Below are 288,358 nucleotides of genomic sequence, written 5' to 3' on the forward strand. Positions count from 1 at the left end.
CCACTACAGTGATCCCGAACATAAAAAGAACATTTATTTATTCTGACAGCTGGGGTTATGGTGTTGGGACAGATGCTGGCTGGTTTTAACCAAACATTGCGCCAGAAACTGTGAGCCAGTTTATTAGATTGAGGAAGGAGCTGGATTCTCAGACAGCTGTTCTGAAGGAACTTCCCCCACAGGATGAAATAAGGAACATGATTTTCTCTAGTGCTCTTGTCGGTGTTCATGACTGCAGTCAGAGCAAGTTTATTCCCTTATCACAACTACAGCCTTTTATTTAGTATTGAGATCAACTTGAAGCAAGTACGCAGGACCTGCTTCAGGTTCTTTCCAAACGGCATTTTGAACATACAGTAGGTGAAAAACATGAGTAGTAGTTGAGGTCATGCTCAGTTTATGATTTTGTTAATGTGTGACATTAGTTACTTTATCCCGTTCCCTGCTGACCCAGTCTGCCGGGTCAAACCTGTAACCATCCCTGAGTTGATAACTCCAATAACAGGGGTTATTCTTACTGCATATCTGACCACAAAATGGATCAAATCTAACTTCCCACATTTAATGCTTTTGTTTCTGTGAAATGATCCAAACTTGACCTAATATTTTAAAACCAACTTCTTCCTGGATCACTTGAATTTTGTCCCTTTATGGTAGTTTAGATCAGTCAGGGCTCGGCTCTGTGTGCAGTAATGTGCAGTGAGCTGCTTTGCTGCAGTCTCATGAACTTCTGCACCTTACTTTGTTTCTTTCCTCGACAAAATAAATGACTTATTTAGACTGGAATAAACACAACTTTACATTTGGTCTTGTCTGTCCTGTATGTACTGTAGGCTTATTAAGCCACAGAAATCTGAGCCGGACCCGACCCGACCCGACCCGACCCGACCCGATGCGATCATCAAGCAAATAATTCTGGGTGTTTGCTTCAGGCTTGGTCCATATAGATCTAAGCTCTACTTTATAGCAACATTCCAGACAAAAACACGACTTAGTTCAAATGCTGCCATTTAGAGTCGTCCCACAAGCACAATGAACTGACACTGACACATGGCTGTGTATGTTCACTTTGGTAATGTTGTGTGAATTAAACATTGTGGTTTTATGGCGAGTATATTTAGACCGATGTTTTGGTATAGCTTTGGAAGTGACTCAATAAGGATGTTTATGTTTATAAAGGGAGCCACTAAGCCTTGGAGACATTAATAGAGAGCATGTGTGAGCTTCACACAGGAGGGGGGTGAGGTGGGGGGGGGGCAGCGCTTCACATGATCTTTCACCACCTCTGCCAAAAACAGAGCGATGTGCTATCAACCAGCTCATGTAGGGCTGAGCGTTGAGCAGGGCCGCGGTGACACGTTTATCTGTTGCTCTAAGAGGAGACTAATTACTCCTGTGGGAGAAATCGTGTTGCAAAAACAATAAACATTGTCTCTCACAGGCCCTGGCTGGCAGCCTCCTCCTCTCATTACAACCTCTCCTCTCTTTATTTGCCTTGTAAATTTCCTCATCACTAAATAATGCATATAAGTCACAACCAAATCCCCTTGTAGTCAATGCCATTCTTGTGAAAGCAGCGTGTCATATTGATAAAATACATTTTCATCTTTGCTTACATGAAGTTGCTTTTCTTTTTTTTCCATTGTTTCTCTCCGAAGAGTTTTTGCGGCTCTAGTGGCTCGTATTTTTTTGTACAGTAGGCTGACAGGAAGGAGGGTGAGGAAAGAGGGGAAGACATGCGGTAAAGGTCGTCGGGACCGGGAGTTGAACCCGCGACGTCCGCGTCGAGGACTAAGGCCTCCAAACGTGGGGCGTGCTAACCTGCTGCGCCACCACAGCATGCCCCACTTTTCTGTTGAGCTCGAGAAAGAAATGAAATCTGGTCTGTAGAAAAGCGTCTGTTGGTTTTGGGTGATTTGAAGAATTAAGTTACAGACAGGTCCTTAGTGCTACATTCTGCTGTATCTGTGATGAGTAGTGTTCGGGGGAGAGGAATTGTTTTGTGCTTCCTCTAAATGCTGACCAGTTCTACATCATCAACTTCAGTCCTGCTCAGAAAGCAGAAATATTCACCTGCACTGGCTCCTCCTCTCTGTCCTGTAGCATGTTGAAGAAACAGGACTGTTAAAAAAACAAAAAAAACAAAACTGAACAACAATAGTTTGTACTATTTGTCATCATTGTCATAATTTTCCTATCATAATAACAATTTGGGTTTATCATGACAACAATACATTCCAATTTTGTCATGTTCGGTGTGTTTGGAGCAGGACCAAAATGCAGACAGGAGACATGAGACGTGTTCTAATAAAGAAAAGGAAGGACTAACAAAAACCAGGCAACAGGAACATGAAACGGAACCAAGAGTTGCAGAATCGAATGAGTCCGAGAGGCAGATACACAGAGGACAGACTGTAGCTGACAAAGGAACGAGTGAGGCTGGACGAGGTAAAGGACCAGCAGTTGGAAAGAGGAGCAAACAGCAAAAACAAAGAGGGAACTACATATAACCAAATCTAACAGAAATGAATCCAACATCTATAAGAAGAAACTAAGCTAACAATAGAAAGTTAGAATGAGAAGTTAACACTAAGTGCAAAGGAAATCCCAAACTGAAAGAATAAACAAGGCTGGGGAAATAATAGTCAAAATAAGAAATCTAGTCAAAGAAACAACAAAAGCAGAACTCCACTACTGGAAAAGATATAACAAATTAAAGATGTATTAAAACCCCTAAAACTGGCATAAATATAATAAAGTGAAATAAAACAGACCGTCCTCCAAACTTTTTCAGGTAAGAAGAGGTTATGACTTGCTGAGAAAAAGAGATGAGTTGCAGGGAGAAAACAGGGTTTAGACTATTGCTGTCAATTTATTAAACATTAAATCAGATTAATCACAGTAGTGCTGTGGTCGCTATGCCTGACCTGAAATATAAATATGCACACAGTTGTGGTTCTCGCAGGATCAAGAAAGTTAAAAATGTTCAGTTTGTGTCGCTGTCTGCTGCCGCGGAAAACTTTCACCTTCCTCTGTGGTTCCTGGCTCACTGTGTGTTGAGGCGATAACTCGCTGCTGTGAACTAGGTAACACTCTGCTGGAGAGGCTTTTAGGTCAAATCAGGTCATTCAATTAATCTGTATCATGAGATGTTAACGAGTTAACATTTTCAGATTAATCACCTGTTAAGAGCCCAGGTAGACATTTCAGGATTATTCTCACTCACAACCCAAAATATTTTTCTCTGTATTATTTGGCTGCATATAACTTATTTCTCACACATCACTGTGTGATTTTGCATTTAAAGAAACATTTTTCAGATATTGGAAACATTAGTTTCTACAACATATGAAGGTAGCTAAAGGTTATACTAATCTAAGCATAATTGCTCCGTATTTCTTTAATGTCATTGTTTATGTCACTAGTGTTTGTTTTGTATAAATAGATAATATGGTTACATCAATTCATGTGTTTTTGTATTTATGTGAATTAAAAAGACCATTTACTGACCCCCCCCCTCCCCCCGCTTCTGGTGGGATTCCCTGAGTGACCGTCTCTCTCTCTCTCGTCTGTAAGAAAAGGCCAAATCCTAAATGTGGACTCCCCGAAACTTTCCCTTTTCCAAGGGAATCTTTTCCTGGCGAATAGAATCCCAATACAGGCCGATGGCAGAGAGTGTGGAATGTTTCCCTCACACTGCCACACTTGTCCAATTTATCTTCATGTTGTCTCCTCTGCAGCATAATGCAGGGGGCTTTCCTGCTCTGAATCCTGACGTCAGTGAGTTGTTTGTGGGTGGAGGCCAGCGGAGCTTCAGTGGGTCACTACTTCCACCCTTCCCTTTTGGCTGCACACACCGATGAGACCTTCAACTGCAGATCTGGTTGTGTAACTTTAGTGGGAAGAAGAAGTATTTCACTGTTACACCCTTTCAACTATGACAGGCTTTTGAGAGCCAAGCAGCTCTCCAAAACCGTGTTGGAGAGCCGCTTGACCTGGAGCAGTGTGTGTTAGTGTGATCATGATGGTTAAACATAGTGAAACCTACAGGCAGCAGTAGAAACACGTTAAAGATTAATAGAGACAAGATGTAAACAGAAATCATTTTATTATTAAAAATGCCACTGCCATTTTTTCCCCAAAATGTAAGTATGCTCTGAAGCCACCATTTATGTAACATTAAAAGTTTATTAGCCAGGGTGAGACAATTAACTCCAGTATAATTAATCAGTTTAAATTACAACTGTATAGGAAAGACACATATGTTTACATATTCAGCATCTGGAATCAGTTCAAAGTGTTTTGAAGGTGAAAATTTATCAAAGGTTGAGTAAAAACCTATTTTGTGAAAGAGATCTTTCTTCTACTTTATTTTGTCTCAAACCTTGTTGAAAAACTTAATCTTAAATTGTATTGTATTAATCAAAAGCACAAGCAATGCAGAAACATAGTATTAAATCCCCCTCTCTCCTTTTACATGAACCGTTAAATAGCAGCCAAATGCTGCTATTTAAATGCACTGATTAATTATGGTCAGTAAGAAACTAGTCCATTGAAAATAAAAATCTACTTGCTTCACTTGCTCTGCAGCATTCAGACCATCATAACAGCAATTACCTGACAGAAGAAACTGCTCTGCCAATAACCTGAGAAGAGCTATAAGACAACTCTTTCAGAGTCCCTCATTTAACAGTGAGAAAAATTGTCTACGGTGGAAAACAACAGAACTTGTTGCTCCAGGAAGTTTCATCTCAGTTAGCATGCATGTAGAGTTCAGTGTTTGGTTAAAAGGAGGATGAAACAGAACCAACAGCCTTTACGCTACAAACACACTAGGGAGGGTCTGGACTTGTTCTGCAGCTAGCGAACCACAGACTGTTCTTACATTTAGAGATAAGCTACATCTGCTTAACCCTGGTCTGGGGCTGGACCGTGTTGTAGCTGTTGCCAGGCAACAGGCAGTGTATATCTGGAAAAGGTCATGAGGTCATCACAGGACCAACATAGATATAAAGAAGATAACCAACCAACCAACCAGGCTTACATTCTCACCCAGCGTCAGGTTAGAGAGATCGCTAAGCTAACGTTAGCTGCGTTTCCATTGACCATATAATTGTGCAACATGACATTTCAAACATAAATTTGTTCTTCAATAAAAATGAGGAGGAGGATGATGACACAGAATGTTTTATAACGAATTATCATGTGAAGAAACTTATTCATACAGATTTTCCTTTTTAATGAACCCCGCAATTATGAAACTGTGTTTTTCGACTTTTATTTATTTATTTATTTTTAATAAAGGCAGTTTTGAAGTCTTGGCAGAGTGAGAGGCAGCTGGAGGGCCTGCATGAAGAAAGACCAGCATGCAGAAAGTCCATCAGATTTATCACTCAGTCTGGATTTTCTCTCCACATGATCACAAAAACAACAAAGCAACATTTATTTTCATCTCTCATACTCCACTTTTTAAGCGTGATACATTCTAAACAGCAAACATGGCAGGGCACTTCCTGTGATGTCAGCTTACGTTTGGCTGATTGTGACTTTCATCATGATCAACGTGATCATGATTCAAATGTTTCTTGATCAAGCAGAACACATCCAGAAGATGAGAACTGATGTGAAGGGGTGTGTGTGTGCGTGGGTGTGTGTGTGTGAGGCAACCCTGTTAACCACAGCGCTGCCATTCAGCTCCCATTTGGTCGAGTTTTAGTAATTTAAATATTAATGGTAACTGGTGGAATTGGTTCCTGATGACATGGAACATTGTTATGTCCAGGCCTGTAGGAACTGAATATGATGTAATGGTTTCTAACTTAGGGCTGAATACCAAACGGTCCAGATTCTGGGGAAGCAACAGCAAACTATCGATTCATCTAGAAGGGATGTGTCGAAAACCTGCGCTCATGCTGACGGACGTTTTGTGAAATTGAGATTATTCAACTTGTCTGTATGTTTCTTAAATTTGTTAGAGATGTTTTTCCCGGTGGAGATTGACAGTCCTCCGGGGAGCAGCGTTCAAGCGAGGATTTCCACATTCTCTTGGCTGTTTGACTGTTTGAGTTTTTCATGAGGATTCTGATGTGCTCTGATGCCAGAACGAAGTGTTTTTGTACGGTGCCTTTCAAGGGGGAAATGATTTTGCACATGAATCTTGAATCCTGAGAAAATATCCTTTTTGCAGAATCAGAATTTACTTTAGAGTCTTGATTTGTTTCTCATGTTGAGGTCAGCTCTGCGGGGAGAGCCGGGGTCAGACTTCCTGACAATAAGCCAAGTGACATACGGTGATCCCAACAAATGACTTGGTGTTTGTGTGTGAAACTTCACTGGGATCCAGAGTAAACTGCAGAGAAATTTTGCTGGCAACTATCTGTATTTTCAAACACGGAACAAATGATGTAAGGGTGTATGTAGAGATGTCAAACTTCCACCTCTGCTCATCGTGTTTCTGCTCATTGTTTTGTGTTCCTGAGCTGCAGCAGTTTCATTGATGCAGCAGCAGGTAGTAGTTTACTGAACCCACTGTGTACGTCCCACTAACCTGGCCCACTCTGAACCTTCCAGTGTCTGCTGGAGCTGTTCCCATGGTGATGGATGCTGCCAGTGCCAGTCATGGTAATGAAACACAACCGGCCCCACCAGCTCAACATGAAGGGATGGACCATTTACATTCTGATGAAATGTTAAAGAGGTGATTGTCCCACATGTGGAGAGAAACCGGGTGTGCCTGGACTAGACTCATTCTAACAGTAAACAGTCATAAATGTGGAAGGAAGCTGATGAGAAGAGCCTGATTGGCTCCTTTTAGATCATTTCCAGTGAAACTGGATATTTAATTCAAATCACCTGGCTGTTTTTCATCATCTCACTGACTTGTGTTTCGAGTCATTAATATAGAAATTGAGGTTTATGTGAGGAAGACCAACGTTTAACTCGTCACGGTTAAGCACATGCAGTTTGGTGTTCCTTGTAAATTTCAGCACCAATTAAATGACTGATTTGTCCCTGTTATAGTTAGGTCAGTGACGGCACCACAGCAACGATGAAACAAAGCTTCACCATTAAAGCTTTGTTTCAACGATGTTTCTGGGTTTGTATTGAACCCAGAAACATGGAGCCTTTGTATTAAAAAAGGCTCCAAATGCTCCTTACTGTCAATGTGACCCGAATTTTACTTTAATGTAGTTCAACTGATGAGGTTTTATTGTGGCACATTCAATATTATTTTAAATTTGGAATGTACTGTATTCTTACATCCAGCTGATAATATATTTGAAATGTATTTCAGAAAGATGCAGCCTATTTAAAATATACTTAAGTAGATTATTTTTCATCTGGGTATTGATGTCATAACTTATAGTTCTGGTTCAACACTGTTTTTTTTCTGCCATTCTTCCATAAAAGGCCACATTTAATGTCTCTCTCTCAATTTATCTATGAGAAGTTGTGGCTCCTCCAGATTTACCATATAACTTCTACTGTTCGAGGTTGATGGATTGAACAGAGCCTTTTCTGTTCCTCCACTCCCGCCTCCCTGACCCGTCTGTTCCTTGGTCTTCATCGGACTGGTTGCTCACCAACTGTGTGTAGATGAAACAAACTCTTCTGCTCACTCTGATCACTCAAAGCACCTTTATACGATAGCAGAAACTTCACTCATCCATGCAAACCCAACCATTCCCTTCATTATTGGGAAGGTTTAGTGCCTTGCCCATGGACGTGTCCACATGCGGTCAGGGGAACCTGGAATAGAACTCATGACCTTCTAATTGACAACTCCTCTTCCCACTGAGCTGCAGCTGCACCACAAAGACCTTGAAGGCATTTTCCCGTCACAGTGCAGCTGTCTTCATGGCTGCAACTCAAACACACACAGGTGGACTTTGTTTACTATTTGGCCGACTTATTCTCAGCACCTTAAATGACGTCCAGTGCAGCCAACCTTATTCATCAATCTTCCGTATTGTTCTTTCTGGTACACGTCTTCTCAAACACTTTCCTTCCACAGGAGAGTAACGGTGGTCCTGCTTGATATGCGGCCATACAGACACAAAGATAAGTTCATTGGTTCCTATTCTCTTTTTTTCCAGAGACGATCAATTATATTTTGGATTCTGACTTCTGCTTTGCTCACTGCCATGTGCTTGTTCTGATCTCCTGAGCAGCTTTTTGTGTAAGCTGATGGAGGAGGGCTTTGGAGCCTTCAGGAACTCTGGGATCTTTACACAAAAAAATTACTTCTTTTTTTTTCAACCAAATGCTTCTTCTCTTACATCAACCCATCAGGTTTTATTTTCTCTGGTTTTCATTGTCCCATATGTGCTTGTAGTGTTTCATATGCATTCTTCACTCATTTGATTAACCACAATATGATTTCAAGCATAAAGCGTATCTTACCATGCAACATTATGCCAGAACAGCATTATGAATGTCATTCTTGAAGGCATGACTCACTATGGCCGTATAAACCTCGTCTCATCGTGCCAACATTGTTATGGTTTGCTGAGCTGTTCCTTCTCAGTGTCCCACCCTCAGCGCTGCCTGGGAATTCCCTGTGTGGGAAAGGCAGCGTGAGGTGTTGGATGTCTGACACGTCCCCATGGAGCTGGAGGCATTAAGGGCTTTAAAGATGTGAGCCTCTTCACATCCACTAGCGAAACTGATCTGCAGACATTGATGCATGTCTCTGTGATTTAGCCAGAAAGGCATGTTGTTAAAGGAAAGTCTTTTGTTTTAATATTGGTCATTGTCAGATCTTCAAGTATCAGCAAGTTGGTTGATTAGGAGAAGGTTCAAACAGTAACAGACATGTTCCAGATAAACCTGGGGTCAAACCGGGCGTGGACCTCCATCTCTGGACATGGAGTCCACAGACAGAGCAACACAGTCACACTGCAGTCACCTTGATGCAGACTCCTTGACACTGGGCCGGGACTCACAGTCTTGCTGCACCCCAGTGCAGGCCCCAGCTGCCAACAACCACTGGTTAAAGAAGGATGTAATGAAGAACATGACGGACTACACTGACCATCGTCTTCATCGGATACGATACAGCAGAGTGTTTTCCATCAGAGGCTTCTTCAGATTCACTGTAATACTGACTGCTACAGGGCAGAGGAGGACACAACATCTCTGATTAAAATTGGATACGAGTTATGAAAATATTTGATTTCTTCTGAAATTAATCAAGACTTTTAATCTGAATTGAAGTCATGCATCACAGAATATATGGTACAACTGATCTGAGTTTGTCTTGGGAATATAAGTAAAATATTTAGTCCATCTAAATGAGAGCGGTTGCAGCTGATGGTCTCCACTGACCTTGACCTTTTAATGACTCACATTTTCTCGTTGCTCCATTAGACTTTTGATGGACTCAATAAATTTTTTGTTCCCAAAATAATTAAATAAAAAACAAAACATGTTTCCAGGTGAAAGTACTGCAAGTGTTGTATGCTACAAGGTAAAATGCTAATACTAAAAAAATCAAATGAAGCTGGTAAAATAAAATGTCTTCTGTAATCTACTTTGATCTAGCAATAGATTTAAGCCCTCTTTGATAAAATCCCACAGCTTTGTTGCCTTAGCAACAAGATTACGTCATGTCCTTATCTTTATTAGTGATCCAGAAGTTGCTTCCAAACTTTCCTGTTGGCTCAATACAATGTGAGTGTTTATATCTGGAGAAATATGTGTCATGTCCCTTTAGTTTGCAGACAGCAGCTGTCTGTGCCGACGCTGAACGATCCCAGCATCACTACAATGCTCACATTCTTTATTAACCTAGATTTTAGCTGTAACCAAGCCAGCATGCCTCATGGCTGGGGGGAAGTAGGAGACTCGCTTTGTAGCTGAATGTCAAGTATGTCTGGATTTTAGAATTAAAAAGAGAAAGAAAAAAGAAAAGTTTGATCAAAGTCAGAGAGTAATGGATTTCTGCTTCTACAAATTCAGACTAAATACACAAGGAGTCCAGTTGTCCTGTGGTGGAGTGGAGGAGATAGGTCTTTTGTGCACTTCAACACAATTCATCAAAGTTTTAAATATGCATACAGCATATTTAAAATCAACACGTAGAACTGTTTATATTTATGGTGCAATACAAAAAAAAGCCACCTATGAATTTTTTTCAGTTTCAGTTTTTTTTTTTTTTTGTTTGTTTTTTGGCCAAACTGAAAACTTTCATCTAACTTAAATAAATTCAAAATGCAGTTTTCAAATGTCAATTTTATTTGTGAAAAGAAAAGAAAAAATGATCTGAACCAACTTTAAATCTGTCTTTAAGTGTTTGGAAGAACTGAAACAGTCTTTATATGACAGTGTATGAATATTGGTCAAATCTTCTGGATGGGATTGTTTTAATTCTGCCACAGTGGGGGGTTTTAAAGCATGAATGATCTGTTCATGCAAGGTTAAAGTGCAGAACCTCAATTGGGTTTAAGTCCAGACTTTGATTAGGCCACTCCAAAGCCTTCAGGCTCATCATGCTAAAGTCAGATTCAGCAGTTTACTTGCTGGTCTATTTTGGTTCATTGTATTCATGCTTAACCCAAGAGTTCTTAAGGTCACAAACAAACTAAAACTATTTCCTGACTCAGCAGTCCACAGAATATTTTCCTGACAGTCTTGGAGACCATCAGAATGTTTTTAGGGTAATGTACCAAGGAAGAACCAGCTGAACACCTTCCTGTTCTTTTTTTTGCCTGGAGTAGTTTCTGCCTTAGAACTTTTTGCTCTTTCTTGCAGCTTCTTCTTTGACCTTTTGGGTAAGTCACTGATGCACTCATGGAGTCATTTTGGTGGTCGACCCACTCCAGGGTCAGCACTGTTCCAAGCTTTCTCCATGTGTGGATCATGTCCCCCAGTGTTGTTCACTGGACACCCCCTTTCCAGACTGGTGGTCTGTCCAGACTGTCAGTGACTCTGTTTCACATCTGTCTTACATTTTCTTTAGACTGGTGCAGGATGATGTGTGTTTGGAAATCTCTTACCCTACTTCATGCTGTCAGACAGGTTCAACTGTATCAATTCAGAAACAGAAACTCTGTCAAATCTCTGAGTCCAGCTACAGACATTGAACTCAGCTTTCAAAATAAAATTTGTCTAACAAGAATAAACAGTGGTTTAACAAGCTGATATTTGAATAGGTTTTTTTCTTTTCATTTTACTGAATCAATTATTGTGTTTAGTCTAAATCTATTTGATCAGTTATCAAAAAAATAGGAGAAATCTGTGTAGATTTGATGCTTCATTGTACTCAGATTATTCAAAGACAGATTTGAATGCAGCAAAGTTAAAAAATACAAAACTTTGCTGCCCTTGGGACAGTTTAGGGAACTCCTCAGGGTTTCACCCACCTCTGACCTGCTGATTGCTGGGATCGGCTCCAGGAGGATTAAACAGCATTTAGTTTTACAGCAAAATAATAAAACATTTAGCAAAAAGCGCTCATGTGTTCTTATTGTTGCTAAAAACAAATGGTAAATGGACTGAACTTATATAGCGCTTTTCCAGTCATTTTGACCACTCAAAGCGCTTTACACTAGAGTCACATTCACCCACACATTTATACACCAAGATCGGTAGGCAATTTGGGGTTAAGTGCCTTGCCCAGAGGCACATCGACATGTGGCAGGAGGAAGCTGGAATTGAACCTACAACCTTCCGATCGCAAGATGACTACTCTACCATAGAGCCACAGTCGCCCCAACAACAACAACAACAACAACAACAACAACAACAAAACATGTTTAGCTTGCATAGCAACTTTTAAGTGCAGTGAGATACAAAGCCTCTCAGAAGTATTCAGACACTGAACTTTCCAAACATTGTTTTTTTTTAAGTTCATTAATCTTGAATTCTGAGTTTTAACTTAATGCTGCAATTTAAACCAAAAAATAATTTCACAATATAGAAGAAAAAAACTTCCCTCATCTAGTTAGAGAGCCACATTTCTCTGTTATTTTCACTCACAATATCAAGTTAAAATAACTACTTATTTTACTTTAGAATGAATTAAATTCTTCTTTCAAATTTCATGAACAAAATTTCTGATCTAAGGAATTTTATTAAACATCACAATGAATTCTGCTCCGAAACATTTAGTGTGAACAGAACATTATCCTCAAGCTTTGCAAACTGACAGTTGCATTAAAATAAACATTTGCCTTAATAACGCACAAGAGTCAGATCAATGTAACACACTTCCGTCTCGCTCACATTGCATTACAGGATACAAAAACATGCTGCTAAGCACTCGGAAATAGTTCCCACTTCTGACTTTTTCAGCCTTAATTTTTTTAGTGCTAACTTAAAAATTCTAATTCATTCAATTCTTGGAGATTTGACAAAATTAATACGTTAACACAACTTACTGCTGCTAGTTTATCTTTCACAAACTCACACATTTAGGTTCAAAATCTAAAACTCCTTAATTTATTTGACTTAAAGAGTAGAAGATGGCTAGCACAACTAAATGCAGCTCAAATGTTTTACAGTTCAGTCCTATTTAGAAACAGCCACTCAGAACCAGGAGGTGTGCCTTAGTGCTGTTAATCATGCGCAACGCGGTGCTGCCCAGCCCTTTTCTCCCTCCCCCCCTTACTCTCTGCTATACTGAGGCTAGCAGGTCCTTTTGTGAACCCTCAGACTAGTTAGCATAGCCACTGATGATGGCACATAAGCGGTTATCTTGTAATGGTAAGTTGTTTTTCTGCCATTAGCACATTGAACAGTGAATACATGAGTTTGATTGACAGCGGTAGACCCCCCTCCTGGCTCTGATTGGTCTTTTTTGGTCAGAAGAGGTGCATTTGTTCAACAGGAGCTCTGGGAGGAGGTGGCGGAGACCGATCTTTTCACAGAACAACTTTAACAAATATGTAAAAATCATTTACTTTAATTAAAATGTACATACCTTTAAAAGGAAACAACCCCCACAACACTGCAGACAGGAAACGGATGGATAGTGGAGGGAACTGAGGAAAACTTGGTTCTGGCCCAGAATCAAGTTTTTCTCAGTTCCCTCCACTATCCCAGAACTTCTGGGATACATCCCCCCTCCTGCCCTCAACCCCTCACTGCACTGGAAGCGATGTCTGGCTCTGGGTGGGGCAGTGTGACTGATGGCTGACTGACTTTAAGGCTGTTCTGGCTCCATTAGTGCCAGTTGGGGCAGCTGTTGGACGGCACTGGCAGGCTGTCGTTTTCATTAAGCCAAATATTGAGTTAACCCCACATAACTTTGTTCCTGGCCAAAAATTCAGGATGGATGTGTGTCCTTTTGTCAGGAGTCCCTTGTCAAGGTCTTTAGGAAAAATGAGTCAACTTTTCTACAGTCTAATCTGCAGAGGAGTCCTTACTGGGAAGCAAAGTACGATTAGCTAAGCTAAACAAGATGTGTGATTTAAAAATAACATTTAAAAATCATGTTATGTAAAGATATGGCTTATATTTCAACACTAAGAAAAACAAACTCAACAGAAATGACTTGGACAGCAATCTTCAGTCAGACCATTTAAGCACAGGCATAAAGGATGCCTCTATTTTCATTCTAAGCAATTTCTTAAATATATTTGTTGCCCTGAAATAATTTTCAAGTTATTCCCACAGTGCTATCACAAATATTTGCCCTCCCTGAAATTTTTTCTCTGTTTTTGCTTGCTTTATGTTTGAGAGTTTCACATCATCAAACCAATTTTAAAATCAAACAAATTGATCCCGAGTTTTAGGCGCGTTCTCTCTAAGGAAACCCAGCGTTGACCTGCAGCGTTCACTTCTCCTACATCGGCAAGCATCGACATAGCGACAGCAGAGAATTACTTGGATTGTGTTGACTTTACAGCAATCCCTCATACCGAGCAGGCATGTAGCAACAGTGGAGGGGAAAAACTCATCTTTAACAGGAAGAAACCTCCAGCAGAACCAGAACCTGGTTCAGTACAAGCGGCCATCTGCCACGACCGCCTGGAGGTTTGAGAAGCCAGAGCAGAGACATAAAAAAAGAAGAGCTGACGTAGGAGTTCCTTCTGTGTTAGTGAAAAGTAAAAAGTTACTAGCAGGAGAAAAAGAATGCTTATTTAATTGGCAGCATCATCTCAGCTGGTGCCCTCCTCCAGGAAGCACCTGGCTCTCTGTGAAAGCATATCTGTCATGAAACGGTGCGGTGTGAAGTGGTGAGGCAGATGCAGCGGACCCAGGTATGAAGAATTATGACGTTTTAATGAAAATAACTTAGTCAAACAACGAGCAGCAGTCACATACACTGAACACGAAGAGACTAACATTGACGACGACAACTAGACTCGACATTGACGAGGACCCGACGAGGAACAAGGAACACCGGTGGAGTTAAATACACGGGAGGGTAATCACAGAGACGAGACACACCTGGGAACAATCAAGGGGAGGACAGGACAACGAAGAGACTTAACGACACAGAAAACTCTAAATAAACAAGGAAAAACACAGATCATGACAATATCAGCCCCTGTTGTTAAATTGTAACTTGTCAGTTTACAATTCCTTCAGTCCAAGGACATTTGGGCTACGCAGCTGGACAATGGTCCAAAGCACTTCTTCAACCGGGTATTTGAAAATAACCTCACTTTTCATTTTTATACAAAGGCAGCATCCTCAAGAACATTTTAAAAACATGGTTGGAAAAAAGTGATGGAATTATTTATATAAAAATGTTCACAGAAATAGTGACATATTTAGTGATTCAGTACTAAGAGCAAATGTGCTTACAGAAGTGCAGCTGCTTCTGTTACCATGTAGTTACCATCAGCTGGATGCCTCTGTAAGGACAGTGTTTACTGTGAGGGGCTTTCACATGAGATATTTGTGCTAGTAGATTATTTTTCACTGGATTGCCAACAATGCGCCCACAAACCAGAGAGCAGAGAGACTGTCCAGTAATTTGACAAATATAAATCAACAGGGTTGATATGGGTTTGTCTGTGAGATGCTGCTGTCAGGTTTTCAAAGATAACATTAAAATCAGGAAATGTCTGGTTACACAGTGTGGCTGACTTAATGAAATTCAAACTGTCAGCTATATTAACAGAACACAGTTCATTTCTGCAACATTCAGTGTGTTTTATGTGTGCAGCATCCATATTGAATTGGAAGAGGCTGTAATGTATTTTTCCAGGCATATAGTGCCATTTTATAGTACAATCAAATAACAAGGTTACCTTCAGTTGTTATAAAAAGCTATATCTATATATGAGACAACTTAAAAGAAATTAGACTTTGCATCACAACCTGGTGCTTTGGAATTATCTTTGTCTTTAAGAAGCTCCTGCTCTTTTAAACACTTCGGTACTTCTCCATGTCTTTTGATGCACTGGATTGAGAAGTAGTTCATATGATGAGGTAAGTAGGTGTGCAGTTCCACCAGGCTTTTGCTAATTGCTGCTGCCGCTAGTCTGGAGGAGCTATGTGGGGGATGTGTGGGGTTGGGGTGTTCAATGGGGGTGGAAACGCAACTGAAGACTGAAGCTCCAAGGCAGAGCTTCGGGTAAGTATGAGGTGCAATCTATGAACAGGCGTTCCTAAAACATGCATAAATGGATCAAAGCAACACTGCAGGTATTTGTTTGATGAGGGAATAACATTATAACACGGTATAAAGCTGACAAAAGTCAATTTTACATCAAATTTTCCTTGAAGGTTGTTGCTGGTGCTGAAATCTGACTTTCCACCTCGGGACTACAAAAATTATATAAAATGGAGTACACTGAAGTTTTGTTTTACTTGTGTTTTTCTCTAATTTACACAGTGACTGTGAGAGGACTGGAGGAAACTATTGGCTGTTTTCAGAGGTCAGTGTGTGGGATACGGGGAACACCCTGGACACATTACTAGTCCCTTCCAGGGTCAAACCAGGGACAGGACAAAAACAACCGTTGACATGCACACTCATGCTTGTGGGTAATGCAGAATCTCCAGTTGAGATGACGAGTTACTTGGTGTACAGGAGGAAAGAAACATGAAAAAGCCACACAGAAAGGCCCTGGCCCAGGACTATGCTGTGACATCACTGGACTAATCAGGCTGTGCAGTATTCACCACCAGCAAAGACCCAAAAACACTAAATTCATTCAGCATTTCATTAGTGAGGAGTTGGAGAGTTTGGTGCCTTTGTGTTAGTTTTAAAGCACTGTAATATGAAATGCTGCATGATGTAATTCCTGAGAGACTTGCTAATTTGCAATTTTTGACTTAAAACTTTCATATTTTAGAATTTGAATTTGATATGGTTGATTGAGATAAGTCACATCTTTTAGATTAGTTTCTAAAATGTAGCTTTAAGCTGCAGTATGTCGCTTTTATTAAAAAAACATGTTATTTACATATTTGTTAAAACTATCGCCATGTTATGGCGATAGTTTTAACAAGCAGTTTGTTATCAATTTGTGAAAAGATGGCTATCCTCCACCTCCTCTCTAAGCTTCTATTGCTGTCTGTAGAAATGCACCACTCCCAGTCAAAAACAACCAATCAGAGCCAGAAGGAGGGGCTTAGCGCTGTCAATCATTCTCATGTACTCACTTCTCAATGTAATTCACCTTTACAGGAAAACTGTTTATGCGCTGTCATCAGTGGCTATGCTAACTATCTTTAGCATTCACAACAGGTTGGGGAACAACAGTCAGGATGGAGAGACGCAGTATCATAGCAGAGAGGCATGCTGGGAGGAGGGAGCCCTGCACATGGACAAGACTGACAGCACTAAGCCCCGCCTCCTGGCTCTGATTGGTTGTTTCTTGTTAGCACTGAGAGAAGGCAGTGGCATTTTTTTTCACAGATTATTTGTCTCATAATATACTGTCACAACATAGCAACAGTTTCAACAAATATGTAATAAATATATGTTTTTATAAAAGTTCCATACTGCAGCTTTAAGCTCACCTCAACAGAAATCTGTTGGCAAAGGAAAGCTGGGACTGAATGTCATTTATGGCTGATTGAAGCTGTGAAGAACCCCGACCCGGGTCAGAACCATGTTCTGGCTGTGTAGCATGGTGAACTAATACAGATGCTTAGTTTGCTTTAATGCATGGATGAGTTGAATCATTTCAGATAAGGTCCAGATGCTGTACAGCTTGATTTGATCTTATTGTTGACAGATGTATTTCCTGTCCCCATTGTTAACACATGGGGATTTTAACCCAACTTTAATCTATTTGGGAAAAGCCTTGGCAAGCTATTTACCTGCTATCTTTTCATCTACAGTCTCCTCCCATCCATATTTGATATAGCTTGGCAATCGTCAAGTCGACCCGAGGCTCATGTGAAAAAATGATTTCATGTCCATAAATAATCTGTGTTGAGTTTTGTTTATGCCCTGCAGTCTGTTGGCTCAGCAACAAGGCAAAAACCTGTGGGTGGTTTTGGAAGATATTTATCTCCACCTCTGCTCCAAAATATTGATGTGAGGTCCTGACACGACCACTCCGCCTCGCTCCTCTCTGAAAGCCACCATTGTATCCCACACAATGGTCTTCTTCAGGGTCCTCTTTGGACACTTCCCTGGACTTTATGCAGGAAAGCCCCCTCTTAGAGAACAAGCTTCATTATTCAGTGTCTGCAGGTTTCTCTGGACAAGCCCAAACAAAAGCCCTTTTAATTGGAGTTTTATTGAGGATTAAACCTTCAGGCCTTATTTTACACATGAGATTTCACAAAGCTTAAGGGAGAGACAGAAGACTGACCCAGCAGACATTTACATGCACATTTAGAAAAAGGTTTGGTGTTCTTGTTCTGCCTAACAGCAACATTTTCCTGGCTGCCACAGGAAATAACCCTTAATTAAAGCCACACTGAAGCTTCAGTTTACAGTTTTCATTGTGTCCATTGATGTGAGTGAAACGTGTTCTGTCAGAATCAGGAAGACCAAAGCTCTCATAGAGGTAAAGAGCCGCCAGGCAGCCTTCCCTTCATGCCTTCAGATTATAAAATTGAGATTCAAAGCAGTATTTCAATTTCAACGTTTACCAGCAGAGTTGAAACCCACTGTTATCTTAATGGTCTTATTGTCTGAGGGAGAAAACTGGACTGGACTGCGTGTTCGAACAGACCAGCAACCAGAAGTATAGAAGAGACAGAAAGAAACAAAAACAAAAAATCATTTTTCAACACGCAAGCTAGTATTTATTAGAGGTGAGACGGTGTGCATTCCTCTGATATTGTATCGCCATGTTTGGTTTCCTGTTTTCAGTTTCTTATGCCTGGTATGTTGGGAGCAGTAATTGAAAGAAGGTGACAAATTTCACAAAACATCGCCGACAATTTCACAGGTTTGGAAAATGAGGGACTTATTATCCAAGCTATTGTTCTGCCTTTATAAAGGAAATGGGTATTTGGAAATATTTTTCTAGCGGAAGATGCTAGTTGCCTCATGCTCCACTTTAGAATATTTCATGCTCCATCAGAACATCAGAGTCTCCTTGCAGATCAGACCCAGGTTAGAACAAGCAGTGCTGGTTGCTGCTCTGCCCCGAGCCCTGATGCTGTCTGGTGGTGAACTGATCTTCAGTGCCAACCAGAACTTTGTTTTGCAATAAATAAATATTCATTTAAACAATCCAGACTAGTTGGTCCCTGAGGCTAAGGCTAAATGCTAGTTGGAGAAGGGCCACAACATCTTAACCCTCTATAATATGCAATATGCCTCAAATTATGCTATGCTAACAAGCCATAGCATTTGTGGCACACTATGTTGAGGTGAACCAGCTGTAGTGTAGCAGAGAGAAAGGAAGAGAATGTGAGCGGCATATACACAACGATGATTGACACTGCTTAGCCCCTCCCCCTGGCTCTGATTGGTTGTTTTTGACCGGGAGCGGTGCATTTCTGCAGATGGCAGTAGTAGCTCAGGGAAGAGGTGTAGATTGATATTTTCACAGATTATCTGTTTCATAACATTCTGTCATTACATGGTAGCAGTTTTAACAAATACGTGAAATTTTTTTTTTTGTTTGTTTTTCTTTAGAAAAGTTACATACTTTTAAGCAGATTCACTCTTAGATGTGACTGAGTGATCCAGATCCAGGAATGTCCCACGGAGACAAAGGCTTCACATCCCGGCTGCTGGGAGGACATGATGCATACAGTATGTGCTGCCGATGAACAGGAGGCCCTGCTGATGTGAACAGGGTCAAGGCTTTGTGCTGACCCCGGGCTTCTGGGGCCGAAGCGGCACAGGTCATGTGAATTGTCAGCACTCATCAACACAGTCAGTGAGAGTGTGATTGTTCCATCGCCACAACATGCCAACATTTCATGACAGAGTTCATGATTGGCCACACCGTCAGTGGTGCGCTCATCAGACCTTTAGCGGGGCCAAGACTGACATCATTACTGAACTGAACCGGCCCGTTACTGGTATTCAGAACAACACAGAGAAACAAGGCTTTTTTTTTTCTTCTTGGTGTCAAATGAGAAACCACATGTGTTAAAACACCACACCCACAATTCACCTCATGATTAATTTCTGTCTTCTTCCAGAGTTACATGACTTGGAGACTAAGTATTACATTTTGAAATCTATCCAAAATACATACGATAATGGCTGTATTATTATGACTCAGGCCATATTATGACTATGTTATGTATGTTTTGTATACCTGGACTAAGATTAAGCAACATTGTTACTTTTACTTTAAACCAAACAGAACCCCAGAAACCTCTGTTATCCGGAAATCGGAAAGTTTGACTAACTTGTCTTCCTCCCTTTGAAACAAGGAGGGTGAGGCTGTTATCCTGTGGCATTTATTGGTCACGGTGGATTTATGTACAGAGCTCACAACAGGATTTCAGAGTGAAAATTTTATTTCATGACACAAGCACATGCTCAACTTGTTTCAACACAATATTATGTTTCTGTTTCTATGTGTAGACTTAAACAAATGACTTTATTGATACTGACATGATTTCAGTAATAAGCTTTTTTAAAAAAACATTGTGGTTATGAATCATTGTTGCAGGAACAACAATGTTCCTGCAACAATGTTGTTGCAAGAACCCCCCCCAAAAAACATTCTAGATTTGTGTAAGCCTTACATCATGGGTGGTAAAACATGTAAATCTGAAACAAAATAACATGGCTACATTGCACTTTTGTTAGAACACGATGATCCCGGTTTGAAGTGCAAACATTCAAATGCTCATTTACAATATATACAGTGGCTATGAAAGGTTATTGGCATGGTAAAAACTGGATCTTTTTATGAAGAAACAATAACAGATTCATTACATCATCAAATCATATTGTGAACAAATATAAAAGTAAAGTGTACATTTTTTCATACAGTTTAATCAGCACACTCCTCGACATTTCTCTGGTGAAGAAACAGGATGCATGGATAATAATAAAGCAAATTCCTGAATAAATGTTTGGTCACAGGATGGGAAAATGATGACATGACTGATACTTAGGCCCTGGGAACCTTTCTCAGAAGCCTGTCTGCTAGAACAAGCTGAAGTAATATCACCAGCTGAGTTAAATGCCAAAAAGAGAAAACATTTTTCAAAAACTATTAAAACAAAAACACTCCAGAATGCATCTGAACAGCCATTGGAAAGTCTGATATCTTAGGTAAATGACAAACCCAACCTCTGATGAAAAATATGGAATCAGTACTCCTGGTGGTTGCTTGATGAGTTGTTTTACTGAGCATTATATTCCTAACGTTCAGAGATAGCTGCTTATTAATTCATAATTTCATTATCTGTTAGCATAACACTTTGGCGTGATCAACTCAGTTCCATTTATGGACTCCAGTTGTTTAAATTGATCCAGTTTCCTGGAGACACTTGAGTCAGTTTTGTTGCCAAAAAAGCGGTTGTGGCCTGAGAGGATGATTGTGTGATGGATTGAACACATGAAGAAGAAGAAGAAAAGTAAAAGGCAAATCAATACAGTTTTTGTTTAGTTCCCAACAGTCACTGTTAATACTCTTCTTCTGCTCCTGGTACCATTTGACCGATGGTTGTATGGCTGTTAAAATGCATGCAGTCAGAGATTCAGAGTAAAAAAATTGTTTAACTGAATCATCATATATTCCACAAATCACTGTCTGCCTACTCCAGACAGAATCCTCTAAGTCTGTGGTGTTTGAAGTGAGTCTGCCGCCACTAAGTGATTTCGCTAATTCTGCTTGTGGATCTACTACAGCAGCAGCGAGGATGAGCTCTGGGTTAATGGAGAGCTCAGACTCCTGATACGCACATTACTAACATTTCTTATTCCATCAATCCAAAGAAAGCTTAATAATGAAATCAAGATTTGTCAGAATAATAACGCAACTTTACACCAAGCAAAGAGCGTTCAAACTTCTCTTCAGGAAAGGCAGATCAGCTCAGTGACCTGTCCAGACATAGTCTGGATTTCAAACAAACTGAAAGTATATGGTGGAAACTGAAAAACAAGGTAAATGAAAAGGCTCTGCCTTTTTTGCTCATTTCCTCAACACCAAATGATTACATTTCTTTTCAATGCATAATGTGAAAAAAGATACACCAATGAGGCAACTTTGTTCTGTATATACAGTATATCTTGAGATGTTTGACAAAGATTGAACGTTCAGCTAGAATCAGAATCAACTTTTTTTCACCACGTTTGTGCACCCAAACAAAAACTTGGACTTCGGCTCCACTTTGCTCCTGGTGAAGACAGTAAAAGTGACCACAGAATGGTGGTAGCTGAACCTGTCGCAATAAGCAATTAATCAATCACTTTTATGAGGCAACATGAAATTGATTGCTTCTGATGATTAATATTTATTGAAGGGCAATTTTGTTTGGAAACTAAATAATCCAATTTATGAAAGGTTTTGAGTTTTTATTGTGGAGTTTATTTCCTTTTTTATTTATAGATTTTGGTTGTTGTGAGTTTTGTTTGTAAAGAACACAATTTCTTTGAGATTTTGCATTGAGTTCATCCTCAATAATGCAATGGTGAACTTGTATTATTATGCCATTATCATTATATAGTTGAAAATGGTTTCAAAACCATAATGTTATTGTTTATCTCAATAATTTCTGGGGCAATTTATCATCCAGAAAAAATTACTAGAGTGACAGGCATACTATTTACTAAATAGACCAGCTTTGGGTCATATCTGGGTTTTCCTTTTGTTTTTTTGTCTTGTTTTAGGGGTTTTTTTGACAACAAAATAGAAAAACTGATCAAATATATTCTAAGAAAGATATTTTCTGCCCCAGGTTGTATTCAGTAGTCAGCTGATTGGTAATATAGCAGGAAAATAATATTGTTTTCAGTTTGTTATTATAATTTATTGTCCAAACTGTGCAAAACAAATTTAAGGGTTGGAAAATTGTATAACAACATGCTTTAGAAGATAACAGGAAAGGCTGTAAAGCCTGACTGAGGCCCAAAAATAGATCTACGTCCAATGATAGGTTCTACATGAGTTCTTACAGATAAATACTGAGAATCCTCTAACTGGTTGCCATCCTGGCAAGCCTGGATACAAATTACCTGTGCTCATTCCTCAATGAAGTTCACCTGATATGTGACCTGATTGCCATTGTCCCATGCATACAGAAGCTTATCCTTTGGGTTGTAGTCGATCTGGGTGGTGAAGGAGTACTCGTTGGTGAATGGCAAACGTGGGATTGCCTCCGTGTTTGTGTGGGTGTCATAAGCATAGTTCACCTCAGCTTCTTTCTGGTTGTACACATCGACAGCGTACAGGACACCGCAGATGATGAAGCAGTTTCCATAAGAGTTCCGCTTGAGGCCTGTTCGGTAGGTCGTTTCCTTTTTCAGGGACAGGTCTCCGGGATCCAGTTTGCTAATCACAATCAACTCTTGCTGGTTGTAGTCATAGTCCAGAGATGGGTAGATTACCCACAGACCACTTTCGTCAACTGCAAAGTCAATATCCGAGTGTCCCCTCCACTTCCAGCGGTTGGTGTCCTCGTAGACGACATCGTGCAGCAGAGTCCACGCTGCCATATATCGCATCCTCAGATCATACTTAATGATGTTCTTAGTGAAGGCCCTGTTGTAGTAGAATGCTCCGTTATAAACCACATGGCCAGTCCCGATCCAGTTATAGGGCAGTTTGTAAAGATTACTCCAACGCCCTAGAACAAATGACAGGACAGGATTAGCTTTTGCTCCTTCATTACGACACTCAAGTCTCATTTGCCAATGAACACATTCTGCTTTAACATCGTATCATCACTGATGCAATCTGCCTGCGTGACAACCAATAATGTCAATGTTTATGTTATCCCATGACTGGGATACTGTGATCCAAGAAAAACCAGGCTGTGCTTTGGCCCTCAGAGAGAATATTTCTTTAATCTTTAGTCATCTTCCCAGCCCCAGGCATGCTCCCTCCCTTATCGTAATGCATCTCTTGAGACTGCATGGCCTGGGCTCAGCTATGAACACTTGATCCAAAAGTCTTATCTGCCAACAAAAACACACACTACCACAGTCAAACATCTGCACATGCCCACTTAGATAAAATAAAAAGACTGTCTTCAAACAGTATCTTCACAGATACTTTATTGAGTGTCTAACTCTAACTGTAGATTTAGCATCTGCAGCTACATCTTGAATTCTGATAGCTTATTGAGAAAAGAGGCCTCTCCCTCTGGTTCTGCTTCTGGACATAAATGGTCTCTACAGGTAAAGGCACTGATGTGTCCCAACAAGTTAACACATTTGTGTTTAATTTAGATAAAAGACAGAAGACAGAGATATTGATAGAGTTGTTATTTTATCCATGCTAGCTCCCATAAACAGAGCCATCAAATTAAGGGCCACTCTTTATGGCTGTTGCTTGGCTTCCATTACTTTCTGTAGGGAGTTGCATCTGCCAAAAAACATAAAATCTGACTGTGAATTTATTCCCTCTGTTTGACTGAAGCTGAACAAATCAGGCCTACTTATGGTGCATCAAAGTTCAAAGACAATTTAACTCCACAATATATTTGAGAAGTGTTGTAACTTGTTAACACCTGAATCAGTAAAAAAAAAAAAAGGTGCATTTTGCAAAACATAGAGAGGTCTTGATCTCAGCCATGTAAACTGAGAACAATAACATAAAATATAATTTCTACATGTCAAAGCCAGTCTACAAAAAACAGACAGTTTGGTCAGTTGTTCATTACTACAAAGGAAATAGCAGCCACACAGACAATACTGGATAAGAGATGCATTATGCTTTACTTACTGTGAGTTGCAAACATGAAGCTTCCCTTGCTAAGCTGATTTTTTTCACAGTACCAGACTGTATGTGCACAGGCTTAGCGTAACAGTGATCCTGTTTGTGTAGGATTTCCCCCCTGAACTAACACACTTTGTACTATAGGTGTCACTTTCTAATCACATCCTATTTCCCATTCTAACCCTCCAATCTCAGGAAGTCCGATGTAGATAAACTGAAGCCTGTGAAGAACAAAAACAATGTGGAGCAGAACCCCTCCACCCCCCACTCTTAACCCCACTCTCTCTGGTCCTACCCCTGAGGCCAACCGGCTCTCTTAATCCTCTTCTGCTGGATTTAGTTCAAAAAGAAAGGCCAAAGCACATGTCAAGGAACAGCAGGAAGCACCGCTACTCACAGAGATACCTAGTCATCCGCACACAGCTGTGAGCTCACCACACCACAGGATGCCTCACATGTAAGTGCATTTAGTAAACCCAATGTCTAAACATATCTAAATCAACAAGTCAAATCCAACATGTGCAGATCTTCTCCACGCTCCCAGAAAGAATGTTACAAGTCTGCAGTTCATTCGGAAATAGGAAGGGTAAACTGTCTCATCTGGGTATTCATCATGTTGCATATTGGTGTCTGTTCATACTTTTATTAAGTCAAACAGGAATTATAGCAAATACTACATGTTTTTCTAAACCAAAGCTTTGGAAAAATACTGTGTGGAAGGTAAAGACAAAAGTGTTTGGAATGTGTTTAGGTCTGGCATTAAAGGGTTTAGGACTTGATGAAAAAGATCTCCATGTCAGCAGTCAAACATGGTGGATGTAATGTGATGTTCTTGGTCCTCTTGTTGTCACTGATGGACCATGAATTCTACTCTCTACCAGAAGATACTGAAGGAAAACTTACATCCATCCGTTCTTGACCTGAGTTATACAGCGGGACATTGCTCCAAAGCACACCAACAAATCCACCACTGAAAAACTCGTTAAAAAAGATTTTGCAACTTAAATCTAGATAAAACACTTATAAAACAATAAAACAATGATCTTAAGCTGGCCATTCCTTAAAAACCCTTCAGTGTGGTTGCATGACAAAATATGCAAAAACACTACAAATCTGTTAGGGGTTTTTATCTTCCATGTCACTGTACATTACCAGCGTTACCAGGTTAACATACATAAAGAGCAGTCATTGGTCTACTCTTTATGCATGTTATGCTTTCCTGCTTGGTCAATAATGCTGTGGATCACAGTCCATTTGCTCAGTCTTTGGGTAAATTGTGCAAAAATAACCATCTTACAATACATACATGGCTATTGAAATGAATTGATAGAACATAATGACATAAGCCACTGAAATGCCTTAACTTTAAATATTCCCACAAACTCAAATGTCTGGAATAAAACTAAAACAAAGCTTGAAGTCCAAACACAGGGATGAACTATATCTTGTAGATTATATGCATTTTCTCAAAAACACCAAAATGATGCGTACCTTGTTTGAAGTTATCCAGGTTACGGAACTCCACCAGGTTGTTGCCATAGTAGTAATTAGTCACGTAGATCTTGGAGTCCTTAGCCAAAGGATCCTTCATCCAGGCTCCCTCATTGCGCCCATAACTGTGTTGTTTCTCCGGTTGCTCAATGGATGCCAGAGTTCCTTCACAGTTGAGAATTTTCCCTGGAAGTAACAAGCAGAAAATTCAACCTGCATGTCCGGGAGAGAATGATTCGCATTAACATGAGCTTAAATTGATTCCATGCTTCTACATGTCTTGGCAGCTCAAGACTGCACGATCTTCTGCTGCTCGGTTGGGCGGCCTCACTGTCGTGACAGCATGCAGCAAAATACTGATCTTATCACAGCACAGAGTTCAACACATACCTTCTCTGTGGAGGCTGGGCCGACTGTTGTTGTTGGAGTTGTCCAGCACCAGCACAATAGTAGGAGCTGGTCTTTCAGACCGGGGCGTGCTTTGGATAGTGGTAGTAGTGGGCTCTGTGGTGGTGGACGTTGTGGTGGTGGTGGCGGTAGTAGTGGTGGTGGTGGTAATGGTAGCAGTGGGAGCTGTAGTGGGGTCAAAGGTCTCAGCCACAGTTCCCTCAACAGGCTCTAGGATAGTTTCAGTCCCTCCATCCTCATGCTCATTTTCTGTTAGATGATGGACCGGGTGTGTTTTCACAGAGTGGTCTGAGATGAAGGAGCAGATGATAAGGGGAATCAGAATAAGAGAGACAATACCTGGAGGATGACTGCTGTTAGAACGGATAAACACTGCTTTCTTCTTCTAACCTCATGAGCCATCATTGCATCATTGAGCCATTATGACCAAAGCATCAAGGTCATCGTTTCAACACAGGTTTTTGCTTTATTATCAAAAATATGTAAAACAAAAATGTTAACATTTGGGTGTGTATTTGTAAGCATATTTATTCCCTCTCAGCACAGGTCGATGGATACGTCAGCCGGCCGACATTTTGTGTCAATATTTGTGTTCATTTCTTGTATTGACATCGGCCAATGCGTGCATTTGTTTGCCAGTTCATTAGAGCAGCAGCTATGCCTTGAGATCACATGACCTCATACATTGCTTCTCCATCCAGGCAGAGAGCAGCTGGTAATGTTGTAAGACTGAGTGCCGACAACAACCAGCGTAAGTTTTAACATTTGAATACATATTCAGCTGTCTAATTTAGCTGCATCTTTGAAAGTCTTTGTCTCACTGTGAGCGGTGGAACAGCGGTGTTAAATGTTCTACGTTGTTTGTTACCCATTGTTAGTATGTTTTCCTTGTTTTGTTAATAAATGTTTCCTTTTTGTTTAAATTGAGGCTTTTAACATTTGTCATCATTGTGTCATTTTTGTCATATAAGTGGAGGAAGAAAAAGAAATATCAGCTTCAAGAGTTGGCCAGAAAAAATCAGCCACATGTTGGGGATCGTTAGACTGATGTCAAAATCATCAGTATTGACACCATCCTTAAAAAGCCTGTATCAGCCGATTTCTGCCTCTTTATTACCAAGTGTGCAACTGCAAAGTATCTGTTTCTAAGGGCTGCTGCACTACAGAAAGATATTTGATATATGGAGTTTTTTCTAAAGCAAGAAATTGAGGGCCGACCTTTTATATATAGTAACCATCTATTAAGTGGTGGATATCTTTCCACTGCATGCATTTGGAAATGTTCATATGCAAAACATAAAATATCTCAAAACAAAACAATGGTCAGTAAGTAATTGGATAAATCCCAGGTCAGAGTGGCAAAAGAAAAATAATTTTAAAAAAGCGACTTGTACTTGGCTTGTTGAGGAGAAGAGCAGGAGTTGTGGAATAGAACAGCCAGATGAGAAACAACTGGAGCTTTACACGAAAAATATCAGATTAAAAATACAGCATTATTACTATTTGTCAACATTAAAAAGCAACTCTCACCAAGCAAAAAGGGCAACAAAATTTGGTTGGAAACAAGAAAACTGTAAGAGCGGAAACACAGTACAAAAAAGCCTTTGACTGTCTAAATGTCGACTGAAGTTTAGGATCAATTTTATTAAAAACTTCTCATGGAAGAACTGTTTAAATGTTTTATCAGTCGACTCCAGTCTCAATTGTAATTTCTCCTGCTAAAAAGTTGACAGTCTGATGGTGGGGCAGCCTTCCACTGGTCCTGAAACTGCTGCATTCCAAGCTGGCTGACAGATGTGTGGGGAAAGTCTTCCTGACACGCATGCTGACACCACATGGACCTGAGGACAGCGAGAAGAAGCTGCTTCTTCTGCAAAGATGTCAAGCAATTAAGCGTTCTTGGTATCAGGAGATCCTTCGCAGAGGTTTGGATTGTTCCAGAGATTAGCGGCAGCAGGGCCACAGCAGAAATAAACATGTTTTATGGCACTTGTTAAAGCTGATCCGTTTAAACTGTATGGATGTCTGATGGTCACCGATTCACTTGGATGTGTTGCACAAATTACCAGCCCAGAGAAAGCAAAGTGTCCTTAGCAGCAGACTGCTTTGAGGTTATATAACAGATAACATCATTTCATTGTTGATTGATGGGACAGATATCTGTGCTTAATAAGGCACACACAAGGGACATAAAAAATATGCTGTGTTAGAAAACATCAAACACTCTTAAATGAAGCTTGATATTATAATGAGGCACTGTAAGCATTTATAATTGAGTCATTTTTTGCACGATTTATACCACATGTCCAACATTCTAGTTGCATGACAATATTGAATTGTACAAGTACAATGAAGTATTGCATTTATTAAACATGAAGAGCAGTAATGCAGTGATATTGTCTCTGAAACCACATGATGTGTTGTTAGAACGCCCACTTCAAAATAGAAAAGAAATACAGGTTTTTCATTTTGATCTCTTTTGTTTAAGACAGATTTTGGAGGATTTTCAGGTCAACATGTATAGGGCTTATAAAAAAAATATTCACCTCTTGAATGTTTTATCATTTTATTGATTTTACAAATCAATCAGGATCAATAAAATGAGCCATTTTACAAAAAAAACCCCTTCAATGTCAAAGTGAATACTGATTTCTACAAAATGCCAATTTTCCTTTTTTGCATAAAGTAAATGATTTTATAATTTTATCATTAAAAATGACTGGCCTAATTCAACACAGGTCCAGCCAGTTGATAGTTTCTCAGTGAGTTGAATGGAGATCAGAGTTTAGATTTGTTCTCTGAGCCCGACCTGAACCAGACTCAAAAATCGGGCTGGGTCAAAATGATTTGGGTCGGTATTGATCTGGGTTTTTCTATCCCTTTCTTTCTGTAACATTGCTTCTTTTTGGATTCCATAAAAAGCTACAGCCTGACATGTAGACGACTGTTCTGTGTTGACAGACATTAAAAATGAAGAGAGGATTCCCTAGAACAAGATGATATTTGGCTATAGACACTTCTCAGTTTTTCATGTTTTTATATCCATGAAGACTTAAGGAAGTCACTGTTAGCTTAGAAATGTCCCACTCCATTCATTCCCCATGGAACTTGTGCGATGAGGCGACAGTCCCTTGTTCTCATCCAGCTGAGCGACCGCCATAATTAAAAAGCAAATAAATAAAAAGTTAAAAATGTTCAACTTTTGTTTCTGTCTGTAGTCACAGAGAACTTTGACCTTTCTCTGTCGTTTGTCGCTCACCGTCTGTTGAGCTGATGAACTACACAACCATCCACAGGAGAGAAGCTTTTGATTAATCTATATAATGTAATATTATCGCTTTAACATTTTCAGATTAACTACATGCATTAACATGTTAATTTTGACAGCCCTATTATATATAGGCAGACAGGGACACAGGAAAGGTGACCCTTCTCCTCCTTTTTAAAAAGGTGTCACTCCCTGCCCCCGTATTTGAAATGGGATTTTTGGCCCTAACTACATGTGATGAAAGTCTGGATTTGTAACTGCCTTTTCTGGCTGATTTAAGGGTCACTGCATCCTGTCTCAGCAGAAGCAACAGGTGCAGATGTTTGACAAAAGTGCTTGGGCTCTGTCAGATTCACATACATGGCAGAACATAGCTTCTGACAGCTCTATGCTGTGAAAACGCAGCAGCCCTAATCACCCCTCTACAGACCTGAAGAGGATTCAGGAAACGCTTTCTCTTCGATGTCAGGGTCCTTCTGCCTCACTGAGAGGAGCAGAGCTGAGGCTCGTCATGAACATGGCAGCTCTGCATTCAGACTGTCCTCAATGACTTCCATTTCTACCGCTGATGTAGAAAAGCTTTGATTTCCTGCTAATAGAAACCCCAAGCCCAGAGCAGATAAAGAGCTGCACAGGGTCGTTTTCTATAATCGTTCCTTTCGCTTCAAATTTTAAAAAATGAGCGAAACAATGAGAGCCTTATCCTGCAGTTATTTAAAGGCTGTTCTGGGAACACTCCTACTGTCCCAGTAAATACTGACCCTACTTGCCTGTTGTTTTCTGATTCAGAGTCATGAGGGCTCAGAGACTAATGGATTGTTTTCAACACCCACAGTGGATCAGACCCAGACGACCACACTCACTGCAGATTGTTGAACATATTTACCTCACATTGACTTGCTCTTCATGAATGTTGACTGGAGAGTATACAGGTTGTTTAGATCAAAGTTATAACTTGTACCTCCTCTTTGGTCGTCTTGGTTGGTCTTAGAGGCCTTGTAGTATGTGATGCTCCTCACCACACCAGGCTGCTGGCCAACCACCTTCGATTTTGGAGTTGGGTCGGGCTTAATCGGTTTCCCAGGCTTTATGACCTCTTTCTTGGGCTTGACTGGTTTTTCTTTGGGTGCCTTTGGAGGTGTTTTGGCAACAGGGGTCTTTTTGTTTGCTACCTTTCCTGGAGGCTTGACTTTCTCATCATGAGTGTCCTGTGAAGACACGAGAGAGTTGGGAATAGGCTAAAGTGCTTCTTATGGAGTTACATGATTTGTGGTGTATTTTTAAGGTGTGGGATAACTTCTATAAAAATAGCATAAAATGTCTTTGTTCATGATGTAGAAAACTATTACAGGTAAAAAAAAAGTGAATATTTGAAAAATTATATTTTTGGTCACAGATTTCAGAAAAGTGAACTCATATAGGTTCTTTACACACAAAGTCAAAAATGAATAAAAGTTTCATGATTATGGCTTGCAGAGAATGAAAACCCGACAATCTGTGTCTTAGAAGATTACAATATTACTCGTTACATTTTGAGCCCTAATTTTAAACATAAATCTCAGACTTATTTCTATGCACTCAGTACTTGTTTAGGGCTCCTGTGGCATAAATCACTGCATCTTGTTATTCTGGTTTTTACCAAATTAAATTACGGTAATTAGAAATTTAAACTGACCTAAAAAGTTCACTGCGTGTTTTCAAAGGGACATATCTTGCAAAATCCACTATTTTGTATACGGTACTTTCAGAGTCTTTTACATTCATATTCTCTCCAGGTGCTGGATACCTTTATATTCTTTTTGGACTATATTTTTCAGTCTGTTCATTTCTCTCTATTCGCTATGACGTTTTCTTGGCTATGATGTCATCACATTTGCTGTGGAACTGCTGAACAAGGTCATGACTTCCAGCAAATTGGTTTTGTGAAGCCGCCATTTTTTCCCCCTCGCAAGTAACTGAAATTGTCTACTTGCAATTTCAGTTATGCCAAAATTGCAAGTAGACAAGTCAAAATGTTTGGTTCTAGTTTGTGTTAATGCACAGCAGTCCTTACATCAGAGCCTCTTCAAACTGTCTGATTAAATGAGATTATTCTCAGGCATGTACCACATCAGTTTTTGGAGCACTGCTTCAGCAACCTCAGTCCCTTTTCTCTTTTTTGAAACGAGGGAAAACGACACGCTCCAAATAATAATGATTTACATGTGAAAAAGGATTTAAAAGTACGATATATCTACACTGTAAAAAAAAGTATGAGAGAAAAAATGAGAAAAATTTGCCTGTAAAATACTGTCAACCACAGAATTTTATTGTATAAATATGGATTTTAACGTATTTATACGGTAAATTTTCAGTAACCACAGCTGCCAGTATTTTACGGTGAATTAGAGACTTTTATTTACAGTGCACTTTAATATCACAGTAAAAGTTTTTTGGTACGGTAAATGTACCAAAAAAAAGGAACCATAACTGATTTAATGAGCCACTCACAGTTTCACTTAGTTGGAACAATCTGGTTCCAACTAAGCACAACCTAACTGCATCACAGCCATTTCTAACACACTGCCTGGCCAAAAAAAGTTGCCACCAAAAAATGGTCACACTCTCTAATATTTTGTTGGACCGCCTTTAGCTTTGATTACATTTGCTGTGGCATTGTTTCAATAAGCTTCTGCAGTGTCACAAGATTTATTTCCATCCAGTGTTGCATGAATCTTTCACCAAGATCTTGTATTGATGATGGGAGAGTCTGACCACTGCGCAAAGCCTTCTCCAGCACATCCCAAAGATTCTCAGTGGGGTTAAGGTCTGGACTCTGTGGTGGCCAATCCATGTGTGAAAAAGATGTCTCATGCTCCCTGAACCACTCTTTCACAATGTGAGCCCATGAATCCTGGCATTGTCATCTTGGAATATGCCCGTTCCATTTGGGAAGACAAAATCCATTGATGGAATAACCTGGTCATTCAGTATATTCAGGTAGTCAGCTGACCTCATTCTTTGGGCACACAATGTTGCTGAACCTAGACCTGACCAACTGCAGCAACCCCAGATCACAGCACTGCCCCCACAGGCTTGTACAGTAGGCACTAGGCATGAAGGGTGCATCACTTCACCTGCCTCTCTTCTTACCCTGATGCGCCCATCACTCTGGAACAGGGTAAATCTGGACTCATCAGACCACATGACCCTCTTCCATTCCTCCAGAGTCCAATCTTTATGCTCCCTAGCAAACTGAAGCCTTTTTTTCTGGTTAGCCTTACTGATTAGAGGTTTTCTTACGGCTACACAGCTGTTCAATCCCAACCCCTTGAGTTCCCTTCACATTGTGCGTGTGGACATGCTTTTGTGTTCACAATTAAACATACTCCTGAGTTCTGCTGTTGTTTTTCTTCGATTTGATTTGACCAAACGTTTAAGTAATCGCCGATCACAATCATTCAGGATTTTTTTCTGACCACATTTCTTCCTGGAAGACGATGGTTCCCCACCATCCTTCCAGTTTTTAATGATGCGTTGGACAGTTCTTAACCCAATTCTAGTAGTTTCTGCAATCTCCTTAGATGTTTTCTCTGCTTGATGCATGCCAATGATTTGACCCTTCTTAAACAGACTAACATGACCACAGGATGTGTCTTTTGATAATAATAATTTTTACTTTATTCATCCCAGCAAGGAAATTATTTCGCAGTTACAGCACACCAGCTGAGCCGGCGCCATGTGGCATGTGTCGGGACCGGGAGTCGAACCCACGACGTCCACGGGTCTAAGGCCTCCAAATGTGGGGCGTGCTAACCCGCTGCGCCACCACAGCACGCCCCAAATGAAATGAGGAGTTACTCATTGCATCAGCTGGGGTTAAATAACTTGTTGCCAGCTGAAAGATAATCGCCTATGCAGTACTTATCCAATAGGAAGCTTGTACCAATTTGCTTAGTTAAATCCAGGTGGCGACTTTTTTTTTGGCCAGGCAGTGTATATTAGTGCTGATTACTTTTCATTAAACTCACATTTGTATTAAAAATGTTTTTATTGGTGTGATGTAGCATTCTAAACTTAAATGTCAATTTTTCATTAGCTGCAAGCAAAAAAAACACCATGATTTGCATAAATTAATGCTTGAAAAGTGTGAATGAAATTAATCTGGGATATATCACAAATAAACAAACTTTTTCAATATGATTCTAGTTCATTGATTACTACTGCAACTTTGCCCTTTGCTATTGTGAGATAATGTAGTTGTTTTATTTAAAATAAATGATTAAAATTGTGTTTTACAGTCTCTACTCTCTCACTCACACAGTGTGACATCATCTGCTCTCCTATAAAAAGAATTGACATAGCTGTCGATTGCAGTTCTTAGAGATAATTTGAAATCAGATTAAATTTACCCTGATCCTTTTCAGCGGTGTGTTCTTCTTTGGTGTTTCAGGAAAACCAACTTACCAAGTAGTCCAGATATTAGTTTTTATCAGCTTCCTTGTAAATTAATTCAAGTTTGCAGCACTGCACAAAGTTCACTGTTCCATTTTATGTTGTTAGCTCTAAGTGGTCCTTTCTTCCTGATCTGGAGCTTATGGTCTCTGTTTCTTACTGATCCTCCCAACAACAAACCCAGATGTCTCAGAGCTCTGAGAAGTTGATACTGAGTTTAGAAAAAGCTACCGTCAGCCATGTTTTATGAAAAATAAAGCTCACTGTGACCCGCCAGAACGCACTCACTGGGTTCTGATGACCATCAACGGCTCCTAAAGCTTCACTTGTCTCAGGGGAACTACTTCAGTACCAAATCTAGGTTTAGGGTGCAATACTGCCTCATGTTTGAAAACCACAAAAATGACTTTATCCCAGATTTCTGGAATGTGTCAAAGGACTTAAATGTCAAAAAACTATGTGAATAAACTAAATGTCTGATGACTGAAATGGATTTTACAATGCAGTCTGAAGCTTGTGTTTTTACTCTGGTAGGGCCCTTAGATTTCAGTGATGTGGAAAACATGTGTGGAATTTAATAAACAAAATAGAATCCACAATAAAATGTGGAATTTCACAGAATTTGCTGATATCAGTGAGAAGTGATATCAGCTAAATATCACTTCTCTGTTGCTGTTACTTGGTTAGGCCAGGCTCGGCTCTCCCCTCCACACAGACGGAATGACCCGGTCAGCCATGGAAAAAAAACTCTTCCCTAAAAAATAAATACATAACTCAAAGCTTAGAGCAAGGTTTCAGGCCAGAAAGTTTTCTGAATACAAGTAAACCTGTCTCTATGTTTTGTCGGCACCCGGTTGACTGGAGGTGCAACGAAATCACAATTATTAAGGAACACAGAAGAGAAGAAACTAACTTCAGCCAGTCACATCTGCCAACTGTTGAACATTTAAATAAATGAGTGGAAGTGAAAGTTGGAGGTGATTATTTCTCCATCTCCCAAATCCTGATCACTAGAGAAGTGAGCACGAACCTTTACTTTTTAGTTTGCTTTTTGCTTTTAGTGTTCAGTTCAATTTTAAAGCATTTTTAAAGGGAGATTTTCTGTCAGCTTCAAAATGAGAGTTTTAGTTTAGCTCATAAAGTTTGAGTTCATAAAAATGAGGGGAAACATGACCTGACTCCTTGTAAAGCCAATGTTCAGTCTTTTGTGTTTGTGAAAAAGAAAACAAATTAAATGTGTACCTCTGGTTATTGACTTGTTATAATGTTTTCATTCACACCATGCTTCTGTGCTTTTTGGGGTTAATAAATTTGACTAAAACTGAAAAAATGGAATTCAGAATAATAAAAACAGAATAAGCGGAATTTGGGAGAACGTCTGGCCTACACTAACAAATGTGTGTCAGGACTGATAATGGACACATTATTGTTTTTGTATTATCACCTGATATTTAGACACATTCAGTCTACTTCCTGTGTTACCAACCTGTGCTTTGCTCTCAGACGTGTCTTTCTGCAGCAGCTGCAGGCTGAGCGAGGAGATCTCCTTCTTGATGCTCATCATGATGTTGGAGTAGTTCTCATATTTTTTAAACTGGTTGGTCAAGCTGGTCATGCTGTCCCGTACATATTCATTCTCTCGCGTAAGGTTTGTTTTGATGGTCTGTAAGACAATCATGAGTGAATGGACATGCAATAACATAATCCTGCACAGTGTGTGAGTGTGTCTAGTTCCCAACCTCTTCGAGGGTGTTCATCTGAGAGACCACCTTGTTGATATAGGAGTGGACCTTCAGTAGATCCATACTGTACAGGGTTCCCTCCAGAAGGTCCACCATGGACTGGAGCTGCACATTCAAACCAGAAAAACAGAAGACCGTCCGTCATTCACCATCAGCTAAACCCAGGCCTGGCAGCTCTATGTGTCTGGAAGTCTTCATTTGCTGCCTAAATTCAGATCAATGCATTAAAATAGAGAAAACCTGCAGCAGAAGAGCAAAAGATGTTTTTTTTCTATGTTGGTGCTTGTTGACTGTCCATCTGTCTTAATTCAGTTTCATGTCTGAAAAAATTCTATCAGTAGCAACAGGAAACAATCACATTCCTTCCAGTTCTGTAAAAATGATCTGCCACCTTCCGCATTTCCTCTCTTTTTGCTCTTTTTTCACTGATCAGAACAAATTGTACTCAGCTTCACGGATAAAACCTTTCAATAGAATCCTTGGACTTTAACGGTGCATATTCATACAGGACTGTAATATTACCATAGATCATTCTATGGATTTCATGTTTTATACCCTGCAGGTTATTCTGGTTTGCTGTGTGAAGAAGACACAGAATATTTTGGTTCAAGCAAACCTGAATTAGTTCAAACTAATTAACATACATCAAAATACCCCAGAGCTAAATCTGGATATTTAATATTTGTAATTCATATTGAACAATGACATCATTTTATTGGTTCTATTTTTACTGTTTTTACTTCATGTGCAGTAAGTTTTAGTTTTAGTTTTAGTTTCATAATTGTATATTTTCCTCAATAGCTTTAGCTTTGTTTGTTGAATAAAATATTTTAACTATAAAGTTGAATTTTTCCATTAATAAAACTTTCATATTTGAGAGAAGGTGTTTGTGTTCAGCCCTGCGACAGACTGGTGACCTGTCCAGGGTGACCCCGCCTCTCACCCAGAACGTTAGCTGGAGATTGACACCAGCACCTCCCGGCCCCACTAGAGATCAGAGGTGTTAGAAAATGGATGGATGGATGTTTGTGTTCATTTCATAGATGTTTAGCATCCTGCTGTTCAGATAACGCCAGTGCTGGAATTATGCATCTATGCATAGGTTTTATAATAATCATCCGTTATTATAAAACCTAGCCTCTCATCAGGCGGGTTATAAGTTTACTAATTCGAGAGAAAGTTACCCTGACTCAGTATTTCTTTTAATCTACATTACTTGTTTATTAACAATTTCCTTAAACAATTATTATAATTAATCATAGCCAAACTTGACACCTTTCTAAAATGTTTTAATGTAATTAAAAGCAAAAACAGAAGAAATGGGTAAGAGGGTATCACCACAGTATCTCCAGATTAAATCTTGATACTTTCTCATTTGTAGGATTTTATTTGCATTCAACAAGCATCCTATAGTAATCTCTTTCTTTGCTTTTTCTTAACTTTTCCCAACTCTATCCTTCCTTGTTTTGTCTTCCAGCAAATACTTTCCCCTGACCTTGGCTGGGTAACCTGTTGATAGTGAAACCAAGTGATGCAAGACAACACACTAAACATTCCTCTGTGTGTAGAGACATTATTGCTCTGTGTCCAACAGGTAATTTATGGGCCTTGACTATCTTCCTCTAGATACTAGTTTTTCTTTAAAATCGCAGATTTTCAACCCTTTATGAAAAAAATAAAGCAATAACAATCTCCATCCTCTCAAGCTTTAAAAGTCCAACAACAAAATGTAGAAGAAAAATGATGTCCCACCAGTAGGTTGTTAGATATGCTACTATCCATAGCATTTTAGAACAACAGAAGGTAGCATAGTCACTTGATTGTGCTATAAAAAGTTAATATATGCCTGAATATCAACATACTGCCCCTTTAATGAAGCATTTTGTCCACACATGTGGACCTCCTCTTTCTTTACATCCTTTGTAAACCCAGCAGATCTTCTGAAATACTCAGATGAACCCATCTCACACAATCAGTCATCCTTCATTCATGGACACTTGAATCTCCTTAGTTCAGCATTCTCAGTTTGAACTCTCCAGATACCTAAACTGGTTGATTTGCTCATAAAAAAGACATTCAGAAAAACACAACCTATAAAAGAACATTTTGAAAAATCTAGATGAAACTGAGCCATGTTGACAGATTAACATATTTCTAAACCGCTCAGTACAGCACAAAAAAATATGACTAAAGAGTATGATCCGTAATAGGAAGATCAATTTAACACATCTTCATGTGAATAGGCATGTCTTGATAAGAAAAGTATAATATGGTTGTCTTGAGACCATTTTCAAGTAATAAACTGATAACGGCATAATAATGCAAGTTTGCTCCCTCAAAGACCAATCAACTTTAATTTTGAAAGGAACACCAAGCACTGGGAGACATTTTAAATACTCCAAATAAAACACGACAAATGAAAACAATCAATGAAAAGAAAATAAAACAACACAGATTCAAAATAAAATGGATTATGAAGTCTCTGTCAAAAAAATCTCCCTTCAAAAAAGATCAACCATCAGAATGGAAATGATCACAATCTTTTGAATTTATCGTGTGATTAGTTGATTAGCTGCCAATGGTTTAAGAAGAACACAAGAAGCAATTCATCATCAGGTCAACTTGGTGAGTGTGAGAAAAGCAAGTAGAAGTGCATCATGTTCAGGGCTGGACAATGTGACTGAAAAACGTATCATGTTATAAGTCTTTCATATTGGTTGATATAGAAAATTATTGATTGATTTTTTGTTTTAAATATCTGAGATACTGAAACCTGAAACTGCTGCTGCGCACATTACTCAATAGGCTGTTGCTAGGCAACCAATAAGTGAGTGAATTAGCTGATGCTAGTTTAATTGGCTGTGAGAGGTTGAGTGGCTTTATCAGCACCTTTCCTCTGCCTACATCTCCCAGAATGCTGTGCAGTTCTAGATCAGAGTTCAATTAAATTATTGAATATTTTATCAGATGTATAATCTATGGATATTGATCATGTGCCTATCATGTTAATTGTTATTGATTCATTGTCCAGCCTGACTCTACCGTCCTCACCTTTAATAACTCCGGGGCCTGTTTCTTCAGCTTCTCCATCTTCCACTCGTTCTCACAGGGGTTGAGTGAGGACGGCGGAGCCGTGCAGGAGCACTTACAGTCTGATCCCGAGCTGACCGTCTCTACAGTGTAGAAGTCCTCCACGCGCACGCTGCCGCTGCGCAGCCGCAGGCAGGCGTCCTTACTCAGAGGCCGCATGATGCACTTACAGCGGCAGTCGGAGCCCTCTGATGTCATCCTGACAGGCTCGGTGTCCCCAAAGATCTAAAAGACACAATGTCAAGCAACATTTTATTTTAGGGCTGTACCCATCGCAGTTTTCTGGCTGATCGCCGGTGACCGATCTTTAAAAAGCCTAACCTGCCAATACCAATTTTTTTGTGTGAAATGTTGCTACATATGGCAATACAGTTGCTGAGTTGCAACAGTGGGGTGACTATTGTTGATAATATCTGCAAACGTACAGATATGACCTGGTGGGCCGGTCTGCCAGTCAAATCTCTCTCACTGCAAAGCAGAAGAGGGCAGTGGCTGATGTTTAGATCTTTGCTGACATAGATCGTATCGGTGGAAAAGATCAACTTCACATGTAAGCATCGGCCAATCACTGATCTCTCAAAATTAAGGTAATCTATTTTGAGAGATCAGAAAATTCAAACTATCAATTTGGATTTTATTCATCTTCACCATTTAATCATGGTGTGGAAAAGTCTCCTCACAGTTTAAATAGTTCTGTTTACTGAGGGTACAAATTAAAGTGTTCTGTTCCTTCCTGCAAGGAAGACCTGAGGTGCCTTTTCCAGTCATCTGAAACAGAGGAAGGAAAGTGATTCTGAAAAATAAACTCAGGCTTCCTTTCTTTTGAATGTAAGCTGGTGTGACTCAGATGAAATCCTCTGAGAAATACATAATTCAGTCAGCCGCCTCAACAGCTGGCCTTTGCCTGCCATGGTTGATGGCAGACTCCTTGGTTCACCTAATAAACAGGAGGCAAGGCATGGCCGTCTGAGCAGGGCATTCCACACATTTCCTATGTCAGGCACGCCGCCTTACATAAAGTGAAGATCACTCTCACACAAGAATTCAGCCAGACAGATTTATTGTAAAGTCTAAAAAAATGCTCATGCTGGGTTGGTCATCTGGGATAGTTCTGCTGAAAAATTCTCCAACGGATCTAAAACCATCCTGAATGACTATACAGACCTTCCAGCTTCGACTTTAATGTGTTCTGATCTGAACCTTAAGGGAGTTCGGTGTGGCAACGTGATGCTAAAATCGAGACGAAGTGAAGTCATTTATCCACTGCATTAAGAAATGTTTACTCACTATTTGATGTCTCATCTAAACATAACAGAAAAATGTTGAGTTTCAGATAATGCCATCTAGCTTCCAACTGATAAGTCCAACATCAAAACATTTGTTTTTCTTTTTAATTTTATAAAAATTGTTTTTTTTATGTTTTGAGTCAGAAATAAAATTTTTGACCCAAAAATTTGTTATAATTTCATGATAAACCATCCGACTCTAACACAGTAGGAAATGGCATGATGCCGTGATCCTACTGCAGGTGCAACACTAGGATACTGTAAATGTCCTGAATCTCTTTTGTGGCTTATTAAGGCTGCAGTTTGTAACTTTTACAAAAAAATTTTTTTACATGTTATACAACATACAATTTGTTGAAACTGTCACCATGTTGTGACAGGATCTATTATGAGACAGATAATCTGTGAAAAAGCTCCATCTTCTCCCAATAACCAATCAGAGCCAGGAGGAGGCGCTGTCAATCACAATCTCGTGTGAGTTTTCCTGGAACAGTAAGTTGCTTCTACGCCATCAGCACATTTAACAGCGACAGCGAGTACATGAATTTGATTAACAGCGCTAAGAACCTCCTCCTTGGTTGTTCTTCAGATGACAATAGTAGCTCAGAGAGGAGGTGTAGGAGATCCATTTTTCACAGTTTATCTGTCTCATATTAACCTGTCACAACATAGTGATAGTTTTATGTAAGAAAAACATTATATTCCTTATAAAAGCTACTTGCAGCCTTACGTCTGAGCTCCAAAAGCGATGTACACAACATTTAGTCATTCACAAGCTGATGGTGGTGACCTAGTGGCTTGTAGCCACAGCTGCCCTGGGACATTCTGACAGAAACAAGGCTGCCACCAGGTCTTCTGGTCACCAGCAGGCGAGGCGGCTGAAGTGTCCTGAAGTGCCTGAGGACGCAAAGACTGAGACGAACAGAGCAGGGGTTTGAACCATCAACCCACCGGCTACATGTACTCCTACCTCCTGAGCCAGTTCAGCCCACAATAGAGGCATAACATAACATTTGATAGTCTAAATTTGATCTGACTGGAAATGATCCTTCTGGTGTTCATTACTGTGTGACTGAGAAGATTTGGCTGCAGAGTAACGGCTCATGGAACCCCAGCTGGCTGAGACGGCCATCCCACTCTGAGAGATTTATGGTCCCGGATCAACTGCAGGACAGATGTTCATGTGCCATGAGCTCACAGATCATTTTTATTAATGAGCTGTGCTCTTTCAACTGTCTTCCTTAAAAAAACACACAACATAAGAAGATATATTGGACATTCCAGTAATTGCATGTATCAAATTTAAGCCTAATGTGATAACTGCAAACAATTTCTAAATGACTTTTCTTAAGTCCAACTAATGATGGTTTAAAACCCTGTAAGCCGTCCATATTGTTGAGATTTTTACAATTTTTGTCCACAGGTTGTTCAATAAAGGTGTATCAATAAATACACTTTTACATCTTCATAATTAGAAAATATGATTGAATGCACTTATTGTGTGCATTTTAGTGACACAAATCACGCTTCTTTATGTGGCTGCTGTCCTAAAGAAGCGTACTATAAATGGGAATGTTTTTCCAAGATGAGTGTTTGTGTTTGTGGGGCTGCTGTATAATGAAGCCACAGGCATAGAGTTATCTAAAAAAAAGTAAGAAATAGCATCACTTTTATTATCATCACAATAGTACTACAAAGTTTAATGATAAAACTTTAAGTCCATGTCACCCAACTCTACAAGATTAGTTGTTTTGGAAACTGAAAGGAAACCTTTATTGGACAATTCGGCTCACACGGCATTGTGGGGAGCTTTTGTTAAACTGAGAAAAAAGCAGATTCCATTAGAGCCTCTACAATTATAGTGTTGTCTATTTCTGATAAATGAAGCTGAGAAACAGGAAGCGTGTCATAAAGTGTTGATGGCACGGCAATCTTCCCACCATCGTGGAAAGTAAATACAGACTGTTATAGTCGAGGACATGAAGACATATATTACGGCTAATGAGAGGCAATGAGGCTGTCGGATGTGGGAATGTCAGAGCAGTTAAGAACTGATCAGCTGCCAGATTTTCGACCTTTTCCAAGCTTTTAGGGTTTTTTGGGTAGAAAGGCTGCAGGCTTAGTAAAAACAGAGGCATGAGTCATAAAAGAGGTGGAAGAGGTGTGGGGGGTCTCATTAGTGCAGGAATGTGGGCCAACTGATGGGGAAGATGCAGAGGGTGAAGTGTGTGTTCACCCCTCTGTTAGTGCAGACGTTCTGGGTTGGGGGGCTGAGCAGATCCTGACCCACGTTGAGCAAAAAGCAGCAGGTTGACAAACACAACAACCACAAGAAAATAAGGTGGATCTGCATGACGCTGTGGCTTCATTCTGCTGGCTGCACTGCTCAGACGCTGCAGTTAATTTCCAGCAAGTTTGACTTTGCAGCCTTTAAATTGGTGTTCTTTCCCAGGAGACAGCAGCAGGTTATCAGAATGAATCAAAATGATCCTTCAGACCAGCTAGTTCCTCATTCTGTCAAGTCACATGTACCAGTAAGCGTATCTAATTATCCCAAATCTCATGCCAAGCTGACCTGCCAGCATGAGAACGGGCAACACACTTAAGATTGGCAATAATTAAGAATGCAGAGTATTTAACGCATGCTTTGAGCTTTGACCTCTAAAGTGCAGTCAAGTTTTAGGTCAGAAAGCACACAGCTCAACCTGCACAGTGAGAGGAGCAGAGCAAGCATGCTGCAGAGAGCCATATTAGATCAGCCGCAGAAACTTTTTACAGCTAACACGCCCTGACAAGCTACAAGGTGAAACCCAGAATTGTTCAAAACACACTGCATGACAGGAGTTTCTGTAAGATGCAGCCTGTTCACGTACCCTGTGATGACGTCTCTCGGAACTGCTGAGATCTGTCTGTCCGTCGATAGAGGAGTAGTTTGATTGCACAATAATGACAAAGAACAAAGCTAGTTCTAAATCAAATCCAGATGAGACAAATTTAAAGTGTCTTAGAGTGCATAGTAACCACTACTCAACTCTAGCACTTTAGTAAAAGTGTTAATGCTCATGGTCAAAAAAAAAAAAAAAGTCAAACTAAACAACTGGAATTAGCACCAGGCTGTTAAATAGCCAAAGACAAAGTTTATCAAGCTCTTATTGCTTTTGAAAGCAAACATCTACATTCCAGCGGAGTCTGTTTATGTCTCCAGATAGTCTGAAGCAGAAGGGCTCTAAAACATAATGACCTCGCTCTGACATGTAGCGGCCTAAAGATTTGTCAAGGTTCAACTTAAAGGGACAGTTCAGAGTTTTTGAGGTGAGCTCCTGTAACAGTGTCTTTGACTCTAGGAGACGGATGTCATAATGCAGTGATGAGTTTGTTAAAAAGTTAAAACAGCTAAAATGAAAAATGTTAATAAGATTAATTAGCTGATTGATACTCAACATGCATAACTTTGGTTATTAACAGACGATTTCCAAATAACACATCATTTTCGGTTTGACTTGTCTTCAGGAACTAAAATCCTGAAGACTTTAGTTTTAGGAACTAAAATCAGACAAAGCCAGACAACTGGCTTTGTCTGACCAGTTAACTTTCTACCACTCTCAGTGGATTTTACAATATGGCATCTTTCTATTACAGCTAACAGAATGATTACTATGAACACCACAGAATCTCAGTTCAATAAAACACCAACCTATCCTCTTGAGTCTCATTGAAGATTTTGGCAAAAACCTTTAAACCAAACTACAGGTCTGTTTTAAACATGAAAATCTTGTGCAATGCAGAGATACATATAAATCAGTCAGCATGACTCCTTCATAAAATCCACACACTGTAATAATCCTAGCATAAGCAAAAAAAGGGACAGTCCCTTAATTAATAGTGTGTGTTTGGTGACCTCAATTATGAGAGGAATGACTGATGCTGCCAATGCCTTTTCCCCAGATGATGTCTTCAAAAGGATGTTTATTAGATCTGGCACAAAGCTGTGCAGCTCTCTGCTGCTACGGATACACACGCTATAATCCACTCCTAAAGTGGAAATACAATATTTCATTTAAACCATCAAATAAACACATCAAGCAACCTAATGAGTAATTTAGTTTCCTCAAAAGTTGGTATGATTCTGTCTGTCCCACTGGTGGTACGTCTATAAAGTGCTTTGGGGAAAGCTCCACAGTTACCTCAACCCATGAACTTCAGTTTGTCAGGTGCTTTTTCTCGTCAATAAATTTTATCAGTGGAAGAGAGAAAGTTGATCATAAAAATTTGCAAAGTTTGCAGATATAACCTTTACCTTATGAACAGCTTGGTCGGAAAAACATACAAATAAAATAAATAAATAAATAAAAATAAACAAAAGAAAAACAAATGCAACAAATTGAAGACAGCTATGGATTTCCAAACTAACTACCTGAAATTTGAATTTTATTAAATAGATACCAGACAAGGTAGGGGATAATAGTGAAGCAAAAGAAAAATTATACATGTTTACACTGACATGTAGACATCTAGAGACTGAAATGTTGCCCATTTGGTTATTAACAAAAGCAATGGAGGCATGCTGTTTATTTAGACATGCCTTGGTGTTTGTATTATTATTCCTGCAAACTGTGTTTTCATATCATCAGCCTGGTCAATAAAATGAAACAAAAGTTGGTGTCAGTGGACAGACTCTGTTAAACCTGCTATGATTTTGGACCACTAATGAGTATTTAAGAAGACATGGTTTATACAATACAACTTTTAAATTAATTTTTCTATATTCAGACAAGCTAGAGGTTTTTGTGTTTAGACCGGTCTATTGTAGGAACTCAGCCCTGACCTATTTGTTTGCTCTGGAGGACATTTCTTTGGCCTCCACACCTACACAGTGGTAGTTTGGAGTTATATCTGGCTAGCACATGTAGATTTACATTTCAGACTGAGTAGACTTCCTTTCAACCTGTGTGACACCCTAAAATTAGGAAGATCCCTGCCTAAAGTAATGCAGACAAACTAGCTAATGGACCAGGTCGTCCACAGGGCTCATTACCTCTTTTCCATAGCTATGGTACATAAGTAATGAGAGGGTGGATTAGCAAAAATGTTCTTTGCATTATGTATCAGTCATTTTCAATCATTTAAACCTCCAACACATCTCATAATTTCAGAAAACCGAAATTATGAGACGTGGTGTTTTAGCAGTGTTTGCTAAAACAAACAGTGGTGGTGTAACACACTCATAAGGAAAACCACTTCGGACTCAGTGGAAATGTGCGGCCGTAACAGGTAATCAATCAATCACAGCTGTTCACCTTTAACCTCCGAGGGCTCTCTCATCATACTGTTGATGTCAGAATGGTTTACAGTGTTTAAGTTTCAAGACACAAACAACGTCAACCAAAACCCGAAAGAATGTGCATCACAGACAAATTGTAAGCATGAGGGAACTGAGACACTGTGTGTGTTCACACATGGCTGTTATTATATTTTATGGAGATATACAGTGGCAGCCATCTTAATAACAAATGGGATAGAGGTACATGTTTCCCTGCACTTTGGACTGGGTCAGTGCAGCTCTTGGTATTGGCCATGTAAACAGGAGAGGGCGCTGCTGCAAGAACTCAGCTAATAAAGTATAGATTATAGTGTAGAGTAAATGCTAATCTTTCTAAAATTTTCTTGAAGTTATACATTAGCTACATAATTTTAGCAGGTGGGTTCTGTTATCTTTACAAGTTTAGTTTCTGATGAGCTTTTTAACTTATTTCCTTCTAGAATTGTTTTAAATCCATCCATCCATCCACACTTAATCACCAGTGGGACTGTGGGACCGTGAGGGGTGCTAGTCAAAGTTTGAGAGGTGGGGTCACCCTGGACAGGTCACCAGTCCATCGCATGGCAACACAGAGACAGACAGGACAAACAGTCATGCACGCACACACACTCACACACATAAGCCGAATTTAGAGAGACCAATCAACCTGGCAGTCTTTTTTTTCTGGACTGTGGGAGGAAGCCAGAGTACCTAGAGAGAACACACACATGCACAGGGAGAACATGCAAACTTCACGCAGAGAATCGAACCCAGGATCTTCTTGCTGCAAGTGAAGTGCTACCAACTGCACCACAGTCCATAGATTTTAACTCAGGAGTGTCAAACTCATTTTCATTTTGGGTCGTATCAAGATCACCAATGTCCTCAAAGGGCCGTTAGTGGCAGATTGTATTGGTAAAACTACCCATTAAACTGTTGAAATATTAATAAATAGTGTTCTCTGCATTTGATGATTACAAAGTATAAAGTTAAATAACATTAAAGATATTTTCTCATAGATGTAATTTGACCAGATACAAATAAAAAGTGCTTTGATTTGATTGATAAAATAATATTTAACAAAACAACTGTTATCACCCGTCCCAACCCCACTGGGGACAAGAGTGTAAAGAAAATGAATGGATGGATTGATTGATGGACAACTGTTATCTTGAAGGTTATATTTATGTGGCCCTCTATAGCCTACACTGTAAACCCAAATTAGTAGTCGTTACTAAAGCTGCGCATGGTAAGCGATTGCCCTGGATGGTCTAGTTTTTACAAAATCAAAACCAAAACCAAAACCATCAATCTCTGTTTCCATAAAATCTTGTGTCCAAAATAATCCATTACTAAAGAACTCAAGGTTTCAAAACTTTAATTGACTCAACCATTGCTTATGTTTATCAGTAATTACAACTCATGTTTGTTAGAATTACTCAATGCAAATTATAGTCACAATCAAGTGGTTTTTTATACAATAGTAACATTTTAAACAGTTGAGTAAAGCTTTAAACATTAATACAAAACAATTAATAGGAGAGTGTTTCTATGAGCCCAAAAATGAGACTCAGCTTCTGGCAGGTCATCAGCTATTCCTCAACAACTTCCCTCTCAGTAACACTTTACAGGCTGGCCGGGTGAAGATCTGACGTTGGGGAGAGAAACACTCATGATTCACGAACAAGATTTCAAAGTCCATTTGGACAAAGGACTCAAGACAATATACAACTTTTGCAAGGGAATGCAAATGAAAAAATAATCCCTTGAACCCTTGAGGTTCTCCACCAAATCAAATAAGGTGGCTAGAAAACGAAACAGAACTGAACAAACTAACAAAGCTGACATCCACAGCTACAGCGCCAGGAGCCATTGTAATGCTACAGAACCAACAAGATCAGCAGGCGACCCATGCAGCCAACACAGTCAGAACAAACATGCATTGGGCCAGTCTTCTTCTTTTTCTTTGTGTTGGTAAACTACTTAAAGGTGCATTACTGCCACCTACTGACTCACCAGTCAGGTGTTCACCAACAGGCCCCTCCAAAACTGGTACAAACTTAGAAATGAGAATTGTCTCAGTTCAGAGCCATTAGTACTTTAAATACTCGTTTTGAGTAGTTTACATTTAACATTTTGTTTAGTTATAGTCCCACCTTTTGTAAAGTAATGAAAAGATTAGTAATAATAGTTTGACCTGAAAACCTAAAAACCCATGGTGGGCTAGATTTGGACCCCAGGCCTCGAGCTTAACACATATACACTGGCAAAAACTGACGTGTGTGTGATGTTTCCCACTAATACAGATGTGAAATGATGCTAGAACAGTCTTATGTGAACTTACTTGCTGAATGGTTGTTGGACAGCATATCCTTTGTGAATGGGTCAATGAGAGACTGTGTCTTGTCGTTGCTAGCTCTGTTTTGAAGCACTTCCCAGTTGGTATAATCAAAACACCTTCCTATATCTGATTGTTTTTTGGACATTGATATTTGAGTTTTCATACAGACATTCCTGTTGGTCGGTTTTATACTAGGAAACTTGTATTATGTCATGAAAAATATAATTTAGAAGATCTCAAATCTTTTATAAAAGCAAGACTGGAGTGTAGCTCTTTATTTTTTGTGCCTGATTGAAGCTGGTATAGTTGTAGTTATTTTTTGTGCCCTCTTGTCTGTCCGGATGAGGCCGGATGTTTAAAAGCCATATAATTAATCCAAGTGATGGAACTGCAGATGAAAGCTGTTAGAGCCTCTTGTTTCCTTGAGCAGAGGGTCTTTATTAGACTAAGTTAAAATCAAGCAAATTTACCTAATGATAATCACGTAGCTACTACATAACTATAACTATAGGTCCTGTAAAGTGGCTAAACAGTTCATGTTTTCTAAATAATGTGAATTGAAGGTTCTACACAGCTTCCTATTTTTCCATCCATAAAATCGGAGCTACAGTGGAATGATTTACATCATTCATGTGTCGGAGAAGACAATTGTAAAAAATTCAGACTCTATGTATATAAAGCTGATGGAGATACTTTATCCCAAAGACTGCCAATTAGAATTGAATTAAAAGGTGGTTCTACAGAGGACAGACCAAGAGGGCCTGAACACCAATGAATGTCCCACTTTTCAGAAATTTATTTGTGGAAGAAAATTAAAACTATACATTTCCTCCATTTTGTTTTAGTTTTATTTTTTTTACATAAAATTACAACAAAATACATTGAAGCTGTTTGACAATTTATAAAAAAAATAGTTTAAAGGTTATCAATACGTTTGTAAAGCATGTCTGACGTTTTTTCCAAGGTGTTTAGTTTTTTCTACCAAACACCTTGTGTCTAAAATGCACTTGCTCCTATATAATTACAACCTCTAAATGTTTGCTGAGAGATTTTAATGTTTGCTTTACTGAAACCAATTAGATTAGCTCCACAATAACTTTCCAAAATGGTTTATTTTGAATGTTGAAAACTCCTCCCAGGTTGAATTGGATGGTACAGGCATTTCAGGGAGACATAATCTTGGATTATTAGTGGTCTTAAGATTCTCTGCAAATTTTGGCACATACCTCATTAGGACTATGTTTATTATATTGTTTATATTAGCACTGAAGCCAGTGCTGAATTCCCTTTGCAAAGCACAAAGTCCACATCCACTTCCACAGGTCAGGTATACTGAGCATGCTTCCTGTCTCCACTTGTCTGATTTCAGGCTTTAGATCAGACACAAAGAAGTGAGTGCGTCGCCATGGAGGTTTCCATCCATCCCTGGCTTAGACATTAATGACCAGCGCTCACTCAGAGGCAGTCATGTTTATCCACAACAAAGTGGGAAAATCATTTTATGCTGCAGGGGAAAAGGACAAACAAGCTGATGACAAGCAGTTTAAACCTCAGGATTCAAACTGCTCAGCACTACAGCTGCAACTCCTGCTACTGCCTTTCTGAGGATCAAAGTTTTTGCTGAACTGCATTGAAGCTGATTTAACCTCCATGATTAGTTCTAAAGCAGACATCTGCTGACAGCCACTCCATTCAATATACACTCCATGTTTTCTCCCTTCTGGCTGTGTGTTTTTGGAGCTGAATCAGGTTGAGGGAGAGTGAGGGGTTACTGCAGTCCAGCAGCTGAACAAACACGGCCAGCCTGATATTGCACTAACCCCACTGAGTGCCATCTCTGCTGGCAATGGGCCTGCGCACAGTTTAGGTGCGATTATGTTTATCTGTGTGACACAAAATCTCTCACGGAGGGAGTTTCTCGAAACACAGGAAATGACACAAACAAAAAACATCTGCTGGGCTCAAGCAGAAAATGTACAGGAGATGCTCAGTCACTTTGACACTGAGGTGGAGGCGGTTGAAGAAGCCCGTGTTCAGTTTCTGATTGCAAACATGCAATCAGGCGTGCTGGCTGTAAAATAAAAGCGCCGTCTTACCTTGTTCTGTGAGGACGCGTCCTTACACAACACCAGCAGACAGGCCAACAAGTTGGTGAGTCTCCACATTTTCACAGGGCGACTAAACATGAAGTGCAGAAATCCAGAGCGGAAGTCGCAGCGATCAGTCCCAGGGCTGGAGCGGCGCGTCTATCTGAACTCCATCTCCGCTTCACGCAGGTGACGGGCTTCAGGAGCGCACAGCGCGGATCTCTGCATGCCACTGGGCCGCGCTCTGAGGTCTGCCTTCATCCGAGCGCACCATCCATCATCCGGTGTCCTCCACAGATGGGAGGGCTCTGACACACACACACACACACGCGCGCGCGCGCGCGCGCGCGCACATGCAGCCTACACACGCACTCACACCGTACGCTCAGAGTACGCGCAACAGGCAAAGTTAGGCAGTCAAGACAAAACGGTGTTAATGTGGTCTGAATTAGTTGGGGTTATGTAGGCAATACACACGATGCCGCGTTGTAGCCACAGCTAATTAATTTATTATTGATAAAGTTTTTAAAAATCCTAATTCCTTAAGACTCCAGCTAAAAAGATATTTGGCGCCATCGCCTGGCCAGTTCATAGAATAACAAGACCTGTTCAACCAGCAGAAACTTTTATTAAGTTTCTGCTACATGTTAGGAAGGACAACTGACAGATTAAAAAGCTTCACCAACAGATATGCTTTCATTTTGTCATGGTGTCTAGCTAATGAAAACTTCAACCTCTGTTTTTTTCCCCATAAAATGTAAATATTACATTACAATACTACAGTATTATAAATACAGACATGTTTTCTTATGGCCATATTACAGTCTAATCTTGGGGAAGCCTGCAGACTTAAGCAGACCATCACTGACACCGACCATGAAGAAGAAAATATTCACAGTATACCAATAGATATTCATTTCTATAGCAAGACATATTCCCTCTGCTGCACTATCCTGGGGTGTACTACAGGGTTCCATTCTTGGATATGCTATTTGGAGTCATTTAAAAAAAATAAAAATACAGAATCTCTTTTTGAGATGATTGCCAGGTCTATTTACTCTTGAAAAACAGGAGACACTAAATGTCTGGCAAAGTTTTCTGAATTTTCATGAAAATAAGTCAAAGGAAATTTGGTTTGGGCTAAATGGCTGTTCGTAGGACGCCAAATTTTAACCTTTTATCTTTGGCACCCAGTGGGAAAACCCCGATAACATATCTAGAAGTAAAAATGAACCCTCCCCTGAAAATGAACAGCCAAGTAAACTCAGGTGTGAAGTCTTGTTTTTAGCAGTTGAGGCAGCAAAGCTTAAATTTGTTGTTATCTCACAGGAGAATGGAGACAGTAATCCATGCTTTTATCACGTCTCGGCTTGTTAACTGTAATAGACTTCTTCCCAGTGTTTCCCAGGCTGCTGTTGCTCACTCACTTACATCTGGTTCTGACATGTTTTTGACAGGTACCAGATAGCGAGAGCACATTATGCCAATTCTAGCTGAACTTCATTGATGTCCAGTTGATATTAAGGTTCTATTTAAAATTCTCTTGTTTGTTTTTTAACAAACTGGCTCCATTTTTTCCTCACTGAATTATTGCAGCCCTGTGTTCCAACTCACACTCCAAGGTCAGCAGGTCAGATGCTTTTAAAAGTGCCTAAGGTTCACTGTAAATCCAAAAGTTATCCAGAGATGAGCTTTTGCAGTGGTGGCTCTGACACTGTGGAATGGTTTGCCTCTACAAATTAGGCAGGATCCATCATGATTTTAAATCTTTTTTTGTATTTCTGTGTTGGTTTTTAAGTTTGTTTATTTTAATTTCTGCTATTTGCAATATTTTACTTTGTTTGCTGTTGAGCACTTTGATCAAGCTCATTATTTTAAGGTTCTTTATAAATAAATTTGACTGACAGAATTTGAAAAAGAATTGCTCTAAGTCTAAGAATATGAGAGAGAATATGTTTCATGGAGCATGAAGGCTGCAAGTAAACTCTAACCACTCTCAAAAGATTTAAAAGTAAATGGAAGAAACCATCTGCTCCTGTTCAAATGCAATGCATTCAATAATGTAGAAAACGATGTTGGGAGAAAACTTCACAAAGCATAACAGCACAGACACTGGCTGTCGAGCAGGATGATAGAGGAATGATGGGTTGGAATTGTTTTGCAGCCACTTGTGAAGTCAAGCAGTTATTCAGTTGACCATGAACTCCTCTGGGTACCTGAAGTATTCTTGAGTCAAATGGGAGGCCATCTGTCTGACAGCTGCATCTTGGCCAAAATCATGTCACCAACAGTACAATGATCCCAAACAGCAAACCTGGCTGAAAAAGAAAAGAAACAAGTTGTCGCTCTGAGTCAGTCAACGCCAGATCTCAACCTAATTGAAATGTTGATGTGAGACCTTCAGAGAAGAATCTCTACAAACCTAAGATGACTTAATCAACATTGCCTCACAATACGATTCAGAGTCCTGAGTTTTGTCTGATGCTCTCCACGGGTTTTCTCTGGGGGATGATCTGTGTCTGGTGATGTACTTTTGATTTGGCCATATATTTGGCCAACGTTCATCACCCATTTTCAATTTATTTGTAATGATGTACTCAATAACTACAATTAATCATAAATCACAGAGAACTACAATTTACAGCAGGGGTCTCAAACTCCAGTCCTCGAGGGCCAATGTCCTGCAGTTCTTAGATGTGCCACAGGTACAAAAAACACTGGAATGAAATGGCTTAATTACCTCCTCCTTGTGTAGATCAGTTCTCCACAGCTTTGCTAATGACCTAATTATTCTATTCAGGTGTGGTGCAGCAGAGGCACATCTAAAAGCTGCAGGACACCGACCCTTGAGGATTGGAGTTTGAGACCCCTGACTTAAAGGATCCAGTTCTTCATGTTTAAGAGTTCATGAATAGCAGATCTTCAATGGCCCATCAGAGGGAGAATAGTTGAAGTAATCAGGTGCCTTCTAACTTGGTAGGAGAAAAATCTTTTTACATATTTGTGATGGTAGAAAAGAAAAGGCGTTTTCCTGCCCCACCCCTGGTCAACTTGGCATAGACACAGCAACGGTTGTCATGGAGGGCCCTCTTTGCTGAAGCGCCCTACAATGAAGACCACTGAAGATTGTTTCCCTGTGTGTGGTGGCAAAGATAAATATTGGTCCTTGTCCTGCCTAGTGGCTAGTGATGGAAAAAAATTTATCTTTGTGTCATATTTATTCTCCAGAGGAATAGAAAATCATGAATACTAATGGGAGTGCAGAAATTCTTCTCAGCTTAAAAAACAAATAATATTAGTTACATTAACTTTGAAAAGATGGTTAGATGTACTGACAACTGTCCCATTAGTACATATTTTCTAAAGGTGCGAAAAAGTTTGGTTTTGTCAGTATACATGTCAGTATAAATGTGATTTAAGTATAGTTAGACATAGTGAAGCATCCAGCGAAGGACGTTACACATGGTCTACTGAAAAAATCCTAAAACATTCTTTCTATAAAAACTTGAATTGATATCGAATTTGATACACAAAAGTTAAGACAAACGAAATGCGTTCTTTAGTTGTAGTCCATTATCTTCAAGTTAACAGCTGGGATTTCGGTGGCCAAGAAGGACACTAAACTTCACTTCCCATAATTCCCTCAGGGCGAAGGCAGCTGGCTGTCGCGTGCGCTGATGTTGCTTTCCAGTTTAGCAGAAGAAACTAAAATAGGCCCCAAAACCTGAACGTCTCCAAACAACTCGGCTAGTTTAAACTGGTTCGGCACAGAACAGGTTTCACATTTGTGTTGCAGTTCAAATGCAGAAGGTTGAGAAAAAAAAAAAGCTTAAATCCACCTGCGCTTACTTTGCTCAGTTTACGTCTTTTCTAGTGAACTGAAAAGGTAAGGTCAGCTCCAATTATGTACATTTTAATTAACATTTCGGTTTTCTGAGTTAAAACCCGGTATTTTGATGAAGAGTTTGATAATAGCAAACTGAAAGGAATTATTTGTTCGCACTGCACGCGTGATATTTATTCTCACAATAAACCAAGATTTTATTCGGCAAAAGCTACTTAAGTTCCCAGGTTACTGAACTCCGCCCTCCTTTCAGACCTCAAACGCACCATTCCTGGGTGTGTGTGTGTGTGTGTGTGTGTGTGTGTGTGTGGATCCAGTAATTCCCTGCTGACTGGAAACAGTTCGCTGAACGGCATGGGACCGCGGTCCGAGCGGTGACACGGCAAAGCTGAGGACGGCTTGTTTCACTTCATAACAACATCAACGGTACTGTCACCCCTCAACCCCGCCATCATCCCCCCTGCTGTGTGGCGGTGAGGGGCAACGCTGGGCTGACTCCGGATCAGCCCGTGCTGGAGGATGGAGATAGAGAAGAGGACGAATGGGTTCGACTACCCGGAGAGAAACAACGCCAAGTCGGTGAACGGTAGGCTAGCACCGCGCCTCCATCCAAAACACATGGCTGCATGTTTGATGAGCCTCTGAGAGTTAGTGCTGCTGCTGCTGCTGCTGCTGGAATCGCCTGCACACTGTTGCTGAGGGAGACGAATGAATTAAATAATAACCTGCATTCCTAGAAGTAGTTTAGCGGGTGGGATGTAGTTTAGGTTTATAAACTTGCTCTTTCTGACCAAAGGGTAAAATTATAAGCGAAATTTGGTTTGCTACTCAAGAGGGAACGGATGAATTAGGTTTATTATTCCAAAGTGTGTCTATGTGTGTTTACTTGCTTTTTGAGTTGTGTGTGCGCGCGTGTGTGTGTGTGTGAATGCTGGAGCTGCTGGAAACAGAGGTCGGAATGTTTTTATTTGGAGGTGGTCAGTCAGGCCCGAGGAGATCGTAAAAGGTGAACTTTTGAACTTGGAGAAGGCCCTGCAGCCATTAGCTTGTTAGTCTCCCAAATCCGAACAGAACGAGAACGGGTTGACATGGAGGAACGGGTTCTACCGGGGTTCTGCTGCCTGCAGCTCCTCACATGGCCCTGGTTTACAGTTTGCGAGGAAAAAAAAAACTGAATACAAAAAAAACCCTTCTCCGATCGCCTGGAAGATTAATTGTTTCTTCATAGGATATTGTTTGGTGATATCGGCCTATTCCAGACACAAACTGAGCCTCACAGCACTTTGCAGCAGGCGCCAGTCCCATTTCGAACCCCCGTGCGGGAACAAAATTTATCGTCACATCTAAGATTAAAAGTAATGGTGTCCTGGCGCCACTGAAGGTTCGTTGTGGATTTTGTAAAAAATAACAACTTTTAAATTCAATAAATCATTGGAGGAAGCATTCAATGTCCCTCCAATGATTTTGGGAAGCTGGTCATATACTTAGGATTAATGATTATAATGCAGGTAAAACTAATTGACACGTTTTAATAGTTGTTGGAATATTGCATTTTCTCTGGTTATTTTCTCTTGCACAATTAGTTTCTCTTTACATAACAATCTTGTTCCTGGGCATTCTGAGTTTTATTAAACCATTTCCAGGTCTGGAAAAGTCTGGAACTATGTCTGTGTTTCCAAGCTGAATTTACCCATAATTAAAAAAAAACAAAAAAAAAACACTTTCTGTTTAAAAAGAGCTTTTTACAATAATTTGTAATTCATGTAAAAATTAACATCAGAACTGAACATTCAGAGCTGGTTGAACATTTTGTTTTCATTTAAATAACACAGGTTACAAGTAAATGTCCACTCATTTCACTGCTTTTTCAGACTCATGTATCAGTGTTTGAAATTGGTCCTGTGACCAAAGCAAAGAACATTTCAAAAATTGAAGACTGAAGTGTGCTTCATCAAACAGTTTCCACAGATGTTTTTTTTCTCTTATGTATACATAAGAATGAATGTGTAGATATGTCACAAATTTAGCTTTAAGTAATCAGTGTTACATGTACGATGACCAGCCCAGATTTAAAAAGCCAAAGCAATATAGATTTTGATCTATAGAGCTGGTGTTAGTTGAGCCACAAAACTAGTGAAATGGCCCTTTTCTGTGCAACAACAGCAGGAGCTGAATTCAGCATTCTGTTTTCTTACCATGGACCATGTAGATAAAAGAAAATGTTGTGCACAGTTATCACAAATGATAATAAAACATGTGGGGAAAAATATTCCATCAAATTTGAGTCTGAAAAAGTTTGGAATTTTTGAAATGGAAAATTTGTGAGAAACCTGATTAATTAAATATGTTTTAATTTTTGACCAGTAGAAGAGAAGAAAAGCATCTTTCTTCTTCTTCAGTTTTCTTAGTAACTAAGCTGTAAACAAAACCGTTTCAAATGAAGGAAATCTATTTGCACACTTGTTGAAAACAAATAACCAAGCAAAAATATATATTTTTTTATTGTTCCTTCATTATAAACCTATTTATTTATATCAAATGTGCTTCTTATCCATTTCTTGTCAATGTTTATATTTCTCAGCATTATAATACATAATGTTGTGTATTATAATTGACAGAAAGAGAGATATTTATTTGACATAAGCTAATGTGGTTCGATTTAGTGAAAACAGAATTTGTTGATGTCTAGATTATTACTGACTCAACCCTGTCACTCCTTCACACAGTGAGGGTGTCTAAGTGATCATTTATGCTCAGTATGAATGTTAACAATAAAACAGGAGAACTTTAGGGAAATATTCTAAAAGTACTTATTTTTTATATAGTTGCTGTACATCTGTAGACAATTGTTGATTTTTTTCTTTCCTAAATACATACAAGGTGACTAAAAATCCTAAAACTTGGTGGAAGGAGAAAATTCTCTCCCTACAGATCACAGGAAAGCTTCTGCTTTTCTTTCTCTCTTATCGAACTGTATAAAACTTTTGTAGTTTTCCAACTCTAAAGGTAGCGAGGCACTGAAGATGTCACCTTGGAAACCATTCCCATTTTTATCCCTGCCACCCCAGGACACAGATGCCTCCAGATGTTGAGGTCCAGCTGGAAAAGCCATTCCTATCTGCTGAATAGCAATGTCCACTCCTCAGGCCTATTTACCATCATCCACTATTGTTCAGAAGAAACAAAAGCAGCTTAGAGCTTGGGGCAACTCTGGCTCCACTCAGAGCCTCTGCATAACCACATTTAGGAAACAGACCTAATTTCTATTGATCCCTTCAAACACAACACACGAGCTGCCCTGAAGTGTGCAGGTTTGGTGTGACTGAAGGCAGTGGAGGAGTAAAGCAGGACGACAGGTTTGGTGTTTATGTGGAGCTGATCCTGGGGGTTTGGGCGGCCCGGCATGAGCAGGGAGCGTAGGCTGAAAGAAAGTGCTTTGTCAGCCTCTGCTATGGCTCCATGGAGCCGGTGAGGGGCTGTCCTGTCCCTCGGGAAGGGTAAGCAAGTGGAACAGGGACAGGATGTGACCCCCACTCTTTCCTTCTCCCCGCCCCCCCACTGTGATGATTGAATGATGACCAGTACAGTAGAATGGGAGTGAGTTTCTTTTGCAGCTGATGGTGGTGGTGGGAGAGTAGGGGGTAGTAAAAGGTGAGGGGGCAGATATAATCCATCATGTTGCATTTCTTGTCTCTGGGTTTTTGTCACCAAAAGGCTTGTAGAATTGCTGCTTGACATCTCAGGGGAATCAGAGGAGTGATTAGTTTGACACGAATCCAACAAGAGCAGTGTGCTGTGGAGCAAGTTCTGGAGAAGAGTCTGAACCAAACCTAAAACTCTGCAGGAAAAAAATAACCGGCACAATGGCAGTGGTTAAGATATTTCTTTAACCAGACTCAGAACCAGGCTATTTATGAGATGCTTGAAACATACACAAACAAAACATCCTTTGGACAGTCTTGTTTCTCATTTAAGGTTCCCAAACTCTGGAACCTTCTTAATACAGACCAAAAAACTAAAGACAGACATTAACATCTTTATTGGAGCCCAAAAGCTCAAATCTGTTTACATGGGAAAATGGAATGGATGTTCTTTTAACAGTGGCCTGACATTCTGCTTTACAAATGATAGTTTTCTCTTAGATTCTTTCTCTTTTCTTATCCTTCTAAAGCCTCCTATGGGCAGGTGTTGGCAAGACTGCTATAACTCTAAAAGCAATGCAGTGCATTTTAAAATGGTCTATTGAAAAATAATTATCCCAAGTATTGGGTTACTTAAATGAAAAAGTACACAGAGTAATACTTCAATATCACTAGCCTATCTAGGTGGACAAATAATTTAGAGTATATTCTGGGAAGGTCTTAATGATGAACCAGAAATTGATACGACCCAACCTTAGAATTATTTACATAATTCTCACAAATTGCTCTATAGCTCATGGTCCCACTGTTCCTATTTATAAAATTATTAGTGGGGGGAATCAATAAAAACATTTGATTGCTTCAATTGCAGTATCTGTATTTAGTCACATTTTATTTGAAAACTATATATTGACAAAATACTCAATATTTTCAACTCAAAAACCATTTTTGCGCCTAAATTGAATAAATAGAGACATGAACTCAACAACAAATATATTTATAGTTTTTAATCTTTGCTTCAGCTTCTTCAACCATCAGATTAATGCAAATTGCTATTAGCTGTTCGGCTTTCCAGTGTTGCAGGAAGCCCTGATCATTCATGAAACTTATTTGAAAAAAACTTTTTTATTTTTAGAAATGTGGACTGTGGATCTGCTCTTGTCCACAGTGTACTCTTGTTGCACCAGCTTTAGCACTGAGATGCTATTTTAGCCTCAGATAGATTCACTGATAGACAAACTAATTTTAGCACAACTGGCACAAAATAAGTCTTTTCCAACACGCCATCAGATCGGTTTAGAAGCAGACATCAACCCCCGGTGGGGCAACAGAAGCAGCTTTGTTTTCCATGGCAGTTATTTGCTGATGTCGCAAACATAAAACGATTCTGCCTGAATGTTTGTATGTAAAAAAAAAAAAAAAGAGAAGAACCAAATAATAAAAAACTGTTGTTTGCAAAAAACAATTGTATTAACATTTTTAGTGCCTTAAAATGTATGTGATTAATCTAAATTGACTTGTTAATGTTCCAGGCACAAAATTATACTTTGAATTCAAAGAAAAGTAGACAGAGATGGAAGTTGTTTTTCAGAATTATATATTATTTACAAATTCCGATTGTTTTCTATAAATGTTTATACAGAAATGCTGCTGTCAATCCTGATATTGTTTTTAAGGAAGACCAGACATGTTTTACATTGCACAGTTTAGAGATTTCAAAAACAATGGTGTGTGCAGTAATCAGCAGTAGAATGGTGGTGACAGTGTTCCTACTAGAACAAAATTCGGTTTCTAAGGCGATAGCAGACCTGACCAGGTCATTCATGTATAGAGGAATGTAAAGTTTGCAGTGGGAAAAACTTCTGAAACTTGTAGCGTACAAAAATGTTGTATGCTACATATTTTTTGTAGCGTACAAAATGGTGGATGGACATATCATTATACATGTTGCCTTTATAAATCCGTGTTGTTTAGAACAGGAGCGTAACATTCAGTATCTAACATAATTCTGCAAGGAGTTTGGAACTGTAGTTTTTAGCACAAGTATTCATTCCCTATGTGGTAAATTAAAGGCAAATTATACCACCAGGTGCTTTTATGTCTCTCCCTATAGTGCTGGTTGTTTAAGTCTCCAAAATGTTGCATTTAGGGCTGCACCGATTGCAGTTTCCTGGCTGTTTGCAGATTACCAATCTTTAAAACACTTGACCTGCCGATATTTATTTATTTATTTATTTATTTATTGTCTGAAATGTTGCTAAATATAGCAAGAGAGTTGGTGACGGTGAGGTGACTATTGTTAACTGTGAACATGTGGGTCTGTCAGTTAAACTTCTCACACAGCAGAGAAAAAGAGGACAGTGGCTGATTTTCAGGTCTCTGCTCAGGTAGATGAGATCGGTGGAAAAGATCATTTTTACATGCGTCAGCCGATCACTGATCTCAAAATTAAGAAAATTGCGGTTAATTTATTGGCTGGTTGACTTGTCGGTGCACCCTAGTGACACTCTTACAAAAGTACTCTTGGTTCCCTCTAATTTGCCATATACATCCTAACTTTATGAACTTGGCTCGGGATGCCATTATGTTATCCATGCCATGATTTAGCTTTCTAGATTTAACGGCACCGCTCTTGCAAATTTGGCTGTCTGTTTTCTTGCTTTTTTCTTTCACATTTTTTATACATATTTTCACACTTTATCATAAATATGGATGCAAGTAAAAAAAAATTGGTAAAATGTTGATGTATGCCCTTTGCTATGTAAACTTTGAACTTTAAACAAAGCATTTATGTGCAGTGTTGTGGCAGGAAGTCTCCTTTGCCCCAGAGCCTTAAAGGCTGAAAGTCCTTGATGCTTTGGCTCTTGTTTCTTGGCAACATGTGTGAGGTCAGGCTGATGGAGGTCAAATGGTGATGCATAGCCACAGCAGCACTGGAACGTAGCTCAGTACTGAGGTCCATGCAGATTACGAATACCCTAAGTTTGAAATCTTAGTTAATCCTCATTCATTAATGATGTGTATATATATACAAGATCAAAGACAGACTGATTGTTACAATTATTATATACAGTATATATATATATATATATATATATATATATATATAATTGTGCAGTGGAACTGAGCTGAAAAAAATTATATAAAATAATTATATGTATGCATGTGTGTAGGTGTGTACGTATGTACATACACACAGCTCTGGAAAAGATTAAGAGACCACTGCACTGAACCCCATTGAAAACCTCATGATTATTCCACCAAATATTAATTTCTAAACTCTTCTTGGGTTAAGACATTAAGATTGTTGTTTCTAAATGAGTATGAACTTGTTTTCTTTGTTTTGTTTGAGGTCTGTTACTGCATATTTTTGTGATTTTGACCATTTCTCATTTTCTGCAAAACAAAAAATACATTTTTGCTTGGAATTTCAGAGACATGTTTCCAGTAGTTCATAGAATAAAAGAAAAATGTTCATTTTACTCAAACGTACACCTATAAAAAGTAAAATCAGAGAACTGATAATTTTGCAGTGGAACTGAAAAAAATTATATAAAATAATTTCTTCATTTATAATGTAAGTCTAAATGTATTGTGTGTGTGTGGGTGTGTGAGGAGAGGTATACCATGTGACACGCGGATCGGGGGGAGCGGCAGGTAAGTGCTATTTGAACAAGGAGCAGGGACAGTGGCATGATGCTCCTGAAGCATTATTGCCGCTGCGCTCGGCTGACCTCAACATAACCCAGCAAAGTATTTACAGCCTCCACTTGATCCATGAGCTGCAGGACTGGGGCAGCCTGCTTGCTTTGCCTGCTTGCTCCTGGCAGAGGTAGAAGGACTCCAACAGATGCTAATGGAAGCCCATGCTTGCTGTGTGATGGTGTATGGAAGGAACTGGAGTATCATGATGCAATGATGCTTGATCTGGAAGTTGGGCTTTTGTCAGGCTTCTGTGATATTCATCACGTCGCCAACCCAGAGGCAGTAAATGTCTTCAGTTTGAGTGTGGTTGGAGGATGATTTTATAGGCAGCTGTAAAGCACTGAACTTGGTATGTAGTGTAGTGAGGGCCTTCCTGTGAGGCTGCAGCTGTGATTGGTACAGTTATTGGTGGGGGTTATAAAAGATCAGCTCCTGTAAAGAATGAAACCAGCTTGGTTCCAACTAAAACTCTCAATTGAATGAGGAAAAGCCAGCATTGATCTGTGTTTTCTACACAGCTAAAAATTCTTCAATACCCAGAAGGCTGTAAGCTGCTGTCAGTAGCTGGTTGTAGCAGAACCTGCAGATAAGGCTCATCATCATGCATTTCAGTTGTTTTACAACAGAAAAGATACATGGAACCATGCAGGTAGAGGTTTTTAAATAGACCTGTTGAACAGAAACTCTTCTTCTTATCTAAACACAAGCATACATAGACTTCTCCAGGTTGTGAAAGGACAGTATTTGCATATTTTTGTTTAACAATTATTATCAACACAAGCAATATTTAAACAAACAATATATTACTTCTGCGCAATATTTAGGAGTGCACCATTTGCAGTTTTCTGGCCAATCAGGGATCTTTATAAAACCTGACTTGTTGATTCTGATTTTGGCTGACATACCTTTTTTTATTTTTGTTGGAAAAATCAGTAAATGTAGCAACAAAGTTACTAAGTTATAGAGGATGTCTACAACATCCTCCATGTCTGAGTCAGAGTTTTTAAGCTTATTAAAATCTTGGGATATTAAATTTTTTCTCAAATATCAGGTTAATATCAGGATGGTATGACTGTATCTAGATTGTCCAGGCACAGAGTTTATTGGCTGCCGGTCACATCCAGCTGATGGGGACGGTCTTTTGTCTGGTTGGAGCTAATTTTAATCAGATGGTTGCTGTAGGCCCGAGTTTGCTCAGTGCTATATGCTGGCTGGCTCTGTGAGGTAATAAAACTCTGACCCCTGGTATGATGAAAGAGAAGTTGCTCCTTTGAGCATGTCAAGTGGCGGTGATAGAGTCCCTACTCCACCTCCACCCCCCCTCCCTGACCACAGCGTGACCCAGAGCCCAGTCACGCATCAGGATCAACTGTTAATGTTGATTGGATGCATGGAACCAGCACAATAAAAGTCATCGTTTGTTTGACGTCTTAAAGAGGGTAACCAATTTAGGTTTATTTACCTTCATGTACTTTTTTGCTGCAACAATTTGAAATAATAATCTAAAAGTGGGAGGCTATCCAGTTGTTGATATGAATAGGACCTCCTTTTTTAAAAGGAGTCTCTCTACTGTCCCCAATAAAAAAAAAACATCCACCACAAAACTCTGTTGACAAATCTACTTCGCTGTATTGTAACCATCAGTTTGTCTTTGATTTTGTATAGTCAATGTATCAATTAGACAATCAGTCTCTCTATTTAGAGCAGGCTCTATACATGACAGTAATGGAGTGTGCTTTACATAAGATCAAGAGATGAAGCAATGATGAGCTAGATGAGGCTTAGCATGAAAACGATGTGCTGAAATGTGTAGTAAGGTGAAACTAGAAATGAATAATTATTGAAGTTTTTTGGTGGCATTAGTGTTCTATATTTGCAGTATTGAACAGTATAACCAAAAAGATAGACTATTTACTTTTAAAACATTAATAATGTCCTCATGTCTGTAGGAAGATGAGGGTCATATTAAGAAAATGATTCCTCACTGCTGGTTTTTGTTCTTCCTTTGGGTTTGATCAAACTAGGTATTTTGGAAGACCTGAAGGGTCTGAATTGCTCATATCATTAAAGTGGGAAGATCTGATTAAAAAAAAAAGTGAGACTGAGATCATTAATGTCCAAAACTGTGAACATCCAACTGTGAGATGCTCTATTGAGAAACTATAGGATCAATATTTGCACTACTCCTAGCTGTTTTCTTTTGCAATTTTCCTTGATGTGTGTGTACACAGAGAGCGTGTGCTACAGAGTCGCTGTAGAGAGGCTACGTTCGTCTCCGGAAATCCTGAAAACAGAGCTGTTAGTGGAATTGTTACTAGCAAGAGCTTTAGCTTGACCCGACGATTTCATGTAACAGATTGGTTTTGTGAATACAGTAAGTTTTTCTTTTGAATATCTTTACTTGTTTAAAAAAATTTGCCATTTCCCTTGAATGAGTTGAAGAAAGTTCTCCTCTAACCATAACTTTGTATTTTAAATACAATTTAAAAAAATGCATTGATTAACTTTAGGTCGTCAGATGGAAAACTTACATTTTCTAATGTTCCTTAGAGGCTGTTATTGTTAAACTGCTTAAATCCAAGCTTTAGTAAAAAGTATTATACTATTTTACATAAAGTCGTCCACTGGAGATTATTTCGAGAAAAGCAGATTTAGTAGAGGTGTTGCGTGAATTTAACTGGCATTAGGAGGCCAGCACCACGTGGCTACATGCTTTTGTCAGCCAGAAACACTGAGTATGACAGCACTGACATGTGGATCTGCTGTGCTGTGCCTTGTTACACAACAAGGTCAAGGGTCAGATGTCGAGGTCAACGTATGACTGCGAAACTGCCTGTTAAGTCAGCCCTTAAGTTCCATCACAATCTGTCAAATCTTGCATCCACCCCAGTGTGTGCTGAGAGGCTCCTCGTTGATCTTGGCCTAACGGCAGACTGCTGATCAGCGCTTAGGAATAAAGAACTGATTGAGTGAGCGAGAGAGAGATATGGACATTTCTGCAAACAAATTTAATATTTATTTGCAGAAAATTAGAAATGGTCAAGATTATAAAGAAGATGCAGTGCTTTCAGACCTTAAATAATGCAAATAAAACAAGTTCATATTCACATAGAAACAACAATATGAATGTTTTAACTCAGGAGGAGTTCAGAAATTAATATTTAGTTGGATAACCACTAGGTTTTCTATAGGGTTCAGTGCAGTGGTTTCTTCATATGTTCCAGAGCTTTTTATGTAGGATAAATTGATATGTGTAACATAAAAATGTGTATTATATGTGTGTGTGTGTACCGAACGAGCACAGTTCTATATTTCTAAGATGAAAGGCTAAAAAGGACATCATTATATTTTATTAATTTTTTTGTCAGCTGCATTAAATACTGACTGAATAAACAAAGTTGTTTTATCACGTATTAGATGTAGACATAATGAAACAGATACAAATGTTACAAACTACTAAGATTAAGACTAAGCTTGGTTGCAATTCTGTAATTACTTGAATTACAACATAAAATGAAGATATTTAAGATAATCTTTTAATCAACTCAGGATGTGCCTTTGAGGATTTTTAATACATTTTTTTGGCCGCTTGAATATTTCCTTTTTTCCGCAGGATAATTTTTACTGTAAGCAAGAAGTCAGGAATGTAGATTTCTGAAATGCACGTTCTTTTTATTAGAATTCTAAATTACATGTACACAATATTCTTCTTGGACGGGAAGATAATCCATGCGTTTATCTTCAGTCGTATTGATTATTGCAACAGCGTCTTCACAGGTCTGTCCAACAAATCAATCAAACAGCTGCAGCTGATCCAGAATGCTGCTGCTGGCGTTCTCACTAAAACCAGGAAGATAGAAGCACATAACACCAGTTTTAAAGTCCCTCCACTGGCTCCCTGTAGCTCAAAGAATAGACTTTAAAATACTGTTGCTAGTTTATAAATCACTGAACGGCTTAGCACCACAATATATTAAAGATCTGCTGTTGTTGTATCAACCTTCCAGACCTCTCAGGTCTTCCAGTTCTGGTTCTGTTCTGCATCCCCAGAACCAGAACCAAACAAGGAGAAGCAGCTTTCAGCATCTATGCACCACAAATTTGGAACAAACTTCCAGAAAACTGTAAAACAGCTGAAACACTGACTTCCTTTAAATCACGACTAAAAACCCACCTGTTTAGAATTGAATTTGAAATGTAATCAATTACAAATTTATTGATGGAACTTGACTTAATGTCGTGTTTTGATTGTTGATTCTATGTTGCATTGTGTTTCTGTGTTTGATATGACGTAAAGCACTTTGAAATGCCTTGCTGCTGAAATGTGCTATACAAATAAAAAATTTGTTTGATAGATTTTTGATTAATTGAAGTATTACTTCAGCTAAGAGCTAAATACACATGGATGGAATAACCATATCGATAGTGTTGTTGAGTTTTGATAGATTATTCAATCTGAAATGTTGGAACATTTTAGTCCTAAGTTGTTAGTTGTCTTGGCCTTATAATTAGGTGGTGGATGCTATGACAACAGTGATGTATTAATATTTCTATATTACTACAAAGTCACAATCACAAGTTTAAAAGTAATTTTAAACATATTTTTTATCACTTTTTACAATTTTGCCTAATCGTATAAGGAAGAATTGATATTTTTAATTTTTGGCTCACTGAAGACTTCAAGTATCCTCTTTCTACAGTCTACTCTTTCTACAGAATAGGCATATATGGAGATTTTCTTTTATCATTACTGTTTGCAAATTCATCAAAGTCAAGTTTAAATATTAACATTATTACTACTGTTATAGTTGTTGTAATATTTCTTATTTGGTTTGTTATCAACATACTCAGAATAAATAAATTCTCGATGTTAGATGAGCAAAAAGGATACTGAACGCACTGTGACGTCCTTGGCTCTTTAGACATGGTCTAGATATTTACTTTTTCTTCAAATCTATAAGCATTTATTCCATCCAAAATGACTTGGTCTGTTAGGGTGCTGGAAAAGGTGGAAAGTGACACTAAATAGAACCAGAATACTGAGAAAGTGGCACGCAGACGATCCCACACTGCTTATGTCTCGTCAAAACATATAATTTGTCTTCATATCACCTGGTTAAATCCATTTCTGTTGGGATTAATAAAAATGGACCCTTTGATTTTTTTTTAATGTCCATTAAATGTGCTTTTAGCTTCCCTTGGATTTCTAGAGTTTTTGATTTCTTTGTCCTATGATCAAGTAGCAGGTTTACAAAGAAACTTTTGTTTTAACAATTGTTAAACTCAAGAAAATTACTTTTTACTTTTCAAACACAAAAAGAAATGTCTCATTTGATATAAAGCTCCTAAGTCTTTTATTATTATTTTTTAGAACTTGTTGAGCTTTGACAACAACAAGCTGATCTAGCTTTGGTCTTATCACAACATCACAGCCAGGTGGTCACGTTACTGGCGGCAACATCTCCCTCTTCACTTTGTTATAACCCCATCTGTTCCCTCAAGACTGTCTGAAGCAAACTGAAACTCCTTACTGTCATGCATGGACGTCTTTATTGGAGGGGGTGGAGGGATAAAGTGGTGCCCAAGGGGTAAAGAAACCCTCTCTACTCTGACCTCTCGGCAAGCATGGGATTCATTATGTCCTGCTGCTGCTGCAGAGTGAAAACAATGATCTATCTGTGGCACTGCTTCCTCTCATCCATCTTGCAAGTGGGAAAGAGTGATTGATTGAGCAGAGCGCTGATGTCACACAACTAAGACCTGTTTTTTTGACCTTTATTCAGCTGAGGTAATGGTCCATCTTCATTGTCTGTTCTACATCACACACCTGTAAATAAGTTTTGTCACTGTAACAACCTCATTAGAATCCAGTAATCTGGGATGTGCGGATGCATTAGTAACATGGCACTGCCCTCTTTTGGGTCACCCTGGGAAGCAGGATTGTACCGACCACCTCCTTTTTACATGTTACATTTACACAAAACACCATGCTGGCAGTACAGCATAGATTACCAGATCAAATTAGTTTCTTTTAATAAATTTGGTTGAAACATTCAAAGTATCAGTGTTTATTTAGTAGGGACAAACATTAGCCTAACTGAATGTTCTCATTTAGTAAAAATATTGTTAATATGTTTCTGCTCAGTTTTGTTGAGGTTTAATGATGATTGATTTTAAACCCAAGATTATGACCACTCTCAAAAGTAGTCTTCAAATAATACTACTGGACACATATGACAGAGAACTAATTTTGCAGAATTCGAACAGAGCAGTAGAGAATTTGAGAAAGTTGGTCTAAATCAGGGGTCACCAACCTTTTTGAGACTGGGAGCTACTTCACAGGTCCAGAGTAACACGAAGGGCTACTTGTTTGATACAGACTTAAATATTCTTGGCTCAGCCTTTATAACAATAATTCATATAAGTAAATATGATTACATGCTGCCTGATCATATTAATGTTAGGGACTACTCACAATAGTTATCAGTAAGGACAGCTATGGTTAATTGCTATTATGTGATCAGCCGTTCTTAGTTCAGAGTTTGAAGTTGGTGAGGTGGGGCACGCCAAAGCCTAAATCTTTATTGGTCAGTTTGTTTTTGTTTATTTCACGGGTTGGCGTTTTTCTGTAAGCTAAACATGAATCAGTGGAGTTTGAACCTCCCGTAGTTCTAAGAGCCCGCCTGAGCTTTTTACAGTGTGCGTAGTTCTGGCGGGTCGCCGGTTTATTAGCTTTTTTTTGTGGTTTTGCGAACTGAACAGTTGACGGGTCACCCGCTGGCTGACACCAGCAGATGTCAGAAAAAACAAAAGGTCCGACAGATCGGAGGGTAGCACAAAACTATCACTGCACCTGACTTGCAAGAGCACAACCACCTCCCCAATGCGCAAAAATCCGCACAAACCTAAACCACAAGAGACTTTTTTTTTTTTTTCAACCGATGCTAAATAATAAATACCAATTTAGATTGATGATGATGATAAACTTAGTGTGTTATGTATTTTTGTCTCATTCTTTGTTGGAACTGCGATGGACTGTCCATCTGTTTAAGATGGAGCCCACAACTGATTTGGTCATGTTAAACAGGAAGGACTAGGGACAAATAAAACAATGGATGAAAACTGAGTGGCTGGTTGAATGAATTACATGTAGCATGTGCACTCAAGCATACTGTTCATTTTATCCATAGCAACAACTTATTAGCAGTATGGACTATCAGGCTCGATTGGTGCTGGTTGATCTAAATCTGTGGTACATCTCCTAGCTAAAGATTGATATTGTAATAAAATGATGGACTACTACCACCTATAGGCCAGTATAGCAGTTGGTCACCATAGAAACTCTATGTACAAAAGCTGTTCCTGTCTAAGAAGATGCATTGGATTACTGGTGTTGCTCCCCTTCAAAGGGCTTTTTCTTCTAGATCCAATTAATTTGTTGAGTGTTTGACAAAATACTTAAAAAAATATCTGTGAGTTTATTGACATGCCAGGGTTTGAACAGCCTTTTGATTTTGAGCTGCTGTTCCACCTAATTTTGAAAGTGCTCACATTAAAGTTGATTGAATTTGTTATTAGTTGTCGTTTTACTATCAGTAGGTGGCAGCTTAGTCGCAATGGCAAAGAGAATATCTGATGAGTTTCTTCATGGTAATGGCATAGATCACATAGATCACAAGGTGGAAGAAACACCTTGCTGCCACTAGGACCTCACACAACCAACAGTTTCTAGGGGGTAGTGTTAAAACTCATTCAGCAACAAATTCTTTATCTTTTCTCTCTGTAGCTCTTTATTTAAAACAGACCTATTTGCTGGAATAACAGGTAATTTACTATGATTTGGGTTTTGACATTGAGATCAGAACAGGCTTAAAAGTCGAGGCTGATGTACTGTGGTTACCGGGTTGATGCTGCACTTCATTTCTCTTTAGAGACCCCTGCTGCATAGGGGAAAAGCTGTAAAAAGTTTAAATGCTTTTATCTATTCCTTTGGAGCATAAATATTAGTAGGGATGCTCCGATCAGGTTTTATGCTACTGAATCAGCCCTAAATGCTGATTGGTGTTGATCACCAACACCAATCACATAGATCTGGTGGAAAGGAACCATAAAATCACCTTAATTTACACAAACGCATATAAAACCTTGCAAGTCAAGTGCAGTAATGACAATTCAGTCAAAACCACAACTGAAAAATCTGCTATCAGTGATGCAATATTTAACAGATTGAAAATAGTAAAACTCTCAGCAGCCTAAATTATGCAGAAAGTCAAATAGATCATTGCATATATCAAATATTGTCCAGCTAAAAAAGGAAACATTCAAAGTCAAATCAAAGTTGCATTCAACACTGTTTTGTGCATGAGCAAACTCAGTTGGGCCTTGTTTCAAAAAATAGTGTTTACCTTTTTTATTATGTGAAAAGAAATAAATACAGTGCTTCTATGCACATTAAAAGCTCATTTGCTACTTAAACCATATTAATCTAGTCTTGACCTTGAAGCAGAAAAAGGCACAAGTGAAATTAAAGAGCATTTACTTTAAAGGGGCAAAAAAAATTTCAACAGCATTTACTAAAGTTATTTTTATAAAGAGCACAAGATCGGCGCTTTTCCAGTCATGAGTCTATTCCCGTGTTGGTCCACAATGGTGGATGCATCACTGAATTTAAGCGCTTACTCTTCACACTTGTGTAAGGTGCAGATATTATTGTGCTGAAGTGTAAAATCTGGATTTTTCCGCAGAGATGTTAAACTTAACACTGAAGTCCCAGCTCCATATATGAGCTGTGAAACGTCCAGGAGATGCAACACCTTTTTAAGGAGACGTTCGATGTGAGAGGACTGTGTCTGCTGGAGCTTGGGCAGGGTTATGTCTGCAAAATGAAATAATTTTTGGGATTATTTGCTTCGCCTTCTGCCTGTCGCGCTCATACTGCTGGGTGTTGGAAATTGAAGACTGCTTCAACTGCTGTCTGACAGTACTGAGTTTATTTTAGTTTATTCTCTGCAGCGAGCCTCGATAAATTACCATACTCTGCCAAGTGCTTGCTTCTTAATATCACATTAGATTTGTTGATTGATGCTTTTTGACCTGCTTCTAGGATGAAGCAGGTCATAGGATCAAAATTATGATGATAATTTTTGTCATCATAAATTACATTAGTACACAATTACACTAATAAACATCAGAATCTGTGCTGCATCACAACTCCTAATTTCTTAACACATTTTCTCTCAGAGCTGCTTAACACTGTATAGCATACATTCACTATTATTGCAATTTTGCTGTATGCAATATAAATATTGCAAAGAATAGGGGTGGGCAATATGGACTTACATTTTTGTCACAGTATTTTGTGGTATTATTGTGATAATGATAAAAATGTTATTTATTAAAAATATTAAACCTTTACTGTCACAATAAGATTGCGATAAAAGGGACAATAAGAATGATTTATTACTTCCTATGTAGGTAACTGTGTGGCTCTGAGAGCAGGACTGAGCAATGACCCCCACAAACAGAGATACTTCTCTTGAAAAACATTTCCCTTTATTATACGCTTCTTTAGGACACCAGTTGCATGAAGTAGATTAGTATCACTAAACTGAACACAGTAATGGCAATTTACTCAGATTTTCAAATGTACTAATATTTATTGACCCCGTCATTGAACAAACAGTAGAGAAAATAGTTCAACTTAAAATCCTAACAATACCGACAGCTTTTTTTTAAAGCATAATTAGTTGGAATTTAAAGCAACAACAATGAATCAAAATTCTTATTAGAAATTTATAATGAGAAACGATACGATAAATGCCCACCCCTAGCAAAAAACTCCTTGGATTGCAATAAAAATAATTTATTGTATAAGGAGCTGCAGCAAACATTCAGGGTCTGTCAGTAATATTTATTGGTAATGACAAGCTTAATGAATAAATCAATTTATTCATTTCCATTTTCCTGATATGGGGTAGCCCTATAGATTATTACTGCCTAGTAATTTTTCCATGTTAATTATAAACAGACCATTAATTATGTACAATAGAATGAGTCGTACTATAATACGAGCTGTACATCATAGCCTGCTGATGCAGCCTGGCTGGAAGTCATCAGAACATCCAGAGATGATGGATGCTACAGTGTTGAGCCACTCAGTGGTAAACCACACAAATCCATCATGCTCCGTACGTCGCAATCCACAAGCAGGGAGCCAGGGGGGAAGACGATATGTTGTTTTGATGGTGAGCTGATTGTGCTGGAGGTTGCAAAGGTTTTAAAGGTGAAAGGTTAAAGATGCAGCCTTTCATTGTCAGCAGACAATGGGCCAAAGTGGAGCAGGCTCTGGCTGTATTGGCTGCTGCTGGAAACCTGTCCAGCCTCAGGCTATGATGGTCAATAAGCTGTTGTGGGGATTAGTGACAGAGACCACACACTCAAGCTCTCTGTTCTTCTGTACTGTGGGGCTGGTAATGGTGAAAATTGAAGCTTTGGAGAGTAGACTGAAACAGCACCTGGCTCTGATCTCAGAAATGTTGTTGTTAGTTGACCAGAGAGCATCACAATAAAAATATCAGAGAGAAATGTGTGGAGGGTTGATGGACCAGGACCCTCACAGTGGGCAAGGGGCACACTGTGAAGCTGGCTTTGTGTTAAAGGAGAGCTCCGTTTTCTCTTGTTCTTAGGTTGTGAACATTCACTGTAACTTCACAAATTCTTTGACATTCTTAATTTATGATTTCATAAGAAAATTCAACAGCTAAAAATCTGCCATTTATTTAGGGCTGCAGCTAACACATATTTTAATAATGGAGTATCCTATTTTTCAAACAATATTTTTGATTAATCTGATTTTTTTTTTTTTTAAAATGGCACATTCTGCAATTTTTTCATTTAACCATTTAATTTAATTAAAAATGCAAATAAATAAATAATTCAATTTCATTATATTGGTTAAAATGCAATAACATTATCCCTTCAGTGAACACTGGATTATTTGCAGCAAAGGATGCTTTCTCGGTTAAGAAAATCCCTCTATCATCAACCTGTGTAAAGCTGAAGCCATCAGGACAGCGGAGGGCTGATCTGTTTAGTTGTCCAATTAACCAATCAAAACTCCGATAGCAAAAGGTGCATAATATGATATCTTTTTTTTTTACTTGCTTTTGAACCAGGTGAAGCTGAAACTGACATTTGAGGAGCTCTGAGTAGAAGAGATTTACAGACAAAGAAGTTTTTTGTTTTTTAAAAAAAAAATCAAACTGCATATATTTTTCATACAGCTTTGGCTTAATTGAGTGTGGTGTTCTATTAGCAAATGGCCTTAGTGTGAATACTCCAGTTAATGATTATTTAATTACTAAATTAGTTGATTATTTCAATAATCAGTTCATCGCCATTATTGTTGACCAGGATGGCCAATCACATGATTTGAAACGTCGACAGTGAACTAGATTGTACACTGACTCAGCGGGGGCCTGCAGACATTTGTTCTTGTTACATTTGTATAAGTGTGTGTCTGTTCAGCAGGAAGATGACTGAGGCACGTGTGTGTTGGTGTATGCTCCAGGGAGAACATATGCTGCTGTTGACTGCGGGTCTGGTTTTGGGCAGGAGGTGGGGAGGGGCAGGGGGGCAGCTAGTGTGTGTCGGGTCAGGGGTCTACAGCTGTTGGTAGCACGGAGATACGCTGACACAAATCGGGGGAGGTGAGTGGTTTGGTGGACTCGATACTGATGGCCCCTTGGTCTGAAACATTCTGGACATGAATGATGTGGCTTACTGGGCGCTGTGTAAGTGAGAAGTGGCTACTTGGTGGGCGCACAGATGGCTGCGCTGCTCAAGGACGTAAGATGTGGAGGGGGGAGTGGGTAAAAATAAATTCTGGCACCAAGAGGGTAACTGATATGAAGAAAACAGATTGTTCTTCAGCTATGGGAGTCAGATGATGCATCAGGCTGTGCATTAAAATCAGACAGTGTGGTCCATTGGTTGATTGGTCCATTATTTATTATATCGATTAGTCCAATTATCCAGCTTGATTTCATTTTATGGCTAAAAATGATAATCAGGTAATTTTTTGGAATCCAAACACTTACTGTTTACATTGATATGGTGATAATGATAAATTAGCAAATTATTAGCCCTTTAGCAATCTGAGAAAACTATCACCATATCACTATGAATGACTAAAATCTAAGGTGGAAACAAATAACATAAAAATTAAAAGATACAAAACAAAATTTGATAAAATTAGAAGGAGACAAGAAATATTAAATCAAACAGTAACTATGACTAAAACATAAACAGTGGGGTGTGCAGCTGCAGGAACATGAAAGCAACTCCAAAACACTGACAGTCAAGCTTTTAGTTTTGCAGGTTTTTTATGTGATAAATATTTAGGTATTCAGATCAACTGTAAAGCATATTTAAAAGGAAGACTTTCTTATGTTAGTAAGATTTTTAGTATTGCTCATAATTATTGAGTTCTTACAAATATTAGGAAGAACCATTTTAACACTTTGTAAAGCTAATGCTCTGTTGAACCACAGCTGTCTGTTGTATTTGTGAAACATATGTATGCTGACCTTCACCTATTGATTTGTTTTCTTTTCATGCACACAATAATTACATAGTTCTTGGGTTAATAAATATGGTTAACATGAAAAACGTGGAATTTGGGAAATAATAAAACAGATTTCATAAAGCCCTAGCATCATGCCTAGAGGTTTGAATGCTAAGCTCCTGATTTAACGTTTTTTTTTTTATCCTTGTTCTATGTAAGAAATATTCATAAAGAATGAAAGATTGAAATTCCAGATATAAGTGGGATGGTCATGTTATACTAAAACTGCAGGGCAGACCCAGAACACGCTGGAGGAACTAGATCCCCTCTGGCCTTTGGTCTGTGGAACCTTTGGGATCTCAGACTGATTTGGAGGGGGATTTCTGGGTTTTTGAGCTGCACTGCAAATGATTTTAAGCTGATTTTATGTTTAATATTTGCTTAAATTAAAAAGTTCAGGAGTGTTTATTAACCATGCCAGAAGTGGAGTTCACTTCATTTATTTAACATATCGGTATCAGTCCAATAAAAAACAAAACACTGGGACGGTATTAATAGCTAATATTTATTTCCATATTGTTGCTGTTTGTTTCTGGATTGGGGAATGAAGTGTGACATGTGGTATTTGTTTTGTCATTGGGCAGTGATGGTGATGATGTAAAGAATTGTGGGAAGCAGAGAAGCAGTGGAGAAGTTAGCGATGTGGCTGATTATTTTTGTTTTTTTTTATTTTTTTGTGGCCAAAACAACGATATTGATGTTGGATATTGATACCTGTCCATATTCTCATATTAATGCATCCCTATAAAAATGTAAATTAAATGTAGTTTCTTAATCTCTTAAGTTTTCATGCCTTGGTCTGCAGTTTGAAAAGCAACATGAAATATTTCCAGCTGAATTTCTGTTTTGTATGCCAGGAGAAAGTGTAGATATTGGACAGCAACAGGTGCAGGTGGGGCAATGCTGCATTACTCTGTGTTCTACAAAGCCAAAAACACTTGGGTCACTGTGACATCGCCACATTCACCAACTGTTTGACCCAATTCCATGTTTTCTCCTGCAGAGCCTATTTGCCAAACATCACAGATTGCTGCAGCATGAAGCACTTTCCAGAGCCACTCTCCAGTTTTTAACATTAAAAGCAAACCATGAGTGTAATATCTAACAGTTCCTCTGCCTCTGTGTTCCTTCCCACCAGGTTTTTATGGTGATCATCCCCTGGAGACAGAACCCAGCGACAGCATGGGTGAGTTCAAACACTCTGCCTCCCTGAAGTAACTATTTAACTTCCTGTTTTTGATCAATCAATCAAGTTTATTTGTATAGCACATTTCAGCAACAAGGCAGTTCAAAGTATTTTACATGTTAAAAACACTAAAATACGAAGTCATAGAAGATGCCACACAGTCATCAATTGAGAAAACCAGTAAACATTACATTTTGTCAAGTGCTGTCGTTACACATCAAGATGTGAAAAATGTTTCATTTATTATGGTTCAAAAGCAGCTCTAATAAGGTGGATTTTCAGTCTAAATTTAAAGAAGCTCAGGATTTCAGCTGTTTCTCAGTTTTCTAGAAGTTTGTTCCAGATTTATGGTGCATAGAAGCTGAATGTTTCTTCTCCATGTTTTGTTCTATTTCTGGGGAGCATCTGGAAGGTTGATACAACAACAGCAGAACTTTAATGTATTGTGGTGCTAAGCTGTTCAGTAATTATAAACTATCACCAGTATTTTCAAGTCTACGCTGTGAGCTCCAGGAATCCAGTAGAAGGACTTTGGAACTGGGTGATGTGCTCCATCTGCCTGGTGGAAGAACAAAATCCAAAACACTGGATTTTGCTGCTGGAAGATTGATTTTTTTTTTTTTTTTTTTTCTTCAGGCAGACCTGTAGAGACACTGTTACAGTTATCAAAGATAAATACATGTACGAGTTTCTCTAAATCTCACTGTGACACTAGTCCTTCAATCCTGGAAATGTTTTTCAGGTGATAGAAGGCCAACTTTGTACTGTCTCTACGTGACTCTGAAGGTTCAGGTCTGAGTCCATCACTACACTCAGATCTACTAAACAATAAGGGAGTTAATGGAGAATTTTTACAATATCTATTGATTACGTTACACATTGCAGTATTCAGTACTGATTAAAAAATAATTAGTCCCTTTCCATTGGTCAGACTTATGATGACTTTATGATGACTTCAGTGACTGCTGATAAAAACTATTAAAGAAAGAGCTCCCTCTAGTGACAGAGCAGAGTTTAATATATGTATATATTTTCTCCTTATGTCCACAAGAGGGGAGTATGAGCTCAGGAGTACTAGGTTCTCTTGGACAGAGCCGTCTTTTGCTTCTTTAAAACTACAGCATTAACAGTTGCTGTGAATCCAGAATCCATCAGCTGAAATGAGCTGAACGAAAGCAGCGACAGGAAGTGCCTGGAACCATAGCAACTAGTTTGAGTCAGCACTTATAAGTGTTTGTGATGCAAGCAGGCAATGTCTGTTAATAAAATGGCGAGAAGTGGGGAAAATCGTAAAGCCAGTGGTCCTTTGCTTTAAAGGAAACCTGCACTGGAGGGGCCTGGGTGAGGCAGTGGCCCAATGTTAAGGTCCAGGTTCACGTGAAGTTCACTTTAGATTCCTTTGAGTGTCATTCCAGCACCAGGTGGCACTGTAGAGAAGGTCAGAGGTCAGACACAGTTGAGAAACAGCTGACCTCGCCGTGACTCCTCACTAACCTGATTGTGTGTTGCTCTGCTTGGACGTACGCTTTCTGCTCATCCCTTTCTAAACCTTTGAGGTAAGAGGAGGAGGAGAGCAGGCTTGTTTCTAGGCAGTGGAAGGAAGCTGGAGAGGAGCTATTAAAGCAGCACTCACTGAATGGACAGCATTGTTAGCTTGTAGGAGGATGAGGTGGAAATTTATGAGGCAGTGCCTGATTGGGTTGTAAACTTGACAAGGTAGGCTTGCTGCCAGGACTGCTCTCTTTCTCTCTTTTGGCCCTTTTATGCTCCCAGGATGCCTCGGTGCAAGCTCTGGGCAAGGGTGATGTTGAGGTCAAGGGGGGCTGAGGCGAGGCTCTTTGGGCTTGTAAATGCTTCTAACAGGGTGGGAATTCACAAGCCTCCATTCAGTGCCCAAACACCCAGGTCAGGGGCCAAATAGCTGAGCTGGCAACAGCTGTTTTCAACACTACGCCTGTAGATGTAATACTCATGTCAGCTTAGATATCAACATGTTCAGAGACAACTTGTAGTTGGCTTCAGATGATTGTCGGTTAAATACTGGCTCTTGGCTCATTTTGCTTAAAGCTGATGCCATGTCATCTTCTACTTGGGGTTCATTTTGGCATCATTTAACATCCCAAACATTTATCATTCATTTTTACTAATTATTTTAATTAGTTCAGGTTTTCCAAATCAATGTCTTTCATAGATAAATGTTTAACTTGTAGTTTCAAGCCCTGATTGCCACTTCTTTTAGAGAAAGATTTTAAGATTGATCAGAAGCAAGAAAACACTTACGCTTTTTTGTTGCCAAACCTTTTCAAGCTTTAAATAAATAGTTGTGGAAGAAGGAAGTCTTTTTTTTACCAGCTATTTAAAGCTGGAAATATTTCTGCCTATGTTTAAATTTATTTTTAAATTCCAATTCTTCTGAGTTCTGTCCTTCATAAATAAATACATAGTTTTTACACTAACATTTAGAAGTCAAAGATATTGATTTAATTTCACTATTTTTTCCTAAATCAATCATTTTTAAGCATACTAACACATGTTCTACTGATGGTCAAAAACTGTCTTTGTTTCTTTCTCAAAGGTTGCTTCTCTATGTTCCACAACTAAAGCTGATCTAACAGATGCTGCTTCCCATATAAGGAGGGTCTCTGCTCTAAATGGCTGTTTTGTGACTTGCATCCTGAAGTATTTTGCCTCTGTGGCTCCTTCCCCTTTCACATGCTGCTTGACCCCAGTCTAGCACCTGGTAGAGAGTGAGGTTGTCATGGTACTTTGGTAACTGCACCTCTCCATGGTTAATCATTACCAGCTTGGACTCTAGTTTGTATCACTCACTGGATCTCTGCATCCTGTTTCCACTTTGTTCAATACTACTTCAAACCATTTTCATAAGCAAACGCAAAATACTTAGTCAGTCCTAATATCTGCATGGACGCATGATCCATTTTAGAAGTAGCTATTATATTTTATGAAAAGTCTATATTTTTATTAATTTTCTTTGTTTTAAACACTTCCTCCCCTTTCTTGTTAATTTCTAGTTACCGTAATTTTAAATTCATGAGGTGATTGCATTCACTGTTCCTGATGCACTATATCCCTCAGACCATCGGGTGGCAGCAAATCCCTGCTGACTGACAGTGTAGTGTTTCCTGCCACATGCCACCTGGACCCAGTGAACTCAGCACCCATATGGAAGTACTTGGCCTGAGCCCAGCACATGCCTTTCCTTTGTCCTCACATAACTGGGCCAGGTTCTTATGGTGGCATCCAAAAGTCATCCATAGACTACCAGGTTCTCATTTCTCTACTCCCGTCGCCTCTGAACACTCAACAATGCTGCACATCAGCACTTCTCTTAATTTTTTTTTTGGATTTAGTTTTTTTAATGTGATTTTTACTGTTATGTTAAGATCACCGAATAACTGAAGTAAACGTATAGTCAAATGGATGGCTAATGAAAATATACAACCAATTCTTTTCATTTTTTGACTTTCCTTTTCTCCTCCTGTGATCCTCTCAGACTTTTATGCCTCTGAATTTGGTGTGAATGCTGCTGTGTAATTTGGGAGCTGCTGCTGCTGACCTCTGTGCTTTCTTATCATTTTAACCTTTAATAATTCATGATTAGCCTTGATGTGATTCACAGTCCCATCTCCGCCCCCCCGCACACCCCTCGCTTGATTCAACTGGCGTTAGACTCGGGGTCAGCCTGCGGAGTGTTTCCAGGTCAGGCAGAAGTGGGTCACACTGTTCCCAGTGTCAGTGCCTATATCTTCAGTGTGTGTGATGACAAAGCTCAACTCCACAGGGATAAACAAACTGAGTTTTGTGTGGCCCTAATACACGTTATGCAGAGAGCCACATCCACCCGCTACACAAGGATCTCTGCAGATACTCTTTCATTCACACACTGCAAAAACGCAAGATCTACCTAATTACTTTTTGTCTTGTTTCTAGTGCAAATGCCTTAGTATCCTTGAAATGAGACTAAACTAACTTATAAGAAATATGAGCTTGTTTTAAGTCAGTTATATTGATGAAAAGGTACTTGTTCCTTTTGTCAGATTATTTCACTTATAACATTTCAAAAATGTCTTGTTATAAGCAAAATCTGCCAGTGGAACTTGTACTTTTTAATCTATTGTCAAGAAACGACTTAAAACAAACCACTATATTTTGCTGAAATGTTACTTGTAAGTTAGCTTCGTCTTATTTCAAGTTTACTAAGATATTTGCACTAAAATTACTTGGTAAGATTTTGTGTTTTCACAGGGCAGCTCCTTCTTGTTTTCCTGATTCAAAGTCAGCCGTGTGCAAATACCAGAAATAGAAATGTTGCTGATGAAGAAGTCCATTTTGTAGCCTGCTGAGATGTGAAAGAGGATATCAAAACCTAGATTAAAAGAATTTATTTCCAGAATATTTTTTGGTTTATTCCATCAGATATTGATGTCTAAACTACCTCCCTCTCACACAATTACACGAAATCAAGAAATAACGTGAGTTTTATTAGAGCAACTATAAACTAAGATGTGTCTTGTTGTCTCCTCAGACAATGTAAATGCCAACTCTAACTAAATAAGTGAAATGCACCCAGTGTCTGCTCAGGGAAATTCCTGGAGGTGTGTTTAAAATGTCTCACTTGGTCAGTTCCAGTCACATTGTTCCAATATGGCAGTCTCTTCTCCACTGGCCTACTGAATCATGATTGTAATTGGTACTCTTCTCCTGTCTCAGGAGAAAGGGGAGGAAGTGTTTAAAACAACGAAAGTGGATAAAAATGAATACAGATAGTGGATTTAAAGTACAATATCACTAACTGAACAAAACAAATCAGCTCACAAAGCATATTTTTATTTCTTAAAATCATTGACAAAGATTTCTGAAGCATTATTTGAGAGCATTGGAAGGATCTGAAAAAGAAGCTGTTCTTAATGTTGTTTTTTCAAGCTCGTTTCGCACATGGACATGAAACAGATTCTGAATAAAGAGAACAGGCAACATTACCAAATCAGCTCACACAGCACAGGCCTGTAACGTGTGACTGAAAATCAGAGTGGAGATGTGGAATTTAACATCTGGTTCATGGTGGGAAGCTGCTTTAGGCTACTAACAGCGCTGAGGCCCCGTCCTGCTCTGCCAGCTAATAAAGTAAAGCTTTGCTTTCTAGAAAATGAGTTAGATGTGAAGGTAGGCAAGAATTTGGCAAAAATAAGAGTCATGATTCCTTCCCACTATCCACTGTTTTTCATAGATCTAGAACAAAACGCCTAATAACAGAACATTTAGACCAAAACTCTTCTCCAAACAAATTTGCAACCTGTCCTGAGCACAACTTGGCACAACTTTGATTTAAAGACTTGATACACACTCTACCTCAAACTGACCTACCCAACTCAGAAAATATTTGAATGTAGTTTTATTTTGTTCTTTGTAACACAGACATCACTTTCAGGTGAATTGGACTCTATGTAATATAGATGAAAATTTTGTGTCATAATTGTCAAATTCATAAATTTACTGTTCCTTAAATCCAGTAGATGAGTATATTATTTTAAATAGTCAGGATTGACATAATAGTAATAATAGAGGTGGTAGAGCTCAGTAAAAATATCTGAGGCTTAGAACATGGTCATGCTGATCTGAAGATCTGGCGTCTGAGTCCATGTAGAACTGTATAATATTGCAGTTCCTCTTGGAAACGAGATCTAAATCTCAGTGGGGTTTTTCCTGGTTAAATAAGGGAAAGATAGTCTTGAATTGGAGATTTTTTTGGCAGCTGCGCTCTGTGTACCGGTAATAGTGCAATGATGCACTATTATGCACTATATAAGTTAGTGGTTCCCAAAGATTTTCTGGGCCCCCATATGGATTACAATAAAATCCCCCCGCCCAAAAAAGAAAAAAAAAAATCAACTGGGCACACACATCGTTCAACCAGACATAAACCTTTACACATATTGTGTTTTCAAACTCCACTGAAGTTTATTTCACATCAGGTTGCAACAAAACACACTACAAACCATCTATATAGTGAAACACTTTTGTGTAACTGTTTTTTTTCATTTATCCATACTGCTTCCCCCCGTCCCCCTTGCAATGGCACTGCGACCCCCCTAGGGGGCACAAACCACATTTTGGGAACCACTGACGCAAGGCCTGCTTGACTGCAGTATTTGGCAGTCTCATTAAAGGGCCATGCATTCATACTTTGCATATTTGTGACATATTTGAACAATTGGATGTTCAGCTGGCCATCATGAAGACATTTGATGTAGATTTTAGTTGCTGAGAAGCTCATGAAGAAGATATTATAATAAGAGGGAAAAAGACAATTGTAAGCAATGTTGTCATCCGAATGTCTGTCAATAATATTTTAAATAGGTATTCCTAATATTGTTCAGCCGCAGTTTAGATGCATAAACTAGGGTGCTTCATCACTCTTTTGCTATGGAGAAGGAATTGAGATGAAATATAGATAATCAGCATTTAATTCCATGCTTATCTGGTGTTTTGTTTTTAAATCTGATGGTAACTCAGCTGTGATTTTGACTGTTTGAATCACAGCTGATTCAATATCACAGCTGATATTGAATCAGCTGTGAACATCTGAAAATCTGAAACATGTTTCAGATGTTTCAGAAAACATCTGAAACATGTTTCAGATGTTTCATCCCTGAAAACATTTGAATGTTTCAGGGATGAAAAGACTGGGGCATGTTTTGATGAATTATTACTGGTCATAAAAATTCTTATTTATTTATTTTTCTTTAGCATCCCAGCTGTTCTGTGTTTCTACTATATTTTTATACTTATTGAGGTATACGTACTTATTACTTTATTCAATTATTTAACTTGCCTTTGAGAGTTGCTATTGCTATTTTATAGGTGTACAGCTAGTAATTATATATGTAACTGTTGATGAGTTTGAGATCATTGAAACAAAGAATAATTTTAGCTTGGCTGTAAACCAGTTATGCCAAAATTACAACCTAATAAAACCAGTTCACCCTCAAGGCAACAGCTTCTGCTCTCTGCAACAGTCTGTGTTTAAACACACAGTCAGTCCAGTAAAGCAGACGGTCCTCTAACTGCTCCAGGCAGTAAACTTTGTATTACTATATTTTCTTGGCTTTCTTGTCAAGCAGAACCAGACTCTTGGAAACTGGTTGGCTAAAAAATCTGACGAGCTGGTATCCAGTTATACAGACCAAACAATAATGAAGAGTGCAGTCATCCTGCTGAATGTTTGCCTGCTCAGCCACAGCTCACAAGGAGCTAGAGCCAGTGGGTAAAAGGACTGATTATGTTGTTTCCTTTAGTGAGGACAGCAACAGATTGAAAAGCCTTGTTGCACAGTTAAAAAATCCAAACTGCCTTTTTATTTAACACTTGGTGTTGAAACGTCTCGTCCTTAATCCCAAGGCTTTCTGGTTGCTTCTGTGGCACTTTCTAATCCACATTGTTACACTAACCATACTTGATAAAAAAAGTCTGGTCTAAATTGTTAATATATCAAATTTGATTCATGTGGTAAATGATAAAAGAATCTGAGAGAAAATTTGTTTTCTGGATAATATTGTAACATTAAAGCAGATACATTTGTTAAATAAATAAATATTGTGTATTTTCCAGGCACATAGTGTCATTTTAAAGCACAGTCAACTAACTATTACCTTCAGTCCTTATAAAAATGCTGTAAATATTCAATATTGAGTGAATAAAAAGGTAAAACATTCAAAGGGGTAAATACATTTTACAGGAACTGTAGGTTCCAGTATTCCAGGGATTTTATTCTGATTACACACCTTACATTTTTCAGGAAAAGGGTGAAAAAAGATCTACAGACTTTTTGTCTGCATATGTGTATGAACATACTGAAAAAACTTAGGACGTCTTGTCTGGATGCGTTGTGAGGAGACTGCTTCTTTTTGCTGAAAAAGTATGACAGCACTACTCAGTTTTTCTAAGTGTAGTCTTGACAAACTCAAATGGTTCAGGGACAAGCACAGTGAGAGTTCAGAACATATAGGTAGGTTCTAACTGAGAACTGGTGAAGTCTAATTTGTTAGAATTGAGGTTCATAATTCGTGTATGTACCTCAATGTGACAGATGTGTTGAAGTCTGACATGATGACCATCTCAGTCAGAGAAGCCAGACTGAGATGGTTCAGACGTGTACAGAGGAAGGATAGTGAGTATAGTGGTAGACAAATGCTGAGGGTGGAACTACCAGGCACAAATCTGCTCTTTGGTCTTCCTCAAGGAAGAAGATGTGGAAGATAGGGCTAGATGGAGACAGATGACTCACTGTGGTGACCCCTACAGGGAAAAGCTGAAAGGAAAGGAAGACGTGTACGTACCTTTTACCAGCTGTCTGCATCTATGCATTAGTTAGTTAACAAAGTTTTTCAGGGCAAGTTACTACAGTTGCATCCGTCTGGAAACTATTCCTTATTTTATGGCACTTAAATAAGTAATCACTGTGGTCAGAAGTGGTTTTAAAATGCCAACCCCATCATCTTGTGAATAAAAACACCAGTGCAGCATGTGATCAGACTACTCCCGGCAAATCTTTGACTGTAGTCGTATATAGAAGATAATGGGAGGCATGTAGCGCACAAACCCTTCATTACTTAGATGAGTGCACAACTGAGCATTCTGTGGTACAGACAAAATAGACATTGTTCTGATGAGATGGGGAGAAAGACAATAGAGTCACATGAGTTGTCTGACACTTCAATGTCTGGTTAAGTGGTTGAGTGCAAACAGAGGAGCCTGGTATAAGATCTAGGATATGCGCATGACGTCCACTTTAGTGGACAGGTGATCAGTTGTACTTTTCTCCAAATATAAAGTTATTATTTCAAGTAATAGTGACATTACTTGATGTCACCATATTTTTTTTTTTACCTGCAAGAATTTTCTACAATAGAAGGAGAGACTGGATATTCCTGAGTTCATGAGTCTGATACTGCTCCGTCTGTCCGCCATGTTGGATTTAATGAAAAATTTCTTGCACTTGCAGTTGATGGACAGTAGTTGGCAGTGTATTGCCTGATGCACTAGAGTCCTCTTCAGTGGTCTATGTGCATTTATAACATACAAATCCACAAGAAAAAGGCTTTTAGATAGCTGTCCACTGTAGTGACCACTATTCATGAAGTCTTTGGTACAACAATTGTTGCCGCTTTCTGCTTTTCAACTTGATTAACGATTAAATCTGAGTGTTTTAATGTCAAAACATTTGCCTTAGCAGATTACCACATGTGCTGCCTCATGAAGTGAAACTGTGCTTTGGAAGGAAGGCTCAAACTAAACACACACACTTCCAAACATTGTTTTTTACTCTGATTTATTTTTCATTTTAACACATTAACTATGGAAATATTTTCAGGCATTATATAAATTTACATACCTAAATGTTACTATATTCTAAACGCGTTGATCATCTGTCTATAGAAAATAAAAATCCAGGAGGACAGACTTTTTCATGTGGTGTGTTTACTTGCTTCATAAGGTGCTTATTTAATAATATAGTGTAATTAATAATAACTAATTTGTTTAATAACGTTTTTTAAAATTTTTTATTTAAATTCAAACCTTTTGCCGGACCATAACATAAAACACGTGAGAGGAATCGTTCAGCAACTTTGTCTTTACTGTAACCACTCTGAGTGGGAGGAGTTCCTTTATAATATTCTGACTGGTACAACAGTTGTGTAAAGGCCATATCTTCAGTTTCTGTTCTTAGGGAAATTCTAGATCAGAACTGTGATGATGAAAATCAGTTATAGAAGATTTGATCAAATGAGTTTTTCTGCCTTTTTTTTACTGTCTGGAAAGATTTTTTTAGCAATATTTTCCCATCTTGTTCAGATGTTGTACTGGATTGATTTCAGCTTTTACTTTTCCTGACATGTTTAAGTGTTAAACAGCTGCAGAAAAGAGAAGGAATTTTATTTTATTTTGGCATGGGAAAAGAGATATACCTGGGAACTAACATTGCTCATCCGTAAGGAGAGATAAGTACAGCACTGGCAAGGTCTATATACTCAATATTTTTGTCATAAAATCTGACATTAAAGTGAGATGAGACAATATACATCTGTTTTCAGCATTCAGATGAGTTCATTAGCTTGCTGTAATGTCAGTTTACTACAATAATGAATAAATAATTAAGCTTGGACATTTATTCATTCAACAATCATTCTCATCTACATCCTGATGTATTGGAAAATAGATTCATTTCTCCCAAGGCTAACGCATATTGCTGAGGTGAAATCTGTCAGTTGAAGCCACACCCATTTGATCCCAGCTTCATGTTCTGAAAACACAGGTTGCTCTCTCTCATCTGATCAACTTGTATAATGTCAATAGATGAAGTGAACCGTACTGGGAGGTTTTTGGCTATTAATACAAGATGACTGATTTCTTTTTTTTTACTCTCTATAATGCTACACAACATACTTGAGCTGCTTTCTGTTGTGAACATGATTTTAAAAAAATACACTTTTGGTTAAATTCTAGACTTCTGTTATCCTTTGCGTTATATTCCTTTAAATGAGACGCCCTAGAGGCCGTCTCCAGTCACACAGAGTAGAGCTGTCTCCCCCTTGGATTTCAAAGAAGCATCACATATCTTACTTTTTATTGACACTTTGTTTTTCAGTACTTGAAACTACAAGATTTACCTGCCTGTTTGTAAATGGCCGGCAGGGTATTGCTCTTTTATCAGGTCCAAAAACTCCAGAGTACTTCATACACACATTCACACACTGATAGTGAGCTGCATCTGTGGCAGATTGACAGAGAAAATGACAAGAATTTTGTTTGATAATGCATGACAGTCTATCAAAATAACTTAATTTGAGCAGTTATTTCAGCTGAGGATATTTTATATGTACTCCATCCATGCTCAGTCACTAACCATCTTTACAAACCACTATGCTCTAGCTGCTGGTTTTAATGTTTAGCTCAGTGGGTTTGAACTCAGTAGCTTAGCATAGCAGCATTGTTTCTCCTTCAGTACTTGCAACCAAGATCCTTATATTTGGCTACTCATGAAGCTCATATGAGCTTCCCATTTTTATTTTTAACCTGTTTTCCACTTTACCCTTTGGTGAGCATTATCAATAGGGTGTTTGAACCGCAGTCTGCATTCATTGATCAGTGAGTTATTCTGGTGCAAACCCACCGACAGCAATGAATGTTTATTGCAGCCTTAGATATTGAGCAGCTCTGGTGGCCACAGGTTGGATGTGGAGCGCAGGTCATAGTTTCTGAGCGGAGGATCTGATGGAGGATCCGATGTGCCGAGGTGTCCCTCAAGGTACAGTCAACGGTCGATGGTTTTCCTTAGAGAACAAACTCACCGACAGCGTTGAATGTTCCCTGTGGGCACTAAAGTAGCTTTGTTTGACTCATGGGTAGCTCTTTGGTAACTTGGTGAAAAAACCCCAACATAATACAAATAAGAGCTCATTTTAGTTTAAGTTGTTTTAACTTTTTTGCTTCTGCTATTGAGTGAAACAAGTGGAAAAACACACAAACTCTTGTCTGTTTCTGGCCTCTTTGATACCATTCAAAATATGACACTATGAAATCTGTTATTTTCCAAATTCTGTATAATTTTTTCCCAAATTCTACTTTTTCCATTTTAGTTTTTATGAATTAAATTTTAACCAGAGTATGGAATTATGGTGCGAATGGGGAAAAAATAACAAATTTACAGCTAAAGGTCAACATTTCCTATTATTCTGTATGACAAATGAAATGGACCGCTGTGGTTCAACAAGTGTTAGTGTTTCCTCCTCATGTTTTCTTTTTTTTAAGAAATCAAACATTATTTGCAAAACTAAAAATCTGGTTTTTAACATAAAAACAAATCTCCCCTGTAAAAGTGCCTTATTTTTTTCTTCTGTGTTTCAGAGGAATTTCCAATGAATTACTGACCATCAGTGTTTTGATGTTGCTTTCATGTTAATATCAACTAATTTTTATTGTGGATTACATTTTGTTTATTAAATTCAGTAATTCTGTCTATGTTTTCCACATTGTGAAAATCATAGGGGCCTAAACATTCATGTAGTTCTATGCCTGCAGGTCTGATTCCTACAAAGCAGTTCTGATGCGTCTTGTAGTTTTCTCCTCAGCTGTCACATTGTTGGACAAAAGCTAGGAAAAACACACGTGAAGACAGGTAAATGTGTGTTACCACTCTTTTTGTCTGCCTGTGCACTCTTGAACTGCACTCTTGGCATATGCGGAGCGGTTCCATGCCAGGACGTGTTGCCAGCCTCGTTGCTGCAAAGGCTCAAATGACACCGCAAGGAGAGGTGATGATGCAAAGGCTTGAGTTGCTTTACATGGTGAATGCCATCATCACCTCCTGCAAAACTGCAGAGAAAACTCAGGTTGCTTCAGCCTGCAGCGGAAAACACAAAGAAGCAGAAAGGGGCATAATTGGAAGGAAGTGAGACCAAGACAGGCTCATGAAAAGAGACAACTCTGTACACGTGTGATCAGAAGACGGCGCCGTGCCCCACAGCTTAAACAAGTGTGCTGCAGTGTGGAGCTAGTTAGAGATTACTGTTCCCTTTACCCTGCGCTGAACCTCAGCTGCTGCTCTGGGAGCGCGGCTTCCTGTCTTCGCCTCTTTGAGGTTGGAAAATCATCCAGTCATGTTTTATTAATGCACTCCCTGTCTGTCTGTCTCCTTTTCTGTCTCTGTTCTGCCGGCTCCCCTCAACACCGACACAGGGATTTGGAAGAGCTCAGCTCGTTTGCTCTTCATCCTCAGATACTGAAACCTGTTTTTGGAGGTGCTGAAGAACAGGATGCGGATTGTTGTCATGTTGCTCGCTTCACTTCTGCCAGATTTAGGGAAAAAAAAGTCTGAGAATAGGAAGGGGATGATTTGCCGCAAGTTCCCTATAGTTGACAGGCTTCCAGAAAGAACCCCTGCTGTTCTGCTTTCTGCATAATAAATGATCACTTTAAGGCGAGGGGCATAGTTCACTCTCTCTCACTTTGACACAGTTCACTGACCATGGAGAAGACTTCATTATTGCCACTCGCTGTATAGAACTGCAACATTTACCACTTTCCTGCATTCCATGAATTATGGATCCATGTGTTTATGGGTGGGTCATCCATGCAAAGGCCCAAAATATAAAGGTGATCTTACTGAAAGATTTATTTTTTATTGCAACAAAGTATATAATAATGATCAAGTATATTTTTCCATTTACTGGAAAAATAGTTAAAGCTGTTTGGTCAAATTATTTCCTACTTCTGATGGTAGTTTACCCTGTAGATGAGGAGTTCCCCTCTTCCCTGTGTCTTTTTCCACACAGGCTAGGTGAGAATAGTTTCGTAATTGTTTTTTTTTTTTCTTTGCTGGTTTCAGCTTCAGTGGATTCCCTCCTTGGCATGTGTAGCTCTTGGCTGTTTGCCAGAGACACACAGAGGCTGTTTTTCATTCTCAAATCTCTCCCTCTCCTTTTTTTTTTTTACTGACTAAACTTCCGCCCCTCTCTGGACTTGGGGAAGAACTTGTGGGAAATGCATGGCAGTGTGCACACTGACTCATTCATTTGCGAGAGGCGTGGTTGTGCCTCCATGTCGAACTTTCCCGATAATACCAGCGCTGGCTCGGTCCCCAGAAACTTTGCATAACTGACAAACTTTCAAAAGTGTAATGTGCAAAAAATAGCTGGGCCAGCATGGGAGTCTGACGGGCCTGAGGCAAGCGGTAGTGGCAGCAACAGTGTGACTGAACCAGCATGAACCCTGCGTCGTCAGCACATTCCAGGGGTTGGACAATGAGAAGCACACTATGTACTCTCTGTCGTATTGCCTTGCATATTTGGCTGCTCTGTAGCCTCGACTCTACTGCCTGAAGCTAAGCAAGTACAACACAGATGCGCCGCAGTTAGAAGCATTTGTACCAATCCTTACAGTACATTTATTTGGGGTTGCTTGAATTTCAGAATATTGGGACAAAGAAAAAAGACAAAGTTTGAAAACTGAAAAAAAGCCCTCCAATGCGATATGAATGGTCTTTCGGTCGGATTGAGCCGTGTAAAAATCGAGACCAGCATAATTCTAAGTAAAATATGAAGATGTATAGAAGATGTCTGAGAAAACGACAAAAATGAGTTTCTCATTGTCTTTCTGGAGTATATATAATACATTTTGTCGTACACAAAAATAGCAATGTATCATTTTATTGCTTTTGTTTAAAACATATATGAAAAAAGGATTTCTATCACTGTAGTGATATCACAAATATCACTACTTGTGATATTGTCTCATCATATTCAATATTTTAATATTTAGACTTAACCAACATCCACTAATAGTACTTTAATAGTATTTTTCATGTGTTTATTGGACAGAATGTTGTACTTTTTTGCTTGTTTTACTCTTTCTTATCACAAAAAATTCCCACATATCTGCTCTCCACACAGCTGAAGAAAATGTGTTACTTTGGTGATATTGGTGATATTTATGAGTTTAACAATCAGTCTTGATGCATTTCTGTACCAGTAACGGGCTCATCCTTTTGCATTGTGTTGCATTTTCCTTTGGTTGAACTCTGGATTAGTCAGAGTTGCTAAAACCTCAAATAAAACATAAATAAGGTTGAAATGGAAAGAATCTCAGCAGGCTCCTACAAAGCCAAACTTTTATGGGTCTGTTTATTTCTTTCAGTTTTTGTTTTGCACCTGAGAGTAGATGTGAGGAAATGCACGTTTTCGGTTCCTGCTTCTGGATATCCACAACTTGCCTGATGCCTGCTCATTTCCGCTGATAACCCAAATATTATGCTCTCAAGTGTGTCCGTGGTCCACCCGAGCCTCCCAGCATAGCTCGGATGCCGGTTCAAAAATACTCCAGCTGGGCTGCTGCCAACTTACACGGTCTCCCCGTCCCATCCTTTCTCCTTACTTTGTTTTACAGTCTATTGGTGCAGTGAGGCATCCCCTAATGGAAGTGTGCTCTGAGATTAAATTGCTACAATCACTCATGCCATGGGTGATCCTCTTCACAGGAAAGCTCAATCAGATTTAGCAAATATGCCTTAAATGCTGTGTCATTTGCAAAATGGGCTTTGAGTTGCATCGCACGGTTTAATATCTGCTCGAATTAAGAAGTTAATAATGAGATTTAGTGGTTCAGCTTGGTCACATTCCATCACACTCAGCTGTCACACTACTATATTTCCTTTGATTCCTGACATGTTTAGAAGTGACTAAAGTAGCTCAGGGTGACAAGATTCTAGAACCCAGTAGTTAGCATTCACTGGCATTATGTTTTATATATGTGACGATGTATGACTTATCTAGGTCTCATATCACTGGACATTCTTTGTAAAAAATTGTTGGCAAAGTAAAAATAACCCACAAAAATCTGGAACGCCCACCCAAGTGAGAATTTGGCACTGAAAAGTTGAACGCTTCTCACCAACCTCGACCTTAAAATCCAATATGGCTCTTTATGTAATGGTACTGAAAGTGATAGTAACACCTCCATCAAATGTACTTCTGGTCATTTTAACAATAGCTAAAAGTAATGCTTTCATGTGTTGGTGTACAAAATCAAGAAAAATATATTATGACTTTTTATCACTAATAATAGTTAACCTTATCCATCCATCCAGCCATCTACTCCCACTTGTCTCTGCATAGTCACTGGGGGCTGTCCCCCATCTCTACTGCCAGCTCCCGTCTCAACATTAACCCCTTGCTATTCTTATTGAATATCTTCTGCCAGCATCCCAGGTTTTCCCTACTCTTTCATTCCTTATGGCCGTTAGTACCCTGACTCTCTGCTGCCTTGGTTGATGTGTCTTTGTGTCAGCTGGGTTTTTTCCTTATCCTCTTCCCTCTGTGCTCTGCACCTTTAAACCCAACCTTGACTTTCTTGATCACTTCGCATCATTCTGACACCGGTTGACTTATCCACTCCATCGGCAAGCATGAGAGAACTGCAGGGTATGTTTTACTCTTCTTTTCTACAAAGCTCTGTTGGTTCATTCCAGAGTGCTCTGGCTGATGAATATGTAACCCAGGCTTTGTTTCAAGCAGTTTAAAGGATCCCAATCAAAGCATGATGAGGAGGCCCTTTGTGGTTGTCTCCTGGATTTAAGCATGACGTTTCTCTGGCACCTGCTGCTGCTTTTTTTATCTCAAGCAGTCTTTTTTCCCCAGGTCCCACTTCCAGCCACAAAGCTTGTACCCCTCAGACTAGTTTGACAGATCACAACTTGTTTCATTTCTGATAGAGTAAATATTGTAGATCAGAAACACATTAATCTTGTATCGCAGCTACTTGGAACAAGATTCTTTTTGTCTTTGTTTATTCTGTCTAATTGATGCAGAGTCAATGATGGCCATTGGGATCTGTTTCCGTTTTTTACTCAGCATTCTCTAGGCCGTGATTGCACCCTCCCATCCTGCAATCAATGCAAAGTAGGCTCAGACTGAGATATTTCCAAACAGCAGTGAGAATTGGGGCCAACATCACAGGCGCTAACTAGGATTTTACATTTCTGTTATCAGCTGAAGCAGTGAGGTGAGAAAGTGAGAATGACCTGGATACTGATCAACCTTTACTCTGTGCTGCCCTACAGCCTGCTAAAAACTGCACCAAACAAAATAAAGGTTAAAGCACAATGGCGGAGTCGATGGTGGAGGGTGAGACAAAAAAAGCACAGCAGAACATTATGTTGAAGCTTCTTGCAGCTGTTTGCGTGGCGGAGCCATGTTTCAAATGTCCTCTAACACCCCCAGACACACACACTCAGGCATGCAGCTAAGACATGACAAAAGGTTCCAAATGATACCTTTTTTTGCTTGCTTTTTTATGTCCAATTTATTAGAATGCTGTTGTTGTTAGCACTTTGCTAATACCAGCCAGACGACAAGAAGCTGTCATCTTCTTCAGCTACGTTGCTTCCCACCAGACATGATCATTTTTATAAAGACAGAAATGACATACTCCTGTCCCATCCATCCCAGACCAGTGTGGGAGGGCTTTGCTTCTAGTCTGCACTCTGCTGACCTGATGCATGTGTAATATGTACACAAGGCTAAACATAGCTAATGGCGCTAAGAAGAAAACGCATAGAATATTTTAAAGACCTGGGAGTTTTCAGCATCGCAGTATAATCACAGAATTTAACAGCGCAGCGGTTTAGATCGGCTGATCCTCTGTGCGGCAGAGTTGTTGAGGACAGTGCTTTAGAGAGCTGCTCTAGAGAATTAACCACCCCATCCTACACACACATACACACACACACCCATACACACCAGCAGAGGAAAATCTCTGCTGAATTCATGTCTCCTTTCACATTTCTAAGAGGCGTAAAACCTTTCTGGATTAAAGAACATAATCTGACAGGCAGAAGATTGTATTAGCTGAAATGTTGGCACAGCTTTTAATTTTTCCCACTTCCACCCTCCTTTGCCCCTCACTCCCAGCCTGCCTCTGCTGCTGACCTGCTGGATAGTATTATTATGTTTTGCTCTTGAATTATAGCAAAAAAAGACATCAAAATCTTCCCTGCTCTTCAGTCCCACTCTCCCTCATATTTTCTTTCTCATATCTCCTTCCTACCTCTCTCTACGGCTCTCCCAGCTGTGACAGCGCCACACTTGTGTGAACCGGTGATTTATCATTTGCTAATCCATGCTGATTATGGAGCTTTCCATGCAGCCCTTATCTGCTGCTGAGCCTGCTTTTCACTCTGGAGCTGCCAATTATCTTTCGGGCAGCCCGCAAACAGACAGACTTCTCTCAGTCAGCCAGCTGCGTATCTGCCACCAGCTTCTCGCCTCTTCCATGCAAGCTAACTGTATAGGCGTGCCTGCGGAAGGTGGGCTGGCTGAAGGTGTGCATTTTATGGCCAAAGTGCTTGTTGAAATGTCACATTGGGAGCGCAAGTCTAAAGGCAGTTAGTCTTGCGGTTAACTGTTTTTCAGCTGCTTGCTGAGATAAATATGTAAAAGGTTGTTCAAGAGAATGGTAAGTGATGTCAAAAGCAAACTAGGGTTACTGCCAGCTGAAAGGTCCTGGAGGAACATTTAGGTGAAAACTAAGTGACTTATCTGTTGGAGTCTGGTAAATCTATTGGTTTTTGGGAGCTAGGTCTTTGTCCCAATAATTTCATGAGACATCAGGAAGCTCAGAAGGTACATTGCTGGGGTTCTGCTCAGATGTCTTCCCGGGGGCTGGATGATGCTGTGATTCCTCAACACTCCCCGTGGCCTGGCACTTGGACTGTCAGTACGCGCATGACAGAGTCAGGTTGCGGAAAGAGGGGTCTTGCCCAGGGGGAGGATATGAGGATCACAACGTACTCAGCTGATGTGGCAACCAATTGTCACCGTAATGGGAAGTGACGTGCACATCAGAGCAATGTGGGTCAGAACGCCAGACGACCAGCCCGCGGCCTGTATCTGCTCCGCTTGTCTAATCTCCAGCAGCCCGACCAGACGGGACTCTCTAATCGACCCTAATATTCACTGAACACACATTACCGTCGCTCCTCTCACTCTCCAGTACAAACACGGACCAGGAGCTCCCGGGAATCTCTGGACAAGCCACCGGAAAGGTTCAAAATTCAGGAGTACTGGGTGTCCTTTGAGGCTCCTCAAACATTCTGACCCGGCCCGAGTTCAGTTCAATCTGCTGAGTGTAAAACAAATTCAATATCGCCCTTCAGTCCATCACTGTTACTCTTTAATGTGACAATAGATTTTCCACCGTTCTCTATGCCTTGGTGGGTTATGAAATATTTATGAGCACAGCTAAAAATAAATTCCATGTTCTGTGGTGTTTCTGAAGTTACAAACTGACAGAGCTGTGACTTTTTATTTTTATTTTTAATTATTATTTTTATATTTTTTCAGTGGATGAAAAATCTGGGTCAAATAGACACGGAACTTAATAGGATTTCCATGACGGAGGGGAGGGAAGATGGGAACGGCTTGGGAGGGAGCAGCGAAACACCGCTAGTTAACTTTTGTGTTTGCTTTGCACCTGGGTACTGATTTAACAATGACTCGGAAGCCGACAGGAAGTGACAGATTAGGCTGTTGATGTCTTTTTCTCCACAGATTAGATTTTTTTTAAGCATAGTCATGTGCGTGAGAAGAGTTGGAGAAGTTCAGACTGAATCTGCTGCTGCCTGATCAAAGGCTGTAATTTCCTGTTCATTTTAGGACCCCATCCCCCAACTCAGAGCTCTGGTTGACTAATCCCACCCCTCAAAACTACCCTACCCTACACACACACACGCCTGCGCACACGCACACACACACACACACACACCCTCCTGCTTCCCTCCCGCCAGTGTCCTGCACGCCTGTGCTTATAGGCCCACTCCACTCCGGGCTGGGGACCAGGAGGCTCCACGCTTTGTGTCAGCAGGCTCACGACTGAGCACCAACAAATCCTCATTGTCCCGCTCAAGAGTGGTGACTGAAGGAGGAGGGGAGATGGACAGGAGGTGGCTAAGCAAAGGAGGCATCACTGTCTGGTTTCTATTCAAATCCAGGTATAGCACACGGCCCTGTGAGGGCAGCCAGAGGAGCAGAGGAGCTCACCCACTCCTCCAAAGCCAGGGGACCAAAGGAGAGTTCATGCTGGCGCCGTCCGGGTCACAGAGTTCCTGCTCTGAACTCAACAGCTGATCAGCAAGTGATAGTGGATTTCTCAAATTCACACTGGCCCTTAAAATGCTGTAGACAGAGTTACATGCTGAACACCCCAGAGTTGCCTCTGCAGGGTCCAAACTTTATCGTCCGGTCAGCAAAGGACTTTGACTACCTGTTTTTTTTGTTTTGTTTTGTTTTCTTCTGTTGTCATTGAGCAATCTCTTCATGAGAACATTGTGTTTTCTGCCTCATTTAAAGACAAAACACTGGCATACCCTCTGCTGTCTGTGGACTGTTGTTGCATCTACAGGCTCTGTTTACTGGAGCTACGGAGTGTCTGACTTCAGGAAGAAGCCAGCGCCGGTGGCGAGGGCTTGAAACCTTCCTTTGAGTAACAAGTCTCTACATGTACTGGCATTTCAGAAAGATTCAGCATCAGAGGTGCAATACACTTTTTTTTCCTTTCTTCTAGAGCCCGAGGACGTTGTTGTTGTTTTTCCTCTTTGACTTCCTACAGCTGAAGTTGATGATCTGCTCTTTATTCATGATTAGTTATCGACTAAGTTATCCTCCCAGGTTGTTATTGGAAGTTAGGCTGCTGTAAAGCAGGATGTTTTTCCTCTAAAGCGGCAGCAGCCATTGTGTACATCTGGGATCCACAGACATGTTTTTGTCAGTTGTTATTCCCAAATGCTCTCAGCTTTTTTTGTCTCCTACTGGATTAAGAGCTTTGGAGAAAACAGAATAGAAAAAAAAAAGATTTTGTTTGCTAGCACTTCCTGTCAGAATATATTCCAAACCCAGTGACCAGTGGGGGGAAACTGGTGAAAAAGGGGAATAGAAAATGACAAGCTCTGTGAAAATGTCTGTTTCTCCTATTCTTCCTCTTTTGTCACCGTCTATTTTTAACCCCCTCCTACGTTCAGGCTTCCTTTGGTGCCATTTCTTCATGACACCTGAATTCTTACAAGTAGGCACTCTGGATTTGATGAATCCTTTTAAACTATAAACTATTTATGTCCATGTATTAAAAAATCTGATATAGACATCAGCACTTAGTGAAGGGGATCTTCTTATTAAACAGTTTTTTTTTCTTTTCTTTTCTTTTTTAGGAGGAGGGGGTACTGGGGTGGAGTGTACAGAGGGGGCTCCCATGCATGCTGGGAGTTCTCATGAATCTCATGAAGCAAAGCGTGGTCGCCCCCCAAATTCCAGTGGCAGCTCCAATCCTGTGCCCCAAAGTTAAAGGCTGATGCCCCCCACCCCCTATCCTCCCCACCCCACACCCTGCACTCTGCTCACAGAGCGGGGCAGCAGCTGGCTGACCTGTCCCTTCGCTGCAGCCCCTAATGGCTGACCTGCCCCGTCTGGTCGGCCCTGCTTGCTTTTGTCTACTGTCTGGCTCAGTTCCTCTCCAGTCACACATCGCTACCGGCGACCGCAGCTCCGCATTCCCACAGAGCAAAAAAAGAAAAAAAAACAAAACTCGCAATCACACACTTTTCACTTTGAGCAGCATACGGAAGCTGTCTCTTCACTCGTGTCCTTTCCAAAAGGGTCCTTTCTTCAGTTCTTACACATTGTACTGAACACCAACTCTCTCGTAACCACACACACACACACACTTCAAGACCAGCTAAAAATTCCTGCCACAAATAAAAGTGTTTGTTTTTTTTTCTCATTGGACAACATTTGCAAGGATTAAAACAACTTTAGTCATCTGCAGTTAGATTTTGATTATTTTTCTTTTTTGTGCAAATGCTGCTGTCGAAAATAAAGAAGTGATACAGAGGTGCCTTATGAGCCTTCAAACTGAGAAATAAAAGTCTAGAGGCAAAACAGCTGGCATACATACCTAAAGTGTGGCCAAAGTTCGGCATCGGGGAACCGTGGCGACGGGATGGCTGAGGAGACGGGAGCGAAAAGTGTCCATATTCAGGGAGAGACCTCATGTAAGACGGGCTGAAAAGTTGCCGCTGAAATGGGTTGAACGGGTTCCTCTCCCTTCCTCCCTCCCCTTTCTCCCTCTCTCTGTCTGTCTCTCTGCGTTTCTCCTCTCAGATGTGCGAACACACACATACGCACTCTCTCTCTCTTCTGACACGCAGCCTCTCGGTCTGATCTCTCATGGCTCCAGTGGGAAGTCAGCCAGCAGTTTGCAAATACAACTCTCTTCCAAACCTTTCTTTCTCTCTCTCCGTCTGCCTCTCCCTCCCTGATTGTCATTCCTTCTGTTCATCTACATAAATAAACAAGCGGATGTATTTCCACATCCTCCCCCCCTCTACACACACGCCCGCACACACATAGACTTGTACTCACAAAAGTCTGGCTATAGCACAAGTTATTGAACTGCTCCACATTTTCTTGCATGCACTATATATGAGGGAGTTGACAGACAGCAGCACAAAGTCATGTGTGGATGGAGGTCTGCTGCGATTGGCTAAAGGCCTGAGAGCCGGTGGTGGTGGGGGAAAATCAGGGCATACAGCGATTGGTTACAGCTCAGACCATTGAAAGCAAAGCGCTTCTCCATTGAATGTTTGCCTAAGTGGGCGGAGTTTGAAACACTACTGGAAGGTGGGGGCCAGATATACTTAACAATCCTGCGAACTGATCATCTTTATTAGAGCATTAACCGTCATGGATTGGCCGACAGAACGCTCATCTATATGCATCACAGCTGCATTCATTTATTTAATGACTGGGTAGGAGAAAACATGACCCCCATCTTTACTCACCTGTAAACGGGTAGCTAAAACAAGAAAGGAACTGGAAAATCAGTTGATACAACATGACAAATTCTGTTATCTAGAAGAAAAATACTTTTGGTCAACTTGATCAATTATCTCCCATCTATACTTTCTATTAAATGATCCTGACATGAAATTGTGAAAGGCTTTTCAGGCACATAATATCAAAGGCTTAGCCAAAAATCCAAAATGAGGTCATGATGCTGAGTATTAATAAGAACTGGTAATCCCATGTCTCCCACAAAAACATGTAGATTACTGATTTTCATCCAGAGTGCCTTTAATCATGGAGAACTGTGGAATTAGTTTCTTGCAGCAACATACAAATCAAATCAAATCAAGTCAATCAATTTTATACCATTGGGTAGATTTGGTATTCCATAAGGTAGATATGATCACAGTAGTGAAGAGATAATCCTACAGTTGCGTCGCTCATGGTGGCAGCATATTGGAGTAGTTATGTTATGTTAGTTCTGATTTGTAGACTTTGGTAATACGTTTATTTGGTTGAGGCATTGGATGTTTTGAGGCTGGACTGCAAAAATAATTTTTTGGTCTTTATTTTTTTTTTACTTTTGGACAGTTGTTATGAAGTGCAATGTTAGGCATTATTTTTGCAATTGGTAACAGCTGATTAGCATCCAAAAAGCTGAAATAATACCAGAACTTTGACCTCAAATCCCAGAGAAGTTGAAAACGGGTCTTCATGTATGCAGAGTAAGAAGGAGGAAGTTCAAACTGATCATAATGACTAAGGATCATATCCTTAACTCTGTCTCCTCTGCTTAAATCTGCCAGACAGATTTAAAGAGGAGCGGCAAAAGCAAATGAGGCGGATCAGCAGAACTTGATAACAACTGATGGTACCACCCAGGACGTGTTGCTGTGAAATATTGAATCTGCTGCACAGATATTGAGCTGTTAACATGACAGTCATGAAGCTGACATACACCAGCAGTCTTCAGTCAGAGCCCTCTTCAGATTTTTTGAAAGACTGACTGCTACAGGAGATCTTTCCTGCCCGCAGCGTCACCATCAATGACTGAATATACTTGAATGATGCGAGTTCCGACATATAATTTCTTTTGTGATTACTATTTTGGATTATTAAACTGATATTAATTTTGAATGAACATTTGCATCCTTCTTCAAACCATCTCTTTCTCTTTTGACCAGATTCTGGAATTAGTTGCTCTAACCTCAAGTGTACCAAAACCTCACAACAGATGGCAACAACAACACTGTTGTTATTTATTCAACAACGATTAACTCATACTTGAAAAGCTTTTTGTGGGAGCAGGGAGTAAAACATTGTGGGGTTTATTATAGCCAAACATCTCTCCATTGGTCTCATTTGTTCAAAGGATGTTGTTTAGGAAGTATTTATTGTTTGGACAACGGTGTAAGAGCCACAATCTTTCCATGTTGTTTTGATGTTCCTCTTAATTTGTGACAGTGTTTAGTGGTGTTACTATGATTGTAGGCTAACACATTTGACAGATCTTTACTGTGGGTGAACTCAGTGTTCCTTTAAATATCAGCTTTCTGGAATTTGTTCCAAATTTGTAATGCGTAGAAGCTGAATGCTGCTTCTCCATGTTTGGTTCTGGTTCTGAGGATGCAGAACAGACCAGAACCAGAAGACATGAGAGGTATGGAAGGTTGATACAACTACAACAACAGATCTTTAATGTATTGGTTCAGTGGTTTAAAAAAGATCAGCAGTTAAAGTCTATTCTCTCAGTGAAGGACTTTAGAACTGGGTGATGTGCTCTACCTTCCTGGTTTTAGTGAGAACACCAGCAGCAGCGTTCTGGATCAGCTGCAGCTGGAGGATTGATGTTGCAGTAATCAATTTGACAAAAAATAAATGCATGTATGAGTTTCTCTATATCTTGCCGGGACATTAGTCCTGTAATCCTGGAAATGTTCGTCAGCTGATAGAAGGCTGACTTTGTAACTGTCTCTATGTGACCAATGGTTCAGGTCAGAGTTCATCACTACACCAAGGTTTCAACCGGATCACTAGTTTCTATCTGTACAACTCAAATTGTAGCTTTTAAGTGAGAGCGGGTTAAAAATACTCAAGTTTGTGAAAAATTATGTGGATTGGCGTCTTAGCCATTTTCTGACACAGCAGCTACAATCAGAAGCCAGCTTCTGATTGTTGGCTTCTGATTGTACAGAAAGTGACACAGAAAGTCAAAGTACAAGGCTTTCTGTGTGAATGTATGATCAAATTAATTGTACGCAACTTTGGTCTTCATGCAGTGTGCTGGCTCTAATAACTGAACAAACGAAAAAGGAAAACGCTAGTGTTTTTTTTTTTTTTCATTTTTGATTTCAGACAAAAAAAACAATAAATGCCTGAATATACACAGACCTTTTCCTCCTATGCCTCTCCTGCCTGTCTATCTTGAGTTTTGCATATTACTAAGAGCACTGCACTATACAGGTTGTAAAGAGCAATTTTAAATCTCTGAAGATGCTTTCTATCATATGAGGCTATAGATGGAGATGAACATAGGACACACCTACAGTTTATTTACTTTGGTCTGAATCAGTCGATGAGCCTATTAGTTTGTAACTTAAACCTGCACTTGAAAAACATATATCTTAGTAATAAGCTTCTTTTGCACACCTGCCACATAAAAAGTGAGTTTTTGTTAGGGATGTCCCAATCTGATCAGATTTCTGTGAATGGAAATCAGGCCAAATCACGTGGTTTCAAACTTGATTGGAATCCACTGTTACATTCTGATCAGAGATTGGACATATACAGTACGTTTATTTACTCTAAACGCAAATGGAAATATAACAGTATCTATGGTTATGTAGAGGTATAGTGTCAGGTTGTCTTGAAACAGCACATGCGCTGTATTTTGCAGCAGTGACCCGTAAAGCAAACCAGAACACGACATCTGCTTCAACTGGGAGCACTGGTGCCAACTTAACGACGTCGCTTTATTTAGTGACTTTTTAGACCCATCCAGTGACTTTCTTTTTTAAAAAAAAGTCACTATAGACAAATCTAGCACCTTTCCCGTTTTGGCGCTAAAGACTCCAATAAACCTGAGAAAGCACTTGGTAGAACTGCAGTTGCAGTGAGAGCTGCTGTGAGCCGCCTCCATCTGAAGCAGAGAGGAGACCCACTCCATTCAGTTTGAACGTTGCAATGGACTCATGCAGAAAGCTGCCAGTGACCCCGCTCTGAATTACAGTAAATATAGTTTTTCATGTCTACTAATGTGCTTTTTTTCCCCTTCAGCTGGAACTCGCATCAAAATAAATCCCAGCATCTGATTTACACAGACTCAGTTACTGATTCATGTCCTTCACTGTATGCACCTCTGATAACTGTCTTTTAACTTTGATATTACACAAAACTCATTTATATATACTGTAGGTACTGTAAGTATTTACATTAATTTGAAGCTAATTAATTAATTTTATAAATCTATTGAGGTACTGTAGTTCTAAATTTTTGAAGTATTTATAATCATATTTGCCTTGCCAAAAAATTCCATTGTGATGCAAAAGATATTTTTAATCTCAATGGGATTTTTCTGCATATGGCCCGGATCACACATAACCTAATATGCAGATTAGGCATTTCCATCATCTGGTGACAACTTGATTTTTCAGATGTATTTTTGAAGTATTGGATCGGCGCTCTGTATCTGTCAATATTCAGAATGAAATGACTCTGACTCTGCTGCAAAATAAGCTGATCCCTAAATGGTATCGGTAATCTGCACACAAACACTGCACTTAATCATATTGTTAAATGCTATTTATTGATGTGCTTATTAAACAAACGAATAAAAGAAAATAGCAAAAATAGCCATTTTAACAATACAGTTTTTTTTTACACATTAATTAGTATGATAATAATAAATCAAGATTCTTATAAGAAATTCATCATGGCAAATACTATAAAAGTCCACTCTTAGGTCTGCACCGTTGTAGGATACAACACACTACATTAAAGGGGAAAATGAACCAGAGGTTCTTTTAAATGGACTGAGCACTTTGTGTGTGGAAACACCCTTCATGTAGAAAAGCAGCAGGTTGGGCTGTTTAAACATAAGTGTCACCTGATGCTAAAAGCTACTTAAATAATCTTTGGATTACATTATTTTGGATTTGCAATTTGGTCACTTTTCCTACTTTATTTATGCTTTAAAAATAGTAAATGGTTTTTAGATACTGCACTTGATAAAATTAAAATGAGTGTGTTTTAAGTATATTGATTTAATTTTTTCAGTTTTTGGAAATGGGAGTACCTCATAGAGCTCCTATGGAAAACACAGCCAACAAAATCTCCTTGTACTTTTTATTCCAAAAATAAGGCCACATTTACATCTGTGAGTTTTCCTCCCGTTGAATGATGATGGCATACCGGGCCCTGGAGCGTGGCCTGATGCCTTCATTCACACCTGATTAAATCACTCTGACCTGGATAATGTTCAACACTACGCTTGGCAGCGCGCTGCCACACTAATCTTTTGTTTGGCTTTAACAAAATGCTGCTTGCCTCCTAGTTATCCTGAGATGATATTAAAGTGGATAAGTTGGCAGATGTCAAGACTGCAGAGTCAATCTAACCATCCATTTTCATTGCCCCCTCTTAAGGAGCTAGGATGATGTTTACTCACCTGGATTTTAAGTCAAATGAAGTGGTGTTTTAAGGAAAGAGGGCTTCTTACTATCATGGTGTGATTTCAAACCAAATTTCTGGAGTGAAAATAAAAGAAGAAGAATAAATCTAGTTAGGTTTCTTTATTGCTTGCCCTAGTTATTGTTTAAACCTTTGAAACATCTGTAGAATTGTTTCCACTCATTTGTAAAATTGACATTGGTGCAGTCTGATTTTTAAAAAAAAATCAAAATGCTGTATAATGCAATGAGCATAGAGAAATACCCAACAATGAGCATGTTGGGTATTTCCGTTGAATTGTTGACATTCGCTTCTTTGAGTTTTTTTGTTTTACACTGTGAACACTGTGAATATGTTGCTGGTTCTCAAAAATATATATGCTTTCAAATCTACACACATTTGGTGCTGCTGGAATCACTACTGTCATTGTTATGGAGCCATTATGGACTCAGTGTCCTTAGCAGAATTTGGCAAGTCAAGATTATCTTGCAGCACCATTAACAAAGGAATTAAGTTTGCTTAAACATTAAAGAACAAAGAAGTCATAGCGATACACGATATTGCAAAAGTGTTTATACCAATAATATTTAGCAAATGTTCTTACATTACAACCACTTTAATTTAATGTGTTTATGTATTCAAACCTGGACAATACACATCAATTAACATAAGCACTTTACGTGATGTAAATGTAGCTGATTTAGCCATGAAGGTTAATTTTCATTTACTGTCTCCGGCAGGTTGATAGTATGAAGCAAAATTTACACAGTAATTCTAAATTATGTAAAGAGATAATTTTTTTAAACTTACACTTTAGGATTGTATGTGTTATGCCAACACAAACTGGTAGTGGAAGCACAATGATATATGGGATTCAATATTTTTAATTAATAAGAATCAGAAATGTATAGAACGTGTTTTGGATGTTCCATGTCATACAGTTTATGCTAATACCGATATAAAAAGGATCTGTATTTCTCTACAAAAACCCAGTTAATGTGGACAGGCCCAACTGAAATCTACCACCCAGAACAAATTTAAGATTAAAAAATACACACACAGGTAATAAGTAACTTCCTTAGCCTTCATCCCCCAAAGTACCTCTCAAAAACCTTACAATTTTAAAACTTAGATTTAATAATCTCACTTCCTATTAAACCAATACTACATTGTTTATAGAATGCATAACTCCTGACAACTCCTGTTCTAACCAAATTCCTGATTTACAAATACATGTCTAAACTGCATTGGAGATCTACGTGATGACAAATTTCTTATGCTCTCTGGCACTGTCCACCTGTCAGGTTTTCTCACTTTATCCAAAACCAATCAACACAAACATTGAATAAGTCTATGGGTTCGTTCACGTTCACCTGGATGGTCTGAAATTGCAGCCTTGATAAACTAAGCCATGGAATGGAAAAGTCATGGACACTAAAGGTATACTGCTCAGAGTAATGAAAAACACAATCATTAAAACCTCTAAAATAGAACTTGTTATTTCTGCAGGTTTGTGTATTTAGACGGTGGGGAAAGAAATAGTGTACCATATTGGTGTTCTGCTTGTTTCTTGCAACATCAACTTGTTTTCTGTAGGGGATCATTAAAAAATATTTGGATGCACTATTTTTAAAAGTAATTTGTATATATAATGTACAAACATTATGGGCAGAAATGATCAATAAACAGTTTACGCTCAATAGGGCTTTCATTTTAGATAAGAGAGGGTCAACTTAACCAAAAATTAGTCAATGGAACAAATTTGAAATATTTATCACCACTCAAAATGCCCCAAAACCTGTTCTACATTTAAAACAACTTAGTTATCACTTAAAAAATTAATTTTTGAGTTTAAATGATTGAAATAAATTACCACAATGTTTTTGTAAATTTCAGTTAAGTGTGGAGTTGATGGGTTGTTAAAAGGAAATTTTAAAAAAAGGACACTTTAGCATGGGGCTGCTGGCACCGGGTTGGTGATCACACTGGGTGGAGTGGGCATCTGTTTGCTGCCCTGCGGTGGCTGTTGGTCTGGCATGGAGGCAAAGTAATGCCTGGATGGACCATGGGGGTTTGTAGTAAAGCTGGTTCAGTGACCATGCTGTACTGTGTTTGATGGGTGGACAAACTGGCCTGGCCTGAACCCTATAGAAAAAAGCCTGATACTGGATTTTGAGTTATAATCCATAAAAGCCAATTATCAAGACTTGAAATATTTCACTAATGTAATGAATCTATGAGTTTCACTTTCTGAAACGAGTGACAAAAAACAGCTTTCTTGTAATATTCTAATAATAGATTTACCAAAAAACAGAACTGTCTACAGACCTGGTGGTGTCTGCACATCAGGTGACTCACATGCATTATGTTTACTGTTTTACTTGGCCTCACAGTCAGCCTTTGAAGAAGAAAGAGTTCCCTTTTCAGATAAGATCAGAACTACATGCCCTGACACACGTTGCTATTGGAATTTGTTGCTCACTAAGCTACAGGTGATTGAAGGCTTCTAATAATCCAGCAGAAAACCACTCCTGGTACTGACTGTCCTTTTATGACACAATGTCAGCACCAAAATTAAGATTATTGTGCACCCAGCGGTGGCTGACAGAGGAGAGGCACGAAAAAATAGTAAAGTCAGCCATTTTAGCATTTTTCTAACAACGTTGCCATGATTCAGCTCACTGATAAACTGCTCAACATCTTTTTTGAAGCCAAGTAGAGCCTTCAGACACCGCCCTCCTCCTTTGCATAATTAGGCAGAAATGCATATGAAAGTACAAAGAGGAGACAAGTAAATGTTAAAATATAACAAGGAAAAAGGAAAAACAAAATATATCTATTTATGCTTATAATTTAATTATGTCAGTTTTGATCTATATTTGTGAACATACACAATTAGTTATGTTCTTCATTTGAAATGTTAACTTACTTCTCATTCAATAAATGAGACTTTACTGATATCACTATATTATAAAAAAAGTAAATGATTTGCACTGACTTTATTTGATTTGACACACTGACGAATCATATGTGTGCAGATGTTGATACAACTACTAAGCTAATTAAATATGTATCACACTTTATGGTTAGACATTGTGATTTTTCCAGACCTTGGCCTCAAAAACTTTTCTCTGATCTGACCTTTTTAAATTCTAATTGAATACTCATGTACTACTGGAGTGGTGAAACAGTAGTGTCGTTACATTGCAGCATAACGATCTTGATTTTGAATCAGCAACCTCACTGCACTCATAGGTGAAAAAAATGTTTCAGAAATTAGCACTTCAAGGTTAAAACCTTCTGGAGTGCTTCAAGCTATCAGAGCAAGTCAGAAAAGCCATAATTTCTCAGTGGCTCTTTTTTGTTCTTCCATGACGCAAATCATCTCCTCCTTTCACACTAAACTCTGTGTCCTCACATTAGCATGTTGTTCTGTATCAAACACAGCATCTCGGGAAGAGATCAGCTAATTATTCTGCCGGGCTTGTCTCTAAAACACTCCTTTGTTGTGCTAATGCACTCACTGTGATAGCATCTCCTTCCATAACCTTCCCCACATATAAAGATAACCTGGTGGGGATGGAGCGATGGATTGTGGGACGGTGGGGTCGAACAGGGCAGCGTTGCAGCATCCTCCGGCGTTACCTGCCACCATTCCCTTCTGCTTTTCCACTCATCTCATGGCTCTGAACAGGATGTGAAGCTAACTCAGAATCTGTAGCACATCTCTGATATGCAAGTTGTGGTTTTGCAGCCACAACGCCCCGTTGCAGTGTGAGGGGTATCCTGGATGCTTGCTGATGTGTACTGGTCTGAAGAGCTGAACCAGGTTTTTGTGCCTATAGCTGTTCTGAGGGAGTCATGCTTGATCTTTCTGGGCCACATAGAAACTAGGTCACTGTGCTGTGTTGTCAGTTGTGTCTCTTATGTGTGTGTGTGTAGAATAAAGCTGTAAAATTAGGGCTTTTACATAAGGATGGGATGGGTTCCAACGTTTATGCAGTATTTTTCTGTTGCAGAAATTCTTCTTAACTGCAGCACTGTGCCCAACACACTTCTTTTGCTATGCCATGCTGAAAGGAAGCAATACGGAAAGAAACAGAAGGAGAGAGAGCAAAAGAGAGATGAAATTCTCATCCTTCGTTCAGATCCTTAAGAACGCTGGGGAAGGCAGGATCTTATTACCACAGCAAATTTGCAATGTGCAGAGTGGAGGAGATTAGATGCGTCTTGCCTTTGAAGTGTATTTTCCAACCATTGTGCGATGGCAAATTCCATCAAGTGTCTGGGGGGGAGCGCTGATAAGAGGAACGGTTTATAAATGCAGCAGCATTAAAAGCTGTCATTTTAGCAATAAGATGAAACACTTCCAAATGCTAGCTAAATGGAAAAAAATTCCCCTCATTTCAGCAATGTCATTCAGAATTGTGTTTGTGGAAATGCTACAGATTTTCAATTCGGAAGGTGCTTCAGAGTGTGAATAGATGTCAAAGTATACAGTATGAGACGCATATACTCTTCCTACTCAAAAACTAGGTCACACAAACTAAACAGGTTTTATAGAACCTAGTTCAGGTCTGTCATGCAGCAAAAGAAACATCTTTCTTGTAACTTTTAGCAGCTTTAGCACTGTCATGTGGTGTGGATCTCTGCTGCAGTGAAGTTCCAGCCAACAGGCTGTCTATACTATTGGGTTTTCAGGAAAGCAAGAATTCCTGACTGTGGGAGTAGAATCGGCAATACTGCACAATAGATCTAATTGTAAATGCTGTCACACTATCCGTGTGAGAAATAGTGCAATCCCAAAGCATTACTTTGATATAAAATTTCTCAGAATACAATATTTCAAAAATCTCTTCATGTTAATATGAAAGTGTAGATTTTGTGTTGTGGGGCCTTTATGTAAAGTTAAAGGAAGAAAAGAGCCAAAAGAAAATGTTGCTAAATCATAATTGCTTTTGCCTTGACAATTTTCAGCAGTAGTATCACTTCTGCATGTTTCCCTTATTGTGCAGCCCTGATAAAAGTTAGCAAATGTTGCATTCCAAGCAGTTTATTGCCACATTAACACTGCAAACACCAATAGTGTGGAGCCCTACAAAATTCCTGTGGATTTTACATAATCTGGAATAGAATTTTGTTTTGCTTTCCTCTGCCAAATGTATATTTATTCCATCCATCTACCTTGTGTTGAAGGCCTGATCTCGCCATAAATATCAACTCTGCATTTATAATGAACTTTTGCAGTAGTATTTAAAACCAAATCAGCCATAAATGTATTGAGACTTTTGGCCCATTGTGGAATATCATAATTGCAGGATATTTGGGATAATTTCTTTCAGCACAACCTCGGTTGTGTGACTCAACACTTATTTCTTTCATTGCATGTTCTGTAAATGCATATTGTACAAATCGCATACAAACTAGGACCATAAATGATGACGTGTTAACCTGTGCGTTCAATCTAAAAAAATTTGACGGGTTAGTATTACATAACGCAGATTATCAGCCAGTCTCAGTATGGTGGTGAGTACTAGACTGAAACACATCAAAGTGGTTGGCTGTAGTTAGAAAGCTATGTAACTGTTGAAACTGATTTTTCAATAATTTTGCTGATGAATGGAAGGTTGGAGATTGGCCTGAAGTTCTACAGTAGTGGTTTTTCCAGATTGTTTATTTTCTGCTTTTAAAGCCTGTGGGGGAAAACACCTGATGACAGGGATGAGTTTACTATATGAATCAGATCAGATGCAATGACAGGCTGGATTTTCTTAAGGAAAGTTGTGGGTATGATATCAAGGCAGCAGGAACTTGAACTTAATTAATTTATAATTTCTTTTAAACTTTTATATTTGAATAGTTGAAATTGAGTTATTTTTCTGCATTTGTTGTGTTTGGGCTTAGCATTGGTATTAGATGAGTGTGTATGCTCACATTAACCTTCTCATCAAGGGCCCCACACCACCTTGGACCGGCCCTGCATGATGAGAGCTGCTGCACTAGGCATCTCTCTGCTGGATTTGAAGGACAAACAGGAACATTTAATTCATGTGATACTATTGGGGACCAATCTTTTCCGTTTTGTGACTGCTGACTTTTCAATAACCACCACAGGCTGTTTTGGTCACCTGGGCTTTATGAGACAATTTTTTCTGATCTTCCAATCTTGCATATGTGAGGACCTAATGCACATGCCACACATATTTTTTTCACACAGATATATCATTCTCACTCCAATGCTCACTTAACACTCGCCTATAAAAGTGCGACTACAGGTTATATACACAAGCAGAACAAGCGCTGTGGCTTTTAAACTTGATGCCTACCTTGGTGAAGTATTATTCTCTGAAGAAAAAGAGTCCTCACACAGGATTAAAACATATACCGATACAGGTGAACTTGCTTTGCAAGAACACCTTTCAGGTAGTCTAGTTGAAGTGAAAGGTGGCACGTGTAATCAGCGCTGAGGTTCAGAACTTCAGAGATGCAGCCGCGACAGTTCAAAGGCGCTTATGGTGTGATTGGTGCAATGCCCATGGTTTTGCACTCAATTCACCGCATCATCTATAAACCTGTTTTTCAAGAACGACTCCATTCTGCCAGTGAAGTGCGGAGCACAGCAAACACTGATGCAGTCTGGGGCTAATGGTGAATAAAGAAACCTATTTAAAATAAAAACAAATAACACTTAGCCACTTTGCTTTGTGGGCCAAGGGGAAGTAGGGGAGAGTCTGGGGGGGGCAAATAAAGTCTGGTGGTCCACCAGGCTTTTAATACACTGGGGAAACCTTGTCAACTGTAGCATTGTTCATCGTCACCATGTCGTGACAAAGGACAATCACCATTTCCAACCGATAATACTGTCAAGAGGCTGTACAGAACCTTCAGGTCAGATCCTCAAGGCAGGCCAGGGCTGCACTAATAAGAAGCATCAATACTGGAAAGAAGCAAGAATTGAGCAAAACATTTAAGGACAGTAACAGCTCTGACAGGTGGCTAGGGATAAAGTTGCTCGCTAACTACAGAGCATATTACTCTGCCCTCACCACAGAGGTAGAGTAGTGAGGGCTCCACTCTGCCTCCTGCTGGATCAGCCCAATAGATTCTCTGCTCAGTTCAGCCACGTTTACATGGAGTTGCTCTTCAGTTAAACCGTAGCATTTTTGTTTCGATCCACACTAAGGTTACTATACTTAGCTAAAAAACTGAAATTGAGAAAACATTTTCTTTAACTAAATAAATAAAAACAGTAAATAATTGGGGAAAACTAACTGGAACTAAACCATACTGAAATAGATATACTATTTGTTTTTTGTTGATCAATCAATGTGTTAACATTTCGATCTGATGTGAAATAGATTCCCCCCCCCCCCCACACAAATAGTAGTCTCTGAGTGAAACTTTTCTATGTCACCTGTTGCTGAGGTGTGAAGTACTTCACAGGTGTGAAAGCCCACATGCACGGGCAGATAACAGGAAAGTAGAGCCGCTGCTTCTTCATATCGAGAGGAGCCAGTTGTAGTCATTCGGGCATCTGGTTAGGATGCCTCCTAGACGCCTCCCTTGTGAAGTGACCCAGGTTCCTCCTGGAGGAGACCTAGGGGAAGACCCAGGTCCCAGCTACAGGGACTGTGATTCTTGGCTGGTCTGGGGATTCCCCAGGAGGAGCTGGCCCAAGTGGCTGAGGAGAGGGAAGTCTGGGCCTCCCTACTTGGGCTGCAACCCCTGCGACCCAAGACTGGATAAGTGAAAGAAAATGGATGCATGGATGGATGAGCTACATGTTACATGAGCACTTCGTTTTTGGGAGACATGTTACTGTTTACAAAGATATGGAAGCCAATGGTCAAAACCGTGTGCAGTGACGAGCTAAAATTACATCGCCATCTAGTGGCCTGGCATGTTAACTACAGTGGATTCAAAGTGCCGTCTAAATGTTGAACCTTTCCAAAATTGACATCCAAAAATGCCGACAGTTTCCAGGCAGTGGTCTGGTGTAAATGGAGTCTGATGGAAGAGGCGTTTTTGTTTAGAACCAGGAGGGGACTTTTGGTTTATTGAACTTGTAAGTATTACTCTCTTGTTGTTTGCATAGTGCAGGTGCCGATCTGCATTGAAACCTTACAGTCACAAGTTGTTGAAACATGAATTTACAATAATGACAGTTGAAAACCAGTTGGAGGGCTCTGATTCCTTTAGGTGCTGCTGGACTTTGATCAGGGGTTTCACTGCACCCTCCTCAGCTCTTTGACCTTCACTTTGAGCAGAGTGACTTCTGAGGGGTTGGATGTCAGGATGGAGCCAGTATAGGCAATATGAGGGTGAGCAGCAATGTGACCCTTCTAAACTCCCCCCACTTTTCTTTATTCTGCTAAACCTAAGGGTGAAAGGACATCCCAAGCTGAGAAGTGAAACCCCAACCTGGGCCTCAGATACTGTTGCAGGTTCAGACCAAACATAAACAGCACTCAGTGGCTGTAGGTGTCTCAGTGCACTGATAGACACACTGCTTCCTCAGTTGGTTCTACTTTAGTCTTTCCCTTCAACTTTTTTTGTTGCAAACCGTGAAGGTCAGGGCTGTTGGAACTGATGTAAAGTTATCTTATATCTGGTTAATTGGTCAGAATATTTTCTCCTTTACATGAAAAGCCCCCTGTGATAAATTGCTCTTGCTGTGTGAAGCAGCTTGCGATTATAAGCTTGTGGTTTAACTCATCAATTTGCTGTGCATGTCTTACTGCAGAAAATAGTGCTTTAGGCTCCATGACTCTGTGTACATGCACTTAAGTAATGATTATTGCTGGCTGTCTGCAGCAATCAGATTTTTCTTAAATCTGTATAAACTGTTAAAGTGTTTTTCCTATTAGAGTTGGGGATTAAAAAAAGACTCTACACAGCTAGATCAGTGCAGCATTAGTTATTTTTAGATTAGCCTGAAAAAGACTGAGCTTGAAAAACTTGGAGACATGGTTTAAACCATGTTAATTGACATTTTTTCCATAGATTAGAACATAATACAATAATTCTTACAGTTTCAATAGCATAAATATTGTCTTTTTCAGTGTAAAGCTGTGGATCGAGCTGGTTTCATTTATCACCTGTTCATTTTTTTCTTTCTACACAATGAGAAATTTGTGGGGATCCTAGCGCCAGGGAAGTTCACCATGTTTATCGTGGGGTTGATTCTGATCATCTCAAGCTTTTACTTAAGCACTTAATTGCAATTTTATGCGCTAATTACCCAAATAAATGTATAAAGCATCAATAATTCATCAAGGAATTACAAAAATGTTCTCAGATGGTCATGTCTACATCTAGAATAACTTGCAGGTTTTATCATGTAAAACGATTCAATACTTTTAATAACCATTATATTTCATACTGATCCAAGTCATAAGTTCATAGAAAAAAACTTACAGATTTGACATTTTGATCATTCACAGTCATCCTCTTTCCTCGACTGTCTCTTGCCGTGCCCGTTTCCACTTCGGATTACTGTATGTGTATCTAATAAGATAAACGTAAGATTTGCTTTTAGTTTTCTTACTCTTTTAATGTGAGTGTAGTGCGTGCATCATAAAAGGCTGGAAGCTTAATGTTTGTGTGCTGACAGCCATGTGATTCCTCCCAGGTGTTTCATCTTTATTTCCAGATGTGTACACGGGGAAGCATCAGTCGCTGCTTCTGGTTTCCCTAGGAAGTAGAACTGCGGCAGGGCATGGATGGAATAATTCATTTGATGCTTTGATAAGCAATAATGGACCCAGTAAGGTATAATTCATAAGCCCCAGTTCTGTTTTGAGATTGTGTTTTCCACAAAGTGTCCCATCACCTCCCTGATCCCCCTCCCTCTCTTACAGGGCTTTTCGTATGGTTAAAAAGGGGCCTATTCATTATTTAAATCACTCCATAATTCATCCATTCCCCACCAATGCTCCCTCCGTCGTTCAGTGTTCGTCTAACACAAATTAGCATGAGCTCTGCTTGCATGTGTGGAAAACGGAGCAGAGAGCGGAAGCGAGCAGAAAGCAGCAACAGCAGCCCGTTGCAGTGGAGACGGCTCCCTCAGTCGGTCCTTCATGTGATGTGATTGTGGGTGACATATTGAGTCTAATTTGTAGCCTAAAGATCCAAACAGCTGTGGCCTATTTTTGTTTAGCTCTTGTTTAAGTGATGTCACCATTTTTTGCCGTGTAAGGCTGCCCTGGCTCTCGGCGCTCGGTGTGAGGATGTCAGAAAAATTTCAGTATGCTGCTGATGAGGAAAGCACAGACCCCTAAGATGAATCTGATAAGGCAGTTGTGGTGGTTTGTTAGACATCCTGTAAATAGTGATTGCGTTTCCATTGACCATAAATGGTCAGTGTTTACAGGTTTTATCATGTAAAGTTTTATGTCAAATTTGCACATAAAATTGTGCAAATTGGAATTACAAAAATAAATATGCTCCAGTGAAATGCCAATTTGGAAAAAAACAAAAACAACATGTTTTTTGATTAAATGTTTTTGCACTATGGTGAGGTGGTTTTTTGGCTATATCAAAATTTGTATATTTTGTAAAACTGCAGTACTACTTTGTATTGACAGAAAGGACAGAGGACAAAAGAAAGTGGTTAGAGGAAGATGGCGTCATGGTTTTTATTGACTTACTGCCTGAACAAACTTATTGATGTGTGATTTTAATTTCATTTTGTATTTCATGGAAACACTGTAATTGCCAAATTTTGTTTTTCAACATTAGCAGAATATAAATAATGCTTGGTGTACATTTGTAATGGAAATGCAGCTGTTAACAATTCAGACATGCACAGTTTCTATGTTTGACTTGGCTTTATTTTTTTAATAAAACTCAGAAATCGTACTTGTGGCATGACTTTCGTAGAACTGTAATATACTTTTGTTACACATTTTCATTAATACACAGTGATCTAGGTTTAGGGGTTGTCAGTAACTGTTCTTGCTTTTATAGCAAGAAATCTTTGACTTGATGTGTGCTGTTAATATTAGGCGTGTATTTATTTTGTAGAACTTAATGCAATCCTAAAAATACCACCACAAAAAGATGTAAGTAGACCAAGAGGACTGGAACTTTTGGATATTTTATTACTCAATCTATCGGGATGATGGTGGTGGTACGTGAGATGCTTATTTTCCTCTTAATGGTTGTTGTAAATAATCATAAAAAAGCTCAGAGGCCTGTTTTACAAAACTAGCATAGCAGGTTAAGCCAAGACTTTCGGGTTATCATGGCTTAATTAAACCTTGATTCGGTTCTACAAAAGCAGTCGCGCATAAGTTACCATGGTGATTTGTCTTGTGCAGCCAGCCTGCCCCAGACCAGGCTAACAACCAGGCTTCGTTAAGCCCGGAGCCTCATCTGTTCAGTCAGCGCTCACACCAATCAGAAACCAATGAGCTTTATCTGTGATTCTGTCTTATCTGTCTGCTTCTGTCTTCACTATCACATATTAAAATACCTCATTTTATTTTAGTACTCAGTCAAGCACTATAATTATTTTACCTTTTTGATTGTAGAAAATACCATTATTAAATTTAAAATGATCCATATGGACTATGTTACTGTTTGATTGTGTTTCTGAAGATGTCTGTTCTAGTTTGACAGAAAGGCCTTTAATAGACTATTGCAGTGATCAAGTGATTATAGAAATGACTGATAAAGAAACAAATGTTTTGTAATCAAGTGAAGTAACATTAGTTGTAACATTCTTTACATACTTCACTGATGAATTTTAATGAGACTTAATACAACATTTACATTGTAAATTAACTTTAGTTTTGGCATATAAATAAAAGAAGCACAGTTTTCTGCTGCTAGTAATATACATTTTATAAGCTCTGTTTCAACTTATCTTCTGTCTTTTAATTAAAGCCAAACTGTCTTTGCGCTAATATAAAAGCATCCCAACTCAAACAGGAAGTTTACTATAGGTTAAACAAATTTAAAGCAACATAGGCAGGGACCTTATACATTGTTAGTCCAAGTCATTTGCACATTTTAGTAAACTTTTTTATCCACATACTCTCCAGGTACTGCAAAAATGTTCTTATATAGTCTTGACCTGTTGTCTTATATTTAATCTTGATCTCTCTGGTCCAGTACTCAATAGAGTCAAATCTTACATAAAGAACAGGGATTTCAAAATGTAATGTTTGAATTGTTGGCTGTGTGGTGTCTCTTATGACTTTGGGTTTTTATGAGCTGCCTTGTTGGTGAAATGTGTCATACAAATAAACTTGGATTAACTCATGTTTTTTCTGTATGAATATCGAAAAGATGTGCAACAAAAAAAGAGCGACATAAATGACTGCTGTCAGATTCACGTTATATCGTATGAATATGAGTATGTTGGCAAGGTCCTTTTGGTTTCCACTGGTCATTTATTAGGTTAAAGTTGTTTATTTTAGCAAATAACATGTATGATTATTATGTTTTTTTAGTTAAAAATGTATATTTTGGGCTAATTACACATTCAATCTACTTTTGTTTGCTGTTGCATAGCAGTTTTTATTGAGTATGATGATTTTCAATTCCTCATAATACTGCATCAAAAGATGTTCATTTTATGCACACAATTTTTCTAGCGCAGCATCAGTGGATCTGTGAGATCATCAGTTTCATGATCTCTTGAAGATGTATGTAGACTTGCTTTCACCTGAATTACTTAAGTCTGGCTCGACATAGCTGCACCTACTAAACCGTGTTTGGATTACTTAAGTCTGGCTCGACATAGCTGCACCTACTAAACCGTGTTTGGCAATCAGGATGAACTGATGGCGCTATGTCAAACCTGGCTTTATCTCTTATCTTGGATTTTGTTATCCTACTTTGTGAAACAGACCTCTGGACTCAGATTTGTTCATGAGGATCCAGAATGCTCAGCTGCCTCTTTTACACCAGCAGCAGATTGGTCAGTTGTGTTGCTGCTGTGGGAGTAAACAAGTTTGTGTAGAGCAAAGCTTAAGTTGAACGCAGAGCCCTCCTGAGTGTGGAGGGGGGCAGTTTTGTGAGCTGAGGCAGCAGTTAGGTCACAGTTGTAATTTGTGAAACTGTGATGGATATTTATACATCCAATGCAGGATATCATTCACAAGCTACACACTGGGCTCTGGATCACAGATCTCATTGTTATTAACTCTATTTCTCTTCCTCTCTGCTTCAGTAGGCATGGTTTAGTTGTTTTGTTTGTTTAAGCACAATAAAATTTGCAGTTTTGGAAAAAAAAATGAAAATTTTTCTTATTTGCACTGATACTCTTTGTTGTTTTCAGCATAGCTCCACAGGGGCCACTGCAGACTCCGGTGGAAAGCAGAAAATCATGTTTTCAGTTTGGAAGCGTCAAATACCTGTCTGCGGATTTATTTTTGATGTTGTGTTGTTTGTGAAAAACAGAGATGTGAAAATTGTCTACAGTAAACCAAGTTAGCTTAGCTAAAGACCTAAACTTATAATGTTTTGGGTCTATTCCCTCTGGTTTTTTGCTAATTACTTATATACACACATACATAAACACGCACCCCCCCCCCACACACACACACACACATATAGTTGTTTTGATGACATGCTTTGTGAGATTGTTGTGGCTCCTCTCACCCACACATCGTATGAATATGAGTATGTTGGCAAGGTCCTTATGACCTAATGGCCTGTGTGTGTGCAGTCTAGTTTACTCTTTGGTCCAGTCAATTCCAACATATCAGCACACTGTGAATGAAAGTGAGAATGAATCTTCTCCAATTCAAGAAAACAGTCACATTTAGTTTATTGTAAAAGAACTGAAGTACAACCAACATCCAAACACTAAAGTTAATTCCAGTTACAATGCCAGTGAGTCAAACCTGCCTCTTTCTAGATCTAGGAGAAATCTTGTTTTTTTTGTTTTGTTTGTTTTTGTTGCGATAGATGAACTCTAGAACGTTGGCGATACACCCACACTAACAGTGGTCTGCTAGCATCAGTGTGATCCTGATCTGGGTTCAGTATGCATACCTGTTTCTTTTTCCAGTGCAGGCCTCTGCATGTCAGAAAGTTTTCCAGCTAAGCACATAGACATAACATCACTGGTGAATAATTGTTCAGTCTCATAGTTAAAGTATGGCCAGACATTCTGACTCTGATGATCATGTTTATTGATAAAACTTTGGTTTCTGTTTCCACAGATGCAATTAATGAAAGTAACCTGGGTGAGTAAAAATTCTTTTGTGTTTTTCTGAAGAGCTGCAAGATGAAAGCTATTTAAGATACCAACAAAATTTGGAATAACCTGGAATTCTTTGTGTTTTTTTCACTGCTGCCATCACCAATTTCACTACTATTTTCACTGCTATTTTACAACCATAATTAGCAATTTGAAATAGTTGTTTAATAATCTCAACATGGAAGATCTCACACCATTTTCAGATCCATTGCTCTGTCCCTTCTCTCCTTCATGACCTTGTTGCAATGCGTGAACCTACTTGGCTTTAATAACATGTACCGACTCTGTAGCCAACCCTGGCTAGGCAACCATATTTTCTGGACTGGACTAACCCTAACCCTTCCGAGCACAAGTGGCATCAGTCAAAAAAATGTTGTAAACAGGAAAAAGAACATAAGACTCACTGGAGTATAAGTTACATTTATTTAGAAATTTTCAAACGTGAGGTGTGTCTGGTCGGGAAGAGCTGCACTCTGCCAGTGAAGAGCACAGCAGAGCGGAGACGCATGCAGTGTAAATCCAGGGTGATAGACAAGCACCAGTAACGCCAAGAAGGTCTGCCTGCAATTCATTTATATTAGCTTTATATTAGCTTTCCTCATGGCTGCAGACAGTGATGTTTTATCATTGGTTTACGTCTGTCAGTATGAATTATTATTTAATGTATATGTCAAAAATACAACATGAAGAGGACACAAAAAAAACCAGATATAAAGTCGCTCCTGACTACAAGACACAGGACAAGCCAAACCCAAACTATGAATAAAAGTATGGTTTTTTGACTGTACTCAATTTTTTTTCAACCGCATTTTTTCCCCCTGTAAAAATGAATTTTCTTCTTCACGAGCTGAGAAATTCTAATCAAATACTGTTATAGTATTATTGCCACAGACTGTTACATTAAAGACATGGGAATTAACTGGAAGGACATCCTGAACATGGCTAAAGCAGTGTTTGCTTTGACACTATTTTCCTTTCTGTCATTAACTCCTTATCATCTCCTGAGATTTTTTGCTGATTTATCACATTTGCTCAAAGACAAAGAAATTAAGTCTATTTTTTTTGGTAGTTTGAGTTTTATATGGAGAGACAGACAATTAACCAAATTCCAAAATAACCAAAATAAAAAAGAACTGCATTATAGTTAAAAACATGGATTTTCAGATCTTTAAGATAAGTGGGTCTTTGATCCCAAAGCAAAACATGACAGAACTTGACAGACAAAACAAGAGCGTTGGTAAAATGTTTTATCTATTTGGTCACCAGGTCTCCAGACCGTCTCTCCAGGAGAGATTTAGACCCACTCCTCCTTCGATAAGTTTTTAAATTCTTTAGGTTTTTCTTGCTCCCACTTGTTAGGCAAAAGTTTTAACTTCCCACAATCCTTTCAGTATAGTTGAGGTTCAGAGACTGGCTGTAATCTAATGTGTTTCATCTTTAGCCGTTCCTTTATTACATTTCTTACTAGGTTTTGGGACATTGTCACCCAGAAGACCCACCCACAACCCATGTAATACATTCTTGATAAGAGAAAAGGGTTCTTCTAGTTGGGTCTTCAGTGTAGCAAAGTCTTTATGTAAACTTATCAGACAAAAAAGTCTGAAACAAAGTTTTCCACTTCATGCTTAATAAATGTACGAATTGTAGTGTTTAGCTCATACTGTCACTTTTCTTCTTATATAAGCAAACTTATAAGAATAAACATTCTTTACACCAAGAACTTTTATTTTGATATCATTTGATAAGAAAATTATTTCTCCCAAGCTTTGTCTGAACCACTAAAACTTCACTGGCAAACTTTAGACATGCCTTTCAATGTAATAGCATGCAGTACAGTGTTCCCATTAGTTAGATTGGGAACATTGTATACTTGATGACTGTGCTCCCAACCAGCTTCAGATCAATAAACTCCTCCAGTTGTTGTGAACTTGTTTTTCTCATAATTATTGAGGGGAGATCTCCAGACTCAGAGCAACTGATGGTCATTTTACATTTCCTCCATTTTCTAATAAAATTTTGTGCCATTTTGACAATGATTCAGATTCTGTAGCCCATTCCAACTGATGTCCAGTGTTCCTGTTCTCCTGGTGACCGAAAGAAAGTAGAGTAAACTTACTTTGTGTGATGGTGATCTTTAAAGACATGACCTGCTGAAGTAAAGAATAGCATTCATAATTAGTTGATAGTAATCTGCATATGGGCACTTAACTAATCTGAGTCACCCAGTGACAAATCAGCTGGCTTGTTTTCCGTGATATTCTGTCTCTTCATAGTAAAATGAAACTGCAAAAGGTGGACACAGTATTGTTTTTAAGTAAGTAAGCTTCTAACGTCTGCAGGGGACAAGTATTTTCTCTTCTGTAACCATCAAACTGAAAGTTTTTTTCTCCTCTTTCTCCAGACAGGAACTCTCTTGCAAATAAGTTGGTCTAAAAAGATTACCCCTTGTTACAATTCAGAAGCTTCACCCAATTACAGTATACATACGGGTCCTGTTTTGCATTTTGTATTATATTTGTTGTAATAGCAATAATATTAGTGATAAAGCAATAGCTGAGGAAAATGAAAATGCTGAAACTAGAGATGTAGTTTCAGCATCTCTAGTTTCAGAGTAAACAGTTTTGTTTTTGTGCCAGTATGCAGCCAGTCAGGTATGTGCCTGTACTGATTCAGATGTATGATTAAACAGAGCAGAGGCTGTGGGCTGCAGCATGGAAATTTGTAACATTCCACCTACTTCAGGGTGGGATGATCCTGGACAAACCTGCCCGGTGCTGCCTGCTAAAAATCCCAGTGGGCTTTAATCTGCTTGAAGTAGAAGATGAGAGGACTTTACTGCAAAATGCCATTTCACACAGTGTCAAGTACACAGCACATTTCTCCTAATGCTGCTGCATAATATCACTGGGAGAGCTGCTGCATGGAAACTGTATTAAATGTTTGGTCACGCTCCAAAAATGGATGCAAATTCAGCCTCATTTAATTTTTTTTGTTTTTTGTTTTTTGGTTAAAACAAATTGTTTTAACCAAAATTACAGTCAACTTGTATTGTGGGATTTATCATGAAAATATTTTAAGAAATTAAATCTGTCCCACATTTTCCAATATTATTTCAGTTATTGGGATGACGAGCAGAATATTTATCTTAGTAAAAGTATTTAATTATTATGTTCCAAGTAGAACTAAGATTAATACTTGCAATGTTGCAACCCAGACTTATTTCCCAGTTACACAATTAAGTTTCCGTGGTGATCTGATGACAACACATGAAGTTGGTTCTGGGTGAGTCTGTCTAATCCAATCCTTACTCAGCAGCAGTGTAGAAAAGAGTTCCCTGATGATGGAATCTGTTGCTTTAAGTCAGGGAGAACCTGTCCAGAGATAACCCATTGAGAGATGGAAACAAATAGTAGGGCTGGACAATATGACTAAAAATGTTCCACAATATAAGCTCTTTATCAGTCAATATCGGTAATTATTGATTAGGTATTAGTTTTAATTATCTGAAATACTGCCTAACTGGTGGCGTGAACTTTCCTGTTTTCACTATGTAATGAGGCATGGTAGCGAAACCTTTAAAGGCTTCTGAGCTGGTTATTCAACAGGTTGTTACTAGGTAATCAAAGAGTGACTAAGTCAGGCTACATTAACACTGCAGCCAGAAGTGACTTAAATCCAATTTATTTTGTCTTAACAGTACTTGTATTTGATCTTTTTATAACAAAACAAGTCGGATTTTTACAGATGCGACCCAGGCCAGTTGGATATGTGTTCCTAAATCTGATACTTAGATGTTTTTAAATGTTACCTGTGTCTGTATGGCCATTCATCCGACCTGAACGTCATTGATACTTCACAAACATCACGTGTCAGGACTTAAACGACCTGACACGTGGTAGTGGGAAGAAAGACAACAACCATGGTGGAAGATAATGAGGATCAAGTTGTTACTGTGCTGGCTCCAGCTGGACAGCAACTTTAAAATCGCAAGAAAACCTGAACACTTCTTTTTTGTGGCAGTTGCTAAAACACAGCACGCTCGCTAAGTGTTTCTGCTTAACTGCTTGTTTATGCAAAAAAAAAACAAAGACAAAAAAAAAACTTATTTGCAGGGCAAAGTGCCACAAGAATGAGTTCAAAATGAAATATGAAAAGTTCTAAAAAACTGAAATGAAACTTAACCCATTGTTGTTCCCAGTCCTCATGACAACTTGTTCCTCTGAAATGTTCAGGTTGAAACATTTGACTACAACTAGCTGCTGATGTGTGTTCCTGTCAAGCTACCAGGCATGAGAGTTTTCCCCAACTGACGCAGCAAAATTGACTTATCGTAACAAATGTGTTATGATAAACATGTTTTACAGAAGTTTTGTAATCAGTTTCATGAAGCTTGTTACATTTTCTTCAGGCAGACAATAGAAAGACAATAAATTAAAACAATGATGCTATAAATTATTACAAAGTGGCCTTGAGCTGATCACAAACACTTAGAAAGAAATGAGTTCTGAACAGCGATATGAAGCACCACTGAAGTTTCATCAGTCTGGAAAACATGCAGAGAGTAAAAACATCTTGGTGGGCGTAGCTTCACAACAATTAGCTACATTTAAAATAAGCAAAGTATTGTAGATGTTTACACCTTCAATTATTTTTGATGTTTTTCTCCTTATCAGTTGATTCTTCAAAGAGCATTTTTCCCTGGCCCATATAATACACCTAAAAACATCCTTCAGTAAAATCTCATCACTGAGATGACACCTTAAAATTACAGGAAAAACGGTGAGAAGATGTAGACACATGCAAACACTCTGTAGCTCTGATAAAAGCCAAACGCCACACCTGACATCTTTATTTTGCTCCATATTTCAGTGTTTTTGATCAGACTCTGAGCCGCTGAAACTCTCAGGACTGAATGAAGGTGTGAATCAGTGCGATTCAGACGACTCCTGTGTGCTTTGATCATCTCATCACAGAGAAGAGCTGCTAACACAAGTATCTGTAGAAAGAAGAATGTTATTTGAGCAGCTTGTATAAAGTTAGTGTAGTGTGTCAGCAGCTATATTGCACATTAAGTGTGATGTTAGAATGATAGTGTACTAGACTCAAATGGCAGGCTTTGAGTGTGACATGTCGGCTTTAAGGGAGGCTTCCCAGGTCTTACTGATACCGTGGCCCTGAGGTGCAAACCACTTCAACAAATTACAAAAACACAACATCATTAATGATGCACAATTACAAATTCAAATACACAATATTAACGAAGTACAATTACAACTTACAAAAACGCTACATTAAAAAACAGAAAGGGTATGTCCCAGTCGGAGACCTGAGAAATCACTGATTGGACGACAGTGCTATAGCGTCCGCCATATTGAAAGTGGCTTATCTGCCGCCAAGCTAATACGAGTAAATGGGCCGAACTTTGTAAAGTGCCATTCTGCAAAGTATTTTAAGTTAATGAATGCCACTGACACAATCTCTCACACACTATTATATTTAGGAATGAAAAAAAAAAAAACTAAGGACAACTTTCAAACTTTTTGATGTGATTATTTAATTGTTTTACGGCACAATAATTACTGTACATTTGATACAGCTGATTCTGATAAATCGTTTTTATTAATGAACACACACACACACACACACACACACACACACACACACACACACTCACACCTTTACAGTTGTGTATTCATGAACATATTAACACAATTCCATAATTCAGTGTGCATTTGCTATCTCAAGATGTGAATAAAAAACCATAACTAACATTTTTAGGCATTTTATTATAAAGACAAACTTTGGTAATAATTGTCAAACTTTAGCTACATATTTTTACTTTTAAAAAATAATTATTACAGTGTAATATGTCAACTGTGCTGTCAACAGCAGTGTGAACAAAATCTAACAGACTAAATTATTTTTAATTTCTTTACATAAACTGTCAAAATACCCTAATACTTCAAATTGAGAAATTTTACTTAAAATGCACAAAAAAGTGAAGGAAAAAGTGTACAGTACATTACAAATTTATTTATATTATACTGGCAACACAGAGCACAGGCAGGGGTTCAATCTGCTGGTCAAGCTGGGAGCAGTTTGGTGACTGGACCTTCTGAGACATCTGGCTACCCACAGATTAAAGCGAATGATAAAAATTATCTAACAGTGTAATAGAAAATACATTCCTGATTCAATCACATTCAAGAAAAAAAAACAACATATCTTCACCATACTGGGGCATTGGCTTAGTATCTAAACACAGACATTGTGGAGATGAGACAAACAGCGACTTGTCTTGTGAACTTCTAGGTAACCATGGCAACAATAAACCAACGGCAAAAGCGCCCGATACAGGTTTCTCATTGCCTCTCCCTCCTAAAAAAAAGTGCTCCTAAATATGTAAATTCTGCACTATTTAAATGAAACAATGTCCATTTTTAAGACCCGCAAACATGCAGCTGTTGTATCCATGTAAACGTCATCATTAATGTTTACTTAGCAGCCGTCCATCAAACTTTTTCCCACCAAAGAGATTGCTAATGCAGCGGCCAACAGGTGACACATCAGCTTCCTGCAGCTTGAGGTAAGGCAGAGCATGTCTGTGATATCATCGTCTCCCTGCTGAATCCAGGGCGACTACTGTCCCTGCCTCCGTGATTAAAGGTCTCCTCAGAGCGTAATGACAGAATTGTGTTCCCGTCAGTTCCTGCTGCTCCGAGTGGGTTAATAGTCACGTTAGCCCACGCAGCGTGTCATTAGCTCTCCACCCGTAGCCCAATCAGGGGAAAGTCTGTCATTTTGATTCTAAATCACAGGGCAGGAGGGCTAGAGATCAGTCACACCGGTACCCTGAAACTCTTATGTTTCCGCCCACTCTTCCTCACTATGCTTAATATGCACCATCCTACACATACCGTATTAACGCGAAGGAATTACTGTGACATGGACTGGAGGAAGCAAATGGAAGCCAAAGAGTGGCACTTTGATGGGCGGCTGATACGAAAATCATTCTATCAAAATCATTATTTGAAACCCACTGCTCATTTCTGACTGTGATCGGATGATTCATGCTTATCACGCTGATGATTAGCAGACTTGCGTCGCATCCATCAGAGCTCAAGCTAATCTGCTTTGATTATTAGCCTCTAAGCCTTCCTTCCATGCTGGGCTTGCTGAGCGCAGAGTGATGAGAAATTACAATCTCCTCATATTTGTATTAATCTGTCTATGCTTACTTGTCAAACTGATAATTGCCTTGCCCATCGTGCAGATAGCCCCCACAAAAGTATGTTTGCAGTTTTTCTCCAACTACATAGAACATTTTACTTAACTCTCTACCATTATATTGTACCAGTTGCTTGAAATCAGTTGAACAGTGTGACGGCAGTGACAGCCTTAGACTCACCTGGTTTATATTAGCTTCAGCTGGTAAGCTTCTCGTCGGGGATGGAGTTGGGAGTCGACTAAACACTAGTTGCGGTTCCATTACAAATTTGCACAAAACTTTGTCAATATTGTGTTAATTTCGAAAAAACAAAATTTTGCAATTGTGGTGTTTCCATTAAATAAGAAACGCAATTAAAATCACCCGTGAATAAGTTTGTTCACACAATCGGTCATTAAAAAACATCCTGCCAGCAGGAAGCAACTACTTCCTGCTTGCTTCCTGCTTGTGGTTTGTGCCACTGGCAACTCCCGGTTGCTGAACATGATTCATGTGATGGGGGGAAAAAAAGTGTCTCCAATGCAGTTTTGCAAAATAAACCAATTTTGATATGGCCAAAAAGACTGATCCTAGCATCAAAACTTTTTATCAAAAATTATTTTCTTCCAAAAGTGCATATGTTTTCAAAATGTCAAATTGTGCAATTATCTTGTCAATAGAAACACGGTTACTGTTTTTACCATATTAGAATTTATTGGCAGAAACTGAAAAGGTTCTTCATTACAGTTGCAAGACATTTACAATTTAACCTAAAATGCACAAATTACACAACAGCCTACGTTAAATCTGTATGTGTTAGACAAATGTGAAGCCAAAAGATAAGTCTTTGGTGATTGTATTGAATTAAAGAGCTGGTTAATGAGCTGGTTGTTGAAATTATTTTATTATCTATTGATTAGCAGGTGTGACAACCACTGTATGAGGAGGAGTTTTTTCAGTTTGCTAGTTGGAAGCATACAGACATGAGTCAACACAATGTCATATAGAGAGCATCTCAGGATGATTAAAAATATTAAAGGCTGTTTGTGTGGAAGGATGGACCAAAATCACAAAGCTAGTCTCTTCATACAGGAGGCGTTTTGAAGCTATTACCAGCAAATGCTTTTATTTTTTTACACAGTATTCAGTAACTGTTAGTAAGTGTTCAATACTTTTTCCTTCTGTCATTTTACATTATGACACAGCTTAATTTCTGAGCTTATTTGCTTTGGTTTCTTTATGTAGATGGGTTATTTGGAATTTTACCAACACCTGGTGAAAATTTCATTTTAATAGCACCTTTAGTAATATGTTTACTATGAAAAATTATGATGTATCTAATATCTATTTTGCTTGCTGCGTAATGCAATTTCTGAATTACTTTATGCCCATGATTCTGTTTGAAAACTTCTTCACAAGTAGAAAACATTCAAGATGTGCTGATTGGATGACACCTGAGCAAATTTTACCCAGACAGAAATCACCAAAACCCACTAGAGTTTCATCTCAGGCTTTACATTTCTTTATATGTTGGAGTTTATGGATTATGCAGAATGTCTTGAAGAAAAGAGCATAGAAACCAGTGTCTGAAATTTAGTTTGGAGAATGAACAAATGGAATTACAAACATTTTCTTTTTTTACTTATTGTCCCCACCGCCTGTCACCTTAATATTATTGTGTGCTTACTTGTCAAACTGACAGACTTTCCCCTGATTTTTGCCTTTAACAAAAATCCATATTTGCATGGGGGAAGGTGAACGCCATGACTGGGATATCTACATAACGGTTTCAGCATAACTGTTGTTTCAGTTACACTGAATTGTGCTCTAAGACAATTCCCAGAATTTCTACACCCCTGATTGATTGTCTGATTGAGTGAGTTAGTTGCCAAACTAGCTTAGCTGGACTCTAATTTGAGAGGCTAAATCCTTTCCTCTGCCTACATCCCCCAGAATGCTGAGGTGGTAGTGTCTACCTACTAGTAATGCTGGTGTAGTCAGCATTACTAGTGATAATCAAATGTCTTCCTCATTGTTATTTTGGGTTCTGTGTGGAACTGAAATGTTTTTAAACCTTCGTTCCAAACAGTCTGGTCAGATGGACTTATGTCTAGTAGAGGAAATGTGTCTTCAACATGATGAAAAAATACAACATAAAACTGAAGTTATTATGCAGACTTGCATTTACTGTAACTGCATTTTAGCATTTGTTGTATGAAAAGTGGAGTAATATTTATAATTCAAGCTAGACATGAGGATTATGGTTGCATGTTAGCAAAAATTGCAAGGTGACTTAATTTGCTCAAAATGTTCCACATCTGGTCACATTTTTCAAAATCCAGACCCCTTTTCACACATTTTGGTTTTGAACATTTCAGGTTAGATTTAAATAACTAACCACATTCTCCATGTGCTGAGGCATGAAACCCTGGAATAAAAACGTAATTCTGTCTTTTCATTACTGCATCATTGCATATAAAAAGTTCAAAAGATCTTTATAGTATTTTTTACTCAGATTGGCAACCTTAATGAACCTTCAGTTACATGTATGCAGGACATATCGGAATTATTCTGGTCTGTTTCTCCACACAATAAAAAAAAACTTCTGCTCATTTTACAGCTTATTGGTCACAGTGGGCTTTTAATACCATCTACAACTTGCCCTGCGGCCAAAGCTTCATGGGAAATAAGCTGAGCATGAAATATTTAACAAATTTTCAAGCCTATGGCTCCAAAAGTAGATAAAGAGAGAATCCATTTTTGATCCTCGTCAGCCAGATCTTAGCAAAGCTGTGGGCCGATCCTTGAGTCGGAGGGGGCAAGCTGATAATTACTAAGTGAGCATGATCGTGTTATACAATGCGCGCACATCTTTGCTCGGTACCATGACCTTCTCCGCTGAGAATTGCATCTGCCTAACTTTGCCCTTTTACTGGGGCATGTTGTGTAAGTGAAGGGGGCACAATGTGAATAACACTGGTATTTGTGCAACAGCCTGTGCTGAGTGGAGAGCTAACTGGAGCAGGAGAATGACGCTGTTCGGCAAGGTTCACGGCTGTTATTCCTACAGGCCATGAGCGTGAAAGGAGCTAATACCATCTGACAGTTCTGGAGCAAGAAGAGGAGGGCTGGACAGAAAAGGAGGAGAGAGAGAAGGGTGAGGGTGGGGGTTGCTAAAAGATAGAGGGATCAAGAGGGGTTGGGGGGGTGTTGGATGAGAGAAAAATAGTGGATGAGCTAGATATGGACAAAGCGGGGATGAGGAATATGGGAGAGGAAGGGCGAAGGCAGTGGTACTGTGGAGACCTCTATTGTTGTTTGCCGTAGAAAATGGCCTCCGAGATCCACTGCCGCTTATCAGCACGACTTCCATTCAAATGTTCCAACATGCTGTAGAGATACACATGAAGTGACGTGGCCTTAGGTAGTCTTTTAAACACTTACAGAGGGTGTCGCTCATCCCGACCCATTCCCATGTTGAGACATTGCGACAGATTCGACCATGGCTGCCATTTTGAAAATCTGTCGCAACAAAGAATGTCGAGGCTTTGCTCGAGTTTCAGCGTCGTTCCAAGACGTGAGGCCCCTGCTGGCTGTGTGGGGATGTGAGGAACTCTTTTCTCTCCTCAAAAGACTAGCTAAAGTAAGTTGTGCTTCTTTAACACAGACAGACAAGCTGAGAGACGGAAAGAGGCGGGCTGGCGGTGAAAACAAACGACAGACAGATCAAGGGGAGAGGGAGAGGAAGTGAGGTGGGATCCCACTGTAATTTGACAGGCTCCAGCACCGCTCTGGCTTGAGCAGCACTTCTTTTGATGGAGGCGTACAGCAGACACCCTGCTGCCAGCCCAACCTGTCATTAGAAAAATGGTGGAAAGACACAGATAGGCCACGTCTGTTGTTTCATCCTCGCTTACCATGCACATGAATGTGGGATTTTCACCCAAAAAGCGGCTTGAAGCATGTGGTAAAAAACACCAATATTTTCAGTTTAGTATAGTTCTTGCAAATGATGTGGTACATTATTAATTTTTTATTTGACTATTGAATTGTTCGTAACTTGAACATTTCCTAAAAACATTAAATATATTTAAAGTGTTTCACATAAATTTTCACACGCCTAAATGACCAATAAAATAATCAATAATCCAATAAATCAAAATGTAAATTTTTGCCTCCTTTAATGTCACTTAAAATTCAACAGAAAATCATTCTGTTGAATATGTGCTGTTGTTGCGCAACACCCCCCCCCCCCCCCCTCCTTTCTGTCTCTACTCTCTCACTCTCGTACTTCCTCTTCTGAGAGGGGAGATGTGCTACCAGCTCTCCGTCTAACGGGTACGTTGAGTTTCCTAAATCTGCTGGGATTTACCCTGTCCAGAACTGAAGTAAACTCTGTTTAAGCTGGTTTCGAGAAACGATTCGCCTGGTTATCTGACGGCCTACATCCAGGTGTCCCACCCTTCTTCCCCCTGTGAATTAGCCAGACTGAGCAGCCTACAGCCAACTAGTTTCACAGAGCACACCTGTTAACGGTCGCTCGTTCTCTATTTTGCAACTTGCATTTGTTATTGAACCAGGTAGGTTTTAGTGACTCGGTCGAGTCCCAAGGATGTTGTTTTAAATATGGGCTATCAGCAACCTAAAAACATTTTCCACTTTTTCCTCTCCAGAATCAAACATCACAGCTATTTTACAACCATCAAAGAACTTTAAGGCGACTCATTAACTGAATGTCCACAACATCTTTTAGATTTTCTTTATGCTAAATATTTTATTAGTAAGGCATTTTTGCAAGGGTCAGTACAGCTTAATTCAGTAGCAGAAATAATCAAATAAGTAAAATCAGTCATCTAGTCTATCTTTCCCTACTGCTGATACTGAGTACTAAAAAAGGGAACCTTTGAGAGAGACGGACGGAGTTTGGCGTTTCGAACCCCAGACCTGGCTTGATGATGAAGAAGGTGTGGCAGCAGGAGGAAGATGTTGATCGGCGAAGGCCAGGATCTCCGCAGGTCTGATGAGCTTCCTCTCCGCATGGATGCTGAGGTCACACAGGACTTGGTGCTGGCAGGAAAAAAGGCACCAGTTCTTCTTCCTTGTCTTTGTCTTCATCTTTGTCTTTGGGGTCAGAACCCAGCCGATGAGAGAAGTGCGATTCGAAGCCACAGATTGTGGGCCAGACGGGTTGGTCTCCATGTGCAGGACAGTCTCCGGCTCCGTGGCCCCGGCTCTTCTTCAGCTGCAGAGTTCTTTGTCCATCTCGATCTTGGCTCAAAGCTGCCCGGAGGATCCAACGAACGGTTCCTCTTTTGCACCCACCTTATATAGGGTTTATCTGTCTGCTTAGACAGATGATCTCATATCCGTCACTGTCTTAAGAGACATCATGTCATGATGTCTGTGCCAATGTCTCAGGGCTGCTCAACCTCCTGTTTCCATATAAGGTGCTGATCATCTCTGCTCTCCTGTTAGTTCCCCTTTTTCCCTTCCTGTCACCTTTCACCTACCATCTACCTCCAACATATCAGTGATGTTTAATTGCAGTTTTACAACCTTTTACACCATTTCAAGTTCAATGTCAAAATCACATTTATATCACATTTATTTTCTTTAGCTTCTCTGATTTAGCATTCATTTATAATTTTATAACCATAACTTATATCACATTTATTTTCTTCAGCTTCTCTGATCTATCATTCATTTATGATTTTATAACCATAACTTATTAGTTACTCTTATTATGATCTTAATGTGAGTTATTACAGATGTTTTTCTGAAAAGAAACCAAGAATAATACATGATTCTAATTATTTACTACTAAAGTTACAGTTACTTGTTTTTCTTGTAGTTCCCACAAATATAAGTGTAAGTATTATTACAAGTAAACCAATATTCATATAAATATTTTACTTTGAATCTTATCAAATTACTCAAAATGTTTAGATTTAATTTTTTAAAACTTTCATGCTTTAAAATAGTCTCAGCTATTTTTATAAATCTGCAGGCTGGAAACTTCCTCTTTTTCCAGGAAACCTGCTTTTCCTGTTTAATGACTCTCTCTGACTGACTATGATTTCTTATGATTAGATAGAAAAAAGTAGAATTAAAGCAAAGTTTGCATGAGACAAAAACAACACACACAACTAGATTTATTTTATTGACACTTAAGTCTACTGTTGGGCCTTGATATCACTTGAGTGATTCATTTTAAAGATAACTTTATTTATTATTACTGTTAAACTAACTTTATTGACACTTAAGTCTACTGCTGGGCCCTGATGTCACTTGAGTGATTCATTTTAAAGATAACTTTATTTATTATTACTGTTAAACTAAAATCTCCAGCATGGGGAAGTGGGATGAGCTCGGATTTTCTTGACAGTGCCTTTGTTAACATATCTGAGAAAAATATGTTGCAATAACCGACTCCCATGTATATGGACACCCTTATAAACTATGATGGACCCCTGGTACTTGTGCCTGGTTAAAACACTTGATACCCCTTCTAAAAACATTTATACACTTATAAGCTATTAAATAACTGCCTATTTTAATAAGTTAAACACCAAATATATTTTACTATGTGTTAGTACTCACAGTGGAAAGCATTCTTGGTACAAACACAACAGCTAATATCTACAGTCTTCCTTGTCTTCTCTTTACAGGGTGCCAAGTAACAGTAGTGTCAAGTAACAGTATTTTATCTCCCTAAGATAAATTTACTTTCAAATATTTTATACATAAAACATCTGCCAATATGTGGATTGTCTGTGAGTAATTCTGGGATGCTTCCCATAGAAAAACCTGCAGTAAATGAATTTGTTGACACTGAGCAATGAGTAAGTGGGGCGCTACTGTAATACTTTTCTAAAACATGTTCTGATTCTAAATCAGCTTCAAGTTTTCCTCTGTCATGTTCTTTGGAGATAAGGCATCTCTCTTGATACCTTGATCTCCTTACTCCTTAATAATGCTGGCTAAATTGATCAAGAACCTACTAATATTTTTAAACAAAGATACAATAAAAATGCAGGTTTTTAGCAGTTTTCAGTTTCTCATAGAATATTTGCGTTAATGTCCACAACAGAGTAGAACTGAAAGTACGACTGTTTTCAGATCAATGTTTTTTTATTATTAGTTTGTAAACTTTGTGCTTCTTTCACATAATTTCCCTCTCATCAACATCCCACAAAAGAAAATGTTTTCATCTTCTTTCTGCACTAATTATTTCTTTATTTCAAGAAATAAAAACTGTTTTAATCCAAATCATAGAAATAAAATATTTCTTTTTTAGAAACAAATTACAAGTTACTAAAGTTGATTAAAAAAATTATGTTTTCAAAAAGTAACATTTCAAATTTTTATTTAGCTGGACTGAGGACAAAATGGCTCTTTTAATTATAAAGGCTGCAGATCCCTATAACAGTCATAATGAGAGTCATAGAGTTATATCAGGAACACAAGCAGTACTTGGTGGATGTTTCTGCTACTCTTTCAGTATTGGCCAGAGTTTCTGATCATTGTATGAGTTTTGAAGAAACATTGATTTTGTCTCTTGTTTCCTTCATTTGATCCAGTTAATGATTACTGAGCTAATCTAAACCTTTTAGGACAAAGTTGAACACATGAAAAAGTTTGAAATTATTTCCCATGGTCTCATTGTTGTGCATCACAGAAACCTGGCAGTTAAAAGCTGCAGTATGTAATTTTTATGATTTTTTTTTTTTTACATATTTGTTGAAATTGTCACAATTTCATGACAGTATGCTAGGAGACAGATAATTCTCCCAGTGTTCCCAGGTCTATGGAATCAACCAAAATGATAGTTTAGTGTTGATACTACGATACTACTGTGTTGTCAACTGCAACTTTTTGAGTCATGTTTTTTCCTTCATGGCTGACTTTACCTAAATGTTCTAAGTAATGATTGCCAAAATCTATTGACTTTTAATTTAGATGAGAACAAAAGGGAGAGAACTCATCCAGACCCAAACATCAGCTTCTGTTTGTTGGGGGAGCCATGAGCAGAACTTTGTGGTTGGGGGTCTCTGCTTTGAAGTTGATTTGTGTGTGGGCCTGTATGCATGTGTTTGATCTTTCTTTGTAGTTTGGTGCAATGATTTTGACAATTTACCAAATATTTGCCACCACATGGTATGAACACATTTTCTGGTGCAAAATGAACCCAAATAGCCTTTATAGACCAACATCCACGATGGTCAGCAACCACTGGAAGAGAAGGCACTTGTGTTAGCAGAAACCAAACAACATCAAAGCCGATGTGGGTTCTCTGGCTGCAGATAAGACGATTAGGAAGTAGAGCACCCCTCAGCAGCCCACATCATTAAAGCTGCTGGCCTGCATCTATAGGAGAAAATGGCTGCCATGCTGCCTCAAGGGGAGCATTGTGATCCACTTTGATGAGCCTCTGGGTGTTTGTGAGTGAACAAGTCAGCTCATGCTGCTAATTTATCTAGCCTTTGTCTTCTGTGGAAGAGCTCATAGCAGTCCTTTGCTTATGTGACCCTGCCCTCTGGTGGTGAATTGAGGCACTGCTGAAGCAAATAAACACGATGCTTCTTGTGAGGGAAGAAATTTTAGTTTAGCCTTGGAGGTGGCTGACCTCTCCCTGTTTGATTATAAACATTCTTTATAACATTCTCATTCCTTGTCAGAAGGGTTTGCTCTAAGATATTTAAAAATATGTTCTTCCTGTTGTTGAAATGAATAAAACAATGTAGTAGATCATGGTTTACTGTATTGGTCAGATTTGTTGCAGTGACGTGCTTATTAAATGGTTTGTGACTGACTCCTAAACTAGACTAACTGAATTTTTTCCTACGCCAGCCTGGACACTATTATTTCTAATTCCAAACAATCTTTTGTTAGATTAGATTTGTTTTGTACTTGACGAAGCATTTTTCTTTCATGATCGGCTGTTTTTTCTGCATTTTTCTGTCCTTTCTGCTGATTGGTCTCCCAGACTTGTTGCTGGAGACCATTGCCACAGAAGACTGCAGCACCCACTGTGACTGTGATTGGGGCATGAAGAAGGTGGATCAAGTCTGTATAAAAAATAATCCCAAAGGGATATTAAATATTCAAAAAACTTTAGTTATGTAAGTTTTTCAAAATGTTAATTGTTGTTGCCGACAGCCTTAGGCAGGGAAGGTTTCCCTGTAGTGGTGTGTCTTAAACATCCTCTGACTGGAAACAGACTGAAGACGATGCTGAGGGTTGTCCATCATTCATTTTATGAGGAAGATGATGAACATTTCAGCCTTCTCAATCAATCAATCAGTCAGTCAATCAAGTTTATTTGTATAGTACATTTACGTAATATAAAAACACAAAAATAAAATGTCATAAAACAGTCGATAACTGAGAAACCAGTAACGGACATTACATTTTGACAAGTGCCATCATCAAAATCAGGAAAAATGTTGGTCAATGTTTCATTATTTATGGTACAAAAGCAAGCATGTAGGTTTTTAGCCTCAATGTAATGAAACTCAATGTTTCAGATTTCAGAAAGTTTGTTCCAGATTTGTAGTGCATAGAAGCTGAATGCTGCTTCTCCAAACTAGTTGTTTGGTTCTGGGATGCAGAACAGAACCAGAAGACCTGAGAGGTCAGCAAGTTTGATGCGACAACAGCAGATCTTTAATGTCTGGTGGTGCTAAGCCGTTCAGTGATTTAGAAACTAACAACACTATTTTAAAGTCTATTCTCTCAATGAAGGACTTTAGAACTGGGTGATGTGCTCTATTTTTCTGGTTTTAGTGAGAACTCCAGCAGCAGCGTTCTGGATCTGCTGCAGCTGGAGGATTGTTTTAGGCAGACATGTGAAGACGCTGTTGCAGTAATCAATGCAACTAAAGATAAACGGATGAATGAGTTTCTCTAGATCTTGCTGGGACATTAGTCCTTTAATCCTGGACATGTTCTTTAGTTGATTGAAGGCTGACTTTGGGCTTTACGTGCTTGCTGGTATGTTTTAAGTCTCTGATTCTCTGATCCAACAGTCACTCTCCATAACGCACTTGTAGAAGAGCTGCAGCATATTCCTGTGCTACAGATCAGGTGATGCTATGGGCTTAGTTTCCTTCCCATGTGCTTTTGGAAACCCTGCTCAGAGAGTTTCAGTTTTGCTTCATCAGATCACAGGCGTCTGTCAGTCTGAGAGCCACTCGGAGCCCTTCTTGCAAATTCCCAGTCGGTTGTCATGTGCTCTTTATTGAGCTATGGATTCTGTCTGGCCACACATGCTGCTTTGCCGGCTTTCAGCTTGTTGATTGCCTGTCTGTCAGCAATTCAAGATGCACCCTACTTGGAGAAAAAAGACCTTTGAGCCATTTACAGACTGAAGACATTTTCCTGACTTTCCGTATCCATCCAGGGCACTGGACAGTAGAAGAGACATGTTTTATTTTGGGTTTGTAGTTTCATTTGTTGGGCTTTTTCTTACAATACATCTAGTTAGAGGATAAGGTTTCCTCTATTTTCTATTGCTTTTTGCACAGAGCAGAATCAACTCCATCTGCCAGCTATGTAAACTATGAGTACATCTTAAATAAGGTGCATTTTATTTACTCTTATTTTGCTGTACCTTTACTCAAGCAGACCACCCCTGTTGTATTAAGTAAACAGTACTATTACAAATTTGACATAGGCTTACTCCGGTTTTGAAGCAACCCAGCTTTGGACATGTTAGGTAATTGGGAAGGTCAAAGGTGAAACCAAGACTTTATCACAAGACTGAGAAGAGGAGGGGCTCCATTGTCCCCTCCTTTACTTTCTACCTAAGATTTTAGGAATGTTTTCTAAGTTTCTGTTCTGTCGGTCTCCATGTCTGTCCCTGGAACCACTGATGCTGATCTTTGTGTACAACTTATACCTCACAGCATTGAGTCTATATTCTAAAGAACAGACATGTTTGCCTTCATAGGGTCTGACTATTTACAGATGCATAAATAGGCCTGTCACGATAGCAAATTTTGCTGAGCGATTAATTGTCTCAAAAATTATTGCGATAAACGATAATATTGTTTGAAGACCATTTTTCACTGATTTAATGAAAATGACGTAATAATGCATGTGATTTCTTGCCAAAGATAGATGCACTTTATTTTCAAAAGAACACTTAACACTGGAGCTGATAAACAAAACAACCAAAAACAAAAATAAAATGGATTCTCAGTCTCCATTAACAAAAAACACACTTGAAAAAAAACTAAACAACATAAAGCCAAAGTGGAAATAAATACTGCATTCAACCAAAAGAGTGCAGATTATGATGTCTGTATATTATGTTGCCCTTCAGTAATAATTAGATTTAAATAGAGAAGACGGCCACATCCCACTACATGATGCAATAGTTCACACTACATGATTTTTTGCTCCTATTTTTTCCCTTATGACGATCTCAGGTTTTGAAAATGGGCCGACAATGGGCCGACAATTCTAAGATCGTGCAGGATAAGATAGTGTGCCCTGGGCTTTACACTAAGGATATGAGGAAGGGAGGAGTCAGTGGAGAGCACCAGAGTTGAGCCTTTTTTCATTCAGTGTCATTAACAGAAAGAGAAAAGGGCCGGAAGAGACGATAATGCCGATAATTAAAATGACGTTGATAGTTTTAATTTATCGTACGATTAATTGATTTATCGTTTATCGCGACAGGCCTATGCATAAATAACATAATTGTTATTCGGTACTTTTAGAACTGGGCCTCTGACAGCATTATAATATGCACCCAATGTCTTTTTTACAACTGTTGCTATGATTATTATACAGTATTGAATCTTCATGTTAAAAACATCCTCAATAAAAGGAACTCACACATGCCCGTTAATGTCCTTTTCACATTTTGTATTTACCTTTTATCCATCCATCCATTCATATTCTTTTTTTTTTTCTTTTTTTTTTTTCTCCGAAGAGTTTTTGCGATGCTAGTGGCTCGTATTTTTTCCACAGTAGGCAGACAGGAAGGAGGGTGAGGAGAGGGGGGAAGACATGCGGTAAAGGTCGTCAGGACCGGGAGTTGAACCCGCGACGTCCACGTCGAGGACTAAGGCCTCCAAACATGGGGCGTGCTAACCCCCTGCGCCACCACAGCACGCCCCATCCATTCATATTCTTCCACCCTTGTCCCCAGTGTGGTCAGGAGGGGTGTTGGTGCTTATATCCAATGAGACGTTTCAGGCGAGAGGCGAGGTACACCCAGGACATGTCGCCAGTCTATCATAGACCTTTTATGCATGTATAGTTAAATAGGAAGTGGGGACCACCTGCTAGCTGTTGAAAATGGTCCCAGAATCACACCAGAATTTAGATGATTTCATGAATTTTGATTGGCTGCAAAATGGCAGAAGGAGGCACTTAACCAGAGTGGCATTAATACTAGACCTGCCCCTGATAGTAATGGGTAAAGATGCACTGATCCATTTGTTTCACTTTCGATACCAACACAGATATGAAGTTTAGTATCTGCCTATACAATCCGATACAGAAAAACAAATGAATTGACTTAAAATGTTCCTCTTCAAGCTTCAGTCCTCATACATAGTCGACTTTCAGAAGATTGTTCATGAAACATCACTTTATTGCTGACTTTGGTCACTTTGGTTCCCGCACATGTGCAACAAGACAGTCAGCACCTCCATACAATAGTTCATCACAGTGAGTTTAGTATAGTATAGTGATATATTTTGATCAATGTGCAATTAAATTTGATTAAGGACAGACTCTGCAATTAACTCGATTAAAAAATTTTATCATCTCCCACCAATTTTGAAAATATAAATCCTTAGAGAGGGACGTTTTCTGAGGTCATTAACTATGGCCAGGTCAGCCCAGTTTTATTTGCCCCATGGAAGTTCAGGAAGGAAACCAGCTGCATTGATCTGCTGGTCACCAGGCCTCAGAGAAGCAAATGCATCTGGGAAATGTAACGGGGATGATTGGAAACCTAATCTGCTGGAGTGGACTCAAGCTGGGCACACTGAGGTCAGCTGTAAGCTCCTGAAGCATACAACTAACTGTGGAGAAAAGGATCCTGAATGGTTACGGTGATAAACAGTTATGTGGACCTGCTGTTTACTGAGGTCATGATTATTATAGAATAATTTGGAGTGCTGATTGCAACAATGTACCAAAAAGTGGATAATATATTTTTTTTAACTTTATTGCCCACAATCTCTTGAAAGTCATCAAATCCTGTCTGTGACCTGTCATCAGTAAGAGCTTTGTCTAAACAGTGAGGCCCTTCAGCCAAATCGGCTTAAAAATGTTTATCATAAAGCATTTTTAAGCATAAAGAAAAATAGGCATCAAAACCATAACCCTTTCGCAGAAGCTATAAAAAGAAAATATTTACATTTTTTATTGTTTATCTGTAATCATTGTTTGACCCCAACCGATTATATTGGAGCCAATTATGAAGTTGTTATGCTGTTGACTACTCAGTTGACTAAGACATGGGTTCTTTGACTGCTTTTGATGATTGTTCATTTAAATTCAGTTTGAGTTAGATATGCTGAATAACTTGACTCAGTTCTAAGATTTTCACAAAAAATCTATGTGATAAGCTCTGCCTGTGTATTTGTAGAACTCTGTTGTGGAGTATATAATTTCACTGTTTATTTGACAACACAGTGACATTTAATTCAGTTGGAATTGAATATTATTTAAAAGATTCAACCTGTATCAGTTTAACCCCAGAGTCCCATTTGCCTTCAGACTTTCTTATGCAGATAAACTGTGAGGTGTTGCTTATCAAATATGTTGATTACCTAATTATTTATAAGGTTGACCACTTCTATAAAAACAGATGTCTTACCACTTTGAAGGTTTTTACCGTAGTGTCCACACTGTTAAAATGGAAAGGCATCAACAATAATTCTTCTATAGCATGTTTGAAAAGGGTTGCAATCTAATGTTGGTCATTTTTTAAGCAGGTAAAAGTATGAGCAAGTTCTTCCGAAGGTTATGGGTCAGATAAACTGCAAGTAACCCAGGAGGTACATCTCAGAATCAACAGACTTTGCTTAGCATAAGGAATTGTATGACAGACGAGAGAGCATATTTTTAGAACTGTATCCTTAGAAAAAACTTTACATAAATAGGAAGTTTGCCCTGAATTTGAAAAACCAAGTTTGGCAGAAATCATAAAATACATCAGAGCAAATGGTTCATAGAAACTGCTAGGTATGGTGGTGGAGGGCTACTGATTTGGGCCAAACCTGACGCCATCTGTCTCAACAGCTGGCTGATGTTCCTCACAGAGCAGCACATCTGCAGCAGAATTTGATTAAGAAGAAAACAGGTCATCGGGGTGTTGCATTGGACCAGCCAAAGTCCAGATCTAGTCCTGATTGAGGCGTTGAGGTCTTTAACATGTTGCATGAAAGTGAATGTACTGAAACATTACTGTAAAGAGTTTTTGTCGATGCAAAGTTTTAGTTCCTCATTTGAACTCTTCATTCTGAATCTAAGATATTTTGAGGGACAGGCAGTTGGTATCATGTCTTATGTCAGTTATTGCATTAAAAGATGGCTCATTGTTTTTACCATCACTGTATTTTGGGGGAGGAATAGTGTGGCTCACTCCTGTTTATCTTGAAGCTCTTTGTCTGTAGAATGAAGAGGTTTGTGACAGTGTGTTGGAGGGGGAGGGGAGCTTAAACACAAGAAATGTTCTTTGTTACTCAACTATTGAAGGAAATTCTGTGAGCAACAGAACAGCCCTGACATCAAGTCAACTAAGAATTTTGGTAGGCAACTGACTTTTTTTAAAATGACATTTCAGTACTTTTAACGGAGATGGAAAAGTAGTAAAGCAAAACAAAATTAAACATACAGGGTCAGCATGTGCACACTATATTTATATAAAAATATATATATATATTTAAATTGCAATGCAACAACGTAGTTTAGAATTATATGTCAGATGAACAAGTTAGGTTACTGTTGATACTGATAGTTGCATGGGAAAACAATGGAACCTTCATTTCTTATGTCCCAAACTTACAGGCTGAAAACTCAGGGAAAACGTGTCTCCTCCACCTGCTGTAGGCAGAGAAGCCTTTAGTACTGTAAATAATAGAGGAGTTGACCAGCAGGATATGGAGACATAAGGGCCCCACCAGCTGCATGCTAAGCCTGAGGTAGCTAAAAACCACAGATAAAACTCTGACTTCAAGGTTAAAGACAACATGGCCTATTGTGTCATTCCTCTTTGTGTCATGGAATGAAAAAAAGCTAAAGTGACATGTGGCAAATAATACTTTTAAAAAATGCAGAATTACTATGGAAGGAATAGGCAGAATGGCAACAATATTTTATAATCGGCATTCTTTAAAATGGTCGGTAACTGTTGGTTCTATATCTCTACAGAACCTTTAAAAAAGCTCTTTATTTGGAGTTTGTGCAATTTAGGCAGTCTACATAGCATTTATTTTAAGCACAAAGAACATCTGCAGAAATCTGCATGTATTCAAAGTCTACACATTAAGAGATATGCAGCGCCAGCATCCTAACCAGGTCCTACTAACAGGCCTTATACTCATGCTGTGACACAGATCATCGTCTCCCATAGTATTAATGACTCTGCTTCTACTACCTTGCCTGACTAGTAGAAGGCTAAAATGCAAGGTGGAGAGCAGATCACCCAGTATAATATGAGCATACAGCCTATGTTTTCACGTGAATCATTCCTCTGTGATGACTCTGAATGTGAAAGCTTCTTAAATGTGACTTAGTGTGGCCACGGTCATTAGCATTCGTATTGGGGGTAGGGCGTGCGTGCGCACGCTTGTGCGTGTGGGCGTGCACGCGTGTGTGTTGGCAAGCTGCTGCTGGGAGAGTGAACAAGTGGTATTGAGTTGGGTGGAGCAATACAGAGGGTGGACCAGAAAGCTGGTTGGGTGACTGGGACAGGCTTGTCCAGTGTAGTCTGTGGTCAGGGTCAGGTAGGAAGGAAGCTGCGGGTGTGGGAAGAGTGATGTCGAACAGTTGAGTTTAGGGTGTGGCTCCCTGGTGTAACACTAAATGCTTTGATCTCCTAGCCAGAGCATTGGAGGGGATGAAGGAAGGGAATACTGACCAGCCCCAACCTCTAACTCCAATATGGCTTCCAGTTGTATAAAGCTAGTTATAGTTGCAATAGGAAATCAGTGACATGCTCCTCTGTTGGGTTTGACTACATTAAGTCCTCCCCACACTCCTGATACAACAGCTGACTAGATATTTCCTTAAATGCAAATAAACATAATATTATTGGCTTGTACTGCTAATAGAGGTCATCCAAGTCACAGCCCACTGCTCACATTTAGTAAACGATCTAACTTATCAAGGGGATATATATTAGGCTTCTAAGATCATCCAGTGTTGGTCCTTAGGTAAGACCATGAACGCCAAATGTCAACACAAACCTTGTTTGACCGGGTGATGTTTGAGCTAAGTTTTGAGGAACCAGTGTACTATGACGACAAATGGGCTACTGGAGCATTGCAACAATAGACACAGGAAGAGGATAAGGAATTGTTGAAATGCTACTACTCAAGTAACCTTAGGAAGCATAGTTACATGGCAACTGAGAAACATGGGTGCTTTGATACTCACAGTAAAAACATCTAGTAGCTCAGTGTTCCTCTCACAACTAGAGATCCAGGCAATACAAATCATGAACATTTTAAGCCAGGACACCAGGTTGGATGAACATCAACATCCACCCTCCCCAAGATCGGGCACCAAGTTCCAACACTGCAAGAACTGATTGCGAGAACAACTGACCTAAGAAATAAAATTATGGTTAAGTTGAGTGAGTCCCTGTCAAATCTGACACCAGCTAGCAAACTTGAGTGAAATACCTTCAGAGACTCTCCTAGATCAGTGTTTCCCAACCCTGGTCCTCAGGGCACACTGCCAAATATGTTTTAGATGTTTCTATGCTTCAATACACCACGTTCATATTATTGCAGTTCAGTAAACATCTGTTAATCAGCCATCAATTTAAATCAGCTGGGCTGAAGCACCTAAAACATGCAGTGAAGTTTTAGGTCCCGCTTGCCGTTGCCACTGTCAATGTGAATGTTGCACTAAGTATGATCCCTACTGTGATCATCACAGAAGGAATATATGGAGCAGCACAACTAAGTAACTGGTAAATGTAGAGGAGCATCTGTGGGAACTGGAGACCCCTAGGTAAAAGTGGCAATCACTTCTGTTATAAAGGATCGCACTTCTGCTCAGCTGCCAGATGAATTATCTATAAATTGTTTATGTCTGTGACGTTGCAAAACAGCCCAGTACTAACAATCTGAAATAGGACATACTGCCCTCTGCTGTAGTGGAGTTGGACACAACTTCCATCAATACGATGTCTCTTTGTTGCCTATACACTTGCCGAAGAGTGGAGCTCCAGTAAAATTGTTTAATTAACCTAGAACTATATCTTAACTTTGAATATAAGGATTTTCCTGTAACTGTGTTCTAAAGAAACTCTTTGTTTTAGATGCATATTCATAAAAACTACAGCCCTAATTTAAATGAAGAAGTGGGAACAGGTGGTGGATCCTAGCAGAGCACCTCCTTTGTGTTCAGCTTACACACCCTCAGCCTATTTTTTGCTTTTCCAGAGTGATGAGTCTGTAAGGAAGCATGCTGCAAAGTTCAGATTTAGCCTCCTCCTGTTCAACTAAGTGCCTCAATGGCCTAATATATATGTGTTTTGTCAGCTTGGACCTGTGTTTATGCTTGAGTATGCACTTTGGTCCTCCTTAGAAGTGCCAGAGGCATGGTTGAAGGGGAGGCTAATTTGGGTGAGGGGCGGGGAGGCATTGTTGAACGTCAGAGAAAATAGGGCTATCAGTTCCACTCAGATAACCTTAGCTGTCATTGGACCTCGAGCCAAGTGGTGACCTCAGGGGCTTGAACTCTCTTGGTCATGTGACCAAGCAGTAAAGTGACCAGTGGTGTTGCTGGGCTTTGGCTGTGGCCAGAGACAAGCAAGCTGCCGTGGGAAGAGGCTGCTCAGAGGGAGAGCAGGGAGGACAGGAGAAGACACGGATAAAAAGAGAGACATGAGGACACGAGGCCTGGTTTTCTTTAGCCAGGTTCATGCTTGAATGGGGTCCAGGCAGATTGGTAGAAGCATGAAATGGATACATGGGAAGGTAAGGGTGGCTGCTGCTTTCTTTTAATGGGCCATAAGTAGATATAAATGGGGGGACTTTGGGGTTGTCGAACGTAATTTAGCTCCAGTTGTAGACCAGTTTATTTTTTGTGCATTCAGTCTCAGTTGGTGGAGGAGACTTGTCTCTGTTTCTGTCATTATTTATGACTTTCATTGCTCCTACTCACTGTAGTGTCATTTAAATCCCCTGTTATACAGGATATTGATTAAACATGTTATTTTCCCCTAAAACTGTATTTGATGAAAAAACATTAAACAGGTTTCACATGTTTTATATAAGCAGTGTGTGTGGTTTGATTCCAGCTCTGCTTTTTGGTGTATTCTGTGAATAGTTAATGATTTTTATTATACAATAAAGAATTGAGAGAAATCCCTTCTCGTCACAGAGATCAATGCCTTCATGTGTGTGCTGTAAATGTTTCCATTGTATGAGTCCATGTTGATGTGTGGCTGTCCATTGGGCACTAGTCAGCAGTGTTGGTTCAGAACCTGAAGGCACAAACTGCTGACTCGGTTGTTATTCCTTTGTGTTTCAGAGATTTCCTCATCACCTTTTGTGCTTTGTTACCTTGGATTGATGTTTCCAAACAAAGTGGCTTGATTGCTTTCATCTGAGGAAATATTAGCATATTTATTTGGCAGATTTTGCATTACTGTCCCTCCCACCAAACTGCCCCTCCCTCTTTCTTTTTACTTATGTTGCAGGAATTTGGAATTTGGTGTGTGATAACTCCTTTCTCTTTTGATTTACCCCACATGATAGCGGAGAGAGAATCACAGTAATAGTGTGGACTGGTTATGGATTTCTTTTGCTAAATTGATTGATATTTTTTTTAAGTACATTCTGATGTTTAAAGTCAGTAAATAAAAGCAGTTCCTGGTTGTTTCTCATGTTTCCTTTTGGAGAACGAGCATGTGGAAAGACCCCGTTACTGTATTCATCCCCTCCCCCTCATGTTAATCCCTCAGCCTGCATTCTTGTTTGTTTGTGTTCCAGCTGAAGTAGTGTTAACTCCATACTATTACTGCTGCACCTCGGCATGAAGACCTCCTGTTTTCACGCAGTTGTATGTGTTGGAAGGAGCCTTTTAAACTGAGACCAAGCATTTGAGAGGGGAAAAAGAAGAGGTAAAGAAGTGAAGCATGGGAGGATGTTGGCATGGATGTATATTGGGGGAAGGATCAATGTGTGAAGATCAATTGTGGCAGTGGGGGGAGGTCAGGGACTACTGTGACTCTGCCTATAAATAGTCAGTGACTGAGGTTAGTCATTGCTGGTGTGCTTGTTGCTGCTGCCGCTTTTCTCCTAATTTCACTGAAATGTATCCATCTCAGCTGGCCCGGCCATTGTCAAACCAACCCATCAGGTCCATCATGTTGCAGATCTTTGTCTTTCAAGGGTGTGTTATTTCAACTGCACCCTTCCCCCAGCACAAGCATGCACACATGCGGTCAGGGAACTGAACTATTTGATGCATTAGAAATTTTGCTTTTATCTTTCTGCTTGTTTTGTTTTTGTTTTTTGTTTTTTTTACAACAGAAGCATTTAGTTTACATCTCATGATAAGCTGAAGATAAATTCTGCAGCTTTTTGATAATCATTCTTCCATATTTGTATGAATGGACCTTTTTGTCTCAGACAGACATTTAAATGCTCAAGTCAAGCGGTTTGACACAACTTTATTGCATGTTAGTTTTTATATGGCAGAACATGGGCTGTAAAACTTCACACATGGTTCATAAAAAAACCCCCTAAAATAACACTTGGGAAACTTTGATCTGTGCCTAAATGGAGTTTAAAGCTGAGCTCTGATGCAAAAAGAGAAGTTAAAACCAAATTCAAACCAGATATTTAAATATTAGTCTTTATTTCAGTTCTTGTTTAAACCTGGTAAAGATGCACCACTCCATCTCAAACAGTAGAGATGGTTTTAAACATCAGTCCTGCTACTGACACCCTAGTATCTGTCACACATCTTTCTAAAAACTGAAATTGCAAAAGCTGGGATTTCAAGTACAGGCAGATTTTCATCCTCTGTGGAAACAATTCAACACAACTTACTTTTTTGTGACTTTTAAACCAAACTTTAAATGATTATTTAGAGTAATCATCAGGACAGCAACTGAAGTGTAGCATCACAGTAAATATGTCAATTCAATTCAGTTTATATCTATAACTCCAATTCACAACACATGTTGTCTCAAGGCACTTTACAAAATATTATCTCGATTCAATCAAACATACATTCCAAGTGATCCTAGTTATCAAACAGTAGTTTGCTCAGATAATTATTCAAAGTAGTTTAAAACATTTTAAAAAGCTTCTTTAAAAGAAAACCAAGTCATGGAATTGCAGCAATGTATTTAGACAAAATAACTAAACTTAAATGTATAATGTGACCTATGGTTTATTTGACACAGAAACAGGAATTATTCCTACTGCTAGTAAAATATTTGGAGATACATTACAATTCTAATATTGTTATCTGTATCATTCCTTTATTATGTTGATTGTGATACATGATCTTAAGCAAAAATAATAGAATAAACACCTTCTAGTAGTTGATTTTTACTACTTATTTCACTTTGTGTTATTATTAACCTATTGATACACCAAACTACTGTTAATGAAGCAGTTTGGTATTAATAGCAAAGTGCTGTGTCTACAATTGGCTGTTAAACAGCCCTGCTGCCCTCAGCTTGCTAACTGTAACTGTAAAGCCACATGAGTGTAACAATATTGGGTGGTGCTCTTTGTGTCTACATTCAAAAACAATCCAGATATATTTCCAATGTTATCTTTAATGCAAGGAAAATCTATAGAACACTACTTTCAGTAAGTTGACCAGTAATGTGTAGCAACAGGTGGGGGAGGAGTGATGCTATATTTTCTTGCACCCTACACAGTTGGAGAAAACTCCACTGACTCCAGCACTTTCTCTGGCAACCTATTAAAGAGACTTTAAACAGCAATTGTTTTAAAAGTCAGCTTTAAAACTTTGGTTTGACTAACCAGCTGAGTTCACAGCCTGTCCCTTGTTGCTTAAAAATGCAGTCACAAATGTGGCCGGAATTAGTTTAACAGTGCTTTGTACGTTTGGACAGTATCACTCAGTCTTAATGATTTAGCCTGTAGGCTAGGTGTGTGCGTTATGAAACCAACAGGTCACCACTGTCTGGTGGAACAGCCCAACCTACACCTGCATGCTTGCAACTTTGAAGATTAGCATCACACTGTGGGCTGCTAGGAATGCTGGATCCCCATCCCACAGGATGAGGGTCCAGAGGAAGGATCAATGTGTGAATGCCTATAACCTCTGTGAGTGTCTTGCTAAATCTTCCTGTAGGTAGATTCAGCAGGTTTGGGGTAGGTTTGTGTGTGCATGTGTACGCTTTGTCTTCCTTAACCCCCAGGTAGGGGAGATAAGTTTCAGAGAAGAAGAGATATGAAGAGGACTAACAGGAATAAGAAACTGAGCAGAGGAGGAAGTTGGGAGAGAGGGAGGGACAGAGGGAGGGAGCCTGTAGCGGAAAAGTACAGCAGATTCCTACAACCCCCGCTCCCTGTCTCAGCTGGGCATGATTGTTATGGAAAGCCCGAGACAAAACCTGAAAAAGAAAAATACTTTAGTGGCAGGACTGCTCTGTCGCTGGCTCAAAGGGCTCCTTTGCACTAACTTCAGCCTTTGTGCATGCATGGTTTAGACAATGAAAAGAATTGACCACAATCCATCAGTCCTCAGCATGACAAACTAAGCATTTTCTGTGTTTTTAGAAGTTCTCCAGTCTTATAAGATATCATGTGTGATAAAAATCACACTGTTTTTCATTTCACATCTTGTGATCCAGCGGCCTTCTGCTTAGAACTGCTAGTGGTGCTCAGGAGAATCGGGAGTGTTGTTTGCCTTTGTCACTGACTGGGACTTCTGGTCGACTCTCATCTACTGGCGTGTGTTAAAAGTTGGGAATAAAACCCACACTGACCTCTGACAAAACAATGCAGGCTTTAATGAGCATGGAGGGGGTGTGGGGTGACTTTGTGTGCATGTCACATAGTATCGGGGGTTCTTGCACCAACACTAAAGGGAAAAGAGGAGAGGGTGGAGTTCAAGATGAAGCAGTGCTTTTATGACTGCTTATCATCACCTTAGGGGAATTCGTCATTGCGTCTCCTTCATGACCTTGTGACAGATTCACACCCTCTATGTTTCCACACTTAAAGAGGCTTTCTGGGAAATATAAACTGCAGTGAGCAAAGAGTTCTCAGCTCTGGTGGTGTTTTTTTTTGTTGTTGTTTTTGCATTAGTCCAGTGGGACTATACATGTAGTCCCACTGTCCAACGGTTCAATTAATCAAAATCACCCCCAAATTTGGATCATTTTACAATTGTAAAAAAAATCCTATGAAATGGTCTAAGTGCTTTACATGTACTGATGCCACACATCCAGTCATCATGCTTAAAAATAAATTTAATATGTCAAGATTGACAACGCTTCTCCTGAGTCACCTGATATATTTGTAGTGTTAAACTAGAAGTACACAGAGAAATCCAGTAATAAATTGGTCAACTTTTATCTTGAAAGGTCAGCAGTGACTAGCTGTTCAAAATGCAGTTAGAGGAAGAAAAGACGCTGCAACAAGCTTTTAAAGAAAGAAACTATTTTCTGCATGGGCTTGTTTCTCTGTTTATTGAGGTTGAGACAAACCAAGACATAGATGTTAGCAGGTGTTTTAAATTTTACTCCTTCTTTTCTTGCCTTTGCAGTTTTGCCAGAATTGTAGGGTTTCAAAAAATACATGTCTAGAACATAGAGGTGGGCGGTAAACTGAACTGGTGCACTAATAACCTATTTCATTGGGGACGCTTTACTTTCCTACTCTGCTGAACTCATACAGAGCAACACAAGCTAAGTTAGGGTTATTGGGAGTGTTGAGTTTGGATGCAATGAACAAAGAAAGTGCAGCAAAAGAAGCTGTTGCTGTGTGTAGCAGATAAGGACTTATGTGATTTCTGTCATGTTGAAGTGCTTTGGTTCTAAAAACTTGCATGTCAATCAAACAACAGTAATTTGCAAATACTAAACTTGTCCTCACTGGCAATAACCCAATCAATTTGCAACACCATCTCAGCCACAAGCATGTCCTGGACTATAAATATCTTTTAAAATGAAAAGCAGCGCTCTAAACATCCAAACCTGAAAAGGTTTCATGAGAACACTCAACCCAAACATCCCAACTTGCAGACGTATTGGGCAAATGAAACTCCCTTAGCCAAGACTAGCAAGTGTTGGGTTTGAAATCAGAAATGCCATCACTTTTCACATTGCTAAAGACAATGGTTTTTAGTGATGTTAAGTGCCGCGGAAAAATAATGTTTTCGAGATATGGTCAAAATGCTGGATAGTTCCCGTGTAATACCAGGTCACAAATATTCTGGCTAAATATTGATCCCTGCAAATGAATGCCTGTAATAATTTTTGTTTAAGTGTGACAGTGTACTAGCCACATTACTGTTCTCAGTCAGTAGAAAATGTGGTTAAAACACACAAGTTTGCATAAAAAGAAAAATACAGTGATAATTGAAAATACAGTCACATCAAATGTGAGTCATGCCGCCCAGCTCTACTTCCACAGGATGTATGTTTGTTCCCACCTTGGTGACGTCTTGCAAATATTTCAAAGAAGTGAATTGACCCAGGGCTGACCTCAGCAGATAACAGGAAGGCTGGACGTATTAGAGCAAATTCCTTTAGTTTTATTCCTTGGAGTTTTCAACCTCTGTCTGCCTAGGGCAGCTTATTCAATGATTCAAGGCTGATCCAGGTCGACAAACTCTTGTGAAAACACACAGAGATGTTGAACATGTCGCCTCCCAATCCTTTTCTTTGAATCAATGAATCATCAAAGCCTGTTCTTTAATGAGGGCTCTTTCACATACATGGGACATCACCTCTTCTCTTTTTATATACAATACTATTATTAGTTAATACATCTTCATGGCACTAATGCTATAGATTGATGTTTTGAAAACAGTTCCTGAAGTGTAAGTAGGTGAAATCAGTATTGGATGGTCAGTTCTTTGAACTGAATATTGGAACTTGGGCCCAAATCTGTGATTTGATTTGGGAAGAGTAAAGTTCTCTCTACATTACATTAACAATTCTGTCCATGGTCTGTGAATAGAAACTATGCCAATGCCTTGCACAGTTAGGAGTGTTCTGCTTTAGAATGGAAAATGGTTGCATCTTATGGAAAATGGAAATGTATCTGTGTAAGTTCAATAAATGAGTTCAATACTCCTTGCTGTGGAGAAATATCCAACATATGAAGCATTAACACTCCAATACCTTTATTACCTAATAATTACTAAATTGATAAAACCCTTAAAATTCTTACGACCATGTGTTAATCCAAACATGTTCTTTTTTGTGACCATCATCTTCTTGTTTTTATTCAGCAGTGTGAAATAAATGTGGGGGATTCTGTTATCTTAGGAAGCAGTTTGTGTTAATAAATAATAAGGTAAGGTGTTCACTAAATCTTTGGGTCCTGTAATAAATATAAAACACTCAAATGAACATTGTAACTCTTATAAGTTATAAGTAACTTATAAGAACCAACTTTGGTTCAAACAATGTCAGGAAGTTGAGTGTTCAACATTTGGTGATTTATTTTACCACTGGGAGATGCTATTCAGTTCTGTTTTCAACACATTCTCACTCCCGACTCGTCATATATTGATGAGTTGGGACGATTTCTGACCATGCGTCAGCTATTGACGCGAAGGGAATACCCTTTGCGTCAATAGCTGACGACTTGGGCAGGGTCCTTCAGTGTCACATGTTGACGATTTGGGAAGGTCACTTGTTTTACGTGGATTATTGACACAAAGGGTTCTCGCAACCTCTGCCGAACCTTCAAAACCCGACGATTTGGTTAGGTTTATGGCAAAAATTATGGTAAGGCATAGGGTAAAACCCCTCGCGTCACATATTGACCCTGCATGTCAACATGTGATGAGGACGGACCGTCCCATGCGTCAATATGTGACGAGTTGGGAGTGAGAATGGGTTGCTGTTTTACATAGGGCTAGTTTGTTGCATTTTTTCAGTTTTACACATAAGCAAACATTGTTTGACATGTGACCTGCTAGGTATTGTTTTGTTTCTGGACAAAATGTTTAAAATACCCAATCAGAATTTTTATGTACTGTCTTTCCCTTACTAAGTACACAAGTGGTGTGTAAAGAAAGAACGATAGGCAGCAAATGATACAAAGCATTTTCATAACTGTAGCTATACTGAATACACACTGCACATATAAGGCCTTCTTTTAATCCATTAATGGATATTATTTTAACAAAGGCAGACATTCTTATTCACAAACTGATAGTCAACTTCTTTTAGGAAAGTTTTGTGCTTAAGGAAATCTTCTTCAATTTGAAATTTTTCTTGCTTCTCTGATGTTTTTGTTAGAGATTACCTTCAGACACAACTTTTTAGACCATTCATTGTCATTGAAACTGTTATTAAATGTTTGACAAGGACTTGATAAAAATGTGTCCTAAAACAGCTTCTTCCTGCTGTCGGTTGAGTTCAACACTACGAATATTAGGCAAAAAAAAGTGATCTAGACTATTTTAGATTAACAAATCTAATTTTCATGTCTTAAATGAATAAATATTAAGCATTTATTGTTTTTGCTTCTTTGCAGTCCGTGTAGTAGACTGAAAATGAAGGATGAGGCTATTCAACCCAGATTTGTGATCACTCTATTAGAATCCAAAAATGTTCCCTAAAAGTTTTATGGACAATAAAAATACAATTAAAATAAATTGTCAGTCAACATTATAATAATTATTGTATTCCCATTAAAATATATTCTACGTGCATAGTTGGTCTCCTCACGAGCAGAGCCTTTGTACACTTTAAAACTGATGTTTATTTGTTGTTTACTTTAATATTTATCATGTCTCATTACTTGATGAGTAATTAAATTAATAACTTACTGAATAGTAATGTTTACCCGTATCTAAACAGTAGTTTTACTAGTTGCCACGTTAAAGAAGCTTAAAAGTTTCTCCATTAATATTGATAACTCCAAGTAAAGAGTCTGGATGTCAAACTTGATAGTAATCTCATATTAATTACATCACCCACTCTGCATACTGTTGGTTATGATGCACTAACAGACTTTGTCCCTACTGCTGCCTTATCACCTTCTGGATTGATAATTGCAAAGTTCTCTTTTTGGTCTCCCTAGAAGGTCTCTCCACAAACAACTCCTTCAAAACTCTGCAACTCGGGTCAGAACTTCAATGGAACACATTACTGACTGAAACATCAAGCTGCTTGGAAATGGTCTAATGGCCTTTTCCTTTAATGTGTTGGTATATCATTTTCTTTGTAATATCCTAAGACAACTCTCTCCTTGGTTTGCTGCTCTCCATGTTCACTGTGCCATCGAACAGCACAGTGACTACTAATGTCTGATTTTCATTGGCTAAATTTTGGTACATTTTTATTTATTACTTTTGTCAGTTTATTAATATTACTATTTCAGCATCCACATGTATGTCACCATGGTAAACAGAACTGTCAGTGGCTCTGCTTTTCGACCAGAATTCACTTCTTTCAGTCTTTAGGAATTCAGGTTATCTTCCTATAAAGCACAGTTCAAAACACATCTGCTCAAACTGGCTTATTTGCATTAAACAGATATTTTAACTGTTAAATAATATTTGCAGATCTGCAATTTTTAATTGCTATAATAATTATTCATTTATTATTTTCTGTAAGGTGAGCTTGGGTTTTAGAAAAGCGCCCTCAAGTATAATATATTATGATTACCAATAACTCACACTGCATTATGTAACCTGTCAGGTGTGTTTTTTCATTTCGACTCATGTTTTAAAACCGAGATTTTTGCGGCGTGGGAAAATGTCTAACATGAAGCTCCAACATCACAGAGTCGAGGAAGCTCCAGGCTCATCATAAAATCTCAACATTAATGTCATGAATATTTAAGTGTCATCTAAAGTCAGGAGGAGGAGGAGTCATAGGAGGTGACACGCTGAGATCAAGTGGCTAGATTCAAGAAGGTGTGAATCGGCCTGATTATATGGTGGTCATGCACTTGAAAGAGAGGGTCATACATCTGGCTAATAAGCCTGAGAGAGGAAGGCTAATTGCCATAGCGCTGAAGGAAGTTGGGAATTTCACATAAGGTGTTCAGTGAGAATGGATTGTGTTTCTGAGCCAGGGCACACTATGGGCAAACAAAAAGTGGGCGTTTTTCTTCATTGTTGACCCGTTTCTAAACTCACTATAGAATCCTCTGTCAGTCAGATATGGAAGACAAAGTTTTAAAAAATACAAAATAGAAACTTGTTGTGTTTTACTGCATATCTCAAAATTGCAATGAGTGGACTGCTTTTGATTACCAGCACTTAAAAAGTACCACATATTTTGGTCAAGCAAAAATGTGTCAAAGGGTGTTAGATTCATTTCAAGTGGGAATCATTTTCAGTTGGTACAGTTTGCTTTTCCACAACACTGTTCAGGAAAAACCCTTTGAAAAACCTGTCTCCCCATCACCTGTGGTGGTGCTGCACCAAGAACTACTGAAGAAAATGAAACAAAAACCTCTGAAAAAGACACTAGCACAACTTCCTTCTTACCAAATGTAAACATCAATGGAGTGGCGTCAGATTTTAGCAGTTGTAGGATTTCCCTTTCGTCTTTGGTAAAAGACCACAAGCCATTTTTCTCGCTAGACTCACACATTTATTTTTGTTGTATTTTCACAGAATGCCCTGCGCAATAATGCTCTTCTTGCTTTTGGAACGGTCTCCGGTCTGTTTGCATCCACATGTGCATTTGGACCACGGCAGAGTTCACTTTAATCGAACTGGGACCTAAGTTTATTGGCGGACCAAAGTTCACTTTTTCGATCCACATCAGAGTTCAATTACACATTTACACCTTCACAAGTGAACCAGACTTTCTAGGCAAAAGGGCTGAAGTTGGATTAAAGAGGACTAAAGAGAGCTGGTGTGAATTCAGCCTCTATGTGTTCTATTTTGTTTCTGTTTGAGTGTACATCCTGTTACCTCTTTTTGCAGCTGTGTTATATTATCAGCAGTGATGCCTTGTGTTCAGTACAGGTACTGCAGTAAGTGTAATTCACAGATATAAACAATAACAGTCATGTCATGGTTACACTCGTAGTTAGTTCTTTATAGCAAGTGGCTTTGTGGCGTCATTATAAGCATCATTTAACAGACTGTAGGGCTCTGTTTCAGAAAGCGGGACAAGAGAAAATCCTGAGTAAGTTCTGGGGTAACTATGTGCATATCCTGGGTTTTTGGTTTCGGTAGCCAGATAACCATTATCCTCAGTCAACTTACTACCGCTACCTACTCTTTGAACCAACCCTGCTTGCATATGTAGCAGGGTTGTTGGTGCAAATCTTGAGTTTGTCCTACTTTTTAGCTGAGACCTGGTACAAGGAAATTGTCAGAAATGGCGTGTGCTTTTCTGGAGGAGCCTGTAGATGTTTGAGAGTAAATACTCTGCAGAAATTTCCATCAACAGATGGTGATCACACAGTGATTAGATGTGTTATCATTCCCAGACTAATATATTGCCATTTTTTGCCAGTCAATTTATGTATATGAGACTTCAACCTGTACATCAGTCATATGACTCAAGGACATTCTTTCTGCTGCCCTTCATTTTAATACCAACAGGAGGCTGTCACAAATGTTACTGTTGATCTATAGCAGAGGCGCTTATGAGGTGGTGAAATTATTACTCACATGACTGTACTGAGATTCCCCTTAACACAGTGGTGTGTGTTGCTGCTTGTCATTTTGATTTTGTTTTGGATGCAGTTTTGGATGCAAGAAAACAGAGAAACGCATTAAGCACACTACCACAATAACATTTAACTGGAGACTGGAACATAGCTGAATTTGGTCTTGCGTCATTCCAAGATGTGACTCAAAGGAACACTGCAGGGGAATAATTTACTCACGTTACCCCAGCTTTGTTCACAGAGCTTCATGTTGCAGCACATCTTCAGAGCATAAATGAGGAAGTCTAGAACTGATCCAGTGTCTGACTTGTAGAGCTTGCTTTTAAATGGTCTTAACCTCCTTTCTGTAAGAGATTAATCACAGAAATAGTTAAATTCCAATCCCAGGATGGGTTCTCAGTGTGACATCCCATTGTCTCTGTACAGTAGAACTCCCCTCACAGCCTTAACTTAAACCTCCAACCATTTAAATGATAATCTGTTCAGGGCTTTAGAAGACCTCTAGTCCTCATGCATTATCTGGGAGGGTCTTTATGTGATATGCCCCACAAACCTTCAATTCACCCCCTCCACATCCTTCTAATTAGCTTTAGTACACCAGCCCTTCAGCCTGTTATGAAAACCTCTTTTCTCTGGCAGGCTTAGCTCTGAGTTCAGTCGTATGCCTCTGGTGGACTGTCCTTCTCAATAATACACATCCATGGAAAGAAAGGCTTACTGGTGCTCATTTCAATAATAAAGATAATGTCATTTTGACATGTTTATTGTTAAAACACTGCGCCCTTTGCTTAGCTTATGAAGGTGGAGGGGGAGTGGAAGGGTCAAACTTTTTACTGCAGCCAAAATGTCAGGAATCCTGAGAAGCAAACAGCAGCATCTCCCTCCTTGTGTGTGTTGGATTTCTCAACTGTTTCATCCACACACACAAGGTTCACAGGTCAAATTCCTGACCATGATGACAGTTGCTAAAATGCCATGTTTACAATTTAAATATAAGGAGCAGTAAGGAGTTAAAAAGCCTTGATATCTTTGACTTTGAAAGCTGCTGTTTCAATGTGCATTACAGATACTTTTCTCATTTATATGTCATGGGTATAAGTGGGCCTTGTATAGACTTCAAACAAGATCCACGGGTAGGAAATGGTTAATGCACAAAAATATTAAACATAATCAAATTAATTTAATTTCAATCAGAAAAAACATCAAAACACTTAAACGTGACGTATTATGTAAAATCGCCATTTTTGAGCATATTCCCTCATGAAAAATATACTTGAGTGTTGATTTGATTCTTTCATGCATGTTTGAGAATTTCTTTAAATTATATATATATATATATATATATATACAGTACAGACCAAAAGTTTGGACACACCTTCTAATTCAATGGGTTTTCTTTATTTTCATGACTATTTATAAGGCAATAAATCCCACTTATTAACCTGACAGGGCACCTATGAAGTGAAAACCATTTCAGGTGACTACCTCTTGAAGCTCACCAATAAAATCCAGAGTGTGTGCAAAGCAGTAATCACAGCAAAAGGTTGTTACTTTGAAGAAACTAGAATATAAGGGGTATTTTCAGTTTTACACTTTTTTGTTTAGTGCATATTTCCACATGTGTTATTCATAGCTTTGATGCCTTCAGTGTGAATCTACAATGTCAATAGTCATGAAAATAAAGGAAACTTATTGAATTAAAAGGTGTGTCCAAACTTTTGGTCTGTACTGTGTATGTATATATATATATATATATATATATATATATATATATATATAATATGCACCTCCTTACAGCACTGTCAACCAACCTTGTGTAGTGTATTAATGGCAGAAAAGCAACTGCCATGCTAGCTAGCCTTAGCATTCATGGAAGACTCTGCTGATGTGGAGAACTCTTCAATTTGCTTTTAATGCTCTTTGCTCTGACAGGTTTTAAATGGATAGTTGTTATTTTTCTGCAGAATATTTTCCTGTTTTCAATACTCTTTACAGAGTTAACATTTTAAGTATAATAAGCTAACATTAGCTAGTCAGTTAGTTGGACTGTCTGCTTTATGAACATGCTACTCATAGCTTCACAACTGTAGCTTCTACATAGCACCATCTTTGTAGGAGAGTGGTGGGTGATGCTCCTTTGTTTCCATGCCGACTGTCTCTTTGTCTCTGTAACAACCAAAAATAGAAGCCTTATTTTGGCCAGCTTATTAGCGGTGTACAGCAACAGACTTTTACTAAAAGATCATTAATCTGTCCAGCCCTATGAGAGAGTCTTTACAATTATCAATATGTGAACTTTTTAAATCCCTGGTATATCGTGATGCTGCCAACTGCACCATGCATGAACACAGTAGCAAGTCAGTGGTCTGGTAATATGAATCTATTCCAATAACTGAAACTTTAAGTGTGGCTTAAAACCAGCAAACCAGCTAATGAAACAGCAAGTACGGGAAGCCTGCAGAGTCAGTTTTAGGAAACCTGTCTGTCTGCCTCCGTTATTGGCTTTCCTTCCAGAATCCAGGAGACGGGTAAAGGTCTGATTGTCTGCGTGTGTGTGTTTGTGTTTACTGCATCTTGTTGCATCACATCAGAGTCTAACAATCAGATGTCTGGTTGTCTCCAGGTTTGGTGGAAACAGGACATCTCAGACCTGTTATATCTCATTCTTCTTTTTTGCTTGAAATCAAAAAGTTTAATTCTGTTATTTTACGTTTAGCATTTATATGAAGCATTTCTTGTGTGAAAAAGTCAAATCTGAATGTGAGAGGGCACAGAAAGACCAAGATGTTTAAAGCCGCAGCGGTTGTGGATATGCATAGCTGCACCTCTGAAGCGCAGAATATGCACCTGAACTTTATTCTTGGCTTCATCAGAGTTGGAGGTAGATGAGGGGGATTAAGAAGAGATTTCCAGCAGCTGCTATCCTCTGAAGTCCTTAAACTTTCACAGCACTTTTCTGATTGTCACAGTAGCTTTTCCGGTGGATTTTAAGCAGGATTCATCTCTCTTTGATCCGCTTCATGCTCTGCTGTACGTGTGCAACTGTTTGATTTGCTGCACAAAATGTCTCCCATTTTCTTTCTCCACATCTTATTTTCTAATTGGCAACAACATGGGAAGCCGTATTTTGGTCGACTTTGTGGAAACATTTTCAGGTTTCCTATGCGCCTCAGGACCCATGCTTTGCAGTGACATCCAATCGATAAGTCCAGTTTCACCCACAGAACTGTTTTACCTTTCCAGCTTTCTCTGGTTTTTCCTTCTGATCATCTAACTAATTTCCAAATCAGATCATGAAATCATAAAAAAACAAAAAACAAAAAGCAGTTTTGAAATGTTTAATTTAATGGACATCTTAACAGTAATGCTGGATACTCAGTGTTGAGATGTCAATTTTTTACAAGTATTATTGAAATACACCCCACTTTATTTTGGTCTTTATTGAAAGATAGGTTGCAGTATAATCTACTCATTATAAAGAAAGTCATACTAACAGGAAAACCTGAATAATTTTACAAAAAATCCTATTTATCCTGATCAAATACATTAGCATTTTACCAGATACTCTTGTGAGACAAATTTAATTGTAAACGTGCTACAAAAATTTGTTGTCTACAGAGCAACTCGGATGGAACAAAAGAGCATAGAAATCTTATTTGTCTTAAATCTTATTTTTTTATATCTAGGTTCATGTGTTCAATTTGTAAAATCTGAGGTACGACTAATCTTATGCATATTATATGTTAATGTTATATGAATATTTTTGTGATTTTATCAGTTGGACTTCAGGAAGATTAGTAACCACTAATGGGAATCCTTATCAATAAGCAATATTTCTAATCTGGATGCTACAGGTTGACTTGTACTGATTAGCTGGGGAACTTTTCCACAGATAAACAGTTCTGTGCTCCAGAGGCCACTGCACTTCTAAAATACTGCTGCTGATGGAAGGGAAGGGAGAGACTGTGAAAAAGTCATCTGTGTCGTTTTGAGTCACCAGGGCTCCTGAATAAAACATGCTTAAGACATCTCAGTTCTCCATCCGAGTTCCTGTTACTGCCTAATTTCCACATAACCATGGTCCTAGCTGAGGAATCTGCTGGGTCACCTTACCAAACCCCAAACAACTCCCATGATCTCAGTTAAAAAAATGTGGCTTTCACAAAGATTTCACTGCCTACCATTAAATCAGTATTTGTGTAACTGCGAATAAAGTAGCAAAATGTATTGCTATAATGGTTTTAAATGTTATTCCCCCCAAACTCGATGTGCAGATGATGCAGCTGACCAGCGTACTTGCCTTATTTGTGGAGACCGCGCCACAGGTCTGCACTATGGCATCATCTCCTGCGAAGGCTGCAAAGGCTTCTTCAAGCGCAGCATCTGCAACAAGCGGGTGTACCGCTGCAGCCGGGACAAGAACTGCGAAATGTCCCGCAAGCAGCGTAACCGCTGCCAGTACTGCCGTCTGCTCAAGTGTCTGCAGATGGGGATGAACCGCAAAGGTAAGCAAAATCTAAACAAATATATCAGTTTAAGCAAATAGATTATCTATGATCCATATCTGACGTAAATAAAAGAAGAATATTAAAATATTTTTACAGTTAGACTAGACTGGATGGTTGATTCAAGCGCCGAGCCTTTAGTTTCTCTTAGTTTATAAACAGTGTCTGAGTTAGGACTGCAGCTAACAATTATTTTAGTAATCAACTATTCTGATGATTAGTTGATTGATTGGATAAAAAATTGCCACATTCTGCAGATTTTTCATTTGACTGTTTATACATATAAATATAGTAAAATATGTAGAAAGAAAAAATCAATCAAATCCTTTTTGAGATGAGAAAATAAACATTTTATTTCCCCTAAATGCAATAAGAACATTCCTTTAGAGAATACTTGATTGATTTTTTTTTTCTTTTTTACCTTAAATGCAAAATGTATTCATACTGTACAGTTTTTGCTTAATTACTACTCTGACTGTGTTGAGTCTGACAGCAAATGGACTTTGAATCTGGATACTCCAGTTAATGTTTAGTTAACTGGCAAATTAGTTGACAATTATTTCAATAATCGATTCATCACAATGAATCTGATGACTTTTTTATGCTTAGTCTGTGGTTCTTCTATTACCAGCTGGTCTATATTATTCCTGCGTGAAACTGCATTGAACTGTTAACTACTGTTTCTAAATTTGGATGAGATTGCATTAGCAAGACCTTTCGCCCGCAGATTTTTTAAAATAATAATGTTTAATAATGAAGCTGGTGATGCTAGCTAGCACTAATGTTTGCTGAGGTAACAAGACTGTGTAGGTAAACTTTCCTTCTGCCCTGTGACCCTGCCCATCAAACATTTACTGGAGAAGATGTTTTGGGTCATGTGATGACAGCCTGATGTTGGGTGTCTGGCTACAGAAAACTAATCTGGTACCTTGTTATAGAACCAGCTAGAAACTAGCTTTAACACCAGCTCTTATGTAGCACTGAGGAAACGTTTGTGGAAAAACCCAAAACCTTAATATGAATCCCAAAGTATTAGTAGTAGCCACTGAATCAGTTCTGCTGTGAAGCCAGGAAACTGTTTCTTCATTTTCCTCACAGCGTCATTCTGAACTTAGAGACCAAACAAGCCTCCCCCGAGCTCTTTGTCATATTTTTCCCTTCCTGAAGCAGAAATGTCTCGGATGTCAGGGGTCTGCAGCTGAACTCAGGCCTAATCTAAGGCCTTTTATGGCCGCATGCTGCCCCCTAGTGGGGTAAAAGTTTTACTAACTATATGGGCTTCCTGAATGATTAACTTTTTAGTTTATATTGGGTCTGCAGTGACTTTAACTAAATCCAAATGAGTTTTAAATCATGTAGGGAATTTCTTCCTTTATTTCACTCAGAAATAGGGAAGAAGAAGAAATAAAAGTCATCCATGGCTTATGATGAAAACCAGAGCCGTAGAGAAAAATCCCATTTTTGCCACTAGGTAGTGCTCTTATACTTACTGTTTATACTCATATAAACAAGTGTGGGTTCTGTTTTTTTTTTTGGTTTTTTTTGTGGCTCACAGCAATCAGGGAGGACGGCATGCCAGGAGGGAGGAACAAAAGCATCGGGCCTGTGCAGGTAAATCAACTCAAATGTTGCTTCATGTGACTTGCTCTGACCTCAGGCCAACACAGAACCACTTCTACACACAATTCTGTTCTATCTTATCCCCATAAATACCTGGCATAAAGAGAGCCCCTTTAAAAATTGAACCATTCATTAAATGACAGCTTGTAAGGGTCTGAGTGGCGCAGTAGTGCATCACTACTCGTTTCACCATAGGGACTCTCGTGGAGTTATGAGAACGAGCCCTGACCTTGTTATATCACCAATCATGCAGCTGCTGATTATTCCTATTCAGCTGCAGCTTCATTATGGAGGAGAGTAAGAGAAGCTGAGCGGACATGAGGACAAGTGGCGTTGAGGCGCTATTCACCAAAGTGATATGTTCGATTCTTTCCTGCTGAATTCACAGAGTCAAAACACAGCAGCGCCCACTTCCATAAAAAAAAAAAATCCCTTTTATTTCTGCCCCCCACCGGAAAGAGGGCCTTTCACTCATTAATATGGAATAAATAGCCTGTTTTGGTTTATGTGCCGAATTGATGGAAGTGAAAGCGAATTGAACCCAGTCCTCTCTACGATACCCCACGTGCTGAGGCCTTTCATTGAGGCCTTTATTTGTGTTTCTGGCTGCTCTGACCTGCAAGGATCCTATTATTTTAGGCCTGTGTGCCACTCAGTTGAACACTATCTCACACACACACACACACACACATTCTCTTTCTCCTCTAGTTCCCTGTTTCATTGTGCGATTGTGTCCTTGCTCCTCGCCGCTTGAGTAAAAAGCATCACGCTGCCAGTCACCGCTTTTCAATTAAGCTGAGAAAAACACCGATTTTCATTCAGCGTTCTGTAAGCGGGTTTATTTGTGTGTTTCAGATCACAGAAGAGGAGATAGAGCGAATCATGTCAGGGCAGGAGTTCAAGGAGGATGCCCCGGAGCACACCTGGGGCAACAACGGCGACAGCGACCACAGCTCCCCCAGCAACGGAGCCTCTGAGGGCAACCAGCCGTCGCCCGCCTCCACTCTGTCATCCAAGTGAGTGGATCGGCTCACCTACTCTGCACAGCGGTCCCAGCACTTGCCCCCATCATTGAGATAATGAGCCGGCCCTGACAGTCTAACACTTTCTCACCCACAACTTAATGAAGGCATTCAGCAGCCAAAGAATGCCTGAACATTCCCCCCTTCGCTCAGGCTTGGTGACGATGACAAACTCTGAGAACTTGCTGCACTATCTGCTTCTCCGGCTGCGTAGTCAAGCGCGTCGTCTGCACTCATCAAGGACAAATATTGTCTAGGCACCGGCATGACGGCATTTATTTTAGTCTCATTCTGTGTAAACATTCGGTTTATCTCAGCATTCTCATTGTCTGATAGCTATTCAGAGCAGTAGTTGTTTTATCTGAGTGAATCTTAGCAGAAATGAACAGCAGTTCCAGAAAACCTGGGCTTCAGTATGCACAAAATGTTAAATTGTTTTCTGGAAGGTTGTGAAACAATTCAAAGTTTTTCAATAAAAACAGGAGAGCTGCTCTGCTGCGCTTCCTTAGATCAAGACCTAAGACCAGTGAAGGGTCAGTTTTAGCTGTAACTGACTCACCTCATTCAAATGAAGGTACATACAGGGTCTCCCTGCATCCTTACAAAGTCTCAAATTTATGTATCATTAATTAAGGCCTTAAAATGTCTTAAATTCATTTTTAAAAATCCAAGTTGTCCTTAAATATATCAGTCACAGTTCTCAAATGTTGTAGCAAGACTATTTAATCTCGTATCAGTCGTCTTCTGTCGGGCAAAAGTTTTGAGTCACGTGCAGACATCTTCCTTAAATTCTGTGACTTGAGGCTCCTAAAGGCTACTGCTAACTAGCTACTGGCTAGAAATATCACTTTTGGTATGGTTGATTATAATACAGCAGAATCCCCCAATCATACTGTATGTTTATAGTTTTTCAGTCTTTAATTTAATTTGGCATTAAAAATGTCTTAAAACATCTTAAATTTGAAACTTGCAGATAACCTGACTTAAACAGTTGACTTATGCTCTCCATGTTAACTTGCGGACTCTTTTCATTCAGTCGATCTGTAGAGATGAATGGCTACACGGCAGCACTCAGGGACCAGTACATCAACACCTCCATGTCCACACACTACCAGCTCCTGCCTCACCTGTTCAGCTACGCAGCCCAATCAGGCCTGCTGACCCCGCAGCCCCGCAGCCTCTACCCACAGTCCCACCCTTTGGTGCTGCAGCTTGTGGCTGCTGAGGACCTGTCCCCCCTCACCACCCCAATGCTCATAGAGGACGGGTAAGTCTTTGACTGCACAACACACAACACATTCAGTGCTGGAAGGGGTCACAGATTTTGTTCTGTTTTGCTCCCCCCCCAGCCCTCACACTGAAACGTTTCAGATCATCAAACAAATTTCATGTCTGACAAAGATAACCAGTTAATCCAAAAAGCTGTTTTCCAATGCTTTGTGTTAAGGCAATAAAAGCTCCCAAACTATTCTCGCCCTACGTGGAAAAGTACCTGCTTTCCTGATTAAATAATGATTTAGATGTGATTGAATATGTTTTCAAGAGGAACACTCAGAGCTGTAGTACTGAGAAATCACTTTAATATAAGCTGTTTGATTATATTAAAGTCGGCATGAAAGTGGGCTAAGACCCCAAAAAGCCAATCATGTTAAATTTCAAATAGATTAAAACTTCACTCAAATCTATCAGTCTGAAAACGGTTGATAAGTCATTTCTAAAGCTTTGAGAGCCACAGCAGTAGCTGTTATTGACAGATGGAGAAAACATGGAACAGTGGAGAACATTCCCTGGATTGATGACTCTCCTCACATATGAAGGACTCATGGAGTAGGTCATAGAGGAACCAGGAAAAACACCTAACGTTCTGCTGACTTAACTTCCATCAGCTAAAGTCAGAGTTGAGGATTCAAAAGGAAGCGAGACTGGGTAAAGATGGCATCCATGGAAGTTTCCAAGTTGAAAACCTCTGCTCACCAAGAACACAAAAGCCAGTTCCTTATTGATGTTCATCAAGACGTCTCAGAACACATCGTGTGTGTGGCTTTATTATTGTTTATCACAATAATTACTGGAACACTTTATCGTCCAGCAAAATTTATTATCATGACAGGCCTAGCAATAGTGTGATGGTGGAAGGCTGCTTGGCTTCTTCAAGTTATGGATAGTGTTCTATAAACTGAATGGCCTAGTCAAAGTCTGGATTTAAGTCCAATTGAGATGTTGTGACATGATGCTAACCTTTAACAGACCATTCAGAAACCCTCCAATAACGCTTCATGAAAACAACAAAGAGCAGCGATGTAAAAGCTCACTTCCTGGTTTGAAAACACTTGATCGGTTGTTGTTGCTATAGAGGATGACCCGGCCAGTTGTTAGGATTACTTTTTCATATAGAGCCACCTGGATTTGGATATTTAATTTTCTCTTTATAAATAGAATCATCATTTAAATGTGTCTTTGTCTATGAAATTGATAATTGAAACAAAGTGTAAGAATAAAGCAAAACCAGAAGATATCTGTGAGGGGCGTGACAGCCATTCAGCAGCAGTGTGACATCATGTGTCGCTCTGCCTGGTGTATCCCAGGTACAAGGTAACCCAGGTGGAGCTGTTCGCCCTGCTGTGTCGCCTGGCGGATGAGCTGCTCTTCCGGCAGATCTCCTGGATCAAGAAGCTGCCTTTCTTTTGCGAGCTGTCCATAGAGGACTACACCTGCCTGCTCAGCTCCACCTGGCAGGAGCTCATCCTGCTGTCTTGCCTCACCATCTACAGCGCCCAGATCTTCGGAGACTTGGCTGACGTCACTGCCAAATACACGCCGTCTGATGATGAGCTGCAGGGGTGAGTGGCGTAGAGAGGTGTTGAGCTGCAGTAACCTTTATTCATGTTTGGTGTTACCTTTTGCATTTGAACATAATATCTGCAGTACTGGTGATGAAATGACCTAACCAGTTTTTGTACAATGTCAAAGATGTCACTAGGAGCGATCACTTCTGACCCCCTTAAATCTACAGGGCTTTACAAACTTACGACAGTATCTGTTTTGTTCCAGCTTCAGTTCTGTCTGGAACCAGGCTGCCAGCTGCAGCATTCAGCTGCTTTAGTTTGAATGTGTTGTGTGAAACAAACACCCAGAACACCCAGTCCTCTGCCAGAAGGCAAGGTTAGCAGAAAGCTAGCGGTATGCTTATCAGCCTACAAACCACATATTGTGTTAAAAACGGGAACAGAACAACAGGATTCCTATCTATGCTTGAAAGTGTGGGAGTTGTTTTTAATATTTCCCAGCTTTGGAAAAGTACAGGTAAATATAAAACATAACGTTGAAAAACATTTACTCTCTATTAATATGGAAATTCTGTTCTCCATATAAATGGATTAATTTTTTTTTTATTCTTGATATATAATAAAATAATTTAAGTTATTCTCAGTGGGAATACTTTGCATACAAGATGTGAGAAAAAAGACCAGAACAGTTTTCAAAGTTGCAAATATAGGTTTTTTTTTCTTATGATTTTCTTGTGAAGCAGTCAGCAGGTTGAAATAAAAACTCTGATACAAGTCCTGGCATGTATTGGAAGCATATAAATGTTGATTTTATGACATAAAAATGTCCCTCTGACTACCTCCGATAAAAACAACTGAAAGATTTGAAGGAATCATGTAGGAATCCTGGAACATCCCCTTGGAGGCATTGCTCATCGTTTTCCATATACAGTTATTATTAAAGTAAGTCATTTGTTTTCTCATACAAATATGTAAAAGAATTAAGTTGGTTGACATGTATTTATTTAACAGTGTTGTTCAATGGTAAATAGCTTGTACTTCCAAAGCACTTTATCAAGTCCAGAGGACCTCAAAGCTCTTCAGACTACATTCAGTCATTCACCATTCACACACACACACACACACACATACACTGATGATAGTGAGCTACTGTTAGTAAACACAGCTGCTCTGGGGCAGAGCAAAGACGAGGTGAGACTGCCGTGCACCCGGGCCACCGGGCCCTCTAACTACCAACAGCAGGCAAGGTGGGTGAAGTCTCTTACACAAGTACACAATGACAGAGGCAATGGGAATCGAACCGGCAACCTGCCGATTGTGGGACAAACCACCAATATCCCAAATGTCCCAAGCCTTAATGTTTGAATAGTTATTCATAATGAGTGTGTTAAAGTCCCAGTCCTAATTGAATCATATGTTTCAGTACATAGCAAAACGGAAGCCAAATTGATATATTATTTCAGACATTGTGGTACATTCTGAGCAGATTGACAGCTAAATGTTTTAACATTTGAATAAAACAGTTTCGTATTAAAATGAGGTGCACCACCATAATTTCCACTCTCTTGAGCTCACCTGAATATAAGCCACGCCCACCAACTTCAAAAATGTTAAAAATCAATCAGCAGGTGTCCATGTTGTACCATAAAATATTTACAAAGAACGATTTTCTAAATTGAAATACATACCAGTTAACATGCATAAATACATATAAATAGTTTTTCCGAGCAATGCTTAGAAACACTAGTCCAGTAGCCTATCAGGAAAACTCATTGACCCATGTTCAGTTTCCTCCTGCATACTCACCCACTAAAGTCGAATTCTCTTTAGAGTTGGAATTGAACAGCCTCAGAATTACTTCATCTACACTCTTCCTCAGTTTCTCTTAAGTCTTGATGTAAACATCCAGATATTAGCTGTGTCACTGTTGACAGAGTGTTCAAAATGTTCGATAAAAGTTCAAACTGATAGTCCATGAGTTACGGTGTATATTTTGGAAATTGCTTAACAACTCTCCCCAGATTGATGGGTAGCAGCGGTTGCTTCTATAAAACCCTCACTGCGGTGGTTCCTGAGTGTTGGAAGCCATTTGTATTCTGCATGTTAGTTTACCGAATAAACACCTGCTATTATTACAAGTATTAGCTCCAGACTAGATTTCTTTTAAATTATTAAATATTATCAGAACAAAGATACAAAAATATCAAAAGAATGTTGTAAACTTACTTAGAAAAAATCATTTTAAGGAGAGTATTTAATCCTGATGTATTAAAAGATCAAGTAGCTTCTATTTGTAAAACTGATATCAAAGGATAACTTCATCAGGTGCTCAACATTAATCATTTGAATTTTTTGTTTTATTTTTTGCCAGAGCTGTTGTAAAATTAGCACTTCATTCTATTAATATTATGACTTTATTCTGCTAACGAGTTTATTGTTGTGTCTTTGACTTTTTTCTCATGTTATTACGGCTTTATTCTCGTAATCATTTTTTTCATAGCCTTTACCTCATACTCCATACCTGATACAGTTGTTAATGATTCACTTCAATAATAGTTTTGCTGAGCTGTTCCTTGTCAGTTCTGTTTTAAATCACTGTCTTCTTAGCCTTTATTAATCAAACAGTAGCAAAAATTAACATGGTTTCTGTATTTACTGGACATAAAATGCTTTAGCCGGAGGAGCCTTCAGACAAAGCTGCTGTGATCAGGGTCGTTGGCTTTGCAACATTTTCATAAATGTCATAACTCATTGGGGGGTGTGTGTGTTATCTTACTCATTACAATAATCAGTGTCTCCCACGGCTGTCTTGTGCAGGCAGTTGGCATACACAACATGTTGGCTTTCCCAGGTAGCCTGCTGGACTTCTGCCCTAATCATTCACCAAGAAGGATGTAGATATCAGAAGTTCCATGTTCCACGTTACAGAGGCGAGTCGTTCTGCTCTGGGAGCCCTGCGTCTCTCAACAGGGACATTATTTTTCTTGGTGAAGGGCCAGAGAAGGAATCTGTGAACAGGAGGACTCCCCGAGCCAGAGCTGTGACTAGCACTGTCTGGCATGAGAAAAACACAGCAGGTAGAAAGTTGATGAGGGGCCGAGGGAGGTGGAGGTGAATGTGTAAATCATGCTTGAATTATCTGACTTTATGACACGCATCCCTGTAATATATGGTGGTGCTGCACCGCTCCGGACAGCCTTCCTTTGAGTTTAGAGCTTTCAGGAGGGGGGGGGGGGGTTGATTTACAGCAGCGATGGTTAACGTTGTCATAGAGATTAGGAGTTTAAGAGCCACAGAATCAGGGAGGCGATGATGAGGAAAATTAAACTTCATGAATGTTTCTATTTCCTCTGAAAATCTGTGGGAGAACGAGATGTTTTCAGCTCTTTGAGTGGATTTGAAAGAATCCTCCTTCTTTTCTGAAACACACAAAATACTGTGAGCGTTTGTCTTACAGTAAAAATACCGAAGCATTTTACTGGATCTGTAAAAATGAAGTCCTTTTTACAGATTCTGTGTAGAGAAACAAAACCATTTTAAGCTTTTCTGTCCAACTGTCAAGTGTGTTTGTGTGATCCCACAGCTTCAGTGAAGATGGGATGGAAGTGATGGAGAGGCTGATATATCTGTTTCGTAAGTTCCATCAATTGAAGATCAGCAATGAGGAGTACGCCTGTATGAAGGCCATCAACTTCCTCAACCAAGGTGATGAAGAGCAGCCGTCTGCAGTCACTGAATCCAAACTGTCGTGACCATGTCACACAACAATGACGCTGCTGTCTCTGTCCAGATATCAGAGGACTGTCCAACGTCTCCCAGCTGGAGCAGCTGAACAAGCGCTACTGGTACGTCTGCCAGGACTACACCGAGTACAAGTACCCGCACCAGCCCAAGCGCTTTCCTGAGATCATGATGTGTCTGCCCGAGATCCGCTGCATCGCAGGTAAGGCCTGAGGCAGCCAGAGGGCAACACGCGATTCCTCAAACATACTTTTAGACCCGAATTCCAGAGGAAAGAGTCTAACCTAAAGCTGTATGTAACTTTTACACAAGTATGTTTTTTCCATATTTGTTAAAACTGTGACCATGTTGGAACAGTATGACACAGATAATTTGTCAAAAGATGGATCTCCTCCTTCTCCCTGAGCTATTGCTTTCGTCTGAAGAAATGCACAGTCAGAAACAACCAATCAGAGCCAGGAGGAGGGGCTTTGCGCTGTCAGTCAAGGAAACAACTTAAGCCCTTTTTGCACTGTGGGTCTGGCCCAGACCAGCTCGTTTGACCCGGTCCCATTGGTCCTATAGCCCTGGACGTTTTGTATTGAGCGGATCGTCACGTAAATCGAATTCTTGCCCAGCGACCGCAGAACAGATTCCTTCTTGGGTCTTCCATCCAGCTCCTTTTATATGCGCTTGTCAGCAAGTAAGCTGAGGGAAACATTAACCACAGCTTTACATTTAACAAAAAAAAATCTATATAAAAAGTAAAAATCTATATAATATATAAAATACTAGAAAATTTCTGAAGAAATTTAAACGGGGCCTGCCAAAGTGTGCCTGTCGGTTGGCACACTTCGTGGGCGTTCTGATGCTACAAATTAGCATCAATGCTAAAGTAAGCTACAATGTACTCAATAGCATGTGGAGATTGACAAACATGTTGAGTAACATGGACTTATGCCATTCAGTATGTTGAAATTAGTGTACAAGTTAAAATGAGCCAAACTGCTAACATTAGCCAAAATGCTGTCAGTAGCATGTGGAGCATCACTCCATTCAGTGTATTAAGCATGGCTAATAAATAAGAAAAATAGCTAAAAGCTTCTTTTTGGGAAAAGGCTAATGCTAATGGGGGCAGTGAAATGCAAAGGTTTGTGCTAAGGTTTGTGCTAAGGTTAATTCAATGTCTTGTGCAGCAGGGCAGTGCAATAACCTGAGAGAAAAAAGATAGTAAAGGCTAATACTAGTTAGCACTACCCTGAGAGGAATATTTAGGCTTTTATTTTGAAATTCCGTTACAAAACTTAACACGGTGTCACTGTCGCTCCACGTGATTAAGCTCATAATTACAATCCTCTGTACTGAATAGCTCTCTGATAGCAGACGGTGTCCATAAACAAGTTTACTAAATATTGTACAATAACTGAAAACAGAGATGTAACTTCTATCATGAATATAGATTAGCCAAAAACCCTCCAAATTACAATGAAATACTTCTACTTCTGGTGGGCGATGGAAGTAATACCCTTAATCGTTTCCCCAGTAAGCCTCCCAGGAATAAGGTTGATAGAATGTTCAATTCCAATGGTATCAATGACATCAGCAGTTATGACGTCACTCTATGATACCACAAAGGAGTCTCTCTCTTGTATGTAGCTCGCAGACAGAGTTTTCTCAGACCTGTCCCACAGTTCTATCGCGACAGATCACTCTTCAGAGCACATTCGAAATTAATTAAAACAAGCGGGATATCGATTCCAGATATTACACGCCTTTCAGAGAAGCAAGAAATTACCAGAACATCGACATGAAGCAACAACAGATTGCTTGTGAACATGAAGCTTTTCCAGCTGAGCTTTCATGGGTCGACATTATGGACCTGAACATCCAAGTCGACTACGACGCTGTCATTTCTTTTGAAGATGACAGTGACAGCCCCGTTAAACCGGAAGATGAATCAGCAGAGATCCAGGTGGGATCAGGTCCTTCTGGCAACTTTGAGAGTCCAACATCATTTGAAGTCAAGCAGGAAACAACTCCCTCTGCTGGCTTCAAGATCACCCCCTCAGTGGAAGTTGTGGAAGAAACAAGCCAACACGTCATTGATCTCACAAAGCAGGTAGACAATCTTAAAAAAGAGTTGCAGAGTAAGACTTTTGATCTCCATGAGGAAAGAGACCGAAGGATTGCATATCAGGCTGAAGTCAAATCACAGCAGGAGGAGATTGAGAAACTGCAAAAAATGGTAGTAAAAGAACATCACCTGCGAGTCAAACGTGAACATGAAAGAAACGTGCCAGAGATTAAAGCTGTGGCAAAGGTTTCTTGCTCTACCAAAGTTACAGCCGACAAGAGCATTCTTCAACAGCTAGAGTACTTCAAGAGGGAGGCTGAAAAATACGCCTCCCGCAACAAAGGTCTGATAGAAGTCATGGTAGAAGAATACAGAGTGAGACTTAAATATGAGGAGCAGCTCAAAAGTCACACTGAGCAAGCTTCCAAATTCAAAGCACAGGAGGAAACGGTGAAATCTCTGCAGGGTCAGGTTGCAGACCTGAAGGTGAAGTTAAAACTTGCTCTGGAAAACAACCGTCCTAGAGTCTCCACCCAACCAGAGGTCCCCCTGCAAATAGAAGGCTCCCTACGACCAGAGGAGTCCAAGGAAAGACAGACCTCCAATCAATCAGTGAGGTACGAGGAAAGACAGACCTCCAATCAATCAGTGAGGTACGAGGAAAGACAGACCTCCAATCAACCAGTGAGGTACGAGGAAAGACAGACCTCCAATCAACCAGGGCTCTCCATGCATAGCGTGGCTCGGCCGTTGCACCGACCCACACCCAGGTTGCAATCAGAGGAGTCCACGCAAAGCCAAACCTCCACACAAACATGGAGGTCTGAGGAAAGACAGACATCCATGCGACCAACCTCCACTGGTTGCATGAAGGGGCTTCATGTTGGCGTTGGCGTGAAGGCCAATCTATGCCCGGCTCGGCCTTTACGCCGACCCACACCCAGGTGGCACTAACCTAGGTCACTATCCAAACCTAGGTTTTGCTAACACTCGGCATTAATTACTTCATTAATTGATCTCTCTAAATTGTCCTAAGGTGTGAATGTGTGTGCGCAAGGATAAGTGTGTTAGATGATAGATGAATATTTGTTAAAAGTGTCTGACAGTAGAATATGAAACAGAGAATCTGCGAAAATCCATCTAGCTCTGCTACTATCCAGAAACATCCAATCAGAACCAAAAGGCAAACCTTTGGTTCTGATTGGTTTCTAATGTGTTGAATGTGTCTCAGCACATTCAACACATTAGACTACTAGTGTACTGCAGCTACACAATTGGCAGAAAAACACCCTAATATTATATCATCATTGTTTATAATGATTTAGAAAACAACATGCTGTACAGGTTTGTCAAAACTATTTCGACCCATATTAGAACTATGCATTGATTTCCTTCATTTTAGTAGCTGTGATTTTGCCTAATCCACACATTTTCCCTAACCCCAAACAATATTAGTCTATTCCTAACCCTAACCCTATCTAAAACTTAATCAGCATCTTACCTCTAAATGTTACCCCTGACCCAAAGCAATGAGTCCATCATATTAGGACCAGGTTTTGGTCCTAATATGATGGAACTAATGCAGTGTTTCTCAATTCTGGTCCTCAGGCCCCCCTGTCCTGCATGTTTTAGGTGTTCCCTTTCTGCCACACACCTGGATTGAATCTGTGGGTGATTAACATGCTACTGCAGTACTTGATGACTGCAGAAGAGGTCATGCTGTTCTGGAACAGCTGTTCTGAAACAGAGACACATCTAAAACATGCAGAGCAGGGGGTTTAAGGACTGGAATTGAGAAACACTGACCTAATGTGACACTGGACATATAATGGTGCGTTCACACCAAATGCGTTTTGAGCATCAGGCGCAGCTGGTTTGCATTCAAAGTCTATGTGGAGGCGCGTCGAGGGCTATTGCATCGCGCTTCAAGCCTGTAGAGCGGCGCAATTTGAACCATTTGGAGCTTTTGACACATCTAGCGCATCCAACGCTCCACATAGACTTTGAATATAAACCAGACTCGCCTGACGCTCAAAACGTGTTTGATGTTAATGCATCAGTAGAATGTTCAGTTCTACTGGTAACAATGACATCAGCAGTGATGACATCACTCTTTGATGCATCAAATGAATCTCTCTTGAGTGTAGCACACAGTCTGTTTTTCAGACCTGTTCCTGTTTCAGAGTTATAAGTTATGAATCTTTTCCAGGAGTATTGTTAAAATTATTTGAAGGCACAGAATCAGCCCAGTACAGGTTCACATTCTCAGGTTAGAGAGACTCACCTGGTATAAAGTAAATTTTTTGGTACTGGAATCACACCGAAGATAAATTAGTTTAATCAAAGTATGTCATGAATATGTGTGCATGTACTCCATCTTAAGTCCAGAGCACACTAGATTTTTGTTGCTTTGCCACCACTTGATGATATGGACATAAGATATAACATAAACAGCACCATTCAGAGATGCGATGAGTTTATAGCAGTACTTCCACCATGTCTGTAGTTCTGACGTTCTGCCATCACTGTGGTTCTAAAGAGCAGTTCAGAGAGGCAGACTAAATTCTATGTCTATTTTGAGTCTAACTGACACTATTTTGTGTCAGTTAGAGTTTTGTTTTGAGTTAAATTTGGCTCGTTTTTTGTTAATTATGTCGCCACAGTTACTCGAAATGCCAACAAAAGTAATAGCTCCCCTCACGGGATTGAGCCTCACGTTTTGATATATATATTGTGAGGGGGCACGCAGCGGTACGAGCCGCATTAACGGTAGTAGGAAGCGGCAGTTATTTTGAGGTGTAGAACAATAGGTGCCTGCCATGCAATGCATAGGGATTACATCCCTATGCATTGCTATGGGCAGGTCCCAATTATAATTAACTTTAAGGAGAAAAGACTCCCTACAGAACGTCAAGTGATTATTTATGTTGTATTTAAACATTTAATTTGGACAGGAAGGTCATTTAACTTTACACAAACTGATTTATTTATTGTAATAATTACTATTCCTACTGGCTCAAGGACTTATTGTTCTGTGTAGCTGAAATAAAAAGTTTTATTTTTTTATATGTTGAAGTTAGTGAAATTGGAGGATTTTTTTCTTTGACCAATCAGCCGTAGAAAATTTTCAAAACATATATTTTTTCAGATTTTATTTTACTTTGTTCCTGCTATGTAGAATATTATCACAAGACATTTTAAATAACAGTGAATTGAAACGTTAGATTTGTTTGTATCTCCAAATTTTGAAACGGAACCCAAACACACCAAAGTCCACATCATCTACAAGCGTAACTGAACTACTTCCTTTTCCCTCGCTAAAACTTTTTTCTAACCTTTTTATCTAGTTGTCATAGTGTTGACAATTAGTAGCAAAGCACTTTTTTGGTTTGTTATTGTGAAATAATTTTGTCCTTCCTACCTGGAGAAGAGATACTGATGCCTCCTGACGTCAGCTCACAGATCTAACAGGTTCTGTTTAACCTGCTCTTGTGTTCCAGTCAAGGAAGGTTACCTACAGGAAGGTGCTGAAGGATAAATTGCATGCCTAAGCCTAAAAACTGAGGATGTGATGTTGTGTCTCTGAGTTTGACCTGCCTCTGTGTGGTTGTCCTCCCAGGGAAGCTGGTGAACGTCCCCCTGGAGCAGCTCCCCCTCCTGTTTAAAGCAGTCTTGCACTCCTGCAAATCCAGCCTGACCAGCTACCGGACCGGCCCATCGCCCTGCGCGACCGCCCCCTCTGGAAACTAACCTATCCCGACTGCCGAGCCTAGGGACCGGTCTCCCCTCCTGTGAATGTGACAAGCAGCTAGTTCTTTTTTTTTTTTGTAATATTTTTCTTTATATATTTATTACACGACAGAGCTGAATGTATGCTGATTTACACTGTGCACATCTTCTGTACAAAACAAATGCTCAAAGATGCATTGGTCTTTGGAGTTTACAAGTGTATATCCAGTTTGCTCAATGTGTCGCCGTTGCCATTGTTAGACTAGACTTTAAAAGAGCTTATTTTATTCAGACAGGGCAGCAGGACACATTTGTGATTTGTGACTACCTCAGGAAGATGTTGTTGCTATTTTCAGGTACCTTTTCTTGCTTTGAAATGAAGAGTTGCCCGGTCTAAAATCAAACCTGTGGATGCTTTGACATCTCAATCAGAGACTGAATGTTAAAATGAGCTGCAGAAATCAGAGTTTAGAAACATCAGTGTTGTGTTGCACTGAAAATGCAAAATCCATTAGCAGAATTTTAGCTACTTTATATGCATGGACTCTCAGTTATCCTGTATTCGGGAGGCGGTCCTGTCCGTTTAACATTCCATGAGTTAAGTTGGCCGTTGTTGGATCTGTGGGATCACTGAAAAAGGAGCATACGGGTATTTTTTACAATCATAGACTAGGGATGTGAGGCTTTATTGCAGGGGAAGGGGAGGGTAGCTAGGTTTGCTGTTTTTGTTTCACTTTTCTTTCTAGACCAAAGTGTTATGCAATGCTTTCTTCAAACACCCACTAATGGGTAGGGAGCTGACAGCTCAACAAAGAATGAATATATATAAAGGAGAACTTTCTTATCAATGAAGGATGGTGATAAGAAATTAATCAATATGTAACAGGGGAGAGACCCTCAGCCAGGCAGACAAGTGGGTCACCAAAATTCCACCTCAATGCTGCTAATCAGAGCCATGTTTTAGTTGCAGGAAGTGGCTTCAGGCTCACAGGTTTCAAACAACACTGCCTTCATCTGGAAGCTTTCACTTTGTTCTGAAAAATCAAATGGGCTGCAGTCAGAGCAGTTGGTTCACTAAAGCCTCGTCATGTTGGTGGAGCTCTGCCAAGTTAAAGTTTATTTATAGAGGACATTTCGACCAAAGAACATCACAATAATCACAGCGTCAGTAATCATGTGACCAGAACAGAAAGAGAATTCGTCAGTTGGATTCCCTTTAATGTCGGCCTCCAACATTAAAGGCTAATATTGAGCCATTTTCACACGACCCTGGACAATAAAGTCCGATGTGTGATGAATATCGAACATTATTCTAATGCTGTTTTAACCTCTTGAATCCTTTTACACCAGCTGAGCTCCTAGTTGTTTTCTTACATGCCAACCAGCTGGAAGTTCTGCAAAAACACAAAATCTCACCATGTGTTGGTGTTTTAGTTTCTAATGCGGACATCTCAGTACACATGAAATGAGGCAAAACTAACTACTTGCTGCAGCAAGATACAGGAGCTTGTTGTAAGTCATTAATTCCTTAGTATTGATGAAAAAGGGCCAGTACTGATGGCAGATTATTTTACTTATAATCAAGACAAAAATACTTGGTAAGATTCTGTGGTCTTGTTAAATCAAGCCAAATATAATAATGTTGATATTTAACAGATTTTAAGGTCTAATAAGAATATTTTTTTAAAAATGAGATGAAATCAGAGGTAGACTGGGAAAAATCCCCAGGTTTTCCTGGCAGCTCCATGTTTTTGAAAGGTTGTGTTTGGTGCACTGAACCAGTTCACATATGGTCATCTTTAACAGAAGCACAGCAGACCCTGTTAATCTGGACAATATTGTGTCCATGTAATGTCTTAGACTGGGGAATCAGCTGGAAAATGGGAATAATGCTGCATTCACTTGATCTTAGTGGTCAAAAACACCCAAGCACATTTTGACAGCGTTCCGGATGCAGGTCAGGAAACTGCTTGGATTCTCTTTCTGTTCTGGACACAAATTAAAACTCGTACAGCTAGCAAGGTTTGTGGCTCTTCATGTAGCTCAGGTCTTCCTCTGCTGCAGCAACATGATCTAGCAGCAGAGGTTGTGCTGTAAAATCCTTACAGCAGATTAAAGAAGCTACCATTTGCTCTATTCCTGCAGCTCTCTTTTTTTTGATTTTGTGGTTGGGGAAAAAATCTCCAACTGTAACTCAAAGTCCTGATTGTTCACAAGTAAAACCAGAACTTTCCGGCTTCCAGCTAGCACTGAATGCAGCATCTGATCTACACCTTGAAGTTTTAGAACAACTGAACGTGAGTAGAAATGTAGCTCATGACGGCGGCCCACTTCTTAAAGAACCAACGCTGAGTGATGGAATTTAGGTGACCTGCGTCTGGATGAGCCTCTGGGACAGATATGCACATTGTTTTAAAAGAATAGCCATAGAAAAAAAAAAGGTCTTTATTTTTAAAATGTGAGATGATCATTTCAGACCGCTTGAATATTTCCTCGTGGATTCTTCGGGGTTTTCGCGGTTTCACAATATGCGAACAATTAGAAGCGCAGGAAGATGCTGTTCTTGCAACAACTTTTTTTTCTGTTGTAATTTTTTTCCTTTTTACTTTATTTTTTATTTTTTTTTTTTTTTTTTGCACACACCGATGAGGTTCAGAGACCTGGACGCTTGACCATGGCTGCTGCCCTCCCAGTGTGTTCCTCTGGCAGGTCCCTGCAGACCTGGATCTAAACAGGGTAAAGTGAGTGTTTTATGTTGCATTCAGGAGTTCCTCAGTGACTGTGCTGATGTACCTGTAGTGTTAGTAGATGTAGGTTTGGGGACATCGTAGGTCCTCTTGTAGAAAATTTCTTTTTTTTTTCCCCTCCCCTTTTTCACAGTATTTCACCCAAGCTTTGAGAGACAGTGGTTGTAGTCTGAAGGTGAGGACCGGGGTGGGGGTCCTCTTCACCTCCTCCCCCATGTCTGACAGATGCCACCTGTCCTCCTCCAGTCAGTCTCGCTCCAGCCTTGCTGTGTGAAATGTGTTTTCCTCTGTAGTTATTTTGAATGTTTTCAGGGTTTTTTTTTTCTTTTGTTGTGCTTTCTTTGCTTTTCCCAGTTTTTTTTGTTCTTTTTTTTGGCAGTGGGTCAAAGTGTTCTCCATTATATTCAGAAGTTTTAAAAAGATTTTCAAACCAAACTCTTTCCCTTGTCTCGTTCATCACATCGCAGCAGTCGGTGGTTTAGAATTCAGAAAGGAACAGCTCTGGACTCGTGGAGGTTTTCTGTTCGGAATGTTTCCCTCTAAACATGTGGCCTGTTTCCACGTTTGACTGATCTGGAAATTTGTGTGGCCTACCTGAAGAATTAGAGATATACGGCAGCACATTAGGGCCATTGTAGGTCGAAAAGAACAGAAGAGGATTACATTTCCGCCAAGAAACTCAGAAACGTTTAGATTGATGTCAGCAATTTTTCAGAAGAGACAATGAAAAAAGTAAAAATAAAAAATTGCAAGAAAAAGAACTGAGATTTTTTTAGTCTTAAAATTTCCTGACATTATAGTCTTAATTTTTCTAGAAAAGAATTCTGAGATTAATCTCAAAATTGGAGGTTTTTTCCCTGTAAATATTTGATTTTCAAAAGTCAGAAAATTCCAAGTTTTTTTTCTGGAAAATTTCTTAGATTAATCTAAAAGTTTCTGAGATTTTTTTTGGCAGACATTTGCTACTCCTATATTTAAATCTACAATGGTTAATAAGTCATCATAAATATGTGCTCCTTGTTTTCAGTTTCTTTAAGTGTTTAGCCGTGTGGAGGAGCGTGGGGATTCTGTTTTTATCTAGCTCAGGTTTATCTATGCAGCTTTGTGTTCTGCGTCATTCACCTTTGGACAGAAGACATCTTTGTAACCGACTGACTTTTTCCACTACATGATCTCAGGGATAAACCACTTTCTGTGAACACAAATTTGAGCAATAGCGAGTGTTTTATGAAGGGAAATTCATAACTGCCTCTCAAACACATTCACCGTCGTCGACTTATTGTCTGCACAGAAAGGGAGTGTCAAACATAGGCTGTCTGAAAAGGTTCCGTCGACACATCACCTCGGTAACGCTCTGGCCAGCGATCAGAGTTCAGATCAGACAGTAACCGAGCAGCCGCATCGCTGCCTGACCTCCGACCTCCTGCTCTCTCTGGACAAAGACTTCTTTTTCTTTCCTGTTTTTGTGATTCGAATGTGCAGACGAGGGAGAAGTCATTCATCATTTCTGTGCTAAAACTACCTCTCTAAGTTGTCATTGTGTTTTTCTTATTTATTGCTTTCACTACAACATTCTGTTCTGTTGTGTGTTATTGTTTTTCACTCGGTGCTCTCGCATTGATATCAAACTCTTAAATCCGGACACACATCCGAACCTCTCCTAACGTTCTACCTCAGACACTCCTTTTGTCCTTTGGCAGCTTTTATTTTGAAAACACCCAGAGTCCCTCGTGTCCCTTGACTTTCCTTTTATGTTTTTGCTTTGTTTCTGTTAAATTAGTGTCATTTCATATTCCAACTCCTGCCCCCTCATTATGAATCCGGGCCGGAGATGAAAGAACGTCAGTGGCGGTGCCACATCCACCGTATCAGAGCATTATCATGCCGACGGCTGCATTGTTTTCTCCACATCACGACACGCCTCAGTGTGTGTGTGTGTGTGTTTGTGTTTATTTTTATTTTTTAATCCCCATTGTGTTCCCTGATTATTGTTCCTTCAAGGCAACACAGAGCGCTATCATATCTGACTCTGTCAATGCTGCTTGTGATCGATTATCAATGAGAGAATGGAGCTGTGGTCAAACTGACCTCTCCTGGTGTTGACGTGCGGCGGCGCTCTCGTGTGACCCTGGCGCCGTGGCACGAGAGCACGGACCCGCTCCGAGCTGACCTCTGATGATGCGGACGGTGACTCCACTCGGTGTAGTGGGGTGGGCGCGAGGCGGGGCCTGCTTAGGCCTCAGCTCCGCTTTGAATCCTCACATTCAAAGTGCCGGGCGTCACTAATGACACAGCCTAGTTTTTATTGTGTGAAGTCCTCATCGTTGGGTCTGATGTTCTCATGAAGCGGGGGACTCCTGGAATCTGAAATTGAGCCGTGACACTGCCATGACCTTTGAACAGGAACAATGTTTGCAGGAGTGAATGAATGTTGACATATCTCAGGGATTAAATACATTTACACGATTGAATCAATTCACTGAAACGTCTTCTTTTTTTTTTCTCCCTCTTCAGAAATCTCTTGTCTGCTCTCATTACTGTAACTACCTGTGAAGAATGTGATCCATTACGTGTTTAAAGCATGTTTAGAATGTTTTAGGACTTGAAACCAAATAAATGTGAATGTTATGCAAGTAAAAGCAGTTGGTCTCTTTGTTTTTTATGGTTCTGTATGAGATGGTCTCAGGGTCATGAGGTCCTCAGCGGAGCATTGATGGTAGATTCAGACTGACTGTCACTGCAGAAAGACACAACAGTGAATTTTTCAACAAAATGTTGTTGCTTGGATAGAGAGTACCCAGAAAAACACTGAAAAACTATAAGAGTACATATACATTCAAGTGTTACTGGTACATTTAGGAAATAGAAAAATTAGATTGAATATACAAATATTAAAATATTACTAAACGTATAGAAGAGGAAACAATAAGAACAATATTGAACTGGATGATTGTTGAGCCATCTGGATGCTAATGAGAGCTAACTGTTTCCAGTAAACGCCTGTTTCCTTGTGATCTAAATGCAGGTTGTTCTCAGTAAATTAAGATCGGGAAAATAAATAATTTCAGCAATTTAGTAATTTCAAAACATAAAACTATACCTGCAACACAGCAGGTATACTATACCAGGCATCCCTGGTATAGTATACCTCCCCTATTGGGAGGTTAAAGGTCAGGGGAGTTTGTTGACCAATAAGGTACAGTAACACAATGATCATTGGACCAGCTTTTGGTCAGTGTGGTTCAGAACCAAGTCCAGATGGAAATCAAACCAGCCTCTCCATCCAGCAGAGGGAAGCAGGAAGTGTTCTGAAACTTCCTGCTAGAAGCTGAACTGACTGTGGAGTTCAGAAAACCCAGTGGACCAGAACCAGCAGAGGACATGGGAACCCAAACCATCACTGAATGTGGAGTTCAGAAACCCAGTGGACTGAACATCTAGATGCATTTTATGAGAACTTCTGAAACAAATTTATAAAAATCATTCATAATGATGTATCTTGGCAATGTCCAACTAAAAACTGCTTTGATTTGATTAATATAATAGTTAAGCACAAAACTGTTGCCTTAAAGGTTCCATTTATGTGGCCCTCAAAAAGCCTTACAGCAGGCCAGATTTGGCCCCTGGGCCTTGAGTTTAACACGTTGTAGAGGGTGATGGTGTGTGCCCACTGGATAAGCCTTAATATGTTGGCATCATTATATACTTTTTCTATTCTGTTTCCTATAATGTTCTCATTTGCTGAGAAACTGAGGTTGTGTTATTTATTTTATAAGCCATAATCATCAAAATGAACTGAAGTAAGTGCTTGAAATTGTATCACTCTGTGTATAATGTTTGAGTCTCCCTCTTTGATGATAATCTAATTTATTGAAATGCGTTTGCCATTAACCTTTTGTATTCTCAAGAGCTGCTTATTTATCAGAGGTTCTCTGTAAATAGTGAACTTCTAATGAAACTGACTTGGCAGCCGTTAGATTGTCGCACATTAACACGAAGCAGTTACTGTATATGTTCACAACAAAACACAGAGAAACGGAATCTGTTATACTTGAGGAATATTATGGCAGTGAAGTTTTTATGAGGAGGTTACCTGTGACTAGTGGCTGCAGAAGCAGCAGCAGATTCCAGAAAAAAGCTGAAGCTCATCCAGGAGCCGGGATCAGAGGCAGAGTCATTTAAACATCTGAACTGTGGATCCGTGAAAAGGTTTTGACCACCTGCAGGATCTGAGTCCAAATTCAAATCTGCAGCAAAGTCTGATAAAAATGTGCTGCATCTGAAAATCTGAAACCATGAATTTGATCAAACCTCATCAGCTAACTTCTAAACTAAATGAAGATGTTGTTTAGCTTTTGGACAGAAACAAGTGAAAACTTCAATCTTCTGAATGTCAAATCTAAATTGAATGCTTTTCATTTCTTACAGATGTTACAACAGTTTTAATGTAACAGTGGGAGGAGCTCAACCAGTAGCAGCAGTTATTCAAGAACCACCACAGCTTCCCTATCAAAACTACAATATAACCCAAACCACAAAACCGTTTTATATCTACGACAGCTCATCAGGGCCGTTGTAGACAGAAAAAAAAGGAGAAAATTTTCGTCAGAAAATGCTCGAGGTTAATCTCAGAAACATTCTCGTTTCTATCTATTCAATCTTTTCTTTGATACTGAAAATGTAAAGCTTTCTAAAACCGGAATCAGCATGTTTTCTTCTAGAATCTGGGCTGCATGATGTATGAAATCATGTGGAGCCTCTTCAGTCAGTCAGTCAGGTTGCCTTTGCGCTGATGGATGGTCTCCTTTGCACTGCTGATTGCATCATGAGTGGAGCGGGCCACGGGTCCAGAGGGCGTCACTTTATTTCCTCAAGGCTGACGCAGTGGCTTTTTGACGAGTTGTCCCTAACACTACCCCCCTCCCACGACCAGTCAAGGCTGCCGGTCCTCCTGGGAACAACAACAGGAGGGCCGCTGGCCGCTGGTTTCTACACATGATTATGCAAGAGGTCACGACCCCAGCATCACTATCAGCTGTGAGATGATTATCTCTCATGAGATGGCATTATCAGTGTGCACCGTGTTTATTTGTCCGGCCGGTTGATCCGTCTGCTTTCACCTTGGCGCGCGCCATCAGACGCCGCCCTTCACCTCGCCGGCCCCTGTGGTGTGTTTTATCTGCATCCTCTTTCTCTCTGATAACGCACATGGATGTTTGGAACGGAGATAAGATTCCTGGCCTCAGGCTTCCAGCACCGCCGTGGCTTTTGATGAGAACCGGGGATGGAAATCAGCGATGACTGCTTAACATTCAGCTCTGATGGCTGCATTCATTTATTTTATGGTTCCGATTTGAAAAGATGCTTCAGTAAGGCGAACATATGAAAGGAGTGTGTAGTTTCAGGTCAGAGGGTAAAGCAGTGGGAGGCTGGCTGCTCCAGGAGTTTCTGTACAGATTTAAGCAGGACACAAAAAAATATGATAGTAATTAAACCAAGGTTGTAGAACTTCTGTATGATTAAACCTGTTTACAGCTGAAGTTCTGAGGGCAAGAGCAGTATGTATTTGATGACCAAGGCCATCAATTAAATGAGAAAACAAGAGACGTAAACTAAGGAAGACAAATTCTGACCTTTCTCTGAGAACACGCCTAAAGTTTAATGCTAGAAAAAGTCCTGCTTTAAAGGGACAGTTCACATTTCTTTAAAATAGAGTTCACATCTTACCTGTTCTATTCCACCAGTTAGTCAAACAGTGATTATTTTTTTTCAGCTGATAGCTTGTCTGAGTGGAACCACAAAAAATTGGATTTTTCAAACATTTCATAGTAACTTTCATTTGAAAAATGTCCCAGCACTTTATGTGACTGTCCTTTCACCACATTCAGATCAGTTCAGATCATAGAACTCTAAAACATTCCAATCATATGAAAATCATATGAATCCCTTCATATGATTGGATCGACGGATTTGATTTGCATGCTGACTTTGCAGAAAAGCAAGCAGAACAACCTGACCTGTGTGAAAAGTCATTTCACCCCAAAACTCTTTGTGCCAACTTGGTTGCAGGAACTACCATGTTGTTCCAACAACCAACAGCGAATCGTTGATGTCACTGCAGTGGATTTTAAGCCCACTAGTCTTTGGAGAATTATTTGAATTCTGCCAAATCGTATGAAGTCAGAAACTGATGGTTGAATGTTTTATTTCTCAGAGTTACAGAGTTTATGTTCGAAATAATTCTAACCCCCAGGAGGATTAGCATGTATCTGACACAGTTTAGCAAAGTGTTTTTAGCCCTTCCCAGATTGATGCCCAGCTACAATTGCTCCACTCAGGTTAATTGCTGCTGTCTTAACGTATTGTTAACACACCTGTATGCTGCTTTTAAAGAGGCAGTAGCACCTGCTGATGGTACTGTAAAGCATTTGATATTTTCCCTTTTTTTCCACATTTTCAAATTAATTTTTTTAGTCTTTTTGCTTGATAATGCAAACATTGGAGAATATGTTCTTTATTGTTTCTACCACAGGTTAGATTTAAATAAGTTTTAAACCTATTAAAGATGAAATAATTTTTATATTACTCTACCAAAAATAAATAAATAAATAAATAAAATGGCATTATGAGAAACCTAAATTGACTTATTGGTCGCATGTGATGAATTGAGGATCAATCAATCAATCAATTTATTTTTACAGCACAATTCAGTAACAGAGCAGTTCAAAGTGCTTCAAATCATAAACAGACAAAATTAGAAAAGTTATAAAAACAACATACAGTCACTGAGAAACCAGTAACGACCATTTTGTGGAGTGACATCATCAGAATCATTGGTCAATGTTTCATTTATTACGGTTGAAAAACAACTCTAATCAGAGAGGTTTTCAGTCTAGATTTAAAGGAGCCTGTGCTGCACAGCGGTGCGGCTGGTAGCCCTGTTTGCAGTGAGAACCTCCCCTTCATATTGCACCTAATGTTATTAAATATTGCGCAGCAGAGCATCGTTGGCAGCTAATGGTCAGCTGCAGAGCCAGCTCAGCCATTGCTGTGATAAATCGTGTTCTCCAGAGAGGATGTTTGTTGTTTATTAATATCTTTTCTTCCCGTGTGATGATACGGCTTTTTGTTGTTTCCCACGGCGACCCTGAAACCTTCTGCGTCACTTTGGTCCCGTTCATGAAGCGATTCTGACATCAAATCTCCTGAACTTCACCAAACAGCAGCGGCTGAATCAGCGGCTACAGTTGTTTAGAGAATCATTTGTCCTGTGGGATAGAAATTCATAATGTTGTCCTCCTGCATGACTGAACTCACTGCTGGGTCAAACTGATAACCCAGTTTCAGTAAAACCATAAATATTCCATACATTTCACTCTTTTTACCATGAAAATATTCATTTAATAATATCTGTAAAGGTGAATAAACATTTCCTGGTTTCTAGTAAAATATTGCCATTCATAACAATATGCATAATATTAAGTTTTGTATTCAGACTCTTTGCACTTTTCCAAATGTTGTCTTAACACGACCACAAACATCAGTGTGTTTAGTTGGATTTTTTATGAGATAAAAAACACAAAGTACAGCAGAATTCTGAATTAAAATAAAAATGTTTTTTTCTTTTCATTTTTTTATACAAAAAAAAGTGTGATTCAAATTGGATTTGTTCAGAGATCTATTTGTCTCGTTCTTTGTTGGAGGCGGATCTTTTTACTCAGACTCACTCAGGCTTTTCTTCCTGCCATCCCACAACTTTTCCACGTAGTTCTGGAGACCGGAGAAGAACCCAGCAGGTTCTGTTGAAGCAGCAATTAGAGGGTTTTCCTCATTCATCCTGCCATTAAACTATCATCCAGCAGTTCCATAGTAAAATATATAATAGATATAGATATAAATTATATCATAATTACTATGATATAATTTGACAACATTTCCTACATGTTAAAAGGATTTTAATTTCTCTAAAAATGACATTAACTTTGTCTTTTTGTTCTGGGGCTGAGTTTGATGTTGAATTGTCAGCTGATCAGCGCCTGGACACACTCACTCTCTGAGACCATTAAGCTTTTCTATAAAATATATTTTACTGCTATTTCTGTTATTGTTTGCAAATGCTTAACATGAGTACACCCTCCCTGTGCTACAATGAAAATGTACTGAGGAATCTGTCTTTTTTCTAAATTAAAATCTTCAATAATTCAGATCCAATCATCCCTAGGTGATAACCCCCAGTCTGTCATGGCAGATGGCTGCGTGTACTGAGCCCGGTTCTGGTTCTGTTGGATGTTTCTTTCTGTTACTACATACATGGTGGTTATGAGGGATTGCTGTAAAGTCAACGACACAACATAAGCAGTTGTCACTACATTCTCATCCAGGAGCAGTGAATGCTGCAGGTCGATGACTGGATGCAGTCTGCTGGGTTTCCTTACATAGAAACGTTTTAATCTACTATTAGTAATCAATTGAACATACTGTTCTGTTTGATAACTAGGATCAATTTGAATGTATGTGTGACTGATTTGTTTTTTGTTTATTTTGTTGCAAAGTTCCTCAGGAGGACATATGTTGTGAATTGGCTCTATAGAAATAAACTGAATTGAATATTCCTAAACAAAGATGAAGCCAAAACCGTACATTTGTGCAGAACTAAGTACAAACTGGAAAAAATGCATAAAGCCCTGAAGTTTAAAGGAGGCATCGCTCCTGATGGTGTCAGACTGTCCATATAATTGAAGTCAGTCCCAAATTAGATGAAGATGTTTCAGAAGGTGAAGTCCAAGCCCTCCACCCAGCTCAGTTTGGTGTTGGCCGTCTGTATCTACGTCAGTCATGTCAAGGCCAGAACTGGCTGTGCAGCCTGGCCTAAACGCTCCCTTGTCTGCCGGCTCCTGGCTCGTGTTAACAGAGCGCGCATGGTCCAGCACGCTCCAGAAGCGTGCCTTCACCAGGTGTGGTCCTCCTCCGGCCCCCAGCTCCCCCATCTCTCTCTCATCTCGCTACCCTTGACCCTGACAAGCTGCGACCTAGATGCTGATAAAGGGACAGCAGCCGCCATTCCTGACCCGTCGCCAACTGACACGCTTCCAGGAGGGCCATAACCTTGTTCCTCCACATTTCTGCAGGGCCTCCACTACAGCTCCCCACCCCTCCACACGCACTTCTTCCAATCAGCACCCGCCTGCAAATATGGGTCTGTTCTACGTTTCAACTCATTCGAGGCCTCAGACCTGAAAGAACTCATCCAACCCGGTCATGGTGATATTCGAGGGCTCCAGCTAACTGTCTACGTTTAATTAGACATTTTCTTTTGCAAAAGAAAATGTTTGGGTGAAATTTGGGTGAAATATAATCAATACAACTCAAACTTCTCCCTTTTTTTCAGTTTTAAACATAACATTGGTTATAACCAACACTTTCATTATAGTTTCATGGGACCACAGGACGTCGCTCATGTAATCTGGGATTTTATGTTGCTATTGAAGTTATGGCTTCTTCCTCTCTGAGTGGCCTCAACTGTCAATATTCTGACATTTAGTAAGATGTAGTAATGTTGGCAATCTGAACTGGAAGAGTTTAGTCTGATTATATCTCAGTGAGGGAAATGCTTGTGTTTTTTCATGTACTGTACGTAAATATTTTAATGGCTCCTGGTGAAATCGTCCTTTTGCCAATACCCTTATTTTGAAGCCCCCTTCTTATTTTCATGCACTACATATGAACATACCATTTGAAAATTATGTTTTTATCAATGCATGTCAGTTTTTTCTCCTGAATGTTTGGTATTTTTGATGAATTATGGAAATAGGCTCAAATGTGTACCTGAGTTTATTTTTGCTGGTCGGTGCCATTCACAATAAAATGACAGGAACGGGGCAGACAGAGACAGAGGGGGAATCAGAATCAGAATTTCTTTGTAATTGTGCAAGAAAGCACAACAGAATTTAAAAAAACAGCAACTCTCAAAGCAGGTGCACATAAATAAATAATAATAAATAAGTATATTTCAATAAATATATATAAAAAAGCAGATTCTCCATATCTCCCAGCAGGAGATTTTAACCATCGGTGTCAGAAGCAAAAAGGTTTCTGGACTAAGTCTGGTGGAATGTTGTGCAGGTGTAAAAAGTCCTCCATTAAGCCCTGCTCAGTTTGTAATCCAATGTGGAAAAGATCTTGTTGGCTGTAAGTGACCCCAAACATATTCACTAAAACAATAAAACCATAAACACACAGGCGACGAGAGGAGATCCGAGCCTCTGAGTCTGAGCACGCCGTCATGGAAACACACACCCAGGTCAAAACATATCTTATGCCACAGAGCAATGTTAAGGAATGATAAAATAACACCAAACAATTTACACACAGTATCACATTCCTGTTATTTTGTCCTTTTGATGAGTGTTGTTCCCTTCTCAAACACTGCAGATGTTTGAGAAGTCCTTTAATCTCCATAGCAACCATTCTGGGATGCCTAAATGCTTGATGTAGCAGAGCGCTCCCTTTTCCACACAGATCCTCCTCAGAGCTTCAGCTTCCAAGTTTCCACCTCACAGAGCAGCCCTCCCCAGCTACTCCCCTAATTAGATCCTTCAGACTAGCCAGTAGCAATCAGCAAACACCTGGTGGAATTGCTCATCAGCTGAGCTCATTATAGGAGCTACTTCTCAGAGCAAAAACGTTGTTAAAGGGTTAACAGAGGAGCCATGTTGTGATGACTTCCTGAAGGTGGAGTTTCAGAAAGAGCAGGAGTTTTTAAAGAGACAGAGGTCCAATTTCATGGAGTTAAATTATGAAGTCAATTTTTTTTTGACGTTATATTTCATACATACAGCATTTCTATAACAACTGAAATAAACATAGTTACTTGATTGTGCTCTAAAATTGCATTGTAAAATATGTAACACTGCCCCTTTAAGATATTGCCATAAACTTGTTTGAACTACAATCTCTGTGGAAATTGCTGTTGCTATGGTAACAGTTGCTCCTGTATTCCTCCTCACAGGAATTTCACTCCACTACGACGTGAGAAACTTTTCAGTCTCTTTTTGTTTGCGTTACATTAAAAATCATTTAATAGGCAGAAATAAAACATTCATGGTGGCTTCATTGCAGCGACATGCTGCCTTCTGTCTGAAAGGGAAACATGCACCGACTTATACATTCTGAATCCCTGCATCATGTCTTTGAATGAACTCGGTGAGAACATAATTATTCCAGTGGCGTCTGAACCAACACCTCCGAGAGGTTAAGGGAACACATCAGCTCAGTGTGCTTTAATTGAGTTCACATTTTGTTGCTCTGTTGGGAAACTAAATGCATTCAGGGCAGCTTTTCACTTCCCGTTGTTTTGCTCGGCCTTTAGTCAGATATCTGCAGGTTTGTGAAGGCCTCTTTCATGACAGCTAATTATCAGCCAGCCCACTGCGGCCTTGAAACTGAATGTGACTCTGGCATAAATCTACACTTGAACATCTGGTGTCCACATAAGTTTATCCAGCACCACGCAGCTAAAAAGTAAAACAAATAAATGAAACATTTTAAACACAAATAGCGATTACACATGCTAATATGTGTTGAGCAGAGAAGAATTAACAAGGCCACTGAAGTTTGGTTTTTATTTCCAATTTCACCGCAGAAATGTAGGCAAAACTTTCTCCAGGTCAAGGGTCACCTGGGGGGGGGGGTTGGACAGTCTTTGGCCCCTTGGTTTCACACACTGTAAACACACTTATAGAAAAGTTCTGACGGGACTGAGTTTGGGTTGTCAATTTTTTTTTTTTTCCATTATTACTAACATCCTCTTATCACTGAGCCGAATCATTGGTGCAGATTAACTGAAAGCACCTTTGGGTCTGTCGGCTCCTGGCAAAGAAATGAGCAGTTTTACTTAAAACTTGAATTAGTGAGCAGCAGTTTATGAAACGACCTTCATTTGAAAGAAGGAAAACTTGCTGCAACTCAATTTCAACACTCATGGTATCTGAACCATATGTCGGTCACCAGGACAACTTTTACATTAAATCAAGTTTCATAGAATTAAACTCCAAATCCAAAAAAATGAATCTTATGGGATTTTAATCTGAGTGTATCATTCATTAAGTAAATTAGGCAATGACAAGAATAGATAGTTTCCCTTTAGAGCGGGGTGGGAAACTCCAGGCCTCGAGAGCCGGAGTCCTGCAACCTTTAGATTTGTTCTTGCTTCAACACACCTGAGTCAAATAATGAGGTCATTAGTCCGACTCTGGAGAACTCGACTGCACTGAGGAGGTGATTCAGCTGTTTGATTGAAGCTTCTTGAACCCGGCAGACATCTAAGAGTTGCAGGACACCGACCCTCAAGGACCTGGGGTTCCTGTTCCCTGGAGTCAACCATCCTTCCTTCTACGTCTCACTAGGTCCAGAAGGTCTGGACTCTGGCTGTTGAGAAACAATTGTATCCTGGAGGCGTGGACTCTGCTGAGGTTTAAAATTTTACCCAATTGCTAACGTTTGTCTGTGATGTATGTAATGCACCAGTTTGACGCTAAGCAGCTTACCAGAAGTTGCCTGTGCTGTACACAACCATCCTCCACTGCGAAGAGAGAAGAGCTTGTTAATGTTAATATAATATTTGGAAGCGTGGCCAACACAGACTGAATGGCTTCAGTCACTTCCTCGGCTGCCATTGCCAAAACTACAAGACTGTAATTCTAAGACACTGCAGAAACTTCTCTCTGTACTCTGATTGGCCCAGTTGAAATTCTACCAGACAAATCCATTTCAGTGGGAGAAAGTACAGATGGAGCACTGAAGGGAAATGAAAACTGAGCAGAATTGTGTAAGAATTCCTGGTTAATTTGTCACAATTAATTTCTGCAGCTGATCTGGGACAGTCTGACCAGCACTCTGACAGAGTGGGGATTTGAACCGGCAACCCACCGGCTACATGACAAGCTTCTACCGCTGTCAATCAGGACACCATTTGACTGTGTATGTAGAAAGGTAGGAAGAAGAAAACACAATGAACATGTGGAAGGTGTTCTGCTCAGAGAATAAAACTGAACTTATTCAAAATGTCATGTATGACTCAACGTGGAGACCATTCTGGAAGATAATCAGAGGATGGAAGAGACTTTTTTGGTTTAGATCAAAGCAGATTGATGTGCTAGAATCTGTGGCAAGACTTTGATGCTGACAGATCCTCCACATCCAGTCTGAGTTTCTGCTAGCATACAAAGAAGATGGACAAAGATGTCAGTCTTCAAAAGTGCAAAGTTTATAGCTGGTACTTTGTGCAATAAGCAGTTCTACACGGCGTTGACTGAATAGAGCTGCACACCAGTGTTTTCTGATTTTAATTAGTAAAAAATAAACACATGACTGACAGAGCAGCTTATCTCACACACAGAACAGTTACTTGTTAAGATGAAACAAAACACAGATGGACTTTCTTCACTTACTAGGTGACTTCTGAAATGGCATCAGGGTAAGAAAGACTGAGGGCAAGTATAGATCACACACATTCTGGTTATTATTTGTGAAAAGTCATCTATCCTTTCCCAAACGTCCTGCTTATGCATCACTTTGTGTTGGTCTCTAATATTAAATCCTGATAAAATACATTTAGGTTTGCGGTTTTAAACTGTCAAAATGTGAAAAAGGTGAATACATTTGCAACACAGAGTGTATACAATAACGGCAAACTACTGTCAGATCAAATTTAAAAACAGTATAGTTTGCTGCAGTAACCACATTTTCGAGTCTAATAGTTCAAAATGGAATGAAAACGTTTCCTCCTGTCACTTCATTAGGTAATAGTTATGATTAACATCTTTGAAGGGAAAGATTTAGGCTCATTACATTTTACCAAGCAACGCTTCCCATTGACCAACAGGGGGCATGTGCCCATCAGAGCTCATCCACAGCAGTGATTTATGACCCTCTTCAAGGAATCCACCATTCAGTGCAAGTCTAGTACATGTTAGCCTTGAGTAGTTCTGAAAGGCAGGGTGCCACAGGGATCAGAGGAACATGTTTTTTTTTTTTTGTATGACCTTGGTGGATGACTCTGAGGAAAACCCCCTGCCAAGCTTGCTTTCTCTCAATGCTATTGTAGTCATTCTCATTAATTTCCCTTTTCCAAGTGCTTTTTGTAGTTGTGCCCTGGCTTTGTCAAGGACAAACGTGAGGACACTGAACATTTGGATGGTTAGAGCAAAATCTCTGTATCCTGCTTCAGTTACAGAGAGATGAAGTGACGCATTACTCCGTTATGGTGCGTGCTGGCTGTGAACTACTGAGCACAGCTGGATTAGCCACATATAAAGGTTGAAGTTGAAATTATGACACTGATGGTTTATGATTGTAAAAACATAAAACAGTGTTTGGTTGTGATAAGTAGCTTCACCTGTTGCTGTCAGTGTGATTTTTTAATAAAACTGAACAACGGTCCATGTTCAGTATCTGGCCTGTCCTGCCACGATTCATTTATTCTTTTTGGCCTGCCAGTGTTTTTAACTTGGAGTAACAAGCTACCTCATGGGGACTTTTAGCCATCATGTTACTCATACAGAATTCAGCTCACTGTGTTCTGATCAGGCTGCTTCGCCAGATTAAAAGTGACGTTTTAAAAAAAAACAAATTGATCAAATATTACACATTTCATTCAGTTCACGTTTCTGTATTAAAAATGTTTTGTTGTTGGTCTGATATAACATTTTAATCTTAGATGTTATTTTTGTTATTGGCTGTAAGCAGCAAATCTTCTAAATTAACAGTAATAAAGGTTTGGAAACGTTAGTCTGAGAAGAATTAATAATGTGTTTTACTTTAGTTCCTGAAATAAAATAACTTTGTTCTGATCCATTCAACCGGTGGAATGGGTCAGAATATACTATATCAGAAATAAATTTGAAAGCTCTCTTCCTTATCAGTGCTCTCAGCTATGTGGGATTGAGCAGGGAATCAATATGAAGCTGTAGTATGGTTTCATTATATGGACATCATAGACCACAAGTCATTGAACTAAGAACACTTGCAAGAAGCAATTATTTCTCAACAGCCAAAACCCTCACATAGCGTAGGACAAGGAGCTGGTTTTCACCAGGCTAACACAGGACACAAATGAACTAAAAATGCTGCTTAGGGTCTCCAAGCAGAATACAAACTTCAAATGATCGATCCATCCATCCATCCATCCATCCATCCATCCATCCATCATAAATATCCTGCTCAATTTTCCAGATGCACAAGTCAGCCAAAAATTGAACTCAAAGTAAAATATTGTTTTACTAAAAGGTCGTTGTTGTCGTTCAAAGGGTGGGACCGCTAGCCCTCCCTTAGAGGGCAAATCCATGTTCAAACTACATTACTGCTATTATTTCTGTAAACTTTTTTCTGTTCCTGTGCTTGACGTTCCATTCATAGCTGTTTCATTGGCGTTTTGGGGGTTTACCTGCTTCAGATTTGTTTGACACATTTTCTCAGTTCACTCTCCAGTTCTTTGCTATGCAGAGAAGTTCTCAACTGACTAAATGACTGTGAGGTGCCCAAGCCCTGTGACTTCAAAACAAGTCCAAACTCCAAACACCACCATTGTGAGGTGTTTGTGGTGTTTGTAGTTTATTTTGTTTCCAAAGATATATATTTTTTTTTTTTCCCCCCCAAAAAAGTGAGATAATATTGCCACCAAAAGTGGCATGTAAATGGTTAAAATTCATAATTGCTTGTTATCTGCTGAATGTAGTAGAAGAAACAGATTCATCAAAAATATTGGAAAAAGTATATTGTTTTTTTTCTCCGAAGAGTTTTTGCAGCGCTAGTGGCTCATATTTTTTCGACAGTAGGCAGACAAGGAAGGAGGGTGAGGAAGACATGCGGCAAAGGTCGTCGGGACCAGGAGTCGAACCCGCGACGTCTGCGTCGAGGAATAAGGCCTCCAAACGTGGGGAATGCTAACCCGCTGCACCACCACAGCACGCCCCGGAAAAAGTATATTGATACATGACATTTTATTTTGAAAGTGTATTTTCTGTGGCTGGTGAAAACAGGTGGAGCACAAAATGAGAGATTCCCCAAAAAACGTTTGTTCTTTTTTCCTTCTCTGTTGGCAACCAGGAGTTAACAGAGCTCTGCATCCTGACCTTTTCTCTTTTTCTTTTTTTTTTTTAAGTTTTAAGGCATTCCTTAAGACTTTAAGAACAGCGTGTGACTGCAGGAATAATGTTGCAACATTGTTTCCCAATAAGTTAGTAATGCAGGTAGGCTACAGTAAATGTAATAAGTTTCAGAATTATGTCAGAATACAAAAAACACTTGTAAGCAGTCTCATCCTTTCATTTTCTCTAAGAAAACCTTTAGTTTAAAAACTCTGTATGCATCTGACTGAGACACTTTCTGCATCCACCTCAGTGTTTTGTCACACAAGTCATGTGATAGAGTAGGATTTTCACAAAGTTAATTTAATTTGAATTAATTTATTACACGGAGCATTGAGATATCACAATCATACGATCTCATGGTTGTAAGGATAAGAAACCAAATGCAGACAGATGGAGGCAGAGTGGATAAAATAACTTAAAGATCCAACGACAAGCAAGTGGAGAAATGGGAATCAGCGTGGAGAAACCGGTGAACTGACATAAACAGAGTAAGGTGGGGAGGGGAGGAAAATTGAGGTTTTTACTAAGAGAATTGAATTGAATTATTTCTCCTGTCATGGTTCTCCGATTTAGTTTTGAACTCAAAACTAAATTGACCCACTTTAGTTTTGAGAACCCTTCCCAAAAAGAAGCATAGCTCAAGTACATGACATTAAGTATACTCAGGTATAGAAAAGTATATTCCCCCAATTATACACTTAACTTAGCAAGTACGCTTTCTTAGGACTAAATTGGCCCAGTTTAGTTTTTTGAAAATATACTTTGAAGTGTATTTAAATTGTTCTTCTATAGACTATGTGTACTGTAAGTGTACTTGTGTAAACTTCTAGTGTCCTTTTCAGTGTTAGTTAACAAAAGTAGGCTTTGAAGTATCCTGAAAATAATTGTTTAAGTTTGTTGTATGTTTTCACACTTAAGTACACTTATATGAAATTACATCAGACTTACATAGCACTTTTAAGGACACTCACAGATGCTTTGTATTAAAAGAGTCATTCCCATTCATGCACACATTGACATGCTGACGATAGGAAGGTACTGGATTGTAGCCACTTGCCCAAGGACACAACAACAGAGGTGTGTAGGACAAAGATCAAACCAGCAACCCACCATTACCCCACTGTAACCCTCAGGTGAAGGGTGGTGGTGGTGGTGGTGGTGCTCAGGTAGGGAATCTCTTCTCCACGGTGATGGTGGTGAGGTCTGTCTGCTCTGCAGTTCCTCAATAGATAACATTCCCCTGAGGAATGATATTTAGTGCTAGTTTTGAGTTAATGATGTGAAACAGATAATTTGATGATCAATCAATTAAATTATTTGTCTTTCAGGCCCTGCTTTCACAAATCAACCTAGAAAATGTAGGAGACATTGCTGTGGTGCTTCACTGCTCACTGAAAAAAGGGGCCCCAATTTAAATGATGGCCGCTTGTAATCATAGGCTGGTCCTGAATATCCCCAACCAATATTTTCACTTCCTCTATACTGCCATACCAGGATGCATTCTGTACTGAAACGACCCTTTTTGAAATTATCCAACTTCATCTTTTTTTTAATACAGTTGTTCTGTTTTTATTTCTAGATTAGTTTGTCTATCAATGTTTCTCCCAGTAAGACAACCTCCAGAAACTCTGCAGTACTGGTCCCTTATGAGCAATGATATATTAACTAACCCACAATCTGAAATCTCTCAAGTTATCTTTAAACACGGCAACTCATCTTCCTGTAGCTTTCACCCAGAGTGATTGCACCGCTATCTGCTTTTATCCACAAAGATCCTGCCACTCCAGCAGAAAATCTCTGTGGGTGTGTGTAGAGGGGGGTGCGGGGAATAAACTGCACAAATTATAAATGATGAAGTCAAAACAGCAGCCTGACTGTAGCCCTTCCCCTTTATTTATTGTACAAATATATCTGGGAGACAGAGACAGGGCTTGTCTGATGCAGGTCTGTGCTGAGCAGTAGCCACAGCACACTTGCAAAACAAAATCATGCTGGAGACAAACAGGAGATAGTCTGAAGTCGTCACCCGCCACCCAACCCCTGGGGCAGGGCCGTGCTTTCTGCCCCTGGGCTCCCTAATATTTGTAGGAGCACTTGTAGGCTGATCGAGGACCAAACTGTGACTCTGGGAGGTCAGGGGTGAAACACAGTGATAAATAGGAGCTGTCTTCTGTCCATAGACCCTCTGCTGAGCAAACACTTCACAGGCAGATTATGTGATGTGCTGGGCTTAATGAGCTTTGGACTACACTTATTTGAACATTTCCACATAGATTACATTAAGCCTTTATAAAGAAACAACACTGGCCAGGCATAACATTATCACCGCCTGCCTAGCATTGTGTTGGTACCTCTTTTTCTGAAACAACAGCCCTGGCCCATCAAGCTATGTACAACGGCCCCTGAAGGAGTGCTGTTTTATCTGGCACCAATATGTTAGCAACAGAGACTTTGAGTTCTGCAGCTTGTGAGGTGAAGCCTTCATAAATCAGACTCATCCCACAGACACTTGATTGGAAAGATTTGGGGAAACTGGAGGCCAAGTGAACAACTTCAACACATTCTTACCCTCCTCAAACTATTTCAGAAATGTCTTTGCTTTACACCTGCTGAAAGAGGCCACCACTTTCAGATGATACTGTTTCCATGAGAGTATATATATGGTCTCTAATTAGCTTTTTTAACATGTGTCAAGAAACTTCAATACTGATGGTAGGGATCCAATGTTTTCTAGCAGAATATTGCCCAAAGCATCATAACCTTCCCCTGTTTGCCTTCTTCCTACAAAAGATTCTAGAACTATGTGTTTTGCAGGAAAGCATCTGACCAAACATGAAATTTATTGGAAAATGAGATTAATTGGATAAGACCACTTTCTTCCATTGCTCTGAGATCGGGTTCTTGTACTTACTGCCCCATTTCTTTATTTTGTTGGCTCTTTCAGTATGGGCGATCTGAGTAGTCTGTAGCTAGTCCACATACCCAGTAAACTGCCCTGACACCTTTCTGACAGAACCTTCTTCAGCAGTCTGAGCTACAACAGCTCATGTGTTGGGTTGATCTTTGTGGTCCCCATGTTTATGAAAGGGCCTGACATTTACGATCCTGTTGGCCCACTGCTCCCTTACTTGGAGTAATTTGGATAGATACTAACCAGTGTAGACTGGGACCATGTTCCCACACATATAGCAGTGGAGATACTCTGGATATTATAAGAGTACTCTCAGTATCTCAGTGGAGATACTTTCGTTCAGCTTAGTGGTTCTCAAACATTCTGGCTGTTTACCAGAAAACTACTACAACTCATGACTTCATCTTTGACTGCTTGACCTTGAAAAAATATTGCGATCAAGCAAACCAAACAGAGGTATGTTAACAGCAAATTACCTTCCTTCCTACCTTAATTTACTTTTGACACATGTTTTAAAAAAAAATCTATTTTAATAATTATGGTCAACATCCTGAAAGAGTAATGATCATTTTCAAAAGTAGTGGAGACCGAGATTGTAAAATTTTTTTCTCCGCATATCTTACTCCTTGAGTTTTGGAGATAGACTTCTCAAACTGTTATGCAAAATACCCATGTGTGTTTACTACAGATGGTACTGACTGACAACCCTTTAAGTATATCACAGACTTTGAGTTAATGTCAAAGATACAAACCTCCTCTGTTACAACTTACTCCAGTACTGGGATCGCTACGTTGCAATACAAGCTGAAGTGAGTTGTAACAATAAGACAAAAAAAAAAAGAAAAAAAAAAAGAATCACAAATTGAGGCCACATTGTGGAGTCCATTTTACAACAAATCCAGAACAATATCACTGTTTTTGATGTGCCATAACTTTAACTTCCGTTCAATTTATTGTCTGTATGAGAGAGAATACATGAACTAGGTTACAGCATTCATTTGCATATTCAATAAAACATATTGGTCTGACCTGAAAGTAAATCAGTAACAAAGGATTTGTTGTCCATGCTGTTATCTGCCATGGATGTGGATCAGTTTTACCAGGATTGTACAGACCTGGCAAAGTGATGATGCTGTTCTGTTATAAGTGAAAATATTTTGGTTCTCAGCTTTAAATACTGGAGTAACTTTGGCCATCTCTATTAAATTACAGTTATAAAGTAACAGATCCGCAGTGGCATGTATCACTTTCTTGACTGATGTCATTTTTGTGAAATACATGAAGAGTACAATCATTTTGTGCTGTTAAATACTTAAGGACAGGTTTGTAAATAGGCCTGTCATGTTAAGAAGTTTTGCTGAACGGAATCTATGTAAATCTATGTAAATCTATGTAAATGCAATTGTCAAAAAATGGGCTAGTTGAGGCCAGTGGACCAGGATGAAGCCTCTTGGCATTCAGTTTTTAGTAGAAAGAGAGAGAAACGAGAAAAATGAGAAATCATGCAAATGGAAATTATTGAGCTTGTTTTAATTTATCAAGCGATTAATGGATCTATTGCTTATTGCGACAGGCCTATTTGTAACATTATGTCTACAACCCACCCCACTTCTGTCAGCCATTGTATAGCTAACTGTATTAGCTGTAGTAGCTAACTGTGCTTTGAAATTAGCTGAAGAAAAGTAAATCCACAGCTTCAAAGCTGAGGATTGAAAAGCTACATTTTCAACTCACAGTCACGTGATTGTAGCTCCAACTGTGTAAGTACCAAACAAAATTTACCTTTGGTCAAAAAATTACTTTCTTATCTCTAAATCACCTTTTTTCTCAATAAAATTGGAACACACAAACCTTCTGCTCTGATATCCACCATACGGTGTTGGGCAGGAGTAGCTAAATATTAAAAGAATCATGTGACTTCTACCTGTCCCCTAAAAGTGGTGGAATGGCATCACAACGCTCCCCATGTTTCAATCATCCCATGTCTCCCTTATTTTGGAGATCAACCCAAGAGATTCTGTACTGCCCTTTGACCCTAGCCATTAGAATCAAATCATCACATCTACTCTGATCAGTTCATCTGGTATCCATCCATTATGTCCAGTCACTTTATAAATACATTTGTTCACATATTTTATTCAGCTTTGAATGGGTACTATAACAACATCCTCAACAGAATTCTTCAGTGATCCAGCTTGTCTTGCCACTAGGGGGAGCCCCATTGAGATCGCGTCCCTTCAACAAACCACCAGAGGTGTTTATTATTTTTTTAAACCCAAGAAAAACAAACGAACAAAAAAACAAAAAAAACAAAAACATTCTAGTCTAATTGCTTTAAATAATTATTGCGCTATGAGTAAATATCTGTCATATCATTTGACTAAGATACTATTTTAGGGATCAACAAGTCAGACAACTGAGAATTTGGGTCTTGTTGAACAGAGATCTTTAAGGCCTGCTAAAGCTAATAATAATAATAATAATAATAATAATAATAATAATAATAATAATAATAATAAACAATTAAAGGAACAGGATCAAAATCGAAAGAAAGAGAACTAATGCAAAGAAATCTTAATCTCCCAGAGATCACGCAGAAAAGCAGTCTTTAAATTTAGTCCGCCATTTGGCCCCCACTCCTCCACCGCCGCTCAACACCACGGTGTCTGAAGAGCTGAGGACCAAGCTGCTTTGTTCATGTTTCCATGCAGTGACCCTCAGCGGCCTGACGCTGCATCCTGCTTCAGCTAACAATAGGCACTTTAACTATCAGTCGCGCTTACCAAGCAAAATGTCCGGTCAGAGTCAATTATTATTAATCTGTTCCATCTACATGTAGTGATCTACAGTGCAGATAAATATAGAAACAAACAGAAGGCCGCCATTGTTTTAATGACTAGTTAAACACACACACACACACACACACACACACACTGACCTGAAATGGCCTATACTGTGTCAATCGTTTGTAAAAAAAAAAAAAAGTATTATTATTATTATTATTATTATTATTATTATTATTATTATTATAACCACACTGTAACCATCTAATTTGACTGCTAATTCCCCGAGTTTAAAGCCTGCCTGACAACAGCCTAACGTGTGCATGGACAGAGTGACTCCTCCGTCTGCGCGGCTCCGCTCCTCCTGTCCAGGCATTTTTCTCTGAGGAGGCAGCGAGCATCCGTCACGTGACACTGCGTTAGCCAATGGCAGCAAAGGAACTTAACTTTGGCCATAAGGGAAGGCCAGTAAAGAGCGATCAGAGCCAAGGAGTTTCACTCTGTGTTCGTTAATGATCACCGGCGCACATACAGACTACAGTTGGACACACCGGCTCCGACAGCAGCAAAGGTTTAGACAGAGTCCACCTGGAGTTATCTTGGTCTTTTTCCTCCTTAAGCAGCCTGCGCGAGGCTGCAGCAGCACACAGTACATTCAGTCTTTGGTTTAATTAGACAATCTTCTGTGACTGGCGGCTGTCTGTAGCTCAGATGCTGGGAGACAAGGCTCACGGTAAGACCAGTTCCTGCTCTGCATGTTCTATACCGGCTGCCATCACCTTGATGGAGTGTGTTCCTGTTCGGTTACCGTCCCAGTCAAGAACTCGGTACATCAACCTGATAGGCTAATATAGGAGCGACGTCTCCAATTCTTTAATTAAAATCGCTCATATAGTTTTTTAAAAAAAATATATTATACCAAACTTTTTCACACAAAGTGGAAAATAGCTCAAAAATGAAATAAACTAATTATTGGAATTTTCAGAATCAAGGATTTGACTGGGTGGAATATAATTGTTAAAACAATTATGAAAAATGTTTCTAAAATAAAATAACTACACAATAAGATAGATAGATAGATAGATAGATAGATAGATATTGTACCAACACGACGATTTATAATGACGGAAATGATCATTTGTCATATTCTAGAATAGCATCAAAAAAGTAAATTAATAATCACAAATGCACATGACAAACTTATATGCACTAGACGTTAAAAAGATATATAGTAAAATACATATTAATAGTTATGTTTGGATAGAAAGTATAGAATTAAATAATTAAAAAACACTTAAGAATATTGCAAATAAAACTCTGAGCCTCATTTTGTAATTAATATTACTGCTACCAATAACAACGACAACAATAATAGTAATAATAATAATAATGATATTCATAATAAGAGGAAGTTTACTGGTTGATCTTAATCATTTGAAGCCCAGCAGCGTCTCTCTGTGAAGCTCCTCTTGTCCGCCCTGTAGAGCGCGCGCTCTCCGGTACCGACTGTTGGTCCGCGTGCTCAGCTGCTGCGGAATACATTAACCCTGCAATTTATTTCACTTAGCTGGCTTAGCTTTTTTTTTTACTTTTTTTTAATTTTCTCATCTGTCATATTGTCTTTGGTGTGCTGGAGGTCGGTCACATTTGAACGACCGATACCTCGGCCGCGGTCCCATTAACACACGGCCGTTCCCGCTGCTCTGGCCCGGACACCGAGCGGGAACCTCAGCCTGGCTAACTGTGAGACGCTTACAGGCGGAAACTTGTGGAGGGGGAAAAAAAGGTGTCTTGTTTGAGCCGCTATGTTAAATTACGTGAAAAGAATGAATGCTTTTTAAAATGTAACGTCTTAATTTAGCCCCTGTGATAAACTATATGTCTCTTGAAAATGTATAGAACCGTCATAATAACTAGAAATCAGTTTAACAACAAAGAACAATTTGCAGGCTATATTATTAAATAACTGCTTAGGATCTGCATCCATAGGGTCGAACAATTTCCATCGAAATGACAATGTTTCCAATCTGCTTATATTATATAAAATATTATTAGTAATAGAAAATAGATTAGTCTTCCTTAAAAAATTAAATAAATAGAAAAAAGTGCTGTAACTGCGTAAGCTTTAAAAGCACAATAGGTGTGCATGAAGTTCGAGTTAACGAAACAAATATTACAACCAATTTAAGTTATGAATTAAGTGGTATGTTTTTTTTACTTGTGTTAAAATTATAAGCCGAATATTGAAAGCCAACCTAGATCGTTGAATTAGGTAAAAAAAAAAAAAGAAAGAAAAGAAAAAAGAAAGTAATTATAAATAAAAAAAATAACGCTACAGTAGGCCATGATTAGGTCAAATTATTTCGCCAAATAATTAAAATGCAACAGCCGCATATATATATATATATATATATATATATATATATATATATAATTTCTTGGTCAATTATGATTTTCTTTGTATGTGTGCTTGCGGTAATCCAGGCGTGACTTTGAAGGTGATGGAATACACATACGATGATGACCTGGAAGAGCTGTGTCCTGTGTGCGGAGACAAAGTGTCCGGATACCACTACGGTCTGCTCACCTGCGAAAGCTGCAAGGTAGGACAGCTCTATAGCTCCCAGTGTCAGTCCGCACTGAGCTGGGCTCTAAATGCTCGTTCAGATTCACTGACGACTAATATGATGAAACATGACACCCCACCCCCCCATCCCCATCGGTCTCCTTCACATCCTAAATACATTTTCTTTAAACTGCTACTTCGTCTTGTTTATTAATTAACCAATTTTGCTTTAAATTAAACGAAAAAAAAAAAAAAACAACGGTTGGAACGCTTAATATGTGGAGCTATTTTTTGACCGCAGTTGAGATGCTGTTCGGGCCCAGCGCTTCATTTCTTCTGCCGTCTCTTCTCCTCATTCTCGTGTTCCGTCTGTGTTCAGGGTTTCTTCAAGCGGACCGTGCAGAACAGCAAGAGGTACACATGTGCGGAAAACCAGGAGTGTAAGATAGACAAGACCCAGCGGAAGAGGTGTCCGTTCTGCCGCTTCCAAAAATGCCTCAACGTAGGGATGCGCCTTGAAGGTATGTCCATATTTACTGCCCTCAGTAATAATAATAATAATAATAATAATAAATTAAAAAAGAAAAATAAGAAAAGAAAATTATTTTTTCTATTCTTACTCTTTATTATTAGTTACTAGAATAATACAATTACCAGAATAAGTCCAGTAATGTAATTCCATCTTCCAGTTTGTGATATTTTAAATTAATTTTAGCTATGTGGTCTTGTGACTTAAATTATTTCCTTCTTGTTGCCTGGTGGCTTTAGTTATAGCCTACCCCCCCCCCCCCCCCCCCCCCCCCCCCCCCACACACACACACACACGCCCACCCCCCCACACACACATACACACATTGGATGAGATTAATTCCCAGACAGCAGTAAAAGGAAAGCACCTGCTTCCGTAGCAGAAAAAAAAAACACACATTCTTTTACTTACTGATAAAACTCTGGAGACTCCCCAGGGAAGAAGGAGTAGAGCTGCTCACAGACTCTAAGGGGATTCTTCTTATCCCTAAAAGGGAAGCAAGGAAGACCATCATGTCTGTCATTTACTCCATGAGAATAACTCTAGATGTAGCTGAAACCAGAGCTTTCAGTTAGCTTGTTTTTGTTGGTTCCAGCTGAGCTTTAAAAGCTCTACTTTTACAAAAACTGTGTGTCAGAAAAATGGCTTTACCTGGAACTCCATTTTCTGCTCTTGTGTCTTGTGTGATAGCTGTACGTGCAGATCGCATGCGTGGGGGGAGGAACAAGTTTGGCCCCATGTACAAGAGAGACAGGGCCTTGAAGCAGCAGAAAAAGGCTTTGATACGATCCAACGGGTTCAAGCTGGAGACCTCGGCCCCCCCACCGGCCTCCCCTCTGCAGACTGACTACAGCTTTACTGGCCCCCTACATGCTCTGCCCACCATCTCTAAAAGTCTTCTGCCGTCCACCCCGAGCTCCATCACCTCTACAGACTACGAGGCCAACCTCTATGGACCTACGTCACTGGGCATGGCCATGCAGTCCCATGTGCCCCTGACTCCCCAGTACCAGTACACAGCATTCCCCAACAGGGCAATTAAAGCTGAGTGCCCAGACTACACCAGCTCCCCCGAGTCCATCACAGGATACCCCTACCCAGAGGTCTACCCCTCAGCCTCTCCTCAGCCGCCCAGCCTGCCACCGCTGGTGCTGGAGCTGCTCCGCTGCGACCCAGACGAGTTGGTGGTGCAGAACAAGATTGTGGCTCACCTGCAGCAGGAGCAGAACGGCAAGGGCCGGATTGACAAGCCCAGCACCTTCAGCCTGATGTGCCGCATGGCGGATCAGACCCTCTTCTCCATCGTGGAATGGGCTCGGAGCTGCATCTTCTTCAAGGAATTGAGGGTGAGTCTTTAGCATTTCACAAGCATGCTTGCACTCACCTAAAACAGAGATGACTGTAAGGTTGACCTTTGCAAATTCAGAAAGATGTTGCAATACAAATCTGACTGGTTTTTAAAAAAGTCTTTGGTCCAGTTCAGTTTGATGTTATCTTTTTTATCTGTTGCTTTCTTCAAGTGTGTGTTTGGTGACAAGGAGTGGTGCTTACCGCTGTGGTACTGTGTCTTACATCGGAAGGTACTTTGTAATTTTGTGTGCTATTATGCTGTTTGATTATTTTTGCGTTTTGTACATTTTATGTAATTTAGGATTTTCAAATCCATAGTTTTTCCTTAATGAACCATTCACCATTCCTTAATGGAGTGATTTGGAGTAATCAAATTACTCCAAATCACTTGGATGTGATTCACCAAATCATTTTTCACCCAACACAACTTTTGAAAAAGCCTCCTGATAACAGTTAATATGAACAAACATTTGGCAATGCATAATTTAAAAGGAAACATCAATACTTATTTCTACTCAGGAGACGACATGAAAATTAAAATTTCAAATTTAATTGACATTTTTGTAAAATTTCAATTAACTTTTTCAATATTACAATTTAATTCCATTAAAACTCTGAGAACATCATGGTCACATTAGATTGGCTTTTCTAAAAAGAAATGAAATTGAGAGAGAGTTGGTAGTGATGTGAAGGGTTTTGTGGTGAGGAAGATGTGCTCTAACTTTATAAAATTACATTTTGGTAATTGGTAAAAAAAAAAAAAAAAATTAGTGAACACAAAAAACATAATTGGTATTTAGTGCCAAACATAGAGATGCAGAAAAATAACAACACTGCCCACTATAACCCTGGTCACTGAAATTTTTGCTCTATGCTCAGACTAGTCAGCATTATGTTTGCCATTTCAGTCTTTAAAGGCAAATTGCGCCAACTATGAGGAGCGAATAGCTTGTGTTGTAGGAGAATGTTGGAATACCTTCATCCTTGTAAGGACGGTGAGCGAAGTGGCGTCCACAGTTTATGGCAGCTCATACATCCCTTAAAGCAGATGAATTTCCAGATCTGTTGTTTCTACATTTATGACTGTCAATTGAAATGTGCCACCTATCAGTTTACATGACGTGATCTTTCCGGTGTAGACAAACAGCAGTTATTGCTCTGGTCAGATCTCCTCAGCTAAGTAAACGGTCAAGCTACGGATAGGCCTTGATGCCACTTGGTGAAGCTCTGTGCTGTCTCATCAACAACTGGACTCCTCTCAGGTTCACTCAGAGCACATTTGCTGTAAGATTTGATTGATTTTATATGCTCTTCTGAATATACAGTAAATTAGATTTTTGTTTCAGTTGTAAAGTGCATTGTTGATGAGATGCAACAATGCAGACAAGACCCAGGAATTGGAACTATATAAATTATCAAAATTTAAAGGAAAGTTCTGCTCTTCTGCTACTTGAAAGTTATGTTGCATTTTCCTTTCAGTGCAGGGCACTTGCTTGAAACTAATTATTGTGTACTTCTAGATGCATTGAACTAAATGTTAAAGAGCTGGTTGATTAGTATATATTTTAGAAACAGAAAAATAAAGTTTAGGTCATTGAGGAACTCTAATATTTAGGAAGACAAATGATTACTTTATGAAACTCCCTCCATGATTGTGGATTCTCTTCAAATAAAAATGTTAGTTTTTATTTTTTAAATGGTAACCAAAAGAGAAAAACCCATGTCTAATTTCCGTTTTCTTCCTTATCCCTGCTTTTTCTAATTTTCCCAAATGTTTGTGTGGTTAAGGGAGGGATGGCTTCCCAGCTCATCAAAATTTAAGATTTTCAAGAGGCACACCAAGAAATGAAGGGACAGAAGATGTGCCTGCAGAGACATTGAATGTAAATATTTGGTTATATTCAATGTCATAATAATCACTCCTTAATTCTTTTTGGTATGACTCTCAATAATCATTAATAAGCACAAGAAATGCAAAGGTTACATATTACTTGATTTAAAGTAATTTGCATCCACAATAGCCATTATAACATAAAGCTTGATGCATAATAATGTGTTTTACTTACCATAAATTTATTTTTGGTAAGTAAAACAAAAATTAAAAAAAATAAAATAAATAATAATAATAATAATAATAATAATAATAATAATTATTATTATTATTATATTTGCACTTCATCTAAAAAATAAGACTTCAGAAGAAGCTGCTTTAGCATTGATCTGATCAGATCTTTTTATGCCTCTTAATGACGTCTGTCTCTGGCAACTCTTTTGTATTATTACAGACAAAGTTGCCGCAATTTTGCAGCTGTGAGTGCAGCAACAGCATTTTCTTTTTATCCATATTTAATACTGACACTGTTGTCAAAGAAATGTACTGTAAAACATTCACTGAAATTATAAATATCACTATAGCAGGGGAAGCGTTAGTGCCAAAATTAGAGATCTGGGTCAGGAGTGAATTTTGTGCTGTCCTTGGACAAATAAACACAAAAGTCACAAATTCCAGCTAAATCTAAATTAGCTGATTGTCTTTAAATTAATAGTTCATATTTAATGTTGGTGGCTGTGTGAAGAGTGTGTAAGCAAGATATTATCTTACACAACAGCCACCATTAATCAACTTAATCGATTTGATTGCCTAATCTGCCTAATCTGACAGATTAGGCAAGACCACCAGAGCAGGGACAAAAAAAGAGAATTATCCTTGTGTAGAATAGACACAAATCTAGGGCTGCAGTTAACTGTTATTTTAGCAGTCAAGTATTATATTGACTATTCTGATGATTAGTCATTAAATTAGATAAAAAAACAAACTGGCACATTCTGCAAATATTTTATTGAACCACTTAAGCTCATTTTGTATAATATTAGAACTTTATAGGAAAATGCAAAAAAAAAAAAAAAACACAAACAAACAAAAAACCAACTGTTTGAGCTTCTTTTTTAATGAGGAAAATAAACTTTATGGTGCAGGAAGTGCAATAAGAGTATTCCTGTAGTGAACTCTTGATCATTTGTGGCACAGAATTCATCTGCTGCTATTAAAATCCTTCTAGCATCAACATTTAAAAAGCTTAACCCGTTTTGCTCGACTTCGCATCTATACAGTGGAGAGCTGATCTGATTTTTTATTTTTTTATTAATAATTGGATCGTTAAAGGTGCTTACTAAGAAATTTAACTTGCAGAATTTGAACCATTTTCAGCTAATACAACTACTTAATGAGTTTTGATGAATTTTTTTATAGTAAATGCAAAATGTGTGTGTATATATATATAAATATATATATATATATATATATATATATATATATATATATATATATATATATATATATATATATAATGCAGAGTTGGCTTATAATCTGCTCTGACAGTGTTGTTCTTTCAGTAAATGTCATGTTTTAGAGTCTGTATACATTCAATTACTAAATTAGCTGACATTTAGTTCCTGTTCATTCTTTAAGAAGCAAAATGAGTCTCAGTTTTTGACTGAAGGGCAATCTCTTCAGACCAAGTAATTTCAGACATTTCAAAAACCTTTTTAGATCTTCTGATTAAACCCAACTCTGGTGAGGAGGTAAGCTAAACTTAAAAAAAAACCTCAATCTGTTCAGTTGAAATTGTTAAGGTGTAAAGCGAAGAAGTCTTTTCAGTCAAGTTTAACATGTACAGAGAAGTCGTCACAATGACTGTCTATTATGATCTGAGGGTCTTTGTGTTTTGGGTATGAAGTATTTGGATTGTCTTTGGGTTGCAATTTGTCATTAATGTTGTTCCATACATGTGCATTAATTCGTTATTGTATTAACTTTTTATTTATATTCATTTAGTTTCCTTTTTTGGTGTTAGTATTTAATTTTTGGTTTATTATGATGAGTTGGCAGTGGCTCAGGAGCTAGAAATTTGTCCCACCTACTATGTGTGAATGTGTGAATGAATCTAGTAACCACTAGTAGGTTCTCTCCATTCTCCTGATTAGTCTCACCAGGTTCCCATATTGTCGTATCATCTTCCAAGCAGTTCATAGTCACTCTGCTTGACTGTCTCCTTACCAGACTATTGTTGTTGTCACCAGAAATAATCATGGACCTTCCAACCATCATCATTTCTGTAGCTGGGCCTTCAGCAACACAACTGCTGTTTCCATCACAAATGTACTCACAGCTTTGCCAATATTCTGCTAATGTTGAAAAAACACAATTTAGCAATTGTAGTGTTTCCATTAAATAAGAAACACCTTTAAAATTACATGTGAATAAATTTGTTCACGTGATGAGTACCGCCATCCTCCAACCACTTCCTGTCATATTTGTCTTTTCTTCACGTAGTAACATCTGGTTGTTGATCACGACTTGTGTAATGCGAAATAAGTGTTTTGTAGTTTTGAAAAATACACAAATTTTGTTACAACTGAAAAACCACCTTATCCTAGTGCGAAAACCTTCTAGCGGAAAGCTTGAGTTTTTCTAAACTGCTGTCTTTCCATTAAGCGAATTTATCTTTTAACTCCAATTCGTGCAATTTTACAGCCAATGGAAACACCTCTGCTGTTTGTGTCCATAACAGCTGGGGTGTGCCTGCACCAATACACACACACCCACACACACACGTTGCCCAGGTCCTGTCTTGGAGAGAAAATGTTGACTCTTTTCTGCATAAAACACAGTGTACATGTTCACTTTAATTAGTGATGTGAAATGATGCCTTCATGTTCAACATGCAGGACACCATTGCTCACGCTGCAGACTGTATTATAAACCTTGAAAGATTTGATCAGTCTGCAGAATCAAAATCACTACGATAGCCTTCAGTTATTATAATTCTTAAAGTGTGTTGTTGTTTTTTTTATTTTGAAATGTTGCTTCTTTTGTTTACCTTGGAGTCAGATCACTGGAGTCATTTGTTGAAACCCCTGTTTGATTCAGGACACATGGATCACTTGGATCCCTGGAGATTACAAAGCTTGTCTTTAAAATATAAGCATCTAACAAATCAAACGAACAACAACAAAAATATTATTATAGTGTGTATTGGTAAAATTCCTAAAACAACAAACAGAAAAACAGGTAATGATATGGAGATATGCATACAGTGAACATCAAGTACATACGGGTGTCCACGTGATACATCATGTTTTGGTCAGCATCTACAGATCTGGGGTGTTTTCCACATTTTTACGATAAAAGTATTCTGTGAGCAGTCTGTCAGCGAACTGCAGCGCTGCATGTACACCAAGCTCTCAACACAGGCTCATCACACACACAAGGCTGAGAGAAGGTTAGAATGAAGAAGTCATTTTTTCAAACATTTTGCCCAACTTGAAGCTATTTGATTGTTTAGCTTTGCTCGTTTTCTTCATCTAATATTGGGAGTCCACATGATTATTACTCTTAAATGTTAGTTTATTTATTGCTTGTGTGTTTTTTTTAAATAATAGATGTTTAAATGTATCAGTTTTTTTTCTGAACATGTGAGCAAACAGGATTTGAACTCTTGAGGGGAAGGCAGTGTGCAAAATTATTTAATTTTGCTTCTTTTTTCATCTCTGTTCCACTCTTTCAGAATAACCACATCTAGTTTCTATGGCAACTATACCATACAAATCAGCTAGGTCTTTTATTGATGCTGGCAGCGACATATTTGAAACTGTCATCATTCAGTTTCTCAACAGTTTTCACCTGATAATAAATACATACGTAAAATAATGAATTACTCATTCCCGATGTCCAGAATGGAGGAAGACATTGATGGAAGTGTGATTTTCTCAGTACTCTCACAGGGATTATAGTGTTTAGTTGCAACTTTTGTGTGTTCCTTGTCTCAGAAACAAAGTTCACATTGTGTTGGGGCTGATAGTTGTTGCACCTTCTGATAGTTGTTGCACAAGGTATCTTTGTTGTGAATGTGTTGAAGGGATATCTTCCTGCATGCTAAACGTCAGGGAAAGAAACACAGTGGCTAAGCAGAAATCGGTGTAATGTTTACTCTCCTGTGTATTTACTGTACTGTAATTTCACGTTTCCTGTCCCAAGCTACTGAAGCATGAGGCAGAGTTTTGACATAATGCTTTGTAAGGTGGTGTGGAAAAGTATGAGTCTCTTTAATCTAAGGCCTGAGTTGTCTGCTGTTGCCTGATTTGTGCTCCATTGTTGTGTTTGCAGTGTATCTGCAGTGATTATCTCTGGAAGAAAGATTCTGATGCTGCTAAATCAGTCACAGTCGTCTTTATCTTGTTTATGATAAAATACTATTATAATAATTATACTAATGATACCTTCATGTCCTCCGTGTGACTTTGACACAAGAGATTAGATCCTGTGTATGTTTTGCCAGGGACAATAAAGGATATTACTAAGAGCAGGAGAATCTATAATTATACACAGGTGACATAAAAAAGTTAAGGTTAAATTTATAGATTTAGTTGTTTATTGATCCGAGGTTAGATGGAACCGGAACCTTCCAATAAAATACTATTCCTCACTGCAGATATATTAACCACTTAGGACCCATTTAATTTATTTTTGCAGTGATAGTCACACTTTTGTTTGCTCATTATCTTTAAATTTAGAAATGTTTTGTAGATTAAGAAATAAGTAAAAGTTTTGCTTACTCGGAATCTTCTTTTAAACCCTTGTAAGTCGTGCCTGTTGAGAGCCAGGCTGCTTATATGCACAGTCGATGGTCAAAGCTGTGAGAATAAAGCTGTGTGTATTTTACCAAGAAGAGCCTGTTGAAATGACTTTTTCCCTGTGCTGGATAATTACATTCCATGCAGATGATAACGGGGGAATGTGAGCTCTCACTGCAGCTTTACTTCGTGCTTGCCTACATTGTTAAATAGTTTGCAAAATGGAAACTACTTTTCGCTGCAGTTCCTCAGTGGTGCTGTTTGTCTGTCCTTACTGACTGGTCTTAGGATCACCTGCTCCACCAGAATGATGTCTGAGGAGATAAGGTTGGTTGTTTATTACACAGGTTACCAGACTTAGCTTTATGTACTTACCCTTTAATGACACACTGCATTTTTACTATCAGACATAGATTTTATTTGCATAACGCAAGATGTAATGAAACATCATAACTCTCTTGCAGCATTGCACTCACCAGTACAGCCACATCAACGGAGGCATGATGAGGGATTAAAGAGAATGGGTACCTGGACCCATCACTATAGCAACATTTTACTGGATGATAAATTGTCCCAGAAGTTATTGCGATAAAGAATAATCTTGTTATTTTGAGACTCTCTGCAAGTAACCTAATGGTAATGGCATAATAATGCAAGACCACATTCTCAAAGATAAATAAACTTGAAATTATAATGATCATTTAATATTGGAACTGGAAGACATTTTAAATATCCAGAATAAACAAATAAAATTAATTATGAAGTCTCTGTAAACAAAATTATCCTACAAAAAAAGGTCTAGTTGAAAACAAAGCAACAGACTGCAGATATTTATCATCCAGTTTTATTTAGAAAGAGAAAAACAATAAATCACACAAAGGGAGATTATTGAGCTAATTTTAATTTATATATACTGTATATATATATATATATATATATATGTGTGTGTGTGTGTGTGTGTGTGTGTGTGTGTATTGTGTATATTTGTGCAAAATGCAGGTGTTATTTTAGATATAACATTATTTTTTAAATTTATTTGTAATTTATAATTGAACCCCCCCAAACTCCAAACAGATAAAACCTATGAAACAAGAGCAGTAATGATCAGCCTCGTAGTCCGAACCGCAGTTGAGCATTTTAACAGTTGAAGGCTGAAAGCTGTGTATCACTGAGTTGATTTTGCTTTTGATTATACAGTATTGTTGGCAGCACTTCAAAAAGTTGATGGGGAGTGTGTGAGGAGTCTTTGGTGATATTTGGAGTGCTGTTCTTGCTGCAGCCCTGAAACACCTCCTGGGCAGAGGGTAGGAACACCTCAGTGACCCTTTCAGCTCCACTCACTGTCTATGCAGGGCTAGCTTTTTAGCCACGATGTGGCTGGCTGCAGCATATCAACACAACCTCCTCCACATCTCTGCAGAATTATGTGAGCATGCTGTTCATTTCAGGTTTTTTAGAAAGTGCGGTCTGCTGCAGAATCACACAAGACAAAACACATTTTAAAGTCTTAAAGGAATATCTTTTGCTAAAAGAAAGAATGAAAATGTGTGATCATTCTGACAAATGTTAGAATTTGTTATATTTATTTTTGCAGGAAGAAATTAGTTTGAAGGGTATTATTATGTAATATCAGCTTTTTTAGCTTTACATTGTATTATAATGTTATTCCCTCAGCAAAAACTCATCTGAAGTGTTGCTTTAATTCTTGATTCTTTCTTTTAATCTCCGGTGGCAACTGTTCAGAGGTGCCTAAATGCTTGCTGTCACCCAGCGCTGCCTTTTCCACACAGATCCTCCTCTGAGCTGCAGCTTCCAAGCTTCTACCTCATAGAGTAGCCCTCCCCCATGACACCATCAATTAGCTCCTCCAGACTAGCCAGCAGCAATTAGCAAACACCTAATTGCTGCTGGCTAGTCAGCACTCCTATGATGACTGCATTTGCTGAACTCATCATAGGAACGACTTCTCAAAACAATGCTCCTAAGAAGAGCTACAAACAGCAGAATGGAGGAGCTTTTTTTTTACTGCGGACTTGGTGATGACAGAGTGTCAGAAAGAGCATGAACTTCTTAAAGAGACATAAATCAGGCATATTTTCCTGAGAAATTGTGTTTCATAAAAATCTGTGTGCATGGTAAATCATGCCACTTGCTCAGTAGGCTATTTGATATGTATTTGAATCCTGTTTAACATGGATCAAACATGGAGAATCAGAAAAATAACATTTCATGTGGGTAACAAAATGAAACCCTTCTGAACCCTGCTTCTTGTATGTTTGAGGGGTTTTTTTTCCAAGTATGTCTTTGGCTGCTGCCTCCAACTCCTTTTGGAGAGGAAGCACAGGAGGTCACCAAGACCTCTTGCTTCCTTAACCCCTTCCTTTTATCACCACACATGCAGACCCCCACCACTTCACCGGCCTAGATGAGTGCAGCACAGAAGATTGGACCATCTTCACTGCCAGTGATATATAGTTTCATTCAGATGAACAGTAATTCTGTCAGCTTGTGTTAGATAAATGTGTGTCTGGGCCTATTAGCAGCTGCGGCTTCAGAATTACTGTCTGCCGTGTCCTTCACTTTACTGTCAATACTGCGGTGGGGTGAAGTTAATCTAGGAACACACACTCATCCCCCCCAAATAGAACAGAACAGATGTGACTGTTCAAGGTGGGACTGTTAGGGTTAGCAGGTTGACGAGGTCAAAGATGTGCTTGTAAATACACAACATGGGACAACACACACAAGTACCACCTCTATTTCACTGCTTTATGATCGCCTGCCTCTGTGGGAGTTTTCACAGTATTTTACAGCCGCATGTTGAAATGTTTTCTGTAATGACAGAAAATAAAGGAAAGTAACTTCACCATAAAGTTAGGATTATCTATGGGATTTTATAGAATGGCATTTAAAAGAGAGATGTACTGAGTTGCTTAAAATGAAGTGAAAATGATATGTTTTTCCCCCTCTTCTCTATTTTCTGAAGGTGGGAGATCAAATGAAGCTGCTTCACAACTGCTGGTCGGAACTCCTGGTCCTGGATCACATTTTCAGACAAGTTCAACATGGAAAGGAAGACAGTATCCTGCTGGTGACTGGCCAGGAGGTAACACTCCCTCGCTCAACTTCCCAGCAGCACATAAACCGTCTGCCTCACTTACTAAGCTTTAACAGCACTTCAGTGACAACTGCACTGCAGCAGCAGCAGAAGAAGTACACTACAGCCTTGATTTATCAAAAAGAAATAGTTTCTAAGCAATTTTTTCGGTTGTTTTTATTGTTGTTTGTTTGCTTGTTTATTTAATTTTGTTGATGTTATTTGTTCTTTTATTCAGTTATTTATTTTGTAGACCATTTTCTCTTTTTTTAGTCTGTAGTGTTTGTTCTGTATACACTAATTGACGAATTACAAAAAAAACTAAGTCAAGACAATAAAAACACAGAATAAAAAGACAATTAAATAAATTAATGCAGCAATTATAAAATTGTGCAGATGATTATAATACTGTGAAACATTATTACCTTAATTGGACATTTCCATTTACCTTTTAACTAAATTCCTGTTAGGTATCACAGTGAAAAAGCTACTAGAACCTCAGGTCTTTCCTGCTGCTGATCTGTTACTTAAGCAAAACTGGGTATGTTAGCATGTAGATTCTGCTGCTTTCTCATTATGCAATAGTATAATGTTAGAAAAAATAAACTAAAAAACAGACCAATGGTAATTATACACATGTATTCATTGTAACTCCGCATCTGCATATCCTCCAATTATTAATAAATTGTTTACCATTATTTATTTGCTCTCCATCCAAAAAAGGAAAAAAAACAAGTAATTAGATTTACTAAAACATTACCAAGATCTTTATGCTTGTTCGTTTCAGACCCAAAGCTTAATGAAGACAATATATTTTTAAATGTGTCAGCCCCTGAACTTACTTGATGAAAGACACACTTTTTATAGAGTGTGTAGTTCTGGAAGGAAAGCTGACCCCCCTCACCTTTTTCACTGGTAGAAATACTCTGATATGTATTTAATTCAATTTCAGTTCAGGTCAGTTTATTTATCTAGTACCATTTCATATCAAGGCACTTTACAAAAAAGTTATTTCAGTCCAATCCCACATACAGTACATTCCAATTGATACTAGTTATTAAACAGTATAGTAACATCCATTAATTATTCAAAGTAGTTTAAAAAGTTTCTAATAATTTAGGATTCAATTTGTAATTTTGCTGAGCAAAATTAAGTTTTAGGTACTACATGGACAGAAATGATACAGTTTTGCTCTAGTTATACAGAGCATCAACTCACTTTACCATTATGAACCATTCACACACCAGTACAATGTATTGGTGGGAAACTTGTTTTGCCCAAAGTACACTTTGTCATCTGATGGACAAGCTGAAATAATACTTGCAAGTATTATTGCAATAATACTTGCAAACTTACAGTTGTCTTTCCACTGAAAGCCATAGAAAACCTGTTAAATAACTAGGAATTACAGTATAGATGAAACCCTGAAGACATCAAAATTCACAATAAGCACCTAGGACCTTATTAGCTGAAGTTGCATTGCTGTATCTAACTAGTGATGCATTCCCTAAGTAGTTGAAAGTATATTTTTTATCTATTTATTTTTGGCATCGATACATTTTGTGAAATAACCAAACAACTGATCTGCAGCTGCGTATTGCTTCTGCCCGAAAAAAGGAACACAGTTCACAGTAGGGCTAGAAGTAAGGAAGTTCTAACCAGTGGTGTGGTGGGATGTTAAAGAAATAATCACCCTGTACAGCTTCTTCTTCCACCACTTGTTAAACAAAAGGACTGTAATTAGAACTGTCTGAGAATTTAGTCAGAAGCTACTCAGACAGATTATCAGCCACAAAGTCTTCAGAACAATATCGAAAAACAGCAATGAAATAAAAGTTAATCTAAAATTGTATGATGCATATCATTTACATCTGACCTATGGCCTGGTTTACAGATTCACTCCTCTTGTTTTTTAGCCTGATTCTCACATCTTGCCTATTTTCCTATTGACTTCGTAATTGACTTTGTATCATTTCATCCGTAAATTAAGCCGTTAATTATATTGCTAGAAACATACTTTTACAGTTTTCTTACTTCTTAACAACTAGTCAAATTATAATGAATTAACTAGAAAATTTCGGAAGAAATTTAGCCGGGGCCTGCCAAGGCGCACCCGTCGGGTTTGGGCCCGGCGTTGTCACGCTACAAATTGGCATCGACGCTAAAGAACGCCGCAACGTAATCAGTAGCATGCGGAGAACCACAAGAACGTTAAGTAAGGCGGACGTGCACCATTCAGTACGATTTAAAATGTTGTCAAGGCTTTTATTTTGGAAGTTTTGTTAAACTTCATTTCAAAGGGCCAAACTAATCCCATGCGTAATAGTCCTTGGGTTAAAATAGTTATATAATGCTCAAAACACAAGTAGCTGATGTAAAAATATTCAAGGCTTTTATTTTGAAATTTTCAGTATGCTTCATTTTAAAGTTCTGAACTAATACCACGTGTAAGAGTGCTTTGGATGAAAAAGTCAAATAAAGCCAAAAAGAGCAATTACATCATGTAAAAATATTCAAGGCTTTTATTTTGAAATTTTCAGTATGCTTCATTTCAAAGGGCCAAACTAATACCATGTGTAACAGTGCTTTGGATGAAAAAGTCAAATAAAGCCAAAAAGAGCAATTACATGATGTAAAAATATTCAAGGCTTTTATTTTGAAATTTTCAGTATGCTTCATTTTAAAGTTCTGAACTAATACCACGTGTAAGAGTGCTTTGGATGAAAAAGTCAAATAAAGCCAAAAAGAGCAATTACATGATGTAAAAATATTCAAGGCTTTTATTTTGAAATTTTTGTTAAGCTTCATTTCAAAGGGCCAAACTAATACCATGTGTAACAGTGCTTTGGATGAAAAAGTCATATAAAGCCAAAAACAGCAATTACCTGATGTAAAAATATTCAAGGCTTTTATTTTGAAATTTTCAATATGCTTAATTTTAAAGTTCCAAACTAATCCCATGTGTAACAGTTGCTGAGTTAAATCAGTTATATACAGCCCATAGCAGCAATTAGTTCTAAAGGCCAGTTCAGTCCTGATCTGTTTCAACTGAGGGTTTCACTATAGTTAGAACTACAGTGATGCGTATTTGTAGTCCTAATCACCAGCCAATAGCCTCTTGAGTTCCGTTGCTATGTTAAATAAGTTTCACACCAAGGTGTGAACTGTTAGTGAAAGAGCCTGAGAGCCTCAGAAAATCCTGTCGCATGACTTTGCTCTGAAGCACCGTGACAGAAAACCGTACGGTCTAGATAAATTTCGAAAACATTTTACCGGAGCAGACAGGCGTATCAATGTCAGGACCGATTTTGATACCAATCGTGCGATATTTGTGGGCGTGATGGCGATTTCAAAAATGATTTGGGTTGAAAAAGTTGTCTTGATCTCTCACTCTAATCAGCGAGAGACGCACTCTAACTTTAGGAAAAATGAGAAACTTTGGGTCGCTTAGAGGCAAATTGTGGACAAACCGTAACTGGTATCGACGAGCCGTCTTCACTTTCGAAGAGATCACAGACGTATCTACAAAATGAAATTTGAATGGCATTTCTAGGTGAATTTGTGACGACACAGAAAATCCTCAAAAATAGGGTATTTCCAGGATTTTTCCCATTGACTTATAATGGGTTTTTTTTCGTAGTTTTTTGCGAATTATGTCGCCACGTTAAGCCCAAATCCCACCAAAAGTAATAGCTCCAATGGCGTGAATTTTCTGCACGTTTTGATACCTCATTTGTAGGTGTGCACCCAGCGGTATGAGCCACATTAACGGTTACGGAAGAAAAATAAAGAACTAGAAAATTTCGGAAGAAATTTAGCCGGGGCCTGCCGAGGCGCGCCCGTCGGGCTCGGGCCCGGCGTCGTCACGCCACAAATCGGCGTCGACGCTAAAGAACGCCGCAACGTAATCAGTGGCACGCGGAGAACCGCAAGAACGTTAAGCGAGGCGGACGCGCACCATTCGGTACGATTTAAAATGTTGTCAAGGCTTTTATTTTGGAAGTTTTGTTAAACTTCATTTCAAAGGGCCAAACTAATCCCATGCGTAATAGTCCTTGGGTTAAAATAGTTACATAATGCTCAAAACGCAAGTAGCTGATGTAAAAATATTCAAGGCTTTTATTTTGAAATTTTCAGTATGCTTCATTTTAAAGTTCCGAAGTAATACCACGTGTAAGAGTGCTTTTGATGAAAAAGTCAAATAAAGCCAAAAACAGCAATTACGTCATGTAAAAATATTCAAGGCTTTTATTTTGAAATTTTCAGTATGCCTCATTTTAACGTTCTGAACTAATACCACGTGTAAGAGTGCTTTGGATGAAAAAGTCAAATAAAGCCAAAAAGAGCAATTACGTCATGTAAAAATATGCAAGGCTTTTATTTTGAAATTTTCAGTATGCTTCATTTCAAAGGGACAAACTAATACCATGTGTAACAGTGCTTTGGATGAAAAAGTCAAATAAAGCCAAAAAGAGCAATTACATGATGTAAAAATATTCAAGGCTTTTATTTTGAAATTTTCAGTATGCTTCATTTTAAAGTTCTGAACTAATACCACGTGTAAGAGTGCTTTGGATGAAAAAGTCAAATAAAGCCAAAAAGAGCAATTACATGATGTAAAAATATTCAAGGCTTTTATTTTGAAATTTTTAGTATGCTTCATTTCAAAGGGACAAACTAATCCCATGTGTAACAGTTACTGAGTTAAATCAGTTATATACAGCCCATAGCAGCAATTAGTTGTAAAGGCCAGTTCAGTCCTGATCTGTTTCAACTGAGGATAGATAGAACTACAACGATGCGTATTTGTAGTCCTAACCAGCAGCCAATAGCCTCTTGAGTTCCGTTGCTATGGTAAATAATGGTCTCAGCAGGTGTGAGCTCTGAGCTCTGAAACACACAAATGTGTGTTTGAGCAAACACGTTTTACTGAAAAACAGCATTGGAAACAAATCCTTCCTGTTCGGGAACCGTAATACATATTCGAAAAGCGTTTGGAGCGTATGAGAGGCCTATGGGTCTTCTGCGATAGTCCCGAGATTCATATCTGTACCTCACTCAGAGCATTTACAGCGATGAGAGAAAGAAATGTTGTGCCCACATCTGAACCGAGGTCTGCTCTCACTCTAATTTGAGGAAAAATGAGAAACTTTGGGTCGCTTAGAGACAAATTGTGGACAAACCGTAACTGGTATCGACGAGCCGTCTTCACTTTCGAAGAGATCACAGACGTATCTACAAAATGAAATTTGAATGGCATTTCTAGGTGAATTTGTGACGACACAGCAAATCCTCAAAAATAGGGTATTTCTAGGATTTTTCCCATTGACTTATAATGGGATTTTTTTCGTAGTTTTTTGCGAATTATGTCGCCACGTTAACCCCAAATCCCACCAAAAGTAATAGCAATAATGGCGTGAATTTTCTGCACGTTTTGATACCTCATTTGTATGTGTGCACCCAGCGGTATGAGCCACATTAACGGTGACGGAAGAAAAATAAAGAAGAATATTAAAGAGACACTTCTCTCCGACAATATGGCAGGCCCCAATTATAAAGAGACACTTTGTTGGGAGAATAGCAATAGGTTCCTGCCATTGCTTTGCATGGCAGGCCCCAATAAGCAATATGACGGTCAAGAATGTTGTTTCTGTTCACACTATATATTCATCAGATTCAATTAAATGGTCCATTGAGAGCAACTGTCATAGCTGTATGACACACAGCAGATACTGAGTCAATGTAACTATGATTACTATTCTCTAGTACGAATTGCCAAAATATTAGAGCCATATTTTCATTGTGGGCTGTGTTAATCAATGAAAATTATATGAAAAATAACTTGAGTATGTTTTATGAGTACATTTAAAAATATTTCTGCAAAAAAAATCTTAGTACTGTTGAAATTGTTTACATTCAACATATACAGTAGAAAACAAAAAGTACACAAGTGTATTTATGAAAAGCACAATTATTTGTTTACTATATAACATAAAAGGTTCCAGCATGAACTTCTAAAGTTTTCCTAAATAGCAGTTTAGATAAAGCCATGTAAATATCATAATCAATGAATTGCATGATAAATTAAAATGAGCAAAATAATGTCTATTCTGACAGTGAATATTTTTTGAAGGGTAATTTTCTTTACAGAGACTTCATAATACATGTTATCCATTATTTTGGTTCTAAGTAAATTTTATTTCAGTTTTATTTATAGTTTTTTTATTGCTATGTTTTATTTTGGATGTTTAAAATATCTTCCATTTACAGAGCTTGATATTCTTTACTGAATTACAGTTTATTAGACTTTATGAAAGTAAAATCTAATATATTGATATGCCATTGTGAATATATTACATGAAAATGGTCTCAAAACAACAATGTTATTGTTTATCGCAATAGTTATAATTACTGGGACAATTTATCGTACGGCCAAATTTGTTGCGGTGACAGGCCTACTTCATATTTCACTTGTAAGTCCAAACAAAAGCTCAGGTGCACAAAAACATGAAAATGAGCTAATAACAAAGAAATTCCTTTTTCCATATTCTTGCAGATTGAAATGTCCTCAATTTTGTCACAAGGAGAGACAACACTGTCCAGTCTGGTCCAGAGAGGTCAGGAGCTTGCAGCGAGGCTGCGGGTGCTGCAGGTGGACCGCAGGGAGATGGCCTGTCTCAAGTTCCTCCTTCTGTTCAACCCCAGTAAGTCACTCTCTAGATCACCTTTCATCACTGGAAGAAGCATAGGTCATGTTTAGCAACAGATACATCAAAATATTAGTTATATGCATCCCGATTATTGAAATGTAGTATTCATATTTATTGAGGATTTTCTTGTTCTGCATATTGCTATAAAAGGCCTGTGTAAAAATTATGAATTAAGAAAAAAATGCTTGATGCAAATTCGTCGAGTTCTTGGGTCGGCATTGCCGTACAGATGCAGCATTTGAATAGCAACACTGACATCCTAATAAAAAAATGTCACAAATGCAGATAATCTGTGCTTCCTATTAATCTAAGTGTTTTCCAACATGGCCTCTCTCCCCACAATAAGTTCACTTAATTAAATTTTTAAGCTTGACAAAGGCAATATTAACAAAAGCAACCTTATCCATTGTCCACTAATGGCATTCAAAAGAAGAGTAATGGATGGGTCTATCATTTGATAGCAAGACTGACATTCATGTAGTGGCTTGTGCAGATGGAGAGAGCATAGATGTGGCTCGCCAGATTCCCAGAAGTGTTTCCTGTTCAGTGCTGGCAAAACAGGGAACAAAGAGCTTTTGAACAGGGAGAGCACTCGTTATACACAGAAAATATTTGCTGTCTTTGCCAGCAGCTTCTTTGCTCACGCTCTTGCTCTCCCTCATCCTCATCCTCAGAGTCAGATTTGTTGGGGGTAATTTAATTGCCCTTAAGCAGTTTGAAAAGATGATTCAGAGCATGGATTCAAAACATTTAATTACTGCGTGAATGGATTCTCTGAGATGGGCTCAGCTGATGCTGAATGCTATTCAGTGGCAGGGCAAGGCTATTGTCTCTCACACACACACACGCACACCCCTACTGCACACGCCCACACACATTTACACACACACACACACACATTTGGATTTCTATCCATATTAAGACTTTGCATTTACTTCTGTTCATTTTATTAACTGCATCTACGTCTAATCCCGATATTTTTCCTAATCCAAGTCAGTACTAGTATATTCCAGACCCTACCCTTAACTAATACTTAATTCTCTAAATCTAATCCATAGTCCGGGCTTTGGGTCCCATAGGAAACAGTCGGTCCCCACAGTGCGGTATGTCAGGAAAATGGTCCTTACAATGTATCAAATACAAGAACACGTACACACACACAGGCGCAGACACACACACGCGCACCTACACTACACGAAAAGACAAACACACAGAGACACGCACTGAGAAATTATATTCTTTTATGACATAAAATGCTTAACTGATTAAAGCTTAAACTGTTAGTAGGGTACCAGCATGATGGCCCAAACTGTAACAATGTCACAGTTTAAACAGAATATTTGTTTGGAATGGATTTAGTGAAGGTGGGTTTATCTTACTGGGCTTTAAGTCAAACTAATACACACAAATTATATCAACCACAACGTTATCAAGCAGGGACACAGGCATTTGGTGCATATAGTTTTATATCTGTTTTCCTGCTTGATTGAAATATACTAATTCTTACTTTTCTTACTGGTACTCCAATAAAAGTGATATCATAACATCTTCCCATAAATTCTTGTAACTATTCTAATTGCCAGTGTTTCTATTTCTATAAAATTCTCTGTCAAATCAATTTTAGACAAATCTGATGAACATCAATTTTGGTTGTCAATGTTAACACGTCAACGCAGGCAATAAATCTGAAAATTTTAATGCATTAATATGACATATAACAAATGAATCTGCTGGAGTTCAGCAGAAAGAGAGGCGTGCCCAGGGCACTATTCCTGTAATAAGCAAAACTGTGTGTATATTTATATTTCAAACTCACAAATTTAGGCATAGTGATTAAGAGTGATTAATCAGATTGCTTCAGTATGATTAATCAAATACAATTTTTTAATTGATTGGCAGCACTATACGATACTATTGATCTCTTCCTGTCAGAGCTTCCAGAGAGTTCCATTTGTCCTCTGTGTCTCTACAGACGTAAAGCTGCTGGAGAACCAGGCCTTCGTTGAGGGCGTGCAGGAGCAGGTGAACGGGGCTCTGCTGGAGTACATCCTGTCCACCTACCCTCAGTTTCAGGAGAAGTTCAGCCAGCTGGTGGTCCAGCTGCCTGACCTGCGCTCCCTCAGCACACAGGCTGAGGACTACCTGTGCTTCATGCACCTGAGCGGAGAGGTGACCTGCAACAACCTGCTCATTGAGATGCTACACGCTAAGAGAGCGTGTGTGTGAACAATACACACACACACCAACATTCTACCACCAAGTGTTACATTTCTGCATGAGGAGGTGTGTGTGCGTGTGTGTGCATGTGCCTGTGTGTGAGAATGTGTATGGGAATGAAAAATAAAAGGTGAAAAGGCTTCACACTGGGTCATCTTTGTTAGGACTTTTCCTAAGGTTGAAAGACAAAAAGATGTTTCAGATGTTTGGAATTTAAAGGTTTTGAATGTTTCCATCTTCATATCCTGCACAGCTACTTTAACATGACCTTAAAACTGGATTTTCTACTCTTATTACAAACATCTGAAATTGGGTTTATGAGGGAAGTCAGAATAAACATGAATAACGCGTTAAACTTATTGTACATTCCACAGAGCTGCAGAGCTGATGTCTGTTTGCAGCTTTGCAGTTACCTGTAAGTTCCCACTTCCTGATGCCTCTGAGTTTCAGCTGGGAACTCCTCTGCTAACTGGCTGGAGGTCTGCCTGTTTTCCAGGCCTTTTCACAACACATTTTGTTTCCTTCCTTCAGAAATCGCAGTTGCCTGCAACAATGTCTCCTATAAGGAAGCTTGTTCTGGGTGCAATGCGGAACATAGATTATTTTATTTAAGTAAAAAACAGACTTTATAATTGTTGTAAAAAATATAAAGCATCAAGGACTTCAGAGAGGTGCTGATCATTGTGACAATCAAAAATGTAAATGTCACACACCTTACTCCTGTGAGAAGTTTTTAAGCTTTATAGAATCTCATCCCTTTTTACAGGCCTGGAGGCTGTAAATTAAATATTTGCCAAAGTAGAAAAAAAAAACAAAAAAGAAAAAAAAAAAACTGAAGATGGACTGTGTGACGTTTGTGTCCAATTTTTAAACATACTTTAAAATAAGATGCCACACTGGTCTAGTCAGACCAGGAAGGAATGCACTTAATATCTTCAACTCTACAGGCAGCCTAAATGTAAAAGCTTCATCATGTTCTGTAGAGTTGAGTTTTCATCTATTTATTTAAAACATTATCTATCCAAAACTTTTCTTAATGGAAAACATTCCTATTGAACCAAACATCAAAACGCAGACAAAGAAAAGTGAAAAAAGAGGAAGAAACTGGACACTAATTAAATAAAGCTAAGTTGAAGGAAATTAAGAAAACAGTAATGTTTGGTCAGATATAAAAACTATGCGCTAGTCAAGAACATAAAATAGAATTATGAGCAAATGTGAGGAGACAGAAGATTAAAAAGGCAGCAGTTTAAAGATGCGAACAGTAAAGACAGGTTGTGGAAATGGGCATCCTTCAGTTTTCCCTGACTGCACAGATGGGTCGGGGTGAAGGGGGTTGTTTGGCCACATATTGACTCCTTCTTATTTACACAGTTTATTAATTGAGTCCTGAAAGCAACTGGACCTCAGAAATGATGATGTTTGATGACACCAAAGCAAAGATGGACTCTTCTGTGTGAACGTTGACTAAATCTGGCTTCCTGTTTGCTTTACAGCAACAAAACGCATTAAAAAGACTAAACAGCCATGCCTCAGGGTGACCTCTGACCTTACCCACATTCACTGCTCTCCTGATGTCTGTACTTCTGTGAACAGTACACTTGTAGTTTCACAGATCCTCAAGTAGATTTAGATCTGGGCTTTGACTGGGCCATTCAAAGTCATACATGACAGTGCCAATCCACTGCAGCTCTGGCTGTGACCTCAGCTGGGTTTCTTGCTGGGAGGAGAGGTTGAGCTTCATTTGATCATGGTTTGTTTCTCCAGCAGTTTTTTTAATGAGCTCCATCCATCTTCCAAAACACTCTACCTTATCTTTCCCTGCTGAAGAATACTATACCAGTATACCACTAGTTCTTCCAAATTTAGCCCGTTTTTGTCAGCAGGTGACCTCATCATGACAATATAATAGCTTTTTTTTAACCAATCTCATTAATCTTTCTATGTGGTTGGAGGAATAGTTTAAATTGGCACATCAAAACAAACAGAATAAAAAATGAGTTTCCTGTAAGACAGAAGACTTGGCAGCAACACATCCCCATGACTACCATCAGCTGGTGCTCACTGTTTTATCACTGTCACATACAGCAATGTGTGGCCATCTGTCCGGTTGCACTACTTTACTGATTGACAAAGGGGTTTTATGGTTTGTTTGATCTGTTTGTAGAATGACAAAAACATTCATCATATTTGATGATCCAGTTTTCATCTGGGATTTTTATTCTGCCTTGGAGGATGCAGCCAGGTAGCTGATGGGAGGCTAGTTAGTCTCGATAAATTTGCACAACTTTGGTCTTTTCAAAACAAGGAAATAAGTGAAAGAAAGTTGCAGATTTTATCGCTGTGATCATTACTCATTAAATGCACGGTTTGCACTGATTGGATTTAAGTTCCAGCACCATCACTGGAACTCAGCGTCTCAGTTGCAAACTGAAATTAAACAACAATTAAACAGTGAGGCTGAACTTGTGAGCCCACGACCAGCCACGACCTTCCCTTCCCAAAAACCCTCCTCTGTTTGTGGAACTTACTCTGTTAAACTTGTGTTTTGTCCCACACTGGTCTCCTAAGTTGTGTTAAAAAAAGGAAAGATAAAAAAAAAACATTTAAAAGCACTCCAATCAAATCGACAGTGACAATATTTTCTGCTCCCGTCTGTCACCAGAGTCAGTGAAAACAAAGAAACACAGTGGTGTTTGTATTATTGTGCAGCTCAACTTTCTTACTGTTGCCATGTCAGATTAGTCCTTTTTTGCCATTTCAAGATATTGTAGACAATCATTCCGTCTGCCTTAATTCAGTGACTGCCTGAACACACACACACATACACGCACGCCCACGCACCTTGGATTTCCAGTGGAGACAGCCGCCAACACTCTGTACAGTATATTTATGTTGTGAAGTGAATATCTACTACAATATGAGGACACATTCAACACAAAAAAAATATCTGCTTTATGTTGAGGTCTAAGCGCTACTGTTGTGGAACTGATTCTCTTGGTATTGTTTTTGGTTCTCGCTTTGTTCTTTTTTCTTGTGAATCCATCTTAAACTGAAATGTTTTTCTCTGAACAGAGAAATTGAACACATTTTTCTTTAGATATATTTTATTGTAATAGCAAAAAATCAATAAATTCAACAAAGAGTAAAGCTTGTGTTCTGTGTTCATTATTGTTTTTGCAAACACGTCAAAGCTTCCCATGGGCACTTAGTAAGGCTTTTATTGGACTGAGTCTGCAGATCGGTTCACAACACCTCTGCTCCACATGTTTCACAGAAATGACAATAATTCTTTCAATTTAGTCTCTGACATTATGGGATTTTTAATTTGCAACACTGTAAGATGCTTAAATAGAGTCGTGGTTAAAAAAAAAAGAACATCTGCCTGGATATCTAGTTTTTTTTTTTTTTACTTATTTATTTTTATCAGGGGACACAATAAAACTCCAGTCACTTGTAGGTTCTAAAAGTCTATATATCAAACTTCAAGTGTAGCAGACACACAGCAAAATCCTTATTTAGATACATTTATTGCTGATCAAAGATAAAATCAAAGTGGAAAATCTGTGTGTAAAGAATCATTTAAACTGCAGCTTAGAGGATCTTAGAGGAAAATGGCAGCCAGCTGCTGCTATCAGATGTTCTTTTACTGATCATCACAAAGTCAGACTCACTCTATAAACATTGGACCTTTGGTAGATTTGAAGCATAGCGACAGTGTTAGCACAAAGACCAGGAGCAAACACATTAGCATCGACCTTGGAGGATGAACTTTTGCTTCCCATCAATATGAAAAGGGTTGTGATGCCATTTCCTGAACATTTTCACAGAGGTCATCTAAAGTAGTGTATAATTAAACAGCAAGGCTCCGGGAACAAAAATAGAACATGTTTTAGTGAAAAAGCACACATACATACACCCATACACCCCCCCCCCCACACACACACACACCTAAACAGAGATGCTGCTATTAGCAGTATCATCTGACTTCTCATGTCTGGCAGAGACCAGACCCAGAACTAGAGGAAGGACCAGACGGGTCAGAAAATTTTCATTACTGCATTTTCTCTGAGGGTTTTCTTTTTCTGGCCCAAACTCAGCAGCTGCTTAGGACCCTCGACCTTCACGGGCCCCTCTAAATGCTTAACACAAACCGCAGATCTAAAATTGTTAGCGTTGTTTATTGAGAATATTTCTGATATATTTCAATATCTGATTTTATTGATTGGGCAGAGACAAGTTTAAAAAATATATATATAAATTTAGGATTTAGGAAGTAAAAGTTCAAAGAATCAGCTTCATAGTTTCACTGTTGTGTTACCATGGCTACAATCTGACACCATCGGTAATCTTTGTGTTTCAACGCGGTTTGTCCACAAATACATCACTGCAAATGATAATCAATTATCAGTGATTACTTTTAGCTCGACCAGTTAAACTTGGCCACAGAAGATGTTTGTTTTGGCTCTACAGGTTTTGTGGGACAAGTTTTTCAGATTGACGGCCCGGCTTCATTGTGAGCTGGGCAGTTCTGTTGTGCCCTTCAGTGTTTACAGGTTCAGTTCTGGGAGTTGCTGAAATGAGTGAGTGAAGTTGCAAATGCTCAGTAGAGAAGTTTGAGGCATTGTGGTGCTGCAAAACTCTGACATCAGAGCTTTTGCAGACTGTAGTCCATGCAGAAAATAGAAATCATTTTGATAATGCCGACTGACCTTAAAGAAAGAAAAGTTCTCTATAGTTTAACATCAGACTGTGAAAAAATGTTTACCTTTTTCATATAGTACACATATAGTGTTATCTGGCATAAAGTGTATAGAAAACTGCTGCTTTTCACAACATTTACTAAGAACGGTCGCTATTTAAATAAATAAGGCTGAATTCTCCCCAAATACAGCTGTTCTAAAATGTTTTTTCCAAGTCGGATGTTATTGTGTTTTACTAGTAGCATCAATGAAATGAAGTTCATTTGGCCTTAGAAGAAATGGAACGAAACAGGAAAGAGGCCGACATGTAACAGAGGAACTGTAGTGGGGCGTTAGCTCGTCAGCTAACTGCTCTGTACTTTATTTCAACATTTTTTATTACATTTTGATGTTTGTCAACATAAGCCCTCAGACAGGTTACTGTACTGTCGTTTCATCAATACGCCATGCAGAGTGTGTAGACAGTATCCCCCCCAAACACATGAAGCAGAGACAAACTGATGTAAAGCTGACAAATGTAAGTCTCGATAAGACTACATGATAATGTATTTACTGTGCCAGTGAAAAGCTTACATACACTCATCATCAGAATCAATATCATATTAATTGAGCTTTTAATCATGAATCCCAACTGTTCTTTTTTTCAAAGTGGAACAATTAGTTGGCAAAAACTCTTAATTTATTTGAGAAAGAATAACTGTGCGAACAAGCCTGAGTTTCTCAGATTCATGTTTTATGCATTAGAATAATGTTTTGGAATTTTTGGAAACAACCAAGACACGATAAAGAATCAAGGATATCATAGAATGGAAGATGCCACAATGTCTGCAGTGTGGATCATCAACATGAACTGAGAAGTAAAATGGCCCTTTTTTATACTTTCAGATGAAAATCTCTCTGTTCATTCAGGCAAGACAAATATTTAATGGTCTGGATATAATAACAAGAAATAGGAATGGATGAGATAAGCTGGGCGTTTTAAACCAGAGAACAATGCACCAGCTTTTGAGCATGGTGTTGGTGGCATCATACTGAAGGTTCTTTTAGTGCCAGTGTTACTAATGTGTCAAACAAAGCAGGTGGAAGAAGAAGGATAAAGGATTATCTTCCATTTCTTCAACTACACCTCCAATAAACATTGGAACAGTTGAAACAAGAGAACCAAGCGAAGGTTCAGGCAGGACGATGACCCCAAACTGAACTGGAAACTGGTTTTGGAGTAAATACGGGTCCAGAATGTGTGTGATTTATTTCTAATTTGCAAATGAGATAAATATTGGTGGGGTTTTTGTTGCTCTAGCTGTGTTTCTATTACACACGGGTGCAACACTTGTCGAACCCCCCCCCCCGCAATTTCAAAATGGTGGCATTTCCACTAAATAAGAAAAGCAATTAAAATCACATGTGAATAAAATTGTCCACACAATCAGTCATTAAAACACATGGGAAGCCACTGTCCAACTGCGTCCTGTCATCTTGTTCTTCATGGTTATTGATCATGTGACTCAACTGATGCCAAAAAATGTTTCTATTGCAGTTTTGTAAAATAAATACATTTTGATTATGGGCAAAAAACCCCCCACCTCACACCAAAACGTCTTATCGACAAACATGAGTATTTTTCTTTTTCAAATTGTCTAGTCTCTATTAAGCAAATTTATTTTTGAAATATAAATTCCACAGTTACATGGTCAATGGACCGCTGCTATCGACCCTGAGGATTAGTGTATATAAACTTCTGATTGGAAGCGTAACTAGGTCGACTCTGACTGCTGGTAAGATAATGACTATTCACACACCTGCGTTCTGTCTCTTTAGACCACAGGAAATTGTGTCAAGTAGAAACACAAACGTTAAACTATAAAAATGCTTTAAAGTGAGTTAGTGGTGCGTCGGTCCAGTTCCACACTGCCGGGTTACGGGATGGATGAGCCAAGTCCTGGTTCTACTTACAGTATCCAGACCTTTCTGTCTTCAGCTGAAGAATGTGAAAAATGTTGTGCTTTGCAATGTTGGGAAGATGAATCAAACTCATTAATGAGAGTTTAAGTCTCATCACTACTTGAGCTACACTGAAGAAATGTAAAATATTACATAAGTGAGTTATTAGGAAAGTGATGAGCTGATGGGTTCAGTTGAGTAGATGACTGTGGAGTTTCCTCTTTCCATTCTTGTCCTCTTGCTCTCCATCCTGTGTGTGTGTGTGTGTGTGTGTGTAGAATACAGAGGCGAGCCTCCCCATCTGCAGCTCAGCAACCTGTGTGAAGGAAAGTGAAAGGCATTAGCAGCGACTCCTGGCTCTGTCTCACGTGTCGTGTGTTTGCGTTCTGAGTGTGTTCGTGTACAAAGGAGGACAGAAGAAGGGAGGGATGTGAAAGGCGGAGTGAAAGAGAGCAGGTGTTGGAGTGCTTAATGGCTGATAGTGTGAATGGCCACTGCTGGTCCATCCAGATTAAGGGAATGAACTTCTGCTTTGTCTCCAGACTGAGCGCTGCAGCAGCACTCAGACGTCGTCCATCGGGTTCTTCTGGGACGTTTAAAGAAGCTATGAAAGATTTCCTCGTCAGTGCCGCCTATCCACTTAGAACATTTGACAACGATTTAACCCTCTGGAAGTATGGAGCCCATCTGTTGTGTCTGCCTCTACATTCACTTCAACAAAGAGCACAGGGCGCAGTTTTCACACAGAACGGATGCGGCACCAAATGAAAACCTATTTTTCTGCTTCGCCTCCAGTCAGCTCTCTGCATCACATGTGACTCTTTCCTGTCTGAGGCTTTGCTCATCACAAAAATACTCCAAAACACCTGGACTGTTTTATATATTGCATAACTAAAATCAATGTACATTGATATATTACATTGACTTGACACATGCTGGCACATCCTACGTTTTCGAGGCCACTTCCCACATGTGTGTGGTTTGAGGACACTATAAGAAGAACAATTTGGTAATAAACGTAACCATTGATTTACAGTACTGTGCCAAACATATTTGCTCTCTTACAGATTTTTTCTGTTTGGCTTTTTATCATGGATAAATGGTTTAGATCATCATAGATGATTTGATTTATTTGATAAAATAAAGCTATCTAAACCAACCTGGCCAGATGTATAAAAACCAAAAATGTAATGACACCTGGTTTCCCCTTTATTTTTATTCACATATTTGTTAAAACCGTCATTATGTTATGATAGTATAATAAAAGACAGATAATTTGTGAAAAAAAATAAATCAAGGTCACCTGCCTTTTCCTTATGCTGTGATCTGCTCAAATGCTCCCAGTCAAAAACAACCAATCAGAGCCAAACAGCACCGCTCACATCCTCACTGCGACATAAAGCTGGTTCCCTACAACATGACAGCTCAGACTGGTTAGCCTGGACACCAATGATGGGACATAAACTGTTTTTCTGTAAAAGTAAATTGTTACAGTGTACAATGTGCTAATTGCTCAATACTCCATTAGCGCATTGAGTAATGAGTACACAAGGTTGACTGACAGCTTTAAGCCCCTCCTCCTGGCTGTGATTGGTTGGTTTTGGTCAGAGCAATGCATTTCTTCAAAAGACCATAGCAGCTCAGGGACAAGATGGAGGAGATCCATCTTTTCACAGATTGTCTCTCGTAACACACTGTCATGTCATGTCATGGTTAACAGATCAGTAAAAAACATATTTTTATAAAAGTTACATACTGCAGCTTTGATTCCAATTTTTAGTACTTTTTTAAACAAAATTAATCTGCTGCTTTTATGCACTTAACAACTGAACAGAGTCGGCAGCGACCCCAACACCATTGAAAGGTCACAAGAAATCATTTCAATTCTATCACATATAGAATCCAATTGATTCTAGTTATTATATAACACAATAAGCTCAGTTAACTATACAAATTAGTTTAAAGAAAAGTTATGAAGATTATTTCAAATTTTGCGGTTTCCATCACCCTTTTCTAATGTGACATTTCAAAAACATTGATGGATACACGGCTAATGACAACAGTCAAAGATGGAGGTTGGGTGATGGTGTAAGACTGCTTTGCTTCTTCAGGAAGTGAATGACCTGCCACACTTAACCCTGAATTCTGCTGATGGTCTTGATGGAGAGACTCCACCCATCAGTCTGTGACATTAAGCTCAAGCAGACTGGAGTTCTGCAACAGGACAGCAGGACGTTCACCTCTGACTGGATAAAAAAGTGGAGAGTCTGAAGTGGCTGTAATTGGAGTCTGATCTTAATTGTGATGAGGATTCTATGGTCTGACCTTAAACTGTCTGTTTACGATTAAAATATTTCTACTGAAATCTGGGATCTATTTTTTTTCCTTTTTTTTTTTTTACAAAGGGCCAGGTTAGATGGAAATGCTTCTTTCTCTTCATAGACACATCCTTGTTTAAAAACTACTTCTTGTATTTACTCAGGATATCTTTGTTAGATATTAAAAGTTGCTCAATAAACATGAAGACAAAAAATATTTAAGAGGGTTAGGGTCAAGGTTTCCTTTTGAAACACATTATTTGCATCTGTAAACCTGTTTCAAACCAGCACTGAGAATTCAGTGGAGTGTCTTGGATCCAATAAAATACAAATGTGTGCATTAAAATTATATGCAGATCTCTTAACATTCTTTGTACAAAACATATCACTCCTGCGTTTCTTGGAGCAATTTAAACCAGTTTGCTCAAGTGAACTAAAAGCCCATCATTGATTCAAACTTCCTCAGCTCTGAGGAAGCTGACATTACCCTAGCTTTGGACATTGGAAGTCAAGTTTTGTTGCTATGTATAATCTGATTTCTGAGAAACTCAAGCTAGTGCACAAGGAGTCATTTTCACATGTGCAGAAAATACTCTCCTGATCAAAATCTATAAAGAGAATAGAGTGACAGCCACAAATTTAAGTACATCCCACTGCTGAATCACAACCAGATGGGACGTTGAGCTTCAAAATGCATATAACAACAAATAAAAGGCTAAAGCAAGAGACCCTCACCCTCCAGAAACAGTGGGCAATTTATTATAAGCCACAAATAAACCGAGACAGGCTTTCCATCACCTAATTCTAAGCTTAAGACTATAAGCCTGAAAAAACAACTAAAAATGTCAAAAATGTGTCTGAGTGAGTAGCTCCATGTCACACTAGTAACAGTGGAAATCTGTTAACTTCCAACACGTCTACTCTGTCTTACTGCCAAGGGTAGAGGCTCCCTTGCAAATCCAAAAATACATATTTGGAAAATAGACGGAGATGTGACCACTGAAAAGGTTGGCTGGTTTTTAGCCCTTCTTTCACAGATTACATCTTTTGATTATTAGTCAGCATCAGTAAGAGCATTTTTTGTGTCAAAGTCAAGAGCCGTGCATTTCTTCTTCAGACGACAATAGCAGCTCAGGGAGGAGATCCATCTTCTCACAGACTGTCTCATAACACACTGTCACGACATGGTGACACTTTTAACAAATATGTACAAAAACATATTATTTTTTACAAAAGTTACAAAGTGTAGTGCGAACATCTGATACAAAGTTGAAACAAACTAATATTGTACCTGATGGTTTAAACCCAGTCAGCTGCACCACCTGTAAATAAATAAACAAACATTGTGTATTCATATTTAACTTCTAAACATAGCAAAGAACTAAGAACATTGTGGTCAATTGTTTCTTTGTTGAAACAAGACTAAAACAATACAGGTAAAAATCCTGTTTATTTGCCTTTATATGGTTCCTCATGTATAAAGGGAATACACTAGAAGGTTGAGGAACGGAGTTGAGTGTGTGAAGAACATGCCGATTCTTTTTGGCTAATGCTAAATAGCACAATCTGCTACTGGTTCTTTCTTTGAGCTTCTGGTACATCAGGTGCAGACACTCAGGGTCAGGAACCTGATTGGTTCATGACCAGCAGGATCCTGCTACAGTGGTTATTTGGCGTCTGCTCTGCCATGTTTGATTGATGCGGTTCTTCTACATAAGCTGCAGCATCATGTGGAGGAATCCCCATTTCAAACTCCAAATGAAAAGCCAGGCTCTATTTAATGGCGGACGTCAGAGATAGAAGTGAGAGATAAAGCTGCGCCTGCACTTAGAAACCACAGGCAGTCTTCTACAGATTTACAGTGAAGGTTTGCAGGATTAAAGCTGTGTTCATTAGAGAAAGACATGGTGATGAGTGGTCAGTGTACATGACAGACTAACTCCCAGAGGAATGACCCACACATCCTGGCTGTTGCCCCGACACAATGCTGCTCCATTCTCATCTCATCTCTGTTCAGTCCTGGTAACGTCCACAGAGTCACAGTGTGTGGGTAAACTCACAGCTATTTTCACGTGTATAAAGTGTAAACACTGATCAGCAACGTATTTGCATAATCCGTTAGTCAGAACTGACCAGGTGAAATCTCATCATCTGGGAAAGACTATTTGCAAAACATGTAATGAACATGTTTTGTGTAGCCCACAGAACTTTCCTAACTAGCTCAAGGATCCATAATAGGTCTCCTTTAAGATCTCTTATTTTGATAGTTGTTTACAGCCCATGCAATTCCAGTTTACCGTCACATACTCACATACTTTTCCACATACTCAACTCTGCTACTTAGTCCACAGATGCATTTTCCTTCTAAAGATGTGTTCATCTGAAAGGAAATAAACAAGCTTTCCAATGGAATAATAAGACTGACTGCCATGAAGCATTGTTACAACAAAGAAATAATCAACAGTTTCCTTAGTTGTTGCTTTGTTTGGGATTTTAGAAAATGTTAATGTGGTCCAAAAATTACTCACTTGGTTTCCTGATGCGTGTCTCAAAGAGAAACTGACAAAGCTTTCCTTTTTGAAACTCTCTGAAAGAAGCAGAAGAAATCATTTATTTCAGCTGAATGTCTCTCGAGATCCACATATTTGTTTATGCAAGGTCAAAAAAAGTAAGTCAGCCTGAATATAACACAAGCAAAGCTTTTTAGAACACAAAGAAGAAGAAGATGTAAACAGTCCAATGGGAAAAGAATGAAATCTGCCAGTTCTACATTCCTTCACTGATACATTTACTTTATTATCTTGGTGCCAAATTGCCGGTCAGGGATGCATTATGTTTTAGGGAACTAAAGCATAATTAGTTCCCTAAAGCATAATCCAGCCTTCATCCAACCTGAACCTCCATGTTCAGGTTGGATGGAAGTGTCTGTCAGCCATTTTCAGATCTCACAGATGTTCTATCTGATGGTTTGCCCCCTCAAGGACATTCCCAAGGAGGTTCTGAAGCCATAGAGATCTGGGCCGGGTTCTTTGGGTCGTTGTCCTGCTTGAACTGATGTCAAGATGCTCTGCAGCAGGCTTTCATTCAGGGTATCTCTGTGCTTTGTTATCATCTGTCCTCTATCCTGACTAGACTACCACTTCCTGCTGCTGCTACACATCCCCCTAGCATGAAGCGGCCACCGCCGTGCTTCAATGTAGGGACAGCATTGACCTGATGATGATCTGTGTCTGATTTCCTCCAAACATGATGCCTGGCATTCACATCAGAGTTCAATCTGTGTCTCCTCAGAGCTGAGAATCTTGTTTCTCTTGGGCTGAGGTCCGTCTCCAGACTCGCTGCCATGAGCCTTTTATTAAGGCGCAGCTTTCATCTGGCCGAGCTAAGATCCAGGCTGATTGGTGGATTGCTGAAGAAATAGTTTTCCTTCTGGAAGGTTCTTCTCTCTCCACAAAGGAACCCTTCAGCTCCAACAGAGTGACCATCAAGTTCTTGGTCTCCACCTCGACTAAAGCCCGTTACACCCAATCACTCAGTTCAGGAAAAGTCCTGCTGCTTCCAGCAGACTTCCAGTGATGGAGGCCGCTGAGCTCACTGGGATCTTCAGAGCAGCAGAAATTTTTCTGGATCTTTCTCAAGATTTGTGCCTCAAGATCATCCTGTCTCTGAGGTCTAGAGACAGTTCCTCTGACTTCATGCTTGGTGTTTGACCTCTGACCTGCTTTGTTAACTGTGGGACCACCTATGGACAGGTGTGAGTCTTTCAAAATCAAGTCCAAAGTCAATTGAATTGATCACAAAGACTTCACAAGGATGATCAGTGGAAATGTCTCAATTTTTAGCTTGATGGCAGTTTGTGTATATTTATATGAATCTGATTTCTTAGTTTTCAATTCTAATTAACCCGTTTAATCCCCAATTTTTTCCTGCAAAATAAGTGCATGCATTTCAATCCTTGGACCTCCCTAACACATGATATTTATGAATTATTACATTTTATGTTGGTTATGTTAGTGAAAATGTAGGTTTTATACTCGGCAACAATTGTTGCCGGTGGGAAATTACACAAATCTGGCCTATATACACATATAAAAAAAATTTTAAAATCATGACATACATAATCTATTATAACAAAGAATGGTTACAAAAGTGTTCCAAAATATTTTAGATACATAAACATTCATGACCTTTGACTTCATTTAATCATTTCATCAATGAGGCAAAGTCAAGTGAAAATGTTAGTATGAACCAATCTGCATCTAGGATGAAATTCTCCTTGTTTTAGCAGAACAAACACTACAGTACACCTTGGCTCTGTCCTAAACTAGTTTCAGCAGTGGCATCATCTTGTATTGATCATGCAGTGCATAGGCTACACTTTGTGAAAGGGGTCGCCTTTTGGTGGTGGTGGTGGGGATTTGGAGGGTTTCAACTGTGGGAATGACAGTGATGTAGAAAACAACATTTTGAGATTCTTTCAGGTCTAGAAGATCTAAAATATCCGATAGTTTTAAGCTGTATGAAACAGTGAGGCATATAGAATAAACAGCAAAGCTATGGACACACAGCATAGTGCTGTCTATGTATTATGCTAGCAGCAACAATTGTTGCCATGCTTACATTCACTCTTCTTAAGATCTAAAGATGAATGAAGGGATACAATTTTCTTTATATATCAGTAGAAAACACTTCAAAGAACATATGTTCAAAACATTTTATTTATATTTGTTAATTTAAATATTTTACTGAATTCCTCTTGTACAGGTTTGTGACTGACATTTACCTCCAGTGTTACAGGCAGGAAGTAAAGAGGTCTGGTCATGTGACCTTTCACACTAGCTACATGAAATTGATATTGCTTAGAGTAGACACCCTGTTATTTTATTTTAAAACTTCAATTAGCTGCCAAAAGGCAAAACAATTCTTTTAGATCTTCCAGAAGTTAGAAAAAATGTCTGGCAACAATTGTTGCCAGTGGGATTAAACGGGTTAATTACTTTTGTACAATTTGGAATAAGGCCGTAACACAACAAAATGTGGAAAAAGTGAAGATCTGTGAAGGCTTTCCTGAGGCACAGTAAAAGGTAAATGGTCTGCATTTTTACAGCTCTTTATCAAGTCCAAGGACACCAATGCGCCTTCCACTACATTCAGTCATTCACCCATTTGTGCAGACATTCACACACTGATGGTGGGAAGCTACCTTGTAGGCAGACTGACAAACGCCCAAGGACAAAAAGACTGAGACAGACGGAACAGCAATTTGAAACGATAACACACTGTTACAGGATAAACTCCTACCTTCTGAGCCACTTATTATAGAGAGAACATTGACATAAAGCATGGACATAGGACGAGGGTGGCTAATGAAATCTAATTTGGAGCCTATAATCCAATGATGGATTAAAGGATCATTTCAAACTTTAGGTCTGTGGCTGTTTCCCTTGGCGTCTCCCTCAGTCTCCATCTGAATCGCAGTCAGACAGTATGCAGGGTCTTCAGACGTGACTTAAAGGTTTTTTAGAGCTACTCTTCTGTCTCTGAGGTACATCAGTTGAGTTTTCAACAAAACCAATAAATTCACATTCTGCCCAAACTGCCAAAGCAAGAGAGTAAAAAGGTATCGGCATTAAACAGGCCTACTGACGACTGCTGACCTATTAAAGACGGAGAATTTCTGGAGAATTTTGATTTAAAATTGAAGCAACAGAGTTCTTATTCTTCTCTTCTTTTGTTTGCAGGAGGAATGGAAAAGATGAAATCCTGAACACTGTATCTGCTGGTAGCCCTGAGGTCATGACACCTTTTAGGCGTTTTAAGAGCTGATGCTGACATGACGACGTTTTGAGCTTTACTATTCAAACTTTTCTGGACTGCGCTGCCAGCATAAAATAAATGCGCATTTATATATAAGATAAAAACCACAAGAGAATTAAATGTACATATCTGCATTTCCTACATCAGAGAAAAGCAGAGCATCTTTATGAAACTGATGAGCCATAATCTACTGCTGCAGTATATAGAATAGAATAGAATAGAATAGAATAGAATAGAATTACTTTATTCATCCCAGCAGGGAAATTATTTCGCGATTACAGCAGCATAGAGACAAGACACACATATAGCTGTATGCTGCGATCTTCTGTCATTTTAATATCAAACTAACTTTAATACAACTCAGTCGTGTAAATCATGAACGTTTGAAGCTCAATAATGCTGGTGTTTGAAAAATCGTCCCTTGTTTTTTTCTTTTTTTCTCAGCTTCTTGAATAGGAGATAACTATTGTGCATTCGTTGTATTCCTTTTTCTTCATTAAGTACAGAGTACAGAGAGAAAAGTACACTCAGCTGAAGGTCTGTTGTCTCGTTGCTTTGTTACAAAGTTTTACCAAAGAAGTGAAAACTTTTAAGCAATCTTCAAGTCGAACTCAAAAGTTCCACCATTTAGAACATGTGAAACACAAAGAAGTAGAGCTGCCAGGAAATGAATAAACATCCAGCACAGATACATAGAATCATTTCTCTGAAGTAGTCTTATTAGTCTTGGACTAATAAGGCTTTATATAATGAGTAGTAATTCTTTGTGCTGGTAAAATAATAAGTACATTTTTAGATTTTTCAGCTGCTGCCCTTGAAGGGGCAGTATTATGTAAAATAGATTTTTTTTGTGTTTGTTTTAAATCACGTAAAAATGTTATTCCCTCATTAAAAACACACCTAGAGTGTGGCCTTCATTCTTTCACACATGTCAGACTAGCCAGCAGCAATTAGCAAACACCTGATGTAAATGCTCATCTGCTGAGGTCATTATAGGAGCTACATCTCAGTACAGCGCTGGTAGAAACTTTGGTAAAGAGTTAATAGAGGAGCCATGTGAAGGCAGAGCTTCAGAAAGAGCTGGTCTGTTTGAAGAGACAAAGCCCAAATTCAAAGCGCTAAATTACAAAATCAAGTTTCTTTTAAATCACATTTGATATATACAGTATTTTATATATATATATATATATATATATATATATATATATATATATATATATATATATATAAACTGGAGGTAACATAGTTAGTTGTTTGTGCTCTAAGATGACTCTGTGTGCCTGGAAAACACATAGTCCTGCCTCTTTAACATACCTAAATGCAGAAAGCGGCGCCATGAAAGCTATTCTCTCATAAGTTTCTCATTTTGTCAACAAGCTTTGACAAAATTAAGCTTCGTTTGAACCACAGTTTTTGGGTTGTTTTTGAATTTTGTTTTTTTAAACCATGCATCATTATTTATTTAGAACTTATCACCATTCTGTGCTGGTAAATCACATGAAACAAGTAAAACCCAATGAATGTTCAGGTTGTGAACATGTGCCAGACTTTGTTCACATATTGTGTTGTTAGTACACAAACCACATGCTCCCAGGGATCAGTCCAGTCAGGTCTCAATACTGATCTGCTCTCCTATTAAAAAACAGTTTGATTTTAAAGCTGAAGAGTTTTTCCTTTTCATTCCTCCAGATGAAGATGGTTTTTAACCTTGAAATCTCTCTTGTGTCTCATCTAAAGAAATGGGATTTTCCCATTTTTTATATTTTTTTTATTTTTTAGAACATTGGTGGTGTCATCTCTGATGGGCCAACATGTTCTTTTCCCAGTCAGAGACGTTCTACCGAGTAACTAGTGGAACCCAGAGCATGTTACTTGTAGCGTACCGTTCTTGATGACCAGTGATGTGGAAGTGGAGCTGAGGGGTCCAGAGGTCTCACTTGTTTCCAGGCTGGAGGAGGTTGGGGGGCTCCGGCTCCAGGAGGTTGTTGGAACCCTTTGGGAGGGAAGGAAGCTGGTAGGATGGGAGCAGTTCTACAAAACACAAGTCACTTTCTCTGTTACACATTTCTTCTCTTTTTGCTGTTTTGCTGGACTGTGAAAGTTTCAGATCAGGGTTTCCCTCAGTGGGTTATAAACAACAACAACAACAAAAAAAGAACATTCACATTTATTTTAATTGTATATATTTTAATTGTATTAAAATAATAACACATGGTTAGCTGGTCACATTTTCCAATTTTATGTCAATTTAAAACATTTTTTAATTCAAAAACACAGCTGGCTGCCGGATGACGGCCCTGGATCTCCTACCACTGGGTTTAGCACATTTTCAGGGGGAAACTATGTAGATCTTTAAAAAAAAATCATAATGAAAATGATATCTTATGGAAAATGTGTTACAGCCTAGCAGCTGAAATTGTGCAGAATGGTTTTTCATTTTTGCACATTTTCATAAAAATACGTCATAATTGTCTGTATGTGACACATTAAAACCTCTTTATAGGATCTGATTGATGTTGAAAAAAACCCCCATAAAGTTTAATATTTTATATAATAATAAATAAAGGTAAACAGTAAGACTATGTGACATGCACGGCTCTGTGTGTGGATGTTGTGGATCTACTTACCGTGAAAGACAGAGCCTTTCTCTTTTCTTTGATCCTCTTTATGGCATTCCTCACCTAAATCAGATTCAGGTTTTATTCTCACTCCTTTTGTCCTCACATATTGTGCAAATACACAGTTTATTTTTTTATATTTAGTTGCAGACCCAGCAGCAGCTCTAAAATGAACTTGAGTGCCTTCTTACCTCACTGTTGTAAACAGCATACACTAAGAAGATATACAGGCCCTGTGGATAGGAGAAATAATGAACAGGCAGTAGAAAACAAACCATTATTGACAGTATGTCTCCATTTATCATTCCACGTTGCAACCTCTGCAAAACTGTTTTTTCTCTCCACTAATAAAAGGAAAGCATTCACTGCGAATTCACTGCTATTCATTTGTGCTTCCTTTAACGCTGCGCTGGATTCAGGAGAGTCTGGTTTTCAGCTCAGAGCGAAGTCCACAATGGAGCCTAAGTTTAAACAACAGAGGCTACATCTTTGGCAGACAAATTATAAAATGCTCTATTTTTCAGGGATTGATATTTGTTGGCCTTGAGTTTATCCAGACATTGAGATAAGTAGAAATGTTTTCCCTCCACACAACTATCAATGCTTTGCAACTGCGGTGGCACCAAGGTTGGCTTTTACTTGAAAGAAGAATTATTTTCTATGAATTGTTTAAACTTATTCCCAGGTCTTTCCACAAAACCTGTGTTATAAGGACATGCGGCAATATTTCCTGATAGCAACTGCAGTGTTCCCCTCCTTTTTGTTTCTACAGTATTGATGTTGGATAATAACACAGAGGCTGTTTTCAACTATTTCCAAGTCAAAGGGCAAGAATCTTCTGACTTGTGCTTCAAGTCAGTGCAAACAAAATGCACCTTTTACAGTCTTTTGTTTAATTTACATTTTTTTCTCATGCTGAAAAAATACATTCTGTAATTTCAGAATATTTTTTTTCACTGCAATTAATATTAAACATGCATATGTCCAAATATTCTCTATCAACACAGATTTTCAAAACCAATATTTTCAAATGAGAGTGCCTTAAAAGTTCCCACTGAGGGAAAATGTGAGCATTTACTTCAAACTTTATAACAACCCATGGTTAAAGTCAGTAGGCTTGTTTAGACTGGGATCAGCAAAAATCTTAAATACTGATCAACAAGTCATTTTGTGTTTTACATGTCATTCTGTTAATAAATACACAACTTTCATTTTTGTATTTCAGGCAGGATTTCAGAAGCTAGTTGTGCTCCACGTGCTTCCAAACACACTCTCTATTTTTTGGAAGCAGCCAGGATCTTTGCTTACAGCCTCAGTGCAAAATATATTTTACATGGTGGCAAAAATACAAAAAACAAAAACAACCAAAAACCCAACAAACCCAGTTCTGAGGTTCTGATGTTAATGGACCCTCATACAACCACAGGAAGAGGCTGTTTTTAACTGCTACCATCATCCACAGCAGCGTTTTACCCCATGCCAGGTTTAGGTGTTTCTGTACACAGAACTGATGACTGTTTGTTTATAGAAATAATAGTTAAGAAACGTGGATTTGTTAGAGGAACCTTTGAGATAAAGCTTTTGGGGCTTTAAGCAACCCTGACCACACAGCTGTTGATCCAGTGTTGAAATTTAATCAACAAAACTGTTTTCTAAAACTGTTAACAAGTTCAAATTGTTAAACTCATTTAATGCATGTAAGCCCCCCGTGCTCTGTAAACAGGGTTCAGAAGATTTACAGTTTACCACACGGATGCTGATCAGGGTTATAGTGGGATGAAGCTCCTGCTTCTAATCTTATGAAAAGTTACCTTTTGGGAAAAGTTTTTCAGTGGTAAACATTTAAATAATAAAAAAAATATATTCTAATATATATATTCTTTTTTTATTTCCTTTTTTGTCTAGTTTTACAGACCCACGTTTATTTTTTGCTATCAACACAATGTCAAAATGAAACACACAGACAAGGTTTGATGTGAAAGATGCAAACGTGTCCAACAAGCACAAAAACGCTCAATTTTGTCTTTTGAAATGTGTTTCCCCTTTTAGAACTTGAGGGCCCCTTTAAAGGTCTATGCTAGTTCCTGGAGTGTGCTGCTCATCAGCAGGAACAATAACTGAACCCAGAACCTTGAAGAAGACCACCCTAACACTGAGCTGTGAGAGTTTCTGTTGCAGAAATCGTGATTCATGTGGATTTGGTCTGTGCTACAGAGGTGGAAACCTGCTCAACAAGTTCAACTCGTAGGGACAACGACGATGTTTAAAACGCATGTCTGAGATTCCAGAGTATGTCCAACAACTACCGGAGCTTATTAAGCACATGCTCTATTATTGGCTCTTTCAACCCTTCTTCTTTTTTCCTGTTTCATTAGTTAGGAGGAAAGCTGCTGGCTCTGCCTCATCCTCCTACCACCATGAGGAAAAACTCCTACTGTAGTGTTATCTGGCCTCAACTGGACACTGGCAGTAAATCTAAATTAACTAGCAGCTTTCTGGGGTCACTCAAGGGCTAACTCATTTTGATTAATTAAAGACCCGGGAAGAGCGAATAAGGACGATAAAGGTAAGGAGAGGCAAGCAAAAAAAGCAAAAAAGAAGGGACATAACAGAAAAAGTACAAGAAAAACATGGAGGGGAAATTTATATGGAAAAAAAGGAAGCAAAGGAAGCATGTGAGACGCAGGAAATGAGTGCCATGTTATCTAGGGAGGAGAAGTGGATGTAGATGTAAAGTTGTTCAAAGCTTTGCCAACAGCCTTCATGTTGAAATGGATCTGAATGTGAAAGTAACAACCTTCTGAAGCAACATAGAGCAAATGAATACAAATAGATAAATCATTTATACCATGAAAATATATCAATTTAATTAGAAGAAGCTATCATGTCTGGCTAAGAGCACCAAACTACTAAACATCATATATAAATGCATGAACTAAAATGATTTTCTGCTGTAAAACAATGAGGGTGTTACTGAATCAAGGCAGCTGTGTTGTTGAAGACTCAATATTGATTTTGTGATACTGAAAACACTTGCACATATGGATGTGAAAATTGTTGGAACCCCTCTCTAAATATCCGAGCAAGCCCCAAAGATCACTGTACTAACTTGAATTGACATTAATATTAAAGAAAATTACTATGAACATGATTAAATAATACCTTAGCAAAAATGAACCAATGAAAATCAGACACTGCTTTGAAATGTGGTTCAGCTGAATCATTTTAAAAAACAAATTAATAAAACAGGCCTGGACAAACGTGATGGTTCCTCTAGTGAAGACTGACCTGATGTGTCCACAGGGACATGTTGGACTAAGGCTGTCCTCTAGTTAATATTACAGGTGTCTTCATGCTCCTAACCAGTCAGGCTGCTTATTTAAAAGGTGACAAGTAATCAACAGCTGTGTTTCTGCTACTTATTTAATTGCGCAATTTGACATTTTGAAAATAAATTAGCATAATGGAAATACACCAATTAAAATAATAATAATAATACTTTGATAAAAACGTTTTGGTGCTAGAATGAGATGGGTATTTTTAGCCATATTCAAACAGACTACTGGAAGCAGGACTGTTAATTATGATTCGCCCCGTTTGGGGCTTTTCTCTCTTCACAGTGGAGGATCGTTGTTTACAGAGCAGGCAACTTCTGGTAAGCTTCTTAACGTCAAACTGGCTAATTATGGGCAAATGTTAGTGACTGGGTTAAATTTAAAACCTCAATAGAGGCCAGACCTTTGGGAAGCAATCGTTTCTCAACAGTCAAGAGCCTAGACCCTCAAACAGAACAAGGGCTGGTTCTTACATTCATATGCCACACTTTCTGTGGCATATATTAAAGTTTTAATTGTACTTTGTGACATAGTTTACCTAAAAAAGCAAACAAACTAAAAACATATTGATATCAGGTTACATCTGTTGCATGCCTATTGTTTTGACAGTAATGATGTCACACTTTTCTTTCATCTTGCATTTTTCAAATAGTTCCTAGTATACTGACTTCAGTCTTGCTTACTTGGAAGGAATTGAGGATGATGAAGATGTAGCTGACGACCACAGACAGATGGACCAGCATGCCACACATCCACGTCAGACCCAGAACCGGCAGCAGGATGAGAATTGGACGGGTCACAGCCCTAAAAGCACACAGAGACAGTATCAACATTAACCCTGTGGAGTTGGTTCAGGTGTTATACTTAGTGACTATGGTCTATAGATAATCAATTAAAACCAGTAGTAACAACATTCAGGTGAGGACCACAAAAAGAGACAAAGAGAGAACTTAACATATAATAATCTTCGATCGATTCAGATTAAGTCAAAAATTGTTAGGATACCAGAACAAAGGAAGTGCTGAATGTGAATCACAGTATTGCAGAAAAAAAAAAAAAAAAAAAAACCCTCAAATGTGCAGCATTGGAGGGGAAAGTGTCATGGTTTATTGTAGAGCCATCTGGAAAGCCCTCCATCACAGAATCCATCATACAAGCGTATGGTGAACCTGAGGGAGGCTGCAGAAAATATGAGGCCAACTGTAAAAAACATAAAACCAAAGCAGAACTGAACTTTACAACATCATCCAGAATAACCCAAAACTCACAAGTGAATCTGGCCTATTCAAAGCTCACATCCTTGTAGTATTGAGTTTTTGTGAATTAATTTTTGTCTAATTAATCTATATAGTGTGTCTTAGTTGGTGATTGAGTTACTGAAATAAATTGACTTTTGAATGCTATCTTAATATATCACATGGTTCGAGAATTGCTGCAAACATAAAGAATCAATGCATTTAATAATGTGTTGTTACCAAATGCTTGTTCAGGAGGAGCAATTGCTGTATTTTCAGTGACTCGATGCAGTTTGCTTGGTTTCCTTAGACAGATCTCTTTTTTACCAACTGGCCTCAGAAGTGATCTGGTATAAAAACTGGGATCAAATTGGAATGTATGTAACTTAAGATGAATTTGTCTTTATGATTGGATTAAGCTCACCATATACTTCCATACAAAGACTGGATCTGTTGATTTTGTGTCTTGGGACATTTTGTGTGAAAATTAGCATCAAACCAATTCCTTGCATCGGTGCTACAAACCAAAATGAACTAAAAAACAATATATATTTATATATATATATATATATATATATAAATATATATATATATATTTAAATGTGTGTGTGTGTGTGTGTGTGTGTGTGTGTGTTGAGCCAATTCACAATAAATGTCATCTGGAGGCACTTTACCAAAAAAAAAAAAAAATTCAATCAAATCACACATTTGATTCTCGTTATCAGACAGAGCGTTTCCAATCTAAGAAAACCCAGCAGATGGCATTGAGTCACTGACTTGCAGCATTCACTCCTCCTGGATGAGCACACAGTGATGGCAGACGATTGCTTGCATTGTGCATTGACCTTACAGCAATCTCTCGTACCGAGCATGCATTGATACATGGACATTTTTCGGAGAAAGTTTTCAACAATTATTTTGTTGTCCTTATTTTCCTTCATATGCATCAGGTTAAAACATATTCAGCCTCACACTTGTGTGGGTTATCATTCTTGAGGTCTTAAAAAGAAAAGAAAATCATTGAACGTATTGTAAAGACAGTTTATTGTTGAATGTTTCCCTGTTGAATCCAAACCAAAAATTTCTGTGTAAGTATAGATTTTCTGCCCGACTGCATTCATTTTCCTGCTTCTTTGCAACCATCCTTTCAGTGATCTCGGTTCTTATACGGCCAATAACCATTTCATGGGGCAAGGCAGAAAACATTGCCTTTGTTTAAACCACCATTGTTGTCACACTGCTGCACCTGGATGGAGAGATTGAGTTTTTCAGCTGCACTGTGTCAGCAAGGACAAAGCCGACTCACTCTTCTTTTTATTTCTGAAAGTTGTTTTCCCTCCTATCTCCTGAATTGATGTAACACGACTGGCACATACGTCCGCCTGTTTGTGAGGGAATGAAGAGAAACGGCTACAGAGGGAAAGGAATGGCATTGTGGCATTTCCATTAGTTGCAAACAAACATGCAGTAAAAAATGTAATGGTGGAAGAGCTTCTTAAAGGTAGGCTTTATGAATACAAATCCAAATTCTGGCTGCAAGGAACATTCTGTTTGACAATTTTTACTTTTATCATAAACACAAATGTCGTGAGTGTGGCATTTTCTGCATTTGAACAACCAGACAACGTTCAAAGATTTGAGTATGTGTGGCAAGGTGGCTGTTTTCTATATGCATCCTTAGGCTTTAAATTTGTGTTGCAAATGTTTTTTTTTTCTTTTTTTTGGTGGGAGTTGTTTCCCAGGTGTCTCCCATTTGCTACGATGGGAGAGTGCGGCTGGAGAAAAAAAAGGAGGGGACATGGAGCGACCAGGGCGTCACCAGCCCCGGCCCACTTCCAGGGGCGTCAAGACACCAAGCAGCTGAGCGGCAGACACAGCCAGACGGCACGGTCCGCACCGGAGGTATGAACTATTGACATACAGCCAGAGGTTGAGCAGCAGCGGAAGGGATGTGAGGTCGAGGGCTGCCGCCGCAGAGTAAGAGAGGCGTGACCACAACGGGAGACCGCATCAGTATAGCCGCTCAGCTGCTTACCGCCCCGGAAGGAGTGAGAATGGGAGATGTGTTTAAACACAGAGAGTGAATGATGGAGCAAATAACCTGGGCTGACTGGCAGACTTATTGCAGGGATGAGGGGAGAGAGAAAATGACATAGGGGCGAGGAAATGAACCTGAAAGCATCATGAAGCATGACATGGCCATCACCACCACATACACCGCTGGGAATTTGACATGAATTAGAAATTTGTCAAGACAATCGATGGAAAAATGAAGGCTGATTCAGAACTGGACCCAGAGAATACCAGCAAACCCACCAGTGACTGAATGAATGTTAACGAACTGAGAGTCCTGACAGTCAAAGCTGGTGATGAGAGGTGAAAGTTTCCTCAAGCTCAAACACTCTTCTCACTAGCTATCAGAAGGCAGGGTGTCCTAACCTCGTCCTCAGTTAGAAAACACATTTCTCTTTATCTCTGTAAAGAGTGAAACGAGGATCATTTTTGGCGTTTAAATGTAAATAAATCAATTTGCTTCAGGAGATAAAAGATGATTAGTCAACAACATGTGAATGTTTCTTTAGACAGATTGGATCCTTGATGAGGTGTCTTAAGTTTTTCCCACATGGCTCATCATCCAAATCTTACAAATATAAATAATACTGGAAATATGCATACAATTGCAGAAGAATTACTCATAATAGCCATGTTTGGATTACAAATGTGTGCAAATTTTCTTCTATATTCTAACGCTAATTTTGAACAAACACAATTTTGCAATTGAATTGTTAACATTAATTAAGAAATGAAATGAAAGTCACATGTGAATAAGGTTGTTCAAGCAATAAGACATTAAAAATCATGGCAGCCATGGATGTAAGCAGTCATGTGAAATGTACTTATAGTTCCGCCAATCAGAGAAGATGCTGGCGTCTTAGTCAGGCATTGGAGCAACACGCGCTGTAAACAAGTTAAAGGAGATGCATAAACGCTGCATAATATCTGTACAGCATTTTGGGAAAATTGTAATTGCGGATTTTACAGAAGAGCTCTGGATTCAACATGTTGGAATGACACATGACTTCTTATGAACTGTGATGCTGTGAGAGCTCTGGTGGAGCAGCTGCACATTGTCCGAAAAACAAAAACATACCATCATCCTCCTCCTTCCTGTTGTCTTCTTTGTTGTTTTTTCCAGTTAAGCTTGTGTGGTGCCATCAGCAATAAGAAACATTTTTTAATGAAAAATGTTGTGGATCAGGACATTTCAGTACAGGCAGATATTTAAATTTAAATTAAACAGAAAAATTTGGACTAAAACCCAAAATAACTGGATTGGTGCATTTCTAATACCAAGCAGTATGAATAATACAATGCCAACACGGCCATGGCAGAGGAAAGGCTTGACGGAAAGACAAACAACTGTGCCGAGGCCAGGTGTTAAGTTGATAAGCCCTTGTAACTCCCACAGTAAACTCCCAGTCTCACACACTGCCTCCATTGAGTCCAGTGCTCCTCAAGTAAAGAAGGAAAATAGTGTGTGGGTTGGTGGGGGTGGGGGTGTGTGTGTGAGTGTGGAAGAGCGTGGGCAGACAGCAGGAAACAATTTGTGAAGGAAAGAGGCAGAGATGCTTTTGTATCTCACCAGGTGAGGTCAAAGGTCTGCATTTTCGATGCAAAGCTTGGACTGAGCATCTTAGCGCGGCGATGAGCGCTGGAAACGGTCACCATGACGACTCGGCACAGCACAACTGCATTGACCTGTGGGCAGAACACAACAGCGTGTCACTGCAGAGCCACTTGGCCTTAAGCTGACGGGAGCATTCAGCTGCATCAAAATAGATCTCAGCACACACCTGGAGCAGAAAACACCTCTGTGACGACTCATGTTTTGGATGGCAGGAGTGATACTGCGAGTTAGCTGTTTGAGCTGTTTTCTATAAGGTTCTTTTAAATCTTACTGTCATTGTTGCTGCTGCAGTTGGACTGCAGAGATGTCATTTTGCATTCAGTGTGTTATGAACAAATATTCTACATTTATATTCAGGAATAAAATACAAATCAGGAGCTGACATGCTCATTCTATAAACAGCATCAAGAAGCTTTCAATCCATGCATGAACAGTACATATGACTGAAGCATACCTGCAGTGCACAGATGAACAGCTCACAATATGAATACATACCGTCAAGACAAATATGACCGGTCCCACAAAGGCCCAGATGGTGTCAGTTTGCACACTGAGCCAGCAGTGATCATGTGACTTGTATTTGCCCCTTGATATCACCAGTGTTAGTCCAACTATCAGAACAGGTAGTCCTGAAAAATAGGTCAATGACATAAAATCAACTGTGGTGGTGCTGCAACAACAAAGAGCTTGTTTAAAGCATCAATCTGCATCAGTTACTGCCACAGTTCAATCGGGTTCAGCTGCATGTTTTGTCTCTCCTGTTGTTTGTTCCTGTTTAGTCTGAGGGGTAAAGACCAGAGTAACACCTGACGACTGTTTGTGCTACTGACTCACATCGTGTTCTCGGCTCAGCATGCGACATAACACGCGCTTACTAATGGATACGGGAACATCTGCCATAAATAAAATCTGGGTTAAGGCTGTTGTGTAGCATAACATCATGTAAGTAATTATAAGCAGAGAAGATTTAGAATAAACAGAAAATGTTGGAAAGAGCAACCAGCCCTGTGAAGCTGCAAATCAGGTGAGAATAAAAGGTTCTTAGTCCTGGTGGGAAGCATGAGGCAAACATAGCAGAATTACTTTAGCATTACAGATTTTTAGTGGTGGAAAATCTAATTTACTGCCCGGAAAATGGAATATAAAGTATTTAATTTAAGATGAGCTGGCATGTCTACAGCAATCAGTGGGTGAAGGTCGTTGTGGGTTTGAATGAAGATGGAGGATTGAACCGTTCTGCTGCCAGTGTGTGAGGAGTTCTCACACACTGGGCAGCATTGCATGGATACCCTCAATCTACACAAGGGGTCGGTAAACTGCGGCTCCAGAGACGCAAGTTAATGTTAATACACATATCGTAAGAAATGCAAGGTTTTTTTTAAACCATTTTTAAGTTTTTCCTACAATAATTGTTCTGTATTTCCATAAATAATGGCACTAAAAGTATCAGAAGCTCTGCTTTCTTTGTCATTAGGTTGGAATTCATGATTTACATACAGTATATGAAAATACCCATGCTTTTCTATGTTTACCTTTATTTTAAGTCCTAAAAATGAAAATAAAATTCTGGTTCTTTAAAACTAACAAGAAATTTCCAAGAGTAGATCTTTTCTAGAAGTCCTGTGATGTTTGAGGCTCTAAACGAGTTTTCGGCTGTCCTGAAAACAAAATGGCTGTTAGGGTTGTAAGGGTCGCAGACCCCGCTTTGTACGCCCCCAACCCGACATGGGTCACCATCACATTAATTCTGAATTTAGCTAAAATTTAATCTAATGTGTATGCTCTGAGAAACTCACTACCAGTAACACGTAAAAAAAAAACAACAAAAAAAGCCCAACAACAAAAAACGCTCAAACTGATTTTACCTGTAAGTATTATTTGGTCTCTTTACTAAATATAATTTAAATCCTGAACTAATATAAAACAAATTGCAACTGTGGCTCAGTGGGGAGAATAATAGTTTTGCAGTTAGAAGAGGAGGTGAGAAAATCTACAGTTGATCAGTGTGTGTGTGTGTGTGTGTGTGTGTGTGTGTGTGTGTGTGTGTGTGTGTGTGTGTCCTCAAACCTCGGTCCCTCTATCTGCTCCTGTCTTGTTTTTTTTTATTTGCTAACAAACAAGGCGGCAACATGTCTTATTTTCCCTCACTGCCACTGGGTAAAAAGCATTAACTGTAGATGTGTGTACTTTTATTCTTGCTGTGAGATTATTACCATGTCCTTAAGTCAAACTGTGATATTCCACGTGAGAGGAAAGTGTTTTGCCTGTCTTCTAAAACAGGGTTGTTGCTTTATTTCTTTTTAAATCTTGATTTCACAAATTTTCAAATACTGTGCAAAAGACTGTCACATTCTTTTTGTGTTGTTGTCAAAGTGACGCATGAAAAAGGAGGAAAGGAAGAAATTCAAGCTCATGGTTTACCAGCCAAGTAAACAGACATACATTTGCCTAATGTAAGAACAAAGTATATATTGTTTTTAGGCAACTTTTAGATTCGTTGATTACATACATTAAAAAATTCATATTTCAAAATTTAAATTATCCAGCCTCCTGTTTTTTTTCCCCTGAACCTTACAAGTAGACGACTCATAACCCTGATTTTCACCACGGTATGTGTAACAACAATAACTTAAAAAGAGCTTAAAGACATGTATGTAAAGCCTTAAGAGGAATTTAGGTTTTACTACAGTTGCATAATCTCACACTCAACAATTTAACATTTTATAGCATAATGTAGTAACTATGTTATGTTCAGTTGTTACAAAAATACTGTATATTTCAAACATGACTTAAAATAAATTTAACTATGCAATTCAATAAAATTAGGCCTCTTGTCTCTTTAAGAAGCTTCTGCTCTTTTTGACACTGTGCCCCCGGCATGTCATCACATTTCTCCATTATGCCTTTTATAATCATTCTAAGTAGTGTTTCACTTGTTGATGCATCTAGTCTAGAGGAGCTGAGTGGGGAAGATGTGAGGGAGAGCTGCTCTGTGAGGCAGGAGCTCGACTCGCGACCAAAACTCTGAAGAAGAGCTGTGTGGAAAACGCGGTGCTTGGAGAAAGCAAGCGTTTTGCATGGCTGAAAGGTTGCCATGGAGATCAAATGATTTCTCAAACATGAATGAAAGAATAAAGGCAACACTCAAGGTATGTTTTATATGAGGGAATAACATTATAAATGATGTAAAGCTCAAAAAAGTCGATTTTACATAATACCCCCCTTTACAGAAAACATGATGTTTCATAGACGTTGATTAGTTGGTTAGCTGATGTTTATTTAGACTGAGGTTATATTTGACATTAGCCTGACTTCGGTGACTTCTGAAAGCAATTGGTTGTGCTGAATTTATTGATCTATATCTGTTGGCATCCAAGTTTTGGATATATCTCATCACCAAAATTTCCATATTTTTGAGAAATATTCAGTCAGTGCAAATCCTTTTGCAAGGACACTGTAGATGTGACTTGTTGTGCAGATCAAAAAGCAATGTTAGCACCTGAAAGCTTCACTTTCTCCCTCAAACATTGTCATTAAATCTGTGAAATAAAATCTTAGCTACAGCCTTCACAATTTATTTTCTAAAGAAAATTATCACCACAGATGTGAACCTATATCCACACAGTTAGCAATAATCCACTTAGTGAGTTCCTAAGATAGCTTTTGAATCTTAAGAGCCTTATTAGTGAGAGACAATGTCACAGTAAGGCAAAGAAAATCTTAGATCCTGGTGAAGAAGCAAGGTCAACCACTTGACCTCAACACTTTTTTAGAAGACTCGTTTAGGTTCCCGGTAAAAAAAAAAAATACATACAAGTGATCCCAGCTGGCTTGTGTTTACATTGGATGAGTTTACCTTAACCTGCTCAGCTACTGCCGTATGTATAGACTGTATGTTAAATATGATTTAATATGCTTCTCAGTTAATTTGATGCTAACAAGCGAACTATCTTGTAAACTGATCTCTGGTTGGTCTCTGTTTAGTGAACATAGAAACAAATACCAGAAGGAGCAGAAAGCCTGACTGGAAACAGAGGCAATGTTTCCAGGGAAACCTGCTTAATAAAGCTGTTAACAGACATGGTGAAGTTCATACGTTCTAAGCGTATGTCTCCAGGCCACACACAACAGATTTCATCATGATACTATGTATTACACACAGATGAGCCATAATGGATATTTATGAAAAATTAACAACATCCCAAAAATTAAAGCCATCCTGTAACATTAAAACAAATATTTTATGGAACTTGTGAAATAATCGGAATCATCTGCTTATATGACTAAGGTCACATATGGGCAGGTGGTTAAACCTTAGTCACCTGAGGGACTGAGAGGAGTGGCTTTGTATTTAATTTAGTGAACATGGGTAATTTATGCTATGTTAATCTAAAAATTATTTATTTAACTGATTTTATTTACAATCTAAAATCCTGTGTTAAAAGAAGTTAGAAAGAGATAAAAGGAGAGAGAGCACACATGGAGGAGTGTGAGTTATGCAAAATCTGTTGGTAAAACAGAATCATATAATTTCATTTTATTGCGATTACAATTAATTAAAATGTTATGTTCTAAAGTAAATAACTATAGTTACCTACCTGTAAACTATAACATATAATTTTACATAAAGAAAAGATACATGTAATGTTGTACGGTGGTTGAATAAATCTCATTTTATGACAGAGCATTAGAAAAAGGACGATATGTCTGTATTTTAAATCTAGGTCAGGAATTTATTTGATGCTGCAGCCTAGGATTGGGGGTCCAGTCAATGGTGAGCCTCACAGTCGAACTTTGACCCCCCCCACATTTGTCAGCAGAAGGTGAGATAGGACTGGGTCAGTCCTCTGCCTGACACCAATGAGAACCTTTGGATACTTTTCTTGACTGAATTTCCTCTAAAACGTATAGACTTGAACTTTGAGTGGATCCACTGGAAAAATTTCACTCGCCGGTTTGAGTGTTCCCCAAAAGACATTTTTTTGTTTTTCAAGACGAATGAGTCTTGGTTATTGTAAATATTGCTTATTGTTCTAATTGTTCATTAATAAAAGTCATAATTACTATGTATACTTGTCTGCTTGGGTTACTGCTACTCCCGTCTTCTACGAGCCTATATGTAGTGACGTGTACATACTCAGAAGTTACTGGATAAGAGAACAACATCATGGAAGTAAATCTTGGTCAAAACGTGATGTTTATCTAGAGCCAGCCCACGGTGCTGTTGTGTTTTTCAAAATAGTGTCTTGGCGATTGAAGCAGAGAAATGCTAAGTTGTGACCATCATCAATAAGACAAGTTTACCCCAGCCTATGACGTAGTAGAGCTTCATCCTCCGGTCCTCGCTGATGTTAACAGAAACCACTTTGCTCCAAAGAAGAAGACCCTCAACCAGCATCCAGCAGAAGGACGCCATGAAGAAGAGATGAAGCAGAGCAGTCACCATGAAACATGCTGCCTGGAGGGTTAAACAGACAAAAACACATGGAATTAATCTTGAAACTTTATTGATGTGCATCTTGATCAAAACAACGCACCTTCTTTGCTACATCTGTGCTAGACCTATTTTCAGCAGATAATCAGTGATCATAACTAGAGCTGTCAGTTGATTAAAAATTGGATTAACCACACTGTGATTAATCACATTAATCACATCATTAAGAAAATGTTTTATTGTCTGAAGATCCTCAGTTTTCGAGGCTTTGGATGTTAATTTAGAAACGTCCCTCTCCATTCACTTCCTATGGAACTTCAAAGATGTCGCTTGTCCTCATCCAGCTGAGAGACCGCCATAATTCATTCATGTCCACATGAAGACCAGAGACGAAACACGAGAAAGTTAAAAATGTCCAACTTTTGTTTCAGTCTGCAGTCACAGAGAACTTTCACCTTTCTCTGTCGTTCGTCGCTCACCGTGTGTCGAGCCGATAACGGCTGTGAACTACACAACCATTTACAGGAGAGAGGCTTTTATTTCACAGCAGGTAGTTTGATTAATCAGCATTAATATTAATATTAATAATATTAATATTAGTAACGTTAACACGTTAACATTTTCAGATTAATCTTGTGTTCACACGTTAATGTTGACAGCCCTAGTCATAATGCACCGGGCTGAATGCATTATGAATACATGGTTTTACAATATGGTGGAAAATCTTTTTATAACACTTTATATGATTACTATTGGGAGTGTTCTGGATTGTACACTTCAAGTCAGTAAATGAAAGTGTCTCACCTGATTTTCTGCGGCCCAGTCGCTGCACATCAGCAGCAGCTCAGCGAGGCCCAGAGCAGCTATCAGGTTCTTATGGACAGTGGTTCGGTCTGATTTGGGGACTCTACAAAAGTCACACACACACACGCGCACGCCCCCGCACACACACACCCCATCATGTGTGAGCTGCGATGTGTGAGAGAAGCTCTCCCATGTTTATTGAAAAATGATTTCCTTTAGGGATGCTCACACATCCACACAATATTCAGCTTTTTTTCTTATTGGTGTGAATCTAGCAGCGATTTATGAAATGCTTTTCACCCTTGATGCTTTCAGAATGCACTCTGTGATGTTTGTGACTCACCCCACAGCAATGAAGAGGATGAAGGTGAAGAGGAGGCCACACAGAGACACTCCACAGCCAATGAACGTCAGCACCTGCAGAGCTTTTTCGTTTTCTGGGCTCCTCTGGTGCAGAGCAACACAAAATGCATTTGCTGTTTAAACAGCTGCACATCCTATTGATGAGGATGCTACAGAAATCCACAGCCGTTGTCAGACAAACAAATGTTACCTGAGTTTCGTAAACCTGCAGCAGCACAGCAAAATTGGTGGTATGGTTGCAGTAGCACACGGTGTATGCATAATGTTTGGACACAAGCTCACAGCCTCTTGTGTTCCACCACCCACCAGCCTCCGGACTGCTTAGACAAAAATGATATGCCGTCTGCTTAGGATCCACTTACACAGTTAATTTTGTTATTGTAAAAGTTGCAATAGTCACTTAAATAGCAAGTTCTCCTAAATATAACCATTCCTACTTACGTGAGATCAAAGTCCCAGAATGCACACACAGGATCATACACAGCATCAATGGAATTCTGGGGAAATTATCAGGAGATGATTAATATGTCATTCTAATAGGCCAGTACTTTTACGGTGCAGACATAAACCAGAGGTTTGGTTAACCTGTGCTTTGTGCTGGAGCTGGAAGTGAACCGCCATGCTGACTGGCTGGTCGTCTCCCAGCACAGTGGAGGATATAACAGCCGAGCCCAGCACAGTGCCCAGATACCTGTGGGTGAACAAAGACTTTACCCACAGTAAATGAAACATCGATCAACATGATTGATGTGTATGATTTTGATAATGGCACTCATCAAAATGTAATGTTTGTTCAATCGTTGACTGTATGGTGTTTTCTTTATAACTTTGTCATTTTGTGTTTTTGTTATGTAAAGCACTTTTAACTGCCTTGCTGCTGAAGAGTAATGTACAAATAAACTTGATTGATTGATTGGTTGGTTGATTTATTGTGTGTTTTTTAAATAAGTGTGTATTTTGATTGGATTTTCAATGAAGATGCTAAACACAAGACACATTCCCTTCTTCTATTGTGAAAAAAAATTGAAAGTAAAGTCAAGACAATAAATTAATTCATTCGTTTCTACAGCCTAGAATGTGGCTTTTCACCAATCTTTGCTACATAGTTTCAGAACAAGGACATCTTTACACACTGACTGACTGAGAACTGACTGACCATCAATCATCTCAGTCGGCTGAGATCTGTGACCACCTGGTTAGAAGGTGGTCACAGTGAGTTAGGTTAGCTAGTTAGGTTGGGTTATCTTATTTTTTTGTTATCCAAAAATAGATTTGGTTTGCAGTGGTACATACATATCCATGCACACACACACTGTAAAAAGTGAGAACACATCACATCACCATTCACATATCGTATTCTCAAGGCTCCACAAGTCATATATAAAACACAAAAGAGGAAAGTAAAAACATAAAAATTCATTTTCAACTCATTTTCATAAGAGCATGCTTTACTACTATCACTACTGTTACTGAGGGAGGACTAAAAGTTAACAAAGCACAGGTAACATAAAGCCATAAGGAAGTGTTTAAAGAAACAAAATGTGTATTTTGCTGGCAATATGTCTGTTGCTCACTGTGAATGTGCAAACATAAACCAGAACAAGAAGTTCAGCAGAACATTTTACACCAATGTATCCTTATTTTGTCTTTTTGAGCTACTGGCCTCCGTCTCACTCACTTTCCAGATGGTTAATCCTGGCGGTGGACAAAGTTTACAAGCAGTGTTTTTTCTTTCCCCTTTCTTAAAATTCATTAAGGTCTTTTAAATCGTATGTCGTCTGGTCATCTTTTCTTTTTTTTAACCTGCTTTTTAAGCGTTCTCCTTTATGATTTTGTTTGTTGTGCTCAGTGTTCTGTTTGTAATTTTGCTTGATTCATGTCAAGTGTCTTGGACTATTTAGAAATAATTATTATGATAATGTCTCATTTTCAGGTCATCCCATATTCGGGGCTGTATTTGAGGTATTATTTGAGCTCCTTGTAAAGATCTTCTTGTTGCCGTGGTTACACAACAACTGTACAAAAGTAAAGGAATAGCAGCAAAAATTCTTCCAGCTGCACGGCATCCAAAACTAGAGGATCCTCATCCACAAAAACACAATTTCAATCAGAAAAAGGGAAATTTAAGTTTCATAGTATAAACCAGAATTAATGTAACAATATTCCAATATGCTGCCACATTGAATGCCATAATGTTATGTTCCGGGGTTCTGGCTGCATGGTGGGAGTTCCTGTGCACTCTTATTACCTTTTACCACCAGATGGCGACAGGTTCCGGTTGGAGTGCGGTGCATTATTATCCGCAGCTGTTCGTGATCATCTTCATCAGCGGCGCAGACTTAAGGAGTTGGCCGCCAGTCCAGCGTCGCCTGAGTGTTAGCCAGTCACGGTACCTCTGAGCCCCCTGAGCCCGTCTCTGTGTTTCTAGTTGTCTTGAACATTCTAGTAATTATCTTTGTTTACTCCGTTGCCTTTTAGGTGATCCTTTGATGAGATCCCGGTTGAATTCCTGGTTTATGAACCACCCTCGTGACGCCGTGGAAAGTATCCACAGGTTGCCCGAGTTCCCAGACTCACCTCTCCGTTGTTTTGCAATTATCTCCTGGACCCCCACGGCTGGCGGCCGTACCACTCCTCCGTCTCTCCGCTGCACCCGAGCCTACCTGTCCGCTGCCCGCCGCACTCCTCCGTTGTTCTTGGACCCACCAAGAACCGAGACCCCGGACATACTTTGTTTCCCCTCCAAGACTCCGTTCATCTGCAACAAGTAAGATCAGCCTGTTTTTCCCAGAAAGATTTCCTTTCTTCCCACGACCCCTGAACTCACCACTCTGCTCTTTCCTCGTAGTGAACCATTGTTGCCGTCACTGTCTTTGCCCCTGGACCAGACCATCCTGATTCTCGCTGATAATTGTGTGATCATTATTAAATCATTTAACACTGATCCTACCTCTCCTGTCTTGTGTTCTGCATGTGGGCTTGTTAAAAACTACCATCATGACAGAACACTCAGGCCAACAAATCAGCCCAGCAGACGCAATCCGGAGAGCCTTAGCCGAACAACAATCTACATTGCAAACTCATGAAAACGCATTAAGAGAGTTAAGTAGAATCCAAACTGAAACGAACCAACAACTGTCTGAATTAACCCGTTTCCTTCGAGGTTCAGCCCCTCAAACTTCTCCTCCAGATCCCGCTCCAGCTTCTGACTCAGCTCTAGCTTCAAACCCAGCTCCGGAGATCCAATCCACGTTTTCTGAGGTCCGTCCACCTACACCCGAAAGATTCACAGGTGACCGGAGAAAATGTAATGGTTTTCTCCTTCAATGCTCGATAATGTTCAATCACTCCCCGAGAAGCTTCCCTTACGACAGCTCCAAGATTGCATACGTCCTGTCCTCGTTGTCGGGACAAGCTTTGTTATGGGCCGAAGCTCGTTTCCCAGATCCAGCACGCTATGGCTGTTCATTTGATGAATTCATAAAAGAGTTCAGACAGGTGTTTTGTCAAGATGCTGACCAGTCATTTAATTCCAGAGAGTTGTGGAATATTAAACAAGGAAATAGAACTGTGGCGGAATTTTCCGTTGATTTCCGCATCAAGGCTGCAGCGACAGGCTGGAACCCAGCCGCGCTTAAGAGCGCATATTATAACGCGTTAAATGAAAACATTAAGGATGAGCTGGCTACTTTTGAAGAACCTAGGACCCTAGAGGAATTAATTAGCCAGACCATCCGACTGGATCACAGAATCCGGTCCCGAAGGAGAGATTGGGGTCGTAGGAGCCAACCATTTAGACACCTCGGTGGCTCCGCTTCCCCCTCGGCAGTTTCTCCGCCCCGAGCCTTTCAGGAACCCGAGCCCATGCAGTTAGGTCGGACTCGCCTGACTCCTGAGGAGCGCCAGCGGCGCATTTCAGCCCGCCTTTGTATTTATTGTGGTTCCCCGGGTCATTTTCTGGCCAACTGTCCGGTTCGTTTAAACCTCCCGGTCCGCCCGTAGCAGCGAGGAGGTTGGCGGACCATCCCAGTGAAAGAGACTCTCCTCGCTTACTGTTGCCCGCAACCATTTTGATTCAGACCCAGTCATTTTCTTTATCCGCCCTAGTCGACTCTGGTTGCGAACAAGATTTGATCGACGACTCCCTGGTGAAACAGATGAAAATAGAGACCGAACCACTACCTGTTCCACTGCGAGTCACAGCATTAGATGGAAAAACGCTGCCACACATCACACATAAAACCAAACCACTCCACCTCATCATTTCTGGTAACCACAGTGAGTTTATTTCATTTTTTGTATTTTCATCAGCCAATTCCCCCATAATTTTAGGTTTCCACTGGTTACAACTTCACAACCCACAAATAAACTGGACCGAAAAACACCTAGAATCCTGGTCCACTTCTTGTCACTCATCTTGTCTCCGCTCAGCTGTTCCCCCAGGTCCTCCGCCGGCTGAGCCTCAGGAGGCGGACCCGGTCGATCTCTCCACAATCCCCTCTGAATACCACGACCTCGCTCCTGTGTTCAGTAAGTCCAAGGCTCTTTCTCTCCCTCCTCACCGTCCATATGATTGTTCCATAGATCTCCTGCCGGGGGCTCCGTTACCCACCAGTCGCTTATACAATATTTCTCGACCTGAAAGAGACACTATGGAAAAATATATAAAGGAGTCTTTGGCAGCCGGTATAATCCGCACCTCATCTTCCCCTCTGGGAGCTGGATTTTTTTTTGTAGGGAAGAAAGATGGATCCCTGAGACCCTGCATAGACTATAGAGGGTTAAACAATATTACAGTTAAGAATAAGTATCCCCTGCCATTATTATCATCTGCCTTCGAACCGGTGCACGGTGCTACAGTTTTTTCCAAACTCGACCTGAGAAACGCTTACCATCTTCTGCGCATACGCAAGGGTGACGAGTGGAAGACTGCATTTAAGACACCTACTGGCCATTTTGAGTACTGCGTGATGCCTTTTGGCTTATCCAATGCGCCTGCATTTTTTCAAGCCCTAGTAAACGATGTTTTAAGAGACTTTCTGAACATCTTTGTTTTCGTATACCTGGATGACATTCTCATTTATTCACAGACTCTAGAGACACACAGACGCCACGTTCGCATGGTTCTCCAAAGACTGCTCGAGAACAAACTATTTGTCAAAGCTGAGAAGTGTGAGTTCCACAAGCCGTCAATTTCCTTCTTGGGTTTCATATTAGGGGGCGGACAGGTACGGCCAACGGAGGAAAAGATCCAGGCAGTACTGCAGTGGCCCACACCCGAAACCCGCAAGCAGCTCCAACGCTTCCTCGGATTTGCAAACTTTTACCGCCGTTTTATCAGAAACTACAGTCAGACAGCTTTACCACTAACTGCACTAACCTCTTCCAAGATCCCTTTTAGTTGGACTCCGGAGGCTGAAGCGGCGTTCTCACGCCTCAAGACCCTCTTCGCCAACGCACCCATCCTGATTCAGCCAGACCCGTCCCGACAGTTCATTGTCGAGGTCGACACCTCAGACACCGGAGTTGGTGCGGTTTTATCCCAGATCTCTCCTCGCGACAATAAAACTCACCCATGTGCCTTTTTTTCCCGCAGATTATCACCTCCAGAGAGAAACTATGATGTGGGAGATCGGGAGCTACTAGCTATAAAATTAGCCCTGGAAGAATGGAGACATTGGCTGGAGGGAGCAGAGCATCCGGTGCTGGTCTGGACCGATCACAAGAACTTGTCCTACCTTCAGTCTGCCCGGAGGCTCAACCCACGTCAGTCACGCTGGTCACTATTTTTCTCTCGATTCAATCTCTCCATCTCATATCGCCCTGGTTCCCGTAACATCAAACCTGACGCACTTTCCCGCCTGTATTCATCTGATGATTCCGAGAAGGCCCCTGCCACTATTCTTCCTCCCAGTTGTACAGTCGCCACCGTTACCTGGGAGATCGAAGACATCATTACACAAGCTCAGTTGACAGAACCTGCACCCGACACCTGTCCACCCAACAAGCTCTACGTTCCTGTCTCAGTCCGAGCCCGTTTTCTCCACTGGATCCATGCCTCAAAATTCTCTGCACATCCCGGAATAAGCCGTACCATTGCACTCGTCAACCGCAAGTTTTGGTGGCCTTCTGTCCATAAAGATGTCAGTGAGTATGTCCAAGCCTGCACCACCTGTTCCAGAAATAAAACCTCTCACCAACCACCATCTGGTCTCCTGCAACCTCTCCCCATCCCCAAACGGCCATGGTCTCACATATCTATAGATTTTGTTACCGGCCTACCTCCTTCCAAGGGCATGACCACCATCCTCTCCATCGTCGACCGTTTCTCCAAGACCTGCCACTTCGTTCCTCTCCGTAAGTTACCCACAGCTTTTCAAACCGCTCAACTTCTGATCAAACACGTTTTCCGACTCCATGGCATCCCACAAGACATCCTCTCTGACCGAGGTCCTCAGTTCATCTCTCAGGTTTGGAAAAGTTTCTGTTCGGCTCTCAACGCATCTATCTCACTCTCTTCCGGCTTTCACCCCCAGACCAACGGTCAAACTGAACGGCTCAACCAGGACCTGGAAACCACCCTCCGCTGCTTCACCTCCACCAACCCCTCTGACTGGTCCCAATTCCTCCCTTGGGTGGAGTACGCTCACAACAGCCACATCTCAGCAGCTACCGGTATGTCCCCGTTCGAGGCTTCCATTGGTTATCAACCCCCTCTTCTTTCCTCAGAGGAAAAGGATATTTCAGTCACCTCAGTCCGTCATCACATCCGCCGTTGTCAAAGTCTGGAACACCATTATCCGTAACCTCAACCACACTGCAGATAGAAATAAGCGCCTGGCTGACCAGAAGAGAAGACCAGCACCCATATACATCCCAGGTCAACAGGTTTGGCTTTCTTCACGTGACATTCCGCTCAAATCCATTTCCAAGAAGCTCTCTCCCCGATACATTGGTCCCTTCCCCATTGAAACCATAATCAGTCCGTCTGCTGTCCGTCTCCGTCTGCCCGCCTCCCTCCGCGTCCACCCCACCTTCCATGTGTCCCAGATCAAACCTGTCCAGACCAGCACGCTCTGCCCTCCAGCCGAACCCCCTCCACCCCCCCGTGACATTGATGGTCATCCTGCATACACCGTCCGCCGGATCGTGGACTCCCGTCGGCGAGGTCGCGGCTGGCAGTACCTCGTCGATTGGGAGGGCTACGGTCCGGAGGAAAGATCCTGGATCTCTGGTTCTTCCATCCTAGACCCTTCCCTTATCTCCGACTATCGTTCCTCGTTGCCTTCCAGTTTGTCTAGGCCGCCAGGTGGCGACCGTTGAGGGGGGGGTACTGTTATGTTCCGGGGTTCTGGCTGCATGGTGGGAGTTCCTGTGCACCCTTATTACCTTTTACCACCAGATGGCGACAGGTTCCGGTTGGAGTGCGGTGTATTATTATCCGCAGCTGTTCGTGATCATCTTCATCAGCGGCGCAGACTTAAGGAGTTGGCCGCCAGTCCAGCGTCGCCTGAGTGTTAGCCAGTCACGGTACCTCTGAGCCCCCTGAGCCCGTCTCTGTGTTTCTAGTTGTCTTGAACATTCTAGTAATTATCTTTGTTTACTCCGTTGCCTTTTAGGTGATCCTTTGATGAGATCCCGGTTGAATTCCTGGTTTATGAACCACCCTCGTGACGCCGTGGAAAGTATCCACAGGTTGCCCGAGTTCCCAGACTCACCTCTCCGTTGTTTTGCAATTATCTCCTGGACCCCCACGGCTGGCGGCCGTACCACTCCTCCGTCTCTCCGCTGCACCCGAGCCTACCTGTCCGCTGCCCGCCGCACTCCTCCGTTGTTCTTGGACCCACCAAGAACCGAGACCCCGGACATACTTTGTTTCCCCTCCAAGACTCCGTTCATCTGCAACAAGTAAGATCAGCCTGTTTTTCCCAGAAAGATTTCCTTTCTTCCCACGACCCCTGAACTCACCACTCTGCTCTTTCCTCATAGTGAACCATTGTTGCCGTCACTGTCTTTGCCCCTGGACCAGACCATCCTGATTCTCGCTGATAATTGTGTGATCATTATTAAATCATTTAACACTGATCCTACCTCTCCTGTCTTGTGTTCTGCATGTGGGCTTGTTAAAAACTACCATCATGACACATAAGCTAAGCACAATTCTGATAGGGTGCTGCATCAACTAACGCCTACCCATGTAAATTCATTGGATACCAAAAATCATAGAGGAAACATTTTGCTGCCATCAAGTTGTCCGAGTTTGTCCCAAATATACTTAATTTAGCAGATTTTCATAAAACCTAAATATGTTAAATGCACTATTTTGAAATACCAGCTGCAGAGCGGTTCTGGCAGTAAGGGGTTAATTCTACCTTTGTGCGCCGTCAGTGACCGTAGGCTCCATGGTGATGTTCTCTTCTGGATTGAAAAGAGGTCGCAGAGAGCCGTACCACGTGTTGACCAAGGTGATCTTATAGAAACCTGCACATTCAACACAAAAGCTTTTCTTCAGTTTGCAGGACAAAAAAGCTAAAAAGAAAACATACACTAAAAGAGAACTAATTCATCACTAGATTATGATTTTCTATCAGGATTTGTTGCAAAATCTGACATTGTGGCACAGGAAGAGCACGATGCCTTTGATTTCACCTGCAGAATTTAACATCAAATAAAACTCTTCTGACAGAATGAATCAAGGAATGGATTTGTATGAATTTTCTACCATTGTTCTGCAGATCCTGTAGCTTCTGACGTGGAACAGAAATGCAGTCTAGAAGGCTGAGAGTCTCTGGCCCAGGCCCACAGAAACTCTCCACTCTAGATCCTTCACCCAGTCTTTGTTGCTGCAGCTCCACTTCTACAAAGAACATAACAATCCAGATAACATTTCAAATGTGTGACATTACAAAACGTTTTATGCAGAACATCAGCAGAATATTCTGATGTTTCTGTATACACGTTTCTGATGTTGTATTGATTACCTTTTGTATTGAAAAGGTTCTGCCACCTTTTGGGTTAAGATTAGAATGTCTGACTAATGTGAGGCTTCATTTTTTTGTTAGTGTTTTTTTGCAATACCTAAACTGGGATGGAAATTCTGCTATGCATATTTAGTATCTGCAGCTATTAGTGGACTAATGTTTTTAAATAAAAAGCAGGGTTAATAACATTCAAGTGGCTAAAATTAAGGATTGCTTGATCATGTCACATTAAAGTTTATGAGAAGGAAAAATGGAAATGTGTTTTCACTAACATCCTGTTCAACAACACATAAGATGAGCAAGCTTTTGTTTCTACCTGTTAGTACAGAACAAATATGAAAATATTCTGTCACATTTATCAATAAGCTTCCTTTTTTGACTTTAAGAAACTATTCCATTTCATTCATATTATTCATATTCATATTATACTACAATATCCAAAGTTTAACTGTGTTCTTTCTTTCATTTTCTTAAGATTAATTATCTTTGTTTCTTGTGAATTTTTAATTGATTGTGGGGGGTATAAAAATGAACTTATGGATGTAAATCTGCTCCATGTAAATTTTGTCTAACACTGAATAAATAAAAGTATCTGAATCTGGATAATATTCAGCATGGACAATGAAATCACGTCTGTTGCTCACTATGTTGTGTCTGTTTCTACATAAAACAATTGTTTATATAAAATATTAACTGCAGCGCAAATATATGTCTTTTTTTACACATAGTAGTCACTATACAAACAGAAAATGACCAAGTATTTATACTTAACACATGAGTCATCCCTCACACACACATAGGATTCCTGTTGGGTTCAGAAAGTTCGATTCAGATTACAAGCAGTGACCAGCGCTGTATTTGTTGTATTATAGTCTGTGAACAATCCAGCAGCTCATCCAGTAGTAAGTATCACATAATGAACAGCCTCATTCAACCAGCACCACAAAAAGATGCCAAATTCAGTTTGTGTTTTTGTTCTGAAATTAAAATCAACATGAAAGCTGCATTCAAAAACTGAGAATTTTTGTTTTTTGACAAAGCATTTAAATTTGTGCCTTTATTGTTGGTTTAGTGCTGCATTTCTGTCTCCATTCTAGAATATATTTGATCATTTTTGAAGGTCTGCTGTTACATAATTTCATTTCTGTGCTTTCATTAATGTTTTGGATGATAGACTCGGGTCGTGGCTCCAACCTGTGGATTCATAACTTCATAAATCCTGTGACCGTAACAAAAGTGGAAATTTGGGCAACTCACTGATATTGGGAGCGTGGATGGTCACATGGTCAGTCTCTGCTGTCAAACTTGGACTCAAGCGGGTCACCATCCGGTCCACGCTCTTCACAACATCCATGGGACCGTTCACCACCTGAAACCCAGAGCACCAGTGTGTTGGCATCGACAGCCCTCACCCACCCTGCCCAGAGCTACACACTCATCAGAGCTAAGGACTCTTCAAAATGACCATTCATTGCAGCACAATGGAAAAATACTTTAAGTGCCGTTAACAGTTTGAAAGAGTCTGCAGATTAGCCGAGGAGGACACACAAAGCTCAACAGACAGGCCTATAATGCATGCCTCATAGATTTTGCCATTGTCTGTTTCCAAACACCGCATTCTGATTTCAGTGTGCCCATCTAAAAGCTGAGCCTTGGAGACGGAGCTGGGAGCAGAGCGCGGGAGGTTTGTGGATGAGTGCAGCCTCGGTTTTTCAGAGTGCTTCTCATCCATTGAGGATGCGTTGAGGTGGCCTTGGAGAACTAAGAGGCTTGGGGGCTGCGGGGGGGGGAGCGCTGAGAGAAATACAGCTTTTCACGTAGAGCAGTTGTTCCACAGATCTATATAAAACACACAATGGTGCAGAAGTACAAAAAATGATTATAAATAAAAAATAAATAAACAAGAGGAAGCAATGTGCCTTCTCTTTGGCTGACATTTCCAGTCAAAACGCAGAGCAAAGTCTGACTGATTAAGCATTATATTTGAGGAAGACTTTAAGATGATCTACTCAGGTGTTCATCATTTTAGCTGATCTTGGTGCATTTTCAGTTGCATTTACAGAAGCGCACTGTCCTCTAGTGTTTGGAACAGAACATAACACATTTCATTGCAATGCCGACGCTTTCGGCTGTAAATCAGTTCTGCGTATGATTGTGCAGGTTTATCTAAATCACTGTCCCACCAAACAACGATGCACCATTTTATCTCCTAATTTCATCTCTCCTATTTCCTGCCTTCAGAGAACCAATCATGTGTTAGTGATGTTCACCTGCCACATTAAGCTGTTTATTTGATCACATTCCATCCTCAAACTTAACTGCATTTATTTACTTTCTAAATATTCTGCACATTTTTTTCTCCTCCTCTCAGTCCTGTGGGGTTTAATTCTAACATCTTCTAGAGAGGAAATCTTTGCGAGATAGCTCCTGCTCAGGCACAGATGAAAAACATAAAAATCTTCTTACAAATTATTCACAATTGAATTTAAGTCTGGACTTTGACTGGGCCATTGCTACACATAGATCTGCTTTATTCCAAGCCATTCCATTGTTTTCCACCTGGCTGTATGTTTAGGGTAATTGTCCTGATGGAAGGTAAACCTCCACCCAATTTTCAAGTTTTCTGAGTTCTCCTACAGCTTTTGTTTCAGGATTGGACTATATTTAACTGCCGGTTGATTCTCCCACATGAACTGTGAATCACTGCTGCTCCTCCTGGGTTCCCGTCCTTAGATTAGTTCATATTCCTTTATTTAATCAGGTAAACCCCGTTGAGATCTTGATCTCATTTTCAAGAGGGACCTGAGCAAAAAATGTGCAATACATAGCAACCTGGTTACAAGATTAGTACTCCTCTTTTACGGCGTGTGAGTTTAGGTGGATGGCTACATTTTTGTAGATTTGAGGATTCTATTTCTTCTTTCATTTTCAGATGATGGACTGATCAGCGTGACTGGATATTGTTCAGTAACCTCATTTCTCCTCCCTGACTAGTCTGTTGTGTTCCTTGGTCTTCTTCATGCTTTTTCTTCCCTAGTGATCCCCAACAAACCTCTGAGGACTTCACAGAACAGCTGGATGTAAACCCAGATTCAGTTGCATTACAAGGATAATCTTTGTACTAGTTAGGTCACTTTCAAAGGCGTTTGGTTGCACTGGAGTTTCTGTAAAGACATTAAAGTTAAGAGAGTTGACCGTGTTACAGGGCACACCTCTCATATATGTACATGAGAAAAAAAATGTGATTACCATGAGCCATATTCCTCACATTTCATACATTACTTTGTGTTGGTCCATCACATAAAATCCCCATAAAATACATAAACTTAATGGTAGTTTGAAAAATATTAAATATAAAGGTCAACAGTTGTGGGTACAATACATGGAACTTCATTTTCACCACTCTTCAGAGAACCAGAAGTATAATTATTATTCATACAGTTGCATTCTGTAATGCAGAACACATTAACATCTTAATGTGTTTTACACGCATTAAAATTCTGAAGCTGAATAGAAAATGTAGTAATCATACTGGTGATTGTTTGAAGAATTGAGCTTTGGTGTTTATAATTTTCACTGTTAGTGCGACAGGAACTCTGAACTTATATTGCTTTTTATTTGGATATTCTCAGCCCTATAAAATTCAGACTTTCATTGTTTCACACATTTTTGTCAAATCATTCATCATGTCCTTGTTCCCTTTACAGCAAAACACATTCCACTAAGGAAAACATATCCTTGACACAATATTTTACAGTTTTACCAACAGATAAATATGTAATCCACCAATTCCTCTCAAGGTTAGTTTGTTCATTGCAGAAAGTACAGCGCTTACCAGGCAGGGCGTGGCAGAAAGTTCTTGTTACAGACAAAGCAGAACATAGTTTTGTGATTCTCAGACACACAGAAAGCTGGAGAATATAAAATATAGATCAACTGCCCCCATGAACCTGCTTCTGTTCAAGGAAAACAAAGGAAAAAACTTAGAACAATACCTGATGTTTCCAGTTAATTCGAACTGGCTAAACAAAACTAAAGCTATGGATTGGAATTAACTTTATCAAAAACATACGTCACAGTCAACAGTCTATTATGGAATAACTGAAGTCCATTAATTATAAACCATGTTAAGTTTAAAGCTCTTCAGTCTTTGAATTTGTCAGGAATATTGAGCTACAAAAAGACACAGAAGCTCGTTTAAGTAAGACAGTCATTTTAAATTTGTGTAGCAGATGCAAACTGCCCATGTAGCCCATGTCTCTGTGCATGTTTTCAAAAAATATTTACAAAAAAATGTTTTATTGTCTCAAACCCAACATGTCTGAAGATTTTCAGTTTTCCAGGTTTGTATATTCAGCGAGGGCTTAAGGAAGTCATTTTGTTTTAAACATTAATTTAGAAATGTCCCTCTCTATTCCTTTCCAGTGGAACTTGCCAGTCACTCGGCTCGATGTAACTTTGAGCTGGTATACGTAGATATCCACATGAAGACCAGCGACGCAACACAAGAAAGTTGAAAATGTTCAAATTTTGTTGCTGTCGCAGAAAACGTTTATCTTCCTTTGTCAATCGTCGCTCACCGTGTGTCGAACTAATAACACACTGCTGTGAACTACGTATCCCTCCACAGGAGAGAGGCTTTTAGGTCAAAGTAGGTAGCAAAATTAAAACAAAACATACATGTCAGCTCAGACAAGTTGTCTCCTTTGTGCTGAGTTCTGCTGGATGTTCACCGTTACTGTAAGCTTTTCTATGGAGGAGAAAACGTCATCAGAATTTTATCAACTAATCAGTCATATGAAAGGAGAGCGGGGTGCTGGATCTCTGAATGTCATCTTATCCACTACATAGAAGTCGGAATTATTTTAATGTCAGTTCCGTTAATATTTTAATGGCAGGTGCAAAAGGCCGAAGGTGGCATTTTTTTAAAATTGCTGTGTTTCCATTAAACGCATTTATTTTTGTAATTCAAATTTGCACAAATTTATAGTCAATATAAACACAGCCAATGAAGAACCCATTAATGTCTTTCTAGGAGACATCATCTACATACAATTTACATTAGTGATGGTTTATATGGTTTTCATAAAAAAACAACATCCTTTCAACAATGAACAACTCCAGCTTTGCTACTCAGAGTCACTAATTTCACAGTTAGAAAATTGGAAAATGGTAAAATTTAGACTTAACTATCTATAAATCAACAGTGTTAGGAGACTTTTTAAATATATTTAGAATCCGTCACGATACGTTGCTGTAAATTTCAACATCTATACTTTTGTAAGTAACGTTTTCATTTAATGATTTGACCTGAAGTGATTGGGTCAAGGTTGAAGGATGATTCCCATCTTTTCTCTGTGATGTCAGCAGGAAGAATGACACGGCTTTAGAAACATTTCAAGCACTTATATTGCTCAGAAGAGCAATAATGGTAAGTCTCCAGTAAATCTACTTCATACATCACATGCTACCTCTTTGATAGCCTGCCACTTGTCTGCATTGTCTTCACTGATGATGCTGTCAGCCACACTGATGAAGTGCTGACTGAGCTCCTGGATGTTGTCACGGCTACTGTTTTCAGCGCTGACTGATGGTTCAGAGGAGACGTCAGCAGTGAGTGTCAGCAGCTGGATGAGCGTCACCATGTCGGCTGGCTGCAGGCCGTCCTGCTGCGTGTCTTCCAGGGCCTGGATGGAGGCGTTGAGCAGGGCCGCAGCCTGGGCCAGGCTGTCCAGCCCTGATGGCTGCTGCACAAGCATCAGCTCAGACTGAAAGAGAATATGCTGGATTCAGTGAAAATCTACACTGAATAATTCAACTTTTTTTATTTTGCAATCTAATAAACCATCCATCCATTATCTAAACACGCATATCCTTGCGGGGTGGGGAGCTGGTGCCTCTCTCCACATACATACAGAGGACATGCAGAAAGAACCCGGCCAGGATTTGAACCCAGGACCTTCTTGCTGTAAAACAACGGTACTATCAACTGTGCCGCTGTGTAGCCTGAATTCAATGAAACATTGGGCTAAATTATTTTAAGACAAGCATTACTTGTCTTAAAAGTAAGAAAAGGAAAAGTCAACAATTTTTTTTTGACTTTCACATTAAGATCTACATAGAAACACTGCACAATAACCTAAACATATTGTGTTTTTTGTATTGTTGATCACTCAATTAATTTGATTTTGCATATAGATGTAATGCCTTTTGTAATTTTTCTTTGTCAATTCCAGCTTTCATCAAACTGGTACGATGTTGATATCCTCACTGGGAACGTTTAGCTGTGACTGTCTGGTATCAGGAATCAGCTGGTGTTTGATAGGCATGCAGGCGTGGCCTACCTGGCTCTTGTTGGAAAGCTTCATCAGTTGGTTCATGAAGGCAGAAGGCTGGCTGCTCTGAGACTTACTGATCTGCTCCATCCTGTGGTGCCGCTCTGCAGCAGAGAGGACAGTTCATGTGTGTTGGTTACGAACAGATGGGAGAACAGACCATTGAACTATAAATCCTGAGATAAAAAAACATTACTTGGAGATAAAGGTTTTTCTCTTCATCATGACAGGTTACTATATCTGCTCTCAGTGACATCAGAAGGCCCATACACCCTGAATAAAATCATTTTCAACTATTGAACACCTACATGTTACATTAGTCATCTAGATGACCTTGCTTTTATCAGGTACAAATTCAATGCTGATTAAACATTCGTATGGGAGAATATGCACTATATTAATGAGCAAAACAAAAGCAGAAGATCTCATTGAGTAGTCTGATAGAAAATATTTGACATTTTCTGAGTTCAGCTATTGGTGATTTAATTTCATTGGTACAGGCAGCTATAACTAAACACCCTTCATTAAAATGTTAGATAAGAATCTCTGCTAAATACTGCTGGTCACTGTTTTCCAGATCTCAGTAGCTTACTTTAATTCATTTACATTGCAGTAATTTAATTAATTATTTAACAAGCAGGTCATGTCAGAGATACTCAAAGAAAAACAAATACAAAAGTTCAGTTCAAGGAAATAACAACACACACCAACTGGATTTCTTAAAACATATAATTAAAAATAGCTAAATTCAGTTTGATTAAGATATTTTCTTTTAAGTCATATGATTTTTGTTTTGTGTGGGACAATCATTTTGAAGTGTGACATTTCTGTTTTAGTTATCAGAGTTACCTGGCTGTGGAAATCGCCTTCAATTTGATACAAATCTGTTACAACACATGGATATATAGGAGGACAGCAATCAAACCTAACTTGTTCTGCATATGGGGGCGTTTGAAAATGTATTATATTGAATTTGGTCATCTCATAACTGGATATTTCATTAACTATCAATAATGGCACGGTTTCCATCAGTTCATTATCAGCATGGTGGGCTGCCAGGCTTTGCTTTCCATTTTTTTCTTTTACTACATACAATTGTTTCTGAGGACAGCTGAATCTGTAACTTTAATCAGAATCTGAACAGGAATTCTATTTTGAATCTCAGTGAAAAAAAAGATAATCTGCTGCTGCAGTAGATAATATTAGTTTTATCTACATGTTAAAATTGCATCTCCCATGTGCATTGAAAAAGTTTTTCACAAACTTTTTCAATTTGGTTTTACCTTTGTTAAAAAAATTAATGACATGCTGGAATCTGTGGTGTGTTTTTATTCACCTGAGGTCAAATTTAATTAATTTTAGAACCTGGAGAAGAGCAAATGCTTTATGTTATAAACCCTACAATAGTTTGTGTGTGCTGAACTAAATTAAATTATAATTTTTTTTAACAAAGACATTTCCTAAAAGCTAAAAATAGACAAAAGATTCATTTAAAATAAAGATAAAATATTGAATGTTGTAGTTCAGAGGTTGACACACAACAGTCCATGTAGACTGAGGTGTGTTCCTATTGATGGTGTTAACCTTGTGTTTTAAAAATGTTTTAACTTGTCTGGTTTTCACTGCTAATTACTAAATTTTAAATGTTGCCTGTACAAACCCAGTGTCCAGTACAGAGGCAACAATTGTTTATTTTTTAAACTGATGTTCAAATGAAACAAATTAAGAAACACCTTTGTGTTGTTATGAAACCTTGAATACTTCCTTTATCTCAGAAGGAAATTAAATTAAAATTAAAGAAAACATAAAAACTTGGCTAAAATTACAATTGTTTTTCAGGGCATTTATGCCATCTTATACAAACTTGAAGGGACAGTGAATAATTTAATTGGACAAATTCCTATTTGTGCTTCTAAACAGAAACAGCTAGTAAAAAGAAAGCAAAACTGAAAGAGAAAAATCAAACTTCTCGCTGATTCATTCAACAAAATGTAACACTTCATACACAACTCAATTTTAAAACCTGAATTAAAGTTTGCTTTATTTGTTGTTGGAAAAACATTTAACAATGCAAGGCAAAATAATAATAATAATTTATGTATTTTCATGTTACAGTACTACATTCAATGTGTTTTCTTATATAAACAATATAAACTAGTGTATAATTGTGATTTAGGGGGAATTGAGACAGTGTCTCCACATTTTTACAAACACAAATGTGGCGTACATTTGTTTTCAGATTACCAAATCCAACTACAATAATCTCTATCCCATTTCCAACTTACCTTCCATCTCTAAGACAGACAGACAGACAGACAGACAGACAGACAGACAGACAGACAGACAGACAGACAGACAGACAGACAGACAGACAGACAGACAGGCAGATAGATAGATAGATAGATAGATAGATAGATAGATAGATAGATAGATAGATAGATAGATAGATAGATAGATAGATAGATAGATAGATAGATAGATAGATAGATAGATAGATAGATGGTTGTAGGATGAAGTGTACCGTGAGAAGTTGCAATTCCTCACTATTTTAAAGTCCAACATAAAAACGAGACAAAATCTATATTTAATACCATCCACTGTTTCTGTGACAACCCCAATAACGCGTCTAAATAATGTTAGACCGATTACACATTTCAACTGTGGCTAACCATCTGGACATGGAAGTTGACAATAAAGATAGTGAAGGATTCCATAGAACCATTTTAGCTGAAACCAGAAAAAGAACAAACTACGTATGACCTCACTGACCTCCAGAGTACCAGGTCTTAAACTTCATTAATCAGGAAGGTTCTGGGTTCAGGTTTCTGCCAGGACCTCTGCATGGATATTTTGCTTTCAACCAGTTCAACATTGTTTTCGAAATTTTAAAAGACATCAACTCTTCTCCTACAGAGTCACTGATGTGTATTTATAGGCCCAGTATTCATTCAACAATACCATGCAGACTGCAAAATCAGAGTCTCACCTCGGCTGCTCCTGCAGATGAAAGGCAGAAGATCAGAGCAGTCTGTCCAGCTGAAGGATGGCAGCTGATCCGACCAGCCCTGCAATGTCCTGCAGCCCTGGAGCTCCATCTGCTGGAGCACTGCTGCTCATGCATTCAAATTGTTACAAATACACACACACACACACACACACGCACACACACACACACCCGCACACACACAGAAGCAGAATAATGGCTTCAGCTTTCAACTATAAGATTATTTGTAAACATATTTTGGCAAGGTTTGAATTTCTCCTGGATGTTTATGGTTCACAATTAAGGGAAGCAGAAAGTGGAGGCGCTGACTTCCAGACCGATCAGTTCTAAATGCCTTCGCCTTTCACTGTCCTTTACTGACGGCTCCATGAGCAACAAGACATTTTACACACATTTTACATAAGAGGTTCAGCAGTGGCGCTTAGGTAAACACTGCAAAGGTTGAATTCATCACCTACACAGCTGCAAAAAATCATCATTGAACATATTTTAAGACAATCTGAAAAGACAAAAATTACCAACTGCTTGGGCCACCTCATGGTAACAACTATTCTTTGCAGAGACTTTGTAGAGTTTTAGGCATTAATATTTCTCATGAAGATCAAGCCATGGCATCTGAGTCAATTTATAGTCCTGACTCCTGACGTTTACTAGGACATTTCAAAATCTTTTATTTAGTTTTTTTAGCCATTCAGCTCTAACTATGTTACATGCCAGGTTCCTGGACTCTGGTTTTTATACCCAAAGTGACGAAGTTGTACCAAGCCTTACCACTATAGGAAAATTCAACTGCGTAAGAACCGTTTGACCAAAGATGCCAGTAGAGAAATGGTTTCAGGCAAAATAATACCAAACTAAAAGAATTATGCAAAAATGTCAACATTCACTCAGAAACATAAATATAGAACCCTAAGCAACCAGTTTAGACAGTTCCATCAGCATAAAAGTGATTTGTGGGGAGTTTCACTTTCATTTATGAACTCTCATGAATTAAACAGAGTTCATAAACTCTCTTTACTTTTAAAAGTTTAGAAAAAAAACTTTTTCTAATGTTCTTCTAATGTTTGTCAGAAATTCCTACATTGCCTGCAGTACTAATGTATTACCTACATTGGTAATACATGTAGGTAATACATGTATTACCTACAGTACATGTATTAGGTCCTACCTACATATAGGTAGGTATTACCTGCATATCTCTGGTCACCGTTCCCAGGTGACCAGACAGCTGAACTGACCTCTGCAGGATCATTACCTGTGATCCTGTCTCCTGTGATCACAGGTAATGATTATCTACAAATGTTGTGTCAAACAGCCAATCAAAGCATTGAGTGTACAGAAATGTACGTACTTACATTTGTGCTTAAAACATATTTTTTTGACTGATCTATTGTGATATTCTAACTTTGTGGCATTGAATGTCTTTAATTATTTTGTCTATATTGATCATTAAAATTGCAAAAAATTAAAGCTTGGAATAATTTACACTATGTGTAATGAAAAATGACTGTTTCACTGTCTGAGATGACTAGCAAGACATGTTGCACATTTATGCACCTTTCAATTTTTTTATATCTGCCAGTACATCCAGTCTATTTATCATTTGTAAATGCAATGGCAAAATACATTTAGAAATGTTATTTTAATTAGAAATTGGTAATGCACAGTGGCTGTGTTTGGTATATTGACCTACTACACATTTACTACAAAAGCAGCAGAGAGATAAGCAACAAATTCTACTTTTAAAGTAATCAAGCTCAATTCTAATTCAACTTAATCTGTTAATGTGTATCATTGAACTAAGGAAAGTTCAAGTAAAGTGAAGCAGGGGTGTTACCACATTTTTTACTGTCATTTCAAGAGAATGTTATAAAATTTGTAACTGGCTGATTGGCTGTGAAAAACAAAAACCCAACATGTTTTGTGAACTTCTGGTTTTATAAATAGACTGTTATCCTACCTGGACAGAACAACGGGGCCTTCACCTCTTTGACCACATGATGGCTGTCTATGAGGCTGAGGTTCCAGCTGAAAAGTTTTTCCCGTATTGTGGCCGAACACAAATTCAAGGCACGGACATGCCTCGTTTCCAAAGAAACGTTCCATACATTCAGGTCAGTGATGTTCCCAAAAAATGGTTCTGTGAAATTTCCCCCAAAGGAGTCTTGGTCCTGACCCAGGATAAGAATACCATCACCGTGTATATCCCTGTCCATGTCTGTACCAGAGCCCATGTCTTTCCTGTCTCCGTCCACATAGATAGCCCAGTGATTGCTCATCCTACTCCATGTGACACAGGTGTGATGCCATGCACCGTCATTTGCAAAGGAGGCCTTGTATGGAAAGTGTTTTCCGTGGATTATGAGGGCCAGGTGGATACGACCCTGCGTGTCCACTCGGCCCCGCAGCTGGAACTCATTGGTCAGTACAGGTGCAGCGTAGGAGAAGACTGTTGATACATCAGTCCACTCTGTGTCCCACTGAACTCGAACACACACGCTGACAGACGACATGGCGGGAAAAGACACTCTGACACGTGCAAAGCCTTCATGGGATTCCTTTGGAAATCTTAGCACTGAGAACTCCGAATCTGAACCCAGAGAGAAAAAAATATATACTTTTTGTTCAGGGAAAATTTTGATCACAATTTTGAAGATCCCTAGTTCCACTTACACTGCTTGGAGAGAGCTACCGGCTTGGACTCTGCTCTGGAGTGATCTTTAACCCAGACTGGAGAGCGAAGTCCAGTCTGCTGCAGAAACTCCACGGTCTCTTTCTTGTCCTCTGACCGTTCCAGGGTGACCAGAGAGCTGAACTGACCTCTGCAGAAACTCTCAGCTCTGGAAAAGGGCAGCGAGTCGTTAAATAACTTCAGCACCCATTGTGATGTAGGATGGATGAGCTTGACTTGCTCTGAGAAAGCAAACACATTACAGATAGTTGATTAGAAATCTTATCAGTTGACCCACTTTTCAATTTTTAAATGAGAAAAATGCCAGAATAATTGAAGACTCTGTTCCCTCACCATGGGGCTGCTCCATTGTTTCTGTCCCAGCATGTGTTGGCTCACCATCACATATCACCTACAGAAAAAAGATTCCCAGTTTATCATTCCACAGTGGATGTTCCACAGTGTTCACACTTGTATGAATCGTGGCTATTTAAGATACATTTGTTGCAATGATTTCAATTAAATTTTTTGTGGCCTTTGGAGAATTAAAAAAAAATTTACAAAAATGGCTTCTGTTACACAGTATATTATATATTGTGAACATTATTACCTCCAACAAAAAGAGTACGAGTCCTGTAAGCATGATCCCAGCCATTTCTAGACAGAAGAAATTAATCAGTTGAGCTACAAAAATGTATTTTCCCTGTATCCATGTGCCTTTAAAAACATCACTATGCAAAATTCACTGCCAGTAACAGCACTAGAAAACACGCAAGCAGAGTTTCACAATGACTCTCCCCAACCGCTGACCCTCAAAAATTGCAAAAAGGTATCACCAGATTCTTCTGCACTCAGAGATTGTGCGTTCATTTCACGTCACTCTGGAGATAACTGCCAAACAGCGAAACATAAATCCAACTCTGGCTCCTCATACAGTACCTCTGTGTCAATGTCAACCATGTCCTGCAGTGTGTACACTCTCCTCAGAGAAAAAGAACCAGTGCTCCCAGTGCATCTGCCCAAGTCCCCATCTACCTCCCCTTCCTGCTTCAACACTCCTCCTTGCGTTCCTCCCTCTTGTGCAGCCACCCTAAAGCAATCTGCTTTTGTCATGCAAAGAGGGTCATTTTTTAAAAAGAACTCCACTTGCGCAAGCGGTGTCAAGCCTTTGGCACAGAGAGTTCATTTACAGCAGCAGGAAGCTGCACATACCCACCACTTTGCCCTTATCTATGTTTTCAACAGGCCACTCGAAAGTTAATGGTCCTATCAGTTCCATTACTGTAATTTATAGACAGTAAAGCTGAAAATACTCATATTATTAATTATCTAATAAAACCTCTTCATATTTTTTGTAAACATTTTCAGAAAATCATGTTGCTTACAAAATAAAATAATTAGTATATTCTATAAAATGTAAAGCGTTCTTTGTAATTATTTCACAACATCATCTGAGTTTTTCATATTATTATTATAGTTCAATGTACAATTGAAACCAAATGTTTGAATAAATTATCTAAAAACACTATAAAAAAACACAGATTTATCTTTCATTTCCTGATATGAATGAATTCCTGTTTTAGGTCAGTTAGCATTAACAAAATGATTTTTTATGGAATAATATTCTTTTCTCAAGATGCAGTTTTGTGAAGTTCCTCCTACAGCACAACACCTAGCGAACGCATGTGTAACATAGAAATATGCAACATCTACATATCCATAAAGCACTAAACCATAGACATCTACCAAAGACACATAGCAACGACATAGACCAACAACATCTACGCATATGACTTCTGCTTATTTTTGACACAAATGGAACCCCATAACAGTGCTACTTAACTTCCATGATCTGCAGTTCTGACTATCTGTGCAAGGTGGACTGGGTAGTCTGGTAGCACCAATAGTCAGAACATTATCTGATTATGGTCAGATTTTGAGGAGTGATTGTTCGAGGCTGTGAGGAAGAATGTACTGAAATATTAAACTCCCCTGCTCAGTTCTGGGTTGATGCAGCAGGAGAACGTTTCACCAATGCCTTTCCTTCTTTTCTTTTTGATAATGCAAAAACATAAGAGATTTTCCAGCCCATCAAATATCATATCCTTGTTTGTCACTACCATAATCTTTGTGTTTACTATGTCTTCACACCTAGATGTGGACCTTGAAAGGTCTGTGCAAAAACAAACGTCTGAAAACCATGTGACCGCGCACAAACAGCTCGACTTTTTGTCCAACCATGCTGGGGCTTTTAGGATTGCGTGCTTCTACATTTTTCATCCAGATGTTACAATGGTTATGCCAAACACTTCAATTTCAAGCCCCATTCACACTGAGATGATTTTCAGTGTATCTGCAAAAGTTTCTTTGTCGTTTAGGCTGTATGTCCACATGGATTCAACATCTCAGGACATCAGAAATGATCATTTTTGAAACAGGGTTCCGGAGTGGATAAATTTCATGTTTCCGTGTTGCCATGTGGTCTGTTTTTAAATGATGACATCAAAGCTCCATCTCTCTCTCTCTACCCTGCATTCCCCTCACTTTCACAAAGAACAAACATTTTATGTGTTGCTGCATCCTGTTTCGGCGACGCACATTTTCTGCATATTCAAGGGGTATGAATACTTTTGCAAGCCACTGTATACTTTATTGACCCCTAAGGGAAATTTTTGACAGCAGAAGTGAAGTGACTGCAAGATACAGATACAATAAGATAAAGACATAAACAGATAATAAGAATGCAGTTTGGACCGATTTCAACGATTTAAAATAGCACCACCGCCCTAAGAAATACATAGAAAATGTAACTAATGTAAAAGACAAAAATAACTTGAAGTGCAATAAAAGGCTTTCTGTGCCATCCTCCAAAAAACAGTTAGTTCATTAAGAAGAGAGAAGGAGGTTGGAAGGAATGCTTTAAGCGATTGATTTTGCAATGAAAGGCTCCGTAGCATTTTCCTAAAAGTAAAAATCCATAACCACCAAACAGAATACAGGACTGGTCCATCAAGGTGTTTATTCCTATTTAATTACTGTGGCATCATTGACCGACTGTAAGTATTATAAATAATAAGTAATAATAAGTAAGTATAAATAAGTAATATAAATATAAAAGACTTTGATAATCCTAATAAAAGCTCAAATTTACTCAGATTTATTGTCAATAAAAAAGCTAGTAAAAAGGTTTTGTCTTCAAATGCAATATGTAACCATTGTGTTTAAGATAATAAATCTTCCAGTGGATGAGGGGAGACTTGGAAGAAACCTTAATCTCTTGATCAAACACATTTTTTTACTGTTAAGTTCTCTTGGGTTCAGTTGAAATCTGTTAAAGTTATTTTCATGAAAAAGACTGTTTGACATTTCTCTATTTTATATTGGGAACATTGGACTTTATCTGTGTACAGGTTTACTGGCCTATGTTTTAAGAATGTTTTCTTTCTTGTTTTAGTCAGACTCCAAAAAACAAGAACTGATATTTTTGTAACAAAGGCTAAATAGTTCAATACCAAGAATCCAGTAATCCAGGAAAAGACCCATTAAGACACAACAAGTCAATTAGTATTCCACATAGACAACAGCCCACAGTGTGACAAGATCAACAAGAGGAAAAAGACCTACCAATAAAGATCTCTAAGTTTCTATTACCTTGAGCCTGTTTATGAATAATTTTGTTGTATGTATTATTGATATTGGAGCAAGTGTGAATAATATTAAACATGTGGATTAGAGACAATCCACAGTAGATAAAAATGTTTCTGTATAAAATTCCCAGCAATTGATAGTGTGAGAAGACAATAAAAAGTTTAATCATCAGTACATAGAACTCAATGTCTTATTTTTATTGACTAAAAACAGAATATTTAGAATTGACAAAAAACTGACCTTGATATGTGAACCAAACATTCATATATTTGCTAATCTTTGAGAACTTGGTGCCATTCCTCTGGGTGTAATTTACAGGAACATGTATGAATATGGGCACATTCACATATTTATTGTACCTTATTCAAAATTACAAAAGAATGTAGCTCAGACAGATGTTAGTCATAGCAGTATATTAGGGTCAGAGGTTCCTTCATTTTCATTTTGATGAATAGATGGTTGTGAAATTGCCCCAGAGAACAAGAAAAACTTGATCAGTAACAACAAAATGTTGTTACTGATCTATATGTTCTGACATACATATAAAACAAGTCTTCATGTATATTTAATACTTCACCAGGACCAATGTATATTTCCCTCATATGCAAAACAAAAAATGTCTTTAATCACAGAAGACACTTAAGAAAAAACTTATTTCGGAGATTTGTTATATTGCAGGAGGCAACAACACAATCAACTCATATGCATGTTGTAAGAAACTTAATAAAACATCTCTTACCAGGGTGCTTCTTTTCTCCAGTAATACAATTAGGCCACATTATAGCCATAAATCTACTCTTTCAGAAATTCAATGAAAAAATACCAAAAAAATAAATAAAAAATGTGAAGAACGTCGAGACAATGTTTTAGAACATATAATGTTAGAGCCAGTAAATCAACGCGCAAAGAGTCATATTAACCCTTTGTGTGACGGCAACTACAACTACAACTAAACTTTGTTTCACACTGAAAGGTTCAAATGTGTCCAGCCAAAGTTGAAACGGGTTCACCCAAACATGAAGGTTATCTGAAGAATAAGAACCAATGGTATAAACTCAAACCTCTGTGGAAAATCCTCTAATCCTCTTACCATTGTTAAAGTGTTCAAACTGTTATTATTTTGAAGGTCTGCTGTTGAATTGATTTTTGTCAGGAAAATTTCTTCCATTCTTACCCAGTGGGGAAAAAAGGCTGTTGTCACTAGATAGCACCAAACATTTGCCAAGAAAAAGGCGACAGTTTTAATAGTCATTGTTGCCTTCGAATCTCATATTTTTCAGTATATTTTATTTTAAGGGTCAGGGGTTAAAAATATCCACTGAAAAAAATATTGTAGCTATTTGACCATATTTGAAGTCTCCTTTCCAGGTCATTGAATTCAGCTTTTCCAATCATTTACATGACCACACGTATATAAAAAGAAATATCCAGCACCTAGTCTTACAGACTGCTTCTAAAAACCAAAGAACAACCTATTACCTGAAATGAGCTTCATAAAATTGGTTTGTGTCTAGACAAGCTGCAGGGAGAACAGTACCGGCCTGACTGCAAAATGTGTAAAGTTTGGTCCAGAGGAGCTGGACGTAATTCCAGTGAAAGAAATTCTTAATATTTCAGAATACCAAGAAATTTTTAACAATTTCATGTTTTCTATTTTGTGTGAGCAGTTTGGGGATGGTCCCATATGTGTATCATTGCACAAGATCCACAATGTCAAGAAGGAGTTTGTTGAAGAATTTGAGTCGTGGCTTCAACCAGACAGAACACATTTACTGAACCAGAGCAGAGAATTGTCTGGATCAGAGAAGTTAATCTTCCTCACTGCAAACACTAATAACAGGATAAGAATCACTCATCGAAAACACTTTCTGCATTGAGCCAAACTTCAAAAACACATTTGATAAAATTGACCACTGAGTAAAAACTTTTGGATGTTTGCATTTCGACAGCATTATACTGAAAGAAAAAAAAGCTGGTTAATAACAGACAGTTTTACATAATTTTTTTTCTTTTTTTAAAATCTTACCCTAATAAATAAAAAAAATGAATCCTTTTTCATTGTTCCAGTGTGTCCCAGTGTGTGCAGGAGCTGGACTGGTTTTCCTGTGTTCTCTTTTACCTTTCCTCCACAGGCTGCTTGATCTCCAGCTGGAATCTGACCTGATTAAAGAAGTATTTAGGAGAGAGGCTTTCTTGAAGCAAACCCTGGATGATTTTCCCCAATATTCTGGTAATTATCTGGCCTTCCTAAAACTTCATTGAATGTTTAATGAAGTTTGCTTACTGAGTGCTTTTCCTCCTTCACAGTCTGATTCCCTCCTGATGTACTTCCATTGGACTCTCTGGAGAGTCTACTTCGATGCATTTCCTTCAACTCTGATGAACTTCTGGAGGTATAGAGGATTTTTTCTGACATAATCCAAAAGCACACATTTCCAGTCTGAAAGCAGGATATCATGTCTTTTGTTCTCAAAACTTTTAATACTTTTGTTTACATTTTTATTTTGAAAGCAGGACTTCATGTCAAACGTGTAATGCTTCTACTAAAAACTTCTCCTGGCACTCAGTCAAAGTCTCTGCTCGCTTACATACATATACTGCTTGCTTCTTTAACAAAAATGCACCGTCTCCTGGCAACTTTTCAGCCAATAAAATGAAAGTGTAGTACTAGGTGCGTTTGTTTCCTTCCAGGGGGTGTGCCTGTGTGGCCACTATTGATTGTAGCAACCTGCGCTGCCCACTGGATGTGGAGAGTTGGTTGGGTGAACAGACTCCTGCCTAATATCAGAAGGCTGTTAGTGATCAGTAGCACACTGCCGGCAGATGTTTAGAGTAACATGGAGCAGAAAGCTGAGGCCGTTGTTTCTTCCTAACATATCCCATAATTCATTGAGGATCCAAACCGAGTGTTCAAGCAAAGCGGCAATGGTGGTGAAGTGCTGCACATTTTGTTGCTATATTACACTTGAAGTGATTCAGCATGATATTTTACAATGTTTTTAGGTGAGAATGTATCTGTGTAAGTCTCAAATATCTGCTCAGTATATGAAACTGATTGCAATATTGCTCTGACTTTGTCAGACATGTCTGCTCCCGCTGCATTAGCAGACAGTTCCACATGCCAGCTGCCAGCTGGCTGGGTGCTTCAGGTTTGGTTTAGAGAACGCCCGACTCCCGGCATGTTGTTATAAAAACACCGATGGCAAAATGTTTGGTTTACTATAGTATTTCATTTATTCCTGAGCAAATCGGTTTGATTGGTTAAAGTTAAGCCTTCAAACATAATAGCTTTATATAGCTGTAATGTCTTATCTGGGATCAAGAGTATATTATAATTGAAAATAAATAATTTGCTTATATTTATTCTTTGTAGAAACTGAACATTTTAGAATCAAACTAACATATATATATATAAATAAATATATATATATATATATATATATATTTATATATATATATATATATATATATATATATATATATATTACTATGGAACAGAGTTTACTACAAAAGTTGAAGAATTATACAGAAATCAAAATATAATAAAAAAAACACCTCATCTCTGTTGTTTCGTTTTCTTTTCTTTTTTTCTTGTAAACCTGACGTCAGTGACAATCCAGGAGACGGTTGTTAAAAAACCGACAACGCACAATCCAAGTCTAAGTGAAAGTTCTTGAGGCATTCTATTTACATCCCAGAGCAACAATACATACAGAAGCTTTATTAAGTTTTTTACAGAGTTATTATAATTTCTTAATAGATACTTTTATGGTATTTTCAGGCATAATACTAACTAGAAAATGCATTTAAAACTGCTTTAAAGAGTCTTAAAACACTTTGTCCTCATGGTCTGGGCCTTGTTTTCATTGTATGAAAAGCTAATCAGAAGCCTTTTTGCTAGATCCAAAAAAAAAAAAAAGAAAGTTACTTCAGAAGATTAACGTTCAAAAGAGGGCTATTCATTTTTGGGGGTGCTGGTTGAACACAGCAAGCAAACAAAAATAAATCTTCCAGAGTTTGGACCACATTTCAGGGGAGGGAATTCACACCAAAGCCTCCTTGAGGTAGAATATTGTCTGGGTTTTTCCCAGTAGTTTGAGCAATGTACAATGTTCTGACCAGACTCTTCTGGTCCGATTGTAATAAGCAGAGACTCACAAAAGAGAAGTGGACTAATTGACCTCCCTTCTTCCCTGGCTGTTCCTTCACTGTAACTCTGCACCCACTGCCACCCAGCGCATTTCCATGACAACCTGTGGATTGTAAGAGAGGTATGGAAACGTCAGACACTCTGTGGGCGTGCTTCGTTGCTCACAAAAGGCCAGTGACATACATGTGGAGCGAGGATGAAGGCTTTTCCCAGAAGAACCAGCCCAGCAAGAGAGGACAGGGGAGAAAGCGGTGACAGCCCCTCGGCTCCTCATTTTTAATCTCAGCCAGCTGCTCTGTTCCAGAAGAGACCTTAAATAAAAATAAGATTCTACAACATAAACTGGTGACATGAAAGGGGGAGGAGAGCAGATGTATTTTTAAACACTTGAGAGAATCTGCTTTCCACTTGTTTCGTGACCCTGTAATAGTTTTGACTATAGAGCAAAGATGGTACCTACCTGACAAATCCAACCACATACTCAAACTGCACAAATCAGCTGGTTAGCCCAAAAGCCCAATATTTATAGGCAGACATTTGTAGAATCCAGCCTTGCTAACAAACACCTCTGGTAGGTCAGCAATCAGTGGCCATGTTTGTCTGGCCATATCTGGAGAGAGCAGATAGCCTTTATGGCTGCCTGGTTGCTATCAATCAGGCCTGCAACTGATGAACAGCAGCAGGGGTCATGCCATTACCATGGAGACTAGCTTTACAAACAGCCATATAAACAATAAGTGGCGCTGGCATGACACAAAGAAAAAGAGAGAGAGGGGGAGAGGGCCGAAGGTCCACCGTTAGTTTTCTGCTCTTTGGACAGATTTTGACTCGAGGGGGACAATGTTGGGCTGAGTAAACTGCCTTCTTTTCAGAGAGAGGCTTCATAAAGTCATAAACCAGTTGAGTTTCACACAGTATAAGTTTTCCAACATCAAGGTATCTCCTCTTTGTTAATTATTTCTCAGATTTATTGTCTGACCTTGTTAAATACTAAAACTCTTTTTCAGTTAGAAACTTTAACATTTGTTTAAAGAGTTTTAGCCTAAAAGTAGTCTTTAAAGCCAAAGTATGTAACTTCATGAACAATGTGTTTCTTACATATTTGTTAAAATTGTCACTATGTTGTGACAGATGTGAGATAGATCTGTGAATAGATGGATCTCTTCTGCCTCCTCCACATGGCCCTGCAGCTGTTTCCAGAAACACACTGTTCTGTAAGAAACAGCCCTTCAGAGCCAGGATCAACACGTTTCCTGTAATGCTAGGTTTTCTTCCCCACCACTTTCAGAGCTGTAGCATATACAGGAGTGTGATTGACTGCGCTAAGACCCCACCCTTGGCTCTGATTGGTTGTTTCTGACCGGGTCCTGTGCATTTCTGCAGATTGTTGTAGGATAGCAAAGAGGAAGGAAAAGCGCTGGATTTTTTCACTGATTACCTCTCATGTTATACTGTCATGAAAAAGTGACAGTTTAAACAAATATGTAAAAAATAAATTGTTTATAAAAGCTATATACTACAGATTTAATGGTGTACCAAATACCATAACATTAACAGAGGAAAACCAACAGAATCTTTTGTTTTCATTACAGGAGCCTTTTCTAGGAACAAGGGGGCATTTCTGAGGTCATTGCTACCCTGTATTTCCACAGAATTTATCAGGAAAAGAAATAACTTGGAAGGAAATTTATTCCATACAATAGTGTTGAAGTTGCATTTTTGAATTACTATGGACCCACTGAGCAGATGCTTAAAATAAATTAATGCTTGTTTTTTTCTAATCTCTTTATTGAGCTCAATAGAAGTAAAATTATTTTTAAATAAAAAAAAAGCAGTCTAGTGTCAGGATGCAGTTTCTGCTATTGTAACTAAACCCTAGTGATCAGGACCAAAATCTGGATGTTGTGATGGACTTGGACCTGAATCTGTAGAGCCACATAAAGACAGCTACAAAGTTGTCTTCTGTCATCTGAAGAACATTTCCTGGACTAATTTCCTTGAAAATTGTTAAGAATATGCTGCATGAGTTTATCTTTAGTAGCATTGATGCTGCAACAGTGTCTTCATAGGTCTGCCTACCCAAACGACAGGGCCAGAATACTTTCACCATCATTTTGTTGCTCAGGTATAATCTTCCTCCTCCAAGAAATTTCATGCGTTTTCTCCCAAGAATAGTAACCCTCCAGCAAAGCATGTGTAGATTGTCCAGGCCCAGCTTACACAAACAGAGAACAAGCACCCAGGCTGGGGTGGAGGGTTGGTCTCTTTGGGGGGACAGGGCGCCCCCTCTTGGAAGGGCAAATTCTGTCATAGGAATGCAGTGATTTCACTCTCATTTTATGACATGGTGCATTATTCTGAAAAGATAACCATATCTCTACATGTGTGTTAAGAGACAGTGTTTCAAGTATTTTGTGAAAGGTATTGCTATTATCTCAAACATGTCTGCACATTCTCTGAACTCAAATATCAAAGGGTGTGTATTTTGCACACACAGCTGCTTCTCATTGAATTGTCCTCTTTTTTCCCCTTTTCTTTAAATCTTCTTTAAATAATGCAGCTGACACAAAAAAAATTTAACATATAAATTAAATTTAATTTTTTCTTTGTGAAAAATTTATGGTACCTGATACAAGAGAAAACTATAGCTTTTAAGAAAATGGGCATATCAGTTAGTTGATTGGTAAAATGAATCAACATTAATTGATCACTTGATCTGTTGAAATGGTCATCAAGATGAGTATCAGTTTCTAAAATATTCATGGCTGCCTAACACCAACAACCAGGATGTCTGACAACATTGGCTGGTCTGGGACAAGATCATTTCATGTGAGTTCCTACCCACAATATTCTACAACTAGTAGAAAATTATTTATTATTTACTATTAAAAACACTACTGATACTGCATTCTTTCTTCTTTTCTTCCATGTTCTTCCTTTCTCTCTTCTTCCCTCTCCATACTTTGCATTTTTAAAATTTTCTTCCTTCGAATCAACACCATATAATATTCCTGCTATATTAGTCTAACTGTGAGCCAAGTCCCCAAATTAATTATGTATTTATCAGTTATTTAATACATTGCTATATTTGTTCATTTGAAAAGAAATGGAAATGCAGTATCTACATTAAATGTTTTTTTTTTATTGATTTAAAAAGTCTCCTCTTTGTAAAGACTATAAAAATAAATTGATTACTTTATGATGTAATTAATTTGGGGGATCTAATTAAAATTTTAAATCAAATACAAATTAATATCACACATAAAAATGTCTGTTTTTCTATACATATATTGCTTCTCATGCAAAAGCACATCATCAAATGTGTAATGTAAACTGTTGCTGTTTCTCACTTTATTAAAAATGTATCAAATTGTGGCACTTTTGGCTTTCCATACTTGCTAGCTGTTTGAAACCTTTCTTATTTTAGGCTACAGCCTGTGTTGCATGGCGAGATTTGAGCACCAAATGCCAAAGGTCAAACGTTCCTTTAGCAGCTGAGGCTCTAGAAGCATCTTCTTTTCTTTCACAGCCACTCACCTCCAGCCCAGGCCTGTGTGCAGCGCTGAGGTCGCTCTGGGTAGTAACGTCAGTCTAACACAAGTTACAAAACAGCTCAACCATTGACACTGACACAAACAAAGGTATACCTCTGACAAAAACTGTTAAGTTAGTTAACATCGTTGGAGTAGAGGACACAAAAATGATAGTAGTAGTTGTGGACCGGAGAGCAGCGCAGACTGAAGATTGTTCCTCACTGTTAATATCAGAGGATGCAGCAGCTGCCTGGCCCAGAGAGGACTGACAGACTGAAGTTGTATATTTTCCCCTTTTTGGCTACAGCTTGGAACATTTTATACTTTCCTATTGTGGACTTAATGAGCTCAAAGTCAGACATTATGAAAGTGGCCAAACCATGTCTGTGTTTGGGTTGGGCCAATACTGCAATGACCGTAGGAAGAGGTACTCATAAAAATATTTAATGTAACTTAAATAACTATACTACATTTTTAGTCACACAGACCTACTTTGAAGAAAAACAATTCTGGACCAGAATTTGATGGATGAAGTTCCGTCCCATGCAGTGGCCAAATGTTTTCCTCATTCTGATGATCACTATTAACTTTAGCATTTTTACCATGTTTTGATGCCCAAATGCAATGAGTTACTACCGTGTGATTGGCTGATTTGCTCTTTATCTAAATGTTATTTAGAAAAAAATCGATATTTTGATTAGAATTTGAAATTTGTCTATTTCTAATAAATAATCATCTATTATTTATCAGTGTAATGATGCAGCTATATACACTTACACATTTGTCATGTGAAATAGCAATATTTTGAGTGTTCTAATACGTTTTCAAAATAATATTTGGTGTATCTGGTTTAAAACTCCCACATGAATTCAAATTTAATAAATGAGTGTAAATAAACTTCTGACTGCATTTGTCAGTTTAGTGAAATTATGATTTAACATATGACAGAGTTTCTATCAAGTTCAGTACTGCAAAAGACAGATACTGTATGTTCCTCATCAACCCATCGTTTCAATGAACTGATGGACGCTGTGTTTATTCAAACATATGATCCAAGTCAGAATCACACACTCACACATACTTAACAAGAGTTATCTTTTCAGAAACGTGACGAGACGAAAATAAATAAATAAATAAAAACAGCTGGGCTTGGCCACACCGTGTATGTGTGTGTGAGTTCAGCTGCACCGATAACTAGTATAACCACTTTGGGCTGCAGCTTCATCATCATCCACTGGATGGTGCTGTGGTGTAACGCCTGAAAATGAAACCATTGTGTGTGTAGAGGTGTGGGGGTGTATGTGGGCGTGCGTGGGTGTGTGTGTGTGTTTATGTGCATGCGTGCCCATGAGAAGCTGTCACAACATCCATCCCTGTTGTTCCTGTACATCTGTGCTTATCGGGGAGCACACAGGTTTCCCGGTCCCGTTTTACCTGCAGTCACCTGCAGCCGGCCTCCGCTGGGATGACTGAGGAGGAGGTAATTACACAAGCAAGCAACGGAAAACAGATGTGCAATTATGAGAACAGAGGTTTGCACTTAGCCTGCTCATTGCTCCAGCTTCCATAGTAAAATTCACAATACGATCTGCTGCAGCCAAATCTACAAAGTTAATTAAGTCCTCATCACACAGAGAGAGCTGTGAGCTCTGATCACTGCAAACATGATTCAGAGTTCTCTGGCAGGGAAAGCATCACCTTCCATTGTAGTTAGTAAATTGGATAAATGCTGGTAATAGACTGATAGACTGAAGGCCTTTAAGGGACCATAATTATTATAACTGCTGCTATGTGATCATACTTTTGGAATGGTGACCTATAAATATTTAAATACATTTAGATATTTGCATCTAAATATGCAAATACCTAAATCTGGTTGATTGGATATTTATCACTATCCAATCAACTGGTGTAATTTCATTCCTTTTCAGCAGAGCAGAAGGTCAAATGGATTAGAATGATTTTTTTTTTCTTTTCTGCAGCTGGATGGTTTAATGCTGAATCCTCTGCAACAGCCGAAGAGCTTCTCTTTCTTTCCAACTCGCTGGCACAATAACATTGGTCACAAACAGTGTGTGGTAGATTCCAATCAAACCACAATCCCTGTTAATACGTTGCCGCCAAGACAGGGTTGCCAGTTATTCACAAGGCTACTAGTTAAGTGGGAGGATATGCAAGTGCCATATATCTAAATCCAGCCAGCACAATTAAGCCAAACATTCATTGCTAACCCACTGTGATTAGTTTTATGCCTGATCCATTTTTAATAAAGTTTTAAGAGGTGTCAAGATCAAAAACATTCTAATGGGTTTCTTTTTCTCAGGATGAAATAAATCTGGATATTCTGAGGTCTAACTTTCACATCAAATGTAATAAAAATAGCATCAATAGCAGCGATCTCCTGTTGCTTTCTTCATACACAATTTCAGAAATGTTCACATTTTATAATAATGAAAACAGCATATCCACTAATATCCAGGTCATATCTAAAACAAGCATAGAGGACTTATATTCATTAACTCAGGGGTGCCCAAAGTCCGTCCTCGAGGGCCGGCATCCTGCATGTTTTAGTTCTCTCTCTGGTGGAAGTAACAACCTTTTCAGCATGTCAGTGTTCTTCTTAGGCCTTCTAACGAGCCATTGTTGGATTCAGGTGTGTTAAACCAGGGAGAGAACTAAAACATGCAGGATGCCGGCCCTAGAGGACCGACTTTGGGCACCCCTGCATTAACTGATAGAGAAATGCAACAGAGCATGTTGCCTTATTTGATCGCATTATGTTTTAACCTTCATTCTTTTTCATATCTACTTATTAAAACGTGAAGGGTCTCACTGATGTCTGTGTTGCAGCCAATGACTAAGCAGGCCACTGAACAGATTCACAGTCCATCACAAGGCCTTCATGTAGTTTGGTCAGGAGAAAAATCCTGGAGAAAAGTAATACAAGTATGAGGAGATGATGGAAAGTCTACACAGGAAGGCCTCAGCATGATGGGAAGTAAAGGAGCTTCTAGCTGTAGGGTAAAGGTTCTGTCACTGCAGCATCATGGAGCTCAGGCAGCAACAGACTCCACAAAGTATAAAACATTTTTAGGTTGCATATGGAAATAAACCTGACTACCCAACTGATGATCTAAAGAGCAACCTATTAAATCCAATGATCTGGCCTAATGCATGTAATTGATGGAGCTTTTTTTTTTTGGATCAAATAGGGAATATGGAATTATTTAGTTAAATATGATTTAAAATATGATTTTTATACTTTGTTGCAACAATTCTCCAGTTTGAACTCCGATGCTTTTGAAAACCAAACGATTCCTCAATGTTTTCATACAGCAGCTCTTATATGAGACCGTTCACACACTGTTTCTGTTCTGTTTCTGCCATACATTTCAGTTGGATTAAGATCCAGACTCTTGACTGGCTGCTTTATTGAGTTTATTATTTGTGTATTGGGAAGAAGCATCGTCATCCTAAAGACAATGATTTCATCAGCGAATCTACTTTGAATGGATGGACTGAGAAAAATTTCAAAAATGTTAATATCTACCAATTGTTTCCCTCCTGAGACCCAGCAATACATTTTTGTCCTCTGTAGAGGACATAGGTTTTTTTGTTCATAACTCTGAAACCATACATGCCACTGTGTTAAATCCTGTTGGTCCTTAGAGAGGACATCCTGGGCCTCAAAATGTGTTCATATTTGCCACAAGAGAGTCCCGATGTCCTCTCCAAAGGACATACTGTAATAAATAAATAAAAACATGTTTTGAAACTTTTTCAATTGTAGTGATGTTTTTTCACTCCAAAGAGTCATGTAGTGAAAAAAAAAAAAAATTCAAAAACTTTTTTTTTTCTGGGTCTCAGGAGGATAAATGTTTTCCACCTGCCCTGCTGCTTTTTCTGGGATGAAGCTCCATTTCATCAGTGACTGTGGAAATCCACTCCTTTTTGTCAATTAGCTTCATGAATTGCACCAAACTAATGTTTTAGTGCCATCTCTTTGGCTAGTGCAGATTTGGGTTTCACTACAGAACAGCACATTCTGCGGATTATGCAAAGGCTGAGTATCTGTAGTGTAACCAGGGTGATGCATATTTCTATGCACTGCAGTATTCCAACCTGGAACCTGCCCGTTTCCTAGGTCCAGTCTTCACAGTGAATATTTTAATAGTTAATTTTTGTTAATGATTAAGAAAAAAATGTTCATCCACATGAAACAATGCTGCATCACTGAAAACGCTGTGGTAGATATGGGACACCGACTGTCACAGGCTGCACTGCCCCGAAAGATGCGAAAGACACCAAATAACAAGGAAGGGCTCCATATTTTTATTTTCTTTTTTGTAAAAGTCAGGTGCTTAAGGGACAGAGAGATAGAGATAGAGCTACTATGTCACTGTTTCTAAGAAGATGCGGCCTGCATGAACACACGGAAACATAAAAATGGC

At 39.1% G+C, this 288,358-nt stretch overlaps 4 protein-coding genes and 3 long non-coding RNA genes across 9 annotated transcripts; 4 read left to right on the plus strand and 3 right to left on the minus strand.

Moving 5' to 3' along the window:
- Nucleotides 1-19,827: 19,827 nt before the first annotated feature.
- On the minus strand, nucleotides 19,828-49,960 carry olfml2a (olfactomedin-like 2A). Its single transcript, XM_028033548.1, has 8 exons — nucleotides 49,677-49,960; nucleotides 38,616-38,879; nucleotides 35,562-35,669; nucleotides 35,309-35,485; nucleotides 30,350-30,596; nucleotides 26,103-26,408; nucleotides 25,713-25,898; nucleotides 19,828-23,127 (listed from the first exon to the last, which is right to left on the minus strand). The coding sequence occupies exons 1-8, from the start codon at nucleotides 49,764-49,766 to the stop codon at nucleotides 22,523-22,525; spliced, it is 1,983 nt and encodes a 660-aa protein (XP_027889349.1). The 5' UTR covers nucleotides 49,767-49,960; the 3' UTR covers nucleotides 19,828-22,522.
- A 3,296-nt stretch (nucleotides 49,961-53,256) lies between these two features.
- LOC114155025 (uncharacterized) lies at nucleotides 53,257-115,987 on the plus strand. Its single transcript, XR_003597662.1, has 4 exons — nucleotides 53,257-53,553; nucleotides 53,829-54,097; nucleotides 74,621-74,668; nucleotides 115,920-115,987. It is a non-coding gene; the product is annotated as an uncharacterized LOC114155025 (long non-coding RNA).
- LOC114155024 (uncharacterized) lies at nucleotides 82,295-96,665 on the minus strand. Its single transcript, XR_003597661.1, has 3 exons — nucleotides 96,185-96,665; nucleotides 86,880-87,089; nucleotides 82,295-85,457 (listed from the first exon to the last, which is right to left on the minus strand). It is a non-coding gene; the product is annotated as an uncharacterized LOC114155024 (long non-coding RNA).
- Nucleotides 115,988-141,124: 25,137 nt separating the features above from the next.
- On the plus strand, nucleotides 141,125-177,024 carry nr6a1a (nuclear receptor subfamily 6, group A, member 1a). Its single transcript, XM_028034663.1, has 9 exons — nucleotides 141,125-141,343; nucleotides 156,457-156,687; nucleotides 158,243-158,298; nucleotides 159,163-159,323; nucleotides 160,366-160,596; nucleotides 161,915-162,169; nucleotides 165,699-165,820; nucleotides 165,906-166,058; nucleotides 171,529-177,024. Exons 1-9 carry the CDS (start codon nucleotides 141,328-141,330, stop codon nucleotides 171,657-171,659), a joined length of 1,356 nt encoding a protein of 451 aa, XP_027890464.1. The 5' UTR covers nucleotides 141,125-141,327; the 3' UTR covers nucleotides 171,660-177,024.
- A 19,702-nt stretch (nucleotides 177,025-196,726) lies between these two features.
- LOC114155279 (steroidogenic factor 1) lies at nucleotides 196,727-222,133 on the plus strand. Its single transcript, XM_028035090.1, has 7 exons — nucleotides 196,727-196,960; nucleotides 198,712-198,830; nucleotides 199,173-199,314; nucleotides 200,013-200,668; nucleotides 210,292-210,411; nucleotides 216,959-217,106; nucleotides 219,085-222,133. The coding sequence occupies exons 1-7, from the start codon at nucleotides 196,939-196,941 to the stop codon at nucleotides 219,336-219,338; spliced, it is 1,461 nt and encodes a 486-aa protein (XP_027890891.1). The 5' UTR covers nucleotides 196,727-196,938; the 3' UTR covers nucleotides 219,339-222,133.
- Nucleotides 222,134-224,340: 2,207 nt separating this feature from the next.
- adgrd2 (adhesion G protein-coupled receptor D2) lies at nucleotides 224,341-273,605 on the minus strand. 3 transcript variants are annotated; one of them, XM_028035024.1, is made up of 26 exons: nucleotides 273,516-273,605; nucleotides 273,187-273,233; nucleotides 272,931-272,988; nucleotides 272,579-272,818; nucleotides 271,866-272,495; nucleotides 269,888-270,010; nucleotides 266,911-267,005; nucleotides 266,038-266,334; nucleotides 261,824-261,935; nucleotides 260,308-260,442; nucleotides 259,958-260,066; nucleotides 252,171-252,276; nucleotides 252,027-252,082; nucleotides 251,776-251,902; nucleotides 251,566-251,669; nucleotides 251,223-251,325; nucleotides 250,289-250,442; nucleotides 245,480-245,613; nucleotides 244,940-245,055; nucleotides 240,745-240,865; nucleotides 236,918-236,959; nucleotides 236,736-236,789; nucleotides 235,992-236,139; nucleotides 230,820-230,878; nucleotides 229,583-229,613; nucleotides 224,341-226,289 (listed from the first exon to the last, which is right to left on the minus strand). In XM_028035024.1, the coding sequence occupies exons 2-26, from the start codon at nucleotides 273,229-273,231 to the stop codon at nucleotides 226,282-226,284; spliced, it is 3,207 nt and encodes a 1,068-aa protein (XP_027890825.1). In that variant the 5' UTR covers nucleotides 273,232-273,233; nucleotides 273,516-273,605; the 3' UTR covers nucleotides 224,341-226,281. The 3 variants fall into 3 exon arrangements, with proteins under 3 accessions (XP_027890825.1, XP_027890823.1, XP_027890824.1); XM_028035022.1 differs by lacking the exon at nucleotides 224,341-226,289 and adding an exon at nucleotides 227,194-228,899; XM_028035023.1 differs by lacking the exons at nucleotides 224,341-226,289; nucleotides 273,516-273,605 and adding an exon at nucleotides 227,194-228,899 and having other exon boundaries at nucleotides 273,187-273,507.
- LOC114155236 (uncharacterized) lies at nucleotides 259,353-259,670 on the plus strand. The gene is made up of 2 exons (XR_003597706.1): nucleotides 259,353-259,493; nucleotides 259,575-259,670. It is a non-coding gene; the product is annotated as an uncharacterized LOC114155236 (long non-coding RNA).
- Nucleotides 273,606-288,358: the final 14,753 nt, after the last annotated feature.

Source organism: Xiphophorus couchianus, chromosome 12 (genome assembly GCF_001444195.1).
Source record: "Xiphophorus couchianus chromosome 12, X_couchianus-1.0, whole genome shotgun sequence".
NCBI lineage: Eukaryota > Metazoa > Chordata > Actinopteri > Cyprinodontiformes > Poeciliidae > Xiphophorus > Xiphophorus couchianus.

Excerpts from the sequence above, each read along its gene's own strand:
- olfml2a (XM_028033548.1), bottom strand. The coding sequence starts at position 49,766 with ATGTTTAGTCGCCCTGTGAAAATGTGGAGACTCACCAACTTGTTGGCC. Across the intron at positions 35,486-35,561 it reads AGATGAACACCCTCGAAGAG|ACCATCAAAACAAACCTTAC; the intron begins GTTGGGAACTAG and ends ATTGTCTTACAG. Across the intron at positions 23,128-25,712 it reads CCTGGATAACTTCAAACAAG|GGCGTTGGAGTAATCTTTAC; the intron begins GTACGCATCATT and ends CATTTGTTCTAG.
- adgrd2 (XM_028035022.1), bottom strand. The coding sequence starts at position 273,231 with ATGGCTGGGATCATGCTTACAGGACTCGTACTCTTTTTGTTGGAG. Across the intron at positions 272,819-272,930 it reads AACAATGGAGCAGCCCCATG|AGCAAGTCAAGCTCATCCAT; the intron begins GTGAGGGAACAG and ends TTGCTTTCTCAG. Across the intron at positions 228,900-229,582 it reads GACTGGGTTTAAACCATCAG|ATTTTGATCAGGAGAGTATT; the intron begins GTACAATATTAG and ends TTCTCTTTATAG.
- nr6a1a (XM_028034663.1), top strand. Across the intron at positions 158,299-159,162 it reads AAAGCATCGGGCCTGTGCAG|ATCACAGAAGAGGAGATAGA; the intron begins GTAAATCAACTC and ends TGTGTGTTTCAG. Across the intron at positions 162,170-165,698 it reads TCTGATGATGAGCTGCAGGG|CTTCAGTGAAGATGGGATGG; the intron begins GTGAGTGGCGTA and ends GTGATCCCACAG.
- LOC114155279 (XM_028035090.1), top strand. The coding sequence starts at position 196,939 with ATGCTGGGAGACAAGGCTCACG. Across the intron at positions 196,961-198,711 it reads GCTGGGAGACAAGGCTCACG|GCGTGACTTTGAAGGTGATG; the intron begins GTAAGACCAGTT and ends GCGGTAATCCAG. Across the intron at positions 200,669-210,291 it reads TCTTCTTCAAGGAATTGAGG|GTGGGAGATCAAATGAAGCT; the intron begins GTGAGTCTTTAG and ends TATTTTCTGAAG.